At 42.2% G+C, this 288,358-nt stretch overlaps 3 protein-coding genes, 2 long non-coding RNA genes and 1 pseudogene across 9 annotated transcripts; 4 read left to right on the forward strand and 2 right to left on the reverse strand.

Moving 5' to 3' along the window:
* The first annotated feature begins 12,926 nt into the window (after positions 1–12,926).
* Positions 12,927–15,015, forward strand: LOC112675184 (uncharacterized). Its single transcript, XR_003145799.3, has 3 exons — positions 12,927–13,461; positions 13,882–13,951; positions 14,878–15,015. It is a non-coding gene; the product is annotated as an uncharacterized LOC112675184 (long non-coding RNA).
* Positions 15,016–25,874: 10,859 nt separating this feature from the next.
* On the forward strand, positions 25,875–26,537 carry CLDN24 (claudin 24). Its single transcript, XM_035700031.2, has one exon. It carries the CDS (start codon positions 25,875–25,877, stop codon positions 26,535–26,537), a length of 663 nt encoding a protein of 220 aa, XP_035555924.2.
* A 993-nt stretch (positions 26,538–27,530) lies between these two features.
* Positions 27,531–31,329, forward strand: LOC112675249 (claudin-22). Its single transcript, XM_025471852.3, has one exon. It carries the CDS (start codon positions 28,078–28,080, stop codon positions 28,741–28,743), a length of 666 nt encoding a protein of 221 aa, XP_025327637.3. The 5' UTR covers positions 27,531–28,077; the 3' UTR covers positions 28,744–31,329.
* On the reverse strand, positions 29,858–241,610 carry WWC2 (WW and C2 domain containing 2). Of its 5 annotated transcripts, none has more exons than XM_035700012.2 (23): positions 241,373–241,606; positions 137,638–137,747; positions 121,459–121,662; positions 120,592–120,668; positions 101,636–101,715; positions 96,848–96,977; positions 93,879–94,046; positions 92,775–92,848; positions 89,073–89,315; positions 83,122–83,211; positions 81,492–82,111; positions 78,043–78,172; positions 77,452–77,532; positions 77,270–77,356; positions 73,243–73,435; positions 71,320–71,484; positions 60,446–60,570; positions 58,112–58,310; positions 56,316–56,480; positions 54,847–54,939; positions 52,508–52,750; positions 34,261–34,388; positions 29,858–32,722 (listed from the first exon to the last, which is right to left on the reverse strand). In XM_035700012.2, exons 1-23 carry the CDS (start codon positions 241,501–241,503, stop codon positions 32,656–32,658), a joined length of 3,603 nt encoding a protein of 1,200 aa, XP_035555905.2. In that variant the 5' UTR covers positions 241,504–241,606; the 3' UTR covers positions 29,858–32,655. The 5 variants fall into 5 exon arrangements, with proteins under 5 accessions (XP_035555905.2, XP_025327634.3, XP_048950567.1 ...); XM_025471849.3 differs by having other exon boundaries at positions 93,879–94,025; positions 241,373–241,604; XM_049094610.1 differs by lacking the exon at positions 241,373–241,606 and adding an exon at positions 123,280–123,338.
* LOC112675251 (mitochondrial import inner membrane translocase subunit TIM14-like) lies at positions 114,130–114,541 on the reverse strand (annotated as a pseudogene).
* A 19,700-nt stretch (positions 241,611–261,310) lies between the features above and the next one.
* Positions 261,311–267,339, forward strand: LOC118351014 (uncharacterized). The gene is made up of 2 exons (XR_004805764.2): positions 261,311–261,466; positions 266,888–267,339. It is a non-coding gene; the product is annotated as an uncharacterized LOC118351014 (long non-coding RNA).
* The last annotated feature ends 21,019 nt before the right edge of the window (positions 267,340–288,358 follow it).

The raw sequence follows: 288,358 nt of genomic DNA on the forward strand, positions 1-288,358 counted from the left end.
CTCCAAAATGATAAAAAGTAAACCTGCTCATTTAAAATGTTCTAATAGTGAACAGTATAAAGGAAATTATGTCTTTCCCCCACGCTCCTCCTGAAATTCACATACCACAAGGATAACTTCTCTGGGGCGTCCTTTTGAACATTTTCTTTGCACATACAAGCAAACTCATAGTCATCATCACATTTGCACACTAATACAATAGGAGTAACATTTCGTGGGGGGCTCCCTCTTCTCTGTTTCTGTTCACACCAGGGCTCCAGGGTTGGGGAAGCTGAGAGCTGCCCGTGGCCAGGAGAAAGTCAGAACCAGAAAGGAAAAGAAGGGAAGTGTCCATCTGGCCCCCTCCTCAACACCCTCACTGGGAAGTTTTTTGTATTTATTAAAGTGATACTTGCTGAGCACCTGCCACATGCAGATGAGATACCTTGGAGAATGCATGAGGAGGACGACCAGCCCTCCTGAAGCTTGCAGGAGAAGTGGCAGGAGACATTGGTAGGTGTGTTTGGGTTCCCACCCCTGCTGAAAGGCAGGAGAGGAGGGCTGAGGGGTGAATGCAGAAGGCCCTTTGCAGCCCAGGGAAGAAACCAGCCCTTGCGGGCAATGAACTATCATAGTGGTAACAGTGCATGGCAGGTGAGAGAGGGCTTGCGGAGGAAGTCCAGGCCCTGCTCCTGGCTCCTGCAAGGGGAGTGGAAGAAAGCCAGGAGATCCCATGATTCCCAAGGCAGGGGATCCAGTCAGCATGGGAGATGTGAGGGGCTCTCCTGCCACACACTCCCTGAGATCACAATCAGACCTGGAAGTACATCCAGAACCCTGGCAAAAGGCGAAGTGAGACAGCAAGAAAGGGCTTCCAGGCCCCGATCATACCTAGAGGAGAGCCCAGGCATCCTTGGTGTGCCAAGTCCCGAAGCCAGGGGGTGTATGGAGGGAGGTGCAGACTGCCCTCACTCCAGGAAGAGCACCCATACACCCCAAGGATGGAAACATCTACCCTGTAGCAGAAATGAAGAAGGGGACCTCCATGGTGGACCTCAGCCCCAAGGTCAGGAGGACGTAACCTTTCCCATGCACCCAGGAGCCAACATAGGCAGGAAGAAAGGGCTGGGAGGAATGTCTCTTCTGGAACTTGACCCTTGAGTTGACTTTTTTTTTTTTTTAAGATTTTATTTATTTATTCATGAGAGAGAGAGAGAGAGAGAGGGAGAGACACAGGTAGAGGGAGAAGCAGGCTCCATGCAGGGAGCCTGATGTGGGACTCGATCCCGGGACTCCAGGATCACGTCCTGAGCTGAAGGCAGGTGCCAAACTGCTGAGCCACCCAGGGATCCCCCTTGAGTTGACTTATATACTGGATAGACACTGCTGAAATTAAAAGGCCACCCAAACTGGGGGAAAGTGAAATGTTAACTAGATGATTTAAATTCTGCTCCCTCAGCTGGAGGCATGGGTTACCTGATGAAGGTTTGATCAATTATGAAAACAGAGACCACGAAAGCCGTATTTCCTTTGCACAATGCAATTATCCTCTTAATCTTCAACAATGCCCAATAATTTTTTTTTTTTTTTACAAAAATAAAGTAGTATTTCTACCTGCTTTTTTGGTAAACTATATATTGTGGGTATTTTTTCTAAGCCGAGACTTAAAGGTCTGTTTTTTTTTTTTTTTTTTTAAACTGCTTCAGAGATTCCCACACTAAAAATTTATTTAGTCAGTCCTTTATGGATGGAGATTTAGATGAGGCTTAATGTTTTCCCTTTTACAAAGTAATTCTGCAATGGACATGCTTGAGCAGCTACCCTTGTGTAAGGATGTCTTCAGAATCGATTTCCAGATATAGAATTGCAGGAACAAATAGTATACATGTTTTATTTTGGGAACTGCAATATCTTCTGGTCCTTGTGGAGATTCTGGAAAGTTACTTAGAGAAGCAGTGATGGAGGTCAGCTCAGGGACTTCCCAGGGAGGGATATACTTTTCGTCACTCAACGTGGCCTGGTCCCCAATCAGAGCATTGTAAATTGGAATTCTAGTGAATCATGCTGGAGTATATTCATAGAGTTTATAACTTTCTGAATGCAGAACCGGGATGTATAATATGATGAGTCCAGAAATTTTAAATGAAATTAAATTTCCTCAGAAACTTCAGGACAGAATGAATGCCTCTGTTCAACCACACTCAAGAGTCTTTGGCACTCAAGCAACTAAGGAATAGATAAAGTGGATTTTCATCAAATTTAAAATTTTGTGCTTTGAAGAACACCATCAGGAGAGTGAAAAGACAGCCCACCGAATGGGAGAAAAATATTTGCCAATCCCATATCTGATAAAGGACTTGCATCTAGAATATATAAAGAGCTCTTTCAGCTCATTAAATAAAAAGACAGCCTGACTTAAAAATGGGCAAAAGATTAGAAGTGAACAGACATTTCTCCAAAGAGGACTTATGAATGGCTAATGAGCACATGAAAAGATACTCAACATCATTCACCACCAGGGAAATGCAAATCAAAATCACAATGGGATACCATTTCACACTCACTAGAGTGACTAGACCATAAACGATAGATAATGGCAAGTTTTGGAGTAGTTAGAAGCCTCGCGCACCGCTGAGAATGTAAAAGGGAGCGGCCAACTTTGGAAAACAGTCTAGTAGTTCCTCGGAAGGTTACATGTAGAGTCACCATATGATCCAGAAATTCCACTTCCTGGGATATACCCAAGGGAAATGAAAACACGTGTCCATAAAAAAACTTGCACAAGAATGTTCATAGCAGCATTATTAATAATAGCCAAAAAGTAGAATACCCAAATGCTCATCAACTGATGAATGGACAAGTAAAAGGTGATCTATTCACACAATAAAATATTATTTGGCCATAAAAAGGAAATGAAGTACTGTTGCCTGCTAGAACATGGACAAACCTTGAAAACATTATGCTAAGTGAAAGAAGCCAGATACAAATAAATGACCACATATCATATGAATCCACTTACAGGAAATATTCAGGACAGGCAATTTGTAGAGATAGAAAGTAGATTAGTGGTTGTCTACTTCTAGGGGTGATATTAGGGAGGGATGGCTAAAGAGAATGAGGTTTCTTTTTGGGGTGATAAAGATGTTTTAAGATTGATTGTGGTAATAATTTCACAGCTCTGAATATATTAGAAACTACTAGACTCTATATTTTAAATGGGGGAATTGTATGGTATATGAATTATATCTTAATAAAGCTGTTACCACAAAAGTAGTCTTTGGATTGGAATTTAATAGTAATAGAATGAAAAAAAGAGAATTGATGGCGACTATTTCCTGAAAGTCCCAGTTTGCACCAGGAGTGGAGCCCATATGCTTCTTAGTTATTAGACCCTAAATATCCTAAATATTGGCTTGTTGCTCATTCGCTTCCTTGCATGTGACTTCTTTACATTCCAGCGCAGCAAATGCCACCCCAGCCAGACGGGTGGTCTGGGATGACAGGAGGACATCGTGGCATTCTAAATCAAACTGGACATTTTCTGCCTCCCCCTGCTTAATCTCCGCCAGCGCTATGTGGAACAGAAATGAGATCTGGGGCTTCCGTGGCCTTGGGCCTGTGCCCAGAGCAAAGAGCTGTGTGTATCCCATCCGAGGCAGGTGTGCAAGCACAACGTGCAGGTCAGGGACCAAGCAGCATTGCCGATGTCAGCTCGATGACCTCTCAGTGCTGTCACCGGCCAGGGCTACAGGGCTGCCTTGCTCCCAGGTTTGGGTTGTTTTCCTTCTAAAGAGACACATTCCCATCTGCTTTTTTAAAATGCGATTTTTAGGGGCGCCGGGGTGGCTCAGTCAGTTAAGCATCTGCCCTCAGCTCAGGTCATGATCCCAGCTCTGCAGCAGGCTCCCTGCCCAGTGGAGAGTCTGCTTCTCCCTTTCCCTCTGCCTCTCCCCCAGCGTGCGCTCTCTCTCTCTCTCAAATAAATAAATAAATAAATAAATAAATAAATAAATAAATACATACATACATACATACATACGTACATAAATAGATAAAATCTTTTTAAAAAATGTGTTTTTTAAATGATGAACTTGAGTAGCTATACAAAGAAAGAACCCAATAAACATTTAAATTACCTTTTTCCTTTTAGGTTTTCTTCTGATGTTCGTAGAATACTGACATACTTTAAAGAATATAGTCGCACTCAGCATGTACAGGGCGCTTTTACATTCTGTCGTTGCTGAGATACTCAGACCTGAGTGCATTGACGTGATCCACGTACTTGTTGTGAATGGCCACGGAGTATTTCATATCACTGTATAATTTGCCCAGTCATTTCCCCTTTTCTGTGTGGCTGGCCCGTTTCCAGTTTTACACCATATTAAATTGCAACTGCTGTGTATGTATGTGTACATATTAGGATTTCTTTCTTAGGCATTATTTTCTTGTAGCATATTCCCCAAAAGGGAATTACTGAGTCAAACAGTTCTGTAGCTCTTGTTACATATTGTCCAGTTTTTCTCAAGGAAGAGAAGAAGCAGTGTAAGGAGCCACCAGCTGGGTATGCATGTACTCATTTCCTTAAAGTCCTGCCAGCATTGTGCTTTATTCTATTTTTAAAAAAGGAAGGAAGAAAGAAGAAGAAAGAAAGAAAGAAAAGAAAGAAAGAAGAAAGAAAGAAGAAAGAAAGAAAGAAAGAAAGAAAGAAAGAAAGAAAGAAAGAAAGAAAGAAAGAAAAAAGATTGTGCTAGCTTAATAGATGATGGATTATTTTAAGTGACATTTCTATCATTGCTGGAAGTTTGAAATCCATCAGCTTGGCATGGGGCCAGACGTCCAAGGCCTGTGTAGGGATCCCAACAGGAAAGCACACCGTGAGCCATAGCCAGGGGGGACACGCAGGTCATCTAAGAGGCACCCCACTGGGGTTCCGTTCTGGTTCCCCTTTAACAGAAGTAACTTGTAAAGAACCTTGGACCGCTTGTGTGAGGCAGGCAGTTGACACCCCATGAGTGCAGACTCCACATATTTTGTCCCTGAGTGCAGAGACTCCAAAATTTGCTTATGTTTCAGTCTAAACCTGCAAACTCTCCCTTCGGAGAGCCTCCTGACCCACTTTTCCAGAAGGTGGTTGGAGTCTGTCTGATGGGTTTGGTTTTTATGAAAACATGGATGGAATTGGAGATCTTTTGGTCCTGGAGGGGGACTCTACGAAGTCACAGGGTGACTGGGGGTGTTGGTTTGCTGAGGCTGAGGATCTACGACAATCAACAATATCTGTCCCGCAGCAAATGGTGACCGGACCTAGAGCTGCCCCGGTGACTGTGCCTGGAGGTCCCCACGGGTGGACATATGATTCGACCCACACAGCACGGTGGCTGCTTCATTTCTGTGGCATGTTCACGATTGTGGAGATTCTTGGGCTGGGCCCGAGATGATCCCACCAGAGAGTCACTGACACACCCTGGGGCCCCTAGCCTCCCAGCCTGTGCACCTGCTGGTTCCTCAGCCAGGATGCCCTCCCCACTCGCTGCTCTTGCTCCTCCCTATAATGGGGATATTTTCTTTTCCAAGAAGCTCATTTCCGACCTGCTGTTCTGGGTTAGGAGCTGCTGTCTGTGGGACAGCTGCACCTGCCCTTTCCTCCTCCTTACACGGTCCCACTAGGCTGTGGCAGCTGCACCATGTTGCCCCGGGGACCAGTGCAGTATCAGGTGCATGGCTCAATTTGGTGAAAGAATGGGTGAACGAATGAATGGGAGGGTGAATTAATCAGCCCTGGTACTTACAGTGGCCATCAGGGCACACAGTGTACGGCAATCCAGGGCTGAAGCAACCTGTGAGACATCCAAGACAAGTGCGCCCTCCGGACTCCTGGGGCAGGAGCAAGGGAAGTCACCAGGGACTTGCTAACAAGCTCCAAACAAGCCCTAATAACCCAGTTTTCGACAGTTTAATCCAGTTCAGATGCAGTGCGAACCCTTCACAGGACCTTGGGATCATTAACTTTAATTGTAATAACAAAAAACACACCTACCAGGGCAGCAGCAGATCTCACTGTGCCCATTTAAAGGAAGAAAAGGGGCAGCACTCTGATTCTCAGGAGCCTCCTCCCTCCCCCCCCAAACCTCCTGCATCAGTTTGCATCAGCTTGCATACCAGCCCCTTAATTACCCTAACCTCATTAAACCCCAACCATGAGAACTTTTGGGGAGCAGGTGACTTGAGAGCATGAGCTCCCCTTCTTCGTCTCTGGCCTCTGATTAAATTACCTGCTTGCTGTCAAATACTGTTTGGTTATTTGGGAAACGGTGCTGAGGAGGGAGAGAACCCACCACTTGGGTGATAGGGCTGGGGTCTGGCCGGCGACTAGTTCCGCAGTTATCTTTCAGCTTCAGTAAAATCAGGACCACTTCCTCCACACTTTTTTCAGGCCATCATCTTTGTTCTAATGACTTTAATGAAACAAGCCCAGAAAATTAAAAAAATTAACCAGAAAATCCATCAATCGCAACCTTGTTTCGAGGAAGCAGCTGTCCTTTTTTTCCTTTAGGTTGATCTACAAAGACCCTTCTGGACGTTGCACACATACCCCGTCTGAGGTCCGAGTCCTCTCCTTACCACCCCACTCGGTTTAGTCCACAAACATTAATGAGCAAATGCAAAGTTCTAGAATCTCTGGGCACCAGGCAGAGGTCCATGTACAGGAGCAGGGGGTCAGAAATTCTAATGTGAGGCAGCTGCAAGGAATACAAAACCAAATAAACAAATATCAAGGGATTAGAGCTGAGGGCTGTGCTGAATCTAGGTCTAAGAACAAGGAAGGCAATGCCAAGGGAGTGCCAACCAGAGCTCTCAAGAATGTAGCCAGCACAGAGCAAAGGTCGTGTTGGTCAAGGGGAGGCCGCGTGGTCAAAGCCTTGCATCAGGTGCTCGTGGCAAAATGGTCTTTGAAGAACCCAATGCACTAGGGATTTGCTTCCAGAAAGGAAAAGAATATGAATTCTAAAGGAATAGAATATGAATAGAAGCTTCCAGAAAGGAATAGAATATGGCCATGCCTTCCAAACCTTCCTCAAGCATCCAGTCGGTGGGGATGGCAGACAGAAACAGATCACTAGTCATACCTGCAAAACAGACTGGGAAAAATTAATATTATTTCCCATCCACGCCCATCTAACTTTCCACAAGGGTGGTAAGTAGGTTAATAGTAATTTTTCATTTAGCCTCGTGGACAAAATGCACATTAGTGCTCACTTAAGCACAGAGTTTACTTACTATGCCTTTGATATTAAAAATGGCGGCATAAACCAATGTTTTAATGTAATCTTCAAAATTTTAAAGTTGTACATGCTCTGTGGGAAAGAGATAAATCAATAAAATCAATAAAAATTTTTGCAACACTCTTGTTTTGCAGAATTTTTAATTGTCTTAGCCAAATTTAGGTTCTTTAAAGAAGTAGTAGGTTAGGTGGGATATAAATTATAAACTACTAAGTAAAACTAGGCTTCTTTGATTCTACTATTCTGTCTCTACCATAAGGTATTGCCATTTATAATTAAAGATTAATTTTTAGGGGGGATATCACATCATTTAAGACAATAGGAACTACTATTTCTCAGGCAATTAAAGATCCTCCTTGTTTTAATTATAATTTTCTAAAATAGAGAGTTTCTCCAACTGGGAATCAAAGATGCCTACACATCTGCAAGATTTTAATTTTGTAGTTTTGTTTTAGTGATGTTTTTAAAATTAGCACTTACTAAAGATGAAACTCACCAGGATAATTTACGTTTGATATTTTCAGAAAAAGCCTTTATGTTTCCTAAGTCAACGTTTTCTCAAATTGGGGCTCACGAACAAGTTCTGGGAGAACTAAAAAAAAATATTTCCCTATAAATTCCTCAAGTTTTGCAAACACTGTTGGAATACATTTTCAAAGTCCATTCTTTTCTGGTTTTGAGCTTCAAAACGATGATGTATTACTGTTACATCTCATATTTTGTAGTATCTCTTTGGCATGAAACTAAGTTCCTGGCTATTAGAGATCTCCTTCTACTTTTAATTCTCAATGTAGTTTTGTTTTTCCATAGTAGGTCTTAGCATCTGCCTGGTTTTGTCCCCAGGACCATGGTTTTCTTCAGTGTTGTTAAAAGTGCAAGTAGGAGTTGCACGAATTCTGCAAGCAAAGTAAAGTACCTTTATCTTTTGCTTATTATAAGGGTTATAGAACAGTTTGAAAGCTTCACACTGCCACCCTTACAAGAATAAATTTCAAATTATGTAAGGGGTCATGACTGTGTTCACCAAATGCTGAAAGCACATGGGATAAAATTCAAATAAGGGAGGTCTATTCACAATATCTGATAGCGTGAGCTGGATTTTTAATAAGGAAATGTCAAGCAGTAGGATAAAGAATTCCAATCTGGAATCACTCTCCTGGCAAGGAATAAACCATTTAAAATTAATATTATTCAAATCCTGCCCAACTTCTTGGGCTAAGCTCAAAGACCACTTTCTTAGAGATGTTTTCCCAAATCCATCCATTGCTTTCTTTTCTATAGCTGGCCCTGATCCCCTTTGAGGCATCTCCTGTAATCTGTACGTGGCCTAAAGGACTCCCCATCTTTACCTTCTAGGTTAGTTATTAGGTGATGTCTTGTCTTCCCTATAAGCTTATATACCGTCTTTTAAGGAGGGGCCATATTCAGCTGTCCAGAGCATTCATAGCGCACAGTACATATGTATCTGAGTAGTTAACAAGTAATTACCTTTATTATTATTATTATTATTATTAATCCAAAATTTGTTTATTGGGATAGTTTCCCACTCATTTTGATCCAGGGCATATTAAATACTGCTTCTGTCTGAAGGAGCATCCTTCTATAAGCCTTGCTTTTCCTCCAACAGCCTGGCAAAGGGCAATGGAGCAGCCAACACACAAAACTATCCCTTGTGCATGGCCAAGGACGGCGGTGATTTTGTAGCATCCTGAGCACTTCGTGTCCATGAAGTAGGAATTGGAGCTCTGCACCAGGCACTGCTTCTTGTGCTTCTCTTCTCTTCTGGGGACGAGTGGAGGCAGTTCTTTTCGAGGGGCACGTTCTCATGGGGTGGTCATCAATGCCAGAAGGAACAAGTGACTTCTTAGATGTGAAACATTGCTCATGGGTCACACTCCAGGCTCAAGGGGACGACCTCCCTGCACCTGTGTGTGAGCCAGAGATGCTGCTGCAATGCCTGTCATCTGGCTCGTTCTCTGGGAATATTGGTGGAATGAATGGATGGTAAGGGATTCAAAGGAATCCCATGAATGGATGGGAATGGCAGGTCCCACACAAACTTTGGAAGCGCCGGAGTCACTCTTTCATCCAAATCAACCCCTCATCTGGGCCAGAACAGATGGAGCAGAGAGGTAGTACTGCAGAAAAATCTCATCCTGCCACTCCAACCTCACCCTCAAATCCCTTTCCAAAGCATGAAGTTCTTAGTGTGACATGACTCAGTCATTCATTCAACAAACATTTCCAGGGCGCCTTGCTATATACAGACACTTGCCTCTGACAGGCTCTGGACAGTCAGAGGTGAAAAGGCGAACTCCTGCCCGCCAGGAGCTCATGTTCTGAGAGAGAGAAGGACAGTGAACACCAGCTAATGTGTCTCGAGAGGGGCCGGAGGAGGTGGGGCAGGAGGAGTGAATGAGCTGGGCCAGGTGTTTGTACCCTTGGAATCCACAAGCTCCAACAAGGGGACTCTTGGACATTTTCTACTAACTTCTTTTTTTTTTTTTTTAATTTTCTACTGACTTCTAACTGAAATGGAGCATTCCCTTTAATGATGAACAACAAACCACAGCGGTTTAGTAGTACAGATAGTTTGACGCCGATGGAAACCACAGACATTTTCATATTATATTACGGTTGTTACAGATATGCTGCAATAGTTAACTATTAACTATTATCGCTGTCTGGAAACTATGGTACTGGTCACCTCTTTGCTAGATCTTGTTACTTAATGAGTCAATAAAGAAGCACATCTATTACCATTTTAAAAATATTTTGATTGCTGGATTCCAATGTAAATATTTTCCTTTGTCAACTTATGTGTTTTATCTTTTCATTGTATCGTATTCTATTTTATGTACTTAAAAACATTTTCTGGGGGCACCTGGGGACTCAGTCAGTGAAGTGTGGGACTCCTGACCTCAGGGTTGTGAGCTTGAGCCCCACTTTGGGTGTAGAGATTGTGTAAGAATAAAATCTTAAAAAAAAAAAAAATTCCCAAGACAAAAAAAAGAAACAAAACACCCCACAGTATTCTGAAAGGAATCCATAGGCCTCTTGTGGATGCTCAACGAAGCCCTGAGTCCAGCCTTTCCCTGGTGGCTGCCCCCAGCCTCCCCAGCCTGGGGATCTGCTGTGATCTCTGATCGCTGGGCCTTGCACATTCTGTTCCCTCTGCCTGGCTCCTCCCTGCCCCGTAGGCTCCCATTCATGTGGACGTGACACATCACCCAGTGTGCATACAGGACTCTCAGTGAGTGCCCCTTGTCCTCTCCCTCATCCCCACCACCTCTCCCGGGCTCCCCCCACCCCACCCCGCTTGCTCCACAGTATCACGCTGCCTCTCATCATCTCTGCTTGTCCATCTCTCTGAATGGTCCATGACCCACTGCACAGTGAGGACTCCTCCTCTCCACCTCTGACTCCCTGTGCCTGGTATCCCCGACGTGCTCATTATAGCCACTCAAGACGAGGGTGCCTGGTACTGGAAGGGATGGATGGATGGATGGATGGATGGTTGGATGGATAAATGTAAAGTTTTGGAGGCAGATGCAAAGTCTTTCACATTTGCAGTGTCTTTAATCCATTTTCCTCATTTTAGAAATAAGGTTTTCCTGTCTGTTATCTTTGTGCTGGTAATCTCTGTGCCCTTGTCCCAAAGCAGGATCCTAGGGAACCATGGTGGGAAACCCTGACTCTGGATCCAGCCTGCCGGCCTCAGCCACAGGTCGAGCAGGTGGGTTGGTGGCCACAGGAACCACAGTTGATGGCCTGGGGATCTGATCCTCTTCATCTGCAGACGAGTGAGACAGTCGCCCCGAACTGCCAGGAGAGGAGCACCCCGATGAGAGGTCCGTTGACTCGTGTCTAAGGGGAAAGAGCACGTGCACGGGCAGGCGAGCTGGGCCATGCCTGCCTGCTGAGCTTTCTCTGATGGCAGAGGCCCCAGTTTTAGAGGACTCCCGTTGTACAAAGGCTGGGAAGGGCCCCCTGTTTCGGCCAGTGCCTGTGGCAAACCACCCGGCCCAAGAAGTGCAGTTTCACATCACCCTCTGAAGGTGGATCTGAAGACAAAATACAGAATAAAAAGAGTAACTGTGGGACGCCTGGGTGGCTCCACAGTTGAGCATCTGCCTTCGGCTCAGGTCGTGATCCTGGGGTCCTGGGGTCGAGTCCCACATTGGGCTCCCCGCAGGGAGCCTGCTTCTCCCTCTGCCTGTGTCTCTGCCTCTCTCTGTGTCTCTCATGAATAAATAAATAAAATCTTAAAAAAAAAAAAGAGTAACTGTCATGTATCGAGAGCCTCCTATGTGCTCTGTGATTTCCATAAATATCCCTCCCTGGTCCTCACCGTCACCTTCTCAATGGTCCTGTGCTGCTACTCTTGTCACCTTCATACACAGCCTAGGAGACAGGCTCACAGGCGTGACCTACGTTGTCTCAGGTCACGTAGGGGCTGAATCCAGGTCTTCCCATCCCAGAGCTTGCCTCTTCCATTTCCTTCCTTCCTTCCTTCCTTCCTTCCTTCCTTCCTTCCTTCCTTCCTTCCTTCCTTTACTTATTTATTTATAAAGATTTTTTATTTATTTGTTAGAGAGAGAGTGTTAGGTAGCATAAGCAGGGAGGAGGGGTAAAATGAGAGGGAGAAGCAGGACCCCGACGTGGGGTTCGATCCCAGGACCCTGAGATCACGACCTGAGCCAAAGGAGATGCTTCACTGACCAAGCCACCCAGGTGCCCCTCTTCTGTTCCTTTAAATAACCCTTTGTTTTATGGAAAAGTCTCCTTCTCTGGGTGTGAAGAGTCCGTGTAAAGGTTTGGAAGTAGGACCATTTTTAGGAGTATTAGGGGCTTTTCAGAGGTGCTTTATATTGACAGTGGACTAGTGCTTCCTTTGGGAACGGCCCAGGGCAGCCTTATTCTGGTGGGTTCCAGGATGGGGAGGGGGGTTGCTGGCACAGACCTTCTCCCTTGTACCCGAGGTGTGTGGGGGTGGGGGTGGGCAGGCTTTTTTGGCAGCAGCCTTGGAGCAGGACCAGGTGCACAAAGAGACAATGTTATAGAAAACTGACCCCTGTGCTTTGGGGCCAGAATAATACAGCAAAGAGTTTTTTTTTTAATTTATATTTATTATTATTATTATTATTTTTTAAAGATTTTATTTATTTATTCATGAGAGATGCAGAAAGAGAGAGAAGCAGAGACATAGGCAGAGGGAGAAGCAGGCTCCATGCAGGGATCCTGATGCGGGACTCGATCCCTGGACTCCAGGATCACGTTCTGGGCCAAAGGCAGGCGCTAAACCACTGAGCCACCCAGGAATCCCTCATCCCCTCATTTTTATTATTTTTAAGTTTACAATTCAGGGGTATTAAGGGCACTTATATTGTCGAGAGGCCATCACCACTGGGTGTCTCCAGAACTTTCTCATCTTGCAAACCTGAAACTCTGACCCCCTTCACCACTAGCTCCCCCTCCCCTCCCACCTCCCAGGCCTTGGCCACCACCATTCTTTCCGACTCTGAATCTGACTCGAGCTGTCTCGCATAAGTGGAATAATACACTATTTGTCTTTGTGATTGGCTTATTTTTCTTAGCATGAGGCCTCCAAGATTCATCCGTGCTGTAACAAGTGTCAGAATTTCCTTCCTTTTTAAGGCTGACTATTGCTTTGCAGGGAAGAGGCTGCAGTGGCCTCTGGCCTGCGAACACTGCAAGCCAGCCCGGAGGGCTGCCTGGAGGAAGGGGCTGGGCGCTTTGGAGGGTCGTGCGGGATTTAGCCGGTTTGGGCAGGAGTTGCATCCTTGCTGTCCTGTCTTCTGGTGGCACCAGGCTCCTGAGACAAACGGCTAAGAAGGGAGGAGGGGAGGTCGGCGGAAGAGAAGTGAAAGGTCACCTTAAGATCGAGCTTCGCTGAGGCGTTAGGGCAGCCAATGTGATTTTTGTTCAATGTGATGCTTTTAAGCGCTTTCAATAACAAGGACTTTGTGAAGGAAAAGACCATAACAAAAAAATATCACGGGGATACAAGGATTTCCTTTGCAAGAGGATTTATGAGCGAAACCTCCTTCAGGCTCCCTTAGCACACTGTTTTCGGGGAAACCGGAATAGAACAATCTGTAGCGAGAACAAAGAGCCCTGTGTTGGGAAAGACATGTGGACCTGGCAGCAGCAGGTGCGCTTTTGTGGGGAGACCGAGGTAGGTACCCCCCTCCCTCAGGCCCTCCGGCCAGGGCCCACTCAGCCCTGAGAGCTCCTAAGTCTCCAGGACATGGTCGGCTGCTAAGAGGGGGGTTAGTCTCACTGCTCTAGAAGGTTCTGTAAGCAAGTGACCTGAGCTCCATCCCTCTGCTCCACGCTCCTTGAGTTTTGGGGTTCAGGCATGATTGAAGCAGAGCTCTCCCAACTCCAGGTCCCCAAAGCCCCCCCTACCCTGAGGAGGGCCTGTCCCCTCCTCTGCCCCAAGGGATGCCCACCTTGTGGTGGCGATGTCCGGCCTCTTCCTGGTGAGCATCTGAGTGTAGTGACCCTGCCAGGCTGGAGATCACAGTTTCCAGAAGCTTAAAGCCAGGCCCGGATTGCTTGTAGGTACTTAACTCATTTGACCGCTTGTCCATAGGGTTTCGCCTGGGCCTTGAACTCGTATTTCCAGCCAAGATGGATCGGACTCCAGGCTCCCTGAGGATGAGGTACCACGACTGCCCGGGATCGCCGCCCTCCACCAGGGCCCCAACCCTCTTACGTTTTCTACAGCCTGTTTTGTTGTTGTTGTTGTTGTTGTTGTTGTTGTTGTTTAAAGAGAGGGAACAGAATTGACAGCTCACTGGCTGCCCAGCCCCAGGGAAGGGTGATTCCGCAGCATTCTGTGTAACCGGTGCTCCCCTCCACGTTGCCCTCAGGCAAACTTGACCTAGGCAATGATGCAAATTCAGATTTTATCCTCTATTCCCAGAAATCCCTCATTTTGCGACTCAGAGCTAAGGCTAATGTGAGTCCTTAGGCTGATCTTTCCTTTAAAATCCTTCGGGGAGGGGCCTGGGGGGCTCAGTTGGTTGGGCGTCTGCCTTCAGCTCAGGTCATGATCTCAGGGTCCTGGGATCGAGCCCCAGATCGGGCTCCCTGCTCGGCGGGGAGCCTGCTTCTCCCTCTGCCTCGGCTACTCCCCCTGCTTATTCTCTCTCTCTCTCTCTCTCATTCTGTCAAATAAATAAATAAAAAAAAATCTAACAAAAGAATAAAGAATGTCATTGTGGAACACAGGACCGCAGCCTCCTCCGTCCACAGAGTCCAGAGCTCTCTAAGGGTGGGGAATGAGGATCATGTGGGGTCCCCAACCTCCACGAGTGAGCCCAGGAACTTGGCAGTGGAGTCTACACCTGGGTTCTCCAAAGTCAGCCAGGGCATCAGAAAGGCTGGGGTTGATGGCAACCCCAGCGATCCTATAATCTACCAGAGGCTTGAAGAGTCCGGGGTCCGCCTCCACCTCCACCCCTCCACAGCCTTCCTGCTCAGTGAGCCTCTGCTTTTCTTGCTTTGCATCCTTTCCGTGAGGAAGCTCATCGCAGCCGGAGCTTCGATGGTTATTCACTGGTCTGTGTTGAAACTCCCCCTGCAGCCACCACTTCTCCGCTCCTGCAGCCACCGCTTCTCCGCTGGGCCCGGAACCCGTCAAGCCGCAGGGACGTACGATGGGCACAATGACTCCGTTCTGCCCGGGCCACCCTCCCGCTTGTGCCACCTACCCCGCCAGCTCCCGTCTTGCTTGAGGATGTCACAGTCAGGATCCCTGGGTGGCTCAGCGGTTTAGCGCCTGCCTTCGGCCCAGAGCGTGATCCTGGAGTCCTGGGATCGAGTCCCACGTCAGGCTCCCTGCGTGGAGCCTGCTTCTCCCTCTGCCTGTGTCTCTGCCTCTCTTTCTCTCTCTCTCTCTCTCTGTGTGTGTCTCTCATGAATAAAATAAATAAAAATCTTTAAAAAAAAAAGGATGTCACAGTCCATGTGTGAATACTGAAAGCTCTTTGCCTCCATGCTATAGGTCACAAGGGTCTAGCGACTCCAGGGACCTTGACTGTCTCTTCTTGCCCGTTCATTTTCACTGCTCTTACCCTCGGTTAGGCCCCTGTGGTGTTACCTTTACTACCGAAGAATCTTCTAACCCATCTCTCTAGCTTGTTGTCAGAGTCTTTTTAAAGTTTTTGTCCTTGGAGGACAAAGCGCAAACGTGCCTTCACATGAAATACAGGGTCAGGCCCTTGCCACCCAGAGGAGTCTTCTCTGCTGCTCAGGGGCGTCAGGTGAGTTGGTCAGGCCACCGGTCTTGGGATGTCCTCCTGTCCCAGGTCCTCACTCCACATCTGCTTATGCCCTGGTGCTTCCCTCCCAGGCACCTGCGCCACCTCACGGTCCTGCACCCTCTCCGAGAGGCTGGTGTTGCTCAGAGCTTCGCCGTGAGCCCCCTTCTCTTCCGTCATAATCCCTCAGGGATGGCGTCCTGGCCATGCTGTCAAATCCCATCGGAAGGCCAAAGACCCCCCAGTGTCGGTCCCCAGCCCAGATCTCTGAGCACCTGAGGCACTGGTCCAGCCACGCGCGTGGCATCCCTGTGCAGGTGACAAATAGCACTCCGAATATCAGACAAGAGCTCCTGATTCTTCTCCTTCCTTTCTTCTCCCCAGGGCGGTAGGAGTTAGTGGGACAGTTAGGTAGTCGGGGCTGCAGTCCCCGCCAAGAAGCTAAGGAGTCGGGACAGCTGAAGCAGACGGCAGTGACACGACGCCCTGTCCCGCAGCTGACACAGGACCGCGCCGACATTCTGCTTTGCAGCCTTTGCAGGAATGACCTCTGCGAAATGTCCTCAAATAAGGCAGTTAACCCCGAAAGCATTTGCCAGGATCACGGGCTAAGGGCAGTTAGACCTAAGCCCCCAGATGTCAGGGGAAAAAAAAAAAAACAAAGGCCACCAGCACCTGGACGTCAGCCTGATGGGTGGACAGAGACGTAACCAAAGCCCCGATGGGCAGGACTCAGCTCACGCGGGGTGCTCAGTAAAGTTCCGCGAAAGAGCTCATAGAAACCCCTAAACTTAGAGCCTCGGGGGACAGCCCACTCGGGTCCCCCTCTCCCCCGGGGGGCTTCGCACTCTTGCTCCAACAGACTCGGCGGCTGCCCACCCCTCTCCGTCTCCTCTACCCCTTCTTTCCTCGGGGTGCCCGGACTGGAACCCCAAGGACACGAATCCTGTAAGGAGGTCTCGCCCACATCAGGACGTGGTGCCCCCGGCCACGCGGAGCCTCGGCCCGGATCCTGGGACCCGCCCCTGGCTGCTCCCGCTCACTCGCCGCCCGAGGCCCCCGTTCTCCCGTCCGGCTCCGTGGCCCCGGCGCTCCCGGCCCCCCGCACCCGCACCCGCACCCGCACCCGCACCCGCGGCCGAAGTAGCCCGCACACCGCGCACCGGCCCGCAGGGCTCCGGCGGCGACACCGGGGGGCTCGCCTGCACCCCCGCCCCGCCTCGCCTTCCCCAGGTCTCCCGCCTCGGCGCCCAGCGGGCCCCACGCAGCTCCCCTTCCCTCTGCCAGGACCCGGCCCCCAGGGCTCCGCTTGCCTCTCATCAGTAAGACCACCCTGTGTGACCGCGACCACCCTGCGTGACTGTGACACCCTCCGTGACCGTGACCACCCTCTGTGACTGTGACACCCTGCGTGACTGCGACTACCTGTGTGACTGTGACCACCCTCCGTGACCGCGACCACCCTCCATGACTGTGACACCCTGCGTGACTGTGACCACCCTGCCTGACTGCCACCACCCTCCATGCCTCTGCGACCACCCTCCGCAACACCCTCCGTGACTGTGACCACCCTCATGACTGTGACCACCCTGCATGACTGTGACCACCCTCCGCGACCGCGACCACCCTCCGTGCCTCTGCGACTCTCGGCAGTTTGGCGCTCACTGTTTCACCACGTGCCGTCTCCGTCCCCACCCGAGGGGCAAGCCGGTGCACTTCTGTGTCCCTCTCTCTTTCTCTCTCTTTTTAAAGTAGCCTCACGCCCGGAGCCGAGCCCAGCCCAGAGCCCAACGCAGGGCTTGAACTCGTGACCTCGAGGTCAAGACCCAAACTGAGATCAAGGTCGGATACTTAACCGACTGAGCCACCCAGGCGCCCCCAGACCGTGCATTTCTTAACCAGGGCCAAGCCCAGTGTGTCACCCATCGTAGCTGCTCAATAAATATTCGTTGAATGACTGAATGACCGTGACCCTGGCTCATTCTTCTAGTGTCCCCTCCCATCTTTTCTAGTGTCACCTCCCGTGTACCTCATCCTCCCTCAGGCCGCTCGTCAAGCGGGTCCCAGACCGGGCGCCACCACAGCCCTGCCTTTGCTCCTGTCCCCTCTACCCGGGGTCACGCCCCCGGCCCCAGCCCGCCCGCCCCTCCCCTGCTTCTAGCGCAGTTGTTTCCATCCCTGGCAGGTGCTTGGGTCACATTCATTAGGGATTCGGTCTCTCTCCCTGAGAAAGGCCAAGTCCTCCGAGGGTTGGGGGACGCCTGGGGCGTGGACTCCCACCGGGACCCAGCAGCGGGGAGCGCGGAGCAGAAGCCAGGTCTCCCCTCGGCCCTGGCCCCCAGCAGGTGCGTGGGCTCCTCAGGCCTCAGCCCTGCTGGGAAACGAGGCCGCCGTGGTGTCTGAGGCGTCGGCTGCCCCGGAGCCCCCAGACGCTCGGCTGCCCGAGAGTAGGGCCGAGGCCGTCGCACCTGTTACCTGGAACGTAGCCGTCGGGATGGGGAGGCTGGATTGCTCCGGGGGGACTGGCAAGGAGAGCCCGGTTAACCCTGAGATAGACGGCTTTTCATTTCTATTTGTGTAGTGGGTGGAGACGGTGACCCTGGCCCCGACAGGCCCAGGCCCCCCACCCCACCCCCAGGCCCCTCTGCTGCTGCAGTTTCTAAGTTCCAGCCCTAACCTGCTGCGGGCATCGGCTTCCTGGCCAGCGGTGGGGTCCCCGGGGCGGGGGTGCCCTCGCAGCCTGGCCCTGGTTCCAGGACGAGGCACGGGGCTCCGTGGGTGCTGGTAGCCTGCAAAGCTTCCGGACAAAACCGGAGAGGCCGTCATGCCCCTGGGCAAAGATGGCTTTTTACGGTATTAAATGAGTAAGGCCAGGGCTTTGGTGTTAGATGGGTTGGGGCTTCCACCTCTGCTCTACGTCTGGGAGGCTAATTGGCTTATTTAGGCCTCAGATTCCTTATCTGCTAAATGGAGGTAATAAGAGTGGCCACATCGCGGAGTTCTTGCGAGGATAAGGAAGATAACAGATCCGGTCCTTTTCCGAGTGCCTGGCAAGCAGTAAGTGGTCAATAAATCTGGCTATTAGGGTGACCCTTTATTCCCTTTCGGTCCTCTCGGGAGCTGCAAGACAGGATGCTCCCTTCACTCCCCAGAATGGACATCGCTCGTTATTTTTCAAGCGTGAGTCTTTTTAAGCTTTGGAACAAAATCTCAGCTGGGGCTTTGGGGGCAGAAACAGCAGATAACTGGGTTTTCAGAAACACTCTGCCCCCAGACGCCCAGCGATGAGAAGGGGCTTTCAAACCTGCTGCTGGAAGTCCGCACCGCACGTGCCCTCCCGCCAGCACAGGCGGCGGTCAGTTAGCAGGGCCTGGGCTCCCCCTACGTCCTCTCCCAAATGCCATCGCCTGGAACCGACTCAGGGCACCCGGAGCTGCCCACAGACCAGAGTGAGTATGTGTGCGGATGCGTCCTGGGGTCTATGTACATCCGGACTCTGGCCTGGGAGCTACAGGGCAGCAACGGTGAGGTCTCTGGGAAGGGTCCCCACCTCCTCTCAGATCTGTCCCCTAGGAATGTGCCCTTGCCACCCGCTTCTGTCCGTTCACCCCCAGAATGTCCTGAACAGGCCATGTCAGGCCCTTGGCAATCACTTCCTGGTGCGGACTCCCCAGAGATCAGAGGAGCCGCCTGCTGTGGGTTTAAAGGCCCTGGTGCACGTGCTTGAGCTTGCAGAGCAGTAATTAGTTTATACTTGTTTATGTTAGACATAGAGAAATATTTTTCTTTTTTTAAAGATTTTATTTACATATTTGAGAGAGAAAGTGTGAGCACAAGGGGAGAGGTGGAGGGGCAGAGGGAGAGGGAGAAGCAGGCTCCCTACTGAGCAGGGAGCCCCATGTGGGGCTCGATTCCAGAACCCTGGGCTCACGACCTGAGCCAAAGGCAGATGCTCAACCGCTGAGCCACCTGGGCGCCCCAGAAATATTTTTCTTTACTGTTTCTGACATTTTCCTTCCTGCTCCCCCCTTTTTTATTCCAATAGGCAAGGACTAGATCTTTTTCCTTTTCCTTCTTCCCAAAATTGTTTGGTAAAACTTTCAGGGACACTCAACTAATAGACTGCCTGGCACCTATAAATCAAACCAATCAAATCAAGTCATTGATAAGTTCTCTGAATTTTAACACTTTTTTTTTTTTTTTAAACCATCGATGTCTTAAATGTCTGGAGGCCCGAGAGTCACAGAGCTGGTGGTGTTTGGGAGATTGGAACAGAAAGGCATAAGGGGCGAGTCACCTTGAGCAGAACAGCAATAATCAAGAGGTAGGTGGGGAAGGAAGAGGGTTGGCGAAGTCTAGACCAGATCAACCGCCTTTCCACCTTGTACATAGCCCCTGGACTGAGCTTCGGGGTACGGGGGTAGTACGCTCAACCAACGATTTTGAAGGGTCCTAGGCCTGAGTTCCTGGCTGCAAAGCCCTGGGTCTTGGTTCTCAAATGGTAAGCATCAGAATGTTCGAGGATTCCTGCGGGAGATGGCTAGCCTGCAGAATGCTGCAACCCCAGCTCCCTCGGGAGGTTCTGACCCTTGATGTCTGGGCTGGCCCCAGTGATGGGCCGCAGCTGCCTCATGCTGGCTCGAATGAGCCGCATGTTAATTTTTCAGGCATTCTGGGAGTGGGTTGTTAAGCATGGCTTTGATTAAAATTGAATTATATGGGGGCGCCTGGGTGGCTCAGTGGTTGAGCATCTGCTTTTGGCCCGGGTCATGATCCTGAGGTCTTGGGATCGAGTCCCACATCGGGCTCCTGGCATGGAGCCTGCTTCTCCCTCTGCCTGTGTCTCTACCTCTCTCTTCTGTGTCTCTCATGAATAAATAAAATCTTTTAAAAAGTCAAATTATATAAACTTACAATTCAATTATATTAGAAACAAAATATTTATTCTTAGAATTTTCATTTCCTAATGATTTTGATTCAGTCATTACCTACACTGTTGAGGTTGTTTACACCTATTATGTCTATTTGGTAACACTACTGTATCATGGTACGCTACAGCACATCTCTTCCCAACTACACCTTCCTTGACTTCACATCTGTAGCCTGGGACTGGTCACGGAAAGAGTATTTACACCACAGAAATGGGCAGAAGGCTATAAACCAGGGCTCCCACAACCCAAGAGCCACTACTAAATGTTTACTGGCACACGGCTGGGGACAGAACCCCAAAATCAAGCTGGAATAAGCCCCTGGCCTCCTTGGATCAACACTGCGAAGTGTAGACTCAGGAACCCAGCCCCAGCCTCCCTGTGTGCTCTGGGAAAAAAAAAAAATTGAGGTACCTGCATCCACAGCTCTATAAATGACCTTCTGACCGTGGGCAGGGTACTTGTCTCTGAGGCTTTAGTTCCGTCACCTACAAAATGGGTCTGCTGCTAGCGCTCCTGCATTCAGAGGTGGTGGGGACGGGATGAGCTAACATGAGTTCGAGCCCTCAGAACAGTACCTGGCAAGTACGAGGCCCTTGATGATGGTTACCTAGTCTTACAACCTGACAAAAGACAAAAGGCTTAGCCCCAGCAGAGCTCCCCTCCACCCCCAATTTATCACATTTCTTTTTCTTCTTTTGAGAATCCTGTACCGTTTGTAGAAAATTTAGAAAAATAAAAATAATGAGGATGAGGGGAAGAGAAGGCCTCCATCTATCTTCAGGACCTAGCGAGCCTCTGGGCGCACCTCCGGCCCTTCTGTCATTTTCCCAAACCCGGACTATGTCCACCTTGACGCCCTTCCGGAATAGGACACTCTTGTTTGCTAACTGAGGATGTGTGGGCAGCGTTTTCTCTCGCAGGTCATGCTCAGATAAACCAGGATGGGCTGTGTCATCAGCATTACAAAAGGTGACTGGCAGTGGGACGGGCATTTGTCACAGTGGTGGCATTCCGTGTTGACGTTTGTTATCATCTTGAAGGACCTGCCTTATTCATTTATTAGACAAATATTTGTTGAGCACTTGGCGCTGTGCTCTGGGGGCTGTGAAGACAACAGGGTGTCTTGTCTTTATCGGTGAGCTCACACTCTTAATAGTGAGAATCTATATAGCAGGACAGGGAGTATTTTAAAAAAAACAAATAAGTTATAGGTTTTCTTTTGATTACAAAAATTGTGTTTGGCAGGAGGAACCCCTTTGTCTTGGCTCTTATGTCAAATGACGGGAAAGTCTGGGCACCTGTTAGGAGAAGTGCTGATTCTCCCCTTTAGCAAATGCTTGCTGAGAGGGGGTGGTCATGGCCCAGCCTTGCTTATAATCCTTCCGAGGCTCTTAATTATCTATATTCTCAAATCTAAAAGATTTAGCTTGCATAAGTGTGCCCCAAGACCCAGCCTCACCTTCTAGGGGCTCCCTCCCTCTCCTGCCATGCACCACCCACCAACTCTCAGGAGCAACCCCCAAACACCTTTGCCTGTCCCCCCCCACCCCCCCGAAGCAGCCGTCCCTTCCCCAGTGTGGTCTCTCTTAGGGTGTTTAGCACACCGTGTTTTTCTTCGGGCTGGTCTTGCTAGAGGACAGATCTTTGCACCCCTGACTCTCACACGGTGCCTGCCACGGAGAAGGGATCTGAACACGTGAGGCTGGCTCAGTGAGCCCTTGCGGGGACCCCTGTGTCCGATGGCAGCCCTGGGGCCAGTAGGAAGGACAGGGCAAGCACCAGAGGGGAACCTGGCACAGCATGGGTGGCACCTGTCAAGTTTCAACAGCCCAGATGGTTTGGTGATGACCACAGACTTAATCTTGAGCATAAAACATACAATTGGGGGCACCTAGGTGGCTGAGATGGTTGCGTGTCTGCCTTTGGCTTGGGTCATGGTCCTGGGGTCATGAGATCGAGCCCCACGTCCGCTCTCAGCTCACTGGGAGTCTGTTTCTCCCTTTCACTCTGCCTCTCCCCCTTCTTGGGCTCCCTGTCTCTCTCTGTCTCAAATGAATAGATTAAAAAAAAAAAAAAAACGACTACGACCATAAAACCGAGGAGAGAAAGGGCATCCTCTATATGCAATGCTTGCCATGTATCTCCTATAATCTAGATGTGCTCAAGAGCTACATTAATGGGTCAATCGGATTTATTTTTTGTGACAGATTTGTCTTCCAAAAATGGCCACAAAAGTACCTCCAGTCCCAAGTTCTTCCAGAACCATGCTACTCCACTACCGAGGATGGAGGAGACGTGGAGCCTCTGTTCCTGAGAGCTTTCCCAAGATGTGTGGCTCTCAGTAAACTGGGGTTTTTGTTTTGCTTTTTAAAGATTTTTTTTATTTATTCATGCGGGACACAGAGAGAAAGGCAGAGACACAGGCAGAGAGAGAAGCAGGCTCCCTGTGGGGAGCTCAATGTGGGACTCGATCCCGGGACCCCAGGATCATGCCCTGAGCCGAAGGCAGACACTCAACCACTGAGCCACCAGGGTGCCCCGGGTTTTTGTTTTTAGATGAATGTTCCAGAGACAGAGGTAACATAGTCCTTCATACACTGAACAGTGTGGTGGGAATACTTGTTTTCTGAATTTCACCCTGATCCTCACCCCCACCCTGAGAGTGATGGGCTGGGAGCTAATCCCCCCCACACTGGCACTGACACAGGGAGTTGGGGCCTCCCCAAGGTGGGGGTGGGGGCTTCACACTGTCCAGGCCCAGGGATGCTGCACTGAGGTTTCCTCAGCCCTGGAACTCACACCCCCGCTCCTTGCAGTTCTTTAAACTATCTTGTTTCCTGGTGGCCTCTTCCTACTGGAGTGTGAGCCACAGGGGCAGAGCCAGGGGCAGGGCCTGCAACCATCCTGGTCTTGTCTTTAGCACTCAAGTCTGGCCAGTGGGAGGTGCTCAAAAATATTTTTCTAAATGCTGAAAGAATAAATGAGTTGAGGGAGCACGTAGAGATTATCTGGGCCTGACCCCCACTGTGGCAGAAACCTCCCCCATGGTCGCCCTGACAGGTGAGAATTAGCCTTTCTTAAAAAATATTTATTTGTATATTTATTTATTTATGTAATCTCTACACCCAACGTGGGGTTTGAACTCACAACCCTGAGATCAAGAGCTGCATGTTCTGAGTGAGCCAGCCAGGTGCCCCGAGAATGATCCTTATTTTATTTTATTTTATTTTATTTTATTATTTTATTTTATTTATTTTTTTTAAAGGATTTTATTCTTTTTTTTTTTAAGGATTTAAAAAAAAATTTTTTTTTTAAATTTTATTTATGATAGTCACACACAGAGAGAGAGGCAGAGACACAGGCAGAGGGAGAAGCAGGCTCCATGCACCGGGAGCCCGACGTGGGATTCGATCCAGGGTCTCCAGGATCGCGCCCTGGGCCAAAGGCAGGCGCCAAACTGCTGCGCCACCCAGGGATCCCCTTATTTTATTTTTAACATTTTTTTAAAAAGCTATTTATTTGAGAGAGAGAGAGAGAGAGAGAAGCAGACTCCCATTGAGCAGGGAGTTTGAAATGGGGCTCGATCCTATGGTCTCTAGGATCATGACCCGAGCTGAAGGCAGACACCCAACCAACTGAGCCATCCAAGCACCCAGAAATTATCCCTATACACTTTTGGGAAGGAGAGATTACTGCCACAGGGCAGTCTATTCCATTCCATTAAAAAAAAAAAAGCTTCATGTGATATCAAGAATCACCTCCTAGTGACTGCTAATGATTGCTCTCAAGAGCTTTCTGTGTCCTGGCTGCCTCCTGGAAGGAGAGTTCTAGCTCACCATTACCCCAGCTCCTGGTGAGAAGGCCCTGGACAAATCACTAGCCCTTTCTGGACTCTTAGGTCTTTACACAAACCGGAACCACCTCTTATTTTAGCACTCTGAGGACAGTGATGTACCTAAGGGATTCTGAAAATTTATGAAAGTTAAGAACTCCTCTTCCTTTTTAACCTAAAATGCCAGAAAATGCTGAAGGAAGCACCATTCACCTAATGACTCTTACTTACTTTGGATCCATCAGGATCGGGGTTTCATTTTTCTCCCATCTCCTATCACGCAACATCATAAAAGCTCTTCTCTGATCCTGCACTAGACTCAGCCGCTGGGGTGTGATGGGCAGTGGGTCTGTTTCAGCAGCTTAGAATCTCCCAGGGCAGTGGGTCCCCTTGAGGAACCTGCACGTCCTGTCCCCCACAAGCCTGTGACAGCCCGCCTTCTGGTGGCAAGCGCAGGAGGCCCGGGGCCCCGTGCAGAGTGGGGTTGGGTGTGTGGGGCCTGGCACAGCTCTGGGACTCTGGAGCATGTGGCTTCTTATCCCAGCTCAGAGGCCCTGTATTCTCTGAGGGGTCACGTTCCGCAGAAGTATGCTCTCAAGGTGTGGCCTAAATCAATAGAACAAACAAGATGGCGCCTCAAAGGTCAGCTCCCTTGTGGCTCTTGTTTCCACACCCAAACCTTTGTCTTGAACCTGCCAGGAATCTTCCTGCCTGGGGTTGCTTTGTCTATGTGGCTTACACGACAGCGAGGACAGTTCAAATCCGGACCAAAAAAAAAAAAAAAAAAAATATATTGCCTCTCAGACACAAGAAATCATGCTTTACCCAAGTCCTTAACGAGGATGGAGGAAATCTTAGAATGAAATCCAGGGCTTCCCAGGATTTTCCCCTTCTCACTTAGCACCTCTGGGCATCAGTCTTGGGTCTTTTCATTTTAATGAACCCAGTGAACCAGCCTCCACCTTTCAAAGGAATCTGAGGAAACTTTCCTGCCAAGTCCCCACTGAGCGCCTGTGACACTCAAGAACGCGGGCCAGGCTCTTGTGTAGGTTGAGGAAGTCCAAGAAGAATAAAGATTATAGGGAAACAGTCTACCTTTCTTTACAAGGTCTTGTTTTGCATCCCTGAAATCTCAGATTCAGCTACTACAATGAAGTCCTGTTGCAGAAAGAGCTGGCCTTTTATCACCACTTAAAATCTAATTAATCCATATTGAAGCACAAAGATTTCTGTTGTATTTTAGGGTGAGGGGTCATAGAGCCCTCTTTGTTCATCCTTAGACTTATAATCATCAAGTATTGGGGATATAATTTTACCAAGCAAATTGGAAGGTAACAGATCAAATCCTTATCGGAAAGCCTAACTCATAGTTTTAACAGGGTCCTCCGTCCTTTACATGAAACATTATATTCGAGAACAAAAACGCATTTCAGAGTTTCCAAAGAGTTAATGGCCAAAGCTTATATCCCAGGCAGTAGGACCAAGATCGTCACACTACTGTCAGCCACGGCAGACGGTGGCTCCTATAGGGGTGGCCGAAGTTGTGAGGTCTGTTGCGATGGCTTTAGTCTTTAGAGTAGCAATGCAATTCGCCGGACTTTTCTTATCTTTGCTGGGATGGGTTTTAGCCATTATTACAACTTATTTGCCACATTGGAAAAACCTCAACCTGGACCTGAACGAAATGGAGAACTGGACCGTGGGGCTGTGGCAAGCCTGCGTCACCCAGGAGGAGGTGGGCACGCAGTGCAAGGACTTCGATTCCTTCCTGGCCCTGCCCGCCGAGCTCAGGGTCTCCAGGGTCCTCATGCTCCTGTCCAACGGGCTGGGGCTCCTGGGCCTGCTGGCCGCCGGCCTCGGCCTGGACTGCTTGAGGCTTGGAGAGTCGCGGCGAGGGCTCAAGAAAGGACTGCTCATCCTGGGAGGGACCGTGCTCTGGGCGGCGGGGGTCGCGGCCCTGGTCCCGGTGTCCTGGGTGGCCCACAGGACGGTCCGGGAGTTCTGGGATGAGACGGTGCCGGAGATCGTGCCCAGGTGGGAGTTTGGGGAAGCCCTGTTTCTGGGCTGGTTTGCTGGCTTTTTCCTCCTCCTGGGAGGGGGCCTGCTGAACTGTGCGGCGTGCTCCACCCGGGCTGCCCGCGCTTCGGGCCACTACGCAGGGGCAGAAACACGAACTCGGTGCCCGTACCTGGAAAATGGGACCGCAGACCCGAGAGTGTGAGACTCTGACAGGACCAGAGAGACGCATCTTTCCACATCCACTATGATGTGGAGTCTTTGTTATGTCACTCAATCTGTGCAGCTTATGTGTTCTCATCAAATAACTGCTTTTCTATTCTAGATTTCCCCTGCCCCCTTTCCCCAAATCTGGAGAAGTAAGAAAGAGGCGAGTCTTATATGTAAAAGAAAATGGTCATGGTAAGCATTACATAGGCATGAGCAAAAAATAAGTTCATTGATCTGGTTATTTAAGTCAAAAGGTGGTGATGGTGGTCCATTGTAATCAGTATTAAGTTTTAATGTGTTAATTTTGTATTAGAAACCTTTTTGTTTTTGTTGGTGGCTGGAAATAATAATATCTAGTTTCTATTTCCTAAAGGAAAAACCCATCTCAAATCCTTTGAACACCCTGCATTAGCGACAGCACATGTTCAGCTTATCCCCAAGTGTTATTGCCACAACAATGGCTTTGGTCTCCTTTGAACAGAGGTGGTTTGTTTGTAGGACATTAGCAGGCCCCCCGTGTGACAGAGTTTTATAGGGCTGACGGTTTTCAGTACTTTACGGCACTCTCAGACTCAGAATACTGGCCAGTCTCCTCTCTTGTCTCTTCCTTCAAAAGCCTCAAGTCTAAAAAAGATTCCAAAAATATTTTGCGCTTGATATCTGGATATTGACAGTTCACATGCCCTGATAAAAACTTTCCTTGTTCAACTAAAAAGGATCAGCATGGGGAGATTTGCTTTAGGGGTGTACCGACCAAGATGTTGATTCTGACCTACAAAGTCCTATTGCTTAACTTTTCCTGCAACCCAGAAAGCACATTTAAGCAAAGAAAAAAAAATGTGCGTGCACACGTGCATGAATTGGACAGGAAGGCACGTAGGCGAGTGGACTTGATATTTAGGGCCCAGGATGGTTTCATGTGTTATGCGGTGTAGGCTGCTTGAAAGTCTTAAAAAAAAAAAACACCTGGTTTAAGGCCTAGAGGAGATTTCTGATCGATTTATTTGGTTAAGACGGATTTTTTTCTTGAACCTGCTTCTAAAAAGTGACCACATTCACTATTCCCGCGACACGCGTGCTGAAGCAGGAGAGTGATTAAGAGATGGCAACGTGACAGGTGCAGTCAGGAAGACGGTTGCAGAGTGGGAGGAGCCGAACCCGAACTGCCCAGGGACACCCTGCATGTAGACTTGATTCTTGGACTCCTTAGAAAGCTCGGGAGCCCCACGAAAGCCATTTGCGTATTAATGACAGAAGGAGAATGAGTCCTGCCTGATGTGATTTCCCAGACAGCTGCCCCGACACGCGGGTGGCGCTGGCCACACCTCGGCATTGCTGGTTGGCAGGCTTAGTCCCCTGTCCTCTTCTGAAGCCCGGTGTCAACACGGACTCAAACAATAGCCACTCTGGCAAGAGTCCTCGACACACAATGAAGCCGCCTTGCCGAGCTCCGCAGTGACAGCGTTGGGGTGTCCCACTCCGCGCGGCCGCCCCAGGGCAGGAGCTGGTTTCTGGCTCTGGCGCGGGGCTGGGGGATGATGGCCTTGGAGCCCCGAAGCGTGGCGCAGTTGGCGGGGGCCTCCTTGTCCTTGCTGGGGTGGGTCTTGTCCTGCCTTACAAACTACCTGCCCCAGTGGAAGAACCTCAACCTGGACCTGAACGAAATGGAGAACTGGACCGTGGGGCTGTGGCAAGCCTGCGTCACCCAGGAGGAGGTGGGCACGCAGTGCAAGGACTTCGATTCCTTCCTGGCCCTGCCCGCCGAGCTCAGGGTCTCCAGGGTCCTCATGTTCCTGTCCAACGGGCTGGGGCTCCTGGGCCTGCTGGCCGCCGGCCTCGGCCTGGACTGCTTGAGGCTTGGAGAGTCGCGGCGAGGGCTCAAGAAAGGACTGCTCATCCTGGGAGGGACCGTGCTCTGGGCGGCGGGGGTCGCGGCCCTGGTCCCGGTGTCCTGGGTGGCCCACAGGACGGTCCGGGAGTTCTGGGATGAGACGGTGCCGGAGATCGTGCCCAGGTGGGAGTTTGGGGAAGCCCTGTTTCTGGGCTGGTTTGCTGGCTTTTTCCTCCTCCTGGGAGGGGGCCTGCTGAACTGTGCGGCGTGCTCCACCCAGGCTGCCCGTGCTTCGGGCCACTACGTGGCGGCAGAAACGCAGGATCGCCGTCAGCACCCGGAGACGAACAAAACCCACCTGAAAATCTAAGCCAGAAAGCATCAGTGCCGTCCACTCTTCAAGAGACGCGCACTCCTCTCTGGATTTGGTAGGATCTCCTGTTACACAGCCACCTAGTCACTGTTGCTTTTAATTTTCTAAAATGCATCCCCCCCACCCCAACCCCGTGGCTATTGCCTTCTTAAATTATCATTTCCTTTTAAGACAGTAAAACACTTTTATCTTCTCTTCTGAGTCCAAAACCACTCAAGACTTAATAGTAATCACACTCATTACTGGGGATGAGTTTTCTCAATTTTAAAATAGATGCAGTGATTGCACAGAACTGGTAAATAAAACATTATATTAGTGCTTACATATCTTTGAAGGTGTTATTCATGGAGATGAATCATTTTGGCAATTGGGAATGTTACTGCTAGTCATTTACTGCGTTCAAGTGTGTAAAATCACCTATTATATTGAAACTGAAGTCGTTGCATGTTTATGGAGAATGTACATTAGAGCATACGAAAAAATTGCTGGTTCTTTGAAAGCTGAGAGGTGAGAGACGTGGGCCACATCGTCTCCTTGGTAATCGGAGACCTCAGTGCCTCTATGGAGCCTTCCCCGAAAGCCAGCCACATTCCTTCATTCTGCCCTCACCCAGGGCAGAAGCAGAGGAGGGCAATCTGGTGCCTGGGGAGATTTCATGGAAAATCTGCCACACAGGTGTGCTTTGGCCGGGGTGTCGCGGGCTCTGGGGTAGGAGCCTGCTGTTGCCCTCAGCCCTGGCTGCCCCCCCGACCCCCCTGCTCTGTGGAGCAACCACAGGGGGCGCTGCAGGTCAGGGTCAGGGTGCCTGGGGAGACAGGTGTGGGGGGCTTAGGGTAAGGGGCTCCTGAGATCACTGCCCCACGGGAGCACAAGGCTGGGATAGGCAGGGACCACAGAGCTCACCTTGGAGACGCCCTCTTTTACTCTGCACGATGAAAACAGGCTTTTTCTATCAGCAACACGGATCGCCCAACCAAGAACTATTTCCAGCCAACTACTGGCTTCAGAAGTTCCTTCGTGATAGAGTTGATATTTGCTCAGTACCTGGCTCAAGTAAACTCTTGTTGGCACCAATCACGGAAGTTGAACAGTAAAGGACACTGAAATTAAGTTATGAGGCAATATGCATCTTTGTTTTAAAAAAAACAAAAAACAAAGAACAAGAAACACTGAACTTTCTTCCACCCACAAACAGAGGAAAAGTGCAGAAACCAAAGTTAATCTATGTGATGTATTTGCATACTTTTACAGACGAGACAAATTAAAACAGAAACATATTCAGAATTTAACCTGATTAAATATTTAGTTCAGTCCTGAGCTTTCGATATTTAATACAATATAAAGTAATAGCAAAAAAAAAAACAAAAAAAAGATTTTAAATTTGATTTGCATGCTACAGAGATTCAGCTAAACTTTGTTCATTTGGCTAGCAATATTTTTTTTTTTTGTACCTGTAACTTAGATTCTGATATACAAAATTATAATAACATACTGATAATTCAGACTTGAGAACTAAATATTACATTCTTTTTACCCTGTGCAGAATAGATTCTACCTTTAAAAAATAGTATTTATAATATTAAAATTCATATGGTTCATATGGTTTTGTGATCAAGTTATTAAAATGTTTTGTCACTGTGAATCATCTGGGTTAGTACAAATATGATAGAATTGTTAAAAGCTGCCTATAAATACATAACACCATTGCTGATTTTTAAAGTGTGGAGAAGGATTATATTAAAATAAGTTCGTTTCTCGTGTTAGAAATGAGCACATTTTGTAAAATAAAACCAAAAACATCTTGGTCACAACTGTTAACTACCAGCCTGAGACAGATTTTATTCTTTTATACTTGTCTGGAACTTTTTGTATCACAAAAAGTTAACAGCTAATCTGATGAAGACTTATAAAGGTGTAAATATTCTGATATAGCCTCTTCTATGTCAAACATTTAAAATGGCCAGAACCGAACTATATATTAAACAGAACATAAATAAGACCGTAAATAAATAAATGAAGAAAATAAAATCGTACGGTACAACTACACATAATTCTATAAACATTTTCACGGTCAAACTAAGACGCTGAACACAGCTGACCTTCATTTATTTTAGCTCTACATTAAATAAACCTCTGTCTTTCACATTTGACCTTGACAAGGATGAATGGTCTTCTCTTTCTAGTTTTCCTTAGTCATCTGATAGGATGAACCGCGCAGCCTTGAAGGACTGCGTGCAGCCAATTCATGAGGCTTAGTTTTGTTCAAAGTAGTGTCACCTCCGGTTACAGCTTCAAAGACATTTAGATATAAGTGGTGGGACAGCCGAGGAAAAAAAACAATTAAAGTTCTAGGCTCAGAAATTACCTAATTTGAATTTGCATTCTGATAAAATGAACTTTCCAAAATATGTATAATTACTTTCAAGAAACTAAAAATTCTTGCCAGGGATTCTATCTTAGAAATAGAATTTATCATTTTTTTTCCTAAGGGGTCCATTCCTTTAAGATGATTTTTGCATTTCTAAAAAAAAAAAAAAAAGATTTAATTTGTTATATAAGACGGCTAACCAAAAATTGCCTCTTCCACTATAACTGAATGATAAGGATGATTTAAATTGCATAAATACTTTTTATTTTAAAAGCCTTTACACTGGCAGAGCTACACTGCGGATTTAAGCCGGGCCTGGGTTGGATAGGCTAAAATTCTACATAGGAGGACACTTGACTCAGTTTCTCTCTCTCCATTAGTTCATCTATAATTGTTTTCAGAAACAAATGTCTTGGCCTTTACTTCCAGTGAGTAATCTCCCCAGGCACACTCTTCTCTTGGCCTCCTTACCACAAATTACAGATAGGATCCCCTAAAAATGAGAGCTGCAAAATAATTTCTAGTAAATGTTAGAAGTCTGTTTAATAAAGTCTAAAAAAAATTTTTTTTGGCAACTTTGATTCAATCAAGATTCCTCTTTCACCGAAGGAGTGCATTTCCCTCCACACGGCTGGCGCAGTCTCTCCCTAGGGGACCGGCTGTCCTGGGCGCCACTGTCCTGGGCGCCACGCTCCTACAGCTCCTACCTCGGACAGAACCTCAGCAGCACAGCCGGAAACTCCCCTTTGAACACGTACACAAATCCAGGTTGTGTTAGAGGCAGCAGGTGCTCGCTGGCGAGTCCATCTGAGTGTGTTTAGGGTACCTGGCTTTCTCCTTGCCTCTCCCTACCCTTAAGGTGACAAATCACAACATCTTCACGGCAGCCAGGAGCACTGCTCCTCTGTGTTCTGAGATTCTCACTCAGCATTTTGTTTCCTTTCGACTAACAAAAGGACAAAAAGGAAATTGTTTTAAGGAAACAAGGGCTTCAACACAGGTGACAGGAGTGAGTGCAACACCTTGTTTCAGGGGGACTTGGAGCTGTACTCACGTTTGACTTCAAACTCAAAGAGCTATCCCCCACCCCCAGGTACAAAAATACCACATGGCCTGTTGCCATCCTCACAGTCTGCTCATGAGACAATGAAGGAAAAGCCAAAATCGCCTTCTGCTACACTGAGTTAATTCTCAACAGTTGGTTCAACAGGATATACGCTGGGCGCTGCCTTTATTCCATTTTTACAAAACGCAGCCCACTGGCAATATGTATGTACTGGACGACATTTGTGTACCAGATTATTCCATTTTGGTTATCTGATTTTTTTTTCTTTTTTAAACATACAAGAATTACATTCAAGGTACTTTACAAATTAACATGTTGAAAATCTGATGTGAAACAAAAGCTCTTTAAGAGTTGACAGTTACGTTACAAAATGACCCCCCACCCCCACCCCCCGCCAAAACAAAACAAAACAAATGTTCGGTCTTGTACCCTCCCTAAGTGAACAGGTGACAGGATAATTTCTTTAGGGGCGTAATCATACATCATCAGCTGGCAGGGACGGGATGCTTATCTTCGCCCTGGTGAAGTAGGCAATCTTCTCCCTAGAATTAAGGGTGAGAAATAAACCAACTTGAATGTGATGTCGAAAATACTCGGTGGCCGTTAAAAATAATCCCAACAACTCCAGCGCAGTCTCCGCGAGCCTGGGTAGGAGATGTTCTCCTTAGGTGGAACTCCGTACCATCAAGATGGTCCTTTCCCTTTACGGGGGGATATAAAGAAGAACGGCAGCTCTGGCTTACGGTAAGTCACCTATAGACCAAGGCAGTCAGCTCCTTCCTGCATTTCCAGCGTTAGACAGTTTTTCAACCATCAGGGGGTCAGTCATGAGTGCTTCTAAACCAGGTACTTTGCATCTACCTTGCGTCTAGAAGATGCAAGATGTCCAAAGTCCTAGGGAACTTCTCAGGGAACTTCTCAGAGTCCCAGTGTATGATACTGGGACAATTCTTTAATATCAATACTATGCTAAGGTAATGGCCACTTGCTGAGTGATACCTTGACCCCAAATGAGGGGAAAAGGAGGCACGTGAGTGCAGTAAAGGTAGATTTGTCCTGCGTCCCAGAACAGGGATAAGAAGAAACAACCCAGAAGGGAGAAGCCAAGAAAGATTGGGGAGAATGGTTTTCAGAGGTTAGGAGAGTATTGAAACAAATAGATAAGTAAATAAATAAGGTTTTAGGATTGTATAGTCCCCAAAGACAGGAGTAATATATCCACTTTCATGCAAAATCCTCACATCGTACATAGTATCCCATCAACACATATTTACTGAGGATGTGTGATGTTATGCAAGGTGCGCTGGTAGCGATAAAGAAAAATGAAGCAAAAAAAAAAAATAATGCATCAGCCTTCCTTTGAGAAACTAGGAGTTCATCTAGATGGTGGAGGTAGCCCTGCGTCAAGAAGCAAGTGCTGAGAAAAAAAAAAAAAGAAAAAAAAAAAAGAAGCAAGTGCTGAGGTGGAAAAGCACTAAAGACTAAGGGAAGGAGGGAGAAGAACGGGAGAGCGACACAATTGTGGGAACTGGAACAACAGCTGACTTTGTGGTTTGCGTCCTTCGTAATCTGTTCTATTCCATAAGACATGAAGGCAACACTTAAAAAAAAAAGGCAAGGGAGTGTGACCATGATGTTACCGAAGGCCCATCACCCCGACTCCTGACTTGGAAGCTCCTGTGACAAATTGGGACACAGGGCACAGGGTGGGACGCACAGGTGGTGGAGCAGGTGCCAGCGGCGGGTGCCCCAGACGCCCCGGCCCCCGGGGAGCATCCTAGGAGGAAGGCCCCGGGAGCGTCTGTTCAGTGAGTGACAACAAAAGCCCCGACGTCCTGTGCCTCTCTGTCCGTCCTCAGTGAGATGTGCCAGCTGCTCCTAAGAGCAGGGGCATCCTGAGCTCTTGGGACCAGGCGCTAATGGGTCAGGGCGCCGCTGGGGGTGTCTGTGACCTTGGAAGGAGCAGATGGAAGCATCACCCCAGTAGGAGAGGATTCGGGGTCTCCTACGCTAATGCACTTCCAGCATCACTCAGACCACACAATGTCAAGCCCAAGTGGGGCGGGGCGGGGCGCTTCACCTGAAGGACTGCACCTGCCGAGGCACCTTCCGGCTCTGCTCCCGGAGCCGGCACACGTCCTTGGAGACCTGCCTCATCAGCTTCTCCGCATTCAGACCTTGCTTCTGCTCTTCCTTGGACTGTTCAGCCTGGCAAGGGAAATAAAAACACAGAGCCCCGCGGAACTAATTAGAAAGTTCTGAAGACACAGAGCCTGGGCACTTAGCCGGGAGGCCGGCGATGGGTGTGTGTCCTCCCACCGGCAGGGGTGACAGTCGCACCCCCCTCATGCAGCTGTGGTGCAGTCGCAGGTTTATTTCACTGCATTTCAAAGATCTCACTGTGCAGGTAACGTGTGATCATCTTATTACGTCTGGAAAACCTAAGAACCCTCAAAACAGAAATGAAAAACTACTTCCAGCACTACGACCAAGTACTATCTCCTAATGTTTCAACTTCTTATTCATCTTTCCAAATTTTTTATCTTACCCATTGTAAAAGCAGTTTACTGAAGCAGGATTTACACACCAGGTTAGCTTCTTTTACTTAGAATTATGGATTTAAGGTTCTTACATGTGCTTCCACAGCTTGATTGCTCATTTCTTTTTAGCGCTAAGTACTAGTCCACTGTTGGCAAGTACCACAGTTTACTTATCCATCACCCACTAAAGGACACCTTGGCTGCTCCCAAGTTTTGGCAATTATAAAGAAATGCCATAAACATCCATGACCCTGACTTTCCAACTCCACTGGGTCACTACCAACGAGTAGGGCTCCTGGTCAAGAGCATGTTTATTTAGTTTTGAAATGTCAGCCTGCACCTGAAACTTAGACAATTTTTTATGTCAATTCTATCTCAATAAAGTTGGGGTAAAAAAGAAATAATAATAAGAAGCCACACCATCTCCAAAACTGCGGTACTATGTGGGATTCCTGCCAGCAATGAACAAGAGCTCCTGCTCTGCCATGGATTTGCCAGCATTTGGTGGCAGTGAAGTGTCAGTGTTTTGGAGTTTGGCCGTCCCAGTAGATGTGTGGTGGTATCTCATGGTTGTTTAAATTTGCAGTTCCCTAAATACATAGGATGTGCAGCATCTTCTCATTTGTTGGGTAGGGTCGTGTCAGTCCTCCAACTTTGTCTCCTTCGATACCGTGTTGGCCATCACGTGCCTTTTGTCTCTCTGTATAAACTTCGGAACCAGTTTGTCTCTATCCACGAAATAGTTTGCTGGGGTTTTGACTGGGATTGTATTAAATGTATAGGTCAGTTTGGGAAGAACTAACATCCTTTTTCTTTTAAGTAGGCTCTATGCCCAGGGAGCTATGCTTAAACTCACCACCTTGAGATCAAGACCTGAGTTGAGATCAAGAGTTGGATGCTTAACCGACTGAGCCCCCCAGGCGCCTGGGGAGAACTAACATCTTGACAATACTAAGTCTTCCTATCCATGAACATGGACATTTGTTTAGTCCTTTGATTTCATTCATCAGGTTTTGTGTCTTTCCTCATTTAGATCTTACACTTATTTGGTTAGATATTTAACTATTTCATTTTGGGGGGTGCTAATTGTATGGCGCTTTAAATTCAAATTCCACTTGTCCCTACAAAATATAGAAAGCAATTGTCTTTATTTATTAACCTTGTATCTTGCAGCCTTGATTTCTACTCTAATTTTTATTTCTTTTCTTCTGATTGCTTTGGATTTAATTTACTCTTTCTAGTTTCCTAAGGCAGAAGCTTAGATTATTGACTAAGTCTTTCTTCTTTTCCTGTATATACATTCACTGACTATAAATTTCCCTCTAAGCACCGCTTTTGCTGCATCCCACAGTTAAATTGGCTTCTCATTTTCATTTAGTTCAAAATATATTTTCTCTTGAGATTCCTATTTCTGACCCATGTGTTATTTGAAAATGTGTTGTATGGTCTCCAAGAACTTTGGGATTTTCCAGCTATCTTTCTGTTACAGATTTCTAGTTTTATTCCATTGTGGTCTGAGAGTAAACACTGTATGATTTGTATTGTTTTACATTTTTAAATTGTACTTAAGGCACAAAGATGGTCTCTCTTGGTGCAAGTTCCATGTGAACCCGAGGAGAATGTGAATTCTGCTGCTGTTGGATGAAGTAGTCTATGGAAGTAAATTATAACTAGTTAATTAACAGTGTGGTTAGGTTCAACTCCGTCCTTGCTGATTTTCTGCCTTTGGGATCTGTCCATTTCTGATAAAGGGGCACTGGAGTCTCCCAAGTGTTAAGAGTGGACCTACCGATTTCTCCTTGCAGATGTATCAGTTTTTGCCTTACATATTTTGATGCCATGTTGTTAGGTGCATACACACTAAGGATTGTTATCTCTTCTTGGAAAACTGACTCTTTTATAATTATGAACTGTCCTACTGTATATTGGACAACTGTGTGCTCTGTTAACATAACTACTCCTACTTTGTTTTGATTAGCATTAGCATGGTGTATTTTTCTCTACCCCTCTACTTTTAGTCTCTATGTGTTCTCTATGTAAAATGGGTTTCTTATAGACAACATATAGTCAGGTCTTGCCATTTATTCAACTCTGACAATCTCTTTGAATTGGCAAATTTGGATCATTAATGTTTAAAGTGAGGTACATGACTGGCTTAATCAGTAGGGCATATGACTCTTGATCTCAGCATTGAGTTCAAGCCCCACATTGGGTACAGAGATTACTCAAAAACAAATTTAAAAAAAAATAAGGTGACTTTTGATATGGCTGGATTGATATCTACCATATTTATTATTGTTTTCTTGCCATTGTCCTTCTTTGTTTTTGCCTTCTACTCTTTTTCTGCCTCTTCTGGTTTTAATTGAGCATATTCTATATTTATTCTCTCTCCTTTCTGAGCATATCAATTAAAATTCTTTTTTAAACATTTTTTAAGTGGTCGTCCAATATTTTGCAATATGCAAACCACCACAGTACTTTATGGGTAGAGTACCATATAATAAAATATTCCTAATAGCTCCCTTTTGTCCCTTCTATCATTCCTGTCATTCATTTCACTTACACACAGCATATATATGTCAGATGCATTGTTGCTATTATTATTCTGAACTGTTATGCTAGATTAATTAAGAATAAGAAAAATAAAAGCTTTAACTTTACTGTCACTAATTCCTTCTTCAATGCTCTTCCTTTCTTTATGCAGATCCGAGTTTCTGGCCTATACAATTTTCCTACTCTCTGAAGAGCTTCTGCTAGCATTTCTTGGTAGGCAGGTCTACTGACAAAAGTTTTCTCAACTTTGATTTGTCTGAGAAAGTACTTCTCCTTCAGTCCTGAAGGATAATTTTGTAGGATATAGAATTCTCAGTTGGTGATTTGTTTTTCCTCTTGATATCTTAAACACTTCTCTCCACTCTCCTTGCTTGCATGGCTTAGAAGTCAGATGTAATTCCTATCTTTGGTCCTGTAGAAGTTAAGTCTTCTTTCACTTTGGCCTCTTGCAAGATTTTTTCTGTATTTCTGATTTTTTGCACTTTGAATGTGATATGCCTACATATAGGGTTGTGTGTGTGTGTGTGTGTTTTGTTTTGTTGCATTTATCATGCTTGGTGTTCTCTGAGCTTTCTGGATATGTAGTTGCGTGTCGGACACTAATTTGGAGAACCATTCGATCATGATTGCTCTAAATATTTCTTCTGTTTTCTCTTTCTTGTGCTGGTGTTCCCATTGCACATTAAGTTACACCTTTGTAGTTTTCCCAGTTCTTAGCGATTCTTTTCTTCTTCCCCCCCTCAGTCTTTTTTCTTCTTTTGCTTTGAAAGTTTCTACTGACATTTCATCAAGCTCAGAAATTTCTTCAGCCATATTTAGTCTGCTATCTGCTAACAAGCTCATCAAAGGTATTCATTTTTTTAGTGTTTTATTAGATATCTCTAATATATCTTTCTGACTTTTTCTTAGAATTTCCTTTTCTTTTAGCTTATACTAACCATCTATTCTTGTATGCTGCCCACTTTTTCCTATTAGATCCCTTAGTGCATTAATCATAGTTGTTTTAAATTCCTGGTCTCCTATTTCTAACATCCCTGCCACGTCTAAGTCTGGTTCTAATGCTTTTTCTGTCTCTTCACACTAGGCTTTTTTGCCCTTTCAGTATGCCTGGTGATTTTATATTGAAGGCCAGATAGACATAATGTGCCGGGTGAATAGAACTCTGTAAGTTGGTTTTTAGTAATGAAGCAGAGGTGTGGGGGATGTCTTCTGCAGTTTTATGATTAGGTCTGTCTTTTGGGGAGCTTGAGCCCCCAGCTGAGAACTTTGCAAATACTTCTCAGTCCCACCACAGCCCTTAGATGAGACAGGGGGGCTGGCGTATTTATCTTCCTCCAAGTTGGTTAGGTTCTCATAAAACCTTTGTAGGTTAGACTCTAGTAAAACAGTTGCTCCTGAGGGCAGGTCTGTTAACAGAATGCTCTGGCATATTTCAGAATGATCACTTTTCCCTCCCCTCCTGGAAGCACAGGAGATTTTCTTTCCTGATATTCACTAAGAGGATCTAGTAGAGCTCCTAGATGGGAATTCACAGAAGTGTGGGGGCTTCCCTGGAGTTTTTAACTCTTAGGCTTGTCTACATGGAGCCTGCAGGATCCATCAATTATAGTTTTGGTTCTCCTACCCCAGTACTGATTGCCCTGGAGTTTCTGCTCTGCTGAGTTGTTATTTTCTAGGCTGCCAGTCTCTCTAATGTTGGGGGCAATGTTCTGCCCCATGACCTCATTTTCCTGACAGATCTAAGAAGAGTTGTTGATTTTTCAGTTTGTTTATCTCCTTTCCTTGTTGTTAGGGCAGAGTAGTTATTTCCTTAGAGGCCAGACCAGGAAATGGAAGCCCCTTTTTAATAGTTTAATAACATCCTTTAATAGTTATAGAATAATTATTTAATTAACCTTCTGGAATCACATATTTAAATTATTTCCATGCTGCAATATTCATTCACAGGGAGTTAGCATTTAAATGTCTATAAATGTACATTTGGTTACATTAGACTTAGAGGGGATAAAAGCAGGTATGTCCTGTGTATTTCGAAAACTATCTACAGTAAGAGTTTATCTGCATGCATCTATGTCTATATAGAATTCTGCATTTAGGGGTACCTGGGTGGCTCAGTGGTTAAGCGTGTGCCTTTGGCTCAGGTTGTGATTCCAGGGTCCTGGGATTGAGTCCCACATCGGGCTCCCTACTCAGCAGGGAGTCTGTTTCTCCCTCTGCCTATGTCTCCGCCTCTCTGTGTCTCTCATGAATAAAATCTTAAATAAAATCTTTAAGAAAAAGAATTCTGCATTTATATTACCCACTATCAGAGAGAAAATAATCACAATTTTGTTTAATTTGACTTAGAGCTTAAAAACACATCAACTAAAAGGTAATTCCTTAGCTACATAAGTAAACTGTGAAATTGGAAATGAGGCTTAGGTATAAATGTGCTACTTGTTACTCCTCTTCCCTTCATATTTGGAAATTATGTGACTTATCCATTATGTGGATGCTGACCTCTACAAAGGCACTGACTCCCACTTGCCCATAAAGCTAAGAGGCTGCTTGGTTATTAATTTAGGGTTTTGGCTCATGGTTCATCTTGGGGTCTGAGCTGATTACAGGGGTCCATAAGCTTCAGAAGGGCAGGGACTGCATCTGTTTAACATAATTTATAGAAGTTCAAGTGTACAATAAAGATCTTTAAGTCAGTGGTTTGTTTTTGAAAACTGCCTCTATTTGCAAATGTTGCTTGGATGTTGCATTATAAAATGAATGTTATTAAGTAAAATGGCTGGAGACTTCCCACTACATACATACTTGATACAGGGAAATGTCATTTAGAAACCATCTTGTCAATGCATACTTAAACACAGTAGATCTTTCCACCTGACAGAAATAGAAATCTAAGTTACTCTGAGTTTTGGGAAAGCATGAGATTTTATAAATACGGGAACTGGCTTTTGGCATTTGTTTGGAGTGGCTTTAAGAAAAGAATTCTAAACAGAATTTTTTGGTGGCGATACAGGCTAACTTCTCTTTTCACTTTCCCTCGTAATTCTTCCCAGGGTGCTGGGGGAAACTGAGGCAGCTAAGCATGCTCTGGGGAGCTATTGGTGCTGTCATGTACCCATACTGCTGCTCTTACTCCAGCAGAAACCACTGTCACGGTTTCTTCAAACCTGTCTCGAGTTCTTTTTGGCACATGTACTAAGTATCAGCCACACTTTCACAATGAAACCTATGGGCAGCACAGGAATTGGAGATTCCTTTCAAGCCCCCCTCGCCCTGCCTCACTTTACACAGTGGCTTAAGGGTAGGACCTTGCCTGCCCTCCTCAGTGTCAGGACCCCTGGAGCCCCCCACACCTGCACTTGGTGGGCGTGCAGAGAACACAGGCTGAATGCATGAGGGTCTATGGGAAGATCAGGGTTTTGGATGACAATCTTTTTAAGATTAATGTGCTTCAGGAACTCTCAAAAGATTTAGAACAGCCTTTGGTTTTTTCCAATGGTTACTGACCACCAACCACACTCCTCAGAAGACCAGAAAATAAAGACTGATAGATTCAGATTCAGATTCAAGCAAGCACCTGACCTTTTATAACTTGAAAGGTGTTCAAAAGCCAAAGGACAGAACAAACAAAACCATCTGTAACTCAAATAACAGACTGGTGTATCAAGAGGCCTTGCAAGGAAAAAAATATGACATTACGAAAAAAGGGCACTGGGTATGAGTAGGCATTTCACAGAATAAACACAAATGGCAAACAAACATGTCTCAGCAAAATGATACCATCCTTACCTACCAGACTGTGAACATTTAAGGGGCTGGCAGTCTGAGGGACAGCAGAGTGTATGTCCCAATGCCTGAGACTCCAAAGCCAAGAGGACTGTGCTACTATTGCCCAGGAGGAAGTGTCTGGAGTCACATCTGCTCCCAAGGGCGGGGGGCGGGGGTTCTGAGTGTTGGGGGAGGGAAGCTAGGGGCCGGGGAGACTCAGCTCATTTGGGTGTGCCCCCCGCCCCACCCCAGCACCGGTCAGCCTCTCTCTCCATGGCCTCCCCAGTGTTATGCTCTAATAACACAATATGAAACATGGTCCTGGTTACTGGAGGCCACTGGTCATTTTGGTGGCAGTTGGAGCTATAAAGGAAGTGGTTGGGAGAATTTAGAACGTCATTATTTGTAGCTTAGAGCAAAGTCTTACAAGAGAGAGATCAACTCAGGCCAGAAGTCAGAATTGGCACAGAGAGAGGGAAGAAAAAACAGCTTTGCCAAGGGTGGTAGCCTGAGGCCTACAATCTAAATTCACTGGAAAATCCCATCAGTGAGATCCTTCTGGACTAAAAAAAGCCAAGTCCTTCTGTTATTCACTTAGGTGGTTATAAACTTAGTTAGGAGATAAGACTGGTGCCAGCAAAAAGGGGATTATAAGGATCTTGTCTTTCCATATGCACCCACTGTTTCAGGCTCAGTCAGACCAGGAAGTGAAAGAACAAGGTTCAGCCTTATAAGACATGACAGGGACAAGACCTTTCCTGCGGTTCACAGCCAAACTGACAGCGCTGGCAACTCCACTAGTGCGTATTCATGCTTTGGAAACACTATTGAATCCATAACAGTGTCCCAGAATGCACAGAAAGGCTCACTTCCACATTGTCCATGACTGAAAATTCAGGAAATTGTCATTAGAATAAAGAAACAATTACAATATATCTACACAGGCGGATGCCTTCAAAAGAATGAATTACAGCAATATTACTAATGTTGAAGAAGTTTTCTTCATGTAAGAGCACAGAATTAAGTGGGGGAAAAAAAAAACAAGTTTTGTGATGGTTTGTCTTTATGACTCTATTGCTGGGTAACCCTTCCAAATAACACTAACATGCATACTTGGCATAAGAGAGAGCTGGCGGGGGGGGGGGGGCCTGGGTGGCTGACGGGTTGAGCATCTGCCTTCGGCCCAGGGCGTGATCCCAGGGTCCTGGATTGAGTCCTGCATGGGCTCCCTGTGGGGAGCCTGCTTCTCCCTCTGCCTGTGTCTCTGCCTCTCTCTGTCTCTCCCATGGATAAATAAAATCTTTAAAAAAAAATTTTTTTTTTTTAAATCAAAGAGTAAAAGAGAGCTGGCAAAGGGCAAATACCAAGGGGAATAGGACTTCAAGGAGGCAAGGAGGTTTTTTGCTTGATATAGTTCTGTATTATTTAGATTTGTTATAGTAAGCATATGTTAATTTTTTAACTAAAGAAAATCTTTTAAATTTTACAATATTCTCAAAGCGAAAAGTGTACTAACTCATTGTAAATTTGAAAACAAAAATGCTGTGGCACTTTTAGGAAAAATGAGATTTGTAAAAATTTTACTTATTCAGCACGTACTTAAGAAGAATCAATCACACTCACACCACCTTATGGAAAGCTAAATATGCTGCAGAAAGGCATTCTTCGTACTTCGCTAATCATAATCCCCTGCAAGTTAACTTCTGATTTTCTTCACCACAAAGGATCCCTTTTCCCAGATTATTTTTTACTGCCCCACTTTCCTCTCCCTGCTTTGAAAGATTTTGTTGGGAAAAGGGGCCTTTATTTGCTAAGTAATAATCCTCTCTTGATGACTTTGCAATTGATGAGATACTCTTGCTGTCACTGGGAGCTTCTGAATGGATATAATTCGAATTCAAAGGGAACAAGTGGGATCTTTCAGTTACTTTGTGAAGTCTTTTCTTTAGCAAATGGATTAATTTTCCATTAGGTCCCAGAGAAGGAACCATTGACTTGGTAAACACAAACAAATGACTTCTCCCGCGATGGTCTATCAAACTGGTAAACCGGGAAGCAGATACAAGTGTTGCTGCCCTGCTAATTCTTGGTAACACAGAACACGAATAAACCAATCTGAAAAGAGTCATCTGCTATCGACTTAAATAATGGACAGGTCGGGAAAGGCCAGAGGAACGAAGGTTCATGCTGAATATGCTCAGGTAAGAAAATCTGGGCCAGTTTTCCCCAAGATGTCCTTTATCAGATCAGAATTACATGAGCTCCCCACTTCCCTGCCTCCAGTCCTGTCCTGTCTTCGGTCACCTTCCACAGGGTGGGAACTGTGGGGGTCTGTTGTACCCTCTGCGGAAGAGCATTTGTAGGACGGTCCCTCTAAGTAGCCTGATGGCTGCTGCCTTCACAGCGTATTTGCGGGCACTGCAAAATCACTGGGAAATCTGGTTTTGTTCTGTGCAACAGAAGGCTGGCCGTGGAACATATTCCTTTCACTGCTGATTAAGAGTACACTTCGTTGAAAATTACATTTGTCTAGGTGTTTATAACCTGTACCTACATCTGTATCTTTCTCTCAAAATCTGGGTGACAAAATACATCATAAAATTTTTGTCAGCTGTTAATCATCAAGAGTAGCCAACTTTCAGGCAGTGGAATTTCAATGCTGAATACGTCTACTGTAATCACCAAGATTTCTTTCGCTGAATGAGGTGTATTAGGATCTTTGACACCTAATTTTTTTTGCAGATTCTAGCTTTAAAAAATGTTAACATCTGTATTATTTTAAGCTTTAAGAAAAGCAAGCATCACAGAACTTCAGCGTTTTGACAGGGGAACAGTCTGAGGAAGAAAAAGAAATTTCTGCTTTGTAAGCAACATGAGGCTCCTTTGGAAAAGTACTGACCCTTCCTCAGCACCTCTCTCCCCTTCTCGCCCAGCAAGTCGTGATCAGCTGCCCAGTTCACAGGGTTGGAAGCCACTTCTTAATGCCCCAGATTCCAGAAGAGTGTGATTAACCTTTAGTTTATGCGATGGGAGCCTGACCTGCAGAAAGGTCCAACGATTTACTTACAGCCACGTTGAGAAGCCTAACGGAATAAGGGACACGATCCGACCTGAATTTATGGTCCTATGTTTCTCACTCGGCTTCCTGAGGGGTTGTATGATACACGTAGCCACTAACTCTGATTTGGTTTTTATTCTGAGCTACAAAACAGACCTTTGACCACAAAGAAGGAAGGTTATGGAGTGCGACCCTGAGACCTGACAGCTTTCCTGACAAGGGAGGCGAATCCAGGATCTGCTGCTGCCTTCAATGACCTGCTTTACTGGGAGCTGTGTTTTTATGGCGATTGGCAGGCTCTTTTGCTCACCGTTAGGCATTTTATGACCGTGCTGCTGAAAATCTCACAAATCCCCACTACTTCAGGGAAATAGTGGGAATCAAAGGGCAGCATGCCTGCATGTGTGCTGGAGTGTCCGCATGTATGCAAAGAAGTGGATGCGGAAATGAGGAGCAAGCAGGAGAGTTAATAGTGGGCACCAGCTTTTGTGGCCCTGATGAAAGGAACACAATTGAAATAATCTGTATTTTCGCAGACAAAGCTATTCCAAACTTTAGTGGTGAGGAAACAAAGTACACAGCTCAAATGGTCACAATACAGAGTGGGTAAACACAAAGAAAAGGCCCCATCTGTACTCAGGAATCAGATAGTTTTACGAGGATATGAATGCACCTGGCTTTGAGGGCTCCATCTTCCCTGTTGCTTGACACAACAACTGACTTTAGGTAGAAGGAAGAAAAGACGCAGGGACAGCGGGCTTAGCGCAGCTTCCTACAGTTTGGTACAAGCGCTGCTCTAGTGACCTGTGTAAGACCCAACTGTGGACGGACACTTTTATATAGAAAAGCTTCAAGGAATCACATCACCTTGGACTTCAGAATCCTCAAAGTATTGCAGGTGCCCTAACAGTTTGGCTTCTGGGCCACGCAGCTTTCAAGTTCCACACATTTCTCTGTATCTTATACTAAAAACATATTAGATTCAACCTCAAACAGATCACGGATTTTGCAACTGGAAGAGATCTTGAGAGGTCATCTAATCCAAGCCTCTTATTTTGTAGATATGTATGTAAAATCCTATTTGAGCACAGGAAAAACAGAAGCTGCAGACATGCACATTTTTATGGCATTTTATAAGGCTGATCTTTTTTTCTTTTTTTTTAAAGATTTTATTTATTTGTCAGAGAGAGGGAGCACAATAGGGGGAACGGCTGGCAGAGGGAAAAGCAGACTCCACGCAGAGGGACTCGATCCCAGGACCCCGGACCATGATCTGAGATGAAGGCAGACACTTCACCGACTCAGCCATCCAGGAGTCCCAAGACTGATTTGTCTTGATTTTGTTTATTAGACTAGAAAGGAAGGAGTTGTGACAGGAAGAAAGGGGAATGGCAATGAGAAAGTAGGGTTGGCAAAGTCTCCTCCTTCACACTTAGACCCTCATCGAGAACCTCCAACGTCTACCAAAGACTTTTTCACCAGATATCATCAGGCGGGTAGAGAGCTCAGCCCTGTATTGTGCACATAAATACAGGGTTTGTCTATATGAGCATCAACTTCTCTAACAAAGGACTTTGTACTGAGCTATTAATAGTGCCCCAGGGGTGCCTGGGTGGCTCAGTCAGTTAAGTGTCTGCCTTTGGCTCAGGCCATGGTCCTGGGGTCCTGGGATTGAGTCCCACGTCAGGCTCCCTGCAGAGCAATTCTCTCCTCCTCCCAGAGGACGACTGTGAGATGAGGTGTTCATGGCTTCTGGGTGGGGTGGCCCTACGGCAAGCAGGGAGCACCTAGGGGCATCTCCTCCCTCCTCCACTTGCCTCTGCTGTGTTCCTGGGGCTGCCCCCCCTTAGTGATGCAGTGCAACGGGAGTGTTTATCCCACACTCCGCACAATCACAAGCCAACTCTCTTTCAGCTCTTCTTTTCCCTCAGTATCTTGCTGTGCGAACTGATTATGAAACCAACTAAGTGCCAGTTCATCAGATAGACGAATCAGAAAAGCTTCTATTAAGATATAATTAAATTTCTAAGCATAATCATCAATGCAACTTGTGTTAAGGATGATTATAATCACCAGTAGTTTATTATGGGGCCACAATCATGCATAAGTAGGTACAATTTAATGACTAAGCAACTGCAAATTAATATAAAAACAAACTACTATTTTACAAAAAAAGAATTCTCAAGTGTCACTCTTCTTAAGACACTTCCCAAAGCTAGAACGAGACCTGGTTACATTCTGCATAGGGCAAGACTCCAGAGATCTCGAATCTTTGCATTCGTGCTGCTGACAGGAAAAGCCCAGGCGGCTAAAAGGGCCAAGTGCCCCGTTCCTGCCTCATCTAAATGCATCCAATGTGGTGTGAAAGCTAACTCGGCTGGCGAGGCCAACTACACGTGGCTTCGTACAGAAGCATGTTGGGTTGTGTTGGGGTTTTAAGCACGCGAAATCCTCCCATAGCTACAGCAGCACTTTCAAGGAGACACTGGTTCTGAGGTCAGCACGGGAGACGACAGCACCTGGTACTGCAGCCACTTTTTAGATGGTGACTCACAATGGGGACAATCAAAATGCTAATAATTAGGAGAAGAGAGGGGGAAACACTGCCCACGTGACATAAACAGCTGCCCGAATGACAGCTATCCCAGTTTTCAGGGAGGTCACTCGCAAGGGAATTTAGTTCAACTTTGTATTATGCCTGGAAAATCTGCCCAACGTTCCCATGATGACTTCCGCCAGGGAAAATGTATGATAGGCCCGAAAACCAAGGGCAGTCAGGGACCTCGGCAGCCTGGGAAGTGTGAGCAGGCCCCTCTCTCCCTATCACGGCCTTTATCTTCCAGATTGTGACCGTGAACATTACACGGGAGCTGGGATCAGCACCGTCTCAGGATTGTTGAGGCTCAGGCACGAAGCGGTGCTTCCCTTAGTCCCTAGGCTTGACCTGATAATATCCCTGAGCCCTGGTATTCCAGGGATACTCGGTCTCAGGGCCACCAAAGGCATAGCTGGGACTGAGATCCCCACACCACACCATGCCTGACCTCGATGGCAGGGCCTCGGCCTCAGGTGGCCAACTTCCCCTGAGGCCACCGACCGTTTCCCATCTCTCTCTCTCTCTGCTGTATTTTTTTCATCCACCAGCAGGTCAAGAGGCAACTGTGTATTCTAGTGGCGGACAAGTGGCGAGCAAAACTCAAAACAGGATAAAATCAGAGCTGGCAAAGCAAGTTCAGCAGGCTTTAATGAGGCAGGGGAGACTTTTGCCAAAGTGGGATGGAATATCCACCGTAAGGTTCTGTAACACAGAAGCAGCAGGAAGGTGGCCTCGTCGGTCCCTTGGCGTATTGACAGGTTTGCCTGCTAGGTGCCCAGGAGAGGAAAGACTTGCTTTAAAGAAGTGTTTCTCCTTTATATGGTGCAGTTCTGCTCAAGTTCCCCAAGAAAGCCCTCCCAGAATTTTCTGCAGCTGAGGACATGCATTCTCGACTGTCTCATTAAAGGACATTAAAATGAACACGTGTGCATCAAACCTCAACTCTTCTTGAGCGCAGGTTTTAGAGACTCAGCAACACATCTGAGTCAGCCCTGAAGCTCTCTTTGCTTGTTGGCTTCTATACCTCTCCGTTTTCATCTACTTGCACTAAGGATTTCTTTAATGAGGAAGGAAAGCAAGAGTCACCCTAAAAACTTGCATACTTCCAATCATCTACTTAACACCAGCAAAAGTCTTAAGAGTTCTAAGCAATCAAAGACTAAGGCCACTTAGGAAATAGTGCATTTACGATACTTTGATCACCTGAAAGGATGCTTCAGCCCTGCTGCTTTTCATCAGGATCAGACAGCTTGGATCCTGCCCAAGCTCCTCTCATAATTTCTGGAAAGTGGACTGGCCAATGTCGCATGCACAACTCCACCACAGGCTTCCCAGAGAAGCCTCCTCTTAAGACACCTTCAGTGGCTTCCCATCACAGCATTCACGATTCATCAATTCTGCTCCAATCGGCCTGATCTCCAGGTAGGGAGGACACAGAGATACGAAAGTTGAAACATGAAAAGCTGCACCTCACATTTCTCACTATGAGTTTTCAACTTTTGTTTTTGACATTTAAGTCCTTAGTCTACTTGGAGTTGATTTTTGTGGGTAAGGCAGGGATCCAATGCCATCTTTTCCCATACAGATGATCTTTTTCCCAGCTTCACTGACAGTCCCTCTGACCTCCTCACAGCAATGCTCTACACGCACGTGCGTCTGTCTCTGGGCCCTTCTTTCATGCCATCAATCGGTCTCTTGGCTCCGCCACCGCGTATTTACTATCTATCCACTTTCCCAGCTTGACAACTCCTGATTTCTTGCAGGGCAAGTCCCACTCTCTGTTTTTCTTCTCCAAAAGTGTCTTGGCTATGCTTTATCCTTTTTCCATTAACGGCATCAACTTCGATGAAGATCCATGTAGGCATTCTGCTTGGAATGACATCGAATCTGTGGTGCATTTTAAGAAGAATCGACTATTTCCATGATAGTAATTCTTCCTCTGGATCAGGGCTGGCAAACTATGGCCTGCATCTGTTTTTGTAAAGTTTTCTTAGAACACATGGCAACCATTGGTGTATATCTTGTCTGTGGTGGCTCTGGTGCTACACGGCAGAGTTTAGAGGTAGTGAATGAGAACCTTCGGGCCAAAATATTTCTTCTCATGTCGGTACAGGGAAAGTTTGCAGGCCTCTGCTCTGCATGAATGTAGTATGTACTTCCTCATGAATTCAGGTGTCTTGTTTTGTTTTACTCTCTTCATAAGGTTATTAAAAGTTTTTCCTTTAACATAATATAAATTTTTGTTAAATTTATTCCTTGATACTTGATCTTCTTTGATACTGTGGTAAAACATATCTTCATACTTAAAATTTCTAGTTGTTTCCGGCTGGTGTAGAGTAGCAATTCAATGGACTTTGTAAATGATTCTTCAACTTACACATCTTGTTAAACTCTCTTATTCTTTGTAGTAACTTGTGGATTTTTAATTATGCAGTCATAGTATTTGCCAGTGCTGATCGTGTTATCTCCTCCTTTCCCATCTCTCTGCTTCTACTTTTTCCCTGCCTTACATCGGTTAGAATTTCTAATACAATGTTGGACAGAAGAGTGTTGAATGCCTGTGTCTGATTATAAAGGGAATGATTCCAATGTTTGTCTACTTAGGATCGCATTTGCTTTCAGTTATTCTCTATCAAGTTAAAGAGGTCATCTCTTCTTAACTTCTCAAGAGTTTTAAACATGAATGAATATGGACATTTATCAATATTTTTCCTGCGTCTATTGAGTTGATCAAATGATTTTTCTCCTTAATCTGCTGAGGGGATTCGTTGTACTAACAGATTTTTCTAATGCTAAAACATCCTTGTGTAATTCAACATGGTCAAAATATATTATCTTTTAAATATATTGCTGGATGATATTTACTAATATTTTGTTTAGGATTTTTGCATCTATACTTATGGATGAAACTGGCCTGTGAGTTTTCCTTTTGGTAAAATCTTTGTCTAGTTTTGGTATTAGGGATGTTGGTCACATAGAACAAGTTGTGAAGTGTTCTCTCTTTTTCTGGTGTCTGGAAATTTATAAAATTGAGATAATCTTTGAAAGTTTGTAGAACTTGCCAACAGAACATCTAGACCTATATTTTCATTGTGGATAGATTTTTAATCATTGCTTTCACTTTAAGAGGTATAGGATTTTTGATGTTTTTTTCCCCTTCATCCATTCTCCTTTGTTCTATTTTCCTAGATATTTGTCCAAATTGTGGGCCTGTATCTTTGATATTATTCAATTATCTTTTACATTTCAAAATTATCTATAATTCTATCCCTCTTTACTTTTATAATTTTCTGTACATGTATCTTCTCTTCATTGATCTTGCCAGAGCTTTATTTTTGTTTAATTTTTTTCAAATAACCAACTTTTTGCTTTACTGAGCTTCTCTCTACACACTGGAGATAAGATAGCAGTCAAAACAAAGTAGAATAGGGCAGCCTGGGTGGCTCAGCAGTTTAGTGCTGCCTTCGGCCCAGGGCATTATCCTGGAGACCCGGCTCCCTGCATGGAGCCTGCCTTTCCCTCTGCCTGTGTCTCTACCTCTCTCTCTGTGTGTGTGTGTGTCTCTCATGAATAAATTAAAAAATCTTAAAAAAAAAAAAGTAGAATAATGAGCAGTTCATGGATGAATTTAACAATATGATATAAGGTTAAAAAAAATCCCAAAGTTTTTACAATTATTGATATCCAAAGATCTAGAATTTCAGATCATGATGAATCAAAAACAAATAAACAACCAAAAAACCCCAAAGATGCAATGCTCTATTTAAATCTACAGTTATGGGATCCCTGGGTGGCGCAGCAGGTTTGGCGCCTGCCTTTGGCCCAGGGCGCGATCCTGGAGACCCGGGATCAAATCCCACATCGGGCTCCCGGTGCATGGAGCCTGCTTCTCCCTCTGCCTATGTCTCTGCCTCTCTCTCTGTGACTATCATAAAATAAAAATAAATAAATAAATAAATAAATCTACAGTTATAAAACTCTAATCAAGCTTGAAAGCCTTTGACCTGTAAGGGTGAAAAGATTGTGATGATGAAAAAAAAAAAGATTGTGATGCTTCTCCATTACATTAATGTTAGTCAAAGCAAACCAAGAATTTGAAATGATGGTTAATGATGAATTGAAAGACTCAAGAGAATGAAAGCAATGGTTATTATCAAGGTGACAAACATGAGTTGGGATTTCACCCTTCAGTGCAGTCTTCCATGGTGCAAACAGATGGCCACACTGTGGCACTGCTCTCTGTGGGCTCATGTCCATGGACGGAAGTTACCCTGGACATTGACTATTGCAGGTTCCAGCAGCCCCTGGCCTCTCCACCCACTGTGGATGAAAGTCCCACTACCCGCCTTCAAGACCATTTTGCTACTTCCTCCATGAAACCTGATCTCACTAGAAAGTGACTTCTCTTGAGGACCTGGTATATCTGGCTCATCTCCTTTATCAACCCATAAGTTCTTAGACCGCACGGCAGTGTCTAATTATTCTGGTAGTCACTACAGTACCAAACATTTGGCCTACAACTCAACTCCCCACTCAACAGAGAGATAGATAGTTACCGATGTTCTATTATATGCCAAGGGTTCTCTCTATCAGGTAGGACATAATACTGATATGTAATATGTTTTGTTGCTTAAACTTTCTTTATAAATTATTGGGATCAGTTTGATTCCTAAAATTCATTCATTAAGTTTCTGAGTTCCATCCAGGATCAGTAGTGCTAGTCCATTAAACGACTCAGTTTCCCTACAGTACCACACATTAGTGACCAAACAGTAAGTATGGCCCAAAAAGGGAAGTTTAGATTATGGACAAGATTTTCTATTAGTTTAAGAAAGTTTCTAGTCTATTTCAGATTTCCATTCAAAATGGTTGAAAGAGAATGTTTTGGCACTTGTAATATTTCAGCTATGTGGAAAATTCCATATGTTTATTACATATGGATGTGGATACACTCTCTTACACCCAAATATGAATTCTAAACTTCAGAGAATAAACCAGTTGGATAAACATGCAGGTTCTAGAACATTTTGGTTGTAGATAGGTGGCAGACCAATGGAAATATTCCCTTAAAAATACCCTAGTTTTTAATCAGTGATTTTTTTTTTTTTAAAGATTTAATTTTTTTTTTTTAATTTTTATTTATTTATGATAGTCACAGAGAGAGAGAGAGAGAGGCAGAGACACAGGCAGAGGGAGAAGCAGGCTCCATGCACCGGGAGCCTGATGTGGGATTCGATCCTGGGTCTCCAGGATCGCGCCCTGGGCCAAAGGCAGGCGCCAAACCGCTGCGCCACCCAGGGATCCCTTAATCAGTGATTTTATCTTATTTTGCATAGTTACTTGTATGGTGGAAGGGGATGATGCCAATATGTGGAGCATGATCTTTTTTGAAAGAAAGAAAGAGAAAATTTAGAAGCATTAAAATTAACAATGCATTTACAACTGAGGTGGTTAATGAATCTTAAAGAGCTACCCAGAAAAGTCAAATGAAATTTGTCATTTATATTAAAAGTTATGCTGGACTGATTAGCCAAGTCTTGTGTTGCTGCTGAGCAGAAACAGAGACCACTACTCTCCCTCACGGCCGGTGGGGTCAGGCTGGAGGACCTCCTATCTGTCCCTTGGCAGGACCACTCTCTTAGCAATATCCTCGGTTAAAAAATAAAAAAGTCCTATGACAATGAGAAAACAGTGCTCTGAGTTCCAGGGAAAGGATCTGAAGACTTCATCAAACGGAGCTGAAAATGGGAGGCCTCCCACAGGGCAGGCTTTAGGACCTGGCTCTTTGCAGGGGGACCGTGGGGTTCCAGAGTACCTGTTTCTCAGCTTGTTTCAGGAGCTTCTGGAATCTCTCATCTTCTAGCACACCCGGCGGCAGTTCAGTCTCTCCCTGAGCTTTCAGCTCCTCCAGCTTTTGCCTCAAGCCCCTGAGGGCCTGCAGCTCGTCATTGAGGCGGCTCTGCCGGGTGAGAGACGCCTGAAGGTCCAGTTCTAGGTCTAGAGATGTGCGCACTGGGCGTTCTGGTGCTGTTCTTCTCAGGACTGGCTGGCACACCGTCTGCAGAGTTAGAAAACACAACGGGACACCCTTATTATGTGCGTGCTCATTACTCTGCTCTCCGTCCTCCCTGGCACAGGATGGCAAGCATTTCTTCACTCCCTTGAAGTGAGGTGCCAACTGGCCAAGTGACTTGCTTTGGCCAATGAAAGGTGAGGGGCAGTGATGGGCACCATTTCCAGGGAGTGGCCTTTCAAAGCCAGTGTGCCATGTGCAATTTCTGTTCCCTACTAGCACGACAGCAAAGATTCAGAGGCCGAGGCCCGATCAGGGGGAGTCCTGAGTGAAGACACATGCACATCTAGCCAACCTGCAATGAACAAGTAGATAAATGAGAAATAAACTTTTATTGTTTTAAACCACAGAGATTTATTTAAGTTGATGTCCTAGTACAGCCTCTCCTAACCTGGCTAACTTACTGCACAGAGTCACCCTCTGTGAAAAAGAAATACAAGAAACTCATGCTTCGTCCATTTCAGGACACAAGACTGCACCCCCAGAGCTTACCCCTGAGCCGTCCTTTCCATAGGTGTGGGCCAGAACGCAGCTGGTCAGCACGGCTAAGATTCCGAGCCCCTCCTCTCATCGATAGGCCTAAATCCCAACTCCTTCCTCGATTTCCCATGGTCTGATATCACTTTCATCAGTGAACCATGGTGCTCTTCCCAGGGCCAATCTTACCCATTTATTATGAAACAATTATTGAGTATATGTTAATAAATGTCTGCTGGGGAGGTGGGTGGAGGGTGGCAGGCCAAACCCCAGGGAGAGAAGCCTCACTTCTTCACCTTGAAGGCCTCCAGCAGTGAGCAGTGGAGCTGTGCCTTCTGGGCCATGGGAAGTCATGGAAAGGAGAGATGATTCAGGGCTGGTCATGCTTGCTTGACAAAAGGAAGTCAAACAAGGCTGGGTAAGATTGCATAAGCAGAGGGGAACAAGGGGAGTATTTTTTGCCTACGCTGTTGGCAGGGGGAATGGAAAATAAAAGGTTACGAATAAAAACTGGTACTATTTGATGCAAGAGCAGAGACTCCAATTTGAGAAGAACTCGGGCTTGATGATCTGGACGACAGTGGTGCTCATGACAGATGGCGGGGGGAGGGCCTGCTGGCCCCTTCCTGTTCCAGAGCCTTGCCCAGGGCTGGAAAGCTTGTACTGGCTCCTCCTCACCCAACACATATCACTGTAACATTCTCCAACATTCTGTAATATTCTTATCAGGTTCCCTCTACTCAACCTCTGCTCTAATGAACTTAGTACACAGCAGAATCACCTAGATACACTCTCGGTGACTGTATTACTTGCTTTTCAGAACCAGAAATCCTTCCTAGGGGTTATGTACATGCAGCCTTTCTGAGGACTCCGATGTGCAGCGGCATGCTGGCCAATGTTTGACAAGTGGCTCTGTGTGGGGGCATGGGTGGAGAAAGAAGCATGGCTGTGGAGGGTTTGCCCATGGACCTCCTACACATAGTCTTTTAGATTCTCCTAATCAGATGAGCTCCTTCCTTCCTTTTTATTTTTTTCCTGAAGATTTTATACATTTGAGAGAGAGCAGGCATGTGTATGAGCTGGAGTAGAGGGAGAGGGAGAAGCAGACTCTGCGTTCAGCACTGAGCCTGACATGGGTTCGATCTCATAACCCTGAGATCATGATCTGAGCCAAAATCAAAAGTCAGAGACTCAACCAAGTAAGATTCTTTTAAGTAGCTAATACTGTGTACTCCTTTACCAGAATATCTGTCCCTCCGAAAAGGTACGAGGTGCTACACTCTTGCTCGAGAGCCAGATGCAGTGTGGAGACACAGGGCCATCAGTGCGCTCTGCAAAACCCTTTTTCATCCATATTGCAAAGTGAATTTCCTGGCTTAATGATCAGAGGATCCAAGCCAGCCCTGAATCTCTGCTTGCAAGCACACCATCTCTCTGTCTCCGTAACTAACACAACAGCTGTGTCTCTCTGGAATGACAGTGGCTTCATTCAGTGGCCCAAGAGCACACAGCAATGACGCTCAGCAGTCCTGGTTATTTATGCTTCACAATTTGTGATTCTGGATTGGTCAGAGGCAGGGAGATGTCGCCGAGGGAATACATACCCTTTTGACTCTCAAACTGCGCCGTTCAGTGGAGTTTCTCACAAACAGTGATTTTTTAGCCAGGGTTGAACTGTCACTGTCACTTCGATTCAGCTGGCAACAAAGGATAAAAAAAAAAAAAAAAAAAAGAAAAGAAAGAAAGAAAGAAAAAGAAAATTACTGCATAACAGAGTGCTAGTGGTTTAGCGCTGAGAAGTTTATCAGATAAAGCAGGTAGTAATGAGTTTTTTTTCTTTAAGAAAATCTTCCCCAAACAAGTTTTTCTCGGTTCAATGTTTTTCTTAAACAATTACGTTTTCTTACATAATTTCGACAATTGCCTTTTGGTGGTAGTTATCAGAACTCATGCACTGAGATGATACATACTTGGAAATACAATTATCCTTTGTATTTGAAGCTAATTTGCAAAATTCATTTATTTTATTTTATTTTTATTTTTATTTTTTGTAATATTCCTTTTTAAAAAGGAAGGTCTGTATAACACATGGGGTTATAACAAGGTCAGAGTTCAGTCAAATTTAGGACCACCTAGATGGCTCTTGGCCCAGACAGCCCGTGCTCACCCCTTCATCTGCTTCAGGGCTTGGCTGAAACAGCACCTTCTCAATGACACCTACTTTGAATCCTATTTAAACCTAAGACCTTTGTTTTCATCATTCCCAATCCCCCTTAACTTGCTCTACTGTTTTCCAGAGAATCGGTCCCCACCCAAGACACTTCGTAATTGGTTCATCAGGTTAATTGTTTGGCTCAACTCACAAGGATGTAAGCTCTGCAAGGGCAGGGCTCTGGGGCTCTTCTGTTCACAGAGGAATTCCAACCAGGTGTCTAGAAACATGCTTAGCAGCAGGCGCTTAATAAAAATGTTTGTTGAATTGAATGAATACATTCAGAATTCTGGAAGCATTTCCTAAGCCATTTTGTAATATTAATCTATATTACTAGAGGTCGTAAATACTTCTGGAAGTAGAACTTGGCAAACGGATGCAAATCCCACCACATTCTCTACAGGCCTATGAATCTGATTCGGTGTCTGGAGGCATTATCAAAAGATGATTTTTGTTCTGAAACCCAAGTCGCAATTTTGGTTCTGCAGGATTAACAACGGTGTGAAGCATGGATGATATACAGCAGGAATATAAAAAAATATTTAAGTCTCGAGTCATTTTAAGTTTCTAAAACAGACCGAAGTACAAATACACTCAGCAGCCAGGTCCTTAATTTCACATGCTTGCCAAATAAATGGCTGAGAGTTAATGAGACATTAAATTTAGGAAAAGAAAAAAAACAAGAACCCAACCTCAAAAGACCCATATGAGTGTGATATTTTGTGTATGTTTTATAGCATTTCTAGCCATTTGTACAGCAAACGGCGAGCCACAGTTGGGAGTCTGCAGACTGCTGGTGCGCAGTCTCTTGTCATCGGTGGGCCACCGGCTGGCGGGAGGGCAGGGCACTGTCCCCCTTACCCGGCAGATGTACTGGTTCCGCTCCCCGGGGGAGAAGGTCTGCGAGCGCACGATCACGCTGCTCCGCACGAAGGGGCGCTGCCGAGCGCTCAGGCCGCTGCGGTCTTTGGGGCGCACGGCCACCCCGGCATCCCCTGCCTCATCCGTGTTTGTCTCTTTATCAACCTGGAAAGGAAGGCAGAAATTTGTCAGGAGCAGATGGACATGGATACATTTCCACTCCTTTCTTCTAAGCACAAAAGCAGCATCGAGTCTCACGACAGAGCCTCACCCAGCACTGAGGCCACTTGGGAGAGAAAGGCTGGGGTGTTAATCCTGATGGGAACCCAGGGGGAGGGCTTCCCACTGAGTTAGGAAGTTACCTGCAGGGGGGAACACAGGGCGCCCATAAATGCGGGTGCTGCCTCTAACATCAGAGCCACACGACCGAAGGCTGAGGTTTAGAGAGGGGAAATGTGGTTCTGTAGAGGATACTTCATCCATTAAACACTGTTCACCATGGGGCGCCTGGGTGGCTCAGGTGGTTGAGTGCCTGCCTTCTGCTCAGGTCATGATCCCAGGGTCCTGGGGTCGAGCCCTGCATCAGGCTCCCTGCTCAGCGGGGAGCCTGCTTCTCCCTCTCCCTCTGCCTGCCACTCCCCTTGCTCATGCTCTTTCTGTCAAATAAATAAATAAAATCTTAAAAAAAACCCACACTGTTCACCATTCCAATTAGTGTTTTTTTTTCCCGAATAATGATACAAGCAATTATATACAAGAAAATGAAAATATACTACAAAGTAACAGGCTCACATAGCATATGCAATTATAACGTATATAAAAACAGCAACACTGTGAAGCTGAGTTTGGATTTTTACTGTCTCTTTGGAAATGTAATGAAAAATAAAAGGTAAGTAACAACAGAAGGTTCTGAAAATACAAACTGTACAGGCGTAGGCAGATGTTTATTGTTGATCTTCTGTGTATAAAAGGATTCCCACCTGCCTACCTCCTTTATCGAAGCAAGTCTTCCTTTGGTCAGGGTACAATACTATTTTCCCCAGGAATAAAGAACTGGAATTTCCAAGACCCCATTACCAACATCCCAAGTCTGCCAGCATCCTCCAAGCTAAATGTGATTCCTCATCTCCACCAACGTCTCTCACTCAAACCAGCAAACTTGCTGCTGCCTAACTTGGCTGGCACCTGCACGGAACCCGACTCACTGCCACGTTCCGGAGCAGGCTCGCTCCAACCAGAACACCACCTGACCGACATGAACTTTAAACATTCACTTCAGGTTTGAAACTGAACTAAACTGACAACATTTACAAAACTTAACACAATTAAGCAGTCACCCTGCAATCTGGTAGTCATTCTGGAAATGCTTTTAGTATATATTCTCAGGACCTAAATGGCACTATTCATCTTTTTTTTTTTTTAAGACTTTATTTGACAGAGAGAGGGCACAAGCAGGGGGAGTGGCAGGCAGAAGGGGAGGGAGAAGCAGACTCCCCGCTGAGCAGGGTGCCCGATGCGGGGCTCGATCCCAGGACCCTGAGATTATGACCTGACCCAAAGGTAGACTGCTTAACTGACTGAACCTCCCAGGTACCCCACTATTTGTCTTCTAATATAAAATTTAAGTGAAGAATGAATATTTGGGGCCCATTAAAAATTTTTACAACATTTCCAATGCCTCCTACAGCCTATCGCCACAAACGCCTATCCAGAGCAGCTTTGGCCCACGATCCTAACACGGAATCGGGGCGAGAGGCAGACTTGCATCGGTGTTGGAGCCAGTGGCCGGTCCTCACCAGGGTGCACGGCCCCGCAGGTGCCTGACGGCCACCGCCCTCCGCGCAGCGGCTTTCCCTCCTGCCCGCGTCCTCCTGCCCGACAGGTGCGCTCGGGCTCGAGCACCAGCCCCCCGGACGGCTGCTGCCCTCCGGCGACTTCACCTCGGCCTCTTCTTCAGACGCAATTTCGTCGGAGGCCTCTCGCAGCATCGTTAACCTGTGGTGAGACAAGACAAAAGGAAACACACCCTAGGTCAAGCAGGGGTGCTCCGCGAGCAGGGCAGGGAATGGGGCGCGTGGGTGGGGGGCTCACGCGTGCCTCCAACCGCTCCTGAAACACTCATGAAAGATACAATCGCCATCTGACTCTAGCAAAATGCAGCAAAATCACCACGCTTCGGTACTAAGCAGTTAAATTAATGAAGTTTGACCGGATTCCCAGGTATTAAAATAGAAATATTTTGAAAAGCACATATAAAATGTAACCCCATCATTTAAAAACCTGACACTCACTATAATGTAACTCGATATCAGTTATTTATTTATTGTAAAGTGAGTCAGACAACAGGATGGAGGGACTCCGCTAAAAGCAAATGAAGACATAAGCATGGAAAAGCTCCATTATTGGGGTGCCTGGCTGGCTCAGTCAGAGAGCACGTGACTCATGATCTTGAGGTTATAAGTTCGAGCCCCAGGTTGGGTGTAGAGATTACTTAAAAATAAAATCTTAAAAAATATATATCCATTATCAACTGTGCTTACAGTCTAGCAGGGGTAAAACCCTATCTGTGTAAAGGGGGTTTTACTACTGAAATAAGAATCCTAATGCCAAACGATCTTGTCTCTACCAGAAGCCATGGCATGGGCTGGGGTAGTGCGTCCAGAATGTACATAACGGTGTATATATAGTCCGTATAAACCGCATTGACAGGAGGGCAGTAGTACCAGCAATATCTCATGCTTTGTTGCATGTCCTTAGAACAGAAACACTTTTTCCACTGATAACTGGACATCCAAGTGCAATTGTGATTGGAGACATTCTGACAAATTGGCACATGCCAGTAATTAAACACCTAGTCATGCAGTGAGCACAGGGGGCGGAGCTAGAATTGAATTCTGGGAATTCTAAATTCCTTTATGCTACATACCATGTGTATTTTTTGAAATGTATATGAAGCGAATTATATTTTATACACACAAAGAAGGCTTAGTATTCAAAAATACCATGATGAGCCTTACAATCTCTCTCTTTTTTTTGCAGTGCTCTGATTGGTAACCATTGTAAAGGGCTTCTGATAAGACCTAAGTTTATATCTGTACCTTTTTGCCACACTGTAGTAAGCTGTTCCTTCCAAATGTCCAAGAGTTTATTTGTGACCTATCTTGTCATTGTTGGCTTCTAACAAGTTTTATACACACATATGTATATGCATGCTATACACATGTGTTAACAGTAGTTCAAACATAACAGCATAAGCAACTGCATATACATTAAAATCAATCCAAATAATTTTACCTACATACTTTAAAAACTCATACAGGGCAGTCCAGGTGGCTCAGCGGTTTAGCGCTGCCTTCAGCCCAGGGAACCTGGGATCAAGTCCCATGTCAGGCTCCCTGCATGGAGCCTGCTTCTCCCTGTGCCTGTGTCTCTGCCTCTCTCTCTGTCTCTCATGAATGAATAAATAAAATCTTAAAAAAAAAAAACCTCATACATTGACAAAGATTTATTTTTAGAGAAAATAGTGCAAACCAGGAAGGAGAATTCTTTCTATGTGTGTGAATCTAGACAAAAGCAATAGGACTCTCTCCTTTTTTTTTAAAGGGTGGGGGTGTGGATAATGAGGAGGGAGCAGGAAAAGGAATGGGAGTGGTAACAAACAGAAAGTGACTACTCAGAAGCTGTTTTCTAGATGTGCGCTTTGACCGGCCCGACCTAGATGGTACAATGGTACTTCTGGCAGTTTAAGGAAAAAGAAAGTACGTTTTTAAATTTATGTATGAATTGACAATAAACTACCACACCTTTCAAAACAGGTATTTTTAGAATTAAAATTTACAACAGCTCAGGAAAGAGTGTCAGAACTTAAGGAAGCAGGAACAAAGAACCTCCTTCCTGTGTTAGCTCTGCCTCTGCCTGCAATTTCACTGTTGCTTTCTTCAACTCTATAATGACCCAGGAGAGGGTCTTTCCCTTAGTGGCAGCTCCCTGGCACAGCACTGCCCTTCCATAATTCCAGGCTAAGATCTGGATCTCTAAAGGTTTCCCTGTAAGTTTCTTATAAGAAACTAAAGAAACCAAATACATCCTCTTTGAGTTCTCAAATAGCCAAAGGAAACAACTGTTTTTACCAATCTCCATCTGGACCTCTTTGCTCTTCTTCCTGCCCTGGTTCTTCCTCTTCTTCCTGTGCTAATTCTTGTTCCACAGCCAGCAGCTCGGCTGATGTTCTTGCAAGTAAGGCTGACACCGCATCCTGGGGAATTGAAAGCATATGGCAATTAATATTATCTATTTTGAGAAATGACTTAAAAACTCATCAGATGGGGACTTAAGCTCCCGGTCATGAAAAAGGTGGTACTAGACCCAATTCTCCACTGCTGGGAAAAAATATGAAGGTTGAATAAAATAAAACAAAAAGCAACAGACAAACCTCTAGCTGTTTTAAGGCAATTAAGACCAAAGGCCAAGATCCCAGGGAAAAGAGAAATCAAGAGGTGAAGCTACATCACTGCCACTCCTCTCCCCTGGGGACATGTGTTGATTCTAGCAGTGAGGCACAGAGGCTAAAACTGTGGCTGTGAAGAACAGTGGCAATATCGGTAGGATAAAAAGATGAAAACTGAGCTGAAGACCACCAAGGCATCAGCGTACGAGGGGCCAGAGAAAGCACCTGTAGTGAGTCCAGCATTCTGCACAATATTTTTATTGGGCTATTTTTCATTCCTAAGCTCCATATGTGAAAGCAAGAGGTGAGAAACTAAACAAAACCTAGCTGTGAGGAGGCTAAAACAGGAAGCAGATGCTTCAGCTTCTTTATGGTCCTAGGGAGAGAAAAATTGGAACTCAGGTCCTCCAAGTGATCCAGGTGATCTGCTCATATTGTATCTGCCTTCTGGAAGAATATTAAATCCTCTTTGGAGGAAGGTATCAGCCGGAGCTTCTATCATTCTTCATCCATAATATCCAGCATCCACTGGAAACAGGACCCAATGTGAAGGCCAAGAACAACAACAGATAAAGTGAGAGGCAGACCTACAGGTGATTCATATATTGCAGTTATTTAGAGATGGAATTTAATTACTATGTTTAAGAACACTGATGAAATGATGGAGAATTTTGCTAGTGTTTGCAGAAAGAACACCACATTAGCACATCAGAGTGAAATCGCTGAAAATCAAAGATAGAGAGAAAAATCTTATCAACAGTGAAAAAAAGATGCATTATTTTTGAAGGATCAACTGTTCTCCAGCAGTTCAGAAGAATCAAGGGAAACCACATGACAACAAAATGGTTATCTTCAATGTGCTCAGAAAATTAACTGCCCACATAAATTCTGAAAATGCAGAAAAAAAGTCCTTCACAAGTAGAAATAAAGACTCTGACAGATCTGCACTAGAAAAAATACTAAAGGGAGTTCTTCAAGCAGAAGGAAAATAACCCAAATGGAAGCACACTAAAGCAGAAAGAAATGAAATACACCAGGAAGGGTAAAGATGTGGGGAAATCTAAATGAACACTGACTGTCTTTAAAACAATAATATCTTGTGGGATTTAAAATACATGTAACTAAAATACATGACCAATAAGTTCACAGAAGGAGGAAAGGGAATAGAGTTGAAGTCTTTTAAAATTCTTGTACGGCCTGGAAAAAAGTAAAAACATTAATTTAAGGTAGCTTCTAATAATGCAAGGATGCATGATATAATCACTAGGGACACAGCAAAAAAAAAATAAAAGACTATATTACTAATGATCTAATATGGGAGGGAATATGAAATTTAAAAAATACTTGACTATTCCAAAAGAAGGCAAAGAAGGAACAAAGACAGTACTAAAAGAAAACAAACAATAAGACAATAAGCTCAAACCCAAATATATCACTAATAGCATTAAATGTAAATGAACTAAATATTTCCATTAAAAGGCAAAGGTTTTAAGACTGGATAATAAACCAAAGGCAACTATATATATGGCTTACTAGGGAAACATTTTAAATCTAAGAATTCAGAAGTAATGAAGGTGAAAGGATGGAAAAAGATAAACCATGAAAACACTAACTAAAAGGGGCTGAGATAGCTTCATGACTACCAGGCAAAACAGATTTTAAAACAAGGGGTAAAAGGGGATCCCTGGGTGGCTCAGTGGTTTAGCGCCTGCCTTCAGCTCAGGGTGTGATCCTGGAGTCTTGGGATCGAGTAACACATTGGGCTCCCTGCATGGAGCCTGCTTCTCCCTCTGCCTCTCTCTCTGTATCTGTCATGAATAAATAAATAAAATCTTAAAAAAATAAATAAAACAAGGGGCATTAGAACAGATAAACAGGGATATTTTATAATAATAAGATGGCCAGTTGAACAGAAAGATATAACACAATGCTAAATCTATATTTACCTAAAAATATAGTCACAAAATTCAAAATGCAAAGATGAACTAAAAGGAGAAACAGACATCTATAATCCTAAGTTAGAGGATTTTAACATACCTCTCAATAACTGGTAAAATAAGTAAACTGAAAAAATCAGTAAATGTGGAAGATTTGAAGGACAAAATTAACAAACTTGATCTGCAGAATACATTCTTTTAAAAAACACAGAACTTTTACCAAAACTGACCTCATGCTAAGCCATAAAGGAACTCTTAATATTCTGTATGACTGAATAGTATGTGTTCTATTCTCTGAAAACAGTAAAATACAGCTAGAAATCAATAATAAGAAGATAACTAGAAACCCCATTGTTTGGGACTTGAGCAAATATACTTCTAAAAAAAAAACCTCATTGATCAAAAAAGAAATAACAATGGAAATTATAAACTATTTAAAATTTAATTTTAATAATATCTTATTATCAAACTTGTGAAAAGCAGCCAAAGCTGTGTTCAAAAAGAATTTTTTAGCATTAAATACATATATTGGAAAAAGAGGTTGCTAAACAATGATCTATCTCAGAAGTAAAAAACGTATAGCAAATTAAACCTAAAGAATGTTGAAGCAAGGAAATAATAAAGAAAAGAGCAGATTTTATAAAATAGAAAACACATATATAAATAGACAAGGCCAAAAGTTGTTTATTTGACTAAAATAAAAAATTTGACAAGTCCCTAGCAACAGTGAGGGAAAAAAAAGAAATGGTGCAAATTACCAATGGCAGAAACAAAACAGAACATAGAAAGATCCTTGCATGTATGCATGAAGATAAGAAGGTATCATGAATAACTTTGCCAAAATATAGATAAAATAGACAAATCCTATAGAAAATACTACTTATTAAAGTGAATGCAACAGAATTCAACAGTAAGTTGAAACAGTTCTACATCTAATAAAGAAATTGAATCTGTAATTAAAAAACAGTCCACCAGCCCTTTTCAACTGAGATTCCATGAGAATTAAGCCTTAATGCCCTCTACCATCCATTATATCAAAACAAAACAAAGCAAACATCTAGAATGGTATAAGTCATTGGTCATCCTTGGGAGAAATAAGAAAGTAGTCATCCAAAACATTTTTTACAGTGCTTACTTCTTTTGTAGAGCCTTAGTTGAGAATGGCTGCTTATCACAAAGAAAATTAACACTGTGCTGGTAAATTTTCTTGGGAATTCTTCAAAATATTTAAGGAAGATATGACACCCATCTTGCAAAACCTTCTGCAGAGTAAAGAAGGAATACTTTCTAACTTCTATTATGAAGCCTGTAAAACTTGATATCAAAAAATGATATTACAAGAAAAGAAAACCAAAGACTAATCTCTCTCCCAAACATAAATAAAAAATAAGCCAAAGACAAAACCAAGAAATCAAATCTAGCAACATATATAAAAACACATATTAAATACACCACAAAGAAGTCTGTTTTATTTTAGGAATCCAAGGGTGGTTTAACATTCAAAAATCAATCAATGTATAACCCACCACATTAAGAGAAAAAAAGAGAACAATTGTGTAATCAATTTAAGGGCTAAGTACACAGTAAAAATGTTTCATAAAATTCAATATCCATGCATAATAAAAAGTCTTAGCAAACTAGAAAGAGCAAAAAACTTCTTTAATCTGATAGTGATTATAAATAGCCTCAAAAATCATTCTAAATGACAAATTATTGAAAGCCTTCCTTCACTTCACTTTGAAAAAAGTATAGTACTTTCTACAAAGGTAGACTAGTAAGCCAACAGAACAGAACACAATACCTAGGAACAGACACGCATAGGTCGTTGCATGTATGACAAAGATGATATAGTGATGCAATTGCGAACCAAAGTCTTTTCCAAACCATGAGAGACTCTTAACTCTAAGCAACAAACAGGGTTTGCTGGAGGGGAGGTTGGTGAGGGGATGGGGTAACTGGGTGACAGGCATTAAGTAGGGCACGTGATGTGATGAGCATTGAGTGTTATACTATATGTTGGCAAATTGAAATTAAGTTAAAACAACAACAACAACAACAACAAAGAAGGTCTTTTCAACAAATGATGCTGGGTCAATCAACTATCACATGGATAAAAAGGAATCTTGACCCCTACCTCACACCTAATACAAAAATTAATTTCAGATGAACTACAGATATAAATGTGAAAAGGAAAGCAATAAAGCTTTTACAAGATAGGAAACCATCTTCATGATCCGGAATAGGCAAATAGTTCTTAAATAGCAAAAGAAAGCAAGCACTAAGCATACAGGGAAAATAGATAAATAAGACTATGTTAAACACGAGTACTTCCATTCACCAAAAGACAACATTAAGAAAATGAAAAGGCAAGCCACAGAACAGGAAAAGATATTTGCAATAGACATATTTGACAAAACACTCAAATCTAAAATTAAGAACTGCTACCAATTTATTTAAAAAAAAATAATCCAGTAGAAAAATGGGCAAAATCTTGAACAGACATTTCACAAAAGATGACATCCATCTGGCCATTAAACATTATAATCAGGAAAATGCAAAAAACACAAGAGTACTATATCACAATGGCTAAAATGAAAGATGATAAAGACATATACAAGATACTAATAGCACTACTCATAATAGCCCCCAAATTAGAAACTCAAATGTCCATCAATAGCAAAATGGATAAAGAAACTGTGATATAACTATAAAATGAAATATCACACAACACTGAGCACAAATGAACTACAATTACACAAAATAACACAGACGACTTGCATAAACGTAATGCTGAGTATGAGACTCCAGACATAAAAGGACAAACACCGAATGATTCTATTATATAAAGTTTGAAGACAGAAGTCAGAATAGAGATTACCTTTAGGGGAGAGTGGTGATGACTAGGATGGGGCACAAGGGAGGATCCTGGAGTGCTGGTAATGCACCATACCCTGATCTGGGTGGTGGCTACATAGCTGTGCTGACTTTGTGCAAATTTACTGGAAAACTCACATAAGATTTGTACATTTTGTTATAAATCTCTCTATCACTCCTCTCCATAAAAGAAACAAGTTAAAGTGAGATTAGAATAAGACAAAAGAGTAATAAAATAGTATATATACGTATAACAACATTGTGGACCAACCAGACCTAACAAACACCTGTAGAATACTCACCCAATAGGAGCTGAGCAAGCTTTCTTCTCAAGGGCACATGAAACATTCTTTAGAATGGTAGCATATGCCAGCCCATAAAACAAGCCTCAGTAAACTTGAAAGGACTGAAATCATACAGAACATGTTCTTTGACCACACTGTATAAAATTAGAAATCTGTAGCATAAGGAAAACATAAGAAGTAACAAAGATGTGGAAATTAACACATTCCTAACCAATGAGTCAAGGAAATCACAACGAAAATCAGAACATACTTAGATGTGAAGGAAAATTAAAACATACCAGTTTGTAAGATGCTGCTCCAGCAGTGCTCAGCAAGAAATTTATAGCTAAAAGTGCCTGTGTTAAAGCAGAAGAAAGATCTCAAATCTATAAGTTTCTACCTTAAGAAAATGGAAAACGGGTACAACTAAAGTAATCATGAGGAAGGAAAGAATAAAAACTATTCCCTCTCTCTGTTTTTTTTCTTTCTCCCTCTTTATTTTTTAAAAAGATTTGTTCATTTATTTAGAGAGAGAGAGAGAGAGAAATAGTGGGGAGCACAGGGAGATGGAGAGAATCTCAAGCAGATTCCCTGCTGAGCATGGAGCCCAATACAGGGCCTAATCTCAGGACCCTGAAATCATGACTTGAGCCCAAATCAAGAGTCAGATGCCTAACTGACTGAACCACCCACGGGCCTCTCTCTGTTCCTCTTCAAAAAATCAAACAAAAAAACAAACAAAAAAAACAACTCAGGACTGTAAGATTAAGTCTTGCATCAGGCCTGGAGCCTGCTTAAGATTCTCTCTCCCTCTCCCTCTGCCCCTCCTCCTTGCCCCTCTCTAAAATAACAATAATAATAACAATAACAACAACAACAACAATAATAAAGACTAGAGTAGAAATTCATGAAATAGTGAATACAGAAGTACTAGAGATGATCAATAAAACCAAATGGTGGGGATCCCTGGGTGGCTCAGCGGTTTAGCACCTGCTTTCAGCCCAGGGTGTGATCCTGGAGTCCTGAGATTGAGTCTCACACTGGGCTCCCTGCATGGAGCCTGCTTCTCCCTCTGCCTGTGTCTCTGCCTCTCTCTCTCTCTCTGTCTCTCATGAATAAATAAAATCTTACAAAAAAAAAAAAAAACCAACAAAAAAACCCAAATGGTGATTCTTTGAAAGATTCAAAAAAGTAAAAACTGTTAGCTAGACTGACCAAGAAAAATAGCCAGAAAGCTCAAAGTACTGAAATCTGGAGCCAAGGAGGGACTATCACTATCAACTTTAGAGACAAAATTATAAGGGTTACTACAAACACCTGTTTGCCAGCAGGTCAGATAACCTAGATAAAATGAACACTGTTTGTTTCCAGAAAGACACAAACTACTCAAAGTGACATTATAATACAATTCTGAGTAGACTTATAACCGGTAAGAGATTGAATTAATAAACAAAAAACTTCCCACAAAGTTCAAACTGCGAGGGCTGCACTGCCGAATTATACCAAACATTTAAAGAATTCATACCAATTCTTCTCAAAATCTTCCAAAAGGTTGATGATGAGAGATCACTTCCTAACTCATTCCCTGAGGCCAAAATTACTCTGACGTGGAAACTAGACAAAGACATCAGGAGAAAACTATGAATACAGACAAAAAAAGTTCTCAACAAAATACTAGAAAACGGAATCTAGTAACATAAAAAGGATTGTTCGCCATAACCAAGTGGGATTATCCTAGGAATGCAAAGTTGGTTTGACATCTGAAAATCAATAAAGTATAAACAGAATAAAGGACAAAAACCACATGTCATCTCAATAGATGCAGAAAAGCATGGTTAAACCCACAGCCTTTATGATAAAACACTCAACAAACTAGGAAAAGGATTTTCCTCTACTTGATGAAGGGCAACTACAATAAACCAAAGCAGAAATCATATGTAATGTTGAAAACCTGAAAATTTCCCCCTAAGATCACATCCATGACGAGGATGCCTGCTTTCACCACTTCTTATGATATCGTACTGGAAGTTCTAGCCAGGGCAAAAGGGCAAGAGAAAGAAATAAAAAGTAATTGGAAAGAAAGAAGTAAAGTTAACTCTTTTTGCAGAAGATATGATCTAACATATAGGAAACCTAAGGAATCCATGAAAAAAACTATTAGACCTAAAAGTCTAACTTAGTCTAACCAGTTCAGTAAGGTTGTTGCAGGATGCAAGATAAATGGTCAAAAATCAATAGTGCACGATTAATAATCTGAAAATGAAATTAAGAAAATAGTTCTATTTATAATAGCATCAAAATGAATAAAATTAACAAAAGAAGTGCAATTTTGGGCTCTGATGACTGCAAAACATTTTTTAAAAAATATTTTATGGGGCAGCCCTGGTGGCCCAGTGGTTTAGCGCTGCCTTCAGTCCAGGGCCTGATGCTGGAAACCCTGGATCGAGTCCCACGTCAGGCTCCCTGCATGGAGCCTGCTCCTCCCTCTGCCTGTGACTGCCTCTCTCTCTCTCTGTGTCACTCATGAATAAATAAAATCTTTAATAAACAAACAAATAAATAAGTAAATATTTTATTTATTTGTTCATGAAAGACACACACAGAGGCAGAGCCATAGGCAGAGGGAGAAGCAGGGTCCCTGCAAAGGAGCCCCGTGTAGGACTCAATCTCAGACCCCAAGATCACACCCTGAGCTGAAGGCAGACACTCAACCACTGAGCCACCCAGGTGTCCCGACTATAAAACATTTTTTGAAAGAAGTTAATGAAGATCCAAATAAACAGGAAAATATCCTGTACTCATGGATCAGAAGACTTAAAACTTAAGATGACAATACCCTCCACAGTGATCTATAAACTCGAAGCAATCTATATAAAAATCCCTAGCTGCCTTTTTTTTTGTAGAAATTGACAAACTGATACTAAAATTCATGTGGAAATGCAAGGGACCCCAAATAGCCCAAACCATCTTGCAAAAGAAAAACAAAGCTGGATGACTCACATGTTCTTATTTCAAAATAACTACCAAGCTACAGTCATCACGGTAGTGTGCTGTTGGCACAAATACAGACACACAGATTAATAGAACAGAATTTAAAGCCCAGAAATATAAATGATCACACTTATGGTAAACTGATTTTCAGCAAGGATGCCAAGATAATTCAGTGGGGAAAGACTAGTGTTTTCAATTAAGTGGTACTGGGAACAATTGCATACCCACATTTAAGAAAATGAAATTGGACTGTGTGATTTACCTATCGTGAGTAGGTCCAATTGGAGCCAAGGTCTTTGATCAGAGACCTAAAAATAAAACTAAACTTTAAAACTCTCAGAAGAAAACACAGGAGTAAATCTTTATGATGTTCAGTTGGGCAGAGTCTTCTCAGATATGACACCAGCAGTGCAAACAATAGAAGATAAAGCAATATAAGAGACTGTAATCTGGACTTCTACCAAAATTTAAAATTTTGTGCTGCAAACAAAATCATCAAGTAAGTGAAAAGAAACCCACAGAATGAGAGAAAATATCTGCAAGTCATTTATTGGATAAAAGACTTGTATCAAGACTATATGAGAGACTCCTAATTCAATAAGAAAATAATAATAAAGAGATGATAATAATAAAGAGATGATAATAATAAAGTGAAATAATGGAAAGATGAAGAATTAATTTAAAACACAAAGGATCCAAACAGATAGTTCTCAGAAAAAAATTTTTTAAATATACAAATGGCCAATAAGTCCATGAAAGCATGCTTAATATCATCAGTCATTAGTGAAATATAAATGAAAGCCACAATGAGACAACACCTCACACCACACTGGATGGCTAAAACCAGAAAGGCAGATTTGTAACACGTGGCAAGAGCTTGGATGACAGAGGCCCTCACCCACACTGCTGGTGAGAGTGTAAAATGGTGCACCCACTGTGGAAGACAGCTTGTCAGTTCCTTAAAACATTAAAACGTAGAGTTACTATATGACCCAGCAGTTCCACTCCTAGCTATGTACGCCTAAAGAGCAATGAAAATGTATGTCCAAACAAAGCCTTATACAAATGCCCACAGCAGTGGTGTTAATAAGTCAAAAAGCAGAAACATGGGCAGCCCGGGGGGGGCTCAGCAGTTTAGCGCCGTCTGCAGCCCAGGATGTGATCCTGGAGACCCGGGATCGAGTCCACGTCAGGTTCCCTGCATGGAGCCTGCTTCTCCCTCTGCCTGTGTCTCTACCTCTCTCTCTCTGTCTCTCAAGAATAAATAAAAATCTTAAAAAAAAAAAAAAGGCAGAAACAGCCCAAATACCCATCTAATGAACAGATAAATAAAAGGTGATATATCCATATAATGGAGTATTATCTGGAAATACAAAGGAATGAGGTACTAATACATGCTAGAATATGGACGTGCCCTTTGCTTCCATTTCACTACGTACCACAATGTCCACTGTCGTTCTTGCACACAGTAGATGATCAATAATAATGTGACTTCTGCTTGGTAAACTCTTTTCTCATAGATAATCAAAAATAAACTTGAACTCAGTACCAACATTCACAGATGCCAAGTCGGTGATGAATGGCCTCCCAAAAGGCCCCTCTACATTTTTTAAAGTGTTGAATGTGGATGACTGTTGGTTACAACAAACTTCATAGAAAATATTGTTTTATTGATAGAACAAATAGAAACTAAGATACTCTAGCCTCAGTAATTTGACGTGTGCAAATGATCCGAGTTCCAGATGTATGACTTGACAGCGGAATCAAAGATGTGAACACAATGTATGAAACTATAAATTTAAAGCAAAAAGTTTTCCGTGGTCACCTAAACCAGCTAAGACTCTGCATCAGCTTATTTTGACAGAAGGAAGTGAGCAGAAATGGATCCTTCTATAAACTATACTTGAAAAAAAAAAACTATACTTGAAGAGAAGCTGGAAATTATCTTTCTGGTTTTGCTGTTGCTAGGAAGCTGGAAGGAATGGGTAAGCTTGGGGGAGGGAGGGCAGTGAATGTGAACCAGAACACACGGGTGCCACAGCCATTCCACATTATTTCTTTTAGTCATAATGTCTTTCTTGTCTTTTTCTTTCTTCCTTCCTTCCTTTTCTTTTTCTTCCTTCCTTCCTTCCTTCCTTCCTTCCTTCCTTCCTTCCTTCCTTCCTTCCTTTCTTTCTTTCTTTCTTTCTTTCTTTCTTTCTTTCTTTCTTTCCTTCCTTCCTTTCTTTTTCTTTCTTTCTTCTTTCTTTTTCTTTTCTTTTTTCTTTTTTTTACTTTATTTATTCATGAGAGACACAGAGACAGAGACAGAGACATAGGCAGAGGGAGAAGCAGGCTCCCTGGGGGGAAACCTGATGTGGGGCTCAATCCCAGGACCCCGGAATCACAACCTGAGCCGAAGGCAGATGCTCAACCACTGAGCCACCCAGGTGCCCCAGTCATAGTGCCTTTTTATTCCAATTTGGACTCACCAAATCTATAGAATCTACTAATGGCTGATTTGGTTGAAATACAGAGTCTTCATTTTCTTCATCATTCTTTTTGCAAGACATTTGCTTAGAAGGAAGCAGGTTATACCACAGAGTGAAAATCTCGTTGGAAAATGGTAAATCAGCCAGACTGATCTGAGTTCCAGCCTGTGTGAAATGAAGGGGAGGAGGGGGGAGAAAAGAAAAAAGAAAATGTTTAAATTCATGTTTGCTTCCTCTCATATAATTATTGTGCAAGCCTGTTTGAAGGTTAAAAAAAAATGCAATACTCATGATAGAAAGTACTGATAGATTTTTTTTTACCTGAAGATGTGACTAAGTAAGAAATAACCCCAATCCAGAAGCTAACCCTAGGATTGTTTTTGGCATACTATTCTGCTAAAACCTAATGACTAAACATGTAACTTTTTGTAAGTGTAATTATTTTTTAATGAAAAGTCCAAAAATAAAAATTAAAAAAATAAACGCTAAGTATAAATCATAATACCTCTTACAATGTGCTATATAAGAGTCGTTTGATTATTACTCACAAAAACCTATCCAGTATAAAATTCAAAAACAAATAAAAACTCTACTGTGGTTCTTAAATGAGAGATAGCAAAATTTTTCTTTGGATTAGTAGAATGTCAAAAGAAAAGCTTTTATATTCCAGCAAATGGCACATATGAGCCAGAATCTAATTAAACTGTACCATTTTTTTAAAGGCTATTAATTAACATATTTACTAACTTTATGGAGCTTCTGACACACATACTTATTGAAGTAATCTGACAGCTTAATGAGTCTGTTATCTTTGCTTCATTTTATTTATTTGCGAGAGAGATTGAGAGAGACAGAGAGAACAGAGCAGGGAGAGGGGCAGAGGGAGAAGCAGGCTCTGAGCAAGGAGCCTGACTCAGGGCTCGACCCCAGGATCCCATGATCATGACCTGAGCTGAAGGCAGATGCTTAACAGACTAAGCCACTTAGGCACCACTTTGCTTCATTTCTTGTCAGGTAATATTATCACATCTTTTTTATATAAAGAAAAGGAAATACTGCTAAGAAATCTATCACTCTTTTAAACTTTGTTCATCATGAAGTGTGCATCGTGAAGTGTGGTTTTGTGTTTCCTACGTACCGCAGAGAAAATTTCAACCAGAAACTCGTGCTGTTGTTTGAACATGTGACCACCCCTCTCGGTGCTTGCATTTGAACCCCTTATGTAACTTTTCTGGTATGTAACAGTTTTCCAGTTATTGTGCACAAAGGTATGTTAACCTCACCATCAGTTATAAATGAAGTCCTTTGCATTAGCATTTAAACATCTTATTCCTCTAAACACAACATTTAAGTCTTCCTAGAATCTATAATACCACGTCTGGGGAGAATATAATAAAGAGACTATATACTCAGTCTCCTCCTTAACTTAAATTTGTAATGGTGAATTATGTATGGGATGTCCTTTTGATATCTGGCTCCATCATTCACTAGCTGTGCGACCCCAGACATGTTACTTATCTTAGCAGTTGTTTCTCTGAAAATAAGGGTACTCATACCTTTTCCCTAAGACTGTCATGAGGATTAAATAGGGTAACGTATACAAAGCACCCAGGAGAAGACTCCTGTTGGGAATAATAAGCATGCTCCAGAGTGATAATGACGACAGAGGTCAAAGGGTAGAATGGGAGATAGATTTTACACAAGATCACAATTAATAAGCAGATTGGAAAGTTCTTGAATAAGAGAATGAAAACCAGAAATCACTACTTCCGAAAAAAAAAAATGAAACCACCAGTGGATGTGCCCAAGGCCCCGGGCAGATCGGTGGTGGCATCGGGGCTGGCAAAGCGGCAACTAGAGAGTTCTTCTCAGCATACCTCATCAGAGGCATTTTATGGTAGCGGGAATCGTGAACCGACCTACCAGGCATTCTTCGCTTCGGTGTTTGCTAACAGAGCAGAGATCTACTCTCAGCGTCTTCTGCTGTAAGGCTGTTTGGGAAATGGCCACTCTGAACATATCGCTGAATAGGATGGATTCCGTGGCTGGATGGACTTTTGTTCGAAACAGACAGCTGACATCAGTTGAGGAGGGAAGCAGAGCAACCCTGAAATATCTGCAAAGGACAAGAGTGAAATGGATTTCACAGGTACTTCAGTTATACCAGATTCACAGTTCGCATTTGAAATGATCTGCACAAGAGAGAGACGCAGGGGAACACGGAGTTCATTATCACGCCGGAGCTTTGCTGCCGTAACGGGTCCACCTGCGCTCAGCGGCAGAGAGGCTCTGTTCTTAACCCGCTCGTGCCGGCTGTGCCCTGCACCTGCCACTCCCCACAGGGCTGCAGCGAAGGCCCGACAGGGAAGAGAAGACGAGGAAAATCTGTGGGGCAGAAGAATTTAACGTCCCACCTGCCGGGGTACTGCCAATTCCAAAATAAAGTGTTTTTTGTTTTTTTTTTAAGCTTTTATTTATTTATTCATGAGACACACAAAGAGAGGCAGAGACACAGGCAAAGGGAGAAGCAGGTTCCCTGTGGGGAATCTGATGAGGGACTGGATTCCAGGACCCAGGGATCACAACCTGAGCCAAAGGCAGATGCTCAACCACTGAGCCACCCAGGCGTCCCCAAAATTTAACTTTTCTGAGCCTGGGAAGATAGGATCACACTAAGTACACTTTATCCCAGTCATCCCCAGTATTAAACAAGGGGTGCTGGTGATCCTTTCCCAGGAATGGAATACATTATCCTACTAGTGACAAAGAATGGCTAAGTAGCATATCGTGAAGCAAATTTACAAATATCATTGTCGAGCATCACAGAAGTTTCAGAGACGACAAACTGTTGTAAGAGCCTTATACTTTGTAAAATTCAGAGGAAGAATTATAGAAAAATAGCAACTTCTAATGCTACTTCCAAGTGATTTTTCTAAGCACACGTTATATAAGGATTCACAACTTTTAGAGATGGCAGGAGGCATTTTCTTTTAAATCTCAAAAGGAGAATGCCCACTAAATCCTTACCCTCTAATTCTGAGCTGTTCTAATTCCTATTCTAAAAGATGCCTTTCTCCGATTATGAAAACAGAAGAATGTCCTATTATTTCTGTATTTGCTATCAGAATATAAAATTGATGATGGAATGTGTATAAGTATGGAATTATCAGAATATAAAAAACCAATGATGGAGATTCAGCTTTAGGGGACGAGGGGGCCTTGGGCGCCTGCTGTTGAGGCTGGAGATTCAGCAGAAGAAATCTGTTCTTGAAAGCCAGGAGGAGAGGTATACTACCAAGCTGGCATGGAGGGAAACAAAATTTTCCACTTCTCCAGACTTCAGCGTTACTCCGTACCAGTGGCCTAACCACTTCTGTGACTCCAGGATGTTTCCACATGCAAAAAAAGGTTTACATGGTTAAGAGCCCAAGGCACAGGGGAAAGAAGGTAGGGGTGTTTTTCCTTTTATTCTGCTGCAGGTGAGGTCACTCCACACAGGAGCCAGGAACCACTCACAAAAACACTGTGGCTGCTGCCAAACAGCTGGAGCCTAAGCTCTCTTTGCTGTACTTAATAACCAGAAAGTAAATTTTGAAGTTAGGGGGGAAAAGAAAAAGAACTATTTTAAGATATTTTGTTTTCGGCAGTGTCATTAATTCAAACCAAGGCTTTCATTTCATGGAGGGGCTTAAGAACATGGCGCTAGACATCTCAGGAAGGTCCAGACCAGTCAGACAAGTGGTTGCCCAGGAGCTGCGGGCAGAAGAGCCTGTTGCACTCACTGCCTGAGGACTGCCTGGTCCTAAACTGCACTGGCTGTCACCGCACCTCAGGGGCACTTTGCTTGTGACTTCCTACCAGGAAAGGGAGCATGACTGTGATTGGCTTGGCAGCGGCACAACATTTGGGGAGGCCTGCCCTTATGGCATGAGGTTAAGGATGTGTGTTCTTGGGACTTCTGCAGTTCTCTCCTGGACTTGTGGGATGGCTCTCCCTGTCCGTAGGTTTGATCCCTGGTGGAGCGGTCTTCTCTCAGATGTGCTGCATTGAAATGAAAAGGCTGCCAACGCTCCAATATCTCAGCCTACTTACTGGTAGGGAGAAGTCACAAATTATATTGTCAAGCCAGTCTTCCCTGAATACTACTGACTGGCCTTCCTAATGTCAGTCCGGGGAAGCAGGCTCTCTAGGGTGATGTAGACACTCCCCTGTAATCCTTCCCTCCTTGTATTATCGCTATTAATGCAGATCCCCCCAACACCCCACACACCTTGATTTCAGGAGATCTTGCAAGCCAACTTCCCTCCTGGAATCCTATTCCCTTCCAATTTTGATGATTGTCAATACACAGACATCCACTAGCTCTATTCTTCTACTGTCCACTGAATAATCTCCATCTAGCTATATCTTTTTAAAAATATTTTATTTATTTGACAGCATGGGCACAAGCAGGGGGAGGGGCAGAGGGAGAAGGAGCCCAATGTAGGGCTCGATCCCAGGACCCTGGGGTCATGTCCTGAGCTGAAGGCAGAGGTTTAACCCACTGAGCTATACAGGCACCCCATCTAGCTATATCTTTATTTAGATCTAGTCTCTTTTCTCTGACAATTCTTAGAATATTTGGATGTGAACTTAAAAGTAAACCCTTAGGGAAAACATCCAGAACTCTTACTTTGACTCTATTAAATGTCCTTTGCATTGAGGAATATACTCTATTACTAAAGGAAACATCCACCTGGCTGGGTGCAGGGTCTTAGAGGTCACCCCTCAAGAGTTCTTTCTTATTTCCAAGCCTTATACTAGCAGATTGAACATTTTACTAAGTGCAGGGCTATAGGACACAAAGATTCTAGATTTGAAGTCACAGGTGCTAAGATTAAATCTGGCTTCCTTCTGGTGCTCTCTAGCCATAGACCTTTAAGAGAGTCCCCGAAACTCTGACTCCAGAGTGTGAGTGGTGATGACGATCGCTAGAACAATCGTCAGGAGTCTTCAAACAACAGGCTGTGAAGCATTATGACATCACTTCGTTTGACAAAATAAAGTAACTTCAAGAAATTAATGGTCACAGAGAAGTGAATGCTTGATGCTAAGGAATGCTACTTTTTTTTTTTAATATTTTATTTATTTAGTCATGATAGATACAGAGAGAGAGAGCGAGAGAGGCAGAGACACAGGCAGAGGGAGAAGCAGGCTCCATGCCAGGAGCCCGACGCGGGACTTGATCCCGGGTCTCCAGGATCATGCCCTGGGCCAAAGGTAGGCGCTAAACCGCTGAGCCACCCAGGGATCCCCAGGAATGCTACTCTTACATGTAGCATGGTACGGTGTTTGGCAAAGTTGTATGGATAAATGAAATTTAATCACTACATTTTCTTTTCTTTTAAAGATTTTATTTATCAGAGAGAGAGAGAAAGACAGAGACAGCACAAGTAGGAGAAGCAGCAGGCAGAGGGAGAGGGAGAAGCAGACTCTCCGCTGAGCAGGGAGCCTGACTCTGGGGGCTTCAACCTAGGACTTGGGATCATGACTTGAGCTAAAGGCAGACACTTAACCAACGGAGCCACCCCGGCATCCCAAATCACTACATTTTCATGTAAAAGATTAGAAAATTACCTCAAACCAAAGGAGGTATAATGAGACAACAACAAACATTTTAATTAAATTAAAAGAATTAGGCCCCAACACAGCATAATACAGAATTTCTGGTTGTAAAGGGAGATGAAAACATCTTGGTTCCTATGCCTGATAACGGATCTGTTGAATAAGGATCAAAATCTAATACACATTCTCCTTTTCTTTTCATTTTATCTGCTGTGGGTTGAGACTTGATCAGCCCTGCTATGTCTTTTCCATCCTTGTGTAAATGAACTGCTCAATTACAATGTACAATTTATCATAAGTGAGCAATTTTCAGTTCTTCAATTTGTTCTTTGCTAATTTTACTTACACTTTTGAAGTATGAGGTATCAAGAAGGCATGAAGATTTCGGAGCTGTGCTAAAATCACCATGAAACTTGACCTTTTTGCATCATATCTGTCAAAAGAGAAGCCGATCAAACAGGAAAGAGCACGGGCCCACCAGTCCTTGCAGAATTCTAGAACTGCCCCCTCGGTGTGTGTGTCCCTTACCTGAGTCCGATCTGCACCTGGGCAGTCTCCACGATGGTGACATCCCCTTCACTGTAGGGAACATCTTCAACTTCACTAGGCCTAGGGACAGGGCAACAGTGGGTGCAGGTGAACCGTTTATGAACGGGGTATTGAGTTTGTCACTGACTCATTCTGAATTAACAGCACTTGCACAGCGCCCGGGGACCTGACCCCAGTGAAAGCTCACTCTTTTAGGTCTTTCTCCACCTTTTCAAGAGAGTCAGCCTCTGAGCCATTAGGGGACAGACTTTCTGATGCCTGACTTTTCTGAGCCTCCCTGGGGTACCCCACACCCTTAGACACACTCCAGGCTTTCAGAAATGTACTGTGTCAAACGGGTGGTGGCCAGCAACTTTAACTTTCTCATTAAAATCAAGTTTTAAGTCTCCAAGGGGGTCAGATGGGATGTTTTTGGTATACTGAAATTTTCAGGCACACCATTTCTTTAATGCCTACAGCCCTTCCACTGCAGAGTGGAATCGGGGCGGCAGGGCACCCATAGGCTAGAGCCCACCCACACAGCTAGGAGGAGATTCGGTGTAACCGAAAAGCACTCCTGCGAGTCCTTACTGTTTCACGAAAGCCTCGTAGACCCCACTGTCTCCAGCCACAGACTCATCAGACACGGCAGCCGACACACAAGCTGTCTTCTCCCCAAGCAAGTGGATTACTCTTCTTTTTGGTAATGATTTTTCCACATCTAGGGAGGGGAGAGGGAGCGTACTAATTAGGATTCATAATTAGGAAAAGTTAGGTACAAAAATACACACGTGGTTTGGTTGTGAGAGAGCCAAAAACATTTCCATCTGAGAATCGAGGAGGTTACGGTTTGAGTCAACTCATGTGGCTGATTCAAGGCATCACGACTTACAGAAGTTCCTGGGATGCCAGTTATTTTGGTCACCGTTTGAGAAACAATGTGATTTCTCTCCGTCCTGAAATATCTGAAGGGAAAGTATAAATGACACACATTCCCACTGGCCCCTTGCTCTCTCTGTTAGGGATTCCCTGTAGTTACCAAACGCTCGGTGGCAAGGAGCTAGCTGCGTCCCTCAACTATGAAAGATATTTCTGTAAAAGAGAGCATCTAGCTACTCAATGGCAAGAAAGGTTTCCGCCTCTTTTGCTTCCCCTTCTCTCCACATGCCATATTCTACATCTCCCATGCTACCACACTTAACAGAGTCAAAGAAAAAAAAGTCTTTGACTTATATAGAATTCCTCACCAGCTAATACCATTAAAAAAAAAAGAAAAGAAAAACTTCGTGCTACTGAATCTTTAGCACCAACTACCACTTAACTTTTATCTCTAACTCATATTCATACACTGCATCCTGCGGTGAGCAAGGAGCATTCATTTAAAGCTGCGTTCCTATGTAATAAGCTGCGAGCCTGCCGAGTTCTTTCATCCTCCAGCAAGTGAGCAGGGATCAGGATTGGTATGCATTTCGCCCCCCTTCTGAGTCGTGACTTTACATCTTGTTAAGATGTTTAAGTTTTAAGGCTTCAGATTACAGGATTGATTGCTGCATTTTCCCTTTTATTTCTGGCAGTGGGAATGCTTTTTCCTTGATGATGAAGTGCCTCTCTCCGCCCACCCCCCTTTGTGAGGGGTGAAGGTGATGACATGATTTATTGATTACCCCCAGGAATATCCGAGGCAGCTCAAATTGACTTTGACAATGACAGAGACTGACTGGAAGGACTTGGTAGTCATTCCTCCGTGGTCTCTGTCCTCCAGCGGGGACGGGCGCCAGAGAGCGGGATGTACATAAAGCAAGTTGACTTTGCCTGCGGAAGACTCCAGAATGCTGAGGGAGACGAGCGAGCGGCATCACGACGCTGGGCCACCTGCCCCCACGTGGAGGTCAGACACCCCCCAACGCACCGAGTGCTGGTGCTCTGACTGAGGGGATTAGTCTTTACAGTTAAATATATGCTTTTAGTTGTTTTCACACATGGCACTCAATACGCTTTCCAAATAAAGCTCTCGGATAGAATTCCTTTAGGGTGACTTTTTAGGAGCAGCTTTCTAATTAATATAAGATGCATCTGAAAGGTAAAAGCTGTATCCTGGAAGCTTTGGGGACACCGGGCTCTGGGCAGACTTCTCGTGCGCAGCATTAGACCCAGTGGCAGAAGAAAGGCTACCGCCAGGCAGAGGCCCAAGCACCCGGGTGGGGTCGGGCCGGGGCGATTCTTATGCTTGTCTCCCTCTTCTCCAGCAGCCGGCCTCCCAGAGCAGCCCCTCCTGATCGAGGGTTGAGAAGTGGTTGAGAAGTGGTCGCTGGAGAATGCTCCAAATACACAAAGAGTGAAAACAGCTTTGAAATGCTCAAATCCTTCAAGTCCAGAGCCCAGAAATATGGGCTCCACTTTCTCCTCTTGCTTCTTCATTCATACTTCCTTGAATTTCAGTGGTTTGTGGCAGCAACTGGGCTTAGCACAGTTTGTATTGCTTCTCATCGTACGGTAGTACTAATTCCATGAACTGATGCTGAGAGCCAGGCACAGTTAGATGCTCTCGATGTGTGACGGCGTCGCTGCTCCCAATCCTCTGCGAGGGAGACACTCTATCACTCCCATTTTGCAGGGGAGAAACAACAAGGCTGAGAGCCTGGGTGATGTGCTCGTGCTCGCTTGCACCAAAGTAAAAGTGCGGACTTGGCTGGCTCCTGGGGCAGGGAGCATCGCACTGCACCGCACACCACTGCACCCTGCACACCACACTCCTTCCTGGAGGCAGACGGGAGGCCCCACCACCGGCTTCTGCTTTCCTACAGCCACTAAGTAAACACTACTCCTGTGCTTATTTTCTTTGACGCTGATGATTTTGATGACACATTACTTATAGCTGTGGCACCTTCTAGGCAGTGCCACACGAACCACACGCATGTCTCCTGCGCCCTGCCTCTGCCTTGGGCTCCGGGCCGCTGGCAGGCGGTGTTTTGGTCTTCAGTATTCAAAATTCAAAACCACACAAACACGATAGATTTGTCTATCACTTTAAACATCTAAATTGGCCAATCAGTGAATACATAGAATTCTTCGGACCAGAAATACAAAATAAATAGGCTTCTCAAAGCAGCAGGAAAATACTTCTAAAGAGGACCAGCCTCTTCTGTGTTCTGGACACACAGTGATGTGCGTAGATCTGAACGGGGCTCCTGGGGACCAGACTGGAGCTTTTATTTCACATTTCATTTCAGGCTAGCTCTCAAATAGACCATCCCCCTCAGACCACAGCCACGGTCATCTGCCAGCAAGGGTACCATGTTGTTCTCTTGACAACCACGTGTCATATATTGAAAGCATCCACCTTGCAAAGGGATACAGACTTAAAAAAAAAAAAAAAAAAAAAAGATGAAACTCTCCCTCCATTTCTGTCTCTGAATACAAAGGCAGCAGTAAGAACTGGATATGCTGCATGCTCTCCTGGGCTGCAACTAGTCATGCAGCCAGAAGATGGCAGGGTAATACTTCTACATTGGAACCAGCATTCTCCAAATTCACTTTAGGCAGAAAGGGAGAGTCTGGCATGAAACAAAAATTGTATTTATATAGAATTCCCTGAGCAATCTAAACATTGAACCCTGGTACTAATTAGCTGGTATGCTAATTGCCTTGGTTTTAATCTGTTTTAGGCCAACTTTAAAAAGAAAGCCCCTCTCTCTTGCCTTGCTATTTCAGAGACAGAATCTTTGTGGAAGTATGAAGTACGTCCACAAAACATGCTCCCAGTCAGCTGCCACCAGACAGAGGGTTTCTGGACAGTTTAGGATAGCCACTTCATGATTGAATCTATTCAGCAGGGAAAGTAACTTTTATTTGATAAAGAAAAAAATGTCCAGTCCAGGTAGATCAATAAAAAACTCCCTTCTCAAACGAAGCCAAAACGAATAAGCAGCACACAGAGAGGGGCGGCTGGCACAATTTGTTTATATGGAAATAGTACCCCTCCTACCATTCTTCTTAAAATAATTAAGGGGCAAAACTTGCAAGCAAAGGTCTCCACTTACCTGTACTTCCTTCATATAACGGCTCCCGGGCACATTCGCTGAGGTCTTTATCCTCTGAGAGGGACTGGGACCCTCCTCCCGAGTTAGAATCCAGCAAGATCTGATTTTCACCGAGGCCGATGTCTGCAAAATGACTACTCAATTCACAGTCTTCGAAGTCAGCAGTGAACCGATGGAGAGGGACATCATGAGAAGACATGGGGAACGTGCCTTCTAGAACCAAGGGAGAGCCAGGAGGGGACAGAGAGGACAGGGAGGACCGTGAGGACAGGGACGTCACAGACTTGGGGGCCTCAGTCCGGGGGGGAGTGTGGCCTGTGGCCGCGGCTGCCGCCCCACAGGGACCGCCCTGGCCAGGCTGGCTGGGGGACTTGACCACTTCGTTTTCATGGATGGTGGTGATGGGTCCAGAAGGAATGTAGCCGCCTTTCTCCTGCAGGAGGAGGTCCAGTTTACTCTGATAGTCCGCGTCCACCTGGTCGCCCTGGCTGGTGTAATAGAGCTCTCCGGAACTGAGGGAGCTGAGCGACCCTCTGCTGGAAGTGTTCAGAGACCCCCGGCTGGAGGCCAGGGAGCCCAGGCTGCTGCCCGACGACATGGACAGGGTGCTGGCGGAGAGGCTGGGGGAGAGGAGGGCAGGCTGTGAAAACTGGTGTGATACAGGAAGCCCAACCACGATGCCCCACCCACGGTTGGGAAGGAACCCAGTGGCGCCAAGTAACAGAATGACCCAAGTAACAGAATGACCGGGGGAGAAGGAACCTGCTCTTAATTTACCACCCATTGCCATGTTGACTCTTGCAACCTGGCTCTCTAAACAGCAATTCTATTCTGACTAAAGATCGAGTCCCTTTTGCAAAAACAAAAACAAAAAACAGCAATGAATACCTATTGACACATCTACCTGCACAGATATCCAGAAGCAGCGATGCAATTTAACAATACGGGAGGGGAAAAACAGTGTAAACAGTACAGGGTGTTACTAGGGTTCTTTTGGTGAAAAAATAAAGCTTTTAATTTTGAGAACAAAGGAAAGCTTATAAAGACAAAGAGGTTTCACACAGGCCCGTCTCCCTCAGGGTGTGCGCACTGAAGGAGTGAAGATATAGCTAACTATTTTAAGGCAAGTCTTTTCTCATTCTCCCTTTAAAAAAATTGTTAAGATTTTATTTATTTATTCATGAGAGGCACACAGAGAGAGGCAGAGACATAGGCAGAGCTCACAGGGAACCTGATGCGGGACTCGATCCCAGGACTCCGGGATCACGACCTGAGCCAAAGGCAGACAGTCAACCACTGAGCCACCCAGGCGCCCCTCATTCTCCCTTTTTAAAAGAAAGGTGATCTGGAGAAATGTGTCATTTCCGGAGTATGTATTCATAGCTAAAATATATAAAACTATGCTTTCTTCCCACAAGTAAGCCACATGTGATCTTGGGGTTCATGAAAAAAGAAAAAGAAATCCACGCAACTTTAGATTTGATCATCCAAGTTTTAATCATACCAGCATAACTATTTTTTATCCACTTTTAAATAGTCGAAAATAAAGAGGAAAGTAATCAAGGATGAACCAAAACAGGCCTGAATGTAGTCAAGGAAAACTTTTCCCTCCAGAACCAAGCAGGCTTACCTTTTAAGTTGTGAATGCAAATAAGTAGTTAATTTAGTAGTTTCTTCAAGTTTCTGTAGGAGCTCTTTCCTTCGTTCTTCCAATTTTAATCTAGAAAAAAATTACAAACGAATTTATTTCCGTGTAATTACAATAAAGCACAGAAACCGAAGGAAAAAATTCTTATTATACAAACGTTATGTACCATGAGGTGGAAGCCCACATGAATGGACAGGACAGAAAACAGAACCACCGGCAAGAAGCTGAGTGGGCCCAACTGTCTGCAGCCACGCTAAGCAAAGGGGGGGGGGGGGGGGCGGCGGGATCTATCTCAAGTCAACATTACTGAGAATTTAAAAGTTTTTGGTATTCTAAAATTTTCTTAAATGGGTTAAAAAAAAAAAAAAAAACAAACAAACCCTAACACACCCCTGTGCTCTTATGAGGTAGGGAGACAGAGGGAAGGGAAACCACAAACCACTAACAAAGGTCACAGAATCCTTCCAGGGGCCTGGGCGTGAGGCTAAGTTACTAGAACAGTTGACAAGAGTGACAGAGAACGTGGAAGACCGTCTGGAGTGCTGGGATTGACAAGGTTTCTTCCAAACCGATATCCAGTGACAGGATTTCCAATCTTCCTTTGATGAGCATTTCAGCAAGTAAGAAACAAATCAGTCCATACTGGAGAGCTCATCTGGGTGTACCTGTTCCAACTGGGAAAAGGCACAAAGGCGATTTCCTTCCCTACTACGCACATCCTATCCCCTGCACCGAATATCTGAAATTTCATCCACACTCAACTGAACAATTTTTTAAAAACTTTTTGAGAATTAGGGAACTGTATAGGTGAGTTATTTAAAAGTACGTCAAGCGTATCGTCTATGTCATCTGAAGGTCTTTCGACATCCCTGGGGTGAGCCCGTCCAGAGTGGACAATGACCGCAGGAGTGGGCCCAGAAAACCACCGTGGTGTCTGGTGGATTTGCTGCTACTAATCGCGTGTCCTTAAACAAGTCACTTAGTCAAGGGTCCCAGCTTTCTCATCTGCAAATCGGCGATTAAAATCCTACTGTGTCTTGCCTGCTAAGGCTGTTAAAGGGATCAAATGGAGTGATGTATGTGAAAGTGCTCTGCAGACATCAAAACAAACCTTCCTTGTTCAAAGCCTCAGCACGCCTTACAAGGTGGGGATATAAAAATTAGCTATTTTTTCTTTGGAGAAAAATAAAATTTCCCTAATTTCTAACCTCTTTGAAATGTATGTTTTAGGCAGTAAGGAAACATGCCCATATTTTATTTATAGCTATCTATCCTTTGATGTGTCACCAACACAATTTCATTATATGTTAAAATTTTTAAAAAGCCATTCTTGTCATTTTGTTTAGTACTTCAAAGCGTGATAAATTCTTAATTCCCAGTTTTCAAAGGTGTGTTTTGAAAAGGAGTCCAGTCCCTATTTTTTTTAATCTCTTAAACATAAACAAAAACTCAACATGGGAAAAAAATTAATACAAATTAGATGAGCTGAATTAGAAGGTAAAGGTCCGGAAAAAGCTCCCAAATCTACTAAAATCCATGTCTTCTGAAACAGGAGAGACATTTTTGAAGTAAGTTTTAAAATGAAAGGCTGCACAAATGGAGGCGTTTCTGGTGTGGTAAGGAGGCGTCAGTATGACATTAGTGTGTTTCATGCTGAAATTTAAAATCCAAAGCTAGGGGATCCCTGGGTGGCTCAGTGGTTTGGCGCCTGCCTTTGGCCCAGGGCGCGATCCTGGGGTCCCGGGATCGAGTCCTGCGTCGGGCTCCCAGCATGGAGCCTGCTTCTCTCTCTGCCTGTGTCTCTGCCTCTCTCTCTCTCTCTCTTATAAATAAATAAATAAATCTTTAAAAAATAAAATAAAATAAAAATAATAAAAAATAAAATAAAATCCAAAGCTTCCCCTCCTCAATCACGGGCGATGGTTCCCATCCCGGCCTCCTCTGGCCGATTGGCGAGACCTGCATGGTCACTCTGAACTGCTGGGAGCTGGCTTCGTATTCCTGTCAGATCCTCTTCTGCCCAGGTTTCCTGAAGAGCCCGGCACCCCTCCCAGCACTCCCCTGTGGCCGGTGGCCCATGTCTCTAGGTGACACCTGCACTGGGAGAAGCATAATGAAGGCACTTGGAAGAGTGAGTCACAGAAGCCCCTCCAGTGGGGTGGCTGTCTTCAATCAAGCACCCCACTCCCATCTCTGATGGAATCGCTGAAGCCAGAAGTCTTCCTCAGATTCCAGGTGTCCTTTGTAGGAAGTGCCCTCCCAACTTTCTCTGGACCAGGGATTAGAAGAAATTGCTCAGGTATCAGCCGCTTCACGAGGGTACGTCCCTGTCTCTCCAAGCCCTTCTCCAAGGTGAGAAAGGATCTTCTCAACCTGGCCCCTAGAACATTCATTCATCTCCCTGCTGGTCCTACTGATCCACACCATCCATTCACCTGCTCTTTGCAAGACGAGGGCAGCGGCTTCACACTGTCCTCTCTCTGCTCTTGTGCCCTGAGAGAAGCACCTGCCCGGTCTCTCCTGATGAAGACCACCCAGAACTTGCCACCTACCGAAAATGTCATGTCACCTATAGAAGTAAGAAGTTCCTTTTCCGTTAAAAAATAAATGACATTCATATCCTCAATGTACTTGCTTTAAAAATTTTTCAGAATCAGAGACAGAAGTATTCACATAAATAAGGAACAATTAAGACATCTTGGCAAGAAGTAAGACAAAACTCCAAGATTTATAAGGACATAAGGAGCAATGTTAAGATCTTAGCAGCGACAGAAAAGCAGAGGGGTTTTGGAATTTCAGTAGTTATATGGACAGACACGGAAGATGTGTGCAAAGTCCCACACAGTGTGACTTTTGTCATTTGAGAGCCGCCTGTCTTTGCTGATGGTCTGTTGCAGCGAGTATCTCCTTCTTCGACCCTGGGTGGGGGCTTCATTACTGCTTCTGATGCTTTGCCTGGGTGCAGGCAGTGCTGGCGGCACATGACTAGGGGACTCTGGGGTCATGCACACCGGCTGCAATTCAGGTGAGCACAGCTCCTTCAGAGACTAACATCCAGTATCAGCTCAGGATCTTGCCTGAGGCCACTCCTGAAATAATGAGACACCTGCGATGTAAATGGCAAATGGGAGAATTTGGGGGGAATGCAGAAGTGGTTTCTTTGACAGTTATGTTGGTGCCAAGAGGAAACTGAAGGATTTTGACCTGGTGAAGCACAATTTGTTTTATGATGAAACCAAGTTTTTACCCAATGGATCTGATTTCCCAGAATTATCTCCTGTCGCCACCTGCCTTAGCATCGAGGAAGTATGCTGTTTACACAGGTATTCTCTGGCTTTCTCAGGCACCCTATTGCAGTTCAACAGTAACAGTGAATAGAAACATCGTGTGGACACATAGTAGGAAGAAATAATGAAGAACAAGAAAAGAGAGAGTGTACAGCCAGGTAAAGTGAAAACCACTGACCCCAACAGTAAAACCCAAAGCCATACCATCCGTGTCTACTCAGAAAATAAAGGACCCAGTGCTCCCTGTGGCAGGGGGTGCTGCTCTTTTGAACACATGTGATGCTGGGCCGTCTTGCATCCAAGGATAACAGTGAAAAAACCTGAACTTGCTTTAGGCAAGATAAGTAATAGTCCCTTCAACCTTATACTACAACATAATGACGGGGATTTGCTTTTGGCCACCAACATACTACAAATATAAAACATATTCACATACGTGTCCCTTGCTGCTAACATCCAACTGTGGGAGACGGGGGCACGTATTGTAAGTTAGAGAGACATTCAAACTGCTTACTCCCCTCTGAGACAAACCCCAGGGCTGGATCTCACTAAGTATATGATTATTTTATGAGTATTTTATAGCTCCTCTTCTTTACAGGTTCAAACCCACTGTTTCTGCTGGAATGTGACAGTTATTACGTGCATTCTGCACAAATCAAAGTATAAAAGCCAGAGCCTGGGCACTTTAGGAACAAACTCTATTTTTAATGTTGCTTCATTAGTCATTTTTGAAGCTCTAGCCCCAATAAAAAAAAGACAAGACATCATGCCTATAAAAGTTGGTGAAAACAAACACACACCTGTTTTCTCTCTCCCAGAACAACGGCTAACGGCTGTCTGTAGGCCCTTCCCAGATTCACACGCTCCCGAGAACTGCTGGTCTGTGTAATGGAGCCAGTGCGTTACATGTGTGTGGTCAGGTAACAGTTAGTGTGACACAAGATGCCAATGCCCTTGCTGCTTTGTACGTGGGCCACACAGCAGCACTTCATTTCGTCCTATTTCCTGGTACTGTCAAACTTTTATCCTACGAATGTAAAGTCTATAAACACAGACAGGACATCAAGGTAACTCAGGAAGGGATCCCTGGGTGGCGCAGCGGTTTGGCGCCTGCCTTTGGCCCAGGGCGCAATCCTGGAGGCCCGGGATCGAATCCCACATCAGGCTCCCGGTGCATGGAGCCTGCTTCTCCCTCTGCCTCTCTCTCTCTCTCTCTCTCTCTGTGACTATCATAAATAAAAATAAAAATAAAAAAAATTAAAAAAAAAAAAGGTAACTCAGGAAAACGATGCAATTGTGTCTTCTCTTTTTGTCCCTCTGGTCTCCGCCGGGTGGGTCATTCCCTGGCCGCCTTACTCACACCTGCCTTTACGGTGAGCCTTCAGTTGGCACCCCTAGACCAAGACGTTGGAGCAGGAGGGGCAGGTGACAATTCTTTCAGATGGCAGAGGAATGTAAGCTGTAGAGGCTTTCCCTTCAGACTCTTCATTCTTGTTCCGCGTAGCTGCTGAGCTGTAGCCATGCGTTATCTTGATCACCAGTTTAAAACTCACAAAAGTCACCTCTCCCCAGAAGACTAAACTCAGGGTAGGCAAGTCTGCATGCTAACGCCTCACCAGGAATGTCCGAGATTCTTCTTCCTTTCCTCCTACCGTTCCCTCCACCACACTTCAAATATTCTGATATTGTGTAGACATACCACCTTACACATTCATAGAGGACAAGGGATTAGAAGGCAAGAAGTCAAGAAGTTAAAAAACAAAAAAAGAGCAATTGGATTATGTGTGGGTGTTTTAAACTGACTTCCAGGTCACTTGGTATGATATGAATGTGACCTTCTTCCCGGTCACCCTGGGACAGGCATCATGCCTCGGTTGCTGGCCTACAGAATGGATATGGGGGGCATCTGAGAGGGCTGCATGGCCTGTGGCTGGAACAGGTGTCGGACCATATCCACCAGCAAGGCCGGGACCTGGGGCTCCTGTGCACATGACTCCATGGCAGACAGACACTCAAGGGTCCCCTGCTCGATCCTGCAGCCGAGCTGTTTACAGAATTGGATTTTGTAGGTGAAATGATCAATTCGCATCTTCCCACAGAAAGATCAGAAAAATGTGTCAGGTGTTTTCCTTTACATTTTCACCTGCTTCAGAGGAGGGGTTCCAGTGACAGACAAAATCCAAGCGAACGTTTGGTGACCTGTTAAGATATCAGAGGGAGCAAGCTGTCTTTCCCTTGTGAAATGAAAAGCAATAAACTTTTGCATTCTTGTGAGTCATAAACCCGAGTCGGAAGCTGCAGTCGCTGTAACAGTCCAGATAATCTTCCTTATCGGAGCGCAATAGTGCAGAGCCATTGTTATCAGACCCCGTCAGCGATCGACTGCATTCCTGGTTTTGTGTCAACATTCCTTACCTATTCAACATCTGTCACAGGCATTTTCGCGGCCCTAACAAACAGAAGTGACACTGCAGGGTACGAGGACGTGTGCTTTTATTGCTCTACGGAAAGAAAGTCCCTTTGGTGGTAGTTCTTAGTCCACCAAGAACAGATGCAACTGAGATTGACAAAGGGGGGGGGTGCACAGGCATCCCGGCCCAGCCAGGACACACCTGCGGGTCCCCGTCCCCAGGGAGGAAAACCAACCTCTCTGCCAGCGCTCGGCTCGGTGGACCCCTCACGGACAGCAGCTCCTCCTCCAGCCGCTGCCTCTCGGCCTCCAGGCGCTCCAGTTCGCCCTGAGTGCGTTTTTGCGGGGTGACAAACTGAAGCTCTTTCAAAAGCTCTTCTTTCTCGTTAATCAGCATCAGCTTCTCCTTCTCGATATCCAGCGCCCCGGGCCAGGTCTCACTGTCTAGTTTCGACAGTTCAATCTTGAGGTTGGCCATGCTAAAAAATAAAGCCACAAAAGAGGAGTGCATACTTAGAACTCCCCAGGGGAGAGAGAACCCAAACCAGGCTGGGCCGGGGGCCTGGGGGATGCGCTGACTTTACTCGGTGACCCTCACCAGGCAGGGGGCCCCATGCTCCGATCCCTGGACCTGCTCGACATCTGGCTCTCGTCCCCTGCGGGGTCTTCACCTTTAAAACACAAACAAGCACACTGGCCTGTCTGAAAAAGAGTGAAGGTCAAAGTCCACTGAAGCTTAGAGAGGAGAGTGCCCTGGGAGTGCCCCTATGGGTGACTGCCTGTGTAGGGTGACGGGAGGGATACCTGGAGGGCTTCCGTGTTCCAAAATCTACAGTAAATGGTGTCTGATGGGACATTTATTATAGATTTTGTTCCTCTGGGTACAGCTGTTCCCCTGGTAAAAGAGGGGGTTCTTTTGGAGTCAGATGGGCAGCGACCAGGGTATCAGTGAGTCACGGAGGGATAAGGGGAGGAGAGAGAGCAGTGTTGCCAACCAGTATTGCAACCAGTATTGCAACAAAGTCAGCCCGGCGGGCTCCGTGTCTCCAAGGAAAGGGAGCCGTTCTTCTTCACCCCATTTCTCCTTCAGCTGTGCAGTGAAATCGGTGTCTACAGCGTTTACTGGGCGTCACTGAGCCGGCCCTGGAGACATGACTGGCTGCCCTCGAGCTGGGTGTCCTCCGCCCAGGCAGCACCCAGTGAGCCCCCACCAGCACCCATGGGCAGCTATTGTGGCTCCATCAGAGTGACAGCAGGTGCTGGAGCAAGGGTGATGGGGGGCGGGAAGATGGGAGGAGGAGGAGGAAGAAAAACCAGCAGGAGGGAACATTACCGGTTTCATGATTTTGCCTGACCTCAGATTCTACTGTGTCTCGAGCTAGCTTCAACAATATATGGTAAAGCTAATTCTTCACTGAAGAAGAACGTTCTGACCACTCGAACCAAACCACCTGCTCTGGGGCAGTGTGAGGACTAGCGGGATCGTTCACAAGGTAAATGGCACACGGCTGTTTGGACTATGAGCACAACATCAAGGCAAGTTATGAACACACCTGATGTTGGCTTAGGGAATCTATACTACCATTAAAAAAAAAAAAAAAAAAAAAGCTGGATGATCACTTTGGATATAGTTACACAGCACATACCAGAATATGAAAAATAGAAAGGGGGCATTTTATTCTCCTCGTTTGATGGAAGAAGTTGTAGAAGGGAAGAAAAAAGGTAAACACAATAATGTTGTCAAAACAAAGACGAAAGTGTATCCACATTCTTGCACCAGTTTTGTTTCAGTTAAAAAAAACAAATTGCCATCCCTCACTGGCACTGATTTCCACTCAGCGCCTGCGCTTGTGATCGATGTAACATCAGCTATTCTTCAGCTATAACCACAAAACCATAAACAACTGTCTCAACGTGCTAGAAAATTAATCATCAAAATGCTAAATAAGCATGATATTATTAGCTTCATTAAGCACATAAAACAAAGGCTGGAGGAGAAAACAGGTTTCAGGGAAAAACAACCCGCCTCTTTACTTACTCAGAACTGAGGAAGAAAAGCGTTTTCAACATATGCTTTAACCCTCGAGATTTACCTTCTCATCAGCATCGCTAGGAACTTTAAAATAAAAATCTCAAATGGTAACAGGACAGCAATGCAACCAAGTGGGAAAGAACAATGCCTTAAGTTTTGATGTGACTGAATTAACCACCGAACTGGGAATCACAACGTAATGAAGGAAAGAAAGGCATCTATTCCTTGTGTGATTGAGCATTAGGCGGGTCTTGAATTTAATTTGGAAAAGGTATACCACATCTGGGGAACAAGGTATGATGAGGGTTTCCAAGTATATCTAGGAAGAGAAATGCTGTGTAAGCTCCAGGTAGAAAAAGCTGTTAGCAGCCAAAGTAAAGTAAAAACTCAAGCTGCTCCAAGGGAATTCAAGTTGAGCCCCCAAAGAACCCGGGTGCATGAGGCCTGGTTCTCCAAAATTAATTCTGAGTTACAGCCATTCTCCTTCAGAATGCCAGACAGATCCTGGGCTTTGTTTACAGCAGAGTCTAAGAGTTGTGGCTCTTAACGGGTTGGTGACGCCCACAGCCAGAGCACCACAAACAGCATCCACCAGAGGTTTCTACTTCCTGGGCCACAAAACCACACAGCAATCCTCAATCCTTCTGGTGGGCAAGGCATCAGCCTGGGCTCTGAGAAGCAGCCAATAAGCATATAGAATTTTTCATAACCTCATTATACATTTCAGAAATGTATAATCTACCCAGGAAAACTAGTAGGCATTAACATCAGCTGAGTAAAATGTTATTCAGGGAGACTAAGTGACTTGCTCAAGCATACACGGTTAGTAATTTGTAACAAAACTTTTTTTTTTCTTTCAGTCATCAAAGAACCAAGTAATATTAGTAACAGAGAACACAAAGAGGCAAATATTGTTTTAAGGCAAATCAAATAATTGCTTTGTTAAAGCCAGATAACCTCCAAGAACTTTGGCTAATTACTTTTAAATAATCCTCATCACCAGTAACAATGGATATACCTCATTATCTGATAGTCATGATAGGAAACTATGACATTCTAGCAGGTTCTCAGCTGAGCTTTCCATGTTCTCAGGGAGGAACATGATAAATTTCTCTGTCGCCTACAGAGTGATAATACAGTTTATCCCCCCAATGTCTTCCCAGATAATAAATCAATTTTATTTAAATTTTAAAATTTAAACTCTAAACTTCAAAAACTTTAGACTCTAAGAAGGAAAATAACGAAATCAAATAAATCAGTATGACCCTCTCCCTCAAAATGAGTAAGGTGTCCAAATTATGAACACAAGTTGAGCCTGTCTACTGGATGAGGAGGGACAAGTCTCCTGAGCTTCCCTCAAGCAGAGTCACAAGATAAGGAAAAGAAGGCGTAGGGCTCTAAGGGTAGAAGGTAAAAGAGGGCAATAGGAATCTCTCCTCCTTTGGCCTGAAGGCAGTTGCCAGAACAGATACCTCAGCATCTTCAAGGACGTTGGCAGGAAGTCTTCCCCTCAGCCATTTATTTACCTTAAAGGTCCTTGGCCCCTCTCAAGTCCTGTACGTGAGTCACTATGTCATAGTCCTACCTCAAAAACCAATCTTCCCACTTCTACTTGTGAGTATGTATTGTACAAGCTCAAAGCTTCTTTCTTCCTGAAGGGAAGGGGGCGATTTCGTGCCCACACTTCTCATTAATTCTCCCGGTCCTTCAGCTTGGGTGGGGGGAGACTGAGCAGAGATGGGGGATCTGCAACCCTCACATCTAAAAACCCTCAAGAGTAACGCAGGTAAGAAGGCATAGGGAGCACCCAGCAGATGTCACTATAGGAGTAAAGATTAATTCTGGGAAAGAAAATACTGTTTGAGCCCATTGACCACTGAACACTGAATAGCTCCCCTGTTGTTACCTTCTTTTGGCTTCTTCATACTGTAGGCTCAGCCTGACCTTTTCAGCTAAATTTGATCTACTTCTCACTCCGATCTGGTAAAAAACAAAAGGGAGAAAAGTCAATTAACTCTGCTAATGAATGAAGGTAAACTGCTTTTGTTTCTAGGAAGCCCAAGTAATTGGAAAACTAAAGAAGATGGTCTTGAAATTGGGAACACCAGTTTAAAAAGGCACTTACTTTCTAGTCTCAGTAGGGGCAAAACATTTCTTTTTAATTCAAGCTGCTCTGTTTTTCAAAGACTTTAACATCATTTTCTCTACACATTAAATTCAAGATAAAAAGTATTATGTCAATGTTTCTGGTATCTCAGAGTTTACGATGGGTGTACAGGTCAATAAAATTAATGAACTGAAACTAATTTCTTTGTCTCCACGAACCCAAATTTCCATCATTTAGCTTCTAAATGCATAAAATATAAACTAAATAACTTCAAAAAATAATTTCTCAAATAGGTAAGTCCTACTGTTGAACTCTACCTATTTTATTTTCATAGCACAGAATTCAATGAAGCAAAAGAGAATACGAAAATAACTGAGAATGGACTAGAAAAGTAAGTATCTGCTAAATGGGATCCCAAAGAGGATAATGCAAAAACAGTTAATAGTAGTCAAGCCACATTAAATATTTTCAAGTCCTGGGCATAAACCACAAATTAAACATTTTAATACAAACAATTTTTGATCTACAACAAATTGTTGGTTTTTAAAGGCATATTTTTTGTTTCTCATTAGCCTCAATGTTTAATTGAAAAGATCTAGATTTCAAAGGCCTTAAATCTAATAGGAAAAACTTAAATTCTCAGGCATCTCTAACCTTTCAATGTCTGAATAAATACAGACTGAGAAAGTCTGAACAAAGCCGTTCATATGGAAGATCCTGATATGCTTGGCACCCAGACAAAAGGGTCTGATTTTTTAAAACCAATCTAGGAGTACGGAATATTGAATCCACACAGCTGCAATTCAAACCACCTCACTAGCCCCTGTCCTACTTGCCATCCATATTGTAATTCAGGCTTGTCGAGGAGAGCACTGAGGCCAACCTTCCACATGGATAACTTACATCTCCGGAAATGCTTGTCTGTGACCCGGCATCAAGGGTCTGTCTGGAGAGAGATAAATGGGAGTTCACAGGACTGGATCTCAAGTCTGGCTCGGACGTGCCAATGCTTTGATCCAAATGGAACCTCTCCTGCAGCTTAGCAAGACTCTGTTCAGGAAACATAAAATCCTACATAAAGCTTAACAGGTAAGATGCAAAGCTTCCCCAGTAGGTAAACTCAAATTGAAAGACTGTGCTCTCAATAGGAAAAAGAACTACTTTATTTTAACAAGTACTTATCACTTTAAGTCACTGAAAAATTAAGATTAGAATATAATTTTGCACATACACATGTGTGACTTTGGGAGTGTGAGAGATCATAATAAACAAGTTATCTTACCTTCCCCAAGATAGCCTGGTCATTACTCACACTGTGCATAATGGCATCTTTATATGTAACACATGCATTTCTTATTTTTAAAATTTCATTCGAAAGAGCTCTATTTTAAAAAAGACTCATTTTAACTACTTACTTCATGCCTCTGCAGAAATTATGGAACATGGAATACCTAAAATGCAAGCTCATTGTAGATATAGCAAGAAAACTTCCTACTTAGCAGACTTCTGTAATTATGCCACTTTACATCTGGAAGAGACCCAAGAGGTTATCTGCTCCCAGTGATGTCAGAGATGAGGAGACCAAGGGCCAGGAGTCTCAGTACCGGCAGCTGCTCCAAGCTCATCTTTATGTCTACTGCATGGCACTGCCAGAGTGATAACGTGTGGTGTTGTAAGGTGAATAATCACAAGGGAATGTGCCTGTTGTCAGCACCCACGCTTAATAAATTGAGTTTACTTTTAAAGAGAAGATGTGAGCAAGTCAAAGTATTAAAAAGAAGAAAAATCTTAGCTAAAGTTCCCCATAAAACGCTAAAATGATAAGAAACACATTATTACTAACTTTAAGAAAAGCCAGGATTTAATCCTGATATTTACAATTCTTATGGTAAAAAATGAGAAATGCCTCCCCAAATGAGATATGTGCCTGATACATGCCTTTTACCTAAGCTTCTTTATTTTCTTTCAAAGGAATATTTATGCAAAATGTATATTCAGAGCGAAAATTAAATGGTCATATCAAATAATATAAAGAAACCTGCTAGTGGGAGGCTTTTCTATTTTTTCATCAGTACTGTGAAAAAGAATTGTATTTTTCAAATCTGTGACTATGTACCTTATAAATTTAGTTGGTCATGACTAGCATGTTTTTTGGTGAAAAAGAAGAGACTAGAAAGTCACTTCAGACCACATTACTAGTATTAAGAATATTAAGAAATATGGTGTGTGTGTGTGTGTATCTCCAAATGTAGACATTTGTGTGTGACTGGGTTGTCATGTAGAATATACCTCTTACTGTGGGTCATGGTCAAAGAGGTCTGAAAATCACAGAAGCGACCCACCTAATGTCCCTCTCAGCTCTATTATTGATTGCTGTATCTACTAATTAATTGTTTTATATACTTTAAGTAATTGAGAAGGAATCTAATCTTTTAATTTGATCTGGTCTGTGTATAAATCCAAATTTGTTCTTTACAGGAATAGTTCAAGATAACCTAAAATTGCTGAATTATAAGGTTCCAATGTAAATTTGTTCAAGTTCTATTAGCCTTTTTCAAAGGGCCTATGATGTGCATTTTAGGAATTACTGATTTAATCATCACGAGCACAGTGGAACAAAATAAAAGTATATCCGAATACTTTTCTATGTTTCACATACATATTTAAAACCACATATTCTAAAGCAAGACCGCCCAGGTTTGAACCATAGTCCTACCACTTCTAGGCTGTGTGACTTTAAGGAAGTTACTTAATTTCTCTGTAATTTCCTGTCTGTGAGGACAATACATGCCCATCTCTAGGGCTGTCATTAGAATTAAAAGAACTACTTTCATGGAAGGCAGGGAGAAGATTGCCCAGCATACAGTCAATACTTAAAACGATTTGTTACTAATACTATTATCTTTTCTATCTCTTTTGTGTTATTTCAAAATTCCCTAAATGCAAAATTATAGGTGTTTAAAAATATGTACCTATAGTGAATTGGCATTTTGAAAACTGACATGAAGTAGTTGAATGTAGTATTTAAAGGTAGAGCTTCTACTAAGAATGCAAACATTGCTACTGGCTCTAACATTTTCCCCAAGACACAGGCTAAATCCTTACTCAGAGCTCCAGATAACTGAAATACAAACAATTCTCAGATCTTGTGATAATTACGGGATGAAGGGAAGCTAACAAGAAGAAGAGACATACTCTTAAAAAAAAAAAAAAAAACCAACCCAACTGTACCTGCTGAATATAGATATTTAAAGTATAGGGTACTGATCACTGAATGGTTGTTTCTTTTACACACAAGGCTAGATCACTGAGAACTAAGCGTCCTGGGCTGAGAACCATACAGGTAACAAGGGATCCTCTGCCATGAGCAGCTTTCCCGGGATGACTAGATGGGTCAAAATCCCCCATATTTAGGTTGCACCTCAGAATCATCTGGTGTGGGGAAAAGCTCTTCTAAGCTCCTCATATACCCTCCGCACACTCCTCAAGGCATATCCTCCACTCAGCATGACAGGTGACATCCCCTTTATGCATCCTGGGCCGAGGATCGTGATTTAGATAACACTGCTTATCTGGGTTCCACATGAGGCTTCAGTAAATTGCAGGGGGCACCAAAGTGCTGATCTCATATGGGCTCCAGGATCCACCACCTCATGCCTCAAAGGCCATCCAAGGCCTGCCTTCAATTGGGTGGAAGCAAACTGTTCTCCTCCAAAGCAGCCTGTGGCCCCAGTGCCTATGCCGAAGTCCCTCTGAATGCAGCAGTGTGACAAAGGGCCATCCTGACTCTGATGGAGTACTTCTGCACCAAGGAGGGTTCCTGGGACCCCAGGAGGCAGGTGTCCAACTTAACGGAATGTTCTGAAACATACCTGCATCAGATCTTGCTTTTCTTTTTCTCCTGAGCTAATAGCCTTTCTGATAGATTTCAGTTCAGTTAGAATGGCTTTGGCTTCACTAAGTTCATAGCCACTCTGGCCTCCAGACATTTTTTTATCAATTCTGTTAAAAGGAAAAAAAAAGAAGAAGAAAGTCAAAGAGTGTTGACAGAGTACAAATTAAACAAACAACAGGAACTGGTCTTCCGATTGTAGGAGTTGGCTGATTTTGCCATTTGCCTCCCCACGTGCCAGGAACATCCTCCTGCTCCTCCAACCAGTTCTAGCTCACACTCTCCCACCACCCACCTCATGCCCCCTCCATTTAAGGCTCATTTTGTCCTCAGTTGGCTTGGGTGGGCCCACCATTGGCTGAATTCAAACCTACTCATGCCAAGCCCGGCCTCCACCCTGAGACAGGTTAAGGCCACGGGATAAGGATTTAACAGGACAGAAGTGTCAATAAACTGGACAACTCCAGGAAGTACAGGATTCCTCACTGTGGCCTAATTTTACATATGTCATAGTATCTGTGTAAAACCAAGCACCGTGCCCATGGCCTGGTGGGCCTTTCCTAATGGGAGTGATAATTATTTATACTAGTGAGTATCCTACAATATTTGGGTTGAGTGGTTAGTTTTTTTTTTAACATATGAAAAGTACTTTTTTTTTTAAGATTTATTTATTCATAAGAGACACAGAGAGAGAGGCAGAGACATAGGCAGAGAGAGAAGCAGGCTCCACGCAGGGAGCCTGATGCGGAACTCGATCCCAAGACCCTGGGATCACACCCTGAGCCGAAGGCAGATGCTCAACCACTGAGCCACCCAGGCATCCCACTTGTTCTGTTTTTATGACAGTTGAGTTGAGATAAAATTGCTTGCCTTGCCGATGAGCTCAAATCTAGAAATTAGGAGAAGGGCAGATGTGTTCATCTGTCAACTAACATTGAATACAGAGCTCTGCAAGGACCTAATTTATCACCAACCCCCTCCCCCCGCCAGATCTGCTCACCAAATGTCCATAAAGTTCACATGGTCACCCTATCTCAGATAATTTCAAGTAACCTAATTCTTTGTGCATGAAGGCCACAACCAAATTACATAATTCTTTTTTAAAAATGGTTTAGCAATGTCCTCACTCTCATTCTCCCGGTTCCCTCCAACTGCCAATGCTGCCCAAGATTCATTTTGAATACAATGTGGGGCTCCCTTGAAGAACATTTGCCTATGCCTATGACCCATCAGCCAATTACTCTCATACTCACTTATATTCTTAGTCTTCTCCACAGAGAAATGGCACCTATTTTGTTACAGAAAACTGGGTCTGAGCTCATTTGGTTTAAAACATTTAATGATTTATATTTAGTTCAATGTGAGGGGTATAATCTGAAAATAAAAAAAAAAAAATCCACCGACAATGCCATCTTATTCACTCTTCCAATGTTTACTCAAGCGAGTAGCTTGTAGATAACATATTTCCCCAAGTATTATTTTAGTAAATATTTTATTTTTGCTGAACAAAGTCTTAACCTAAGAAAATAAAATAAATTTCATCAAAGGTTATCCAATAAGTAAAAGTACAACAAAGTCACTGAATTGAACAGGTGCTAGTGCAGGCACACATAGTGTTTAGGGTGGGAAAGCACCCCAGAGATCTACTAGTCACACTTCCTCCAAGTGAAAAAGCAAGACCAGAAGGTTTATGCAACTTTAGCTCCTAAAATACATAAACAATTAGCTAATTGGGGGACAATCCTCAAAATGACAGATGCAGGCTCAGGGCTCTGATGACTATTACACCTAGAAATTTTGATAAAACACAGACAGTACTTCGAATACTGGTTAATTCCATTTATTTGGGAAGGGATTCATGAGAATTGTTAGCTCCCTTAAGTAGTGTATCTACCAACTTAGTTGAGGCAAATGGCTTATTTTCATTTAAAAAAAAAAAAACTGTGAGATTTCATGAAATAGCTACTAACCCAGGACTCTCAAACTGTGTCCAAGTGAATTTCTAAAGCCCAAGTGATTTCTTCCTATTTGTGTCAAACCTTCAGAATCTCACAGTTAAAACAAGCCTTTAAGTCAGAAATCAACTTTAACATCTGAAAACAAAAAAAGCCAGTAAGCCTTTTCCAGAAATCAACTTTAATACTTAAAAATAAAGCAGACTACCTCAAGACTGCTCATTTACATTTCAGAGAGCTTTATGACTGGATAAAAATATCCTGGCTGCCCATTGCTCAGGCGGGTGCTAAGCATGACAAGCACACACCATGTAACTGGAACTGTTGCTTTCCCTTTATCTCCACATTTCTCCTTTTTCTCAACTCTTCGGGCCCCACCTTTTCTCTCTTTTTTAATCCTAACTGACCATAAGTCAAACAAAATATTAGCATTATTTGTTGATTTTTAAAACAAAGGACTGTTTTTTGTCTTAATCTGAGAAATACCCATTTGTTCTTAGTTTGAGGAATACCCTAAAAAAATTAAAACAAAATTTGATTTTTTGTTTCTGAGTACCGTATTATTGATTTCCCCTATATTTTAGTTTCTTTCAAAAGAGAAGAAATTCCCATTTGCATATCTTCCTTGAAGAATATGTGCCCCCCTGAGCCTGATTTTCATAGGCTAGGTATATGCTTTTTGGCTGGCTGAGTGTTTCACTTCTCATTTTCCACTTTTGAGTGAACGCTGAAGATGCCAAAATAGAAATGTCTTCTTGGTGGTATCCGTCTACACATAAGCTATGCTATGGTGTCGGCCAAAGTCAACTCTGGGACCACAGACTGAAATGAATAATGCAGAGAATAAAACTACATTCATTCATCCAGCATAAACTATTGTACTCAGTAAAATGAAAGCCTGAGTTCAAATTACATTATGGCTCCAGATTTGGCAAAAAACAGTCCATTCTATTGTGAAGAAATGAAAAGTTACAAAAGCCTGCAGTAGGATTCTATTTAAATCCTTTCCTGAAATATATTTTCTGTCCAAACCCCAAGGAAAAGTCCCTTTATAGTATCAGGAATGTGGTTTCTTGAAAAGTATGGTCTCTGGGTTCAATCAATTATTCAATGTTCTAGTAGTATGGCGGTTAACATTTGAATGAAAACAGCTTTATTTTGTCTATAGTTAGGATCAACAAGAGAGGTCTCTGATGTTAGATATCATATCTTTCTGCTCTTGGTTCAAGGGATTAGAATCACTGCAAGAGAATGCCTGAATTTCTACAACAAATGTCTATTGTTTTCTTGTGGAATGTTATTGACAGATTCTTAAACATGCCTTGGATTCCTATAAAAATTGCTTGCAAGCAAACTGCTTTAAAACAATACAGCATTGTTATATCAATATAACAAAAACAGCAAGTTTGGCTAACCTTTAATCCCAGTGGTGACATGAGTTACAATTTCATGTGCCTTAAAAATGTTTAACATATAGCTCAACTTTTGTAGGGTTCTTCAAAGTTTGTTTTCTCTCCCCACTTCCACCACAATGCCCTCCTTTATGTTGATAGGCAAACACTAAGTATCACATTTATGTCCTTCTGGTTCTGCTCAGATCTTAGGGGGAGTTTGCGGCCAGCTGAGGTTCTTCGAACCCAGTCATACTTGAGAACTACCTGGGGGTCTCACAAAATATACCCAGATGGAGACCAAAAATTGGCATTTTTAAAAGTTCCTTAGATTATTCTACTATGCAGTCAGGCTTGAGAACCACTAGGACAGGAGCATCTGAAAGAATAAAATGGTTATGATGACTTGAGGTGAGTGGCCAAAGAGAAGAGTGAGCCATGAGACCAGTATCTGAAAGTAAAGAGTCGTGACTGCTGTCCTGAGCTGTAACTCGTCACGCCAACACACAGAACAACCAGCTTATGTTTGTGTGGCCAACAAATGGACACAGGAGCTTTGAGGGCGTAATGCCTTGCTGCCCAGGACTGCTACAGAGGGAGTCTGGGAGGAAGAACATGCAGGCGATCAGGGACTCTCTACAAACACTACACCACAGCTGGCACAGAGCCCCGTGCAGAGAGGAGGGAAGCAAAACCCAGCTGAATGCCTTTGGAGGGATAATGCCTTCAATCCTCTCTGCAGTCATGTGGCTGTGAAAACCATCAGCTTCTTGCCTCACCCCAGAACCCTGGGGAAGGGATTGTGAGGGTTGGAGAGCCCCGTGTGCCTGCCAGGGTTTAGCTGGGAGAAGGGTGGCTTCTGGGGGGCAGGAGACTCCAGATTCTGCGGCCCACTGTCGTCCACCTCTTCCTTAGCCTGGCCCTGTCTAGAGTTAGGCCAGCGGCCCATCAGATTTGATCAGAGAACAAAAAAAGGACAGAAGGACTGCAGGAAATGAGGAACTCACTGGGCTGACACAGAGGCAAGGGCCTGCCGCCAACCCAGAGCCCAGGGCAGCAAAGGCTCACTTTGTCCAGCTGCAAGAGCCCAGTGCGGAGACACTTCCTGCGCCTACTTCCTTAGATCCATACCTCAATCTTCAAGCAGGCTGGCAGGTGCCCCAGACACAAACTTAATGTTCTCACTGGTTTCTTTGCATCTTGGATGATTAATGGAACATCAGATCTTTTCAATGTATATAGATTTTCCCCAGCTTTTCGTTTGTGGGTTGACTGTTTTCTTTGGGTTTTGGTGCAGAGCTCTGAGCTTTTTACTATATGCTTCTCTGAGAAATCTCTTATGTAATCTGGACTTCTATTTTCTTTGTATTGGTTAGGGGGCTTTGAATTATTCTCAGTCAGTTTCAGTATTTTTATACTCACTGTTGCAACGTCTCGAAGCCTTGTTCTTTGTACAGCAATTCTTGCTTCATTTGTGAGAGTTCTCTCTTCAGCTTTTTAACCTTTTGTGAGAAATCAATGTAAATAAGAATGTTTGTAAATAATTAGCAACCCTGTTTTAAAAGATAGTCCATTAGTAAACTATTAAACACATAAACACAGCCATGAGTTTAACATTTACTCTACTGGTTCCCCCCGACATAAATCCTATGGAAGGTAGGTTAATGATGTTTAAATTATCAACAATGTTCATTATCACCTATATTTATCCTTATCATCTTATTTAGCAACATTCCTGTGAGCTGGCATTGGGACTGTCTCCATTTTGTGATCAGTAGCCAGGAAGGGGGGACGGAGGTCAGAACTTGAAACCCAGTTTCTCTAACTCCAAAAGCGCGGGCTCCTCCTTCCCTTCATCACTACGCTCCAGGCCCACCAGCCACCCGTTTCTAAAATCCATCAGGCAATACCAGCTCTGCTTTGGCAACATGCCACTCCCCCTGCCTGGAAGGCTTTCCCTCCGATCCTCAAGACCAGACTCTTGTCACTCAGGTCTCAGCTCCCATGTCACCTTTTGGAAGAGGACTTCTCCAACCACCTCACCCATGCCATTACTCTGTTTTGTTTAGTTCAGAGTTTTTCTCAAAAGCTGAAATTCTCGGTGTATCTGCTTACTGTCTGTGCCCCAGGGGAAAGCAAGCTGCATCACCCCAGCTGTATCCCAAACTTCTAGAAGAGTCCTGGGCAATGTGAGGAATAAAATGGCAAGGAGAAGAACTGTGTGATCCATAGACATTTGATGTGAAACTGATTGAAAAAAGGTTTTTTTCCCTGTTGCATTCTGGGTAATGTTGTTACATTCTCGGTAATGACAGTGCTAAAATGGGACAGGTCAGAAAACCAGCAGAAGCCTGGTTTAGCCTCTCTGGGAAACAGTGTGGAGGTTCCTCAAGAAGTTAAAAAAGCCAAACTGGAAGGAGCCGAGATGTCCTTCAACAGATGAATGGATAAAGAAGATGCGGTGTATATACGATGGAACGTGACTCAGCCATCAGAAAGGACGAATATCCACCGTTTACATTGATATGGATGGAACTAAAGGGCATTTTGCTAAGCGAAATACATTAACCAGAGAAGGACAATTATCATATGGTATCACTCATATGTGGAATATAAGAAATAGTGTAGAGGACCATAGGGGAAGGGGGGAAACTGAGTGGGGAAAAATTAGAGAGGGAGACAAACCACAAGAGACTCCTGACTCTGGGAAACAAACGGAGGGTTGCTATAGGGGAGTTCGGGGGAGGATAGGGTGACTGGGTGACAGGCACTAAGGAGGGTACATGATGGGATGAGCACTGGGTGTTATACTATATTTTGACAAATTGAATTTAAATAAAAGTTTTCTTAAAAAGCCCAGTTTCGTCACAAACTGAAGGTCTTCACATGGGTGTCAGAAATTTACTTCCATATTATAGCCCCAAGTTTTAAGCACATTCTGTTATACAGTACTTCAATGTGCTTTTGAACTTGTATTTCTTATTTAATCTATCCATTCCACAAATATTTATTGACTTTCCACTATGTGTCAGGTCCTGGGTTTGAAGTGTGAATAAAGTAGACAAGATCTTTGCCCTCATGGGTCCCACAGAATAATGCGGGAGCCAGATGTTGAGCAAATAATCATCCAATGAAATAAATCTTACCATTTACCATGTGGGCTATAAAGGAAAGGTCCAGGATACTTGAAGATAAAAAGGGGGCCGGGACCCCTTTTTTTGTGAGGAGCTGGATAAAGTGTGTCTGTAGAAATGATGTTTAAACAGAGCAGGTCAGTGGGGCTTCATTTGGTAAAGGGGGGTCCTCAAAAGTAGAGCTTCCAGATGAACCCCAAACTGTGGAAGGAGAAAACTGGTCAAATCTCTGGGATTTGGAGTATGCTCCCGTTTCCTGGATTGCAGAGGTGGCATGCCACATGAGATGCAACTGGAAAAGAAGGCCTTATTATATAGAGCTTTGAAGCCATGTGGGAGATTTCTAAATCTAATCTTAAGATCAATGAGAATGAGGAGGAATTTTAAAGCACAATCTGCTTTATGATTTTTAAAAACTACTGTGATGACTCTGGTGATTGGACCACAGGGGCCAAGAGGTTGCACTTGGGTTGCACTGCGTGTTGGCCTGCGGGCTGCATATAGAGAGCTGAGCCCAGATGGAGAATATATCTGGGAAGTAGAATCAACAGGACTTGGTGGTGGACTCAATATGCGGGGTGACGGATCAGATGTGTCAAAGGTCTCTGCCAGGATTTTGGCTTGCCTTTGACACGAAGGTCTCCTGGAGGAAGGGACCAGATTGGGGAGTTAGATCCAGGATGTTTTTTGAGACATTTAATTTTCTGATACTCAGGAAACTTCAAAGGCCATTGGCATATGGAGACTTGATGTTCAGAAGTGTTTGGACCAGAGATATAAAATTGAGAGTCACTGACACAAAGATAATATTTTATTTTTATTTATTTTAAAGATTGTATTTATTTATTCATGAGAGACACAGAGAGAGAGAGAGGCAAAGACAAAGGCAGAGGGAGAAGCAGGCTCCCTATGGGGAGCCTGATGCAGGACTCCATCCCGGGATCCCAGGATCACAACCTGAGGCAAAGGCAGTCACTCAACCACTGAGCCACCCAGGCGTCGCATAAAGATAATGTTTTAAATGCATGAGCATAAAGGAGGTCACCTAGAGAGAATGCATACTGAAAACAGAAGAAGAGTCCTGGAACATGCTCAGGCACCTTGATCATTCAGAAGTCTACTAGAGGAAGGAACAAAACACATTGCAAAGTAGTGGCAAGAGAAGTCTGAGGGAAGAAAGTGCATCTCAGAAAGTGAGAAGAAAAAAGTCAAGAGGGAGAGGAGGCACTAGGTAGATGAAATGACAAGGACGAGAGCTGTATAATACTCATGTTTGCATACCGAAGGCACAATACTTTGGGTATTATGGATATTCAATAATTTATCTGTTGATAAGTGATCGGTTGAGCCCATCCAAATGTTTACCAGTTTGTGCCCTGAGGCACTTATATTTGATTAGGGAAAAGTAAAAACAAATAATATGTTGCAAGGCCCCCTTTGTCACTGCAAAGACAGGTATAAACAATGCTACTGGAATCCAAAGGAGGCCAGGAGTACTTCTGGCCGACCTCATGGAGGAGGAGCTCTCTGAGCAGGATTGTGAAAGTGCTTTAATATTCATGAAGCGCAGTGAGCTCATTCACAGTGGCTCATAAAGACATTCCAGTTGTAGCATTCGATTATTATCATGTCAAAAGAGCCATCAGTAATCAATAGTCCATTCCACATGTACTTCTACTCCTGACAGCCCCTCTGAAGAGCTGTTTACCAAAGACTGTAACATTTTTATTTTAAAACAACAAGCAGCACAGTTAATCCAAAAATCAATAGCAACTCAAATAGCCAGCCCGAAGCCTGTCTTTACCTCTGAAAACACAGCTGATAGAAACAAAGGCGATACTGAGCCCACTTAGAACCACCAAATGAAAACAATTAGCGTATCTCACTGACATAAAATAGCATGCTACTTAAAAATCATTTGGACTGTGATGACACACCAATTTTTTTTCAAAAATTATCATTTAAAGTCTAAAATTAACTTTTGACCTTTCACATTCTTGTCTAAGTGATGGGAGTGAGATTTTGTTGTACATTGAGTGACAATGATGGAGGAAGCTAACCTGTGTCTGCTTTCATTCCACATTATTTATTTATTTTACCTAAAGTTGGCTGTAAGCTACTGTTGCCATCTTGGGGAGTCTTTGTACAGGACTGCCTGAATGATCAATGCCGCATTTTATGTTGTTAACTATGAAAAAGTCTGATTTCTATTACACTGACAAGTGAAAACAGGTATTATTTCCAATCAAACATCACTTCCTATTGTTTTTGGTTTCAAGAATATGGTCTGAACTAGTTCAACAATCTTTCTTCTCTGAGAACCATGTGACATCGTCAGCTAGCAGAGGATCACCATTTCTACTCTTCCATTCTCTATCGCACCCTCAAATATAGGGCATAGAACGTAAAAAACAACATCCTTAGGTCACAGGTAAAGGATTAAGCCAATGCTGACTTGCAAATTTAGCACAATGTAGACTCTACCAGGAAGCAGTAAAGAGAGCTAAAATTCAGGAGGACTTCTATGTATTTCAGGCATTGTGCTAAATATAAATGCCTATTTTCGATCATCACGACTATGCTATAGTTTTAATTCTTATTTTTTAGGTGAGGAATCTCAAACCAAAAAAGATTAAGTAATACGATGAAGGTTACATTGCTACTAAGCAGTGGGGAACAATCTAGAACACAGGAGGTGTTTAAAACTATAATTATAAAAGCTTTAGTTATTAATGGTATGATAATACATGTAAGATCAAAGACAAATTAGAATTTTGGAAAATGACCCACATAAAATTTATGGCCCTTATTTTTCCTGAGAAACTTCATTATTCTTATGTTCCACCCAATCAGAACATATGAATAAGCTCCACAAGCCCTAGAGTCTATGCTTTTTTACTCTTACATACTCAACTTTCTGCCATAGCCAACGGTCTACTTTTATAGACTTACTTTTAAGGAATCAAATCTCATAACCCAGAGTATCAAATTGGAGGCAAGAGACCCATGGCTTTTGCACATTTCCTGCTTTCTACGCTGACTACATTAAAGCAGCTGACATTTTAAATTGATTTTAAAGTTATTTCTGAAAACCAGGGAGATACTGTGATTAAACATGATGACTATGATTGAAAATCATGGAGCTTCTTACCATTTCTTACAATCCTAGCGTAATACGTTTTTTCTTTTCTTTTTTTTTAAAGAAGGAGAAAGAAATGACAATAAAAGAAAAGTAAATTCCAGAAATCTGCGGACTTTGAAAGGATCACAAGACAGGCAGGTTTCAGAAGTTTGCCCCAAAAATGAACTTTGCAACATTAAAGCTATAATGAGAAAAATGGCATTTTACTAATGACTACCTTCCCTTTTCACCACTTTCTCTACTGTCTTGCCGAGAGCTCCTTTGGCAAGCCAAGAAAGGGCAACTGTCAACCTACTCCTTCTAGGAATCTTTCTCTTCACCATCATTTGCACCTCACTGAAAAGTCTTCACCACTTTGCCTCATCTCAAAAGTCACCTTTAGAGAAAATGAGAAATCAGCTCCATATAGATAAAGGATCAATAATAAAAAAATTTTTTGCCTTTACTAAAGAACAGAGGAAAACAGAACTCCACCTGCTGTTGGAACCATTTGTGATGACTAATAAGCGGATTCTGCATCAGAAACAAAATGACTGAATATAATGTATATATATTTTTAAAAACTCTAACTTTAGCAACAATAAGGAAAGCCCCTGGAAAAAATTACAAGAAATATTTATGAACTATACTACCTGGAGATACACATTGTAAATAAAAATATAGAGAGTCAATGCTAGATCCCTGCAAGTAATTAAAATAAGCAGTAAGTTGTAACAGTAAGTTGTAAGCAGTAAGTAAGTAACAGTAAGTTGCTGTATAACCCAGGAATTTCACTCATAGGCATTTCCCCGAGAAAAATGAAAACATATGTCCACATAAACACTTGTAGTAGCCAAAAAGTGGAAACAATCCAAATAAACACCAACTGATGAGTGAATAGATGAAATGTGGGATGTCTGTAACAAAAGAACATCACTTGGCAGGAAAAAAGAATTAAGTCCTGACACCTGCTACGACATGGATGAACCTTGAAAATATTGTTCTAGCCAAATACAAAGGCCACATATTGTTGGATTTCAACTACATGAAATGTTCAGAACAGGCAAATCGAGACAGAAAATAAATTAGTTGTTGCTTGGGGCCTGTGGGGACAGAGACCCACTTAACTTCTTTACCACCTCTGCCAAGTTTCTGCCAGTTGTTCCTTTTCAAGAAATTCCATATACAGCTGACCATTGAACAACCAAGGGTTAGGGAAACCGATCCCCTGTGCAGCTGAAAATATGTGTTTAACTTTTGACTCCCCCAAAACTTAATAGCCTATTGCTGACCAGAAGCCTTACAACTAACAATAACAGTCAATTAACATATGTTTTGTAGAGGTATTACACAACAGTATTTTTACAGTAAGGTAAGCTAGAGAAAAGAAAATGTTACTTAGAAAATCATAAGGGAGAGAAAATACATTTAGAGTGCTGTACTATATTTATAAAAAAAAAAAAAGTCAATGTATAAGTGGACCTGGGTAGTTCAAGCCCATGTTGCTCAAGGGTCAACTGTAAATGGAGGCATATAATCAGTAGGCTTTCCAGGCTAGGGCTTCTTTCACTTATCATATTGCTTTTGAAATTCATCCACATTTTATTACTAGCTTGTTTTATGGATAAACCATAAACTGCATTTTACAAATCAACCACAATTTGTTTCCCCATTCATTCACAGATAGACATTTAGGTTACTTCCAGGCTTGGGCTAGTTAGAATAAAGATCCTGTGAGTAACTACACTCAAGTCTTTGGGTGAGTATATATATGTTTTCAAGTGTATATTTTTTTATAAGAAACCACTAAGCTATTTTTCAAAGTGGTTGTACTACCTTGCATTCCTACAGTAATGAGTAAGGGTTCCCATCTTCCAATGACCTCCCTCAGGTGCTGTTTTAGCTACATCCATTTTTTTTTGTATTTCCATTTTCATTTAGTTCAAAATATTAAAGAACAGTCTTTGCTTTCTTTTTTGACCAATGAATTATTGAGAAATATGCTAATAATTTCAAAGTATTTGGAAGTTTTTCCAGGTAGGTCTGTTTTTGAGGTCCAGTTTTATTCCACTATAATCATGCTTATTGAATTCAATCCCTTTCAATGTACTGAGACTTCTCTTCATTGCTTCAAGTAAGTTCTCCTTGGTGAATTGTGCCTACATTTGAAAATAATATTGTTTTCCTGGTTTTAGATGGTGTGTTCTGCAAATGTTGATTAGGTCAGGTTGATGGTATTGTTCAAAACTGCAACAAGTTGGGGCAGCCCTGGTGGCCCAGTGGTTTAGCGCCACCTTCAGCCCGGGGTGTGATCATGGGTCGAGTCCCACATCGGGCTCCCTGCATGGAGCCTGCTTCTCACTCTGCCTGTGTCTCTGCCTCTCTCTCTCTCTGTGTCTCTCATGAATAAATAAATAAAATCTTTAAAAAAAAAACTGCAACAAGTATGCTGATCTTTCTTCTGTCCATATAGTCCATAAATTACTAAGAGAGGAATATTGATATATCTATCCAACTATAATTGTGACTTAGTCATTCTACTTTCATTCTATTGGTTTTTATTTCAGGTATTTGAAGGGTTATGTGCATATATCTTTATGTCCTTTGGTGAACTGACTTATTTATTACTATAAAACCCCTGGTAAAAATATTCTTATTCTAAAGTTTAACTTTGATATTAATATGACAACTCCAACTTTCTATGCATTTGTATTTTTATGATAGATATTTTTCATTCCTCTAATTTTTAACTTGTCTGGGTCTTCACATTTAAAATAGCTCTGTTGCAGCCATCATAAAGTTGGGTCTATTTTAACCATTCTGGTAATTTCTGCCTTTTAACTGGAGTATGTACACCATTTACATTTAGTGTAATTTTTGGGATGGTTAGGTTTAAATTTACTATCTTTATATTTGTTTTCTAATTGTCACATATATTCTTTTATCCTTTCTACCTCTATTCCTGCCTCCTTTTGGATTAACTATATTTTTGATGGTTCCATTTTATCTCCATTTTTTTGTAATATCTCTAATATCTCTATATTTTCTCTGGTTTCTTAGAGCAGAGATCAGCAAATGACAACTTGTGAGTCAAATATATTTTGTGACCTAACTTTTTATGGCTCATGAGTTAAGAATGGTTTTGATGTTTTTAGTAATTTTCTCCAAAAACTGAACAGAAAAATCTATGGCAGAGACTGTTTTCCAGTGGCTGTACCAACTTCCATCCCTACTAGCAATGCACAAGAGTTCCAATTTCCCCATATCCTCACCAATATTTGTTATTTTCCCCTTTAAAAACAAAAAATTCCTAATGGGTGTGAGGTTGGTATCTCATTGTGGCTTTGATTTGCATTCCCCTAATAACTAGTGATGTTTGTCATCTCTTCATATGCTTATGGAACATTTGCATATCTTCTTTGGAGAAATGTCTGCTAAAACCCCTTGCCCATTTTCAAAGTGAGCTGTTTTTGCCTTCAGTTCTGAAAGATATTTTCATTAGATATAGCAATCTAAGTTGACATTTTTTTGGTTAGTAATCTTAATAAATCTTAATATATCACCCCACTGCCTTATAGGGTTGCATAGATTCTAATGAGAATCTGCTGTAGTTACTATCTTTGTTCCATCATGTAACTGTCTAATTTCTGTGGCTGCTTTTAAGATTTTTTTATCACTGATTTTCTGCAATTTAATCATCATATACCTTCATATGATCTCTGTTTTTATTCTGCTTTGGAGTACTTTCCTATACCTATGGATTTATAGTTTTAATTTTTTCAATTTTTTTTTGTGATTTCCACCTCCTTGCTTTTTTGTGGGAACTCTAACATATATATTCGATCATTTAATACTGTGCTAGAGGACACTGGTGTGCTTTAAATTTTTCTCAGGCTTTTTTCATCTCTGTAAGTCATTTTGGATAGTTTCTATTCCTTTATCTTCAAATTCACTGATCCTTTTACTCAGCATATAGGTTGTTCTCAATAAGTGTATTTTTCATTTCTGATATTGTATATTTAATCTATGAAACTTCCATTTTGATCTTTTATATCTTTATTTTCTCTCCTCATCGTGTTTTCTTCTACTGTTGAGCATGTGTATAATACCTTTTAATATGTTTACCTGCTAATTAAATAAGTGTCACTTCTTGTTTTTGTTATAAGTCATATTTTCTTGCTTCTTAAAATGCTCAGCAATTTCAACAGCTTTATTGATGTATAACTGGCATATAATGAAGTGAGTATGCTTAAACTATAGTTTGACAAAAACTGACATATGTATATACACACAAAACCACCAACATAATCAAGATAAAGAATATATCCATCATTCCCCTGAAAGCTTCCTCATGCCCCTTGGGGATCCCCCTTTCTGCCTCTCCTCCCTACTCTCATTCCTGAACATGAATGGAAATTTTTTATTAGATGTTGGCCATTGTGAATTTTACATCATTGGTGTTGAATTTTCATGTATTCTTTAGAGTGCTATACTTTCTTCCAGCACACAGTTAAATTGTTTTAAATAAATGTGATCCATTCAAGGTTTGCTTGTAATTTTTGCTATGGCAGCTCCAGAGCAGCCTTCAGCCTTAGACAAATGTGGCTCTACTACCAAGGTCTCTCTCTTCTGCCCCATAACATATGAGGTCTCTCCATTCTGGTTTATAGACAAAAACTATACCTAGTCCTTTGAGCTCTGAGAATTGTTTGTCCTACTGCTTTGTTTCCACACTTTTGTTGTATTTTATACCATGTTTACTCAAAGATTTGAGGAGACTGCATCAGAAATCTTCAGAGCCTTCTCTTGCTCCTTCTCTCTCTGTAGCTCCCTCCTCTCCAGGATTCCTACAAATTCCAAACACTTTCACTTCACTGAACTTCATTCTTCTGACTCTTCAGCTCAGGCACACAAGTAGACTATGTTTGAGTCCTCTCTGCACTGGAGATGGTATGATCTCAGGCATTGTTTTATAGATTGTGTCCAGTTCTTTGTCTGCTGTTGGAAGACAATTCCTATAGCAGCTAATTCTTCCCAGGCTGAAACAAGCCATTTCAAGCTTTTGAAAGATATTTGTATGATTCCAATCGCCTGCATTTTAGGCAAAATATCTCCTTGTTGGACCTATTTCATCAATCTTCCTTTATCTCTCCAAAAGGACAAATCTAAATCTGGGATCTAACTGCTAATCTCAAATCATACAATTCTATTTTTTCTGTACCTTGAAGGAGATCCCTCAGATTCTAGTTCTCTGATAAAGTAGAAGCTGACAGTACTATGTCTACCATCCTCAACTCTAGAAATTAACATACATATGAAAATACTAAAGACTACAAAATACATATAGTATAGATATTTTTCACTACTTCATTGTTATGGCTATCACAAGACTAATTCTTTCAAAATTTAATGCAAACATATTAGGTCAATGTATTTGTTGTGTATGTATCAAGGAAAAGTATCAGAATATAAGTATTGATTTGAATGTATTCATCATAATATCTTTATCACATATAGTTCCACAAAGCTTAAATTCCAAGGCCTTTCAAAAATGAAAGAATGTGTTTTGTAGGTTTTACAGAATTATTTAAAATTGACTATTTATGAATTATTTTCTTATCTGTTTTAGACTATGTCCTTTCCCATTAAAGAAGTTAATTGCATTTAGTTTTATATGCCATCAGCATTGTGGATTTAAGAATGTTTATGAATGAAGATGGAGAAGATCAAAAATCATAGCCAGAGAAACTGATATGGTTGTTTATCTAGGTGAGGGGAAACTAAACATCTTCTCCCCAACAACACAGTGTCAATGAAGGTTTTCTTTTCAAGTAAATATTATTTAGCTTGTAGGATGGTACCCTTCAAAGCTAGAAAAGGAGACCAAAATCATTAAAGAGAAAGAGAGAAAGAAAATATTATGAAATTAATAAATTTGATTAAATGTTAAGTCACTTTACTCAAGGTTTGAAAATGGTTTTTGAAAAAAAATGCCCTTCTGTGCTGTGAATTTTAATTGTTTCAAGTTACTAGCACATTATAACGGAGACAATCCCAGTTCTCGTATTAAATAGAGTACTCTCTCCTTTTCTTTCAGTCTTGTTCTTTTTTTCTTTTAGCAAGTATGAGTGAGTCAAGTCACACCATTCTTCATTTCACTCAAGATTAAGTAAGACCAGTATACTATTTCCTAACCCAATACTAACTACAATACAAACCCATTTCTGAACATCCTAAAGGAATTACAGCCTTACCTAATAAACAGTTTGGTGCTGTGGGTTAGTAGTGCCCTCTCTGTTTCAGCACACTGAAATCAGGTAAGTCACAGATGGAAGAACTCAGGATATAAGCTAAGTTTTAAATGTAGTGTGAAGACACCTCTCATGTCAAGTCAAGAGACAAGCCTTATTGGCAGCAATTTATATTCTAAGAAGGCATATTTCTTTTCATTCAAAGCACACTGCTAGGATTTTTGGTTAGTTACATTATTGGTTAAAGTGTCATAATTTGATGTACACATGAGTTAACTCCATTCACAGTGACAAACTAAACTTTAATCCAACTGCCATTCTTTTAAATCTAGGCACAAGATTGCAAATAGGTAAGATTATAGTTGACTTTTCCAAGTCCATCACCATTGCTAGAAATAATTAAAGGGAATTCATATTAACAATGTGTGAGTAAATATATTTGAGAACAATGATAGTACATTGTTATTAACAGCAGTGCTCACCAACTAGTCATGTGTTTGGAGTAGAATACAAATAATTTAACCAAAGGGGCCTTACTATTATTATTATTATTATTATTATTATTATTATTTTTACAAAATTAAAAGTTGTATCACAGCATATGCTATAGTGCTCAATAAATTTCTCAAAGGCATTCGTATTTCTAAGGATTTTCTTTTACACTTACAACATTTATTTCACTTTAATCTAATATTCACCAACTATTTTCTTCACCAAATATCATCTATATGTAATTTGGAGTATAAATGTCTAAAATTTTTATGCTTAAAATTTATTATTATTAGTTTTAATTCCAGTGTATTTAACATACAGTATTATATTACTTTCAGGTGTAGATATAGTGATTCAACAATCCTATATATTACTCAGGGTTCAAGATAAGTGGACTCTTAATTCCCCTTCACCTATTTCACCCCTCTCTCAACTGACCTCCTCTGGTAACCATCAGTTTGTTCTCTCTAGTTAAGAATCCGTTTTATTGTTTGTCTTTTTTTCTTTGTTCATTTCTTTCTTAAATTCTACCTATGAATGAAATACTATGCTATTTGTCTTTGTCTGAGGGCTCATTTTGCTTAGCATAATGCTCTCTAGATGTAACCATGTTTTTCAAATGGCAAGATTTTGTTCACTTTTATGGCTAAATAATATTCTTTATCCATTCATCTTCTTTATCCATTTATCTATTGATGGATAATTGGGCTGTTTCCATATATTAGCTATTGTAAATAGTGTTGCAGTAAAATAGGGGTACATATATCTCTTCAAATTACTGTTTTCATATTCTTTGGATAAATACCCAGTAGTGTAATTTCTGGATTGTAGGGTAGAGATTTATCTATTCTGTATTTATAGCTGCGAGGCATCTTATTGTAAAAAGCTGGCACTCATATACATAAACTAACAAGATCCTAAAATCCATCACACATTTACTTCATTTTTTAGCTTGACCTCCTAGTAAATCTTTAGCTTCATTGATTTTGGCTGCTATATAAGGAGATCCTCCCTTGTCTGGGTGACTTAAAAGCATAATTCATTGATGAGCATCTCTTATTTTTCCTTTATTGGCAGTAGGGCTTATGCCTAGTATTAATGCTGCCTCTCATTTCATCATTTTGGATTCAAGCCCATCATCTCTGTAACAGCCGCCATTGAAGGCATATTTTGGTAGACATTGAAAAACTTGTTTTACTTGAGACTCCGTATGTTTCATGGCTTGCAAAACATAATGACCTGCAAGCCCTGCAGCAGCAAAGGTCAGTCCAGTTGCTACGACTGTACTGGCCATGGCTCTGGCTTATTTCCCTGACCTCTGCCAAGAGTACAGTTCATCTCAGCCCAAAGATGCAGCTACCAAATCCACAACTCTACCAGACAGTGATGCAGCCACCACCAGCAGGCACAGAACCTATTTTTAATTTTTTGAGGAACCTCTATCCTGTCTTCCATAGTGACTATACCAGTTTGCATTCCCACCAATGATGCCAGAAGGTTCCTTTTTTCTCCACATCCTCACCAGCACTTGTTTCTTGTGTTGACTTCAGCCATTCTGACAGGTGTAAGGTGCTATCTTATTGTACTTTTGATTTGTATTTCCCTGATGATGAGTGATGTTGAGCATCTTTTCATATCTGTTGTCCATCTGTATGTCTTTGAAGAAATGTTTGTTCATGTCTTCTGCACCTTTTTTGTAGGATTGTTTGGTTTTTTAGTGCTGAGTTGTATAAGTTCTCCTTTTTTTTTTAAAGATTTATTTGAGAGAGAGAGAGTGCAAGCATGTGAGTGAGGCAAGACGTAGAGGGAGAAGGAGAGTAAAAGAAGCAGACTCCCTGTTGAGTGTGGAGCTCGACGTGGGGCCTGATCTCATGACCCCAAGATCACAATCTGAGTTAAAATCAAGAGCAAGACACTCAACCAACTGAGCTACCCAGACATCCTGAGTTGCCTAAGTTCTTTATATATTTTGGATACTAACCCTTTATCAGATATGTCATTTGCAGATATTCCATTTTCTTCCATTCAGTAGGTTGTCTTTTAGTTTCATTGGCTGTTTCCTTTGCTGTGCAGAAGCATTTAATTTTGATGAAGTCCCAATAGTTTACTTTTTTGCTTTTATTTCTCTAGCCCAGGAGACATATCTAGAAAAAAATTACTACAGCTGATGTCAGAGGTTACTGTCTATGTTCTCTTCTAAGATTTTTATGGTTTCAAGTCTCACATTCACGTCTAATTCATTTTGAGTTTCTTTTTGTGTATACTCTAAGAAAGTGGTCCAGTTTTCCCAATATTGTTTAAGAAACTTTTCCCCATTGAATATTCTCGTCCCTTTTTAAAAAATATTTTATTTATTTATTCATGATAGAGAGAGAGAGAGAGAGAGAGAGAGAGAGAGAGAGAGAGGCAGAGGGAGAAGCACGCTCCATGCCGGGAGCCCGATGCGGGACTCGATCCCCGGACTCCAGGAGCGCTTCCTGGGCCAAAGGCAGGCGCTAAACCGCTGAGCCACCCAGGGATCCCCTACTTGTCCCTTTTGTTGTAGATTAACTGATCACATAACTGTGGGTTTATTTCTGGGCTTTCTATTCTGTTCCATTGATCCATTTGTCTATTTTTGTGCCTGTACTATATTGTTTTGATTACTATAGCCTTGTAATATAACTTGAAGTCTGGAATTGTGATACCTTCAGTTTCATTTTTCTTTTTCATGATTGCTTTGGCTATTCAGGGTCTTTTGTGGTTCCATACAAATGTTAGGATTGTACTACTGTACTACTGTGAAAAATGCTGTTGGTGTTTTGATAGGGATTGCATTAAATGTGTACATTGCTTTGGGTAGCACAGATATTTTAACAGTATTTGTTCTTCTAATCCATGAGCATGGAATGTCTTTCCATTTCTTTGTGTCATTTTCAACTTCCTTCATCAATGTTTTGTAGTTTTCAGAGTACAAGGCTTTTATCTCCTTGGTTAAGTTTATTCCTAGGTATTTTATTATTTTTAGTGTAATATAAATAGGATTGATTCCTTAATTTCTCTTTCTGCTGACTCATTATTACTGTACAGAAATGCAATAGATTTTCATATATTGATTTTGTATCCTATGACCTTGCTGAATTCACTTATGAGTTCTGGAATTTCTTGGTAGAGTCTCTAGGGTTTTCTATGTGTAGTATTATGTGATCTGCAAATAGGAAAGTTTGACTTCTTCCCTTAAAGTTTAGATGCCTTTTATTTCTTTTTGTTGTCTGATTGCTAAGGCTGGCATTTCCAGTACTATGTTGAATAAAACTGGTGAGAGTGGACATCCTTGTCTTGTTCCTAACCTTACAGGAAAGATCTTAGTTTTTCATCATTGAGTATGATGTTAGCTGTAGGTTTCTCATATATGGCCTTTATTGTGTTGAGGTATGTTTCCTCTAAGCTCATTTTATTGAGAGCTTTTATCATGAATATTTGTTATAAAGCATACATTTTTAAAAATACCAGCTGAAATTAAGTTTTAGTTTGTATTAGATATTCCATTCTCTACCCCCAGGAAGGCTATGGTCTAAGTATCTATTATGAATAAATGAAACAGTTTTTTTCCCAGTTTACTGCGAAATAATGGACTTCACTGTAGAAATAACAAATTTCGCAATAAAAAGTGTTTACATTCTTCTTCCTAAGACACATTTTCTCACACAAATACTACCTCTAAAAGTTATGAGTGTATTAATAAAAAGCATTAATTTATTCACTTTACCATTTCAGTAATGAGAAGACGCCATGAAGTAGTATTAACCCACTTGACCAAGAAGAAAACCCAGTCTTCACCAATACCTATGACCACATTATAAAACAGATGTTTTAGAGAGATGTTCCTAAATACCTGGTTCCCTAATACTTGACCAACTAGCTCTAATTTGGTAAAAGAATTGAAGGACATCGACTAATACTGTTACATCGAAATAATGAAGATGAAGATAGTGTTTGGCTAGTCGTGAAAAATTGTTAGTGACCAAAAACGCAGGCAGGTACTCGAGACACCAAAGCAATGAGTTATTAGTTCATTCGTGGATTATTATTTCTGTACCATTACTTTGTGAAAGGGCCTAGCCAACACAGGGATTTCTACAGGGTAGGCAATCCAAGAAAGGCCAGATTATCAAAATCTATGAGACTGCCAAGTTACCTACTCATCCTCTTCTGAATGGCTGGGGCATTCTCAGAGTGCTACCCGGCCAAAATGTGCAAAAACAGCAGAGAGAAGGCATCATCTGATCCCCATGTTCAAAGCACGACAACAGCAACAGGTACCACAAGGGTCAATTTGCTATGGGAGCATCAGTAAAAAGACATTTACCAAAATAAATAAATAAATAAATATATATATAAATTTAAATAAATAAATAAAAAGGCATTTACCCTGACAAGAAGTGTTAAACAAGCACCTATTCACTAATGAAAGAGACGAAGACAGCGTCACTTCTGATCTTTCATTGATCTTTCACTCTATGAATGTCCTACAACCTCCTCTGGAGGGAAGCACTTCCTTACCATCCCACAGTGATGAAATATATATACAAAGTACAGGCTTCTGATAGTAAGAGTACAAAAAAAATTTAGTATAAAATAGGCTTTATCTAGGAGATTCTGCTGCATCAGGAGACAGGTCTGGGAAATGAGACCACTTGGGATCTCCTGGGAATCTCCCAATTGTGATGGGACCTCATTTTTTTCTGAATGGTCATTTGCAGGAGATACACCTGATGCTTTTGTTTTTAAACCTCTTCTTTAGTTTCACTATACATTAACTAACATAGAGTGAAATTAAAAAATTAAATTAAATTAATTTAAAAAAAATTTTAAAGTCTCTTTATCTTTCCTAAAAGAAAGAACAAAAGACTATTCCTATTGTGGCTATTCCATATACAATATATTTTACAAAGATAAGAACTGTGAAAAACTGTTAAAGTTTCAAAAGGCCTATCATAATACTTAATAGTTTCCTGAGAGGTGCATAGCTCCAGAGAGGACTGAAGTTTACTGAGACTAAGGTTTAACAAAATACTTTCATTCCCCTTTTTTTAAATCAGATAAATGTATAGACTGAGGTACAACAGGGGACCTGACAAGCCATGCCATGCTCTTCTCAAGAAACATAAAGACACATGAGTAGGCTGACAGAGTAAAGGGTCCGCGATGCGCTGGACAGATGTTTCTGAGAGGATGATCCAGAAACCTTTTATTTCTGTTTTCATGAGTTAAACCAAGAAATCTGAACTGAAAAGAGGTTTAGCTTCCAAAAGTATAAACTTTTCTTGCACTCTTCCTCTGAGAACAAATAGAGAAGTTGTGAGAAAGGAAAAAAACATCTCTATGAAGATACTGGAGAATTATTAAGGTAGCAGGAACTTGTGTTAAAGACCCAAAAGGTTAGGAAATCCATAATTGGGGTCTCTGTTTGAGGCATATGTGTGTACAATAGAAGCTGATGAGTTGGGAGAAGACAGTGGCTGAAGTCGGCGGTGCAGAGTTGGCTCCTGGAGGACCCACAAAGCTGAGAGACTCAGAGGGGAGATCTGGAGTTTGGTCTCCATCAAGCAGGAAGAGCCCAAAGTTCAGCTGGGATTTTGAAGAGCTCTGTCCTAAGACAAAGGGTAAAGTGGAAATAGACCTACTCTCTGAAAAGGAACAAAGGCCACATTGCAGAGAGCTTGAACCATGACCCAATTACAATTACCTGCCCAGCTGCCCATGAGAAGCAACACTAAATCCTCCCTGAAGGATGACAAGATCACCCCAAACCTCAAATTATCCTATTTCTCATACATAACATATGGTTCTTAATAAAAAGTAAGCGGCTACAAGAAGCTTGACCAACTAGTGACCAACAATCATGAGGAAAGAAACAGACCAAATTGAGGAATCCAATATTTAGGAACTCTAGATACTGCATTCATTAATAAAGACATGGAATTTAAAAGTAGCTGTGATTATTTTGTTCAAAAAATTACATATCCATGTGCAGTTTGGGCAAGTAACTAGAAATAATAAACAATCCAACAGAAATTTTAGAACTGGGAAATACACAGTGGGGAATTAAGCTGAAATCATTAAAAAAAAAGAGAGAGAGAGAGAGCGATAAGAAAGCCCCAACTGTTTAAATATTAATACCCTTATATGAGAAATCATAAAGAGTTAGAAAATATTTTTAACTGATAATAAAAATATAAAATTCAAAATCTGTGGGACAAAGGCAAAAGCTATGTGTAGAAAGTAGTGTAAGCTTTAAAGGGCAGATATTAGGAAGTCAGAGACCCAAAGCCCTCTGTCAGCAACTGCTAATGTTGAAGCATGTAAATCTTCCAATATGGCACTCTACTTCTGGTTTCATAACGAATGAAAATGTGTGCCTATGTGCACCAGAAAGATATGTATCATAGAAATGTATATTAAGACATACTCTTTAATGACCAGAAATTGGAATAAACTCTAATGTACATCAATAACAGAAGAGAAAGAATTTATGGTACATGCACAAAACTGGAATGCTTACTGCAATAAAGGCTAATATGGATGAATCTCAAAATGTTGCTCAAAAGAAGCCATGAAATAATACATCTGGCAGCATTCCAGTTTTACAAAATTCACAGCAGGTAAAACATTCACCGACAGTGTTGATGAGGCCAGCATTACCTTCAGGGATGTCAGGTCTCACTGGGGGCTTCGAGAGTCATGGTAATGATCTATATCATGATCGAGATACCGGCTGCACGAATGCATTTCCTTGACCAACAATCTTTAAGACTCCCCAAAATCAAGGATAAAGAAGCTCTGGCCTTGGCAGGAGTTTGGTCAAAATGATTTAGGATAAAGATTAGGCAACAATCCAGGAGGAAGTGTGGGGAATTAAGAAAGTTTTGCCCTAGAGAAGGAACGACGTGGGAACAAGGTATGTGGACGCCTGTGAGTACCGGGCTATCCAGTGGAACGGCAATTATACCCAACCCTGGAAGACACATTTTAGCATGATAAGGAGGAGTTCCTGAGACTCGAACTTTAACATACTAAATACACTAAGTATATTTGAAATGTAATATTAATATTATAGTAAATAAGTATATTTAACATCGTGGGTATATATAATATGCTTAACCTACTGCAGGTAATAGATAGAACTGCCGGGTAATAGAACATGTGCCTCTATGACAAAGACGCTCTCCACCTCTGAACATGCAGTAACAAAGGTAGAAAGGCCAGCCTCCCGGGAAAAAGTAGAGGAGGTCCCTGCACCGAATGGAGAGGATAGGTGGTCACCAAAGCCCTTCTATCTCCTTTGGATTCTGTGCACACATTAAATGTAGAACCACAAATAAAAAAAAAAAATCTTACCCTTAATCGTGTAGTGGAGATCTCTGCTTTTAAAATATCGGGATCATATTTAGTACTGGATGAAGATCCTGAGAATACTTTTCAAAGAGAAAAAAGGAAAAAAAAGAAAGTAACTTTTGCAAGTTGCATAACTAGTTCTTGGTTTGGAATTTACAAACGCTAAAAGCAAGATTTACATGCTTCTGTGGATACTTACTTTATGATTCGTTTATTGTCATTCATCAGACACCTAAATATAAAAAGTAATCTTCAAATCTTTATAAATTTTTTAAATAAAAACTCAAGAAAGAGGAACGTCATAAAGACCGTGGAGCTTAATGTTTTCTGGATTTTATATCTATATATAAACTCTTAGAGGACGTCACGGCACATACAGCTTATCAGAGCTGTGCGTTACCCTGAAATTTATAATTTAGGTAGAACTTCTGAGCCCATCTCAACTGCCTCTTTAGCCAAACCAACTCCAGAGAATCAGTTTCTGAGACATGAGACATGAGAGGGGATCAAAAGAAAATTCATCCCAGCCAAAATATTGTACAAGAGGGACAAAGAGGGCCAAGTCACTCGTCTTGACCTGAACAGGTAAAAGTAAAGAAATAAAAGGCAATCAGGCAGAGGAAGGAGCAAAACCCAGAAGGGATTCATCATCCACAAATGAGGGCAGGGGACTTCTGCGTGTAATGGAGTCAAGGGGTTTTGCTGAGAGGTCTGTGGGGTGCCCTCACTCCCTCGTGGCTTCATGGGGGCTCTTTCTGCCTAGAGAGGGGCAGGACTCAGAATAAAACTCCACTGGGACCCAAGTGGCCTTCTTTCATCTACACTTTGGTCCCCATTTCCACAGTCTAAACAGGCACACCGTATACTTACGGCTTGTGTGGGAACTTGACTTTTCCTTGTAGGCATCATTTAATCGTACGTATTCATCGAGGGCCAATGCGAGTCTTTGCTCCTTCACGTGGTAAAGCTCTTTCTGTGTCCTGAGAGCATCCTGAGCCACCGAGAGGTAGTCCTTGAGCATCTTCTCCTGTTCCCCTCTCCACTGTTTTCGTGGATCTTCAATCTGGGTGGTTTCTGAAAATACATTAGGTGGTTTGGTTTTTTTTTTTTTTTTTTTTTTTTAGAATTTAATGAATTTTTTTGATTATTTAAGCTTTAAAAAAAAGTTGCCAGCTTTAACTCCTTTTTCTTTTTTTTAAGATTTTATTTATTTATTCATGAGAGACACAGAGAGAGAGGTAGAGACATAGGCAGAGGGTGAAAGCAGGCTCCCTGTGCCCTAAGCCAAAGATAGACACTTGTCTGCTGAGCCATTCGGGCACCCCAAAATTTATGGTCTTAAAAAAGTTTTCCTAACTGTGGCTGCCCTGCAATAATCCTCACCTCCTTGTATCCTTGCTCCCTGAATACAGCATAGACCTAGAGATCTGCTTCTAATGAAAACAAGAGAGCAGTGATGGGACGGTACTCAAGACCAGATGACAAAAGGCTGTGACTCCCTCCCTGGTTCTCCTTGGCTTTCTTGCTGTAATGAAGCCAACTGTCATGCTGTAAGCTGTCCTATGGAGAGGCCCACGTGGCAAGGAATGAGGGGGGCTGCTGGCCCTCAGCCAACAGGGAACTGAATCCTGCCAACAACCACGTGAGTTAGCATGAAAGTGGATCCTTCTCCAGTCGTGCCTGGCTATCACCTTGAGGACAGCCTGCCTGTAAGACCGTGAGCTGGAGGAGTCAGCTGAGCCTTGCTTGGGTTCATAACACACAGGAACCAGGAGATAATAAATAAATGTACTTTGAGCCACTAAAGTTTTGAGATAATGTGTTATAGTGAGATACGTAACTAATAAACTAGATGATCCAAGGGATTATATAAATTCAAAATGCATATGAAAAATGCAAAATTTGGGCAGCCCTGGTGGCGCAGTGGTTTGGCGCCGCCTGCAGCCTTGGGTGTGATCCTGGAGACTCGGGCTCGAGTCCCGCATCGGGCTCGAGTCCCGCATCAGGCTCCCTGCATGGAGCCTGTTTCCCCCTCTCCCTGTGTCTCTGCCTCTCTCTCTCTGTGTGTCTATGAATAAATAAATAAATAAATCTTTTTTAAAAAATGCAAAAATTTTATAAGTTACAATAGTTATAGTAAGATACAGACTCCTAGTTCTCTCTCGATACCTTCAGAGGTTTCATCCAATCATCTGTTCCCTACATATTGGGAAACTGACATACTTTCCATTAGATACCTGTCAATGGCTAAACTGTCACAGAACACTGAGGGTAATACAGACTGACACAGAAATGAATAAAGGACAATAATAGTACTACTACTACTAATAATAATAATAATAAATGATCAGCATTTATTTGGATAGATCAGCAGAAACACTCTGGTCGGCTGGTTTATACTGTGTGCTACAAGAGCTGCAGTGGGCACGTTTACATTTCTGAAACACTGCACGATGCAAACGTGAGCTACCAAAGGGGGTTCCCACAGGCACCACAGGAGAAGGCTTCATAAAGCAGGGTTGTGCTTCACCGCCACTGGTTATATCTGCCGAGTGGATTTATGAAGACTATTTATTAAATGTAAATACTAAAAAAAAAGGTGTATTATAACAACGTGGTATTTTGGTATCAAGCCCTGGTGATCTCAGGAAACCGTATAATTTGCATGATGTCTATGGAAATGTCCCATACCTGAAGGGAATTCACACTCCGACGGCTTCAGATGTGGAACTCAACAGATGGAGAACCTGCTGTGAGTTACGAGAGCTTATTGAGGAAGATGCCATTAGGTTCTTGAAAGGAATATGATCCCTGTCTGTCATGCCTATTTCTGTTCTGCTGTGCTCGGGAAGAATGGGTAGAACAAGTATGAGGAGCTGTCCTTCTTTTTCTTCTTAGAAAATATCCACTGGGTTTATTATCTGTTGTTCCTTCTACCAAGTACTGACCATCTACTACATGAAATATGGGGGAAACCAGATGCTCCTTCCAAGGAACTTACAAACTACAGAAGAAACTGTGACACGTGAATTAAAGGAAATACAATTAGTTTGTACAGTAAAAAGTGATAAAAGCCTTGACAGGAGAATGGCTAAGTGCTACGGCAATTTAGACAGAAGGTTGTCTCTGGCTGCAAAAGGAAGGTTCTGTGGAACAGGCAGTGATGGAACAGGGCTTTCAAAGGTTCCAGACAATGGACCTCAGGGACCTAACCCCTTCACTTCTCCAGCCACCTCCCGGGTCCCCACAAACACACACACAGCTTTCAGCCATACTCAATTTCTTTCTTTCATCAGCCCTATTTTCTTTGGCCTCCCTAGACCTGTGGCTTTAACTTGTGGTCTCTCTTCTCCCAGGAAGGTAATCTTCTCTCACCCTCCAAACTCTACCCCAACTCCTTCTTCGCCAGGCCTAGTTAATTAAATCATCCTTTAGCTATCAGCTCAGAGCACGGTCTCTGGCAGGCATGACTACGCCCTTCACGATGGAGAGGGCACTTCTACTTTTCCTCCCTTGTCCTGCCAGCCCAATGGTGGTCCCTCCCACATTCTCCTGTATTGTCTCATTTCTTCCTTGGTACTCCAAGAGTAGTCGCAGTAGGTTGTGGTTTCTTGACCACCAGGTTAATAAATACAAAATTCATTTTGTGAGCGATGGTGTGCCACAAAGGTTCTAAGCAAGGCCATGAAAGGATCTTAGTTGTATTTGAGGAATGTTATCTAACAGAAATGTGAGGTTTACTGTCTATACAGAACTCTACTAACTCTACAAAAGTCAATAGGATTGTGCAGAAAGTTTTTTGATGAAAGATATGTGAAGTGAGAAAAGTTTATAAAACCATATATATAATATAATCCCACTTGAAGTATAAAAATGTATTTAAAATTGTGTGTGTATGTGTATCAATATAAGAAGTCTGGAAGGATACACACTAGGAAATTCAGAATACTTAGTTTTCTTCGGGTTACGTGAATATGGATAGTATTTTTCTTCCTTTTATTTATCTATATTTTCTCCTTTTCTCCTATGCACATATATTACTTCTATAAAATTATATTTTTTTAAAAAAGGGAAAGAAAAGGCACAAGGTAATGAGGATCTGAATTAGGAAAACAGCAGGGGACAAGTGGCTAAATGAGAAAATTTGATATCACAGATAAAAAAATCTGTAAGAACTGACAAAAACAAATCTAAATTTTTCAATTTAGTAATCACAAGAACCATAATGTATCAAAAAATAATCAAGTCAAAGGGAAAACAGAAGAATCCCATTTTGTACTCGTTTGTTTTGAAGCCTTAAGGGCAAAACAGGTAGCAGTGGCCTATAAATGAAATGTCTGATAATCAGAGCCAGAAACAGAGGCAGGAGAGTTGTTCCCGTGGTAACAGCAAAGAATAACAGTGGTGGAGATAAAGGACAGCATGCTGGGGGATGAGGGTGAGGTCGCATCTTCAAGGATGACAAGATGTGGGGGCTCTCAACATGTGGCAAATGAGGTGAGGGAGAAGGAGCGGTCTGCAGGAAGGAAGGTTTCAGGTGCAGAAGGAAAGGCGCCATCATCTTCATCACCCTCCATCTAGGTGGAAGGAAGGGACTACAGTGACTGACTGAGACTAGACAGCCGGAGTGACAACTATATGAAACATGTAGATCATCCCATAGATTCGCGATACTAAAAACTGTTCATTATACTAAACATTAGTATCACCACCACCATCATTGGTTTTCCTTGGGTGGTTTAAGTGGCTAAGATTTTTCTTTACAAAATATCTTAATAGTTTATCCTGCTAGGAAACTATAAAGCATGAAAATAAAACAAGGACGAAATAAGAGGGCCCCAAATTTACTTTCCTTCTTCTAAAGGAGACAGCTCCGTATAGAATACTACATGTACTTGGGGGATTCTCATCAAATTTCAACACAACATGGGTTGCTTCAAAACTAACACAGAGGAGTTCGGTTCGAGTCATATGGAGCGAGTGCACGTCCTCCAACCTCTCCCACCCATTACCACTGAAAACCAAGGACAGCCAAGCAAAACCAAGCGATGACACCACCAGCACCAAGGACAGTGCACACGAAACCAAGGAAGCGGCCACACCCTAAGTTAGGGCAAGGATGGCTGCAGAGGCCGCAACTCAACAGAACATCCTATAGCAATCATCCTAGTTTGTTGTTTCATACCTCCCTCATCTCTTGTCTTTCTTATAACCGTGGCTACTGCAAGTGGATGTGGACACGAAGAGCTCCAAGGCAGAAGCCACTCTCTCTCATCAGAGGACCGAGGGGGTGCCGCAAGCCAAGTCTCCCACTGCCAACCCAGAGAAGCCCAGGGGTGAGTTGCAACTCCATGGCAGGCAGTGGTGGTCAGTGGTTGGTGGTCGGTGGTCAGTGGTATGGCGGCAGTCCCATCCCTCTGCAGGCTCATGTGCTCTCCACTCTATCCTAAGACAGTGGCTGTCCTGAGGAGCATTCATAGGGTGGTGAGGCTAAAGCTGCCATCTTACTTGCTAGAATATCAGGGAAAGAGGCCCCACGGGAGCCAGAGATTGATGTGGACAAGATGGGGGCAAGATGGCAGAAAGGAGAGTTCAGAAAGTGTCTAAGGTGGTTGATCCTTTTTCATTTGGATTGTTTATCTTCTTCACGTTAATTTTCAGGAGTTCTTTATATGATCCAGATACAGGTTCGTTGTCAGATAAAGGCACTATGAATATTCATCCACAATGTTGTATCAGTATCAGTAGCCTATAAAAATATGCTCAGTGAAAGATTCCATCCACGGAATTGAATGTACTCAGTTTATACGAAGTTCTAGGACAGGCAAAACTAAGCCATTGTGATAGAAATCCGAACAACCTGTAGCGGTGGGGAAGGGGTGATTGGAAGGGGACAGGATACTGCATATTGTATATCTGCATATTGACTGGAGTGGCAGTTACAAAAGATTTATACATTTGCCACAATTCATTGAAATGCATATTTAAAATCTGTGCATTTTCTTTTATGTAAAGGAGACCTCCATTACCAAAAGAAAGACCAAAAAATTAAGGTACAACTAAAGCTACCAAAAAAGTGATTTATTTCTGCTTATGGTGATATCAAAACCTCATAAATAGTACTTCATAATTACCTTCTAGTTATAAATATTCCCCCACCAATATCTATACCCCTACTCCACACAAACCCACTAAAGAATCCTATCATAAAACACTTAAGGCCTAAATACTCATTGACAAGGTCATATCTTTTACTTCTAAATATTTAATAGTGTTAGATAGTGTTACACAGAAATAGTGTTAAACAGCCAAACAGGCTTTATTTCATTTTTTGGTAAATAAAGAGAAAATAATGCTGAAACTATACAATGTCAAGACACAACATATGTGTGGACCAGCTGTTATGAGAAGATAATACATTTGTTCCCTAAACTACTTCACAGGAATGTCTTTAAGATTAATGAGATAATGGACCAGATTCTTTTTAGTGGGAAAACTACTTGCTGTGGGTAATTTGGGCACTTTAGGGCACAGTAAATCCATCAGACCACTGGGATACAATTATTGCACTAAAGCAAAATGGTAGGCTTAAAAACCTGTATTCTAATAATTAAGTTTTTAAATATTCAGAAGGGTACTCTCTGAAGCATAATTTATACTTGAACTTTAATTTCTTTAAAAACAAACAGAAAGCTTTCGATGTGAGTTAAACACGAAAGCCCTTCCATCCTTCTAAGATTAAGAGTTTATCATGATACTAGGTACCCAAGGATAAAGAAATGAAGATGCAGTCACTGTCCACAGGAATCTCACGATTTAGTGAAGAAAACATACAAATAAGTAATTTAAGTGCAATTGGACAAATGGTTTTTAAAAATCCCTATGTGCCTAGCACAACAGAAATACCTGGACAGGGCACCTCATTTGGAATGGGGGCAGGGCTGCAGGGTGGAGGGCTGGGTGCCAGAGAGGGCCTGAGGGAAGCAGCAAGGCCTGGGCAGAGGGGCCCTAGATGGATGTGGCCACAAGGGAGGGCCCAGAGGCTGCGCAGACAGTGCTCAGGGCTAGAACCAACCATTGCAAAGAGAGACAGAAAGCCCAGGTAGCACACAGCACAGAGGCAACGTCCACCAGTGCCAGGGTAGGCCAGAGAAGGGGATGCAAGTGGAGGCCTGTTGGGGGCAGATGGGAAAGAGCCGCAACGTAAAATCAAATGCATGCATTTGGACAAGACTTAAGTGACAAGTTTGGTAGCCATCGGCTTCAGGAAGTGATTGAGGTTATCACCCAAGGGGATGTGCAGGCTGCAAACAGAAGGCTACTACAGAAATCCTGACACCAGGGCCAGGCGAAAAGGAAAGAGGGCATGAGCAGCTGGGAATGGTAAAAACAAACAAACAAAAACAAAACAAAACAAAAAAAACAATAGAACAATCATGAAATCCAAGGAAGTAAAGAGCAAGAGGAAACCCACAGTGACAAGGGACTCTGTTGGATGAAGGAAGATGAGACCCAGGTGTTGTTTGGATGTGGCCATTTGTGGGGTCTCAGGTGAGCCCGGCAAGGGCAGTCTCTGTGACAACATGGAGAACAGTGGACACAGTGAGGTTCACGAAGCTTCCAGTGGGAGGAGAAAACACAGGGCCACAGCTGGTGCTGAAAGGCAGGTTTGAGTACAGATTAGTGGGGTTTGGGGAGATAGCTGTTATTTGTTTCTTTTGGTGATCTGGTTTAGTTTCATTTTGGGAGTTTCCAGTGTTTAAATACTAAGACAAAAGAACCACTAGATAAAGAAATGGTGGGAGAAATTTTTAAAACCAGAAAATGATCATTAAGGAAATGAAAGAGGAGAAAAGGATGGGATATGAAAGTTATGGGGGGAGGAGCAAGATGGCGGAAGAGCAGGGTCTCCAAATCACCTGTCTCCACCAAACTACCTAGAAAACCTTCAAATTATCCTGAAAATCTATGAATTCGGCCTGAGATTTAAAGAGAGACCAGCTGGAACGCTACAGTGAGAAGAGTTCGCGCTTCTATCAAGGTAGGAAGACGGGGAAAAAGAAATAAAGGAACAAAGGCCTCCAAGGGGGAGGGGCCCCGCGAGGAGCCGGGCTGAGGCCGGGGCGAGTGTCCCCAGGACAGGAGAGCCCCGTCCCGGAGACGCAGGAGCTGCACCGACCTTCCCGGGCGGAAAGGGGCTCGCGGGGAGGTGGAGCAGGACCCAGGAGGGCGGGGATGCCCTCGGGCTCCGGGGACAGTAACAGCAACTGCGCGCCCAGGAGAGTGCGCCGAGCTCCCTAAGGGCTGCAGCGCGCACGGCGGGACCCGGCGGGACCCGGAGCAGCTGAAGGGGCTCGGGCGGCGGCTCCGCGGAGGGGGCTGCGCGGCCCCGGGAGCAGCTCGGAGGGGCTCGGGCAGAGGAAGAGGCTCCGTGCGGAGGGGGCTGCGCGGTTCCAGGAGCAGCTCGGAGGGGCTCGGGCGGCAGCTCCGCGGAGGGGGCTGCGCGGCCCGGGAGCGCGAATCCACCAGCGCAGGCTCCGGAGCACAGGGCGCCGGGACTCAGCCCAGGATCCGGCCTCCCCCGGGAGGGGCAGAGGCCGGGAGGGCCCAGGACAGCAAGGACGCTCCTGCCCCAGCTGAGCAGATCAGCGGCCCCGCCCCGGAGCCTCCAGGCCCTGCAGACGGAGAGCTCCGGAGTTCCTGCCGGAGCTGAATCCAGGTTTCCAGAGCTGCCCCGCCACTGGGGCTGTTCCTCCTGCGGCCTCACGGGGTAAACAACCCCCACCGAGCCCTGCACCAGGCAGGGGCACAGCAGCTCCCCCAACTGCTAACACCTGAAAATCAGCACAACAGGCCCCTCCCCCAGAACACCAGCTAGACTGACAACCTCCAGGAGAAGCCAAGGGACTTAAAGAACACAGAATCAGAAGACACTCCCCGGTGGTTCTTTTTTTTTTGTTTGTTTGTTTTTGTTTTTGTTTTTGTTTTGTTTGCTTTTTGATTTGTTTCCTTCCCCCACCCCCTTTTTTTCTCCTTTCTTTTTCTTTCTCTTTTTCTTCTTTTTTTTTCTTTTCGTTTTTTTTTTCTTTTTCTTCCCTTTTTTTTTCTCTTTCTCTTTTCTTTCCTTCTTTCTTTCCTCTCTTTTTCTCTTTTTCCCAATACAACTTGCTTTTGGCCACTCTGCACTGAGCAAAATGACTAGAAGGAAAACCTCACCTCAAAAGAAAGAATCAGAAACAGTCCTCTCTCCCACAGAGTTACAAAATCTGGATTACAATTCAATGTCAGAAAGCCAATTCAGAAGCACTATTATACAGCTACTGGTGGCTCTAGAAAAAAGTATAAAGGACTCAAGAGACTTCATGACTGCAGAATTTAGAGCTAATCAGGCAGAAATTAAAAATCAATTGAATGAGATGCAATCCAAACTAGAAGTCCTAACGACGAGGGTTAACGAGGTGGAAGAACGAGTGAGTGACCTAGAAGACAAGTTGATAGCAAAGAGGGAAACTGAGGAAAAAAGAGACAAACAATTAAAAGACCATGAAGATAGATTAAGGGAAATAAACGACAGCCTGAGGAAGAAAAACCTACGTTTAATTGGGGTTCCCGAGGGCGCCGAAAGGGACAGAGGGCCAGAATATGTATTTGAACAAATTCTAGCTGAAAACTTTCCTAATCTGGGAAGGGAAACAGGCATTCAGATCCAGGAAATAGAGAGATCCCCCCCTAAAATCAATAAAAACCGTTCAACACCTCGACATTTAATTGTGAAGCTTGCAAATTCCAAAGATAAAGAGAAGATCCTTAAAGCAGCAAGAGACAAGAAATCCCTGACTTTTATGGGGAGGAGTATTAGGGTAACAGCAGACCTCTCCACAGAGACCTGGCAGGCCAGAAAGGGCTGGCAGGATATATTCAGGGTCCTAAAGGAGAAGAACATGCAACCAAGAATACTTTATCCAGCAAGGCTCTCATTCAAAATGGAAGGAGAGATAAAGAGCTTCCAAGACAGGCAGCAACTAAAAGAATATGTGACCTCCAAACCAGCTCTGCAAGAAATTTTAAGGGGGACTCTTAAAATTCCCCTTTAAGAAGAAGTTCAGTGGAACAGTCCACAAAAACAAAGACTGAATAGATATCATGATGACACTAAACTCATATCTCTCAATAGTAACTCTGAATGTGAACGGGCTTAATGACCCCATCAAAAGGCGCAGGGTTTCAGACTGGATAAAAAAGCAGGACCCATCTATTTGCTGTCTACAAGAGACTCATCTTAGACAGAAGGACACCTACAGCCTGAAAATAAAAGGTTGGAGAACCATTTACCATTCGAATGGTCCTCAAAAGAAAGCAGGGGTAGCCATCCTTATATCAGATAAACTAAAATTTACCCCAAAGACTGTAGTGAGAGATGAAGAGGGACACTATCTCATACTTAAAGGATCTATTCAACAAGAGGACTTAACAATCCTCAATATATATGCTCCGAATGTGGGAGCTGCCAAATATATAAATCAATTATTAACCAAAGTGAAGAAATACTTAGATAATAATACACTTATACTTGGTGACTTCAATCTAGCTCTTTCTATACTCGATAGGTCTTCTAAGCAAAACATCTCCAAAGAAACGAGAGCTTTAAATGATACACTGGACCAGATGGATTTCACAGATATCTACAGAACTTTACATCCAAACTCAACTGAATACACATTCTTCTCAAGTGCACATGGAACTTTCTCCAGAATAGACCACATATTGGGTCACAAATCGGGTCTGAACCGATACCAAAAGATTGGGATTGTCCCCTGCATATTCTCGGACCATAATGCCTTGAAATTAGAACTAAATCACAACAAGAAGTTCGGAAGGACCTCAAACACATGGAGGTTAAGGACCATCCTGCTAAAAGATAAAAGGGTCAACCAGGAAATTAAGGAAGAATTAAAAAGATTCATGGAAACTAATGAGAATGAAGATACAACCGTTCAAAATCTTTGGGATGCAGCAAAAGCAGTCCTAAGGGGGAAATACATCGCAATACAAGCATCCATTCAAAAACTGGAAAGAACTCAAATACAAAAGCTAACCTTAGGGATCCCTGGGTGGCGCAGCGGTTTGGCGCCTGCCTTTGGCCCAGGGCGCGATCCTGGAGACCTGGGATCGAATCCCACATCGGGCATCCCGGTGCATGGAGCCTGCTTCTCCCTCTGCCTGTGTCTCTGCCTCTCTCTCTCTCTCTCTCTATCATAAATGAATGAAAATTGAAAAAAAAAATTAAAAAAAAACAAAAAAACAAAAGCTAACCTTACACATAAAGGAGCTAGAGAAAAAACAGCAAATAGATCCTACACCCAAGAGAAGAAGGGAGTTAATAAAGATTCGAGCAGACCTCAACGAAATCGAGACCAGAAGAACTGTGGAACAGATCAACAGAACCAGGAGTTGGTTCTTTGAAAGAATTAATAAGATAGATAAACCATTAGACAGCCTTATTAAAAAGAAGAGAGAGATGACTCAAATTAATAAAATCATGAATGAGAAAGGAGAGATCACTACCAACACCAAGGAAATACAAACGATTTTAAAAACATATTATGAACAGCTATACGCCAATAAATTAGGCAATCTAGAAGAAATGGACGCATTCCTGGAAAGCCACAAACTACCAAAACTGGAACAGGAAGAAATAGAAAACCTGAACAGGCCAATAACCAGGGAGGAAATTGAAGCAGTCATCAAAAACCTCCCAAGACACAAGAGTCCAGGGCCAGATGGCTTCCCAGGAGAATTTTATCAAACGTTTAAAGAAGAAATCATACCTATTCTCCTAAAGCTGTTTGGAAAGATAGAAAGAGATGGAGTACTTCCAAATTCGTTCTACGAAGCCAGCATCACCTTAATTCCAAAGCCAGACAAAGACCCTGCCAAAAAGGAGAATTACAGACCAATATCCCTGATGAACATGGATGCAAAAATTCTCAACAAGATACTGGCCAATAGGATCCAACAGTACATTAAGAAAATTATTCACCATGACCAAGTAGGATTTATCCCTGGGACACAAGCCTGGTTCAACACCCGTAAAACAATCAATGTGATTCATCATATCAGCAAGAGAAAAACCAAGAACCATATGATCCTCTCATTGGATGCAGAGAAAGCATTTGACAAAATACAGCATCCATTCCTGATCAAAACTCTTCAGAGTGTAGGGATAGAGGGAACATTCCTCGACATCTTAAAAGCCATCTATGAAAAGCCCACAGCAAATATCATTCTCAATGGGGAAGCACTGGGAGCCTTTCCCCTAAGATCAGGAACAAGACAGGGATGTCCACTCTCACCACTGCTATTCAACATAGTACTGGAAGTCCTAGCCTCAGCAATCAGACAACAAAAAGACATTAAAGGCATTCAAATTGGCAAAGAAGAAGTCAAACTCTCCCTCTTCGCCGATGACATGATACTCTACATAGAAAACCCAAAAGTCTCCACCCCAAGATTGCTAGAACTCATACAGCAATTCGGTAGCGTGGCAGGATACAAAATCAATGCCCAGAAGTCAGTGGCATTTCTATACACTAACAATGAGACTGAAGAAAGAGAAATTAAGGAGTCAATCCAATTTACAATTGCACCCAAAAGCATAAGATACCTAGGAATAAACCTCACCAAAGATGTAAAGGATCTATACCCTCAAAACTATAGAACACTTCTGAAAGAAATTGAGGAAGACACAAAGAGATGGAAAAATATTCCATGCTCATGGATTGGCAGAATTAATATTGTGAAAATGTCAATGTTACCCAGGGCAATATACACGTTTAATGCAATCCCTATCAAAATACCATGGACTTTCTTCAGAGAGTTAGAACAAATTATTTTAAGATTTGTGTGGAATCAGAAAAGACCCCGAATAGCCAGGGGAATTTTAAAAAAGAAAACCATATCTGGAGGCATCACAATGCCAGATTTCAGGTTGTACTACAAAGCTGTGGTCATCAAGACAGTGTGGTACTGGCACAAAAACAGACACATAGATCAGTGGAACAGAATAGAGAATCCAGAAGTGGACCCTGAACTTTATGTGCAACTAATATTCGATAAAGGAGGAAAGACTATCCATTGGAAGAAAGACAGTCTCTTCAATAAATGGTGCTGGGAAAATTGGACATCCACATGCAGAAGAATGAAACTAGACCACTCTCTTTCACCATACACAAAGATAAACTCAAAATGGATGAAAGATCTAAATGTGAGACAAGATTCCATCAAAATCCTAGAGAAGAACACAGGCAACACCCTTTTTGAACTCGGCCATAGTAACTTCTTGCAAGATACATCCACGAAGGCAAAAGAAACAAAAGCAAAAATGAACTATTGGGACTTCATCAAGATAAGAAGCTTTTGCACAGCAAAGGATACAGTCAACAAAACTCAAAGACAACCTACAGAATGGGAGAAGATATTTGCAAATGACATATCAGATAAAGGGCTAGTTTCCAAGATCTATAAAGAACTTATTAAACTCAACACCAAAGAAACAAACAATCCAATCATGAAATGGGCAAAAGACATGAACAGAAATCTCACAGAGGAAGACATAGACGTGGCCAACACGCACATGAGAAAATGCTCTGCATCACTTGCCATCAGGGAAATACAAATCAAAACTACAATGAGATACCACCTCACACCAGTGAGAATGGGGAAAATTAACAAGGCAGGAAACAACAAATGTTGGAGAGGATGCGGAGAAAAGGGAACCCTCTTACACTGTTGGTGGGAATGTGAACTGGTGCAGCCACTCTGGAAAACTGTGTGGAGGTTCCTCAAACAGTTAAAAATAGACCTGCCCTACGACCCAGCAATTGCACTGTTGGGGATTTACCCCAAAGATACAAATGCAATGAAACGCCGGGACACCTGCACCCCGATGTTTCTAGCAGCAATGGCCACGATAGCCAAACTGTGGAAGGAGCCTCGGTGTCCAACGAAAGATGAATGGATAAAGAAGATGTGGTTTATGTATACAATGGAATATTACTCAGCTATTAGAAATGACAAATACCCACCATTTGCTTCAACGTGGATGGAACTGGAGGGTATTATGCTGAGTGAAGTAAGTCAGTCGGAGAAGGACAAACATTATATGTTCTCATTCATTTGGGGAATATAAATAATAGTGAAAGGGAAAATAAGGGAAGGGAGAAGAAATGTGTGGGAAATATCAGAAAGGGAGACAGAACGTAAAGACTGCTAACTCTGGGAAACGAACTAGGGGTGGTAGAAGGGGAGGAGGGCGGGGGGTGGGAGTGAATGGGTGACGGGCACTGGGTGTTATTCTGTATGTTAGTAAATTGAACACCAATAAAAAAAAAAAAAGAAAAAAAAAAAAAAAAAAGAAAGTTATTAAGAGGGCAGCCCCGGTGGCACAGCGGTTTAGTGCTGCCTGCAGCCCAGGGCATGATCCTGGAGACCCGGGATCGAGTCCCACGTCAGGCTCTCTGCATGGAGCCTGCTTCTCCCTCTGCCTGTGTCTCTGCCTCTGTGTGTGTGTGTGTGTGTGTGTGTGTGTGGGTCTCTATGAATACATAAATAAAATCTCAAAAAAAAAAAAAAAGAAAGTTATTAAGAGGGTTCTCAGGGGTTGGGGCATCCAGGAGAACCCCTCTTCCACTGAGACAGGAAGGAAGGCCCTAAAGGTGGCTTTAGGAACCTGAAAATCTATAGGTAGTGAGAGGGAAGCTGACTTAAATCTTCTCATTTTGGTGCCGTGAGAGCTTGTGCTGTCGAACCAGGACAGGGAGGCTTGTTTCTGCTTCCGCAAATATTATTTAAAGAAAAACAGATAAACTTGTTTGAAAGTGAGATTTAAATAGTTATAGATTCCAGATATTCCACTGAATTACTTATTTGCGATGACATAAGGCGTTACAACTGTTCAGAATGAACTGAATTTTACCAGAAGTTGTCCCTTCCATCAAAACTTAAAATATTTGGATGTCAATCATGGATAAGCAGTAAAACCCACATATAATAATACAACCAAGAAAGGTTTACTAGAAAATACAAAAATGAAAGCTAACTTTAAAATCCACAATTATGAATTCTTCACGGAATTTGTACAAACTTTCAGGGAGAGATATCTCTACATGAAAGTCACATTATTCCTAATCACATGGTACAGAAACTAGTTATGTAGTTATGCTGAACTAGTGTGTGCATGAAAGCTGGTTCCGAAACTATATGAACCAGATGTTCTATTGTAACAGGTGACTAGCTATCTGTGTTCGCCAAGAAACTGACTTAATTCTTCTAAGTCCTTGCTCCTTCCGATCTCTCCATCCCATCTACTTGTGAAAATCAGACAATTTTACAGCCCTCAAGCGCACAGTGACTCACTATGCTGCCTGCATGCCCACCATGGTGTAACATTCACCATGCCATACATCCCAACTGCCTCTTGCCTGGCTCGCTGGCTGCCATTGGTTTGGAGGGAGCATTTTATTATCCACTCTCGGTGGCCTCCCCGGCAGAGGCCCTCCTTGCAGTGTGAACTGCTGGAAGCGAGTCCTGCAGCCCAACCCCAACCGCACTTGGACTGGAGCCTCCCACCAGGTCACCTTGGGGGCACAAAGCCCTCTCCCCAGCTCAGGGCACACCCCATGGCTTCAGCCTCTGTGGATTTCAGGCATGAATGAAGCAGTCCCATCAGTTCTGGAACTCTTCCCCATCACCCTGGGAAGTGAGTATTTGCACAGATTTAAAGAAAAAAAAAAAAGACCTTGACAGAGAATCAGTGGAAGGTTATTTTCTCAAATCTGATATAAGTACTGTGAGCATATTATATATATATATATATATATATATATATATATATATATATATATAAAACATCCTGAGGTTTCTAAGAGATCACTGTTACTCACTTGGGTTTTTTGTGCCTCTCAAAAATTTTATCATATGACTACACAAAGGCAGCTGCAAGCCATCACTAATTACTAAGCATCAAGGAAGATATTTTTTATAATGGTCTTATTCCTAAAGATATTAAAAAGTACTATATATTTTTAAAGATCGTATTGATTTATTTGAGAGAGAGAAAGAGAAAGAGAGTGCACAAGCAGGGGAAGGGGCAGAGGGAGAAGGAGAGCAGGGAGCCCAACACGGGGCTCAATCCCAGGACCCTGAGATCATGACTTGAGCCGAAGGGGTATATTTTACAAAGTTGTTCATGGCCACAGTAATCCTCTGTCCTAGCCTTATCATTCAGCGATCTAAACAATTAAAAAGCTGTTAAAGTGAGAGGTGCTTCCCTTGCAAACACAAAGAAATCAGGAAACCAAACCAAAACAAGGGTAACAAGGGTTTAGGTCTTTTCCACGGTACAGCTGCATCTTCTAGAGTTCTGATGGGTCAACCTCTCCCCCATCTGACACACGTAGCTACTGGACCTCGCTGTACACACGCCCCGCACACCCAATTCTGTCCGTGGCAAGACCAAGAAAAGGAGGAATCCCAACCTGGAGGGCAGTGGTCATGGAATGAGGAGCTCATGGTCTTCACTGGCCCCCACAGCTGTACTCAAGAAAACTTACCCCCTACCAAGCAGACAGACACAGGCAAATTCATTTCTCTGCCTCTGCCTCCATAAGCCCAATTTACATATGGGCCCTAGATTCCAAAATGGGTATTTCAGGTAATATTAGTCACTGAGAAAGTGGGGTTTAAAATAAAGAAATTCAGGGACACCTGGGTGGCTCAGTGGTAGAGCATCTGCCTTCGCCTCAGGGCGTGATCCCGGGATCCTGGGATCGAGTCTCGCATTGGGCTTTCCATGCGAGCCTGCTTCTCCCTCTGCCTGTGTCTCTGCCTTTCTCTCTGTGTCTCTCATGAATACATTTTAAAAAAAGAATCTTTAAAATAAAATAAAATAAATTCACTTTGTAGAGTCTTAACACTTTTGTAGGATTCTAGATTTGGGGGGATTACTTTTCTGCTATGTTTGTTTGATTTTATAAAAAAAGAAAAACTTACTGTTGACGTGATCGATGTAGTAGACGCCAATTTGTGGGTCAAACCCAGCTTCCCATCCCCACGGCAGCTCATCCCCAACACAATCAGCAAATGACAAGGGCTTCGTTAACCTGCAACAGACCAGAATAAATGCACAGGTGATTCCTTCCATCAAACCATGAATGTCCACATTTGGTGCCCCAACCACAAGTGGAGACCTGTCTAGGTGGCGATTCCCTTTTGTTCTCGATTGTGTCTAGAGTTTGTACTGCTATGTTTGAAATCTTCAAGGAAACAAACTGGAATAAAACACAGATGATCATCCAAAAAAGTCACAATAAGTCATAATGCCCTTTACAAGTTTCACAGCTTAAGATTGGGAGATAAATCCACACAATATGTAAATAAGGCCATTTGAAATCAGAGAGAAGTCCAAGCTATCCATAAGGAGGCCTGGGACCTAGCTCTAGCTCTACAGCTAAATGGCTCTCCCATTACAAAGAAGGATTTGTCCCAGGATTCAAATACTGGCATCATGGAAATCATCACACCAGTAACTCAAAGACAAGATAAATGTACCAGGCTACAGTTACTCCAGACTTAGATCCTCTTCTATAAATTAACTGAACACCTACTCCATTGTGAGGTCCACTATGAGTTCTCCTTGGCAGGAGAGGCCAGTATATTTTATTTTTGTAAGCATCTTTTTTCTTTTAAAGATTTTATTTATTTATTTATTCATGAGAGATACAGAGAGAGAGAGAGAAGCAGAGACCCAGACAGAGGGAGAAGCAGGCTCCATGCAGGGAGCCTGATGTGGGACTCGATCCGGGAACTCCCGGATCACGCCCTGGGCCAAAGGCAGGCGCTAAACCACTGAGCCACCCAGGGATCCCTATTTTTGTAAGCATCTTACACATACTAGTCACTCAACACAATTTTTAACAGAGCCAAAGTATTTATCTATCAATACAGTGTCACCCTTTGAAGCCACTTTATGCTTTCTCCTTAAGCTTTAAAATGAATGAGGGGAAACTACAGTTTCCTAAGCAGAGTACAGGTTTCAAACTTTATTTGGGCTTGATTTTCTCTCTCATTCATTTTTTATTTTGAGACTTTTTCCTTGGCTGTTAGGGCAGCCATGGGCAGGCTAACACTACAGATTAGTGAATGCCCTGCTGTTGGGTGGCCAACATCGGCGGAGATAGCTTCTGATTTAATGCACTGGTAACACCAGCACAATTTTATCATACAAAATCACCTGCAACCCCTTTTATCCACACTGATGAATATCAACAATGTCACAGCTCAGCTGAAATATAGCTCGTTTCCAGAATCTCATCATCCATCAGAATAACAAACTGTGTCACCACCCTTCAGAATGCTGGGAGAACAAAACGAAAAGGAGGGAAACCCTTCCTTCCCAGGCCTCGCTTACAATACCCTCCCCTCCAAGGACATAAAACACCAATGGATGAAAAGCAGGGAGTGTCACCTCTTCTCTCAAAGTTGCCATAGCCTGAAATCTGCTTCTGGAGACAGCCCCAGGGACAGTGGCCTTTGACATCAGTTCAGATGACAAAATAATGAAAACATGCAGCTCTGCCCCTGATGCATGAGGAGACCCCCTTACTGGGGGCCTCTACTACCCCAGGTTCCTTCTCTCTTAAGTGGCGATCACACCCTCTCTCCTCTCCCTGTGTTTAGCTACCTCCTAAGATTAATGTGAGATTAACAAGGAATTAACTTAGAACAGTGTCTAGGACATGGTAACAGTCAACAAATGTCAGGGATTAGTGATACAAGCACAGCACATGAACTCTCTCATTGGTTCTTCAGAGGAACAGAGTCAGGCAGTAATTCTCAAGGTACGGTCCTCAGACCAGCAGCATCCACATCTGGGCACCGGTTAGAAATCCATTCTTGGTCCCTAGAGGAGGCCTACGGAATCAGAAACCGAGGGCCCACGAAATGCATGTTTAATCAAGCTCTCCGGGTAATCATGGAAAATTTTGGGAGCCACTGGCTCAGGAAGTAAGAGCTTGAAGGTGGCATCAGAGACCTAGGTTCAATTCCTTGTCTGCCACTTACCTGCTGTGCAACTGAGGGCAGGTTATCAATCTTAAAAACCCCAGCTTCCCAAACTTTTTGTAAAGGGGGGCGGATCGTGATGTTTAAATGAGAACTCAACAGCATAATGCTCACCAAATGGTGAGCTTCAGTATGTACTAGATGAGTGAAATGAGCCTCAGACATGTCAGGCAATGCACCCAATAATACAACAACTCGTCAGATTCACCTTGCAAACCTGGAGTCAACCTGAACCCAATCCAAGTCAAAAAAACATGCTCTTAGAGTTGTGCTTAAATTCTGTCTTATCATAAGCTGCCCAGGAAAACTGACAAAGGAACTGGATACTGTATGAAAAAATCTCTATACCATAGGAAGTGGCCTTATCTTCAGGTAATGTCTTTAAGACTGACCTCTACACAGGTAAAGCTAATTATTAGATAAAGCCCCTGTGCCAGGTTACCTTGCATATTATTCTGTTCTCTTTCCCTCACTCCTTTTTATCAATGCTGTTTAAAACGCACATGATCCTGAAGAAATGAGCAAGACACAGATAAATACGTAAGTTTAAATGACCCAAGAGTGGTATTACACAAGTGTTATCCTGGTACCCAGTCAACATGTGTGAGTATGACAGGAATATATTTATCACTCCAAGAATGAGATGTCACAAAAGCTTCAGCACATGTATTATAATTGCAAGTTATGATAATTTGACTACCCTTGGAAATAATCCAGGTTTTCCTATTAATTGCTCAACAGATAATAAGCATTTTATTAACTGTCACTGTTTTAAGCCTAGAATTACATCCATAAGTATACATGTAATTATGAACGCAGTTAAAAAAAATTCAGACGTTTCCATTCCCAGAAATTTTAACATAAAAATTTCTTTGCAGTGGTGCTTCAAAAATCAATTAGATGTTTTATTTTCTGTACTCAGATAAAAACCTCATCTTTTCTCCACTCTATCAATATGTAAAACCATTAAATACGTATTTCTAAGTTTCAAAATGTTAGAATTTAATTCTTACCCAAATTACAAGATAAAAATAGAGTAAAAGTCTCAGACACCAAACAAAATTAGGCACTCAATTCTGCTGCTCTCCTGATAATGGGAACGTATTGCTATGACATACTAAGAAGTAACACAAAACAAAAAGAAGTAACAGATGCGTTCCAAAATTAGAAACAATATGACTTAGAACAAATACAGTGAGCAGAAATGTTGATTAGTTTCTAAATTTCTTCCCCTTGTTTTGCACAAGGATTCTCTGAAGCATTCGATCTTCCTTTGATGTTTAGGAAGCAAAAATGGATGGAGGGTTTTTTTTTTTTTTTTTTTTTTTGGTTCCCCACAAAGGAGCAACATCATGCAAAGGGCCTGAAACTAACAAGAGTCTTTATGCTAGATTCCAGAGATTACTCTTTGCTTTAAAAACCGCCTTCTTTTGCACCGTGACTAATGTGAAGAAAATGCCAATTTACTGCAGCACTTTGCCAACGCTCACACACAAAATTTGAACTCTGCACGGAATTTCCTCTCTCCCTGGGCACTGGATCATCCTTCCACATGACCCATCATGAATTTAGGGCTCACCGACCATCCCGGAGACCTGGCCTGTGACACGAGGCTCCTGCCACACACAAGACACGCTCGCTCTTGACAGCCACATGGTGGTGGCTGCTGTGTGCGTGCCAGCACGAATCCCCAGGGGCTGAGTTTGTACTACTTGCACCAAAGGAAAAGCCTCTTGACGCAGAGAGCCATTCTCGGCTTAATAAAATTCTTGCCACAATTCCAGTTGCCCAAACATATAGGTGTCCCCGGTGACTTTTGCTGTGTGGCACCTGCTGCGGGCGCTGCGGGGCTAAGCCGGGGCCGAGGGCGCCGGGGGCGGCCTGGGCTTCCTCCGGGGCGCGGAGCTGGGCATGTGCTCCACAATTCGAATTGCAAGAGGGGGTAAAATCCGGGGATCTTTCTCGAGTTCTCGTAGAATGTTAATTTGGAATGATGTCAACGAGGCCCCTCTGAATGTCTACCTGTTTCTACCGCTACACTGGCCAGGGGACGTAGCAAAGGCCTAGAAAGAGGGGGAGGCGGAGGAAAGGGTGAACGGGGGCAACAGGAATTAAACAGTTCTTCGGAGGAACGATACAGACCACTTCAGAGGAGGGTGACAAGGTTAATACTGTGTCTTTGAGGAAATTAGCTTAAATTCTTCAAAAGGAGTCCTATTAGGCAGGAGGACTGCCAGACAGGGTGGGCCCCGAGCCCAGGGCCTGGGGTCAAGGAGAGGCCTGGGGCCCATGACGGCTCACCCGACGTTGCGGAGCTGGTGAGGAGCGTCCCGGGGAGCCCAGCCAGGCCCGACTCTCCAGGCTGAGTCCCTGGCATCTTTGCACCTGCTCGGTTCTCGCACGGTTCTTTTCTGTGGTGGCCCGAGGTCTGGTCTTCCTCGGACTTGCACCCCCCCAGGGGCTGATCTTATCCCTCACTGCCAGGGACAAGCAGGGTAATCTTTCTCCCACGTGATAGGCTTTCAAACACCTGACCACAAGGGTCTTGTTTCCCAAACCTGCTCTCCTGGAACCCAGATGCCCGCTTCCCCTTCCCACAGCTTAGATCCCTTCTCTCCTCGAAAGCCGGCCAACCTCCTGCCCGTTAAGGCCCCGATGCTCCCTCCTCTGTGATCACGTCCCATCAGTTACTGTCATGTATCAATCTCCTCTCATATAGTCCACCCTAAAAAAGCTGGTCCTTAAATCTTCTGGCTCTCCTTCCAACATTCACTTCCTAACCATTTATTCACTCTAACCTGGAGATCTTAAATCTGGACCATTTTGGGAGACCCCGTCAAAATCTCCCGTGTGCCACCTAACCCATTCTTCCCATTCTGGAAGGCAACATTTGGGGGTGACTCACCTTTGACAGAGCATATCACTTACACTGCTGGTCTGGGGACTTACTTGACTGTATTATTGGAAAAATGTCAATGTTTACAATATTCTATGTAAAAAGAATTCAACTTTTACATGTAGTAATTATACTAAAAATATAAAACTTCCCTGCTTACCAGGTACCACAGAGGCTTTACTATATACAAATATGTGTGTTAAATCCTCATAAAACTCTGCAAAGTACATGAGTATTATTGCCATTTGAATAGCCTATGCAGGGAAAAAAACACTTAAACTCTAATTCAATAGGTGCAGGCTGCTTCTCCCTCTGCCTGTGTCTCTGCCTCTCTGTGTGTGTCTCTCATGAATAAATAAATAAAATCTTAAAAAAAAAATGATCTGACTGACGATCAGAAGTAGCTTTTCAAAAATACTTATCTTTTGATAGGACTCGTAGACTGAATTGCAATTTCTAAGTACCACTATATACGACTTATACACTCAATTCTGAAATAGGAGGTTATAAAATGATTCAACTTAATTGTTTATATTGTCTGCCTGGTTTAACTAGAAAAAAAGTTGGTGCCTGTAAGGCCAAAATTGCAGGTTACATTTCCCACAGGAGCTCTTCAATGTAAGCTAGGCCTGGAAATGTTGATCTAGAGCAGTAACTCTCAAAACTACGTGTACATCCAACTCATCGGAAAACTCATCTTACTAAAACAGATCGCTCGGCCCACCCCCACAGCTTCTAGTTAAACCACAAATCACAGCCCTAACCCACTCAGGTGATGGAAAAATGAAAACAAACTCAATTTAAAAATGAGGGATCCCTGGGTGGCGCAGCGGTTTGGCGCCTGCCTTTGGCTCAGGGCATGATCCTGGAGACCCGGGATCGAATCCCACATCGGGCTCCTGGTGCATGGAGCCTGCTTCTCCCTCTGCCTGTGTCTCTGCCTCTCTCTCTCTCTGTGTGACTATCATAAATAAATAAAAAAAAAAAATTAAAAAAAAAAATGAAACTGGAGGCAGAAGCCTCTGCTTCAGAAAGATCTATTTGATGAAAACTGTATTTATGAAATGTTTAAACAAAATTAATGGCTTAATAATTTTCAGATTGGACCCATTTCATTTAATTTTAAGTAAACATTTTTTCCTCGAAAAAACATTTAAAAATAATTTTAACTTTTAAAAAAGATTTTATTTATTTATTTGAGAGAGAGAGAGAGCTAGAGAGAGAAAAAGAGATAGCATGAGTGGGGCAGGGGCAGGGGCAGAGGGAGAAGCAGACTTCCTGCTGAGCAAGGAGCCTGATGTGGGACTCAATCCCGAGACTCCGGGATCATGACCTGAGCTGAAGGCAGACACTTAACCAACTGAGTCACCCAGGTACCCCTAAAATTTTTTTAAATAAATTCCTCAAAAGCAAAGTTTTCTTTTTCTTTCATTTTCTCACCTACATACAAAATACTAAGAAGTACTCAATGTCATTAGTCAACGGGAAAATGCAATCAAAACCATAATGAGGTACCAACTCATATGCACCAGGATGGTTACGACTGAAACACCACCACCCAAGATGGAAAGTAACAAGTGTCAACACAGATGTGAGAAAAGGGGAACCTTGGACGTTGGTGGTGGGAAGGTAAAATGGTACAGCCTCTGTAGAAAACAGGTTGGCAGTTCTTCAAAAATTAAAACACAGAATTACTACATGAGCCTGCATTTCTGCTCCCAGGTATATGTCCAAGAGAACTGAAAACAGGTACCCCAACAACTACGTGCGCCTGCATGTTCACAGCAGCACTGTCTACAGAGACCTTTAATGGCCATCACTGGATGAACAGATAACGCACGTGTGGTACAAACATGCAACAGGATGTCATCCAGCCACGGAAAGGAATGAACTGCCTACGTATGCTACGATGTGGATGACCTCAAAACGTCAGGCTAAGTAAAGCCAGATCCAAAAAGTCACATGTGGTATGATTCCACACATATGAAATACCCAGTATAGACAAATCCATAGAGATAGAAAGTAGAGGAGTAGTTGCCAGGTGCTAGGGAGAGGGGCAAATGGGGAGATACTGCTGGATGAATATTCTGGAAGGACAGAAATGTTTTGGAACCAGGTGGAGACGGTGCTTGCATAACACTGTGAATGCATACATGCCACTGAAAGGTTCACTTTAAAGTGGTTCATTTTGTGGCATGTGAATTTCATCTCAATAAACTATTTTTAAAAAATAGTAACAAGTCATAACAATGGCAAGACTCCAAGTGAATAAGAGCTTTTCACAAGAGGAAGGTAAATAATAAAAATATGTGAAAATGTGCGACTTCACTAATAATAAGAAATGCCAAATAAAACAGCAATGAGGCTAAATTTTAAGCCTATTAGGGTATCGAGTTTTTGTTTTGCTTTGCTTTGTCTTAATAATGAAACTCAGTTCTGGTGAGGATGTGAAGAATCAGTTACTTTCATTTGTTGCTGATAATTTGGTAACTTGATACAATCCTTTCAAGAAATTTGGCAGTGTTAGAAAACCATTAAATTGTTGATTCCATTTAACCTAGGAATGCTATTCTTACACAGTATTCCCTGAATCCTGTCCCGCAGGACTACCCCACAAAGACTCGGTATAAGGCATCTTACTAGCCGCTGTCTCCCTCGCCAGCCCACGAGCTTCTTAAAGGCAGGGCCCCGGGATCCCTGGGTGGCGCAGTGGTTTAGTGCCTGCCTTTGGCCCAGGGTGCGATCCTGGAGACCTGGGATTGAATCCCCACATCGGGCTCCCGGTGCATGGGGCCTGCTTCTCCTTCTGCCTGTGTCTCTGCCTCTCTCTCTCTCTCTCTCTCTGTGACTATCATAAATAAATAAAAATTAAAAAAAAATTAAAAAAAAATAAAGGCAGGGCCCCATTCTGTTCTCTACATCCCCACCACGATGCCCACCTCATACACGGTTTATAATCCATGCTGACTGAATGGATGCAGACTGGAAAGAAAGTCAGAAATGAGAACAATTATGGAAGGATTGTTAGTGGGTTTTTTTTTTTTCTAATTTTCAATTTACATAATTGTAATAGTAAATGCATTTCTTAAGAGAACCATATGAAGGTTAAGATTTAGGTGACAGTTGATAAATATACTGATGAATAGTTGATAATAAGGTGATAGTTAACGACTGGACAGGAAAGGAGAAAAATCTCTCAATATTGTCCCCAAATATCTGGCCCTATAACTTATTTTAGCTTATCATAATTACATTATGCATCATAAATGAGTAGCTAAACAGGAAACAGATTCTAAGTTAAGAGAGGTAAAAGAATTTATCGCAGGTGTTACAATAATTCAGCAATTTTTTACAAGTATTTTACCCTACAGAAGAAAAGAGTGGTCAGCAAACACTCTAACCTGAACCTCTTTTCTCTCCTAAGTGCCAAGAAATGTTTGCCCATTGGATTATTTGATTTTGGAAAAGGAGCTTGAGAATTTAAGTAGATATGCCAGTAAAGAAGGGAGGAATGCTGGCCAGGGAAACAGGGCTTAACAGATTATTATCAAAACAAACAAACCAACCAACCCACCGAGACGGCCTCCTCTTCCTACCTACAGCTCACATAGTACAATGATTAGATAAGAGCCATTGCAGGCCCAGGACTGGAAGATGCTCGAAGATTCACCCTGGAGAAGGTGCTCCAGGAAGAACAACAGAGAAGTGGCCCACAGCACACCCTCTGGATGGCTGGAACCTCGCCGTATCTAACCTCTTTCTTAGAGGGGCTAATAACTAAATGATTGAAATGATCCTGTATTACTTTCATCAAAGTTTAAGGAACTAGGATGATGTTTTTGAATCCCTATCACCTCATGTCAGCCCTAGCTGTGTGTTTCATTCCAGGCTATGTTTTTCTAAAATAAATATATACACTTGTATACTGAAGCACTTACAATATGATGCACATTTTTACAAGATCACTATTAAACTAAACTATATATACTATAGTTTTGAGCCCTGCCTTAAAAAACACAATACATTCCCATTATGAAAAATATATAAAATAGAATAAACTATTATTAAAGTCCTGCCTTTGGGACACCTGGGTGGCTCAGTGGTTGAGCATCTGCCTTTGGCTCAGGTTGTGATCCCGAGGTCCTGGGATCGAGTCCTCTGCCTATGTCTCTGCCTCTCTCTGTGTGTCTCATGAATAAATAAATAAAATCTATTAAAAAAACAGTCCTGCCTTCATTTCTCCATAGAAGGATACATATTCCCATACTTCGGTATCTTTTCAGTCCACCTATAAATTCACATGCTGTTACAAAACATATGAATAGGCTCATACTATATATATGTCTATTTTTATATGACTTTATGCAATACAAGTTAGAGTCTTTCAGGGAGTGTAACTATACATTTGCCTCAATCCTTTAGTATGTATCTACATACATGGAATGGATTACAGACCATTATTTGACTAGTCACCAATTAACAGGCATTAAGTTTCAACTTCCTTCAAGAGAAATTAATGCTTCCATGAACACACTTGTAAATATTTTCAGCTGTGTGACTATTTTTTAGAATAAATTCCCGGCAGTGAGTCAAAGAATACACATACTTTTAAAATTTAAAAAAAATGTCAATGTGCATTAGAGAGATTTTTTTTAAAGATTTATTTATTCATAGACAGAGGCAGAGGGAGAAGCAGGCTCCATGCAGGGAGCCTGACATGGGACTCGATCCCGGATCTCCGGGATCACGCCCTGGACTGAAGGCGGCACTAAACCACTGAGCCACTTGGGCTGCCCTGCATTAGAGAGATTTTAAAGACATATTGCATTTAAAATTTTTAATCCTGATCCAAACTCTCTTCCACATGGGCATTATCAATTTGGACTCTCATCCATAATGGTCAGGAGCTCCATTATTCACATTTCCCACCTATGACCTGATATAGTCATAGGGGGAGGAGAAATCTAATAATTACTAGGTAAGGTTTGTGACTTTTCTGTATGTTTATTTGGTTCCTTTTCTCCTTTTTTAAAGTGTGCTGTCTGCCCTTTGTATTGATTGGTAGCAACTCGTAATACATATTGGCATTAATCCTTTGTCAAGTTGCAAATATTTTCTTCTGAGGATATGACTGGTCCATGAACTTTGTTGATGATAAGTAAAAGACTGATTATGTAAAAGTATTGGGGGCACTTGGGTGGCTCAGTCAGTTAAGCAGCAGATTCTTGATTTTGGCTCTGCTCATGATCCCAGGGTTTTGAGATGGAGCCCCAAGACAGGCTCCACGCCCAGTGGAGTGTCTGCTTAAGGTTCTCTCTCTCATCCTCTTCCTCTGCCCCACACCCTCTAAAAAACTAATAATAAAAGAAAAAACGAAAGTCCTGGAAAAAGTGGATTGCCAGTTAGGGGGAAAAAGCTAGATCTTGTACTTTCTTTCCAACAGAATTAATTCCAGGAAAAATCAAAAGAATCACATGTGGTACATGAAACTGAAGTATGAAACCCACTAGAAGATACATGAGAATTCCTTATGGCTTTGGGTTCCATTTCTACCTCAATGTTTCAAACTGTAGTCCCTTAACACTTGCCACTGAAAAATAAATACGATGAAAACAAGATTATGTGGGATGCCTGGGTGGCTCAGTGGTTGAGCATCTGCCTTTGGCTCAGGGTGTGATCCTGGGGTCCTGGGATCGAGTCCACATTGGGCTCCCCGCAGGCAGCCTGCTTCTCCCTCTGCCTGTGTCTCTGCCTCTCTGTGTATGTGTCTCTCGTGAATAAATAAATAAAATCTTTTTTTAAAAAACGCCAAGATTATGCAACAAATCTTAGAGAATTGCTAACAGAGGTGTTAATCTTACAGCCTATTCTGTTAAAAAGGCAATTTGTAAGTATTAGAAAGGTGTTAAAGACATACTAGCCCCAAACAGACTTTCTCCTTTACCTAACTGGAAGGGCTGAAAAGTACAACAGAAAAATAATATGACTCAAATTTACTTAATCTCATGTCCCTGATCTACTCTGCCTTCCTTTGAGAAATCTGGTCCTGGGCCACTGGAAGACCCCAGCATGCAATGGCATCATCGGGACGAATTTTAATGTAGCAAAGCAAACCTAAGGGCAGTGCAGGGAACAGCATCCTCAGCAGCATCTGGTAACTTAATTGAAATGCAAGTTACCGACTTCCTGCCCCAAAACCTGTTACATCGCAGCCCTAGGGTGGCCTCCGAAATTTCCAAAAGCTCAATTTTCCATTTTACCATCAGGGAGCAAGCAACTGCAAAGGGCAAGGAGAAAGGAAACAACGTGGAGGCGGACAGGAGCACCGCCCTGAAGAAAATAACAGCATCTGAGGCTGTGGGCAAGGAGCAAAGGCGCTGCTGTAAGGGTGGGGTCCAGGCGTGGACACCTGAAAGTGGAAGCAGGGTAACGAAACGCTGGCTGGGGGGTGTTCTCGAAACAATGCACTCACAAAACAAGAAAGAGGCAACTGAGAAAGCCTACAACCGTGTGGTCGGAGTACAGTCACAGCAGCACGAGTAAGCAAAATGGGAATTAATTAACTTTAAAATATGTTGCAAGTGGGGTGCCAGAGGAACACACAGGTCAAATATAGATTCAAGTTTCACCCGGGGGATCAGACAGTGGATGAGATTAGTGAGCCAGGTAGGGCCTTGGGGGGGGATCAGATAGTGGATGAGATTAGTGAGCCAGGCAGGGCCTTGGGATGCACCCACATTTAATGGGACAAAAGCAGGTAACAGAAAGAAGGCGTAGAAAACAAACTTCTAGAAGAGGGAACAACCCCACTTGACTCTGATCTTTTCACCCCTGCCCATAGGAAGTAATGATAAAACCAGCAACAAAGGAACAGTTCATGCACACAGGCGTCAGGTCCCCAAGGATTTGCTGACTGCCTCCCTCGGGCCCTGGGACACACAGGATGTGCGAAGCATGGTTCTCATCCTCCAGCAGTTTTTCCACAGATAACCAGTGACAGTCTGTCCTCTACATGTAAACACAAAATATATTTCCCAGTGAGAGCTAAACATGTGCTTTGAAAACCAATGAACTCTGAGTGTGCCCGCTTGTTGTACCATCAGAAAATTAGTGAATTAACACCAGCAAGGTAGTTCAGTAGAACACAAAGTAATCCTCCTAACGACACTACATTATTACACTGTCTGTGGACCAGAGCACCCAATGCTCAGGTTTATGTTCCAGGGTTAAAAGGGAAGGAATCCCCTCGTCCTGAGGCAACGGCGGCTTCAGGACAGGGTGCCTGATATGGGGACTTTGCAGGTCTGCAGCTCCAAAGCTGGTGGCCACAGAAGGGAGTGCCCAGTGACACCTGGCTGGGTCCCAGCTACCGAGCAGCAGGCCACAAAGTTGAAAACCTGGAGAATGTTAAGAAGTGAGCCTTGGTGACTTGTGGGGAAGTATCTGGGGCTTCCCTTCTATCCTCCGGTTTTTACTTTTTTATCATCCACATGTGCAGATGTTGTTACATTTAGAGACAAAGCAAATGAATGTCCTATGGCTCATCATGTGAAGCTTATGTTGTTTCTGTGGATCCAAGCCTGCCTGGATATACGCTCCAAGAAAGCCTGTTGGTTTGGCCACGTGGGCACTGCATTCCTGAGAGATTTCACTGAACAGATTTCTGATGCCATGGTGATCCTCAAAGCCTGGCCTGGCATCAAGATGTCTCGTTATGAATGACTCAAATGGGGTATCTAGCATTTGACTTTAGTGATCTTCCAGGAGCCCAGAGTGGAGAAGGGATTCTCAGGCAAGTACAAGTGTTCAAGAACCTCAGGCAAGTACAAGTCTTCAAAAACATGAAGGCCATGGGGAGATCTGACTGGATTCCCATAAAATAAACCATGTCTCTAACCTCTTCCAAAGAAAGCTTTCAGGTCCATGAGTCAATTATCCTCTGTGTGTACATGCAGTTTCTCATACCAGAGAAAAAACACATGCTGGAAAGCTCCTTAAAGTTTCAAAGAGGACTGCTGTTACACATGCAAAAGTTCTATGCCTGCACCCATAAATGTTACTTGGAAATTTAGGGGGAACATTGGCTACTGGCTTTTGAAACTTAGATGTTAAGTCATGATTAGTCAGTTTCTAGACGGTATCTATTCAGTATCTTATATATAATGTCTCCATTAAGAGGAAGAACCATCCATTCACCTGTTTTATGTATAATATCTTCATTACAAAGAGGAAATATCTTTCTACTATTTAGCCTTTCTTGAACCTTAGTGTACATCAAAGGAGTATAGCAAACATTTAAAGCTTCTGACGAAAGGTCCTACAATTTACTTCTTCAATTTCTTTGCATTAAACTGTTTTGTATTAAATTTAGAGGTTACAATTTTAAGTTATTAACATCAGGATGCAATTTGACTCTTTTGTGATATGTGTATATTGGACTGAGATAATTTTGAATTTTTTTTAAAACACATGTTTTTAGTGACCAATTTAATATATCATGTGTAATCCCCATCCCTTACATTTATAGTTTAGGTGACTATTTTACTTATTCTATTTTTTAGTTGACTTGATACAATATGAACAGGAAGCAGACATTTGTATAAAAGTCACTGAGATTTGTAGGCTGCTTGTTAACTCAGCAGAGCTGACTAATACACAAATCTATCTAAAATAATCACTACCTGTAGTATCTCTCAGTTGATATCCTCAAAGTTACTATTGTGTCTGGGGTGCCTGGGTGGCTCAGTCTGTTAAGCAACGGACTCTTGATTCCAGCTCAGGTCATGTTCCCAGCCAGGGTCCTGGGATCAAGCCCCCCATCTGGCTCCCTGCTCAGGGGAGAGTCTGCTTCTCCCTCTTCCTCTCCCACTTGGATCTCTTTCATTCTTGTCTCTCTCTCTCTTTCTCTCTTTCAAATAAATAATCTTTGAAAAAAAAGTTACTATCGTGTCTGATTTGTCTTATTTAACAATACAGTCTTTCTTCCTAACTTCCCAGGACCTGTCTTGTCCACCACTGGTCCTCAACTGGTCCTCAATATCTAGAGCAATGGCTGGTGTTCATTCAACATGCATTCAATAAATGTTCTTTCTGCCAGTCACTGCATCTGTACTGATGACCTCATTAACCAAAACACTGAATTGCTCTCAGGATACGAGACTTTTGCATTGAAAAGCACCTCATGTGGGCCTCGACTAACGCACAAACCAACAGAATTTTTTTAAAGCTCCAGGGTTGGAATTTCAAGAATCAAATATCAGAAAACTAAGAAATATTCCTAAGCAGCCTAAGGAATGGCACCAACATGCTACAAATCAATTCCATACCTAGCATTTGCTTTGCTAGTTAAACACATGATTGAATTTTTATAACTTATACGAAGAGTTTTTCTGGTGCTATTTCCTTGGGCTCTTGCCCTCTACTTTCCTCTGGCATAGCACCAGGTCCTCGAAGCACTAAAAATTAGACATATGGAATGTCAAGAATGTCTGATAACTATACTAACTCCAGAGATCAGCCCTCAGTCATAAACAAAAATGTACACCCTTTGAGCTTCGACTCAAATGCAGTGAAGCACAAAGAAGTCATAAGGCTGAATGCTGGCAAAGTGCACAAGGTGAAGTGGGGTGGGCTGGGTAGAGCTCTAAATATAGCTCTTCATCACTGCAAAGATAAATATTGCTTCTTTATCTACAATGTTAATGAATTAAATGTGCAAAGCACACTTCTTGGGTAAACTTTTAGATCAGTAACCTCTGATTTACAAAAACAAGCCATTAAAATTGCTTTATAAAATAAAACTCAGCCTATTTGCAGATGCTTTCACTAACAGCTCCTTATCAGGGCCTCATCTTTAGTTCTTTACCCAGTTCTACAGGTGCTGGTACTGTTCAAGATTAATTTTAAAAAATGCACAATGCAAAAAGTTTGAAGACTTGGCTTTTAGTCCAAAAGAGAAGTAACAACCATAACATGTTTATCTCAATGAGATCTCAATTTTTAAGGAGGGGGAAAGAGGTTATAAAAGAATTCTTGGAACAACTAAAGTAATTTAAATATACTAGATGTTAGGTGATTTTATAGAACCTTTTTAAAAATTTCCATAGTTTTGACAATTGATATTATGGTTAAAGAATATTCTTGTTCTGGGAAGATGTATATTAAGCTACTTAGTGAAGGGTCATATTATCTTACCTTCCAATGTTTCAGCAAAAAAGGTAAATACAGACATAATATATGCATATATAGAAGGAGAGAGGGGGATCCCTGGGTGGCGCAGCGGTTTGGCGCCTGCCTTTGGCCCAGGGCACGATCCTGGAGACCCGGGATCGAGTCCCACATCGGGCTCCCGGTGTATGGATCCTGCTTCTCCCTCTGCCTGTGTCTCTGCCTCTCTCTCTCTCTCTCACTGTGTGCCTATCATAAATTAAAAAAAAAAAAAAAAAAAAAAAAATTTAGAAGGAGAGAGGTAGGGAACATAAAGTAAATATGACAATAAGTTATTGGTCAGATCTAAGCAGAAAATATACCTATGTTTTTTCTCCTGGTTTCACTTTTTTTGTATGTTTGAAATTTTTTATAATAAAATACTGGGGAAAATCCCTCATCTAAGGAAATTCCAGTAAATGCAATAGACTCAATACATGTGTTATCAACACACCCTTTAAAACATAGCAGATGGGATGAAAAAGAGGCATATATACGAAAAGACAAATTGCTGATCAAGGGACAAGTGCAACAAAATTTGAGGTGGCGGAAAGCAAATGGCAGAGTAGTAACTGACTTAGCAGACACGAGAAACAGGAAACCTCAATCAGCAACAAAGTAAGCTCAGATGCTGATGATTTACACGGCAAACCCCTAACATGGCTCTGGAATTCCAGGGTCAAGGGCTCAGACGTTCGGCTGTGGCTGGGGAGGACTAGCTGGGAGTCTGTTTAGGAGTAAGCAGGGCTTCAGTCTGCTTGTGCCCAACCTGGCCAGCAACTGACAGTTTCTTCTCGAGACAGACTCCCAGACAGGGACTGTGGGCTTCCAGACAGCAAGTAGAGCTGAAAGAAGAAAGACCCTGCTGACAACAGGAGGACTAAGGCACAGTCTACATACTGTCCAGGGAGCTCCCAGGCCTCCTTTCCCTACTCAGGGGGCAGAAACCTGGTAGCTGGGCTTATATTTACTTGCCAGGCAGGGGACAGTGGAGATTTTCCCAGGAAAACTAACAAGAACAAGAGACGAGACCTGGTGACACTAATGTCTGGAAGTACCATAATAGGCTAAGCTAGAGTACTACATGACAAAGCCCCACTCATAAATATAGAGCTTCCAAAGAGCTTTTTATGCCTCATTCTTAAATATGACCAAGGCCACATTGGTCAGGACAAGCCAGGTGATGATGCAACAACAACAAAATGCCGGTCTCGGTTGTTAAACACAACAATAACCCATTTCCCACTGAAGCCAAGTTCAAAGTAAGTCTGGATGACTCCCCCAGGCAGCTGGCCTCTACAGCATGGCTCAGCATTCCAGAACACATTTCAGGCACCCATGGCACTTCCATTCCAAGATTACATGTATCTTGTGGGCAGAGAAGAAGACATGCACATCATTTCCGTTCACATTCCAACTGGCCAAAACAAGTCACATAAAAGCTGGGAAGTTAATCTCTCATGTGCCTGGAGGGAGTTAAGAACGAGAATGAAGGGTGCCTGGGTGGCTCAGTGGTTGAGTGTCTGCCTTTGGCTCAGGTCGTGATCCCAGGGTCCTGGGATCAAGTCCCACATCAGGTTCCCTGCAGGGAGCCTGCTTCTTCCTTTGCCTATGTCTCTGCCTCTCTCTCTGTGTTTCTCATGAATAAACAAGTAAAATCTTTAAGAACCAGAATGATGGGCAGTAGTTAGGTCTAACACAGACATTAAGAACAGCAGGCCTGGAAATAAAAGCAGAATCTAAAACAAATACACTGAAACAACAAAACAGGCAAACGTAACAAATGGGAGAAAATTTGAATTTTGCTCAGAGAATTTTGAAGTAGCATCTTCAAAAAATTAGAATAGAACATCAAGAAAGAAATATTCGGAGAAAGAATTTTAAAACTCTTGGAAATAAATAATATGAGAACAGAAATGAACCCATTTATTGAAGTTTTAGATCAAGGGAAGAAAATGTCCCAGACAGTAAGACAAATAGAAGGGAAAAGACAGGAAAATTGGAGGATCAGTCCAGAAGGTCTAGTACCTGACAAGCAGGAATTTCAGAGAGAGAAAGCACAGTACACACAGAGGGGAAGATATTATCAAAGATGTAGTGCAAGAAAATTTCTCTGAACAAAATGACACAGGTTTCCAGATTGTACAGGAGCCACTCAGAACAATGTTAAAAAAAAAAAAAAAAAAAAAAGACCTGAATCAAAGCACAACATTGTAAAGTTTGAGAACACGGAGACAACAAGAAGAGTCTAAAAGCCTGAGAGAGGAACCAGGTCACCAAAACACACACACACACACACACACACACACACACACCCCACACACAAATCAAGAATCAGAAAGGCTATACACTAACAACAAATTTTCTGAAAAAGAAATCTAAAAAATGGATACTGTTTACAGTAGCACCAAAAACAATAAAATACTTAGGAATAAATTTAACCAAGGAGAAGAAAACTCTACTGTGAAAATTATTAGACATCAATGAAAGAAATCAAAAAGGCACAGATAAATAGGAAGGTATCTCATGTTGATAGAATTGGAAGAATTAATTGTTAAAAATGCCAATACTACCAAAAGCCATCTATAGATTCGATGCAATCCTTGTCAAGATTCCAATGGCATTTTTTATACACATAGAAAAAAACACCCCTAAAATTTATATGGAACCACAAAAGACCCTAAAGAGCCAAAGAAATCCTGAGAAAGAAGAACAAAGCAAGAGGCATCACACTCCCAGATTTCAAGCTCTAGCATCAAAACACTATGATACTGGCATCAAAACAAATAAATCAATGGAACAAACTTGAGAGCCCAGAAATAAAACCAAGCATATAAGGCCAAAAAATATTTGACAAAGAAGCCAAAATACTCAATGGAGAAAAGACACTCTCTTTTATAAATGGTGCTGAAATAATTGGATGTTCACATGTACAGAATGAAACTCACCGCTGTCTTAAATCACTCACAAAAATTAACTTGAAATGTATTAAAGACTTAAATGTAAGCCCTGAAACCAAGAAACTCCTGGAAGAAAACATAGGAATAAAGCTCCTTGGCATGGGTCTCAGTAATGAATTTCTGGATACGATACCTTAAATAAAGCAACAATAATAAAAAATAAGCAGGTAGGATTTCATCAAACTAGGAAGTTTCTGCACAGTAAAAGAAACCATCAACAAAGTAAAAGGACAACCTACAGAATCGGAAAAAAATATTTGCAAACCATATACCTGATAAGGAGTTAGTATCCAATATATAAGGATAACTCATAGAACTCAATAGCAAAAAACAAATAAAGCCCAAATAGCCTAATTAAAAATGGGATAGACATTCCCATGTCTAACCTGGATAGACATTTTTCCATAGAAGATATATGAAAGGCCAACAGGTACATGAGAAGAATGCTCAACATCACTGAGGAAATGCAAATTAAGACCACAATGAGATATTACCTCACACCTGTTAGAATGGCCATCATCAAAAAAGACAAGAGATAACAAATGCTGGTGAGGATGTGGAGGAAAGGAAACCCTTGTGCACTCTTGATGAGAATATAAATTGGTACAGCCACTATGGAGAAACCTCCAAAAATTAAAATTAGAACTACTATATGACCTAGCATTTCCACTTGTGGGAATAGATATGGAGGAAATGAAAACATTAACTCCAAAAGATATCCACACACCCATGTTCACAGTAATATTCTGTATAACAGCCAAGACATGGAAATAACCTAAGTGTCCATCAACAGATGAATAAATAAAGAAGCTATGGTATATACATACAATGGGAATACTATTCAGCCTTAAAAACTGAGGAAACGCAATGATTTGCAACAACATGTTTGGGCCTTGAAGATATTATACTAAGTAAAATAAGTCAGACAGAGAAGGACAAATACTGTACGATTTCACTTACATATGGAATCTTATAAAACAAAGAAATTCATAGAAAAAGATCAGACTGACAGTTGCCAGAGGCCAAAGGTATGGGAAAGGGGAATTGGAGGAAGAAGGTCAAAAAGTATAAACTCCCAGTTATAAGATAAATAAGTACTAGGGATGGAATGTACAATATAGTGACTCTAATTAGCACTTCTGTAGGATATATGGGAAAGTGGTTAAGAGAATAACTACTAAGAATTCTCATCACAAGGAGAAATTTTTTTCTTCTTTTTATCATATCTGTATCAGAAAATGGATGTTAGTTGAACCTTCTATAATTATTTCACAATATACAGAAATCAAACCATCATGCTGTATACCTTCAAGTTATACAGGTATGTATGTCAATTATTTCTCAATAAAACTGGAAAAAAAAAGAATCAGAAAGTCATTGGAGTTCTCAAACCCAGACTGAAAGCTACAAGTCATTAGAGCAAGATCATCAGATTTCTGAGTGCAAATGATTTCCAACCTGAAATTATATCCCCAGCTAAAATATCAATCAGGCATGACAGTAGAATAAGGTAGCATCTTCTGAGATGAAAAGTCCCAACAAATTCATCTCATATGTCCCCTTTCTAGTGCAACTCTACCAAAATGACAGAAGACACCAAAAAAACTCGAAGACTGGGATCCAAAACTTAAAGGAGTCAACACAGGTAAAGGACAAATGAAATCTACACGATGACAGTAAATGGCGATCCCATAAACAAACGACATGTGTAGCAGTCACAGTGATTAACCAGTCTCAAGTGGAGACCAAGAACAGAGGGAGCAGGAGGTCTGAGGCAAATAGAACACCTGCCATGTGCAAATGCACTGAAAGGAGATTTATAATTCTGCAGCAAACAGGTGACAGGAACATAGGAAATTCAACCAACGAAAAACAAAAGAGACAATGATTAACCACAGAAAAAATAAAGGAAATTCAATTACAGTACACTAGATTGGTCATCCAGAAACAATATTTACATAGTCGCAAAAAGGTAAACACTGACTACTGATTTCTTCACAAGGTGACAGATGATGATGAAGGGAAAGGAGGTGTGTGTGTGTGTGTGTGTGTGTGTGCGCGCGCGCGGGGGGGGGGGGGGGGAAGGGGACCAGTAAGAGGGTTAAATCCTTACCCACAGCAGGAAGTCGATTCTCAAAAATCTATAACTGAAAAATTAAGACATATAAATATGTTATCTAAAAACACAGAGGTAAATACCAAAAGAAACCATTAAACACCGTACGGTTCACTCGAGGGAGAGAGAATCAGGTGTAGCTAAGAGGAAGTGAGTCAGGAGACCACTACTTTGCCTTGGGAACTTATTCTGTGTTTATTAACCACTTACGGATATAACTTTCATTGAAACAAAGTCATAAAATCTCCCGTAAGTTTCCAACTTTAATTTCAAAAGTCTGAAATCTTTCTCTACTGTTTCTATTTACCGATTTTAAATTTATCCCTAAGTAAATCTCCTATAAATTGTTGACATTACATTTGATCGGAGCTTATGTAAAGTAGTGGGGGTTTTTTGGTAGTCTAAAGCACATAACCTAAACATCTGAAAATCTTGCCAATGTTGTCTTTTGGTATAAACCAAGTTTTAGTGACTCTTAAATAAAATAGAAAATATAAATATCTTCTTCTTCTAATTAGAAGCCTCTGTTGCATTCAGTACACTAAGAGATACCAAATAATATATATGAAAAGTATGCCACGAGTGTTAAACCACAACATTAATGCTTTTATTTTCATTTTTTGAACACTTTACACCACTCTCAGGCTACAGTCTAACTGGAAAGACAAAGCAGATGCAGAAATAATATAATGTAAAGCAGTCTGTGCTAAGTACCATGTGAATGGTACAAAGAATGAAGACAGTTGATTAGAAAAAGTTTCCATCCAGATTCGTGGTTGTCATGCTCATCATGCTACCTTCTCTCCTCATTTTATAAAGCAGAAAAACGAATTAATTTGAAGAAATTCCTCTTCTTAAATGTCATGATACAATGACCATTATTCTGCCCTATTGTTTCTACCTCACTTTCAAAAAAAAAAAGCAACCTTTTTTTTAAATCAGTATCAATGAAAAACTATGTACAAAAAGTGCATTTCAAGATCGGAGGCTCTAGCATCCCCCCAGTGGGACTCCCTCTGAGCTCTCTCTGTACCTGCCAACCCTTTACAGCACTCAACCAGTTCCCAAACCCAGCAAACATGCTTTCCTCCTCCTCTTCCCCCTAACCCTCCTTTCCCCACCCACACATTCTTCCAAACAACTCCAGGACCTCAGAGCTGGAAAGTTTGCGCATGGAAGCCCTGCAGCTGTTGTCAGATATCTGAAGATCATGCTCTGAAGGTTTTTGAATGTTTTATATCCATACCCTCTGAGCCTCAGGCTGGCCCGGTAAGCTCATCCCCCATTGTGACTCCAAGTATCTGCCTCCTGAATCTGATGCTTTAAGACAGATGATAGATCAAAGAAGACTCCACTATTTTCTAGAGTGGAAATCATTCTCTGGCCAAGGGCATAGCAACTGCTCATCTAATGTTTTTGTCTTTTTTCTTTTTTAAGATTTTGTTTATTCATGAGAGAGAGAGAGTGAGAGAGAGAGAGAGGCAGAGACACAGGCTGAGGGAGAAGCAGGCTCCATGCAGGGAGCCCGACATGGGACTCGATCCCAGGACTCCAGGATCAGGACCCTGGGCTGAAGGCAGGCACTAAACCGCTGAGCCACCCAGGGATCCCCTGTTTTTGTCTTTTTAAGTTTATAATAAGCATCTAGAATATGCATCCAGAATAAACCTCTCACCATTATTTATGCTGCAGCTTTATGCTTGTTTGTCCAACAAAACTACTGTTCTCTCAGTAACTTGAAAACCTGGTGCCCAAAGAAAATCAAGTCATCATTTTGAAGTATGCTGTTCTCTTGAAGATCAAATTGGTATCCACAAGAAACTACTGATTTTACAGCAACTTCTCTACTTAGGTAAATATCTACTTGATTGTTTATATTAAGCTAGAAGAATCAGGTTCTGAAAGTGTTTCTGGGATGAAGACATAATTTTACACGATGTGTTTATTTGATGATACAACTAATGACTTACGAGAGAAAGTTGTAGCACTTCATTTAACACTTCCAGGTCTCGAGTCTCCAAAATTACTTCATGAATTATCATAAATACTATGTGATATAAACTGGGATTTTATGCATGAAAATATTCACCCTACAGTTTGGATATACCATAGTCATTCCAAAATTGGATTCTCTCAGATTTCTCCAATGGACATTCAAAGTATAATGAAAAAAACATTAAGTCAACTTTTCATAAAGCATAAGAAATACATAAAACATGTCTGGTGGACATCCAAAAATATAATGATGAAAAACCATTAAGTTGGGCAGCCCCGGTGGCGCAGCGGTTTAGTGCCACCTGCAGCCCAGGGTGTGATCCTGGAGACCCAGGATCGAGTCCCACGTCGGGATTCCTGCATGGAGCCTGCTTCTCCCTCTGCCTGTCTCTGCCTCTCTCTCTCTCTCGCTCTCTCTGAATAAATAAATAAATAAATAAATCTTAAAAAAAAATTAACTTTCCATAAATATAAAAAATACACAAAATATTAATAGCAACACATCTAATTTCAATGATTATCAACAAAGATAATGTATAATTAGAGCAAAATAAAGTTCTCACACACCAATGATTTGTAAGCTTGGAACTTTTTTGATCAATTTTGCTGATTTTAACATTGCCAAGTGTTTTTAAAAATATGAAGATCTAGGCTTTATAATGTTTTGTGGTGTAAAAAGAGGACATTTCATAATTAAAGACCTTTTAAAAAAAATCCTGCTTTTCTACACAAGCCATAATATTTTTAAAAGATTTATTTATTTATTTTAGAGAGAGAGTGAACAGGGGGAGAGAGAGAGGGAATCTCAAGCAGACTCTGAGCTGAGTGGGGAGTACAACACAGGGCTCATTCTCACAACCATGAGATCATGACCTGAGCTGAAACCAAGAGTCTGACACTTAACTGACTGAGCCACCCAGGAGCCCCATACACAAGCCATAGTTTAAAATCCAATTTCAGTGTGTGAAAATGGTATGTACTGTCCTTGCTTTTCATTTTTTGTCCTTAATGATATCTACCATAGTTAGCATGCACTCTGACACTCATGGGCAGACAGGAGTGAACAGCTAGGTTAGCAGTTTCGCTTCTTAATGTTTGCTTTCTTCAAAGAATTTCAAGGCACTAGACATTTTAAAAAGTAAGCTTCAACATCCTTGAGGTAGAGTAGACGTTTTTACCTTATCACAACTGAGCCAAGACACAGAGACACTGACATCACTGGGCCAGAAGTAATCGTGGAGTCCCCAAAATACAGCTCTCTGGTGAAATGATACCCACTGCACAAGAAATCAGGGCACCTAGGATGAATCTCTGCCAACAGCTTCCTGGGAGAGCTTAAACAGTTAACAATCTCTTTGATTGTTAGTTCTCTTCATCTATAAAACCACACGGTTTGATTCAAAGTCAATGCATGCTCTAAAGCTCAATGATTTTTTAGATTCTGCAATACATCATTGTAGATTGTAGTAATTCATATCTCATTTTCCCACTGACTTAGACAGAATCTAAATGATCCCTAATTGGCAGGGGCCCCTGTGCCCCTGAAAGGGCCCTTCACAGTATCTGGATGGAAATATAAAGATCTTTATAAGTCTTTAAAAAAAGTTGCTCACTGACTTCCATTGCCAACTACATAAAATCCAAGGTATGTATGTGGTCTGGCATTCAGTATACCCCCAAATCTGACCTCAACTGTCCTTCCCAACTTTTATCTCCAATGATTCCCTTTTCTGTTCCCAAAGCTATAAACTTTCTGAACACATTTTTCCTAAATATACCAAAGCCTTCTTGTTGCCTGTTTTTTGTTCATGGTACTGTCCTTATCTAGACTGTTCTCTGTCTCCATCAAGTCAAGTTTTACGTAATCCTCAAAGCTAGAGAGCCTATATAACTTTCATCCGAACTGGGATGATGTGACAGTGAAAGGGGATGTCATTTGAGTGGGACACCACAACGCCAGGAGTAAACTGGGCTTGCCCAAGCTGACTGAGTCATGGGATCGCTCTACACAAAGCCCAACTCAGTTGCACATCTACTGCAAATAATCTCTGCCTCCCCTAACACTCTACTGCACTTTAAATGTGTCTATTTCTTTCCAATTATCACTTCTGTATATATCTGAGCTACACATGTAACAAGCTTGATCTTCCTTACCAATCTGAGTCATGAAATGATTCAGCATTACACTACCCATAATGCCATAATGCCTAGCATATATAGAAGGTGCTCAGTAAATATTTGATGAATGAATGGGCTCCTAGGTATGTCTAACTATGGTATATTACATTAGATTCTTTCAAGCTGGTCTACATACCTTTTAAAATCAGCACCACAGTCCACACAGAGAAGAACCACACTCCTTGGCCAGGCCAAACAGCCATCTCCCTCAAAGATGGGCCATGTTCACCCACTATGATGGTTTTTCCTAGTATGAAACTTCCCCGATACATCTATCCAGTTCACATGCCATATATGTTGGGACAGAAATCCTATCATCCACCACTTGGTGCCTTGGTAACAGCTACATGTCGAAGCCCTGATACAAGATCTACAGAATTCTGTGAGATGTTTCATGAAAAGCACTGTTTTCCCCTTGGCAGAAAGATCTCGGAATAGAGAGCTGAGAGATTACGTATCATCCAACAGGCTTCTGACTGCCCTGAATGCCAAGGTATTTTATCTACTCCTTTCTTAGGATACTGACTACTTTCTAGCTACACATTCTAGGCACTTTGGAATCCAGCTCTGTACTCACTGATCTCTATCCCCTGGAGTGCACAGAATAACATACACAGTATACAAATATTGGCTGAATTTATCTTATTTTATTTTATTATTTTTTTTTAAGATTTTTATTTATTTATTCATGAGAGACACAGAGAGATGGAGGGAAGCAGAGACACAGGCAGAGGGAGAAGCAGGCTCCATGCAAGGAGTCTGATATGGGACTCAATCCTGGGACCCCAGGATCACACCCTGGGCTGAAGGCAGATGCTAACTAAACCGCTGAGCCACCCAGAGATCCCTGAATTAATTTTAAATCAATGAGTAAGTGACTAGAGAGGTTTACCAGCAGCCTTACTTATTTATGTGGAAAGGAAGACTTTTCATGGCTCTGCTGAAATTGAAGATATACAGAGTCAGGCCCACTTTGTCCATGTATCCCAACTCCTTAATGGACAAAAATCCCAAGACACATATGATGAGTCCTCATTTTCCAAAACACTGTACAGTACAGAGAAACAGAGAGCACTGTTCAGAAAGTGGTGAAGCGGGGTCTTAAATTCAGATGATAGGATTATCCTGATTAACACAGGCACTCTGCAATGAACTTGACAGATATGGGGTTTATAGAACACAAAGTCTTACAACTCGATAGCTACTCTCATCCCTGAGTGCCACAGGCTACAGCAGACAACCGCCCCCAATGTCTTATGTAGTTCTACTTATTTTCTGAAAAGAAAGGGGGAATAGCTTTCATTATCTGCTTGCAGACACAGATAGACCTGGCTATGTCAGAGTGGGGTAAAAAAGAGAGAGAAACCAGAAACTACAGATGAGAGAAATAAAGGATTCGGAAGTAGAAAGTAGCAAGTGTTATAGTGGCAGTGTAGTACTGTGTTCAGCGCAAGCGCACGTTACAATATTGCTGCATAAACGCATCAAGTTATTCTGGGGACGTAATAAATGAGGCACTTCATCATGTGGAATGTCCACCTGGCGATGGACTCTTCTACTAAAACAGAAAGTCTATGGATTAAACAAAAGCACTTTTAAAAACTCAAACACACTTTATTTTGTGTTCAAGCATATTTCATTGCACCATATTTAAATGCCACATACAGGATTTGGATGAAAAATTAAGACTCATATTTTGTGCCAGTTTTTAGAGTTCCTTCATTACCTATACAGTCTCTACATTCTTTCTTTGTGAAAGTAATTAAATTTAAGCCTCCATGGGCTTCATTCCCATTTGCTATGAGTCTGAAGGCATGAGAAGTATGTAGCATTTATATAACAGGAAATATCTAAAAGCATTCTGCTGAGATTTCCTTCCCCCACACCCCCTTCCACACCCATTCCTTAAACTGCCTTCAAAAGGCTTGCTGTGTTCTTCAAAAATCAAACACGAGTTACTAATAGGAATGGCGTTACCTATTCCTTAGTTTGTTTAGACACCACAACTCCACTAAAGTTGTATTTAGCCTGGCTTCAACAGCTCCTCCAGCCTAGCACCTGACCCTTAATGCTCAAATATTTTAATGCCATGTAGGTCAAATATGCTTTTCTGTTGTTATCAGGGTGGAATTTAGGAGGAAAAGAAGAAAGCTTACCAACTCGGCTTCCCATTCTCCACATACCAAACCTTCATCAAGAGGCCCTTCCAACGTTTGACATGAACGTGGCTCCGACTCTCCACGTCAGGAGAGGCCCCTCCACTCCTCTTCCACCCTCCTTTCCACCTCTCTAACCCTTGCTCCCTCACCCACCTCATATCAACTTGCCCAACCTTGGTTTAAGTTCCCATGGGCGTTGATGCCGTACAAGGCTCTGCAACAAATGGAATATGAGATGCACAGGCTTAGAAATGTCTGTTTATGGTGCACTAGAGGTAAAGATTGTCAGTACGGCGTCTAAATGAGTCTAACATTTATCACCTAGCAGTACTCTTCGGTAACAACACCTAGTAACAGCTAGTAGTACTTCTGGTTCATTAAATGTCCACAGTGTGCCTTTCCTAAAGGATACCACTGACCAAGAAAAAAATCATTAAGGTAATAAAAATGCGGGTGTCACCACACTGGAGGCTGTCACACAGAGCTGGCACCCTGCCAACCATAATTCACTTGGCTTTTGAACAATCTGTGTTCCCAGAAGCCAATGAATGTCAAAGAATATCCAGAGGTCTGGCTCCACTGAAAGCCATCTCCTTAATAGATGGGCCAAGTTGGCCGAAACCCCATCTATCCCAGGACCCATACCCACAAGAAAGGACTTACTTCTCTGCCTGCTCCAAAGCCACACAAAACTTTTCTCTAACAGTGTAGACTGGCTTCAGAGTTCCTCAAAATATTCCTGATTTAAAAAAAAAAAAAAAGCCACTGGGCAGCCTGGGTGCCTCAGCGGTTTAGTGCTGCCTTCAGCTCAGGGTGTGATCCTGGAGACCCGGGATCGAGTCCCACGTCGGGCTCCCTGCATGGAGCCTGCTTCTCCCTCTGCCTGTGTCTCTGCCTCTCTCTCTGTGTCTCTCATGAATAAATAAACAAAATCTTTGAAAATAAAATAAATTAAAAAGCCACCCTCTCTAACTTAGTTATAACTTTCTCTGTGTCTTAAAGACCAATCCCCACTTCTTTGTTCCCACTTCTTTCCAACCCGTGATAAAAGGATCAAATCACATAACGCAGAGGACACTGATCTGAATTACGTCATAACATTTTCCAAGCAAAGTAACAGGCAGTTTAAGATTATGAAACCTAACTAAATGAAATTTAGAGCAGAAAGTGAATTTCTTATATGGACCCTCTTAATTGCTGCTCACAGAAATTATTTTGTCCAAACTGCAAAAGGGAATTTTAATTTCTGTGCCATTTTCTCATTACCCTCAGAAACTCTAAAAGCACCATTTTGTGAAATTGAGTCAGTCCCAATTGAATAGAGTAATTCGGTAACTTGTCCACAGGAACACTAATTTCTTTTTATCTAAAATTACTACAACCTGCAACATTAAAGCTAACCACTCCCTCTAATCTTGCCACCTTATTTGATGATTCAACTCTATGTATAATTATGTTATAAAATTATAAGCCTCCCCCCAATGGCTAGATCTCAAATCACCTTTGCATTGTGACCTAGGAAATACCCAAATTCTCTTCACAAAATTGAAGACATCTAAAACATATCCTTGTTTAGACTGGAGTCAAACAAGAACTCCTTTACAGGCCAGCTGGTTAATGCACAGGTGACTTACTTGGTTAGATTCCCAAACCAGTGGGCAGAAATCTTACCCACAGGAGGGGGCCCTTGCGGGGCAGGCAGATGGGCAGGGACAGGAAGGGTTGACACAGGAGTAGGGTGCTTTCTCATGAGTCCGACAACCTAGAAGTCCCAGGGAAAACAACTCTGCGAACTCTGCAGACCAGGACAAGGACAGGGAAGACGAGGCGATGTCAGACAAGGGGCGGAGATGGCTAGCACCCTGCACAGGAAACACCACTCAGACCCAAAGACACAGACATCGAAACAGCTGACATGGGTGGCTGAAGGCCACAGAAGGCAAGGAACTCCTACCATGAGCACCAGCCATCCTCACATTGCCCAGCAATGTCTGCCGAAATCATGCAGAGTGATCTTCCTAATCAATGGGGAAAAGCTACAATGTTTCTATAAGCTTTGAAAATTTTATTCAAAATATTAAAGCTTATTAGTGTAGAGAAATGAAAAAAATAGTGAAACGAATGTTTGCATTAGTATACTGTAATTCAAAACATTAGAAACTGTGAATTCAAGTGTTCCTTTCATTTAAAAAAAATCATCAAAAAAAAAAAAAAGAAAGAAAAGAAAAGAAAAAAATGATCTGGGACATCGAGGTGGCTCAATTGGTTAAGGATTTGCCTTTCGCGCAGGTCATGATCTCGGGGTCCTGGGCTCGAGTCCCACATCAGGCTCTCTGCTCAGCAGGGAGCCTGCTTCTCTCTCTTCCTCTGCCTGCTGCTCCCTTTGCTTGTGCTCTCTTTCTTGCTATCTCTCTCTCTCTCTCTCTGTGTCAAATAAACAAAATCTTAAAAAAAGAAAAAGTAACAATTATCAAGAGTAGTTTGAACAGGGCTTGCCTTCTTCAGGTTGTATAACTTAAGATATGAAGGGAGAATCTTTTCAATAACTTAACAAGCAGTCACATTCCTTCTAAGTTCGGGTTGGCTGCCAACATCTTACTCTTTGTGCTTTCATGAATGATCTCTGAGAGCTCCTTTAATGTGAAGATATTTGGTGGCATCACCTCCTCCGGGACATCTTCATCCCTTCCGCCAGTCACTTGCCTCATGTATGCCAAAAAAAACTTGCCTTCATCAAATTCCTATAGCTCCATATCTCCAGTCTCTCCAATGGTGGCAATGTCAACATTCCTTTGGTCAACTATCTCTTCTGGAACTCTATGTGCGCCTCCATTCCTGCAAGGTTATTTGCACAGCGTGGTAAAAGTTCCTGCCATTCTGCACATATTACTCACTGTTACTTCCTGCTGTGATGCTTGGACATTTTCTCATGCAGGCTGTAGCTGTATGTCATATTTCTTCTCAAATTCAGCTACAGAAAATGCATGATCTCCCGTTGTAGCATCAATAACCTGTCTGAAAGTCCATTTACGATAATAGGCTTTAAAAGCCGAAATAACTCCTTGGTTCATTGGCTCCATTAATGAAGTTGTGTTTGCTAGTAAAAATCAAGTTTTCCCATTTATTCAAGTCCCCAAGAGACTCAGGGTGACCTGGAGCGTTATCTAACAGTAGCAACCGTGCTTTAAAAATCAAATTATTTTTCCTACCTCTGGACAAAAACACGATCGAAACAAGTTTCAAAACAACGATACTGTAACCCAATGAGCTTTTATTTGTGTGCCAAGTGCCCGGTCGAGACGCTTTTTCATGATCTTTTAATGCTCTTGGGTTCTCAGACTGAGAGATAAACACAGGTTTTAATTTAAAGCCACCCTTTGCATTGCCTTCCAATAGAAAAGTTACTCTGCATCTGACTCCTTTATAGTCACTTTGAGATTTTACATCTTTTGGGGCCCAAGTTCTGGATGAGGCTGCCTTCCAACATGACTCATTAACACAAACAGTTGATGAAGATCAATCACCTTGCCTAATCCTTGGAATGTGGATGCAAATTTCTCAGCAGCAACCTGACCTGTGCTATATCTTCACCTGATGACTGAACATTAATCAGTCCCTGCTGACTTCTAAATAATGAAACCAGTCTTTCTTCCTTAATAGCCACGTAATTACTATTTTCTTTCAATGTAGGCAACATACTTCAATGAGAAGTTAAACCGATTAAGCCCGAATGAGAATTAAACTGATTGGGATTTTTTTCAATGACAGTCTTAAAACCAAAAGAGAAGTAAACACTCCATTTTAAACATAAGCAACTTTCCGTTCCTGGTACAGTTTAAACTGAGAGATGCTGAAGTGACTTTACCTGGTTTTCATTGTTACACGACTTATTTGTGACAGTTCATCCCACAGCTTCCTGCAGGCCAAGATTTCATCCCATCTTGGCTTTGTTATCAACGTTTTCAAATCTGCAGATACTTCCAATTTCACTTCTCACATGATCACTTTTCATGTGTTTGCTGCATTTTCATTTTTCTTGGCCAGTTCCCCTTTTCGATTATTCATCCCTGCACAGTGGTGTGTGGGATTATCACTGAGAGACAAAAAGGCAATACAACTACACACTTTGCTGTCCGTATGTGAACAGAATAACAGACACCCAGTGACTCACCACTGGGAGCTGAAAAAGGTATTGTGCTTTGTCACTGATCATGGTGCATATCCGTTACTTAGGCCATGATCTGTGGACTAAGCAAAGTCAGTACCATGTGCAGCCACAGTGGATACACTGGGGCAGCGGACATGTGAACCACGCTGCCACAGACTGGCTACTGTTCAGGTAAACCATGACAACTTATGCATGTGCACTTCAGAATCACGCCAAGTGAAGACTGCCTGATTTTATTTTATTCCAATCCCTATTTAAAAATTACTCATCTAATCTTTAGCTAATGAGGCTAAAGATTTAAAAATGTTATTGAAACAAGAAACCTGGGGAAAAGTAAAAAGAACTCTAAGCTCTGACCAAACAGGTCATAGAAGGCATATGGAAACAGAAGAGAAGAGAAGAAAAGAAGGGCTTACAATAAAATTTCACTATAAAATATATTAACTGACAAAATGAAGTTTTTGTGATGGAAGTATTTTAAAAAGAGGAATTCTGCATGGAAGGACCATGGCAGCAATGAGGGCAGCTGTGTAAAGCAAAGTCTCCCAACAATCCTCCAAAATACAAAAAGACAATTTTAAAAACCAAGAACAAATAAAACTACATGCCCCATACCTTTGGGATAACCAGAAGGCTACAGTAATTTCAAATTGCCTTTAAGTAAAAAGATAAATACCATATCCCAGTGAGCCACTGTCAGTTTTGCTGTAACACTTTTTTGAAAATGCAAAATCTGGTGTTCAAACATGATTGATATATTGAGAACAATCAGAACATAATGAGAATTTTGAGTTTGCTTGTGAGCATGTTCATCTGCAAGAAACTATAGGTAAGTACAGAAAACTGTAGCCAGCTGACCCAAGCTGGTAGGAATATGAAACACACACACACACTCCTCAAAAATCTAACAGCTACCTTGGTTCACCACAGGAGCTACGAGTCACAACCATCCACGTCTGGAGTCACAGCTTTCTATCTCATAAAACAATTCACAAACTACAATCCTGCCCATGGCCACGCCCACAAACTTCAGGTCTAAAGCACCATATTTCCTAGAGTATTTTTATATTTCTAAAGATTAACATGAGTAAAATGGCACTACACTTTTTATTAGGTTCCCATCTTTTTTTAAAGTGTGCCATCGACATTTTTTGAGTGCTGTGCCCTGTTCTGGCTTGAATTGTGTGTTCCTTCTGCCCCAAATTTATATGTTTAAGTCTTAACCCCCAACACCTCAGAATGTGATTGTATTTGGAGATAGGGTCTTTAAAAAGGTAACTCAGGTAAAAGGAAGTCATCCAGGTGGGTCCTAACCCAACACAACTGGTGTCCTGATCAGAAGAGGACATGAGGACAGAGACACACAGAGGGGAAGCCCATGAGACAGGTGACAAGCCAAGAGACAGGTGTCAGAAGAAACCAACCCTGCTGACAACACCTTGATCTCTGACTTTTGGCCTCCAAAAGTGTGAGAAAATACATTTCTGTTGTTCGAGTCATCCAGCCTGTGGTATTTCCTTACGGTAGTCTCAGCAAACAAATACATGCCCCTCAAACCCATTTTTCCCACAAGCACTGTGGTTTTTATTGTGCAATTTTGCACAGCATGACGATTTCTTAGAACTGCATATATTGCATTACAGCAGAACTGACTGTATACCTCATGTCCCTGCTGTAAGCGCTATGTCAGAGGAATAGGGGATTCTGGAAAAAAAACACCGAGTAGAAAAAAGAAGACAGTGGTAGCTATGGCCTTAAAAAGTGATCTAAAGTCACTGTCTCAGAGAGAAAGTCCACCTTATACTAATGGGTTAGAGATAGAACTACAAGAAGCAGGCTAACAGGGACGCCTGGGTAGCTCAGTAGTTGAGCATCTACCTTTGGCTCAGGTCGTGATCCCGGGATCGTGGCTCCCCATGGGGAGCCTGCTTCTCCCTCTGCCTCTCTCTCTGTATCTCTCATGATTAAATAAATAAAAACAATCAAAAGAAAGAAAGAAACAAAGGAAGAAAGAAAGAGGCTAACAAAACTACAACAGGAGGCAGTCTTAGAAAGGCAACTATTTGGGGGGAAAATAAGGTAAAGGTAAAAGAGAGTCACACTTTGGAAAGTGCATGGTAAAGCTTTAAAAAAAAAAAAAAGCAAGAAAGGGAAATTTAGAAATCTTAAAGACAAAATAACTTTTCAACCACTGGGGGCCACATCCATCCTCCCTGACTCCCTCAAGCCATCCCGCGGAGCAACTGTACTAGGGGATGACGCTGTCACAACCCTGTTGAACACCCCCCCACACAAGAGACCACAGTTAACAACTCACAGGCAGTGGGAGACACAGATGGCATGTTCCGTCTGACACGATGCACCACAGAAGCACACAAGATCGCTTCTATAGGATTTGTAGCAAAAATGCAGATAATCTGAATCTAATCACAATTAAGTCTTGGACAAACACAAATTGAGGGACATTCATTATACCAAACAAATGATCTGTACTCTTTGAAAAATGTTAAGTTCATTTTCATTTTCATTTAAGGAAAGACAGATACTGAGAAACTATTCTGGATTGAGGGGGAAAAAAGAGATATTACAACTAAATAGAACAGGTGAGCCTGAAAGTTGTAGAGTGGACTGGGGAGGGGGGTGTCCTATAAAGGACAGTAAGTGGGGTAATTTAGCACAACTTGAATAAAGTACAAGAAACAATTTTAGTATATGTGCTGCCGAAGCGAGCACAAAGCACAAGAAACAGATCATTGTACTATGACTATGTATAAGAGAATGCCCTTGTTTTTAGGAAATGCACACTGAAGTGTTTAGAGCTGAAGGGTATCAGGTCTGCAACTTAGTCTCAAATGGTTCAGAACAAAAATTATTATGTCTAAGGGAGTGAGTACCCAGGGAGGAGAAGAGGAAGACAGAGAGGATGATAAAGCAAAGGTGGTAAAATGTTACCATTTGAGGAATCTCAGTGAAGGGTGCACCCAGGATTCTCTGTACTCTTTTTGCAACTATTCAGTAAGTCTGAAATGATTTCAAAATAAGAAGTTAAAGAAAAAGAGAGAAATTTTGCCCGCCCTTCCAATGTGTACTTTTTGGCCAAGTCCTTAATTCAACCGCTGGGAACAAAAAGGCCAGGGCAGTGTAGACAGAAGTATAATTAAAGAATAAAGAACAGGGATCCCTGGGTGGCACTGCGGTTTAGCGCCTGCCTTTGGCCCAGGGCGCGATCCTGGAGATCCGGGATCGAATCCCACGTCGGGCTCCCGCTGCATGGAGCCTGCCTCTCCCTCTGCCTGTGTCTCTGCCTCTCTCTGTGTGCCTATCATAAATAAATTAAAAAAATAAATAAAAAATTAAAAAATTAAAAAAAGAATAAAGAACAAAAGAGAATTGGAAATTCATAAATTATGCTAGCATATCATCTAAAAAAATCTGAATTCTGAAATCAACAAACCAAAACAGTAAACAACCATGTAAAGTAATCAGGCTCCACCATACAGGCTGGAAATTTCTGATTTAAATCACCAACCTTGCCTGGTGGCACAGGGATACATTACTTCAGCCTCCCCTTGGGTGTTCTTGCGACAATGACTACAAATAGATTCTGTATTTGACGTACACTCATATAGAGAAGAACCAAGCAAACAGTGTATATCATATGATTTTTTTTAAGTACATATTATTACTTTCAAGTGCATATGGTCCAACAGACTGCCAACAGAGGAAAGCATAATGGCACAAGTCTTACATGACTCCATCCCAATACCAGCATGGGACCACGGAGTCCGTATCATCCCTAGCTTATCATAATATTATCTCCACCAGTCTCCCTCCTGCCAGGCACTCTCCTTTTCAACTTTTCTAGCTACGCTCCTCTACATTCTGCATTCTAAAATACATGTTCCATGCCATCACTCTTTGATCAAAACTCTTCGAAAGACTATTTTTATAAGCAGTTGGGCTCAAATATCTTAGCCCAAATATCCAGGGTCTCCTACTATCTAGTCTCCAGCTTCTTTTCCAACCTTGTTCTCCAATCTCCCTTCAGCCAAGACCAGCCACTGTGTCTCTGCTGATTCCTAACACTTGCCCTGACCATCCTCGGAGCCCACCTAGAGGCCCATCAATTCCATGAAGGGATGGAGAAAGAATAGAGAAGCCCTACAGAGTTCTGATTTTTTAAATCATCAATTGTCTAATTCTTGCCCACCACTCCTGCCTTCTTTCATTTTTTTATTGCTCCAGCTTTGCAAGTACCTGACACGCGCCTATTCTATAATACAATGGAATATCCCACCCAGGGAGGATATTCAGCAAATATTGCCACCACAGACAGAAGGGTGAACTTCATCCAATCCAAATGATAAAAAATTGTTTAATTAGATACTGCTAAATTGGTGAAATGTTATCACATGTTCAAAGTACAGCGGTAACAAAAGGTATGTCTCTATTGAAGACGGATCCATTTGTTACAGAAATGAGGATGCTGCTAGTGAGTGCAGAAATCCAGCACTGGGGAAAACTCAAAGCTTGTATATGGTGTCTCTTTTCCTCTCCATTCAGGACAAGGGCTTTAAGAACATTTCGAGATATTCTCTGGGGGTGACTGTAGGGTGAGGGATGTTAACTAGACTTACTGGGATCATTTCGCATTACACACAAACAATCATTATGCTGTATGCCTGAAGCTAACATAACAATACAGGTCCACAACCACATCTAAATTTTAAAAGTAAGGTAATTAAAAAAAAAAAAAAAAGGAAGAAATTCTCCCATTTGTTTGTTTATTTTAAGTAAGCTACACATCATGCATGGAGCCTAACACAGGGCTTGAACTCACAACCCTAAGATCAAGACCTGAGCTGAGATCAAAAGTTGGACACTATTGACTGACCCACTCAGGTACCCCTAAAAAAGAAAGCAATTCCTGTCATTGCAGTCCACTTCCACAAAACAAACAGTCCAGCTCAAATGAGAAAAATTTAAAAATGTGTTTCCTCTTAATTTCCTCTAAAACAAAAAGAGGGAAAAAGCAGTTGAAAAGATGACATCTACAACCCTCAAGCGTCTCCAACGATAAAATTCATCTTAAACCGAGAGGAACTCCCCTTATTCCCTGTACCATTTCCACATGTGAAAATCATTCATTCCCTCCCCACAGTGGACTGAGAGCTTTGCCAGCAAACTATTATTTATCGCTCTATCAGCAGCTCCCAGCCCAATTTGCAGGCTCAATATATATTTATAAGAATCAATATTTAGTCAGGATGCTGAGGATGTAGCAAAAGTAGTTGACCATTTCCATGTAAAATGTTTCATCCAGAAAAGTAAAAAAGATATTCCTTGGGGACGAAAATCTTCAAGAATGGCACATGAATCAGTTTTTCCAATTCAAGGTAATTACAGTCATAGTTAACACATTTTGAGCACATATGTAATCACAGAACCCTCACTGACAAACTTGTGAGTTAGGTCTTCCTACAACTTCACAGAGGAAGAACCTGAGGCCCCAGAGAGGTTAAGTAACTTGCTCCAAATCACACAGCCAGGGAGAGGCAGAGCCAGAATTCAAACAGATGGATCTCCAAAAGCTCACACTTCCAACTGTTATGCAAATACAAATGCAGCAAAAAAGATCAAATGAATGAGGTCTAAGAATTAACAACAAAGTATAATATTTTAATTGCATACTTTATGGCTAATACTTACAATGCAGTCTAAACAGTATTAAATGATTATTTGGATTTTTAAAATTTATTATTTTGCTTTTAAGAGCTACTGTTAAGTCACTGTTAACACAGCAAGCCCATTAATCATGATTATTTGTAGGGCAATATTACTAAAAACTGACTTTTCGATTATAAGTTTAATAAAAAATAACATTAATATAGTATGGATATTTTCCTTTAATAACAATAATCATGTTTAAGCAGGCACACATTTTAAATGTTTATTTTAGTTCTAAGTAGAATTATAGTGTCTTTTAAAACCAAAATGAAATAAAAACACACAAAATAGAACATGTTAGCTGGGTTACCATGAAAAAGTATCTGGTATATGTACTCAGTCTTCATATTCCTGTCCCTGAGAGGTGGTGAAGCACAGAGAGCTCCACCCAGGCCTTGAGGCAGGGCTTGAATCCCTGCCAGTCTGTTCTCCACCCTAGTGACCTCAGGAAAGGTACTTTTTCTTTTTTTTTTTTTTTAAGATTTTTTATTTATTTATTCATGAGAAACACAGAGAGAGAGGCAGAGACACAGGGAACCTGATGAGGGACTCAATCCCCGGACCCCAGGATCACGCCCTGGGCCAAAGGCAGGCACTAAACCACTGAGCCACCCAGGGATCCCTCAGGGAAGGTACTTAACCTCTTGGAGCTTTTAAATAACACCCACAGTCCAAAGTTATTCTGAAGATAAAAAATATACAATAGACACAAATCAGCAGACCTAAAGGAAATAAATGTTCGATTCTTTTCTTTCTTATAAGAGAAACAAGAACAGATAACTTTCATCTCTATCACTAAGTCCAACTATACTGATACTTTCCAGAGTCCAAGAGACAAGCAATGTTTCTCCATCTCCATTGTCATTTGTGAAACTTTAAGGAAAGTAACTGCATTAATATATCCTAATTCTATATTCCAATTTACATGGATTGCTTATATACAGATACTTACATGAAGATTTAATTTTTGAGATTATTGTTCTAAAACTCTTTCTTTTTTTAATTAATAACTTTGGCATCTGTGAGCATCTGTGAGGACTTTAAACTTTCCACCTAACCTAACCCACTGAAGGCAAGAGATAGGACCGGATGATATTTAATGGTCGCATATAGTGAAAAAAGTCTTTATATCTGCCAACAAATAGGAATAGATTAAAAACAAACAAAAAAAAACATGGGTGGCTTAAATGAAAAGACACAGAGTCCAGTCTTCTGAAAAAAGAATTCACCAGTAACAACAGGGTAACTCATAAGCAAGGACCACTCGCTCCTTGTCCAACCCAAGAACCAAGACACGTGCCTATCGAATGGCCCTCACCAGATGGCCAAGAGAATCCTATAGCTAATAATAGGTCCCAGCACCCTAGAAGCCTGCCTTGACCTCTGTACTAATATGTAACCAAGCAGCAGGTGAAAGGAAATTATAGAAAAGATCATCATTTTTACAACACCCAATTCATAGATCTAGACACTGAGCATCAACCGCTCAAACACTGATCACTTTTTCAATCTCACTAAGAAACATCTCAAATGTTGTATGCTTTCCATCACCAAAATATGCATAAGTAGTATGTATGTATGTATGTATGTATGTATGTATGTGTGTGTGGATATATATTTGAACAAATCTCTATCAATTTAAAAGAAATATGGAATTGTACAATGAAGATGCTATCAGAAAAAACAGGATGAAGAGAAAAGCTGTGGATTAAAAAATACTAAGAGAGCATTTTTGCAAAAAAAGAATCAGCCCATGGTATTTGTAGCTTCATCAGGACAACTGGTTTTATGGGAAGGGCTATAGAAGGTTTCTGGGGTGGCTGCCAAAGCTCTAGTGTTCTGGGTGGTGTTAGAAGGGTACTCTCTTTACAAAAATTCATTAAGCTACACGTTTGTTTTATGTGTCATTTGTGCATGTGTGTATTTTTAAACAATAAAAATGTTTAAAAATAGAAGAGTAAGATTCTAAAGGTAATTCCAGATTAGTCGTTAGTCGTATGCGCTGTGGTTGCTTAGAGCTTCAGTAACACAGTCCTTTTCTCCTGCCTCTCTCCCAATTTTTTAAAAATAATTTTGAATTTAATACCTTTTTAAAAAGGTTTTATTTATTTACTTGAGAGGGAGAGACCATGAACAGGGGGAGCGGCAGGCAGAGGGAGAGGGAGAAGCAGACTCCCCGCTGAGCAGGGAGCCTGACATGGGGCTGGATCCCAGGACCCAGGAATCACAACCAGAGCCAAAGGCAGGTGTTTCACTGACAGAGCCATCCAGGTGCCCCTTTAAAACTTCTTTTTAGCAAAGGCGATTGAAGAGGTCATTTTGAAAAAAAGCCAGGACTCTCCAGGAGGTCTTTAAATTCCTTGACTGTTTAGTACTTCTTATTTCAAGTTATGCTGGAGGGACTCCAAAAGGCTCACATTTGCCCTGCCTTTTCTTCAAAAGGAAATCTCTCACCTTACTGTGGGGCTGAGAAGGTGGTTTGGGGGGCGGGTATTCTTAATTACTCATCTATACTCCCATGCTTTTCTGATCTTTTCTTCTCATTCATTTAGGATACCCTGGTTTGGGGAAAAGAGCTTCTCGAGATTCCACCTTGAGGAGGAAAGTCCTGGCTGTGGGAAGGTGAAGCTGGGAAGAGAAGTGGCACAGGGACAGGGATGAAGCCTCTCAGAACCAAGCAAGGACTAGGACAGACACAGGAATGAAGAGGACCATCACTCGCTGAACCCAGGGTCTCCTTACTTTGGCTAACAGTGCCATCCGGGTAGAGGGACAGGCCGCGGGGCCTCGGGGAAGGCAGCAGGGAGCCAAAACGCAGAGTTCGGTCAATGTCACACTTAACAAGAAAAGCAAGGCTTCTCGGTGCTCATTATCTCATGTTAAAATGAGGAGGATACTGAAGCAGTGCGGTTAACCTTAAAATTTATTTATTTTATTTTATTATTATTTCATTTTTATTTTAAAATTTATTTTGTGACCTAGTTAAAAATCTAAGATCTACATCTAATTTATTTTTTTAGATTTTATTTATTCATAAAAGACATGCAGAGAGAGTCAGAGACATAGGCAGAGGGAGAAGCAGGCTCCCCTCTACATCTAACTTAAATAAGATTAAAGTAGGTTTTCTATTCTGAGTGTCTGTCCTCCATCGCAATATTTCTTAGCAGCGATCGAAATATGGGATTCATCATCGCCAAATGAATCCTGGGGGTAAGGCTGGTTTGTCTTTAACAATATTCTTCAGTAGGGCCACCTGGGTGGCTCAGTCGCTGAGCATCTGCCTTTGGCTCAGGGTGTGATCCCGGGGTCCTGGGGTCGAGTCCCACATAGGGCTCCCTGTAGGGAGCCTGCTTCTCCCTCTGCCTGGGTCTCTGCCTCTTTCTGTGTGTCTCTCGTGAATAAACAAATAAATAAATCCTTAAAACAACAACAATATTCTTCAGTAGAACTTTATATTAAAAAAAAAAAAAAACACACACACACACACACACCCACCACCACCACACTGTTTGGTCCGGACAGGTATTTCCACATGATGGGGTAAACGTGCGCACCTACATCGCTGGGGGACAGCCACCATCTCACACGCTCCGCGTGTCTTTTGTACTCAGCAAGGTAAACCAGAGTTTAAGGGCGGTTTTAGTAAGATCAACTCACTGCAGAGCTATAATTTCACAGAGTTCTAAAATTTCTTATAACCTACTTTTATTTTTTTAACTACTCAAAACAAAAGGATTATTCAGTTCAATCATTCTAAGTATTCATTTTATAAAGGCTGTTCCCATTCATATCGAACAATGAAACAGAATGAGATTCATTAGCATGTGCAAATACATATTTCATCGCTGAAAAATATGTGCCACCTTATTGTTCTTATACTTGTCTTGATATGCTTTTATGTTCATCTTTACGAAGCTTCAGAAAAGAGAACTTAAAGGAGATTATTTGGGGACACCTGGGTGGCTCAGTGGTTGAGCATCTGCCTTTGGCTCAGGTCATGATCCTGGGGTTCTGGGATCTAGTCCTCTCATCAGGCAACTCTCCTCCGCCCCCGGCCAGGGAGCCTGCTTCTCCCTCTATCTATGTCTCTGCTTCTCTCTGTCTCTCATGGATAAATAAAACCTTTAAAAAAAAAAAAAAAGAAGAAGAAGAAACGATTTGGACAGCCTTTGTTTTAACATCACCCAAAATCTCTCAGAAGATTTAACTGTAATCCTAAGTAAAGCATGCCAGAAATTTCTGTACCATTATCAGCTCAACCCTAAACTTTTAAAATTTCATTATTCTTTTAATATCATCCTTTTACATTTTTCAGCAAAAACTTGAAGAGGTTTTTCCCACTACAAATCCCTAAATTCATTTGGTACAACTGCCATAGATTAGGTCTTGATGAATGGACAATCTATAACACCAGAGTAACCTGAGTGTTCCTTATCACAGATGGGAAGGCTCCCTCCACTGCCCCAAATTCTATCCTGTTGTGCAGTCACTTATAAGGAAAATAATATGAGTTACAATAGGATTTGGCATTAACTCAGAAAACCAGTCATAACACAAACTAGCTCTGTGGCTCTGGGCAAATTATTTGGTCTGTCTGAGCCTCATGGAAAACACAGATTATACACCTTAATGTTTGTGAAAATTAAGTGATGCTATATCATATATATAAGCATCTGGAATTGAAAAAGAACTCAAAAGTTCCTTTTTCTTTCTTTTCTCTCCAGAAACACTGAGATTGGAGGGATAACAAAAGTTTGCCTATGATACACGGTAGATGGAGAAGAGTGGTTCTTCCAGCGTGGACACAGCACTGATCCCAACAGTGAGCCTGTTAGAAATGCAAATTCACTGTGAACCCCAGCTCAACGTAACAAATCAGAATCTCTGGGATAAACCCAGGAAGCTATGTTTTAACAGGCTTTTCAAGTGTTTCTTTTTTCTTTTTAAAGATTTTATTTATTCATTCATGAGAGACACGCAAAGGGAGAGAGAGGCAGAGACACAGGCAGAGAGAGATGCGGGCTCCACGCAAGGAGCCCGATGTGGGACTCGATCCCGGGTCTCCAAGATCACGCCCTGGGCCGAACGTGGTGCTAAACCGCTGAGCCACCCCACCCGGACTACCCTTTCCAAGTGTTTCTTAAGAACATTAAAGTTTGAGAACTACAGGGCACCCCCGGTGGCGCAGCGGTTTAGCGCCGCCTGCAGCTCGGGGTCTGATCCTGGAGACCCAGGATCGAGTCCCGCGTCGGGCTTCCTGCGTGGAGCCCGCTTCTCCCTCTGCCTGTGTCTCTGCCTCTCAGTCTCTCTCTCTCTGAATAAATAAATTAAAAAAAAATACTTATAAAAAAAAGAAGTTTGAGAACTACAGATCTAGAAATAGGAGGGGTTACATGCAGCACCCTCTTGTGATTCCTTATCCCATTTTCTGGTCCTTGCTTACCTCTCCTTCCCTGTTTGTCACTCCAGCTCCTTCAACTGCCCAGCTGTGTAGATTCAACTTTTGAGTTCACTGGCTCACTTCCCAGACCACAGCTGGTGGCTACCCGTCCTGGCAGTCCTCTCCCGCTGACAATGTACTGTCACATCAGCAGCCCCAGCACCACCCTGCTGACAAACAGACATCCAGAAGGCCCTGGCATCCACCCAGGCCATACGATGCCCTCATGGGCAGGCTGGCCCATACACACAAAGATCCAAAGTGAGCCTTCCCCGTTCTGTCCCAGAGAAAGCATCATTCTGCCAAACCCATGGCACTTGGGGCATGGAGAACTCCTGAGGACCCTGAATTTCCTATATCTCGCTTTTAAGGCTTTTCTTAGAATTACCAAGTCAACTGAAGAAGGTTTAACAAAACTAGCTGTTCTCTTTATCATAACTGAGTCCAGACCCACATCTGCCTTCCCCTGCCCCAACTATGGAAAGTGCTCATCCAAAATCCTGAAGTGGACAGATTGTGTTCTGGAGGAGGCTCGTTACACTTTATATCTTTGCAACCATTCTGTCTCAGGTCAAGACAATGGGAGTAACAGTTCTGCAAATAAATACAGTAGACACTTGACTGAAGTGTTCAAACTAGTAGTTACTGGCCTAGGCTGAGAGTATTTAGCCAGTTAGGGAAGACACCCCTTCCTCTTATTCTCTGGAATGGTGTCCTCTCAAAGTCCAGCTCTACCAACACCCAAGGCTGACAATTAGAATGAAATCATGGCCCAATTTGTTAGGGGCTCAAGAGACCAGCCCTCTACTGACATACACTCACCAGTTCCACCAGAACCCACTCAGTGTGAGACCCCACACGTAGGAGGAACAGAAGACAGACACCATCACCCTGACAGTGAATTGTTTTAGGTACCTCTAAAAGATAAACAACTTCAACTTCTGCCTTGGCAGAGTCTGGGGTAGACACAAGCCAAGCTGGTACCAAGACCTTCCTGCCATCAATGAAATATCCAACTAAGGAGGTTACCACTATGTGCATCATAGCAAGTCCTTAAAAGTCCTCAAACCAAAACTTCAAAACCTGAGGAACTGGGTACATCCGGGACAGTGAAGTCAGAAATGTGCACTCAACAGTGGTAAGAGATGAAGGCAGGGATGACAATCTGAGGAGATACAGATTTTGTGTGTGTGTGTATATACACCTTTATCTATACACACACACACACATCTCTATATACACATATACATACACACACATATATATTAGAATTAGTGGCAGTTTATTGCCTTATACAAATCTTAATTTTTAATTAAGTTCAGACCAGAAAAGTGTTCTTTTCCACACCATTTGTTCCAGAAATAATCTACCAATTTACAGTCTCACTACTACTATGTGCTTATATTTCCCTGCATTATGTCCAGCACTGAGTGTAATGATGTTTTTAAGGCTTTGTCAATTTCAAAAAGGGAAAATCGCTTTGATTCCTCAAGTATTTCTGATGGCCAAAAAAACCCATTTTTTCACTTTTTAAAAAATTGGACACATGCAGTTCTTCCTTTTGGAGATCATTTTTCAAGCAAACTGCTACAGGGCAATTTTGATAAACATACTTTTTACTTGTTCTATTCACACTGTTAAAAACTATATAGTGGGGCACCTGGGTGGGTCAGTGGTTGAGCATCTGCCTTTGGCTCAGGGTATGATCCCAGGGTTCTGGGATCGAGTCTCACATCGGGCTCCCCACAGGGAGCTTACTTCTCCCTCTGCCTGTGTCTCTGCCTCTCTCTGTGTCTCTCACAAATAAATAAAATCTTTTTTTAAAAAATAAACTATATAGGATGAGGGGGGCAAGAAGCAAAACTCAAAATATCTTGATATCTTAAATAAGCATTATGTCAAAACAAAAATATCAAATAGCAGCTTTACATCTTAGAGCAACATAAATTTAGGGGTGGAAAAAAGAACACCAACTGATCTGACACCTTACTTTATCCAGACCTAGAAAGCTTGTCCAAGGTCCTTCAGCTCAGACCAGTGGACAAGACTGCATTTCCCTTGGCCCTGCGGTCCAATACTCTTCCTAATGCATCATTATCTCAGCTCAAATCCCTGAAGGAGATGGCTTCTTTGCAGTACTGGGTAAATGGCTGTCAGTGACACCGTGATTCTACTTGTTTAATAAACATATACTTCTTGTCGAGAAAGATCACTCACAGAGTAGGAGAAGGCTCACTGTTCTGTTTCTTCAGTTGCTTAGCGCCTCATGACCACCCCCCCCCCCCAATGTGGCTATGTTTGCAGCCACTAGCCCCAACCCACTCCTGAGCAAGCAGGTAACTAGGATGGACCAACTGTATTTGTATTCAGTTACCTACAGTGATTACTATATATAATAATTTCAATAATATAAAATATGCATACTAGTAAATAATAATTAAAAGATAATATGCAGACATTATTTTTAAAAATTGGTCACATGGATAATTATTTTTTTACTGATTTTTTAAAGTTATTTAAATTCAATTAATTAACCTATGTTAATTAACCTTATATAACACCCAGTGCTCATTACATCACATGCCCTCCTTCATGCTCATCACCTTGTTATCCTATCCCCCTACCAACCTCCCTTCCAGCAACCCTCAGTCTGCTTCCTATGGCTAAGAGTCTCTTATGGTTTGTCTCCGTCTCTGATTTCATCTTATTTTTTCCTCCCTTCTCCTAAGATCCTCTGTTTTGTTTCTTAAATTCCACATGAGTGAGATCATATGATAATTGTCTTTCTCTGATTGACTTATTTTGCTTAGCATAATACCCTCTAGCTCCATCCACATCATTGCAAATAGCAAGGTCTCATTTTTTGATGACTAATATTCCATTGGATATATATACCACATCTTGTTTATATGGATAATTATTTTTAAATTCTTCTTTAATACTGATCTATCATCTTTGCAACAACAAAAAAAGAAAAAATATTTGCCAAGTGTATTTTCAAAAAAGCTTAAAAATAAATATTGCCTGGGGGCACCTGGGTGGCTCGGTTTAGCCTCTGATTCTTAGTGTCAGCTGAGCTAGTGATCTCAGGGTCATAAAATCGAGCCACACGTAGGGCTCTGTGCTCACTGCAGAGTCTGAGTTTCTCTCTCTCTCTGCTCTTTTACCCCATGCTTTCTCTCTCTCTCTAAAAATCTTTAAAAAATAAAAATAAATAAATATTGCCTGGAGGTTTTTTATTTATTTAAAAGTCATTTATATTCAGGAGCTATGATGCAGTGATGATCCTAAACATTTTATTAACACACATTTAATCCCTGAAACAAGCCTATGAGGGAACAGGCAAAGAAACTTGCCATACGGCTAGTTAGTAACCCATAGTGCCAGGATTAGAACCATACTCAACTACCAGGGTTCTGTTTCTCAACTATGGGGCTAACTTCATTAAACCGTCTCTCCACTGATGGGAGTCCAAACACTAAAGAAGCACAAAAAATTCTTCTAGCTTGCCTATACTTCCCTGGGTTGGGATATTTTGGGTCTGATTTCATCAGCTAAATAAAACAAATCTAACCAGTTCTTAGAAATACAAGAAAAGCACAGTGGCTTTGAGAATGTGCTAGATGTTAATGAGGTGACACCTTCTCCAATTCAAAAATAATCATGTTTGTTTATAATTATCTTCTAATTATAATGCAATATGTATATACAATGAATAGCATTTCATGTACAACAAACATCATTAAACAAATCTTGTCCTGTTATAAACAGTATGAAAACAACTGAAACCAGAATAATCTCTTATTAGTAAGACATATCCTGAATGAGTAATGACGTCTGGGATCATACATTTTCGCTCTACAAAAATTTCAATTAGTCCTGGCAGCCGTGGCCTTAATTATTACTTTCAAATATTAATTTTAACCTTCAAAGAATGATTTAGCAATGCTGTGAAATTACAAAATTAATGCCAAGCAGTTTTCTTTGCACAAGTACATTTCAGTACTAATCTTCTAATAAAACCCTCTCTAAATTTGTAAATTTTTTCCAATTTGCAATTGAAATGCTAAAATAGGAGACTAAATTGAACACAAAAGTTTCACAGTAAACAGTTATTACTTATTCAAGTCAAAATAGTCACATTTCATCAGACTATTACCTCACATTATTATCTCTGTAACCACTTCAACACATAACACGCATATCAGAGAAGAAGTTCCCAGATTCGGACTAATGAAATACCTAAAACCTAAATAAATTGACCCACTATTTAAAAGAAACTTAACTTTGTTACTTTCAAGTATTACATAACTCAAACTAGGGAAACAAATTATTCAGAATTTCTGATGATGGACAAGTGGCACATCGACTGTTCCCATTTACATGAGTGTCTGAAATACAGGTACCTGGAGAAGACACTTGAGAACAGTTTATTAGTATTTCCTTTTTATGTCTGCATCCATTATCTTAATTTCATATTCACCAGTTGTTCAGCTTTCCTGTTAAGAAAGAGTTCATGCTGGGGCCACTGGGTAGCTCAGTCCATTAAGCGTCCAACTTCTGGGTTTTGGCTCAGGTCACAATCTCAGGGCACTGGGATTGAGCCCACATTGGGCTCTGTGCGCAGGGGGAAAGTCTGCTTCAGGATTCTCTGTCTCTCTCTCCCTCTCTGTCTCTCCCTCGACTCACACTCTCCCTTAAATAAATCTTTAAAAAAAAAAAAAGTTCACGCCAAGAACATCAACCCCATTCAAAATCATGACTTAACTCAAAAATATGTACCATTTTCTGCTGGGAAAATTGGACATCCACATGCAGAAGAATGAAACTAGACCACTCTCTTGCACCATACACAAAGATAAACTCAAAATGGATGAAAGATCTAAATGTGAGACAAGATTCCATCAAAATCCTAGACAAGATTCCATCAAAATCCAGGCAACAGCTTTTTTAACTTGGCCACGGTAACTTCTTGCAAGATACATCCATGAAGGCAAGAGAAACAAAAGCAAAAATGAACTATTGGGACTTCATCAAGATAAGTAGCTTTTGCACAGCAAAAGAAACGGTCAACAAAACTAAAAGACAACCTACAGAATGGGAGAAGATATTTGCAAATGATGTATCAGATAAAGGGCTAGTATCCAAGATCTATAAAGAACTTTTTTTTTTTTAATTTTTATTTATTTATGATAGTCACACAGAGAGAGAGAGAGAGAGAGAGGCAGAGACATAGGCAGAGGGAGAAGCAGGCTCCATGCACTGGGAGCCCGACGTGGGATTCGATCCCCGGTCTCCAGGATCGCGCCCTGGGCCAAAGGCAGGCGCCAAACCGCTGTGCCACCCAGGGATCCCTATAAAGAACTTATTAAACTCAACACCAAAGAAACCAACAATCCAATCATGAAATGGGCAAAATACATGAACAGAAATCTCACAGAGGAAGACATAGACATGGCCAACATGCACATGAGAAAATGCTCTGCATCACCTGCATCAGGGAAATACAAATCAAAACCACAATGAGATACCACCTCACACCAGAGAGAATGGGGCAAATTAACAAGGCAGGAAACAGCAAATGTTGGAGAGGATGTGGAGAAAGGAGAACTCTCTTGCGCTGTTTGCGGGAATGTGACCTGGAAAACTGTGTGGAGGTTCCTCAAAGAGTTAAAAATAGATCTGCCCTAGGACCCAGCAATTGCACTGCTGGGGATTTCCCCAAAGATACAGATGCAGTGAAACGCCAGGACACTTGCACCCCAATGTTTATAGCAGCAGTGTCCACAATAGCCACACTGTGGAAGGAGCCTCGGTGTCCATCGAAAGATGAATGGATAAAGAAGATGTGGTCTAGGTATACAATGGAATATTACTCAGCTATTAGAAATGACAAATACCCACCATTTGCTTCAAGGTGGATGGAACTGGAGGGTATTATGCTGAGTGAAATAAGTCAATCGGAGAAGGACAAACATCATATGGTCTCATTCATTTGGGGAATATAAAAAATAGTGAAAGGGAATAAAGGGGAAAGGAGAAAAAATGAGTGGGAAATATCAGAAAGGGAGACAGAACATGAGAGACTCCTAACTCTGGGAAACAAACTAGGGGTGATAGAAAAGGAGGTGGGGGTGGGGGTGACTGGGTGATGGGCACTGAGGGGGGCACTTGATGGGATGAGCACTGGGTGTTACGCTATATGTTGGCAAATTGAACACCAATAAAAAATAAATTTATAAAAAAAAATATACCATTTTCAATTTGATTAAAAACTTCCAATATATTTCACTTAGTATCCTAGAAATAAAATTCATGTTTTATTCTGAACATTCTAGGATTCTGAACATGTTTTATGATATTAAAAGTATATACAACTAAAAGAATAATAATCAGAGTTCACCATTTTATAGCTGGTTCCCAATTATCCAAAGAAGTTCATGTATACTTAACAGAGTTAGCAAATGAGTTTCATCTCTAGGGCAGCTCTAATTAATTAGTAACAACTTCCTGGAGCGTGGTGTTGAGAAGGATTCTGAGCAGCACAGAGCCAGGACCAGGATGCAAGTGAAGGGTATAGCAGCACCAGTGCCTTGCTGGAGTCACCAACACACACGATTAATAAATATTCAATGGCAGCCAAGTTAATTTTAATATTAATTTAATAAAAAATAATTTCAAAAGAAAACTGGCCTGTAAAAGTTGACTGTCACATTATGAATTGCAAAGTCAAATAAAAGTGACTTGGGGAAAAGGTCTGTTCCTACACCTTGTACCTGGTGATTCAATTGATAGTGACGGGATGAGTTTCACTGTTCATTCTTGACAGCAGATTGGACTTTTTTAGGCTTTGCTCTATATTGCTCATTCTGGGGGGGGGGGGGGGGAACTGCAGTTTCTTGGGTTTTACTTTATATATAATTTATGGAAGGAAGTTGAACATTCTTGTGTTTCGCTTTACAGGATACTGAACAGTGAAACCAGCCCACACTCCAATACCCTCAGGTAACATTAGCCTACCGCTGAATGTAAGCCAGAATATACACCACATGGCTCTAGTCCAGGGCTTTTCATACTGGTGCAGGCCAGGCAATGTACCTGGGGGCAAGGGTATTCAAAGCCACAAACAGACATGACATTTAAGACATTATTTAAATATTAAAATAAGCACAAATATAGTCTTTAGAACAACAGAAGACTGCCATGAATCTTTAGAAGAAAACAAGAGATTTCAAAAAAATGTTCCCTTTATGGAAAGGTCAGAACACACACACACATACACACTCATGCACACACACCCTTTGGGTTCAACTTTCTTTGCAAGTAAGAATACTTGGGTGGAAAACTTAGGGAAATACAGTATTACCCTTTTAGTGTATATAAACTAAGGAGTGACTTGGAAAAAATAAATTATCTTGATTTTCAGCGGAGAGGCAAGCTGATCCCTGCAACAATTTAGCTTTCAACAAGAGTACATTTGTGCAAAAAAGTTTTGTTTTGTGCAGTTATATCTAGACCATAATGACTATAGTAACAGCAATACCTAACATTTATTGAGCATTTCCAGGCAATGGGACCCCAGAACCCGTGGGTATCACCCTTATACGACTTGCCAAGAACATTCTAACTAGTGGGCCTTTGTATTTTATATTTCACCCACTCTGTCCAAAATGTTTGTCTCTGAGAAAATTCCCTGGCTCACACTCTTTCTTTCCTATCACTTTTCTAAAATTTTCTCCAAGATTGCTACTCAGTCACCTTACCTTTCTGTATTGTTTTCTTCACAGCACATAGACACTTGCTATGTTATTTGTCTACTTCTTGGTTTTTGTTTTTTTTTAAGATTTTATTTATTTATTCATGACAGACACAGAGAGAGAGAGAGAGAGGGGCAGAGACACAGGCAGAGGGAGAAGCAGGCTCCATGCAGGGACTCGATCCCGGGTCTCCAGGATCGGACCCTGGGCTGAAGGTGGCACTAAACCGCTGGGCCACCGGGGCTGCCCTATTTGTCTCCTTCCTATGCATGTATCCTTCTACCATAGCACATACTCTATAAAGGCAAAACCTTGTTTTATTATGCTTTTTGCTATATTATCTAGGCCTATCTACAGTACCTGACACATAGCAGGATAATTACGTATTTGTTAAATGAATGACTTCCAGACTGTATCTATATATTCAAATATGTATAATACAAGAATGAATATATCAGATTTGTACATCTGCGTAATTGTACATATCTCCCACCACACAGAAAGACATACTCTGAGGGTCTCCACAACCATGCCACTGTCTGCCTTATTTTTAGCAAAATAATACAACCTTGCTGCCTACAAAAATGTCAGATACTTTGGAATCAGCCTGTTGGTGATGTAAATATGAACCCACCCACTCCAGTGATAACTTTAAAACAAAACAAAACCTGATACTCACTAGAAAGCAGTAGAGAATATATTTAGTCTTAGAAGATGCTATATTTGTTCCTTGGGGTGGTGGTGGGATGCTACAGACTGAACTGTATTCCCCCAAAATTCATATGTGAAAGCCCTAACCCTCAATGTGGCTGTATTTGGGGAGGGGATCTTTACGAGTTGATTAAGTTTAAATGAGGTCATAAGGATGAGGCCCTAATCTGAGAGAGCAGTGGCCTTATAAGAAAGACTTATAAGTCCCACACGCACTCCCAGGGAAAGGCTGGGTAAGGACAGCCTGAGAAGGCGGCCATGCAGCCAGGAGGGGAGCCCTCACCAGAAATCGAGTTGGCAGTCACCTTGTCTAAGCCCCCCGGGTCTATGATATTTTGTTACGGCAGTCCAAGCTAATCATATGTGAAGGATGGATGGAAATCAAATCATCTTTAACAGCCGTGAAATCCCTCAGAAACCCATCCCTCTTCCCCTGCTAAATGCTTCCCCTTGTTTCCCAGAAAACCTCTGTCATCCTCAGAGAGGAGCTCTTTGGGTGATTCCCTCACCTCAGTAACAAAAGGCAGCAGTTCTGGAAAGATTTCACTACTATCTCTATGCTTCCTCTAAGCCTCCCCAAACCTAAAAATCAGCCCCACAGGGTTGTTGTGAGTATTTAACTTATGGTGAAGGTTTAGAGCAGTGTATAGCAGAGTAAAGTTACATAATTTTGGCTACTATTATTAGGAGCACAATTAGGGGATCCCTGGGTTACTCAGCGGTTTAGTGCCTGCCTTTGGCCCAGGGCCCGATCCTGGAGTCCCAGGATCGAGTCCCACGTCGGGCTCCCGGCATGGAGCCTGCTTCTCCCTCCTCCTGTGTCTCTGCCTCTCTCTCTCTCTATGTCTATCATAAATAATAAATAATAATAATAATAATAAATAAATAAATCTTAAAAAAAAAAAGGAGCACAATTAACAAGTTTTACTCCTAAAATAACACTTGGCAGTGGATACACCCAGTATCCTCATTTCAAGAGACTGAGGTACAGAAGGTCACAGTTATTAAGTAGAAGAGCCAAGATCTGAAATCAGGTAGTCTGACTCTGGGCTCTAGGCTCTTAATTCAATGACTGGTCCAGAATGAAAACTGTAAAGATTGTTGTTTTATACTAAGGTCATACTATAAGATTAGTTTAAAAAAATTGACACAAATCAAGAAAGGAATTATTTATTTATTTATTTATTATTTATTTTATTTATTTATTTATTTTAAAAGATTTTATTTATTCATGAGAGACAGAGACAGAGAGAGAGAGAGAGAGAGAGAGAGGCAGAGACACAGGCAGAAGGAGAAGCAGGCTCCACGTAGGGACCTAACATGGGACTCGATCCTGGGACTCCAGGATCATGCCCTGGGCTGAAAGCGGTGCTAAACCGCTGGGCCACTGGGGCTGCCCAAGAATTTATTTTTTTCTTTCTAGTGCTTTTCGTATAAGGGCTCATCAGTTATTTTATTTAATAGAAAAACTATAATTCTGCTTATTAAAGAGGAATGTTTCTATATGTACACTAAAAAGTTATCTCAATATATTCTTGAAAGCACTGAGAAGTTCCAAGCTAATAGTTCATATTTATGACCCCATGTGAATTATATCTTCCTGCCCTTAACAATGAAGCAAATCTGCCTTTGTCTTTCACTGTCTACTGGCAGCACTTGACCACTGTCCCTCTGAAGCAGTGGTCTCAAATCTACAAGAATCATTGCAATAACTGCCTGTAGAATACACATTATTTTCAAGCTTAATGCAATGTTCACCTAAATGATAATATACAATATAATAGGCCATAAACTAAATATAATAGGCCATGAAACATAGGTTTCAACAAAGTCAAAAGACTGGCACTATACATACACATTCTCTGACTCCAATTCAATTACATCAGAAATCCATATCATTAACAAATCTCAGTTGTTTGAATATTCAGAATGATACATCTAAATAGTTATGAGTAAAAGAAAAAAAGAGTTAAAAATTACAAAACTCATAAGACAATAATAAAGAAAACCCTACATGTAAAAATATACAAGGTTCAAGTAAAGCACCATGTAGTTAGGTTTATTACCTATTGCAAGGGCAATTTTTAAGGAGAAAAGACCAAAATTTAATATGCTAAACATCCCTCTTAAGAAATTTTAAAAAGTCAGTAAAATCAACCTCAAGTAGAAGTATGGAAATCATTGATGTAGAAAGCAATAGAGAGCAAGTGATAAAGAGAATGAACAATGTCAAGGTCAAAACTCATTTCCTTGGAAAGAATAATGAAATTGACTAACCTCTAACAAGGACAGATGAAGAAAAAAAGAATGAAATACAAACAGACAACAGCACAAATGAAGAAGTGCTGCATAGATTAAACAAACACATACTATAAATTTATTATGAATTATTTATGATAATAAATTTGAACATATGGATGAAATGAACAAATTCCTAAAAAGTGAAACTCAAAAGAACTGAATCAAAAATAAACAGAGGAGCAGCTAGCTGACTCAGTCAGAAGAGCATGTGACTCTTGATCTCAGGGTCATGAGTTTGAGCCTATGTTGGGTGTAGACACTATTTAAATAAATAAACTGTAAAATGGAAAAAAAAAAAGGAAAACCTGAATCGTTTCATATACATTAAAAAAAAACTGTATCAGCAGTTAAAATGCTCTATCTATATAATTTTGTAGGCTTGTTCAACAAAGAAGTCAAGAATAGAATAAAGACACTATTACAACAACTATTCAAGATAGAAAAAGTAAGCACATTACTCACTTTATCATGGTGTACAGCCTTAATACCTAGGTTCGACAAGAAAAGAACGAGGAAGGACAATAGTAGGTCAAGTTCACTTAAGAACACAAATATAAAACACAAAGTAGAACATTTAATTGGCATTAAGACATAACTTTTTGGGGTGAGTGCTGGCTCAGGTGGTTATGCATCTGCCTTCAGTTCAGGTCATGATTTCTGGATCCTGACATGGAGTCCCACGTTGGGCTCCCCAGGGAGTCTGTTTCTCTCGTTCTCCCTCTGCCCCTCCCCATTGCTCGTTCTCTCTCTCAAATAAATAGCCTTCTTTAAAAAAATTTTTTTAGGGACACCTGGGTGGCTCAGCTGTTGAGCGTCTGCCTTTGACTCAAGGTATGATCTCGGGGTCTGGGATGGACTCCAACATCGGGCTCCTGCAGAGAGCCTGCTTCTCTCTCTCCCTATGTCTCTGCCTCTCTCTCTGTGTGTGTCTCATGAATAAATAAATAAAATCTTTTTAAAAAAATTTTTAAAGACATAACTTTTTAAAATTTTTAACATCTCTGAAACCATAATACATTTTACAATCTATAATCATCATTAGCCATTTTAAAAAAGAGAAAATATAAGATCCCTGAAATAAGAATGCATCTTACATAAACAGCACTTTAAATTTGAAAAAAAGAAAAAAAGCATTGACAAACTAAACTCTGAATAATAATTCGTAACCAACTTGGGTTTATCCCAGGAATGCAAGGTTGGCTTAACATTAAAATGTCAACTAATGCATTTAATGATATTTGGCCATTCACAGAAAAAAAAAAAAAATCACTTGATTATCTCAAAAAGAACAGAAAAGCTTTTGATAAAATTCAACATCATTAAAGAAAAAAAAAAAAACCTCTCAGCTTGCTAGGGATAGAAGGGAACTTCCTTAACCTGATAAAGGTGTCTACAAAATACCTATTTACATTGAAAGCATTTCCTGTAGGATTTACAGCAAAACAAAGATGCCCTTTATTACTACTTCAATTCAACAGTGTATTGCAAGTCCAAGCTGGTACTGTATGGCAGGAAAAGGGGGAAAAAGGATTAAGGATAAAGCAAGGAAGAACAAAAGTGTCATTATTTGCAATGTAATCACTGTCTTCATATACATAATCTAGGAGACCTTCTCTACTAAATACTGAAATTTGTTATAAAACTGTATTTAAGACAATGTGATAATGGCAAATGGACTGAATAAACAGTCAAAAGGAAAAGTAGATCCCCACACAGACCAACATGATGTATAGAAGCTGACATGTAAGAGGTACCACGGCTGTTCAGGGGAAGAAGTTAGATGTTTGGGTACATATGGTGTGCTGTGGTGACACGCTGATCCACAGAGGAAAAAGTGAAACTGGCTTCACCCCACACCCCATACTCAAAAACCAAGTCCTAGGGATTTGAAGACCCAAATGTGAAAGGCAAATCTCTAAAGCTTTGCAAAGATAATATAGTAAAATATGACTTCAGGATTCAAGATATGTGTTTCCTGAACAAGAAACAAATGCACAGTCATGCAGGAGGAGATGGATAGATCTGACTATATTAAGAGCCACCATTCACCAGAAACTCCACGAAGACAGTAAAAAAATAAGCCACAAACTAGAAGACACTCGCAACACATGTAACTCACAAGGATTTGTTTCTAAAATATGTAAGGAACTCTTGAGAATCTATAAAAAAAAAATGAACAAACCAGTAGGAGAGTGAGTGACAACAACAAAAAACCCACCCAGAAATTTCTAAGGGAAACAAATTGGCCTCTGAACATAAAATATGTTCAACCACAATGAGACCCCAGTTCAAACGCACCCAAATGAAAAACTTTAGAAGGCAGACAAATTCAAGTGTTGCCAAGAATGTATACAACTGGGAAATCTCATTTACTGCTAGAGAATGTAAACTGCTTTACAAAAATATTCTTCTTTTGAGAAGTTGGCTTTACCCTAGTAAAGTTGCACATGCAACTGTACAACCCAACAGATCCACTCCTAGATATATGCTCTGGGGAATCTTCCCTGAGAAGTCTTGTAAAATGTGCCTAGAGCAGCACTGCTCCTAGTAGAGAAAAACTAGTAGATACAGATCAAAATGCCCACCGCACTGGCTGTGTCTACATAATGTGACACTACAGAGAGCAATTGTAACAGTCACAAACATAGATAAATACAAGATTTTAATAGTGTTGACCTTAACATATTATTTTTTATTCTGAGCTACCTTTTAATTGACATACAATACAACTGATATTTTGGAGAGCATACAGTCTGCGAATTTTCACAAAAGTATTGATCAGAGGGCAGACCGGGTGGCTCAGCGGTTAAGCGCCGCCTTCAGCCCAGGGCCTGGTCCTGGAGACCCAGGATCGAGTCCCACATCAGGCTCCCTGCATGGGGCCTGCTTCTCCCTCTGCCTGTGTCTCCACCTCTCTCTCTCTCTCTCTCATGAATAAAATCTTAAAAAAAAAAAAAAAAGAATTTCTTAAAAAAAAAAAGTATTGATCAGAGTCACCACCACCACAATCAGAACAGAACAGATCTTTCACACCAAAAAGCTCCCTCGTTCGACCTCTTCCCAACCCCACAAACCCTGGCAAACACTGCTTTGTTCTCCATCGCCGTGAATTTATCTTTCTGAGAGTTGTCCTACACATGGAACCACAGTTTATAACCTTGTGAGACAGAAGTCTTTCACTCAGTAAGATGTCTGTGAGATTCAAACTATTGCCTTCGTTCCTACTGCTGAGCAGTGTCATCTGCATACATGTGCCACCGTCTGTTTATTCTTGCACCCACTGAGGGAGGTTTGGGTTGTTTGTAGGTCAGGGGCATTATGACCAGAGTTGCCATAAACATTCATGTATCAGTTCCAGGGTGAATATAAGTTTCTACTTCTCTAGAAAACATACCAAGAACTGGGATTGTTGGGTCATATGTCAGGTCTTTATGTAACTTCATAACAAAGCGGCCAACTTTTTTTGCCAGAACAGCTGTACCATTTCCCATTCCATCAGCAACCATGAGCCACCCAGTTACTCCACACTCTCATCGGCACTCGCTGTGGTCACCACTGTTTCATTTTAGCCTTAATAGGCAGGCCGTTGTTTATCCTTGTGGTTTTAATTTGCATTTTCCTAAAAGCTAATGATGCTGCATATCTTTTCCTTTGCTTATTTACCATTTGTATACCCTCTTTAGTGGCACATCTACTCAAATCTTTTGGGCATTTTTAAAGTTTTTATTTAAATTCCAGTTAATTAACACACAGTGTAATATTCATTTCAGGTATACAATGTAGTGATTCAACACTTCCCTACAACACCCGGTGCCCATCACAATCCCATCACCTAGTCCCCCATCCCCTACCTCAATCCCCATCACCTAGTCCCCCATCCCTCTACTCCTCCTCCCCTCTGGGGAGGACACACATCAGTGTGTTCTCTATAGTTAAGATTCTGTTTCTTGGTTTGTCTCACTTTCTCTTTCCCCTCCTTCGCTCACTTGTTTTGTTTCTTAAATTTCACATATGAGTGAAATCATACGGTATTTGTCTTCTCTGACTGACTTCTTTTGCTCACTATTATACTCTAGCTCCACCCATGTCACTACAAATGGCAGGATTTCATTCTCTTTTAAGGTTAAGTAATATTTCATTTATACACACCACCACCACCCCCACATCACTACATCTTTATCCATTCACCAGTCAATGGACTCTCGGGCTCTTTCCATAATTTGGCTGCTGTAGATAATGCTGCTATAAACATCAGGGTGCATGTATCCCTCTGAATTAGTACTTCTGTATTCTTTGGGTAAATACTTAGTAGTGCAATTGCTAGGTCATAGGGTAGTTCTATTTTTAACTTTTTTTTTTTTTTTTTTAATAAAGCTCCACATCCAGCGTGGAGCTCAATGCAGGCCTTGAACTCACAACCCTGAAATCAAGAACTGAGCCGAGTTAATACCAATGCAGGAGGGGTCCCATCTCCACATTCTTGCCAGCACCTGCTGTTTCGTTTTTTATTTTAGCCATTCTGACGGATGTGAGGTGCTATCTCACTGTGGTTCTGATTTGCATTTCCCAGGTAATCAGTGACATTGAGCATCTTTTCATGTGTCTGCTGGCCATCTGTATGTCTTCTTTGGAAAAATGTCTATTCATGTCTTCTGCCCATTTTTTAATTGGATTCTTTTTGGGGTGTTAAGTTTTATTTATTTGGCAGGGTGTTAAGTTTTATAAGCTCTTTATCATTTTGGATACTAACCCTTTATCAGATATGTCATTTGCAAATATCTTCTCTCATTCCGTAGTTGTCTTTTAGTTTTGCTGATTCTTTCCCTCACTGTTCAGAAGCTTTTTATTTTGATAAAGTCTTAATAGTTTAGTTTTGCTTTTAATTCCCTTGCCTCAAAACACGTATCTAGAAAGAAACTGCTACAGCCAATGACAAAGAAATTACTGCCTGGATTTTTATGGTTTTAGGTCTCACATTTAGAGCTTTCATCCATTGAGAATTTATTTTTGTGTATGATATAAGTGGTCCGGTTTCATTCTTTTGCATGTTGCTGTCCAGTTTTCCCAACACCATTTGTGAAAGAGGTTGTCTTTTTTCCATTAAATATTCTTTCCTGTTTCGTTGAAGATTAATTCACCGTACAGTTGTAGGTTCATTTCTGGATTTTCTATTCTGTTCTATTCATCTACATGTCTATTTTTTATGCCAATACCATATTATATCGATCACTACAGCTTTGTAATATAAGTTGAAGTCTGGAATTATGGTGTCTCCAGCTTTGTTTTTCTATTTCAAGGTTGCACTGGATATTCCATACAAATTTTTGGATAATTTGTTCTAGTTCTGTGAAAAATGCTATTGGTATTTTGATAGATTGCTTTGGGTAATATAGACATTTTAACAATATTTGTTCTTCCAGTCCATGACCATGGAATGTCTTTCCATTTCTTTGTGTCATTTTCAATTTCTTTCATCATTGTTTTGTTTTGTTTTTTTAAGTAGGCTCCTCATCCACTGTGGAGCCCAACACAAGGCCTCAACTCACAACCCTGATTATCAAGACCTGAGCTGAGATCAAGAGTCAGACATTTAACCAAATGAGCCACCCAGGTGCCCTGCCTTTTACTTCTTTTTGTCCTCTGATTGCTGTGGTGAGGACTTCCAGTACTACATTAAGTAACAATGGTGAGAGTGGACATCCCTATCTTGTTCCTGACAAGAGAAGAAAAGTTATCAGGTTTTCTACATTGAGGATGTTATTACCCTCAATGGCCTTCTTTTGGGTATTTTTAAATTGGACTTTATACTTTCAATTGTTGAATTTTAAAGTAATTTATATAAAATATAGTCAGATACATGATTTTCAAGTATTTTCTCCCATTCTGTACATTGGGCTTTCTTTTTATTTCTTTTAAAGACTTTATTTGTAAGTAATCTCAACACCCAACATGGGGATTGAACCTATAACCCTGAGATCAATAATCACATGCTCCACCAACTGAGCCAGCCAACCACCGCTGAAGCTTCGTTTTTCATTGTCTTAACATCTCTCAGAAAAGTGTTTAATTTTTATGAAGTCTAAGTGATCATTCTTTTCTGTGAATAATGCATTTGGTGTTTTGTCTAAGAATTCTTTGCCTAACAGAAGGTCATGAAAATTTTCTCTGATGTTTAAAATTCTTTTAATTTTAAATTTTACATTTACATCTATGATCCATTTTGAGTTTATTTCTGTATATAATGTTAAATTTAAATAGAGGTTTCTTTTGTTGCATAGATGTTCAACTGGTTTTGTTTTTTTTCTTTTTATCTTTTTTCTTTTCTTTTTTTTTTTTTTTTGAGAGAGAGCGCATGCACAAGCATGATGGGGGAGGAATAGAGAGAAGGCGAGAGAGAATTTTAAGTAGGCTCCACATCCAGTGCAGAGCCAGAGGCAATCCCACAACCCTGAGATCAAGACTTGAATAGAAACTAAGAGTCAGACTTTAAACTGACTGAGCCACCCTGGTGCCCGACGTTCAGTTGTTTTATACCATTTGTTGAAAAAAGTATCCTTTCTTCATTAAACTGCATTTGAGCCATTTTCAAAAATCAATTGCCCATATTTGTATAAGTTTATCTCTAGATTCTCTATTATGTCTCAATGATCTGCAGATCTAATTTTCACAAATCCCACACTGTCTTCAACTTGACTAGGCCACAATACCCAGAGTCTGGTCAAATCTGAGTTTAGATGTCACTTTAAAGGTATTTTCTGGAAGAAATTAATATTAAATGTTAAGGCATTAGGAAATAAAGATTGGGATCCCTGGGTGGCGCAGCGGTTTGGCGCCTGCCTTTGGCCCAGGGCGCGATCCTGGAGACCTGGGATCGAATCCCACATCGGGCTCCTGGTGCATGGAGCCTGCTTCTCCCTCTGCCTATGTCTCTGCCTCTCTCTCTCTCTCTCTCTCTGTGTGACTATCATAAATAAATTTAAAAAATTTAAAAAAAGGAAATAAAGATTGATCCCTGAGGATCAAACCCCCTCAGACTCAAGTTACAACATCAACTCTTCCCTGGGCCTCCAGCCCACTGGCCTACCCTACCTTTGGACTTACCACCTTGCACAACTGTGTGGGTCAATTCCTTAAATATATCTCCTACCAGCTGTTTCTCTGGCAAGCCCTAATAAAGTTACTAAAGCTTCACAGTAAGTCTTAAAATGGAATAGTGTGACTACTTCAAACTTACCTTCCATCACAAAATTCTTTTCTCTTTTCTAGCTCCTTACCTCTTCATATAAATTTTAGAATCAGCTTGTGTATATTCAGAGGAAATAAATTCTATAGAGATTTCTACTGGAATTAAATTAATCGGTTTGAAAAGAACTGATATCCTTACTGTTTTGTATTCCAATTCAAGAATATGTCTCCCCATTCATTTAGGCATCCCTAAATAGTGTCATTCCTAACACTGGCAATTTAAGCACTTTAAAGATGATAGTTTTGGGTACATTGGGTTTTGTGATGATACCGTTTTAATTTGGCTTCAAATTTTCTATTGCCAGCTTGTAAAGGCATTGTTTTTTATTTATGTACATCTTACACCTTCAAGGAAGTAAAAGGTAACTCCCACTCCCTAAAGGGGAGCTACACATAATGATTTCATTCCCAACAGACCAGCATGGGAAGGGGGAAAGAGAAAGTAACTTCAAAAAAAAAAACCCCTGAAAGACACTATCTCAGCCAAATTAAGGTCAACACCAACAGTGGTTCATCTTATAGAAGCACTTGCAGTAATGCCAGGAGATGACGAGTTGGGGACAATGATCCATGAGGCCAGTTGAAAGTGTGATTTAAATTGAAGACTGTGTATAAGACTGTGTATCTTCAGTTTCATCTGTATCCCCTGTATTCCTACAAAAAAGTGCTCTCCAACCCCAGAAGGCATGGTGTAAGTATCAACTAATAGGCATTGACAAGATACCTGTCTCTCCATGATCAATGAAGTCAGTAATATTTTTTCATGACTTTCAGATATCCTAAGAGACAGCCCCTTAAGGGTGGTCCTTAATATCTGCAGAAGTTAACAACCTTCACTACAACCCCTGTACCTACTATTGCAGTAGGAGATTAGCAGCAGCAGAGTATTCCTGATACCACTATCTGGGAAACTTCCCAAAATATGTGACAATTCAGTAAGGGCTTTCAAAAGAAGAAAAAAAAATCATTTGTCACCAGAGCATTTAAAAATATAACATTCTGGCTCAGAATCAGATGCATACAATGATTATACATAAGAACTATAATGGAAGGGGAAACTCCATTTCTTGGCAACACTTGCAAGTTCAAATACCTTTGTGAAAGGTATACCAAAAAGCAAAACCTGTATTTCCACCACCCCTGCTTCTCCAGGCTCCTCTTGATGCCAGATGATAACATATACCTCACTTGGAGACTGCAGTAAGGGGACAAAGTCTCAGACTTAACTATGAAAAAAAGCAAACGTAGGGGCAACTAGCTGGCTTAGTAGGTAGGGTACACGACTCTTAATCTCAGGGCCATGAGTTCAAGCCCCACATTGGACTTACAGCTTACTTAAAAAAAAAAAAAAAAGTATATTAAAAAAAATAAGAGAGTAAATATAGCATAGAAACTTTTCCCCCACTGGATGCTACAGAAATTGGAAGCTTCTACCCAAAGTCACACTGACAAATGCCAGCTTCCAGTAAGGAATAGAAGGCAGGTTTTCCTCTCTGATCTTTCTGTAAATTAAATCTCAACTTGGTTTTAGGAAAAACTAGGACTTCTAATCTTGGTTTCTCTAGATTAGCCTCTGTCCTCAGGAGGTTGGGTCATCAAACCCTCAAAGACACCCTAGACAACCTCCATTTACACTATTCTTTGACTGCCCGTTGGATTTCCCATTGTGTGTACGTGTGTGTATGTATATGCACATACATTTGTGTTTCCAGAAACTTTAGTGAGTTTATGATTTCATATGTGAATCTCTCAGTATATGGACCACACTTTGTGATAGAAGATTCCAAAATAATTGGCCTTTGATGCTTCCAATCTTCTCACTTCCCATAAAGCATTCCAAGTTTAACCCAGGATACTATGTTCAGAAAAGGCAGGCTTATTAAGGTTGTAAATACCATAATATTTACCCTTTCAGGGTACAAATCTTGTAATTCCAACAAATGCATTCTACAGCACAACCACCACCATGATCAAGGAACAGAACATTTCCATCACTTCCCAAAGTTCCCTCATATTCCTATGTGGCCCTTCCTTCCACCCTGGTAACCAGAGACCTTTCTTGTGATTTGATAGTTTTTCCTTTTCAAGAATGGCATATAAATCCATGCATCTGGCTTTCTTCACTTAGCCCATGCAACCGCAATGGGGAAGTGAGGGCAATACTGTCCCCAAAGAGGTAAAAATTGGGTCTTTGCAGGTGTAAAAACCTTATATTACACTGGTCTAGGTCCTCCAAAGGGCCCCAGTACGAAAGACATATCTGTGGCATTAAAATTTCATGAGGGAAATGGGCAGTTAGTTAGGGGGAAAAAAATCTAAAAAGCCTAGAGGAGATGTAGTAGTTTTTAAAAGGTTGATAAACACTGATGTAGTATAATGCATTTGAGGGTCATCCATGCTGTTTCATGTATTAATAGCTTGTTACTTTTTACTACTGAGTAGAATCTTGGGATAGAAGTGCCAGTTTGGGGACCCCTGGGTGGCTCAGCGGTTTAGTGCCACCTTCAGCCTGGGGTGTGATTATGGAGTCCCAGGATCAAGTCCCGCATCGGGCTCCCTGCATGGAGCCTACTTCTCTCTCTGCCTGTGTCTCTGCCTCTCTCTCTCTCATAAATAAATGAATAAAATCTTTAAAAAAATTAAAAAAAAAGTGCCAGTTTGTTTATCCACTCAGTAATCAATGGGCATATGCTTCCATTTCTCTTGAATAAAAACCTGGGAGTGGGATTGCTGGATTGAGTAGTAAAGGTGGATTAAATTGTTCATCAAAGGGCAGCCCCGGTGGCTCAGTGGTTTAGTGCCGCCTTCAGCCCAGGGCCTGATCCCGGAGACCCTGGATCGAGTCCCACGTCGGGCTCCCTGCATGGAGCCTGCTTCTCCCTCTGCCTGTGTCTCTGCCTCTCTCTGTGTGTCTCTCATAAATAAATAAATAAAATCTTTAAAAAAAAATTGTTCACCAAAATATGTGCACTATGCTACATTCCCAACAGCAATGTAGGAGAGCTCCAACTGCCACACATCCTCACCAGGAGTGTTAACAACAGCATGCTTGCCTGCTTTAGCCATTCCAATAGGTGCACAGTGGTATCTCACTACGGTTTTATTTTTTTTTAAGATTTTATTTATTTATTCATGAGAGACACACAGAAAGAGAGAGAGGCATAGACCTAGGCAGAGGGAGAAGCAGGCTCCATGCAAGGAGCCCAATGTGGAACGCAATCCCGGGACTCCAGGCCTACGCCCTGGGCCGAAGGCAGGCGCCAAACCACTGAGCCACCCAGGGATCCCCTCACTATGGTTTTAATTTGCAGTCTAACGACAAATGATGCTGAGCATCTTTCATGCATTTTTTTTTTCATCAGTGTATCTTCTTTGGTCAAGAGTCTGCCCAAATCTTTTCCCTGTCTTTTATTAGGTTGTTTGTTTTCTTATTACTAAGTTGTGACAAAGAACTCAGTTTTAATGTGGTTAAAAGTTTTTCAGAAAGTTAAGACTCTCAAAAGAGGGAATGTATCTATCAGATATTAAGCTTTATATCTACCACCCTATTTTCCTTATATAATTATTATACTTTAACTCTCAGAATAGTCTCAGTTGCTAAATAGTTATATAATGTTTTTTGTTTTTTATAATGCTTTCAATTTCTAAAATTTTTTGGTTTGGTTTCTTTCTAGAGTAAGGACAAAGCATGTATAATTTTAAGTTACTGATTAGGTCAGAGTTGATGGCCATTATACTAGGTCAATGGCTCTGAAATTTCTTTCATTAAGGTAGCCACCTTAGAGGAGCCAAATTCCCCATAAGCCACTTCCTCCACCTTCCATTTCTACCCTTTCTTGGGAAAAAACTCAGGACTAAGACACTTGTGGCTATATAAGAAAAGCCTAGGAGGATTATTATATTTACTTCCGATAGCAATAAGCTATATGTCCCATATATGGGACAGTTCATATTTTAACCACAGTTCATAGAGGTCTAAAGTTTTGTTACTAGAAAATATGGGTAAAAAATACCATTGCTGTAAACATGCATTGCTGCTTTTTGTTAAAATAACTCCGAGATCTCGGTTGAAGACAATGACACTCAGGTAACTGAAATTAATGTTTACAAAGCAAAAGAAGCAACTGGAAACAATGACTACCTCCAGGCAACACTAAATATGAACATCTTTCCAGAACAAGGTAGGAACTCAACACGTTACCATGAATAAAGGAGTGGCCAGGAAAAAAAAGAAAAACTGCGAAACTCCAACTATCTGTTATGCATTTGTAATAAATAAGCTTTGCAAAGTTGTGTGACAGCCAACATCTTGGCAGCACACTGAGTTAAATTCCTCAACAAACTTTAACTCATGTGCTAATTGTTATCGAGCAACAAACTGATCATCTCTACAAACTCATTCAGTAGACTTTAACAACAACCTTACAGAATTGGGTACAGTTGATCGTTGAACAACGTGGGGGTGAGGGGCACTGACCCCCATGCAATCGAAAAACTGTGCATAACCTGACTCCCGGAAACTTAACCACTAATAGCCTTACTATTGACCAGAAGCCCTACCAGTAACTTAAACAGTTGATTAACACATATTTTGTATGATATATGTATATATATATTTATACGTGTTATATATATTTATACATATTATATACTGTATTACTGTAGCTTTACAATAAAGCAAGCTAGAGAAAAAATGTTAAGAAAATTGTAAGAAAGAGAAAAACATTAACAGTACCATACTGTAAAAAATCTGTATGTAAGCGGAATCATGCAGTTCAAACCCATGTTATTCCAGGTCAACTGTGTATCATTGTCTCAAAGACTAAAAGGAGAAGGACGTGCCTTTTTAAAGCACTTTCCACCATATCAACATTTTGGCCAGGTCACTAATCAGGGTGATTCAAGCATTCCCTAAGCATTCCCAAGCATTCCCAAAACGTGAATTACCATTGTTGTAACTGTGCATCACTATACAATAACCGCTCCCAAATTTACATTCCGGGATTAATCGTCTGTCCTGAGCTACAGACTCCAATAGTCAAATGACAACTTTACATTCCACCTGCATGTCTCACAAATTCCTTACATTCAACAGATGTATAATTGAACTCAATCTTACTCTTCCTTTCATGTTAATCAACTTGTAAAATGACATCACTGTCCACCCAACTGCTCAAGCTTGAAGGCTGGAAGACATCCCTGTGCTTCACCCCTAATATGCCACCAATCAACAGATCCTCTTGCTACTTAACACTAAGTCTCCCTTATATACAATTAATCTCTGTCTCCGCCACCATTATTTCTCTTCACATTTTAACAAAATTATTGATGTATAGTTGACATGCAACATTCTAATTAGTTTCAGGTGTACAACATAGTAATCTAACAATTCTATACATTACTCAGTGCTGTTACAGCAAGTGTAGTTGCCATCTGGTACTATACAACATTATTACAGTATTATTCACTATATTCCCTACGCTGTACTTCTCATCTCTATGACTTATTTTATAACTGGAACTCTGTACCTCTTAAGTCCCTTCACCTATTTCACCCTTACCCCCACCACTCTCCCCTCTAGCAACCATCAATTCCTTCTCTGTATTTAACTTTGTTTCAGTTTATTTGTTCGTTTTGTTTTTTAGATTCTACATATAAGTGAAATTATATGGTATTTGTCCCTCTATTTCACTTATGTCACTTAATACCCTCTAGGTCCATCTATGCTGTCACAAACGGCTAAATTTCATTCTCTTTTACGAATGAATAAAATTCCACTGTGTGTATGTGTGTATACACATAAACATGTTCATTTTATGGGTAATATATACAATATATTCATCTATGAATGTACACTTAGGTTGCTTCCACACCTTGACTGCAATAAACACAGCACTGCATATATCTTTTTGAATTAGTGTTTTCATTTTCCTTGGGTAAATATCCAGGAGTGACATTACTGGATCTTATGGTAGTTCTTTTTTTTTTTTTTTTTTGAGGAACTTCATTATTTTCTAGAGTGGTTACACCAATATACGGTCCCACCAACAGTGCACAAGGATTCTTTTTTTTTCCATATCCTTGCCAACACTTGTTATTTCTTGTCTTTTTGATACTAGTCAGTCTGACAGGTGTCAGGTGATATCCTTGTGGCTTTGACTTGTATTTCCCTGATGATGAGTGATATTGAGCATCTTCTCATGTGTCTGTTGGCCATCTGTATATCTTCTTTGGAAAACTGTCTATTCATGTCCTCTCCCCATTTCTTAATTGGACTGTTTGGGATCTTTGGCGTTGAGCAGAAGTTCTTTATAGGTTTTGGATATTAACCCTTTATCAGATATATCACTTGCAAATATCTTCTCCCATTCAGTAGGTTGCCTTTTGTTCTGTTGATGGTTTCCTTTGCTATGCAAAAGCTTTTTATTTTGGTTTCATCTCAATAATTTATTTTTGCTTTGGTTTCCCTTACCTACAAAGGCATATTTATAAATACGTCTTAGTAAGGCCAATGTCCAAGTGATTACTGCCTATGTTTTCTTTTAGAGCTCACATTTAGGTCTTTGATCTATTTTAAGTTTATTGTTGCCTATCTGTAAGATAGTGGCCCAGTTTCATTCTTTTGCATGTAGCTGTCCAGTTGTTGAAAAGATATTTTTGTCCCCATTACGTACTCTCGCCTCCTTTGTTGTAGATCAATTGATCACATAAGCCCCACTGCCACTGTTTGAATCCAAGGTGACATCACCTCCTGCCTGAAATATTAATGGCTTACTGGTTATTTTCCACCTTTGCAATACTGTTCTTCCCTATCAATCTGTTTTCTATTTCTCTTAGGCTTCCATATATTGGAGTACGTATTTGCAATGGAATATCATGCAGCCATACAAAAGAATGAAATATAGAGAGAGATCATTAGAAAGACATAACTGCCAAATGGACTATGAACTGGACCCAGCCATCAGAGGCTCCTCACTACTCCCCTGTTCTTAGAAAGCAGGTTCTGCTTGTCTTTCCCGCTCCCAGAAGCTGCTCCAAGGACAACAGCTCTGCGATAGTGATACGGTGCTAAGAATACCTGCACGGTATACATGACTGAACCCAGCTAAGGCCTCCATATAAACGTTTAAGGTTTGGCAGATGGGTGCAGGGATCCATTCATCTCCCTGCTGCCCATAAGCTCCCTATGCTTATTAAAATTGCCACCTACCAATCTGGAGAGGCCTGCTTCTTTCTTGGGTCTCTCCCTGCTTTCCACAAATGGAGGCCAGTTTCAGATTACACCCAGGAAGCTCCTGAGGACACTGCACTCCAACAAAGTAGCTCTTTCTTTACCACCATGGAACAGTATCTAAAATCTGTTAACTGAAGAAAAGTAATGTATGCAAGACAGTCTATGTCATATTTTGCTGTTTGTGTTAAAAGGGGTAAGGAAAAATAAATCCCTACATATGTGCTTGTACGTGCACAGAGCATCTCTGCAAGGGCACACAGGAAGGGAAACTACAGATGTCTCCAAGGAAAGGAACTGGAGGTGGGGAGATAAGAGGTGGGAAGGGGCCAACACTGTGCCTTACTCTTTGCTGTCCTTTGAAGATCGAATTATGTGATTGTTTTATCTATTCAAAAGACACATAAAATTAAAAGGAAAGAAAAATATCTTGCCCTCAGGATAAACTACCTTGATTGAACACCTATCTCCCCAGTGTTGTATCAAGTCACTTTCTCTCTCTTCCTCTCCCTCATGCACACACACACACACGTGTACACACACACACACACACACACACACACACGGATTCTTTCTGAACCTCCAAGGCATCAAGTTCCTCCATGGCCAGAGACTCTGCACAAGCACTCTCTTCTGTCCCCCAAAACAGTCTCATCCCACTCCTTCCTAGCTAACTCCTATTATCCTTCTGGTTTCCATGTAAATGTCACTTCCTCAGCCACCCTGGAAAGCTTCCCTAACTCTCAGGGTAGTAAAGGGCCACATAGCACGCTGCCATTACACTCTGTACTTCTCTTAACATCAGGATATTTAAAACAAAACTACTATTCTATATCTGTTTACTCAACTAGACTCCAAACAACACAGGGACAATGGCCAGGTCTGTCTTACCAACCAAGCAGGAAGAAATCTGGCACCCTGAAAGCATAAAATGTGCCCCATATGATTCAACTGTGTGCTTGTGGGGAGAAGGGGAGGAGATTTGCTATGAATCTGGGGAAGATGAGGCTGGCACGATGCAGACATTCAGATATTGGTTGAACAAATAAATAAATATAGGGCAAACTAAGAGACCTGGGTTTGGATCCAGTTTGCATGCCTACTGGCTGTAATCTTTCTAAACGTCACATATAATGTGGAAACAGTCAGGGTACCCAGCTGGCTCAGTGAGAAGAGCATGTGCCTCTTGATCCTGGGGTTGTGAGTTCGAGCCCCATGTGTGGGAGAAATCACCTAAAACCTTAAAAAATAAAAAATAAAAATAAAATAAAATGGGAACAGTGGCATCTGCCTCTTAGAGTTGCTGTGAAGGACTAAGCAAGGTAGCAAAGAATCAAGCACATAACCCAGTGCCCTGCGGAACCCAAGGAATGACCACAACACCCACAGGAAGAAATAAACAGATCCAGAGTCTGTGCATCTTAAAGTTTTTTACGAGATGGCTCTGCCACGAGGGGAAAAACTACATCTTTTATTTAGCATAAAAACCATGACTCACAGAAATAAAACATTTAAAAGAAAGATATTTAGGAAGAGAGACGAACCAGACAACAGCAGCAGAGGCAACGATGGCAGCAGATACGGAGATTCCCCACCCACCCACCCGCCCTCAGGAACCAGAAGAGCTGAAGTGGGGGGGGGGGGGCAGAGACAAAAGGCACGACAGCCCTGCCTGCTGGTGCATGGGCAGATTCTGCAGCATTAGAGATGCCACAACCGCACAACGAGGTCTACCAGGACAGCATCAGACAGGGATTCTAACCTTCTCCAGGGAAGGGCGCAGGGCCACCAGGTTACAGCCGGCTAAGCTAAACGTAATGAGGAAAGGGACATCTGCATAGTACCCAGAAAGAATACAGACACAAGTATCTGATGGGTTGGTACCAACGGATTCATCTCAGCTGTGTATTATCAAGACTTAGAAAGGGCAGCTATACAAATTCTTGGCATCAGCAGTGATGAGAAACATACCACCTTGTAAAGCAGCCCATCCCACCCCCAACAAAGAATCAGAGCTAGATGGTGGCTCATTATAAGGAGAAAGACGCATGTCTTCTCGTAGTTGTGTGCACTGGCCCGCTCTCTCCCACAGATGAGGTCTAATCTTTCTTTCACGTAACAGACCTTCAAATGTTTGAAGATTATTATAAGTAGATGACCATATGTTTCCACTTGCCCCAGAGAGTCCTAGTTTATGCTCGTCATCCAGCATAATTATTAATACTGACCTCTTTCACTTACAGAAAGTCCTGCTTTGGACAATATATCACATGATCACCCAGTTATGTGACACCTCCCTGACTCCTAAAATAGTCTCTTCTTCGGGCTAAGAATTTGCCTTCTCACCAACCATTCCTCCTAGGATATAATTCCCAGTCACCATCCCTTATGTCCTTGGGACTGGCATTCCTAAACCAGATAGAAGATTCTAAATATAATTTCTCATAGGAAAAACCAGACTTTATTCTTCTGATCATATAAGGGCACCTTAACATTTTCAGAAATAAGATCACAGTCTTTACTTAGGTTAAACCCAAATTATCAGTTAAAACTTTTAAGTCATTTCCCTTTACATTTCCACCAGACCATCCTGTACTTATACAGTAAGTTTTTAGACCCTTCTAAAAGGCCTCACATTGTTGCATTAGTTTCATTCAGCTCATCACTTCATCCAAATACACACTCCATTGTGATCTCTCATGTACTTGATCCTTCCCCACTTTATTCCATCTGCTAATCTGATGAATGTTCCTCTAAGATACTAATAAAAAAAGAGTGAACTCAGATTTGTCAAAATCCTAGAAGAAGCCCAAAATAACCCTCTCCATGTTCCACCAAGCCCCCTCTCCCTTGCTGACAACTCTTGGGAGTGGTCACTCAATCACTATTGTGCCTAACAAAAAGGTTAGTCCATATTTTGCCATGAACTTCATGAGAATGTTAAAAAATATCTTGTTTATATATCCTATGTCTACTGCATGAGACTATTTCGGGACATTTTCTTTCGAAGATAATATCTGAATGTCAATGTGGAGATATGGTGAAAATAGCTGGCAAACAAGGACAGAAGTACATTTACTCACTGATACTCCAGCAATAAATTCAGCTTCTCCATGTGTCGAGCATCGTGGCCAGCCCCAATGACATGATGGCAACAAGGTACACGGCCCCTACCTACACAGAATTTTGAAAAACATTCATATTTAAGGAGTTAAAAGAAGACCCAATCAAAAAACAGAGTAGGAGGGTCAAAGGTTAAGGCAAAGAACAAGGGGGATGTCTTTGGGTAAGAGCCAAGGAAAGAGGCTTCTGCTGAGAGAAGAGTCAAAGAAGACCTGCGCTTGCGTGGTGGAAATTAGAATGGCACAGACATCACTGGAAGGTACCATTGATTTGCTAAGGAAAGGGGAGGAGTTTGGCCTAGGACATGTGAAATAATAATGGGAAAATATATTCCTGATGAACTGAAGATTAAATGTATAAAATAATTTCTTTTTAAAAAGACTGGAAAATAATACAAAGATATTTTCTTTCTTTTTTTAAGATTTTATTTATTTATTCATAGAGAGAAAGAGGCAGAGAGAGAAGCAGGCTCCATACAGGGAGCCTGACGTGGGACTCGATCCTGGGTCTCCAGAATCAGACCCCGGGCTGCAGGCGGTGCAAAGCCACTGCGCCACCAGGGCTGCCCCTAGAAAGATATTTTCATAATCTTCACACAGAGAAGGCCTTGCTAGGCATTTGATAAAACCCAAAAACATAAGAGAAAATTGAGAGATTTCATTAAATAAAAATTTAAAACATTAAACACCATAAAACTCCATAAAATCTATATGGACAAACATATATATGTGTGTGTGTACATATAGGTTGTATATATAGATTATATATATACATGTACATATAGATATATACATATATATGTATGTGTACATATATATACACTCAAACACATATATAGTACATTAACAAATGACTTATTAACTGTTCTAATTATTTAAATAAGAGCTTGTGCAGATCATAAGAGACAATCTGATTTAAATATGATAAAAACATTTTCCAAGGAAGCTATTAAAAGAATCCAATCTAACAATTGAAGAAATGTGCATTAAAACAATGTGACTCAAAAAAAAAAAAAAGAAAAGAAAAGAAAAGAAAAGAAAAGAAAAGAAAAGAAAAGAAAAAGAAAAAACAATGTGGCTCTGCACCCACCCCACCCCTGTCAGATCAAGAAGACAGGAGACAAGAGATCCCGGAATCAGCAGAGCTGTAAGGAAATGAGCACCCTCCAACACTGCTGGTGGGAACAAACATGCTTTGGGGAGGGAAAAACTGAGAATACCTGTGAAAAGCGTAAAGACACTTTTAGACAGCAATTCACATCTAGAAATTTATCCCATAAAAAAAAATCCTGTACACTGACGGGGCCAGAATTTAAGTACCCACAGGACAATGACGCCTTATCGACCACAATGATGATACTTGGATACATAAAAATGGGGGACAGTGGAAGGTTGGTTCTTACCCCGGATAAGGAATAAAAGTGGGGAGCATGGGAAAGAAAGAAGAGGACATTCTGCAATGTACAGAGGACAGACGGGAACAGGCAAAGGGCAGGCATCGCTGGACATTCAATCTAAGGGGACTTCTGGGAGGCAACGGCACTTTTATATGATCTCAAAGTGTTTCTCCACAGACTGCTTGTTAGCTGCAAGGAAAAAAGTCGTCAATAATGTCTCTGCTCCCCTCGGCCGGGATGGTCCCCGGCGGGCTGGCAAAGAGAGGAGGAGCTCACGGGAGGTTTAGAGGACACAAGTGAAGGAACACGTGGAGAAACAAGACAACACCTTGACTGATTAAAAGCAGCGCAATCAAGGAGGAAGAGGACACAAGGCATCCCTGCTGTGACACATGAAAAGGGACACACGTAACACAACATAAGCGTTACATTCTGCCCGGGATGTGCAGCCAACAGTCTAATCACCGCGTAGCATCCAACAAGCCCAAACCGAGGAATGTGTAATAAAACGGCTGACCTGTGCTCTTCAGAAATGTCAGGGTCCTAAAAGGCTGACGATCCACGTTCCAGATTAAAGGAAACTAAAGAGATGTGACAACTAAATGCAATACTTAGCTCTGAACCCTCCGCCAGAGGAAGGAAAGGACATCACCCGGGGCAACTGACAAAAGGGCCGCATTGACAGCAGATTGGAGGAGTAACTGCATCGGTTCTGCGAATCTGGAAACGGCGCTGTGGTTGGATGAGACAATTTTGTTCTCGAATATACGAGCTGAAGGATGGGGGTGAAGGGACTGTGTGCACCTCTCACACGCTTAGAAAACAAAGTTATATATAAATTTTCAAAAGAGAAGATGATAAAGCAAATGCAGCAAAAATGTTCAAAATTATTGGTGAGCCAGGATAAAGGGTAAGCCAGAGTTCTCTGTACCATTTCTACAATTTTTCTGTAAGATTAAAATAATTTCAAAAAAGAAGATTTAAATTTAAAAAGAGCGCAGAGTTGTACATATAAGGGCAGTGATGGGTGTAGTTTACAAGAACAGAAAACTAGAAACAATCCATCCCAATGCCTATCGATAGCAACATACAGACTACAAGTTGATTTATTTTTTTTTTAATATTTTATTTATTTATTCAGGAGAGACAGAGAGAGAGAGAGAGAGAGAGAGAGAGGCAGAGACACAGGCAGAGGAAGAAGCAGGCCCCATGCAGGGAGCCCGGCGTGGGACTCGATCCTGGGTCTCCAGGACCACACCCTGGGCCAAAGGCAGGCGTCAAACCGCTGAGCCATCCAGGGATCCCCCCACACTACAAGTTTAAATACTCTAAGAAACTTCTATCCGATGCTATAGTTAATAACTTTTAGTTAAAAGCTTGCATTAAAGCTGCATAAACTATAGGGAAAGATATCTACGATAATAAGTGAAAAGCTCAAAGTATAAACTATATTGAATTTACCCCATTTGGTTTACAAAAAGTATGTCAGTGCATTTTTTTTTAAAAGGGGGACAAATCCATAACAACCAATTAACAATATAACCTCTTTTGAGTTGAAACTGCAAGAGACTTTCATTGTCTACATAATACATTTAGTAAAGGAGGAAGCTGCTAGTGAATGACTGGAATTATGGGGGACTCGGTGTCTACGTTACAGATTCAGGACAGGGAGGCTTGCTAACACAAAAGAACGACCACTGATGTGAGGGCAGCAATAGTCCCAAAAGGAGAGAATTTGGTGAAGAACAAAGACAGGAGGACAAAACTCTTCCGACTTGTGACACGAAGCTTTAAGGCTCGGGTGGGATGGGAGGAGGGCCTCAAATGAAGGGGAAGGAGACCGAAACGAAGAGAGAAACTCATGCAAGGCAAGGCAAGGCAGACAAGCTCCAAGCAGGTGTAAGAAGCCACAGGGTCATATACATGAAAGGAGGGCTTAAGAGGAGGAAGCCTGGGGAGGACCTCGTGTGCTGGACTGGGGGCTGGCACCTGGTGCGTCCCACAGTGTGGCACAGGCCGCAAAGCCTGTCCCAGGGCCCCTTCACCTGGAAGGTTCTGGTGGGGATGGGAGTGGCGTGAGGTGTAGAAGACTCGAATGAAGGCAGAGGATGGAACAACACCCCCAACCCCACCCCCACCCCCACCCGGGACTGCAGCTTTCCTTCCCAAGATCTAGAAAAACCCCCCACTAGGCCACACTCAACTACAGTCACTTCTAGGCAAACTCTGAGGAGCAGCCGCTTCTCGTTCAGACCTCCCCATCTTCTTCACCAGCTCCTCCTTGCTTCACCAGGAGCAGCTCATTGTGTATTAAGCCATCTACACCCTAGAAAACAGAATAGCTTCTGTTTTCCTGGATCAGCAACCCTGATCGGTACGCCACTGGATTTAAGGCCACTGTTTACTTTTGAAAAGTCAGTTATAGTAGAGCAACGGGCAGGAAAATGAATCAGGGCTTGTTGGTTGTTTTTTTGTTTTTGTTTTTTAAGTAGTCGGGCATCAGTCACATCATTTACTGAGCATATGCCCAATAAATATTTGTTGAATGTTGAGTGTGGAAGATTATTTCAAGGAGATGAGCAATTGAAAGAAAGGAAATATCGAGGCATTTCAAAGGCTCTTAGATCTTTTTTAGTCATGGACCTTAAGACCCAAAGGATCCACGACCTCCTTGAATGCCACCTTAACAGTGTTGCACTAAGTCTTCAATATATTTGGAAATAAAAGGCAATTGTATATTACAATTCTACATCATTATTAGCAAATCAGACTTTATTCTCACAAAAAAAATGCTTATCTATTCTTCATAAAATACCTAAAAAAAGATGTGCACCTAGGTGGTTCAGTGGTTGAGTATCTGCCTTTGACTCAGATCATGATTCTGGGGTCCTGGGATCGAGTCCCACATCAGGCTCTCCGCAGGGAGCCTGCTTCTCCCTCTGCCTATGTCTCTATGTCTCTCATGAATAAATAAACAAAATCTTTAAAAAATTTTAAAAAAACTAAAAAAGAAAGAAAAAATCAGGTTCCAAAAGTTTTTGTTAACTTACAGACAAAAGGACAACCCTTCCATATTTATGGGTAATGCAAATATAGCAAAGTTATGAGGTCAAGCACTGTATTTGGCAGGTGGGGGGACTGTTACAATAGTAAAGCAATGGATTAAAACAGAGGAATTGAGTTTACTGGGCTGTTCCAACCACATTTATCGTAAACTATCCCTACAAAGTCTCATTGTACCTGTGCCATAACCTTCTTATGTGGAGGGCAGACGGAATGGAATGTCCATTGTTCTCATGTGCTGTCCTAAGAGGGACTACAGATTTATAGTTCCTGAGAGAAAGTATGATGTTGTGCATAAGAATAAGCTGGAAATCAGAAACTCAGATTAAAATTCAGATTCATTTGTCTCTCAGGAAGCAAAAAAAAAAAGTTATTAACAAACTCATGAGATGGAGGCACTATAATTCTTTTCATGTCTCACTGAGTATGTGATGAGTAAAGGAAATGTTTATGAAGAATTTTTTGTTTAGTTCCTCTGATATACAGTGCTACCATAAGGGAAATAGGAATTTCGGAAGTGATCCATAAAATAAATTCTCTTCAATCTATTAATCTGGCCCAAAAAACTGGTAACAATGGGATACTTTACAAAACTCTGAATTCCTATGAAAATGTTGAGAGTCAATGAAAATGGCCAACTGTTCCACACAGGAAGTTCTTGAAAAACACTTCTTAATATGGCAAGTATTTAATTTTTAATAAACTTCAAATGTCTATCACTGAACCAGGTAGTAAAGAGAAGTGGAAAGGGTGAGATGTGGTCCCTGTTGTCAAGGAAAGTGAAAGTCAATGTCCCTGGGGAGGCAAGGAACCTTACAGAAGCAGTTAAATAGCATGCACGATGAGGGACTGTATGCCAAAGCTCTGTAATTAACAGAATCAGAGGAATTATCCATTGAATCATTCATGAGTCAGCAAATACTTGTGAAGAGCCTAAAACATGCCAGACACCATACTAAAGTGGTGAGAGTAGGGAATAATAACAGCAACAGGAATAATCAAACAGTGGCAGCTATTTATTGATGATGTCTGTATAACAGACTCTGGGCTCACGTGATCTAAAGTAGCTCATTTAATCCCCCAACAGCCCTAGCAGGTCGGCATTATAGAGCAGCCCCATTTTTCACATTAAACAATGAGACTCTGAGAAGCTGGGTCAAATAGATCTGATTTTATTTCAGGCCCAACTCACAAGCTCAGCTCCCTCTGAACCTTACTTTTCTTAATCTACAAAATGATTATATCAGAAGGATTAAATGACATAATCATGTAGGCTCCGAAACAAAGTTAAGAGTCCATCAGATTCCAAATCTTACATTCTAAACTGCAATACTTTTTTAAGATTTATTTATTTATTTATCATAGACAGAGAGAGAGAGAGAGAGGTAGAGACACAGGAGGAGGGAGAAGCAGGCTTCATGCTGGGAGCCCGACGTGGGACTCGATCCTGGGACTCCAGGATCGCGCCCTGGGCCAAAGGCAAGCGCTAAACCACTGAGCCATCCAGGGATCCCCCTAAACTGCAATACTATGCAGAGGGCCATGGTGAGGTTACAAGTTCTCTGCTGCAAATGAAAGCTTTGGGACTGACACTAGTTCACACATGAAAACCTTTTATTCCACCCAAGACAAAGACAGTGGAGACTCCAGAGTGGACTGCTTGTGTGGGTCAGTGATGTCAAGGACCTCGCCTCTGCCCACTTTCCCCCACCATCTGATGGCCACCGTTCCCGGCCAAACAACGTTGAGAACAAGACAAACTGTCTTCTCTTCTAGCTTTTCCCTGACCTCAGGTGGACTTCCCTTGGCCTCTCACTGGCCAAAAGAGGCCACATGCCCATTCTTGGCCTGGTCCTCAACAAAAGAGGTGTCGTTTCCGCAACCGGCATGCACTAAATATCTGTGATCGAATGAAGAGTTAAGAGATGTATTTAAGGAGACTAAAAACTTAAAGCACCTCCTAATGAGGACACAGATCACAACAGAGAGGAGGACTAGAAGAATTCCACGTGGGGAGAGTAGAAAGCCTAAAACACAAAAAGTATTCACCAGGCCAGGAAAACTCCACTCAGTCTAGAGAAATGTGGATCATACTCTGAAGAAGTCCAATGCAAAGTGAGCGTGGGAGTCACATAACTAACTACTGGTGCCACTCAAGGAGGCACCCACTAAGCCACTAAATTTAGAGATAGCTTGTTACAGAGCAATAAATAACTGATATACTGAATACATACACACATTCATCCCTGCACCTCGTTCAAAATGCAACTAGTCTCAGAGTGTAGTAAATAATAGAGAGCTTGGGTACAGCATACTGCTCCCTTGTTAAAATTCTCTCCCCATTCTCAGACTAGTAAAAATAAACTAGTGTAAGCATGCACAGGCCTTAGAGACTTTCCAAATTATCCTTCATATTAATTCAACCAGGTATGATGTAAAAGCTAATCTATCCTTTGTCCTGAAAATATAATACTACAGAAATTCTAGAAAGTTCTAAGGAAACTGCTTCCATTTCATCTACATCAGCTCCTCTGCTATTCCCAAGAAGCCTCTAGTTTTAGCTGCCATGAAAATGACAAGAGTGGGCAGAAAGAACATCACATATCTACCATCAGGTTCTATGTTGAGGAGCACTGTGACCCGGCTGAGGAAGAACGAGGGTCACTCCATCTGCCAGCCTTCTCTGTCATTACAGAATCCTGGAGGACTAAATTTAGAAACAAGTTACGGGGAGCAGATTTTTGCTATAGAATATGTAGCAACCCTGGAAGAAGCAGCACGAGCATCATCTCTCAACCAATTCATAACAATAACTGGTTCTCACCCAGTTCTGGTCAGCAGTGAACAAAAGGTAGCTGGATACTGGAATGGACAAGCTGGTGGCTTCTCTGTTACTCTGAGGACAAAGCAGCTTATAGAGACTGCCCCTGCAGAAGTAGGAAACATGGACAGGTGGAGGAAGTAGACAGGGCTGGGACTAGGGTGAGGCAAGCCAAGGTCACAGCACACAGAATTTGAGGTCACACTGCCTCTTGGGGTCACGCCATGCCGTGGCCAACATCAAACCTACACAAGCGCCACAGTGAGTCCTGTGTCCTAGGCCTCATCCCTGGTCCAGCCCTGGAAGCAAACGGTGATGATACATCCTATCTCACCCACTGTATGCATCCATCATAAGGTCTTAAAGGCTCTTCCAATTCAGTACAGCTGGGAAGGTGGGAGGTTCCTCCTCTCTTCTAATTTGGAGGGAAAAATAGGAGAATGAGCACGAATTTTGCTGCAACTCTGAAGACACCTACAGACTGGCATAAATTCAAACAAGAAGTGCACAGAATCTTCTACTCTGATATTAAAAAAATTCCTGAAAAAGCAAACTTGAGTATGAAACCAAGGTTGAGTATGAAAAGTTGTCCAAATGCCTAATGTGATGTGGGGGCAGGAGAGAGTCAAGAAGTAGACGATGCTATATGATACAATAGCAACATACCTTTAATTTTAATTTTCTCTCACAACTGAACATGTAGACAAATACTTATTTGATTGAAGGGAAGGAGTCATCACATTTCTCATCAATATTAGCATTTTTGATTTCTTTAGCGTTCATTTTTATAACCATAACAAATTTATTTAAAATATTTCGTAATTATGAAAATAATATGAAGGATACAATGCCACAACAGAACAGTTGTCTGGGAGCACCCATATAAAGCTAAAAACATCCATCAGATAATGTGAATTCAGGATCTGAGTTCCCATGGTACAGGTTCCATGACACCCCTGACCGTGAGTTACTTGAAAACAGAACTGGCAAAATTGAGCATACCCCAGCACCTTCATTCCAAGGAAAATGCCATGTTTTACATAAAAGCTTCCAGCCCTGAGCCATCAGGGGAATGAAGACAATTGAAAGGAAAGCCTGTAATTCCAGACCAGCCTCACCCCCTCCCCAATGCCTCAAGCATATGAAAAGCAAACCTAATAGCCCCTTGTCATTTCCAAACACTGTGGCAGGGGTGCAGCCCTGGGGACATTTCCTGCACTTGGGATAATTTCTTTGGCTACACAAAATATTAGAAAAATTTAGCATGCTAGTCATTTCTACGCTTTTCTGGAGAAAGTCTGAGTTACCAGAGATTCTAAATTCTCACCTAAGGAGGAATTCAAAACTGGATATTGATGAAGAAGTACAAAAATAACAATAAAATTATAACATATCAGAAGCTCAAGGGTTCCTTGACTCTGCTAAGATCCCAGGCTGAGTCTAAAAATTAAACGGGCAAAGATAAACAGAAGAAAAGCAGCACAAAAACTTTATTTAAAAAGTTATGTGACATGGAAGTCTTCATAAGGAAATGGAAGATCCAAAGAAGCAATCAGGCCTGTGTATTTTTATGCTAGGTTTGATGAAGAGTGGGCAATGGCTGAGGACAATGACAGATTATGGAATCTGTCATATTGTGGCATAGAATGTCCTGAACCCCAGCGGATCCAAAGAATGTTCATAGCTTTAACTGCTAACATTAATAAATAATAATGAAAATAAATTAAGCAATCTCAAGAAGTTAAAAAAGATGAAAAACAAAGCATAAGGAAGGAAGGAATAAAGACAAAAGCAAAAAGTACTGAATTTGAAAAAAGAGTAGTTATTAAGAATAAATTCGACCACTGGTTACTTTAAGAAGAAATACCCAAATAACTAAGCAATTAGCTGACCTGAACTGGGGGGAAAAAATGAAAAAGCACAAATACACCAAGTAATGAATGAGAAGAGGAAAACCACCACAGATGTAGTAGAAGGGAAGAGAACATTAAGGGATTATCTTGTCCAATAAATTTGAAACACTGGTAATTTTCCAGGAAACAGAAATACCAAACTGATCCCTGAAGACAGGGACAAAAACCCAATCAGCCATATAGATACCGAGACAGTCATCCAAGAATGAACCCTTCAGGCAAAGTATGAGATTAAATACATACAGTAAATTATAAACACAAACTCTACCAAACGGCAAGGAACACACAATTCTGATGATACTTGAACTGCTCCAAATTCTTTGTAGGAAGTCAGCGTAAAAATAAAGTACTAGAAAACACTCCAGCAACTCGTGGGCTTCATCCCAAAATTCAAAATTAATTAATCAAATTCATTATATTATTAGCTTAAAGCACAAACTGTACACAGAGAAACGGCATGTGGAAAAGATCCAAATGTAGATTTAAAGCATATCAAAAAATACAGAGACAAATGAAGATCTGTGTGTACAACACCAAGATTTAAGGAACGGTATGTTGCCATCCTTGCCTTCAGGTTTAAAAATATAAAGAATATGACAGGTGCCAGGCACTCAGGAGGGCACTTGATGGGATGAGCACCGGGTGTTATATGTTGGCTAATTGAATTTACATTAAAATTAAAAATAATAGTAAGTAAAAATATAAAGAATATGGATATCTTGGAGGACAGACCCCACCTCACACCCTTCCTTCCTCAGAGACAATTACTATCTTGATGGCAGGGTAGGTCATTCCTGTTTTTAAATCCTGACCACATACGTTTGTATCCACAAAAGCTATATGCTCCAGTTTTGCGGTTTTTTTTTTTTAAATTTACATGAGTGATATATTATACATATACTTGTGAGACTTGCTTTGTTTCTCCAAACACTGTCATCAAGATTTATCTATGTTGATATATGGAAGAAGATTCTAGCTCATTTATTTTAACTGCTGTATAGCATTTCTATTATAGAACTAAGCCATAAAAGTTGTTTATTACAATCCCCTATTGATGGACATTAGGATTGTTGCCAATTTTCTGCTTTTTCAGATCAGGCTACTATGAACTTGGTTGTACATACGTGCAAGAGTTCCTCTGGGGCATACAAATGGAATTTGTAGGAATACAAATGTGTCAAACAACACACGTTGCCATTGGCTCTCCTTAGATTATCGGCCCACATTTCTATCAGCAGTGATAGAAGCTCCTCCACCCCACAACCCCTGCACACTTGAGGTGATCAGGCTTGTTAACCTTAGTCAATCTGATGAAAATGAGATGGTATTTCATCGGGATTCTTACTCTGCGTTTCCCTTTTCACTTACTAGTGAAATCCAAAAATTCATTGATGAGCCTGTTCCCTTTTTCTGAGAACTGGCTGTTAAACTTTTTACCCCGTTTTCTTCTGGGTTCACATTGACTCAGGATAACAAATTTTTATTCACCCAAATATTGACTTTTTATGGTTGTATGCAACACTGGCCCCCCACTTCTTCCATCTTTTAACTTTATTTGCGCCTTTTGCCATGTCAAATTTTTTGTCACCAAACGAATGAATCTTTTCTGAAACAATCTGAACTTTGTCCACACTACCCTGTGACACAGATACCCACCTACCTATAATTTCCTGATAGCTTAAAATCTGTTCTTTCCATGTTGATTTTCCACATTAATCAGTGCACAAATGTTTGTGTATGGGAAAGCACAGGAATGCAAACTCTATTTTTTAATACACGTGGCCTATTGTACCTGCACCTTTTCTTGAGTAATCCATTTTTGCCCAACTGATTTTATAATTTGCCTACTATAAAGTTTACAAATCCGTAATAAAAACAGCAATGATCCAACAAAAAAAAATAAAGAATATGAAGACTTGGGGCGCCTGGCCAGCTCAGCCATTGGAGCATGCAAATCTTAATCTCGAGGTTCTAAGTTCGAGCCTCACGTTGGGTGTAGAGGTTACTTAAAAATAAAATCTTAGGGACACCTTGGTTGAGCATCTGCCTTAGGCTCAGGGTGTGATCCCAGGGTCCAGGATCAAGTGCCGCATCAGGCTCCCTGCAGGGAGCCTGCTTCTCCCTCTGCCCATGTCTCTGCCTCTCTGTGTGTCTCTCATGAATAAATAAATAAAATCTTTAAAAAGAAATCTTTAAAAAAAGAATATGAAGACTTGGTTCACGGAGGAGGAAAAATAAATGGCTTTTAAGTAAGTGAAAAAATGTTGGATCTCACTCATAATAGGTGAAAAATGCCATTTCACTGTCATTTTAATTTGCATCTCTCATTAGTAAAAAAAATACTCAATGTTTTGAAATACAGTGCTTGGCAAAGACATGGGGGAAAGGCACTAATTCGAAAGCTGCCGGGAGTAGAAACAGGTACAGCCGCCATGGGCAGCGGGCTGGAGCACCCGATCAAAACTGTAAATACATATCCGAAGACCCGGCTTTTTCACTTCTAGGAATTCACTTGTCTTAAAGAAACTTATACACATTAGTGTCAGTGAAAGACTGTTGTAACAGAAAAATAAAAACAGGGAGGAACTCAAATTTCCATCAATGAAATGGCTCAAAAAGGCTCAGCATACTCGCAGAATAGAACATTAAGAGGCAGTTATATGCAACAGAATGGAACACTTTCAAACACACACTAAGAGGAAAACAGTCCAGGTGTAAAACAGTATTACTTACAACTGTATCAAGAAATACAAAGCTGGGGGGATCCCTGTGTGGCTCAGCGGTCTGGCACCTGCCTTTGGCCTAGGGCGTGATCCCAGAGTCCCGGGATCGAGTCCCACGTCGGGCTCCCGGCATGGAGCCTGCTTCTCCCTCTGCCTGTGTCTCTGCCCTCTCTATGTCTATCATAAATAAATTAATAAATCTAAAAAAAAAGAAAGAAGAAAGAAAAGAAAGAAAGAAAGAAAGAAAGAAAGAAAGAAAGAAAGAAAAGAAAAAAAAGAAAAGAAGAAAAAAGAAAAGAAAAGAAAGAAAAGAAAAGAAAAGAAAAGAAAAGAAAAGAAAAGAAAAGAAAAGAAAAGAAAAGAAAAGAAAAGAAAGACAAAGCTGGGGACGCCTGGGTGGCTCAGCGGTTGAGCATCTGCCTTCAGCTCAGGGCATGATCTGGGTTCTGGGGATCGAGTCCCGCATCAGGCTCCCTGTGAGGAGCCTGCTTCTCCCTCTGTCTGTGTCTCTGCCTCTCTGTGTCCCTCATGAACAAATAAATAAAATCTTTAAGAAAGGGATCCCTGGGTGGCGCAGTGGTTTGGCGCCTGCCTTTGGCCCAGGGCACGATCCTGGAGACCCGGGATCGAATCCCAAATCGGGCTCCCGGTGCATGGAGCCTGCTTCTCCCTCTGCCTGTGTCTCTGCCTCCCTCTCTCTCTGTCTCTCTCTCTCTCTGTGACTATCATAAATAAATAAAAATTAAAAAAATAAATAAAAATTAAAAAAATAAAAATTTAAAAATTAAAAAAAAATCTTTAAAAAAAAGCTAAGATATATGTAGAACTATATATGTGCACATATAGTCTTGCATATGATAGAAGATCTCTGGAACAATACACAAGAGACTGGTGACACCCACTGGGGAGAGAAATGGAGCACCAAGAGGTGTGGGGAGTAGGTTTACTTTTTGCTATCTTTTTGTTCTTGAATTTTGTAACATGTAATTACCTATTCAAAAACTGAGAAAATTTTTTAAATAAAGGGGAAAAATTGCTATGATCCTGACTTGCTAAAATAATGGGGCTTCTTGCACCTCTTACAAGAATGGGGAAAGACTTCAGTTAGTTCGTAAAGATGGAGGATCAGAGTAACAGTGGAGTTGCAGAGCCCAGAAAAGACAGCAAAGATGGGGCAGGTGGGAGAACTTTTCATATAAGTGAATAACAAGGAAGTGAAGTTAGGAGGCTAATGCTAAAGAAATATGAACATATCTACCTCAAGGTGTTTTAGTAAGAATTAAATAAATTAAGATATGTGGAGAGCCTAGAAGAGCTCCTGGCTCATAGTAAACACTCTATAAAGCATTATTATAAAAAGCATTATTATAAAATCCAGGTCACACTCCTATAGGTGCATACCAACCTCTAACTACCCATCACGTGACATATGCAGTGCTGGGAAACACAGCAAAAAATTTGCATTCCAACTTCCAGTGGGTTTTTAATTTAGCAGGAGAGACAGGAAACATGCATACACACTTTCTATACATACACAGTCATTCATAAAAGTGAAACACATTCCATCTTCAGGTATTTCTTGTTTGGGATAAGTACTAATGACCTTTGACTTCTGAAAAGTGACAAACTTAGTGTACTGTATAAATTCAAAGCCTGCAGTAAAATTCTGGTTCTCTACCTTCTAGTTAAACTTCAGCTTTCTTGGGAAACCTGGGTGGCTCTGTCAATTAGGCATCTGCCTGCGGCTCAGGTCACAATCGTGGGGTCCTGAGATCTAGCCCCACATGGGGCTCCACGCTCAGCGGGCAGTCTACTTGTCTCTCTCCCTCTGAGCGCTCTTTCTCTCTCAAATAAATAAATAAAATACTTTTTTAACCCTCAGGTTTTTTTTTTCAAACTCACAATAGGAAAAGGTTAGTCTCTTTAATAAATGATGGGAAAACTGGACATCTACATGCAAAAGAATGAAGCTGGACCCTTACCTTACACCATATACAAAGATTAACTTAAAATGGACTAAAGATATAAATATAAAGCTCAAAACTAAAACTCCTATAAGAAAAGATAGGGAGAAGAATTCCTATCGGATTTGACAACGATTTATTGGTTATGACAGTAAAAGCACAGGCAACGGCACAAATAGACACATATGATCACATCAAACTTAAAAACTTGGGGATCCCTGGGTGGTGCAGCGGTTTGGCACCTGCCTTTGGCCCAGGGCGCGATCCTGGAGACCCGGGATCGATCCCCACGTCAGGCTCCCGGTGCATGGAGCCTGCTTCTCCCTCTGCCTATGTCTCTGCCTCTCTCTCTCTCTCTGTGTGACTATCATAAATAAATAAAAATTTTTAAAGAATTAAAAAATAAAAAATAATTAAAAAAACAAACTTAAAAACTTTGCACAAAAAAGGAAATAACACAGTGAAAAGGCAATCTATGAACTGGAAGAAAATATTTACAAATCATATATGATATATGTGATAAGGGGTTAATACCTGGAATATACAAAGAACTTACTCAATTCCAAAACAACACAAATGACTCAATTCTAAAATGGGCAAAAGAACAGACACGTCTCCAAAAAAGACATACAAATGGCCCATAAGCATATGAAAAGATGCTCACCATCACTAATCATCAGGGAAATACACGCCAAAACCACACTGAGGTACCACCTCACACCCATGAGGATGGCCACTAGAAAAAAAAAAATTAAAACAAGAAAACAGAAAATAACAAGTGCTGGTAAGGATGTAAATAAATTAGAACCCTTTTGTGCAATTGGTGAGAATGCACAATGGTGCAGCCTCTATGCAAAACACTATGGAAGTTCTTCAAAAATTAAAAATAGAATTACCATAGGATCCAGCAGTCCCACTTCTGGGTATATATCCAAAAAAATTAAAAACAGGGTCTCAAAGACATATGTGCATAGCCATGTTCATAGCAACATTATTTATTCACAATAGCCATGAAATGGAAACAACCTAAACGTCTACCAACAGATGAATGGATAAAGAAAATATGGTATATACATATAACAGAATGTTAGTCAGCTTTAAAAAAAAAAAAGGAATCCTGTCACATGCAACAACATGAATGAATGAACCTTGAGGACATTATGCTAAGTGAAATACACCAGTTACAAAAACGTAAGTACTCCATGATTCCACTTCAATGAGGTATCTAAGTCAAACTCTCTGAAACTAACAGAAGAGTGGTGGCTGCCAGCAGCAGGGGAGAGGGAAAAGAGGAGCTATTCAATGGATATAATTTCACTTTTGCAAGATGAAAAAGTTCTAGAGCTCTGTGACACAACACAATGTGCATGTTAATACTAGTGTACTACTGTACACTAAAAAATGGTCAAGATGGCAAATTTTATAATATGTGTTTCCGAACACAATTTTTTTAAAAAGCTGTGATAATTAAATGAGAGAATATATTTAGCACACCTACTATATTTCTAGCACATAAAAGACCCTCAATAAATAATTGGGATACTACTATAGATTACCAATTCTAAGAGCTCAGTCAATGGTGGCTTACAAAAATATAACATAGCAAAATGAAATTTAACTCAAGTAAGGAAAAGTTAGGGGACCCCGGGTGGCTCAGTCAGCTAAGCGTCTGTCTTTAACTCAGGTCACGATCCCAGGGTCCTGGAATCAAGCCCTATGTCAAGCTGCCTGTTCAGTGGGGAGTCTGCTTCTCCATCTCCCTTGTCACTTCCCCTGCTTGTACTCTGCCTCGCAAATAAATAAAATCTTAAAAAAAAAAAAAAAAAGTTAGCAAAGAAAAGAAAAGGAGGTGAGTTGGTTTACACACACAGCCACAGGTCCAATATACATTCACAGGTCAAATTATTAAGTTAAATGATCTATATCAAGAAGACGCAATGTAATCAACAGTTTTCCACAAAAAAAAATGCATCCCTATTTTCTTCTATTATTACCGTATTTGAGGCCCGAGCAAATTTTTTGTAAAAAAGGACAGATAATAAATGTTTTACCTTTGGGAGCACAGAGCCTCTGTCTCATTACTCAACTCTGCCTTTATAGTCTGAAAGAGGGGATCCCTGGGTGGCGCAGCGGTTTGGCCTGCCTTTGGCCCAGGGCGCGATCCTGGAGACCCGGGATCGAATCCCACGTCAGGCTCCCGGTGCATGGAGCCTGCTTCTCCCTCTGCCTGTGTCTCTGCCTCTCTCTCTCTCTCTCTCTGTGACTATCATAAATAAATAAAATTAAAAAAAAAACAAAAACAAACAAAAAAAAAAGATTATAGTCTGAAAGAGGACAGTATGTCCACAGATGAGTGTGGCTATGTTCCAATAATACTGAATTACAGACTCGAGTTTTTATTTTATATAATTTTCATGTCACGAAGTACTCTTCTTTTGATTTTTTTTCTACCATTTAAAAATGTAAAACCCTTGATTAGGTCATAGGCCATTAAAAAAACAGGTGTGGGGAGGATCCAGGTTCTAGGCCATGGTCTGCCAAGTGCCTTTGAATAGTCCTCTCTGAAACAGAAGAAAGATACCTCAAGTTTAGATGATGTTTTTTTTTTAATATATTTTTTAAGATTTTATCTATTCACTTATGAGAGACATAGAGAGGCAGAGACACAGGCGGAAGGAAAAGCTCCCTATGGGAGCCTGATGCGGGACTGGATCCTAGTATCCCGGGATCACGACCTGAGCCAAAGGCAGACATACAACCACTAAGCCACCCAGGTGCCCCTAGATGATGTTCACTGTATAAAATGTAACTTTTTAAACTTAATTTTCTAATTAAATCAGATAACTGGATAAGAAAGTGCTTAAACTATTTACCTAGCAAAACTAAAATATACAGATATTAGAAATGTTCTCTCCATTGACGACCAACAGGTTATAAACATTTTTCTACCTCTATATTTGGGAAACAATCATCAGCAAAAATTCCACGTATCAATTTAATTGCTTTCCTCCAAAAAAAAAAAAAAATTGCTTTCCTCCACAATGTTAGTCTTAATAACACCAATAAATAACATTTAAAAATTAATATATGTGTTTTATTTATTCCAACCATCTTATACCAGAGGAATTTAAGAGAATTTCCCCCTAAATTCAGACAAAGCAAAAATTATATGATATTAAATGTGAATGGAGGGACGCCTGGGTGGCTCAGAGGTTGAGCATCTGCCTTCGGCCCAGGGCGTGATCCTGGAGTCCCGGGATCGAGTCCCACATTGGGCTCCCTGCATGGAGCTTGCTCTCTCTGCCTCTCTCTGTGTCTCTAATGAATAAATAAAATCTTTAAAAAAAATTTTTTTAAATAAATATGAATGGAAATTTAGGGATATCAAGATTTTAACAAATGTTCTTTAGTTATAAATATAAAACATTTGAGTTTTTCGTCTCTGTAGAGAGGAGTTTAATTTCAATAAGCAGTAAGCTATGCACATAATAATAAAAAGTGGCCCAGAAGTAATTACAGAAAATATAAGTCATTTCCCCAATTACAGTCTTACTCCCCAAAAGTAACTGCCAATAAAGGGTCCTTGCTCAAAACATTCCAGTTGACAAGTATTAGAAGGTAGGCGTGTATACGAGGGTGTGCATGCTTTAGCTCAAATAGGACCACAGCAGAGATTTTTGAATCTCAGCACCCTTATGTCTTTATCAATTCACAGTATTTCATTTCTATGTGCCATGATTACTCAACATGAATAAAGGTGTTTTTCAATACAACGTATACACACACACACACACACACACACACACACACACTTTGAGACAGCTAACCTTGTGACCTTGAAAATTCTAAAATAACTGGTTTTCCAACTAATTCTTCATTTTCCTCTTCAAGGCCAGAAAAGGAAAACTAGCTTACCTGTTAGTTGTTTTTAAATCCTGAAATTATTAATTAACTTAGAGGAGTTAATCTTAAAACAGTAAAAACATCCTTCCTATACTTGCAAAGGGAACCTTTCATCTCCACAGATAGGACATCACCTCCGTATCTTTTTTTTTAAGATTTTATTTATTTATTCATGAGAGACAAAGAGAGAGAGAGAGAGAGAAACAGGCTCCCCACATAGAACCCGATGTGGGACTCAATCCCCAGACAGGGATCATGCCCTAAGCCCTGAGCCAAAGGCAGAGGCTCAACCGCTGAGCCACCCAGGCGTCCCATCCAGGCGTCCCATCGCCTCCATCTCTTGATGAAACCAGATGTTTAGATACTTTCCATTTCCCTTGTGACTTTCTTCAAAAACCCACCAACAAACACATTCAAGTTCTTTGGATAGACTGTTTAAGAACTCTCTAATTATCACTATAGATGAATATCAGAATAAAGAATCCGGGAGTTAAAGACAGACCTTGGAACAAGAACTGACAAGAGTGGAAAGGAAATGAACTTCTTATACAAGAGGCATGGGTTAAATGACCATCCTTCTCCAACACTACATGCTCATTTTAAATCCCGGCCCTTATCCCAGAATATATTATCTAGAACTAGCATTCCAGCACTCTATCTGTGCTTTAAAAACTGGTAGCCTAACCAAAAATAAAGACCCAATTTCAATTTTCAGAATTAAAAATAAGACTTTTGTTCAAAAAAGAAACCACTGTTTTCCAAAGTACAAAAGTGCAGGGCTCCAGAGCTGCTAGGGTGAGGAGGGGCCGGACACCCTCTCCTGAAGGGGGAGAGCTCCGCAAGAGGATCTGAAATCCCAAAGAAAGTTCTGATCCCTTCCTGCACACCGTGTAGAGGGCCGGCGCTTGGGGGTTCAGTCTCAAGAGCGGGCTGGGGCAGAGGCAAGAAAGCAGGAGAAGGACAAAGGGCGTCTCTTTCCCCGAGTCCTGTATTCTCGCAGGGAGAATTAATGACATTATCACTATAAATCCCTAACCCGGCCAGGCCAGGCCCTCCGGCCTCTAACCGGGGAGCTGGCTTCCTTGCCAGGCCAGGCCAAATTCTGGGCGCCCTTCTGGAGCGTGAGCTGGGGGGTGCATCCAGCAGGCAGCAGCTCTCGGCAGGGCCAGGGCAACATTCTCGATTTTCATTCAAATGGGCCAAACCTGAGTCCTGGGCTCCCACCACTCATTTAGGTAAACACCGCTCGTTTGCACAGCACAAAGGAGTATAATCAAAAATCACACAACAGAACCCAAAAGCCCTTCGCAGCAATCACTGGGAGTCAGTGAAGTTTAGCCTGAATACGGTGGAGGGCAAGGACACAAATAGGAGCAGGACAAAAGGAGGCTGTAAGAACGAGATAAAGTGTGCTGCGGGGAGACAAGAGGCAAGGTTTAAACAACAACAACAAAAAAAAGTTGGGAAATTTCAGATAAGTCATGGTTTTTCAATGCAAACCGCTACACACAGTTTCTTTTCAGCCACAACAGTAAACGCAGTCAGACGGGCCACCAACTAAAAGGACTCAACGCTTGGCTACTCGGCTGCAGCCCCGTAAAGTCTTTCCTCATTTGAATAGTATTTTAGGAATGTTTTGTCAATGTGTCGGATGATTATTCACTTCTACTGCATTCTTCCCTTCTCCATGATAATCATGGTCATAGTAATGATTTATTTTAGGAGCAGAACATCCACGACACTAAATGATGACCTTTTTTTAACCTGCTAAAATTCATATATTTATTTGTCCACGTTTCTTTAAAAAAAAAGGGAAAAGTTAACTTTAACAACTGTTGCTCATAGCAACACAGGAACAAAAGATTTTTCACATGCATAATCTAAGCCATTTAATTAAAATTCACAAACTTGGATCTCAAACCAAGTCAAAAGTAGAAATGTAAGAATACTAGATTTCCAGACAGAAGCAGATACACAATACATTGTTTAGCTCCCACAACGACCAATAAAAGCCCAGTAACTGGTGACAGGGATAAAGAATGTGCACGTTACAAGATGCCTCTCCACTACCGTTTCCGTGACGGCCTGTGTTCTTCCAGGTAAGTTTCGTGGCATAAGTAAAAAACACACCACACTCCCTCTGAGTCTCTATCACTTCCTATTTACAAAGGCTAGGGCTTGTATCCAAATCTAAGCAGTGTAAAGCAAAATATAACATGGCAATTTATAGAAGATGATTGCTCCCCCAAGACTCACGCTCAACTACAAGTAAAAGAGAATTCCAGTCAAGGTCTGTAATTTCCACACTTGTGGCAAAACCATGGTATTCTCAGACAATGGATCTCCCATCAGGGTTTAAATCAGGGTTTAAGCTCTAGGAAAGAATCTGGAAGAGCCAGGACTCAGCTTTATGCTTTGAAAATGCTCCATTCTTGGAGCAGCCCTGGTGGCTCAGCGGTTTAGCGCCGCCTTCAGCCCAGGGCCTGATCCTGGAGACCAGGGATTGAGTCCAATATCAGGCTCCCTGCATGGAGCCTGCTTCTCTCTCTGCCTCTCTCTCTCTCTCTCTCTCATGAATAAATAAATAAAATCTTAAAAAAAAAAAAAAAGAAAGAAAATTCTCCATTCTTAATAACCTGGAGGGGGGTGCAGATGTGTAGGGCACATTTAGGAAAGTGACAGGCCCAAAGAAGCCTGGATTGGGAGAAGGCTGTGGTACAAGGTCAAAGGGTTTTTAGAACCAGAAGACAAGGGATAAAGAGGATTTATAGTATATCGGATCTCAAACCTTGGAATAAGGCAGGACACAGACAACTGAGCTTTACTTGAGTACCAAATACGCACAAGACATTGTTGGATGTCCCCTGAGTACTCAACCAAAGAGAGCCTACCAACTTGTTGGGAAAAATAAAAAATAAATTCTGAAAAAGTAAGAGTTCAATTTGAAGAGTGAAGAGGACACATTTAGATTTAATACAGATGCAAAAACAAGCGCCATATGGGTTAAGGCATTGGCAGACTCCATGTGGCTAGGTTGTTAAGGGAAGCTCCAAGTGTTGAAACTTGGCTATGTACTGGCTACGACTTCCAACCCCAGAGAGGAGGCCCAGGGCTCTTCCTGGCAGTTGTCAGAGGCAGTGCAGAGCTAAATGCACAGCTCTGAAGTCAGAGGTGGCTGGGTTTGGCTGCACAGCTTTTGTGCCTGAAACTACTTACTTAACCCGTTAAGCCTGTTTCCTAAAATGCGGGCAGTAATGGTGCCTTATCAAAGGTTTCATTTATTCAATAAATACTCGTTAGGAGCTCCCACAGAACTAGACACAGAAACCCAACAGTGAGCAAGTGCCCTCATGGGGCCTGAGGTGACATACGAGAAAGGCCCCACAGATGGATGGTAGTTATACCGTTGTCACTGTCATCTTTGTCACTGTCATCTGTAGCATAGCACAACGGAGAAGGGATGTTCCAGTGAGAATACATAAACCACCTTGGCTGGAACAAGGTTTCACAAACCAAGAAATATATGCATACTGAGCCTCAGGTCTATACTTCGTCCTGGGACCTCTTCTTTTCCTTTTCTCCCAGGGATGTTATCCTATCCCACCACCTAAAAATACTATCTACGTATTCCCAAATTTACTATCTCAAGCTCTGAGCTATCTTCCAAAGTCCAACAGGCCGCCTGCTGGATATCTCCACGTGTATGTCTTATTAGGTGTCTCAGACCTCAACTCTAGATTACTGATCCAACTGCATACTAACCAGCCATATTCCTCCCTTGGTCTTTCCTCACCTGTATTATCAGCAAATCCTTCATTTCTCTCTTTTCCTCATACCTCACATAGCCAGAGCATGAGCAAGTTGCTTCCCTTTTACCTAAAAAAATCCCAATCCATTCACTGCTCTCCGTTACCAAAGCCACCATTCTAGTTCAAGATCTAAGGGTTTCTCATCTAGGTTATCTCATTGCAATGGCTCCTACCACAGAGCAGTGATGGCTTGTTACAAATGGATAAGGTTTTACAAAGAAATGTTCCCTTTACGGAAAGACAATAGGAACACACACATGCACGTACACACATCCCTCCATCCCTCCACCCAACTTAAAACTCACCCTGTGGCTCTCAAATGCCCTTAAAATGTTGACTGATGGTCTACAAGGCCTACCTGGTCAGACCCCTTTTCATGTCTCTGCTTCATCTCACAAGACCCTTGTCCCTTTGTGTCTTTACGCTGTGGTCACGCGGGCTGCCTTTCAGCAATTTGAACATTACCAACTTCCTTTGCATTTTAGGACAGTGGAATCCAGGAGAACTTTCTGCACTGCTGGACTGCACATGTGGCTATACCTGTACATGTGCCCCTGAGCCCTTCACTTGTGGCTAGTGAGACTGAGAAAGATTTTTAACTTTATTTTTGATTGATTTAAATAGCCACATATTACCAGCAGCTATCACAGCCCTTCACGGCAGACTGAACAGGACTAAGGCTCTTCCTCTTCCCGGGCCATCTCAGATCTTCACAGGGCCAACCTAGATCTCCGTGAAAAGTCAGCTCCTTCAAAAGGCCTTTCCTTACCAAGGCACCCAAACTAGCTTCCACTGACACAATGTATCATATCACCCCAGTTTACTTTCATCGAAACACATTCACTGTTGCCTTTTCATTTGTCATCCCTAAACAAGAATATAAAATCCATAGAAGCAGAGACCTTGCCTATTCCATTCAATGCCATGTCCCCAAGATATTGGTTAGGCATACAGTGTTTTCTTTTAAAAAAAAAAAAAGATTTTATTTATTTATTCATGAGAGACACTGAGAGACAGAGAGGCAGAGACACAGGCAGAGGGAGAAGCAGGCTCCATGCAGGGAGCCTGACGCGGGACTCAATTCCGGGACTCCAGGATCACGCTCTGGGTCGAAGGCAGGTGCTAAACTGCTGAGCCACCCAGGGATCCCCCATACAGTGTTTTCAATAAATCTCTGATGAAGGGTTGAACAATTGAATAAGTGACTAGGGGGTCAAGTCAGTAGGCTGGGGACAGATTATGGAGCTGCTGGAAGGCGGCAAAGGTCCTTCAAATACTTACATTTCATTTATATGGGTACAGGGCTCTGCAGCATTCTTAAGTGCCCCGTGAGGACAGGCAGTCTAAGCAGACAGCACAAACGAATGGTGCACATGCAAAGCAGGTCTCCATCCTCAACTGACTTGAAATCAATTTTATGAGAACATTAGTGATGCAGACACACAGATGCTCCTTCCATATGAGACATTAGGAAATCTCTCAAGAATGCATCTATATACATCTAAAGGCATACCTTTGGGGGGGAAGCTGAAAAGGGTATTAGCCAACCAAGTCAGCCCTACACCCTCTGGATCTGCAACAGCAAACCAGGGCATTAATGTTCAGCCAAGTTAAATACCGGTTTATAGTCATTTGGTCCTATGAGAAATGTCATGAGCTGGGCCACTTAGCAGAAAGGGGGGAAGGGAGGCAATGAGGGGAGAGAGTAAACCTCTAACAAGTTGAAATAGCCTGATAATCGGCAAAGGGGGAAAGAACACAGAGCATGGACAGAACGACTGACCAGCCAGACACGAACACAGCTAGACCCCTAAGCCGACAAAGCTGACAGCCCAGGGATATCATGTACTATATGAATTCCACAACATTCATTCACTGTCACAATTTCAAAGAAAAAAACAACAAAAGATTGGCCTTTCCCTGTATCTCTATGAAAAACTAAAACATTAAGGAAAACTGCAGAACGAAGTTCTGCGCTACATGAACCCGCACGCTCGTGCAGTCTTTGGCAATAAAAGTTGTGTCTACCATGCTCTAAATGACGGAGTATCAGTGCCACTTCATAAAATTACCTTCTCATAAAATGGAGCAATGTCAGGAAAGTACACAACACATTCCACAGCCTCGCACGAAGACAGAATCTTAAGCAGGAGCGTAGAGCACAAATCTCTGTGCGTCAGTGCTTACTACGGCTGTCAGCACGGCGCTCGGAGCTGGTGACCCTGCAGCCAGGCCACGCTGGACAAGCCGCACATGCAGAAGCAGCACCAGTGGCACCAAAGAGAAGCCTCTCTGCCCGCCCAAGCCCCCCTGCTCTCTTTTACCAAAATACCAGGGATGCTTTTTAGCTAAAAGTCAGTTGCTATTTTAATAATCACGATAATGTGTGCATTTCTGTACATTTCCTACCCTCACCACCATGGAGACCAAAGTAAGTTAAATGTTCACCTCTGTTCAAATTCTCTCTTGGGAAACCTCAATGCATCCAGTGTTACAGGAGCGAAAGTACGGTCCCCAAAGCTGAACTCTGTTACCCCACCAGGCTCCACTTCCCAGGGGCCCCATTTTCAGTGCTGCTTGCCACTGGCCTCTGGGAACCATGAGTTCTTTTCTTTTTTTCTTTCTTTTTTTTTAAGTTTTATCCATTTATCTTGAGAGAGAGAGGGGACAAGGGGAGGGGCAGAGGGAGAGAGAGACTCTCAAGCAGACCCCTTGCTGAGTGCAGAACCTGATGCGCCTCAAAACCATGACCCTGAGACCATGACCAGAGCCAAAACTAAGAGTCAGACACTCAACCAACTGAGCCAGCCAGGCGCCCCAGAACCATGATTTCTGTACTGGCATCAAGACTAACAATATAGGAAAAATCATTCACAGAGTAATACAATCTTATTAGCCTTTCACAGCATCTTTGGAACATCCTTGGCTGTGACAGGCACACACTTTATAAAAATAATACATGGACTTATTTTCCACTTGATCATCATCACCAATTTTGTGATTTTATACATACCATCAATCTATCACAGGAGAATCTGTTTCTATCAAAAGCGATTACTATATTTATACTTCCAATAGTAAACTGTAAACAACTATGATATCCCCAGAAGTTCATTTTTCTCAGGTCCCTACATCCAATTCCGCCTACTTGAGAAAAATGGGTTTGGAAAACTTAATGTGACATGTTTCATTTCATTAAAAGAAAAGTGTTAAGATAAGCAAGGCAACTCCTCAAACTCAGCATCTATGTCTGATTCATCATTATACTACACAATGCCTAGAGCCCAGGTTATTTATGAAATAAATGGTCATTGATGACTGATACAAACATGCCATTTTATCATATAAGATCAATATTTCTTCTCTATGTTTATACAAAATATTTTTAATTAAGGAGGGCACATGACAAGATGAGCACTGGGTATTATATTATATGCTTGCAAATTAAATTTAAACAAAATTTTAAAAATAAAATATTTTGGGACCCTTGGGTAGCTCAATGGTTGAGCATCTGCCTTTGACTTGGGTCATGATTCCAGGGTCCTGGGATCGAGTTCTGCATCAGGCTCCACTCACAGAGCCTGCTTCTCCCTCTGTCTATGTCTCTGCCTCTCTCTGTGTCTCTCATGAATAAATAAAATAAAGACAAATCTTTAAAAATAAATAAATAAATAAAATAAAATATTTTTAGAAACTTTATCACCCCACTTTATACCAAAGGTTGGCAAAACTTTTCTGTAAAGAGCCAGAGTAAATATTTCAAGCTTTGTGGGCGACATATAATCTCTGTCATATAGTCTTTTCTTTTTATTAGTTATAATCGTTTAATGATGTAAAAGCCATTCTCAGCTGGAGAGTTCTACAAAAACAAGGCTGCAGGCTGGGATTTGGCCCCTGGGCCATAGTTTGCCCACCCTTGTTTCCCAAGTATACAAAAAAAAACCCCATAATTATATAGCAGAGTCACATTCTTACTAAAGAAAAACACTTCCAACTGTTTTGTGTGTTTTTGGTAATCTTTTTAAAATCTACTATTTTTTTGGAACAGTTTAAATTTACAGAAAAAAAGTGTACTTAGTACAGAGCTTCCATATATTCCACACCCAGTAGTAGGATGTTATGTTTATTCAAAATTAATGAACCAGGAATGATACATTCTAATGAACTACAATTCATATTTTTTTCTGAGTTTCTTAGCTTGTACTTCATGTCTTTCATCTGTTCCAGGATCCTATCCAGGATACCATATTACATTTAGTCATCATGTCTCCCTGGGCTCCTCTTGGCCGTGACTGTTTCTCAGACTTTCCTTGTTTCTCATGACCACGACAGTTTTAAGGAGTACAGGTCAGATGATTTTGTAGAATGTCCCTCTACTGAGATTTGGTGGGTGTTTTTCTCATGATTAGACTCGGGGTTCTGATAGTTTTGGGGGAGAAAGACTACAAAGAAAAAGTGTCATTATCATCACATCACACCAAGGGGACATCACCATGAGTTATCACCGCTGCTACTCACCTTGATCACCTAGCCAAGGCAGCGTTTGCCAGCTTTCCTCCAACTGTTGCTGCTGTTGTTGTTGTTTTTTAAACAATAAAAATGAGCATGATCCTGGGCAGCCCAGGTGGCTCAGCGGCTTAGCGCTGCCTTCAGCCCAGGGCATGATCCTGGAGACCCGGGATCGAGTCCCGCATCAGGCTCCCTGCATGGAGCCTGCTTCTCCCTCTGCCTGTGTCTCTGCCTCTCTCTCTCTCTCTCTCTGTGTCTCTCATGAATAAATAAATAACATCGTTTTTAAAAAAATGAGCATGATCCTTACCGTATATTACTAAACTGAAAGCTTTTAAACATCAACTCATGTTTAATAAGCTGGTCATATATATACACCCATCATTTCCATGATTTATAGCTAGGCCTCTTAAATACATCATATTTGAGATGAAGACAAAAGTTCATATGTTTTTTGCACCGTCTTCTACACTTAATTCCTCTCAATTGCTCCTCCTCACCTTTAGGCTGAATTAAAGGGATATTTAAAGAAAATGTAACAGACAATATTCAAATTTTCTTCCACCTTTTAAATGGTGACAACACAAACTAAATCGTAAGCAACCTGAGCTGGGTTAGAATCCTCCCAGAGGGATAGCCCAGGTGGCTCAGCAGTTTAGCGCCGCCTTCAGCCCAGGGCATGATCCTGGAGGCCCAGGATTGAGTCCTACATAGGGCTCCCTGCATGGAGCCTGCTTCTCTCTCTGCCTGTGTCTCTGCCTCTCTCTCTCTCTCTGTGACTATCATAAATAAATAAAAATTTTTTTAAAAAAAATTAAAAAAAAAAAAAAAAGTGGGAGGCTTGGGTCACAGTAAGGCCAGCAAAACACTCTGCAGAGGGAAATGCAAATCCAAACCGCAGTAAGATGCCACCTCGTGCCCTGGAGAAATGCTTAAAACAAAACAAAACAAACAGAAAATAACAAGTGTTGGTGAGGATGTGGAGAGACTAGAACCCTTGGACACTGCTGGTGGGAATGGCAAAAGGCTTGGCGGATCCTCAAAAAGTTAAACATAGAATTCCCATATGCTGTAGCAGTTCCGCTTCCCGGGATCTACCCAAGAGAACTTCGAGAACATATATTCGTACAAAAATTATACATGAATGCTCACAGCATTACTCGTAATAGCCAAAAGGTGGAAGCAGCCCAAATACCCATCGACCAATGAGTAGATACACGGAGTGTTTACTCCATACAAAAGAGTGTTATTCAAAGTCATAAAAAGGCATGAAGTTCTGTCACAGGCTACAACATAGATGAACCTGGAAAACTTGTGCTAAGTGAAAGAAGCCAGACACGAAGGACACAGATGGTATGATTCCATTTACATGACATTTCCAGAATAGGAACAACCATGAAGACAGCAGGTAGACTGGCGGTTGTCAAAGGCAGCAGAGGTGGGGAAAGAATAGAAGGTGGGCTCCCAGTGGGTACGGGCTTTCTTCTCAGAATGATAAAAATGTTCGGGCATTACAGAAAGGTTATGGTTGCAAGGAACTGGGAGTATACTAAAAACCACTGAATGGTACTTTCAGATGGTTAAAATGGAGAATTTTATGCGATTTTAAAAAAAAATCTCAATAAAAAATAGAATAAATCACTGGGGAAAAAAGCCACTGAAGAGAATGGAAACATTCTGAACCACTGTATTTGGTAAATCATGTTTAATCCCAAACTTCCAGACACACACCCTTTAAAAACCCTTTTCCTATTCTGTATACTTCTGTGATAATTTTTCCAATCACAGGAGCTTCAGAAATGAATTAGTCCAAAATTCTAACAAGAAACCAGGTCAACCAATTTTAAATAACTTCAGAGGGCCAGAGCATACAGAGACTCAGGTCCGACCTCACGGAATTTACACTGTATTAGGCTCACATGGTTTCCTATCACCTCAATAACTCCCGCATCAGCAAAATGAAGCTGACTATGCCCTTCTTTACCGGTGGCATCTTTTTCCTACTGACATTTAGTCAAGAAAAGTAAGCACGGACCATTTACAAGGCAATATGTCTAGTCCCACAGGCAGGCAGTGCAAGAGTTTATCAGGCTGCAGGGCAGCTTCTGTAGGTCCCAGTGCTCTTGGGCTTCCCTACAGGAGATTTACTTATTTATTTACTTACTTAAGGATTTTATTTATTCATGAGAGACACAGAGGCAGAGACATAGGAAGAGGGAGAAGCAAGCACCCTGCGAGGAGCCTGATGCAGGACTCGATCCCAGGACCCTGGGATCATACCCTGAGCTGAACGCAGAGGCTGAACCACTGAGCCACCCAGGCGTCCCTTAAGTTGGTAGCTCCTACAGGAGATTTAAATACTGGCTTGCTTGAAGGCCACACACCACAAGGGCTGACTAGCTAACTCACAATTTAGTGATTTGCAGCTTAAAAAAATTTTTACTTATTTATAAATAATAGTCTTTCCTGGAAAAGCAAGTACTGTGCTGCCCTAAGTCTTCCAAAAAAAATTACACTGCGAACTATAGACTATTAAAGTCACTGAAGAAATCTTAGTCATAGACGAAGCAACTACTGTTCCCTCCTGCAAGCATTATAGCAAACTGTGTTGAAAACATGAAATACTTCTTTGGGAATTTTTGGAAGACAGCACAGTTGAGCTTAAATTAGTGCTTCCCAGAGTGTTTAAAGAAACAACAACAACAACAAAAAAAAACCCTTCCTTAACAACCTCTCCACACTTCAAAAACCATAATCATTCAAATAATTCACAGTAACCACTTGGCACCCAAACTCAGCTGGCTGGAGAGGAATGATTTCCGACAATCTATGACAATGGCAGTTGTGATTAAGACTATAAGGGCTGATTTTGTGTTCTTTGCTCTTATAATTCCCATATTTATACTATTAGTCAAAATGTAGTAGCTTAATTCTCTCATTATTTTTAATCTAACTGGAAAATCAATTGTCTCTGGTTGTTGGTGGTTATGGGTATATTTTTCGAAAGCATAACAATAAGGAACTGGAAGAGAGTAGCTCAACTAGCATTCTTTCATTAATCTAACAACTTTCTTCACTAATTGACCTAACCAACATTCATTTAACATCTCCCATCTACAAAGGACACAGAAAGCAGTAATAAGCAATTAGGTCTCTTGAGGAATTTACACTCTAGCAGTAGGTTTAGCAAAATTACTTGCTTTGACTTTGAAAGAAAGACAATACAGAGTTCCTCAGATCCTAATCACATGCCATAAACTGGGTGTAAAGAGCCAAGAGTTAGCTCAGCCATCAAGGATGCCCAGCTGACATCCTGTTCCTCCTGTCACCCTCCCCCCCGCCCCTCCAGAACTTCTGCCCTTCGATTAGAAAGCACACAGGTCACTCAATATCTGATCCTAACCATAAACCAAAGATTATGTCTATCAGCAAATTTTTGTGTGGTGGTAAATCGTTTACATTCAACTAGACAAAATTATTGTATCTCAGGTTAACATTCCATCCAAGGACAGGAAACGAGCAGAATTCTACTGAGAGTGTGTACAACCACTCACCCAGTCTCTGAGGCCTGCCCACTCTAGCCCCCCTATTCCTCTTAAAGGCAATGAATCTTTTCCTATGTTGAATGCAGGGGGGTGTTTTTTAAGCACCACACCATTTGGCCACGATCTATGAGCCACCATAAACACCAACTGGTGTGGTCAAAGGGTGTCCATGGTGCGCAAAACAAGAGGGGAAGGAGGGAGTAGGCCTGTAAATACCAGTTGACCTACTGGGGGGTGGGAGTGGGAGGCAAGGAATCATGGGCAGGGTGATTTCCCCAGAATTGGTAAGGGGGGAGGGAGGAAGGCAAAGTCAAGACCGTTAGAGTAAAATTGTAATCTATTCAGAATCTAGACAGAGCTCTTAACTCTTCCCCAAACAGAACTTCTGACATGCCCAAGAGTACACAGAATTTCCAAGTTCTACCTGGCCCTGCCCTGTCGTTCAATGGGGTCAACCTGGTGAGCCTCCAACCCTGCTCCCAAGGCATTCACGAACCAGACCCTACATACTCAGTGATCTCAGAATCCTAAAAAGTTAACAGGAACCTTTGAAGACCAATAAAGACTGGTCAATCAGCCTGAAAAATCAACAGTAGACCAAGAGGTTCTACTCCACCCAAACACCCCTGAGCATATCCAGGTACTGCAGTGGTCTACAGGAATGACACAGGACACAGGCTCAAGGGTCAAACTATCTGACTTCAAATCCTGGCCACTTTTCATAGCAACGACAATGTCTCTATGACTCCATTTCCTCATCTGTAACCAGAAGATAATAATAGTACTACCTCATAGGACTAATGGGAGAACAGAACGAGACCACAGTTAAGGAGCTTAGCACAGTGACTGTCCCACAATAAACACTGAATAAATATGTGCCAGTACATTCACTATTTCCAGGGCTAACCTGAACTACCGCTCGGTTCCTAAAGCGGAATGACAGCATCACCACTACTACTACTATTTGGCCGGGCCCTAATTATGGACCCCTAACCATCCCTATGAGGTAAGTGGTATTATCTTCATTTTCGAGCTGAAAATGAAGGTTTAGAGGGACTCACAAACTCAGCTAAGCTTACTCAGTTAATAAGTGGTGGGGGAATAAAAACTTTAATCATGTCCCGGCATAGTCTGCACTGTCTCATCTACCTCCAAAAGCTTAGAAGTATTTTAATACTTCGGTATTCTAAAATCACTACTCATTGAACAAAATTTTGCTCTTGTAAAAACCTCCAGCCTTCCTCCCCACGCTAAATCTGCATATTTATCTATATAATCAGAAATACTTCACCAATTCTGAAAGACTGTTAGAATTTTTCTTAACATAAATATAAGTAAGTCCACATGCCTACTTCAATTAAATGACTTTAAAAGTTCCAAAGTACTGCATACCCACAGTTTATCAAGTCACTTTTCTTCCAGGATTTGTAATTTGATCCTGTAGGAGAATGGGCACACTCCAATTGGCCTGTGTAACATCTCTTTTTCCATATGTTTGGTAAGTGTCTAACAAAAATGACTAGAGTTCATAGTTGTTCCAAATATCCTCTTACACGATTTAGCAAGACTTACAGTCACTTCATTGCCCAAAAAGAAAACACAGATTTAAACTGAGTATGTCAGTAATGACCCCGAAGTCATAGAATTCTTTAAAACTCACAGTGAGATCCAGAAATGTTTATAACCAAATTTATACTTCCAAATACTTAAAGATCTCACTGCTTCAAAGAAAGCTGGAATAATAACAAGTCATCTTATTCAAAACTGTTTATCCACATCAAATGAACTGGTTACCCAGTTTCCTGAAAACAGAGTTCATAATAATTGTTAATCCATTAACAGTTTAAAATAAAAGGCATGCTTGACTTGTTTAAGAAGTAGTGATATGGATAAGCCAAGTCCTATCTTACTTCACTCACTATTTGCTTTACCCAGGCATTACATATTCTTATAATCTTTGTTGGTAAATACGAATGAGACGATAAGAACTGAACATGTGAAATGAAGAGGATCCGAAATGCCTAAATATTTCAAGAATTCACTGCAATTTCAAGAACCTGAAACTCCTGAGTACGAGAAGGCAGAATTACCACATATTTGTAAAAGTCAAATATTTATACAGGTGCCTTAAAAGTCACTGCTGGGTGCACACCATCATCACTGACATTTACTATCTGTTAAACAGTTTCAAGTGCAAGGGCATAAGTCAAATAACTGACCTGGAGCGCGAAGTTTATGACAACAAGGAGTATGTCTGGAGAAACTGTGAAGGTGTGATGCTTGTCATAACTTTCATCGGGCCAGCAACAGGCAGCTAGGCTGTGGCGAGAGAGAACCTCAGCACAGGTGCCTTTTCTCATTTCAGAAAGGCAATCTAGACTGATACCTTCATGGATAATTGAATAGGGATTGTTCCATAAATTTATAATGTCCTTTATGACTTTCTTATAATTACTCCTTGACAGCTTTCAAAAAAACTATATTCTTAAGATAAAAGTTAACGGAGGACATCAAGTATGAAACTACTTCAAATTGAGAAAAGGGGTAAGAAAAGCCCCTAAAAATGATAAGCCCCCAATACAATTTGGGACACCTCTTTCGTGGCCAATTTGCAAATTTACTGTAAGGAGTATCTCCTTTTACAATAGTCTAACCTCTTAAAATAAGTCTAACTTTCGGGCAGCCCGAGTGGCTCAGCGGTCTGGTGCCCCCTTGGGCCCAGGGCATGATCCTGGAGACCCAGGATCGAGTCCCACGTGGGGCTCCCTGCATGGGGCCTGCTTTTCCCTCTGCCTGTCTCTGTCTCTGGGTCTTTCATGAATGAATAAATAAAATCTTAAAAAAAAAAAAAAATGTCCTAACTTTCAGAAATTTTCCTTCTAAGGGTAAGAAGACAGATGAGAGAGAGGACCAACGCTGGGGAACATTCAGCAGAAGACTTTTCAGCTCCTGAACTTCTTAAGACGCCGATCTGGTTGCGCTTCTCCTCTTGACCTCGGAGCAGGACTAAAGAGGGTGTGTTGAAAATGAAAACTTACAAGAAAAGAGATCATGCTAATAATAAGCTCAATCTGTGTCCGCGTTCAGGGCACTTCTTTCTTCAAATCAGAACTGGCCTTTTCAAGATCGAGGACTCGGTTCGAGTTTTCAGGTACAACAGTACGCAGTAAACCACCACCCACCACCACCCAGGAAAAGCGTGTCCAGGCTGTGAGGGGCTAGGAGCACCCCCAGGCGGGGCCGGGAGCGGAGGGGCGCCCGGAGCCGCCGCCCCCCCCGCTGCAGGCGCGGGACCTGGGGCCTGAGCCGGTGCGCCCCGTCGGGGACCTGCAGGCCGGCAGGCGGCCCAGGGCAGGCCAGAGATGCCGCAGGTGGCTCGCACGTCGGCCTTGCGGGGAGGCTGCGGGCCCGTCCCGCCTCGCGAAGGCCGAGGCTGCCCTCCAGCCCCGGCGTGGCCCGCCCCAGGCGGAGGCGAGCTCGCGGCGGGGAGGGCGCGGGGGGGCGCTCACCGGACACCCCGCGCCAGCCCCGGGCGCCGGCCGATCCACCCTTCCCTCCCGGCCGGGAGTGTGTCGAGGTCCCAGGGGGCGTCGGAGGCGGGCGTGCAGAGGAGGCCCTGCCAGGGGCGGCTCCTCCGGCCCCCCGCCCCCGCCCCCGCCCCCGCCCCCCCGGCGCCTCCCGCCCGCCCCCTCCCGGCACCCCGAGGCCGGCGACGCCCCGCGCCCCGCGCCCCCCGCGCCCCGCGCCCCCCGCGCCGCCGACCGGCCGGATCTCCCGGACAACAGCCCCGCGGCCCGGCCGCCCACCTGTCCCGGGGGTCGATCCAGCTGGTCCTCCTGGTGTTGTGGTCGATGTAGAAGACCTTGCCGTCGTAGTCCCTGGCCTCCTCCCAGCCCCGGGGTAGCGGCAGCTGCCCGCTCCCGGCCCTCCTAGGCATGGTCGGCGGCCTCGCCGGCGAGCGGCGCCTCCATAGGGACCGGGCGCGGGGCGCGGCGGCGGGGCCGGGGCTGCGGGGCGCGGGGCGCGGGGCGGCGGGGCGCGGGGCGGCGGGGCCACGCGCGGGGGGCGCCCCAGGAAACCCTGCTCTCGGCCCCGCCGGGGATCAGTCCACCATGTCTGCGTCGGAGCTGGCGAGCGAACCCTCCTCCTCCTCCTCCTCCTCCTCCTCGCGGCCGCAGCCGCTGCCTCCGCCTCTTCCTCCTCCTCCTCCCCGTCCCCCTGTGGCCGCCGAGGGTCGCGGCGCCCAGGCTGCCCGAGCCGCCGCCGTCTGGGCTCGGATCCGGGAAGCTCGGCGGAGCGGCGGCGGCTGCGGCGGCGGCGGCGGCGGCGGCGGCGGGCCTCCTCATTTGCGTGCGATTAGCATAGGCCCCGCCCCCGGGCCGCCCCGCCCCGCCCCTCGCCGGGCTCATCTGCATGCACATTCCTCGCCGCCACATTCCAGGGCTTAACCCCGCCGCTCCCGGCGCCCGCTGCACGAGCCGGGGCGCGAGGGCCGAGCCCGGGGCGGGGCGGGGCGGGGTGGGGGCCGCGGGACCAGGTGGGAGGGAGGACGGCGAAGGAATGCACCGCCCGCTCCCTCGCGGGGACCCCCAGAGAGCTCCCCGCGGCGGAACGCCTCGGGTTTGTGGAGTTTCGGGGAAGAGCCCGAGAGCGCGCCGCAACCTTCTCAACTTCTGGCCGACTTCTAGGGAAACCACAAGGCTTTCGAGAGGAAAGGGGTGGGGGGAGAAGCTCCCTTCGGAGGAAGGAGGCCCGGCACACAGCGAGGGCACAAAGGCCCCCCACGCCGCGCCCTGGGCTGCTGGGGAGCCCCGGCGCGGGGCGCGGGGCGCGGGGCGCGGGCGCCGGGAAAGAGGGAGAAGCACCCAAAGCGCGCAGAAGCGCGTCCGTGGCGTGTCCGGGGCGGTGTCGCCCCCGGGGCCTCTGCAGCGCGCCCGGCCCTCCGTGACCTCAGCCCAGAGGCCGCGGGCCTCGCGGCGGAAAGCGCAGGCGGGTCCCGCGGTCCCAGCGCCGAGACACGCCCGCCCCGGTGGCCTGCGGGGGGGGGGGGGGGGCTCAGGCTGACCCCGGCGGCGACGGCCCCCCGCCCCCCAGCCCAGCTCCTCGGCCGCGCGGGCCACCGGCCTCCGGGGTTGCAGGGTGCAGGCCAGCCGCCGGGGCGGGCCGCTGCGGGGCTTTGGGACAGTGGGACGTGGACTAGTCCCCAAGCCAGTCCCTTCCGCCCGGCCCCCGCCGCGGGAAGTCCCCCGCCCCGAGCCCGGCGGCGGCCTAGACGGTGTGGGGTGTGGGGTGTGGGGTGTGGGCGACCCCGCCGCAGGGGCCCCGCTGCGCCCGGAGGCCAGGCTGTCCTAGGCCCTGATGTGCCCTAGATGGAACGCGGCTCTTCCCGGAGCCACAAGCATTTCTTTATTCATCCCCTACTGCGCCCGGGAGGGCATCGGGGACCGGCTGGGCCGTGGGCTTCGGGCAGGACTGGGCTCGGCGCCCCAGGCCCTCGGCCTGGCCAGGGAGCCCCCCAGTCCCTAGACTCCTCTCCAGCCAGGTCTACACCGTCCCCCATTCATATTCTTCCGGGTTAGTAACAGCTTCTTTTAAAGCAAAACCGCCCCAGAAGGTCCCGGAGCTCAGTCGATTCCCCTCTTGGTGTGAATTCGCTTAATCCCCGGCTAACGGGTACCGACGTCCCCCACCGCGTGCGGGCCAGGGCGTTGGACCCGGGCTTTCAGGGTTTGGAACCAAGCGGTCTCCCTCCCGGATTCCCAGAGCCCCAGGGGAGCCAGGTGCCTTGGGGTTCACCAGGGGGCGGCGCGGTTTGGGGGGTGGGGGATGCGGAGCGTTTGGATCCCCAGGCCGCCGGGCGTCTGCGGTCAGTCTCAAAGGTGGAGGAGCGAGGTCCCCCCAAGAGTCAGGACGGGGGGCCAGGCTGGGCACAGCTCCACGGCGAGGACTGGGCCGGCCTTCTTGCGCGAGAGTCTTAGAAGCAGTTGTATTTGCACTTGGGAGTAGTCTGCTCGGCAGCAGAAACCTTAAACCACCAGAAGCTCTGGGGAGTTCACTCGTGGGGAGGAACAAACCGGACGGGAGCAGGAGGTGGGGAATCCATTCCTTTTTTTCCTTCTAGGCCTTCCTCTTTGGCGCCCAGGAAACTAAGCTTGCCCTTGGCAAAGAGCAGCCCCTACCCTACCTGCTGGTCCCTTGTCTTGCCCCACTCTGTTCATCAAGACGTGATCACACAAGGCAAGCTTCTCTGGTTCCTAGCGAGATACTGGTGGGTAATCCTAAGGTTGGGCTTTCCAAGTGCTGTCGAAAAAAGAAAAAAAAAAAAAGAAAAGAAAATGAGACCTGTCTAAAACTAATTTCTCACACTATGAAGGTGTGAGAAGGTGTCGGTGCTTTTTTTTCCATCACTCTACACTGGCTTTCATGCACAGACAAAATTTATGTGAGCGTATACCAACAGCATCATTCAGCAACCCAGCCAAACCACTCTTGTTTCAGCCTTCCTTCCAGGCTCCCCACCCACCCATTAGAAAACATATATTATATGAAAATGTCTGCATCCTACTATTTTTTTGAAAGTAACTCTGCTGTTGCCACTATTTAATTTGTTTCTCTGGAATGAGTTACTGCAAAATACTTCTTGGTACAATTTCAAATTTGATAAGCTTTCAGATAAATATTTTTACCCAAACTCTGAAAACCGATAGGGATTCCAAAATAGCACACAGCGGTAAACGGCATTTATTGTTCCATAAATCCTGGGACTTCAAAAAAGAAATGCTAAATAGATAAACAAAACTCTAAAGCAATTAAGAGACAAGCTCACTTCTCTCACACTGGTGGGCACAGGAAACATTTGGTCACACAAAAGCAGTTAAGATGACAAGTGAGTCACTGATTTTTTTTTTTTTTTTTTTTTTGTCTTAATCAGGCTTGAACTCTGCTGTTCTGAGTTCATGCATTTACACAGTACCATCATTCTGGAGAATTCCTAATGGCTAAGATGGTGAGATTTTATTTTATCTATATTCACATCCATAAAAATAAAATAAATATAAAGATGATCCCTATTTTTTAAAAAGAATGTATTTATTTATTTATTTGAGAGAGAGTGAGTGAAAGAATGAGCAAGGAGAGTGGCAGAGGGAGAGGGAGAAGCAGACTCCCCACTGAGCAGGGAGTCTGATGTGGGGGCTCAATCCCAGCATCCTGGGATCCTGACCTGAGCTGAAGGCAGATGCCTAGCTGACTGAGCCACTCAGGCGCTCCGGATTATCCCTATTTTATAAAAAGATACATGTAGATTTTATTTAGCTCCAGCTGATCACTGGCAAAGAAAAATGGTGCAGTCTGCTGTCCTGGATAGCTGATTTTCCCAGGGTAAGGAACTATATGCTAGCCACTGAAGAGTCTGTTTTCTGGACTTCATTTACCTTTTCTCCTGGCTTTACATTCTCTTTAGTACTAAAAGTCTAAGGGGAGGAGCCACCATTAAACAAAACCACTGTCAATGTCTAAATCCCGGGTGGCAGGAAAATTGGTGATATCTAAAATGGAACTAAAGGGTGCAAATTATTTCAAAAGATAATTAGTTATATCAATCTAAATTGAAAATATATATACATTTAACCCAGCAATCCCAGTGCTGCAATTTTACCTATGGATCTGAAAGCTCCTCAGGAGAGGAAAGGATGTTCATTGCAGCATGTTTGATGATAACAAAACTGGAGAAGCCACCAGGGTCCATGAGCAGGGGACCGATTAAATGAGTTATCGAACACCCATACTCAACAGGCATTTAAAGAGGTGACTGGGGATGTAGAGCATGAACTCTCATTCTCAGGGTCGTGAGCTCAAGCCCCATGTTGGGCATGGAATAAAGGGGAAAGGAGAGAAAATGAGTGAAAATATCAGTGAGGGTGACAAAACATGAGAGACACCTAACTCTGGGAAACGAACAAGGGGTAGTGGAAAGGGAGTGGGCAGGGGGTTGGGGTGACTGGGTGACGGGCACTGAAGGGGGCACTTGGTGGGATGAGCACTGGGTGTTATGCTATATGTTGGCAAATTGAACTCCAATAAAATAATTAATTAATTAATTAATTAAAGAGCATTAAATAAACACATATGAGCTTATTTAAAAAAAAAAACAAAAAAACAAAGATGTCCAGGATACATTAAGTGAAAAAAGCAAGGTGCAAATAGATGCTTGCTAACCTCACTGGAGGTTTTTGTGATGGGGCCAATCACAAAATGTAAAGAATAATACAGTAGCCTTATATACTTTCTTAGTGTCAGAGGAAAAACTCTCGGAGTTCTCAGTAAAGTAAGCAAGTATTTATTTATTTATTTTTAAAGATTAATTTGAGAAAGAGCACAAGCAGGGGGCAGGTGAAGAGGGAGAAGCAGACTCCTTGCTTAGCAGGGAGCCCTACCCCATGGCTCCACCCGTGGCTGAATCCCAGCACCCAGGGATCATGATCCGAGCTGAAGGCAGATGCTTAACCAACTGAGCTACCCAGGGCTCTCCATAAGGGAGTTTTTATAGAGAACAGAGGCTCTCAGTGGGGTCCCATCAAAAAGTACACATGAGAAAAATGATCATTTAAGAAAGGGGATGGGGTAGAGAGGAATACAGACACAGACCCCCCCAGGATGGCCTGGCAGTGTAGGGCATGCTTGTGCAAAGAAACAGATGTGCAAATCTCAAAGATGGAATCTGGCGCGAAAGAGCCCAAGACTGGCTGGAGCCGTGCAGTTAGGAGGCTGGTGTGATAGTATAGGTATGAGAGAGATAAAGGTCTGCATTAGAAATAAGGCAAGGGGGGGATGAAAAGAAATGATCTAGCAAGAATTTGCCACTGATTAGATTAAGAAGGGCACAGTGAATAGACCAGAAGGAGGAGTCTGGTATGAGTCCAAGATTTTAGGCAGTCAAGAGAGACTCAAGTAGTGAAATAAATGAGGAAGTCCAAAGGGGGATCTGATATGGAGGTTGTTTCTAGAAATTAGAGATACCCAGCAGAAAGTGAAAGGTCAGGATTCCAGGACTGCAAATGTGTGGTGGGGAGTCATCCACCTGAAAGCCTTGGGTTTCAAGGAGGGCTGAGGATTCAGGACTGAATATTGGAAAGGAAACGTCAGTACTAGATTTAAGCAAGCCATCTCTAATCCTATTTTTGGCTTCTAAGTCCCCAGTAATTTGATATGATTTAGTTTATCTCTTTGTAAAATGTGGTCTCCATTTTCAGGATGTGTGTAAGAATTAGTTACTAGCGTGTAAATCATCTCTGAATGAATTCTTGTCATAACCTTTATCGTTACGCTAGTGAATCGACTCCTGTAGAGGACAAGATGAACAGGTTTTCAATATTTTAATATCCACTGTTTCCTCAAGGAGATCAGGGATTATATAAACTGAAACTTCTTAATACAGAGAACGTTCCTTTTTTTTTTTCCTGAATCAATCTAGTAGGGTTTTTTGTTTGTTTGTTTGTTTTTGCTCTTTTGCCACCGAACTTGTTGAAATAAATAACATCTCTCTTACTGTGACTAGGTAACCCTAATCCACAATTTCTAAAATTTATCGTCTAGACAGTTCTTAAGAAGACAGGTATGTGATCTTTAAGAATTCCCCGTGCTGGGCCAAACCAGAAACCTTGATTACCATAACCACTTCCCCTCCAGTTAATTATTATAACAACACCTTAGTTCAACAACCATCACTCCAATTCAATAGTAAGCAACATCAAACAGGTTAGGTTTTACCTTGTTCACTGAAGACAGAAGCCTCACACTGAGCAAGTTCTACAGTTGCTAAAAAGATATCGAACACTTAGAATCTCCATCTTATAGTGCAAAGGAACTAAAGCTTAAATACCAAATTGATATGAACGAGGCCCTCAGAGGGCACCTCTCATACTCTGTAGGATAGACCTGGAGTAGGTATTCATTTCTTTCTTATATAATGAAATAATATGAGGTTCTACTTCCTTTTTACTATTTTTAATTTGCTCCCCCCAAACCCCCCAACCCCCAACTTTACAGTCTATGAAAAACAGCTTCTTAAGAAGGATGGATTGTATCCTCTTCTGTGGAGAGAATTTTATGTCTCCCATCCAACTCCTCTGAATTTTCCATTAAATTTTTTATTTCAAATAAATAAATAAATAAATAAATAAATAAATAAATAAATAAATAAAATTTTTATTTCTGTACAAATCAAAACCACAATGAGATACTACCTCACACTGATTGGAATGGCTAAAATTAACAAGTCAGGAAATGACAGATGTTGGTGAGGATGCAGAGAAAGGGAAAGCATCGTACACTGTTGGCGGGAATGCAAGCCGATGCAGCCACTCTGGAAAACAGTGTGGAGGTTCCTCAAAAAGTTGAAAGTAGAGCTACCCTACTATTCAGCAAATGCACTGCTAGGCAGTTACCCCAAAGATACAAATGTAGCTATCCGAAGGAGCACCTGCACTCCAATGTTTATAGCAGCAGTGTCCACAATAGCCCAACTATGGAAAGAGGGCAGATGTCCATCAAAGGAGGAATGGATAAAGATGTGGTGTACATATTCAATGGAATATTACTCAGCCATCAAAAAAATGAAATCTTCCTATTTGCAATGATGTGGATAAAACTAGAGAGTATTATACTAAACAAAATAAGTCAATCAGAGAAAGACAATTATCATATGATCTCACTCATATGTGGAATTTGAGAAACAAAACAAGGTAATAGGGGAAGAGAGGAAAAATAAAACAAGACGGAATCAGAGAGGAAGACAAACCATAACAGACTAAACTGAGGGTTGCTGGAGGACGGAGTGGGTGGAAGGGGTAACTGAGTGATGGTCATGAAGGACGGCATGTAATGTGATGAGCACTGGGTGTTATATGCAAATAATAAAGCACTGAATTCTACCTCTGAAACTAATAATACACCATATGTTAATTGAATTTAGAGAAAAACTTTTTATTTCTAATTATTATTTAACAGCCTTTCTCTCTCCTCATTCATCCTCTCTCTTCCCCTCAGTTCTTGGTTTTCTGATGTTGACCTCAATGCTGTGAATTTGGTTTTAAGAAATTCAGCTACGGGGCGGCCCCTGTGGCGCAGTGGTTTAGTGCGGCCTGCAGCCTGGGGTGTGATCCTGGAGGCCCGGGATCGGGACCCATGTCGGGCTCCCTGCGTGGAGCCTGCTTCTCCCTCTGCCTGTGTCTCTGCCTCTCTCTCTCTCTCTCTCTCTCTGTGTCTCTATGAATAAATAAATAAAAATCTTAAAAAAAAAAAAAAAAGAAAGAAATTCAGCTACAGTTGGAGTGCCTGGTTGGCTCAGGTAGGAGAACACGTAACTCTTGATCTCAGGGTCATGAGTTGAAGCCCTACATTGGATGTGGAGCCTACTTTTAAAAACATAGAAAAAAAAAATTAGTTACAGAGGCACCTGGGTGTTTCAGTCATTAAGCATCCAACTCTTGGTTTCTGCTCAGGTCATGGTCTTGGGGCTGTGGGATCAAGTCCCAGTATGGGGCTCTGTGCTTAGCATGGAGTCTGCTTATCCCTCTCCCTCTATTCCTCTCCCACGGTTCACACATGCACACGCTCTCTCTCTAAAGCAAATAATCTTTTTTTTTTTTTTTTAAAAAAGGAAACTTATCTACAATACAATCTCTTAAATGCATCTTATTTGGGAATATTCAAATTGATGAGGGGGAAAAGAGTCTATGGAATAAAACGTGTTTGAAGAAATCTGTTTTGCTAATAAACATATACAAAGGTGCTCAACATCATTAGTAAACAATGAAATGAAAATTCAAACCACAATGAGAAACTTATACAACTACTAGATTGGCAAAAGTTTTAAAGCTTAATAATATCGAATGTTGGCAAGAATGTGTACCAACAGGAATTCTCATCAATGACAGGTGGGAATACAAGTGGGTATAACCACAGTTTGGCATTATCTAGGAAGATTGAGGATATCCATACCCTATGACCTCGTGATTCCACTCCTAGGTAGACCTCTAGAGAAACACATATAGGGGCACCTGAGTGGCTCAGTTGGTTAAGTGTCTGACTCTGATCTCAGCTCAGGTCTTGATTTTAGGGTCATGAGTTTGAGCCCCTCATTGGACTCCATGCTGGGTGTGGAGCCTATTTAAAAAAAAGAGAGGGGGGCCGCCCGGATGGTTGGGGAGGCCCGGATGGTTCAGCGGTTTAGCGCCGCCTTTGGCCCAGGGCGTGATCCTCGAGTCCCAGGTCGAGCTCCCTGCATGGAGCCTGCTTCTCCCTCTGCCTGTGTCTCTGCCTCTCTCTCTGTATGTCTCTATGAATAAATAAATAAAATCTTAAAAAAAATAAAAAAAGAGAGAGAGGGAGAGAAATATATATATGCATCAGATCCCAGTACAAGAATGTTTATGCGGCGCCTGGGTGCCTCAGTTGGTCAAGCACCTGACTTGAGCTCAGGTCATGACCTCAGGATCCCGGGAAGGAGGCCAACACTTGAGCCTCTTGCAAGGGTCCACACTCAGCAAGCAGAGAGTCTGCTTGTCCCTCTCCCTCTGCCCCTCCCTCCACTTGGGCATGCTCTCTCTTTCTCAGTCTCTCTCAAATAAATAAAATCATTTAAAAATGGAATTTTTATAGCAGCATTGCTTACAGTAGCCCAAAACTGAAGTATGCAAATGTACAAAATAAAGAGTATAGTGATAAATTAGTTGTGATATATTTAAACAATGGAGTACAAGACAACAACACTAAAAGGCTGATCTACCGCTGCTCAAAAGCCTTTAGGTGAATCTTTAAAAACATAAAGTCGGATAGAAGAAGCAAGAAACAGGAGGATTTGTATAGTGTCATTTCATTCATATAAACTTCACAAAACCAGTAAAACCAAGCCATGTTGGTTAAAGATGTATACAAAGAGGTAAAAGAGAAAAACAAGAGAATAATTAACACAAAGGTCAAGATAAAGAAGTGGATGGGGGATGCTTGGGTGGCTCAGGGGTGGAGCCTCTGCCTTTGGGTCAGGACGTGATCCCGGGGTCCCAGGATGCGGCCTGCTTCTCCCTCTGCCTGTGTCTCTGCCTCTCTCTCTGTGTCTCTGTGTGTGTCTCTATGAATAAATAAATTTAAAAAAATAAATTTTTAAAAAATCTTAAAAAAAATAAAAGAGATGGATGGTGTTGAACTTGTGGAGCAGGACCTGGGAAGAGGAACTCTAAAAATGTTCTGTTTTTTCACTTGTTTGCTTTATATTTATTTGTTACACTATGTCTGCATGTTTTATACACTTCTCTGTATGTTCAATATCTCTTTTTCTGTCTTTCTCTCTCACTCTGTCTCTCTCACACTCACACACACACACACACACACACACACACAGAAATACCATAGCTCGAAGTGTGAGGAATATCTACCACCTACTCCACCACCTGGGAAACACGCTTTAATGAACAGATGAAAAAATTACTTACAATTAGCACAATTAGTGTGTGAATGCAAATGGCACACTAAAGTTTATTCTTTCTAAAATAGACTAAGGGTTCCCTTGTTTATTTATTCACAGATTTGGGGAACATACATACAAATAAGATCCAATTATGATAAACCCACAAATTCAAATTACTATCCTATACCAGAACTTTTTAAAACCATAACGAATGATGCACAACAGTAATTCTACACAAGGAATGCTCAATCGCTTACTAAACACTTTGGGTTTTAGAACAGCATCCTATACTGGTCAGGTGGGGATGGCGAGAAGGCCGGGGGTGGGGGTGGGGGGCAGCCTGCCCCGAGCTGCATCGTGCACACCAGTTTTTTTGTTGTTCGTACCCTTCACTTCACCTCACCTCTTTCTGCATTAAAACCAAATCCCTTTTTTAAGGAGTTGCCTAAAACATCCAGTCACAAAATAAAACAAATGCCTCACTCACCCATTCAACATTTATTAAGCACTTACTTACTATGAACGGCGTTCTGGAGTCTAAAAGGTGAATAAGGACAAAGTCCTGCTAGATTGGGATGCTGATTGGCAGTACTTGGGCATTCCCAGAGGTTGTGCTGTTTGTATGCCTTTAAGTATCTAACATTTTGGTGGTGTCACACAGTTATTTTAGTATCTTTTTTTAAAAAAAAAGATTGCATTTATTTATTCATGAGAGACACATAGAGAGAGGCAGAGACACAGGCAGAGGGAGAAGCAGGCTCCCTGCAGGGACCCCAATGCGGGACTCGATCCCAGGACCCTGGGAGCACGCCCTGAGCTGAAGGCAGATGCTGAGCTACCCAGGTATCTCTTATTTTAGTATCTTTAAAATAAATCCAAAATCATTTACTTCTTGAGACATCCCTGAGAGACCTGGACTCTACTTTTTATTTTGAAAAATATAAAAACCGCAGAAAAATGGAAAGGATAGCGAGCGAGTATTTACATATCTGCCTTCCAGATTCAGTGGGAAATATGAACATTTCGCCACATCGCTTTCATTTCTGTCTATAGATCAAGATACAGGCTTTTTTACTCTACTCTTTGAAAGTAAATTACAAATATGACATTTGATTCCTAAACATCTCAATACATATCTCCTTAAAAAAAGGAAGCTCTCCCATATGACCGCAGTGTTATTATCAAACCTAAAAGATTAAAAATGATACAATAAATTTTATCTCATATACAGCCAGTATTCAAATTTCCTCTGTTGCCCCAAGACGTCCTTTCTAGCTATTTATTATTGGCTTGTTTGTTTAAAACAGGACATGGCCAAGGACATCACATGGTGCTTAGTTATCCTGTCTGCTAAGTCCCCTTTAATCTCAAACATCCCCTTGCTTCTTTTTTTTTTTTTTTTTTAATCTTTCGTGACAAGGACGTAGAATCTAAGCCAGCAGCTCTGCAAAACATCTCACAATCTGGTTTTAGCTGAGTTCTTCAGGATTAGTTTCAGATTAAAATTCGTGTCAAGAGAACTTCACGGTCAGGTTGCATGCTTCCCGCTTTATCACATTGGGAGGCAGGTTTGGTGGTTTCGTGCCACCATTGGTGGTACCCAACATACTCGCTTAACACGGCGACTGTCAGGTGCGTCTGATGCCATTTGGAAGATATCTTTTCTCCTTCGTGGTTAACAGCTATCTGTGGGGTGAGTCTTTGAGATGGCATGAATATCCTTTTCCCAAACAAATCTTTCGCCCACTGGATTTGGCATTTTATTGAGGCTCCATGCTTACATACATCAATGCTTACACTGATGGTTTTCCAAAATGATAAGCCTTTCCCCACATTTAGCAAACAGCATTTTCTTATGAGGAACTTTCCTTATCACCTTTTGGCATTGTTATTATTATTATTATTTTTTTTTATTTATGAGATAGATAGAGAGAGAGACAGGCAGAGGGAGAAGCAGGCTCCATTCAGGGAGCCCGACGTGGGACTCGAACTCAATCCCGGGACTCCCGGATCATGCCCTGGGCTGAAGGCAGGCACCAAACCGCTGCGCCACCCAGGAATCCCCTGGCACTATTATTATTATTATCAGTACCATTATCATTATCTATCATGAGGGACCCATAGGATGATTTTATATTCAATGTGCTATGATCCATTACCATCGTTTTTTATTGTGGTAAAATTTGCATAGCATAAAATTTGTTACTTTAACCACTTTTAACAATACTGTCCAGAGGCATGAAGTACTATAGTGCAACCATCACCAACATTCGTCTCCAGAATTTTCTCATTTTCCACACATGAAGTATCTACCCATTAGACATTAACTCCCTGCCCTCCCCTCGCCCTAATTTTTTGGACAATGGAAGTTCCTTCAGTCTGGCTCCCGTGTCCTGTCACATATCCCCATTATTCTTTGAAGGCTTGTTTTCTTTTTTTTTCTTTTTTCTTTTTTTCAGAGGGAGAGAGAGTACATGTGCACATGAGTGAAGGGGGAGGAGCAGAGGGAGAGAGAGAGAATCTCAAGCAGTCTCCCTGCCCAGTGCAGAGCCCCTCCGGGGCTTGATCTCAGGATACTGAGTGGAAACTAAGAGTAGGATGCTTAACTCACTGAGCCACACAGGTGCCCTTGAACCCTTGTTTTCTGACCCAAAAAGATAATCCAGCCTTCTTTTAGGCCTTCCCTGCCCCAGAGCTAGAATCAGCTATTTCTCCAAGGATTCTAGTTCCTTTTAATGGGGAGGTATTTAGAAATGAACATATGGGTGAAGTCACTGCTGTTGGAGCGCCACTCAGGCCCTCTGAGCATGTGTACACATGCATATCAAGAACTATGAGTTCAGGGTACCAAGGTGGCTCAGTGGTTGAGCGTCTGCCTTTGGCTCAGGTCGTGATCCAGGGTCCTGGGATGGAGTCCCATATCGGGCTCCCTGTGAAGAGCCTGCTTCTCCCTCGGCCTGTGTCTCTGCCCCTCTCTGTGTTGTCTACCATGAATAAATAAATAAAATCTTAAAAAATAAAAACTATGAGTTCACTTGAATTCCTTCAATTCTCATGCAACACCACAGGATTCATTCCTATTTTGTTTCTTTTCCGTATTTGTAACTCCCATCCTCAACAGGGAGAAATCTGACTCTCCTAATCCTTAACCATTTATATATTTAATCAATACCTCTGAATGTAACTAACCTCAAAGGGTGCCACTGTGCTTTGCCCAGTGAGATGCACATCTGACGCCTGGCCCACCCTCTTGTGGAGCCTTCCTTAGCCACTGTGGGCTCCCACACCCCACACTGAGGCAACATGCTCCCTCAAATGATGATCTTCTCAACTGCCTGGCTTCTGACACCGTATGCTGGGCAGGCCCTCCATGGGGACACCGTTCTCACCCTGTTTGTTTTACTGCTCACCCATGCACACACACTGTTCTTACCCGTCCCAATATCCCACCCCATGATGTCCTCCTCACCCGACTAGGGCTCTGATTCCTCCTGCTTGTTAGGGCAGTCTTTCTTTCTTTCTTTCTTTCTTTCTTTCTTTCTTTCTTTCTTTCTTTCTTTCTTTCTTTCTTTCTGATTTTATTTATTTGACAGAGAGAGGGAAAAGGCACGAGTAGGGGGAGCAGCAGGCAGAGGGAGAAGGAGAAGCACTGAACAGGGAGCCCAATGGGGTCTCCATTCCAGGACCCTGAGATCATGACTTGAGCCGAAGGCAGATGCTTGACCAACTGAGCTCCCCAGGCGCCCCAGAGCAGCATTTCTTTTTCTTTCTTTCTTTCTTTCTTTTTTAAGCATTTATTAAACACAAGAATTTCTTTTTTTTTTTTAAGATTTTATTTATTTATTCATGACAGACACACACAGAGAGAGAGAGAGAGAGAGAGAGAGAGAGAGAGAGACAGGCAGAGGGAGAAGCAGGCTCCATGCAGGAAGCCTGACGTGGGACTCGATCTCGGGTCTCCAGGATCACACCCCGGGCCGAAGGCGGTGCTAAACTGCTGAGCCATCAGGGCTGTCCAAACACAAGGATTTCTTCTTGATGACCTTGTTAAAAATGCTAATTGCCAGTTCTGATTCAACCAGTTGAAATAAGGCTGAACTCTACACCTTCTGCAGGAAGCCCAGGTGCTTCTGTTACAAGTGGTCTTGGTGACAGCTTAAGAGATACTGTCTCCATCTGGAATCACTGGGTCAAAGGAGAAGCACTTTTAATATTTTGCCATGTATCGCCACACTATCTAGAAGGGTGTACCAATTTACACTTCGTCCAGCAGTGCATAGAGACGCGCTGTCCAAACCTTGCTCTCCACCCCCATTTACTGGTGTGGTGCTATCTACAAGCAGGAGCTTAATGAATCTTATGGAAGAGAAGTCCACAGAGGGAAGTGGATCTTCTTACCTGGTTCTCGGTTTCCTTATATAAAATCAGGGTCTTGGGTTAAATCAGTGTTTCTAAATCTGCCTAATGGGGAGTGAGCGTCACCTGGAACTCTGGATAAACCTTCAGATTTGCAGGGTCAACACTATGGCATCAGACTCTCCAGATCAAGGGAATGGAATCTGCGTATTTATCAATAGCCTGAGCTGCTCTTGAATACATTCTACATTGCTCCTTTGATTAAGTGAGTTTTGTAAGTATTGCCCTGAATGACCCTGAATGATCTCTCTGGGGTTCTTTTAAAGATTTTATTATTTATTCATGAGAGATACACAGAGATTCAGAGACACAGGCAGAGGGAGAAACAGACTTTTTGCAGGGAGCCAGATGCAGGACTCGATCCCTGGACCCCGGGATCACACCCTGAGCTGAAGGCAGATGCTGAACCACTGAGCCACCCAGGTGCCTGGATCTCTCTGGTTCTATAACATCTTGATTCCACCTAACTATGCAAGACCTTACTTAGTTATGAAACAATAGCCCATGAACTTTTTTTTTTTTAAGATTTTATTTATTTATTCACGAGAGACAGAGAGAGAGAGGCAGAGACACAGGCAGAGGGAGAAGCAGGCTCCCCGCAGGCAGCCCAATGTGGGACTCGATCCCAGGATTCCAGGATCCTCACCCTGAGCCGAAGGCAGATGCTCAACCACTGAGCCACCCAGGGATCCCTAGCCCATGAACTTTAAAGGAAAAAGTGACTGTAGACAGAGCCGCTGTAATGCTCAAATGAGATATAGATGAACGATAGATCCAGAACTTATCTTTTATATCTTTGTCAAGGCTAAATATTTCAGATATTTTTACATTTTTTAAAGAAACTGCCACTGCAAAGATTTAGAATATTCCTTAAATGTCAAGGTTGCATGCTAATACTTCTGTGCTGCTTTCTCACTGGGGATATTAAAGTGATGGAATACTACATAATAGAATAAAAACTCCAAACCCAAAGGAAGATCAGCCTTCACATTAAAAAAAAAAAAAAAGTCAACTTTCTCAGCAAAAAAGAAAATAAGTCCAGTAGAAAACAATAATCATGACAAAAGGGGACTGAAAGTAGGTCTTATGCCACCACACTAAGGAATGATGTGTAATTTGGAGAAGTTATGGTTAAAGCATCTGCCACAGAGGAATGCATTGATTCATACAGAGCAAACATTAAACCACCGAAGATTTTTCCTACCAAAATGATTTTTCTCTGTATATTGTGTTAATTGATGACTCATACTTGCGAACATTTGTAAAATTTTAAATCATCAGGTCACCGTTGGCTATTGGATATTTTGGCCAAATAAATCTTTTGCTATCGACTTTCCTAAAAAGTTAACAATTATCAAGCACTGTATGGGAGCCAGGCACTGCCCCCAGTGCTTTACTTATACAAACTCATTTAATCCTTCCAACAGCCTTTGAGAGGTGAGGAAACAGCACAGATCACTTCATTTGCACGAAGTCAGGCAGCTTCGTGAGGAAGCTGGGACTCTGCCTCCAGTGCCAGACCTACAGGCCGTATCCCAGCAGAGTCGAGGTTAGTGAGTGGAAGATGCTGCCTCTATACTTTCCGTCCTCATTCAAAATCGAGTCATTATTATTAGCAACGCTTTAGGTAGACCTGAGCCAGATTTCTGCTGTTAAAAACAAACAAACAAACAAACAAACAAATAAACAAGTGGATAGAGTGAACCCTAGATTAATGTTGGAGGCATCAGTATGAACTCGTATGTAGTTTAATACAGGAAGGCAGGCAGATAGATAAATAAATTAGAGCTGTGGGTGTACTCATGGGTTTGTATGCACACATGTATTTCCTAGCTTGTCTCATTAGAGCACCTAGAAATAATGACATCTCAGCAGCAAGGACTAGACACAGCACCAGGTCTTGATTTCTTTTCTTTTTAAAAAATATTTTATTTATTTATTTATTGAGAGAGAGAAAAAACATGCATTAGTGAGGGGGAAGGGCAAAGGGAGAAGAAGAAACAGACTACCCCCTTAGCAGGAAGCCAGACATGGGCTTGATCCCAGGACTCTGAGGTTATGACTTGAGCCAAAGGCAGATGCTTAACCAAATGAGCCACCCAGGGGCCCCCAGGTCTTCATTTCTAATACCATTCTCAATAAAAGAACCAGGAATCCTTGGAGAAATGGACAATTCTAGGGCAAGAGCAGGAAAAGTACAGGATGAGCCTGGAGCATCCTGTAGTGCCAGAAAGTAATGAAATAATCAAAGAACAAAACAGTGGGGATATATATAGAAAGAGCCTATTGTTATAACCCTGTTTCTTAGATTCTGTATTTGTCTACTTGGCATTACAGGGCCAAACTAATGGCCAGAATGGTTTATAGCTCCCCTGCAATCCAACTTTTGTGGGTGTGTCTAAATCCTATTACAAGCCCTCTAACTACTCCCCAATCTGTATCTCCAACCACCTCCTTCATTGAATCACACGCATCAAGTAAGTATTTCCCCAGCGCTGTATCAATGCAGGGCCAGGTACCAGACACCGAGGGACACAATTATTCAAATGAATCCTGAAGTGTTTGTCTTTCTCTGTCTTGCCTTCCCCTCACTCCTGTGTGCATCTCCCGACCAAATCTGATGCTTCCCACTGTGGCCCTGTGTGGTGAGGTGTGTCCCCTTCTCTCTAAGTGAATTTGTAAGTGACAAATTCTTCTTTCCATGTCATTAGCCTCTCTGTGTGGTCACTCAGTCACCCCCTGGGAATTACAACCTTACGGGTACCTTTTAACACAACAACCTGAAATAGCCTATAATGGCCAAAGCTGGAACAATTTTGAGAATCAATAACACAGTTTTGGATCACAACTGCAAATAAAATAAATACACATGAGTCCAATAATAAGTAAATGTTGAATAAATCAATGTGAAAAGGAACACATTTTCCTCAGAGGAGAATTCCAAATAATTTATGCAGATATTTCTCCCTCCAGGACATGGAGCCTCTTCTCCGCCTTGAGTATGAGCAGGAGTCAGTGATTCATTTTAAAAAACAAAGTCGGAAAAATAGTAACTTTATGGTGGAGAAATCTGGCAACATGAAGTGATCGAGATTAATTTATTACTAATGATGTCATATTGATAACATGTACGCTGATATGATGTCCTAAGAAGGGCATTTCACCCTGCATTATGCTTCCCCCAAACCCCTAATCTTAGTCTGATCATGAGAAAGACATCAGATAAGCCAAGATTGGGGGACATTCTCTAAAACACGTCATGAAAGACTAGGAAAGAATGAGAAACAATCATAGATTAGAGTAGACTAAGTAGATATGATGACTAAAAGGTACCACTTTGGATTCTGGATCAGAAAAGACATTGATGAAAAAATAAAATAAATAAAATAAAATAAAATAAAATAAAATAAAATAAAATAAAATAAAATAAAATGACATTGATGAAATCTGAACAAAGTCAGGAGTTTAGTGAATAATAATGCTCCAGCATTAATTTCTTTGCTTGGCCAATGGACCATGGTTTTATAAGATTTCCACATTAGTGGAGATAGGGTAAAGAGTCTGTACTACAACTTTCCTATATGGAAACCTACAATTTTGATTTTGGAATCAAAATAGAGAGCTGAACAAAAGAATATTAGCTTAGGTAGACCTAAGATAGTTTTTTTGTGAGATCACATATGGTCCTGGGACAGGAAATCAGGTGAGGTCTCCTTTTATGGATATATGTATTTTTTAAAGTGTTATGTGTGTGTTTGTTTTTGTTTATTTGTTTGTTTAGTAATCTCTACATCCAACATGGGGCTCAAACTCACAGCCCTGAGAACAAGAGTTGCATGCTCTTCCCACCAAGCTAGCCAGGAGCCCTGAGATATTTTAAATTTGCAAAGGCAACCATTGCCTTTTACAACAGGTAGATTGATCTACCTGCACAAGAGGAGGCTACACCATTTGCATCTTGAAATCTCTTCTAGATCTATGATTCCAGCTTGATAAGAGTTTATCTTAATTCAGTTCATGCAATGTTGACTAGTAATCTATAAATGCCAAGAAATATCTGTCTTATGATTTATTTTGAAATATTGTATATTTTAGGTATAGCCATTTTTATTGTGTTACACAATCAAACCTCGTGAAATAAATTTTGGGGCAGGGACAATTAAGAATAATTAGGATTTTTAAAAATGCACAGACAAAAATCTTTAAATAATATTAATTCTAAATTATTTTTCTTTAGAATAATTCCAGCTTAAGTGGAGTAATAATTCCTTCTAAAAATCCAGTATTCTTGAATGGCTGTTTTGTGTAAGACACTCTCCAGTACACTTGGTGAACTGGTGAGAGTCATAGGTTAAATGCTCAAAAAACACATTTCTAAAACATCATACACTACATTATTTAGATATAAAAGTGAGGTGCATATAAAACCTATTTAAATATGTAATGGTACACATCTGTGCACAATCCTTTGCTATAAATTTGTGTTTGTTCTTAAAAGTTCAGTATAATATGGAGGAAATAAAGTCCAACCATTCAGACAGCCAAATAGCAGATGAAATAGATGGACTCTGAACTGCCATAAAGGTCAGAAAATTCTATTTTGGCACGTCCATTGTAACTGGCATGAAAAGCCCTTTCTTCTGCCATTGTGGTTGTAAGTTGCGTAGCCTTATGCTTTTTCATTCTTATATATTGACCCATCAAAATTTATATCATGGATAATAGAGTAATAATTTATAAAGCATTCACTTAAAAATAAATATGGGAAGTGGAGCACCATAAAACTAATTTGGGCCCAATGCCCAGAGAAATTGCAGAATGAGACGTTCTTGACTTAAATACATTCACTAGAGCCACATATTAGCTAAACCTCTTGGTGGATTTCTGTTTCACTCTGTAAAGGCAGAGAAATGTATCCCAGGGCCAGTATTGATTTATATTGAACTGTAGAAAGGTAGTCCGAACTTACAATAATTTTGTACACAAATATATACCAGACAATATACACGCTGTGTTTGCAAACACACAGTGAGAAGTCATGGCCAATCAGATCACTGTTGGCTTGGGAACCATGTGGCTGGTCTTTGGTTTTTGAGTGAAATAGCTACAAAGTTCACTCCTATGTTTTGCTTTGGTTTCTCAAAGAAAAAAAATGTTGACAACAGAGGCTTTTCCTTTTAGCAGAGAACACTATTGGCCCCCTTTTGAAAAGTCCAAGGTGCAAGCTGGGAGACTCTCCCTACAAAGGGGTGAAGCAACCTCTGACCTATTGGCCAAGTCCAGCTTTTGGCTCCATTCAAGGGTTCCTGGAGACAGAAATGCCTTTGCTATCCTGGCTTCACTGAGAATCTGTACCTCCCCTGGCCATAAGGGTCTTCAAGTGCCCAGGACCATAGAGGAGCAGATATAAAGAGCTGCTGAGCAACTGTGAAGAACAGACCAGCATGGGAAAGAGTGACGCCCTGAAATCCCACACCCCGGCACATGAAAAGATCCACCTGTGGAGTCTGACTCCTGTTTCAAAATCTGCTAGGGTTTCTCCCCTTCTTTCTTCTTTCCCTTTCAGTCAATGTGATACAGAAACGTGCATGAATATGGAGAAATGTGTGCGTGTTCCTTTTGCTCACTCTTTTTTGGACTGTGTTCTTTTTGTGTATGCACGTCCAGCAACTTTCCTTACGAGCATTAGATGATGCTGCAGTAGCCCAAGGGGAAAGCCTAGACTTTGGGAGCCAGAAAGATCTTTGCTGGATTGCCGGCTGTACCACATAGTAGCTGGATGACCCTAACAATCACCTTTCTTTGAGCTCCAAAGTCCTTATTCCTTCAATGAAACACAAGCATCTTCCTCAGGCAACTGAAGGGAGCCCAGGGATACTGTATCTAAATGTGTCTAGCATAGGAGAGCCACAGGAATTGGTTCATTGTCCCTTCTCCCCTTTTCTTTTCCAGGCTCTGACAGTCCTGTCTGTCTTTGCATCCTTCCCTCCCCTCTGTGTTTGGCTCCTCACTCCAAAAGGTAATTCATATAATCTTGGAGTATATTTTAAAATATTTTGTCCTGGGATCTCTGGGTGGTGCAGCGGTTTGGTGTCTGCCTTTGGCCCAGGGCGCGATCCTGGAACCCCGAGATCGAATCCCACATCGGGCTCCTGGTGCATGGAGCCTGCTTCTCCCTCTGCCTGTGTCTCTGCCTCTCTCTCTCTCTCTCTCTGTGACTATCATAAATAAATAAAAATTTTTAAAAAATAAAAAAAAATAAAAATAAATAAAAAATTTTAAAAAAATAAAATATTTTGTCCTTACTGAATAAATTTAATTTCTTTAAGTTTCTAATTTAGAAATCTCACGATTCCAAGCAGTGCCCTGTCTCTGACAATAGCTGTGTAAACACTGTAATGGGCTTTCTTTTTCCCAACATCTAAATCCTCTTCCTAAGCTTGGGTATGCCCAAGTGTGGGGGACCTGATGGAAGGCTCGGAATTCTTCCCACTAGAGGAACCAGGATGAGAATACTGGCAGTAGGTCAACTTAGCCCAGCCAATCAGATGCTCCCGGTGTGGTGCTGGACTGGGCTCCGCCAATCAGATGCTCCCAATGAGATGTGACCATGATGAACGAATCAAAGAAGCAAGGAGAGCACAGGCCTCCCAACACCAGTCTGCAGATACTGCCAAGGTCTGGTGTCAAGGGTCTTCTCTTGTACCTGTGGTGGGCCAGATGTTCGCCAGTGGACAGAGCCTAGGCCACAGATCACCTCTCAGTTTTCACAGAAGCAGTCCCTTTCACCCTCAGGCAGTTAATTTCATCCAGTTTCTTGTGGTTTCCTGTTCCAGACTGTTCTGGAGGGAGATCTACAAAAGTGAAGCACTCCAAGACCTTTCTGGGGCCATTCTCCAGTCTTTGGTGCCATTGTTTTGGGAATCTCTCTTCTACATAAAAGTGACCAAGCTTTTCTTAGGGACCCTCACTGACTGGTGCTGCTTGAAATTTAATTTTAGTAACCTGACTTTATTTCCTTTCCTCTCACATCTTTATTTCCGTGTGTATCTGTTGAGCTTGTGTGTGTGCACGTATGTGCATGAGCGTCTCCGTGTGCCTATCTTACTATTTCTTTCTCTTCAGTCTTCTCATGGTAAAATCTAACTTGGAACCGAAGATCACAAAGTTATCTCTGATTAAAAAGCCAATAAAGCTTTAAAAAAAAGGGGGGGGGGATCCTGGGGTGGCTCAGTGGTTGAGCATCTGCCTTTGGCCCAGGGCATGATCCTGGAGTCCTGGGATCAAGTCCCGTATCAGGCTCCTTGCATGGAGCCTGCTTCTCCCTCTGCCTGTGCCTCTGCTTCTCTCTCTCTCTGTGTCTCTCATGAATAAATAAATAAAATCTTAAAAAAAAAAGCCAATAAAGCCAAAATCAATGGAAAATACAAGATTAAAAGATATTTGTACAACCTACAGATTTTTAAAATTTTTATTTTGAGCATATAAATGCAGTGTTGAATATTTCCTCACTGCCTTTTATCGTACTTTCTGGGACTACAATTCCAAAAGTAAGAAGCTGGGTGGCGCAGTGGTTTGGCGCTTGCCTTTGGCCCAGGGCGCGATCCTGGAGACCCTGGATTGAATCCCACGTCGGGCTCCTGGTGCATGGAGCCTGCTTCTCCCTCTCTGTGTGTGTGACTATCATAAATAAATAAAAAAAAAGTTAAAAAAAAAAAACTCCCAAATCCAAAAGTAAGAAGCACAACTTAGATCAATGTACAATCATAGCAGATGTAATAAGTTTGAAGTCATCATAGGGTCACTTCCTTTGCATTTTTTCAATCTGGGGCATTGTAACCAGCTATTAGTTACTGTTTCTTTTCCTTTGTCCTCATCGCTGCTCCTGGCCACCAGAATTCACCTCCCACTGCAGAGAAAGCCTGCAGTCAATGCCAGCTCAGAGGAAACATGCTTCTGCTCCAGTTAGTAGGCAGCAACATCTCTACTTTTGCAGATCTCTGTTGCTGCTGAGAGCAAACTTAGAAATTTACAGACCAGGACACCTGGGTGGCTTAGTGGTTGAGCATCTGCCTTCAGCTCAGGGTGTGATCCCTGGGTCCTGGGATGGAGTCCTATATTGGGCTCCCTGCAGGAAGCCTGATTCTCCTCCCTCTGCTTATGTCTCTGATTCTCTCATGAATAAAAATAAAATCTTTAAAAAAAGAAAAGAAAAGAAATTCACTGACCAAAATTCAATGAGCAGAAGCTAGGCCCAAGGAATCTGCCAAGTTGTGTGACCTTAGGCAAGTTACCCTGTGGCATGTCTATTTCTTTCTCTGGGAAAGAAGTGATTATAGTAGTACCTACTTCACAGGGCCTTTGAGAGTATAAACTGAGCTAATACATGTGAAGTGTTCAGACTTGGCCCAGCATACAGTATGTGCTCAGTAAGGATTAGCTGTGGTCAGGATGATGCCTGTATGACCCTTAGTTTACCAGTGAGGAGTTTTCAGACCTCACAGCCTACTATGGGCTGAATTGTGCTCCCCTCAAATTCCCATGTGAGAGTCCTAACCCCCCGAATCTCAAAATGTGACTGTATTTGGAGAAAGAGACAATTAAGGTAAAATGAGGTCATGTGGATGAGCCCTAATTTGCTGTGAAGGGTGTCCTTAATAGAAGAAGAGATCAGGACACAGACACCGAGAGGAAAGGCCATGTGAAGAAGACACAGGGAGATGGTGGCCATCTACAAGCCAAGGAGAAAGGCCTTCAGAAGAAACCAGCACTGCCAACACCAGGATCCTGGACTTCAAGCTTTCAGAAAATAAGTTTCTGTCACTGAAGTCATGTGGTCTGTGGTACTAACATCCCGGTGCTTTGTCATGGCAGCCTCAACAAACGAATACACGGTGCAGTCTCGAGCTCTCACCTTGAAAGCTCCCACTGTGGGTTCCCTGCCCTTGAACCCTGCTGATTGTCCCCTCTTTCTGGGTGTGAACAACCAGGGGTTTCCCCTGGGTCCTCTGCCCCTCCTTCTGCCCCAACATAAATGCTCTCTCCAGGTTCCTTCTTGGCACTCTTGTTCTGTATTTTTCTTCATATATCCTTTCTATTTCCCATGTTCATGGCCCCAACTGTGGCTTTTGTGCTGAAGAATTCTGCATCTAGAGCCCTCATTTTACCCCTCCGACCCCAGGTCTACACAGACTTGTCCAAGGGTAAACATCTTCATAGCCATGTCTTGCTAGAAACTCCCACAGCCAATCCATTGTCTGATCATACTTTTCCCTCCCTCCTTTAAGACTGTATCATCTTCCTAGTGACCCGAGATGTGAAGTCACTCAAGCATTGTGAATTTCCTTCCCTCCTCATGCCTGACTCCCAAACCCCCAAACCCACTGCCTGCAGAGTTCCCCTTGCTTTTCACCTTCTCCCCATTCCCAGTCACAATGCAAAGCCGGGACCCATCATCACCTACATTGCTTCCCTACGTTCAGCTTCAGCTATTCATCCTTCAGGGAGTTATTTTCCTACAACACAAATGATAGAATTTTTCTCTCAAAATATCTGAGTGGCTCTTTGTTGCCTAATTTAACAGATAAAGCCCAAATTACTTCCAATGGCAGTCATGGTTTCCCATGCTCTATTAAACACCCCCTTTTAACTTTAAGGGATATATTTTTTTAAATATTCACAAAATCACCCAATATTCTTTACAGTGCCCCCATGTCAGACTATTTTGAAGTCCATGTAGATTGCCTATCTTGTAAATAGCAATCATTTAAATGCTGCAAATATATTGCCCTTACCTTCTGCATATTCAATAACATCCCTTCAAAGTAGGCTTCATATAGTAAATAAAACAAAGGAAATCCTGATATTTTTTTTATAAATGGTATTTTTAACTTCATGGACACCCATAGTGTCTTTGTTTTATTTTTTCCAGTTTTATGGAGACATAGTTGACATACAGCACGTATGTCTAATGTGTACAGCATCGTGGTTTGACTCACATATATTGTGAAAGGATTGGCACAATAAGTTTGGTTGACATCCATCACCTCATAGATACAAAAAAAAAAAGGGAAAAGAAAAAAAATTTTCTTCTTGTGGTGAGAAATCTTAGAATTTACTATATCTTAACAGTCTTCCTCTATATCATACTCATAGTGTTAGCTATGGTCAGCATGTTGTACATTCATCCCTAGCACTTATTTATCTTGTATCTGGAAGTTGTACCTTTTTTTTTTTTTAAGATTTTACTTATTTATTTGAGAGAGAGAGAGAGAGAGAGAGAAAGAAAGCACAATCAGGGTGAGGGGCAGAGTAAGAGGGAGAAGCAGACCCCTCACTGAGCCGGTAGCCCAATGTGGGGCTTGATCCTAGCACCCTGAGATCATGACCTGAGCTGAAGGCAGACACTTAACCAACTGAGCCACCCAGGCCCCCCAGTTTGTACCTGGTGTCCCATTTTGACAATACCCACTCCTGCCCACCCCTGGTAACCACCAATCTGATCTCTTCTTCTATTAGTTTTCGTTTGTTTGTTTGGATCCCACATATAAAGTCAGATCATATATATACATCCACTTCTTTTTCCATTTATCCTTTGATGAATACTTAGGCTGTTCTCATGCTTTGGCTCTTGGAAATGTTCATTGCTGCCATGGCCATGAGGGTGCAGATATCTCTTTGACATTGTGTTTTTGTTTCCTACGGGTATATCCCCACAGGTGGGGTTGTTGGATCATATAGTAGCTCTATTTTTAATTTTTTGAAGAACCTCGATACTGTTTTCCCCAGGGGCTACACCAATTTCCATTTCCACCAACAGTGCACAAGGGTTCTCTTTTCTCTACATCCTCACCCACATTTGTCCGTCTCTTGTCTTTCTGATGATGGCCATTCTCACCGGAGTGAGGTGATATCTCCTTGTGGTTTTGACCCCATCTTATCCACATTAATTTGTAGAACTGAGGATAATAATTGGGGTGCTTGCATCCCTCATTCATCTTAGGCATGTTTATAAAACATCACAAATACCAGGGCCCTGCACTCACTATTGCAAAGATCAGTGCCTAGTGTTACTTCTTAGAAAGTGTCAGGAGTATGAGACTCAAGTCCATTGTAACCAAATGCGTTTCCAGTGAGGCTAATGACTTATGCATAGGTGTTAGAATTCTTGTGTGAGGGGCACCAGGGTGGCTCAGTGGTTGAACATCTGCTTTGGCTCAGGGCATGATTCTGGAGACCCGGGATCGAGTCCCACATCAGGCTCCCTGAATGGAGCCTGCTTCTCCCTCTGCCTGTGTCTCTGCCTCTCTCTCTCTCTGTGTCTCTCATGAATAAATAAATAAAATCTTAAAAAAAAAAAAAAGAATTATTGTGTGAAATCTCACACAGCAATGAAAAGGAAATGACACCTGACTTCTATCTTGTTCTTGGGCATTCCAAGATCCACAGGTTCCCAGTGGCAGATGTTCAGCAGAGAACTAATTCTTGGTAAAGGAGGATGGATCTGCGCGAAGAGGAGAATTTTGGAGACGAACTGGAGATGAACAGAAGCACGCTGATGGATGGTTGTCAGCCACGGAACGCAGAAGAGGCAGGTCCTGAACCTTCCGAGCACAGAGAGGAGAGTCGCTAACCTGACCCCAATCTGGCAATCAGCACTTAGATAAACCAGAGATTAAATACAAAAAAAAAAGCGTATCTCTCAGTTGTTTCCTGTCCTCTTAGGGGCTTATTCAAATCTTTGTCAACACATTCTAAGAATATTTTGTCTTACCTTCTACTTTACTTGCTTTAAACTTTCAAACTATTTGGTATCATTCTCTGGCATGGGCAGAGAGTTTTTTTTTTTTTTAAGAGTTTCTTTGGGGACCATTAAATATAGTTTTTAATCTGTTTCACTTGATTTTTATTTTAGTAATACACGCAGGAATATTCATGTGTGAATCAGCCTGAAATAATGAAGCTTGAATAATTGTATTTTGGGGAAATAGGTCAGTTCACAGCTACCATTCTTAGATAGGTAACATCTTGAAGCAATAATTGTTTCTGAATATCGGTTATCAAAACTGTTACTATGTTACCCATTCTCTGTGTGTGTGTGTGTGTTAAGATTTTATTTTTTTAAGTAACCTCTATACCCAAAACAGGGCTTGAACTCACAACCCAGAGACCCAGAGTCATGCGGTCATGTGCTCCACCGACTGAGCCAGCCAGGCGTCCCATTGCATGTGTTTTTAACTTGACACTAGTGTTTAGAAATGTAGTTTTGGGGGAACAATTTTTTAAGAACAATGACTTCAGGTCAAAATATGTTGGGGGAGTTTGGAACCGAAATTCCAAGATTACTCTCCTCCAGCTGTGTACTTCACTTGATCTGAGAGCGATCCATTCAGGTTCTTCCCAAATTATGAACACATGACTAATGAACATCTGTTAATACAAAAATTCTGTGTTTGTAGATTGTCTCCTCCTCCTGCCCGCCGGGATTTTACCTGGGACACCTGAGGGGTCATGAGATGATGCTGCCACCTGGCGGTTCATAGGGGTAACTGACATTTACCCCTTAACTATTTTCTTTTCTTTTTTTCCTTAACTTTTCTCCAGGGCATCCTACCTACACTCTGAGTTCAGTTCAGGTTTGCTGTTTCGTAAACATTTACTGAGTTTCCTTGAGAGCCAGGCCTGGTAATAATTACTCAGGGGCAGACCTGTCCCTATCTCCTTTACTTTGGTTTTTTACCTTTTGCAATTCAGTGTATTTAATCTCATGCAATTGCTTTCTTGGGAACAGACTAATTTTCATCCTCCTTCCTTCTTTCCTCCCTCAGGTCTTACGTGGTTACCTGAGAAATGGTTATTTCCCTTCTTCTTTCTTAGGTTCCGTTTGTGCACCAACGAAACAGTCATCATAACTTCAAGCAAAAATCTTATGCTCTTAGACATTTTTGCAGGAAAAAAGGAAATCACAAATTTTCCACAAAATTCTCAAGCCCTCCAAGGGGCCCGGAGTTCTGCAAAAGTCTCTTTTTGTCTTCTCACCTAATCGTGTCTGCACCACTTTTACCCACTTTTCCAGAGGCATCAACATTGTAGAAAAAGATTTATAGTTCTCCCTTTCTCAATTTTCCAGCAATAGTAAATGCTGCTTTTGGTATGTTGCATCTTAAGTATGGACCATTTCAACTTGTTGTGGGTTAAATCCATTTTCTTGAGATTATTTCTAAACATAATCATCATTAATAAAACTGTTACTAGGGAAAATTCATTTTGAATTCAAACAAGTCGCTAAACCTTTAGAAATGTAGAACACTTCAACATGAGAATATTTTGCAATCAAAACACAGAAATTAGGGACTATTTTGTTTATAACATAAAAAATTTGCTATTTCATAGATTAATGTCTCATGGAATGTCCAAATAAGATAATTTCCTGGATGCATTTAAATTGTGATTCAATTGTAAAACATTTAGAAATAGAAGTAGTTATAAATCCAGTGAGGGTAAACACAAAGTCAGCGAGGATCAAAGAATTTAGTAAGAATTGCACAATTTCAGAATTCTGAGAATTCTGTTCATTCCACTAAGTGTACATATGTCTAAAATATCCATATTTGCAGTAAAAACAATGGGGTAGACTAATTATAATAAGTATGTAAATTCCTAGAATTCCCGGTAGAATTGCACAATCCAAGAGTATGTACATTTAGGGATCCTTGGGTGGCTCAGCGGTTGAGCACCTGCCTTAGGCCCAGGGTGTGATCCTGGAGTCCTGGGATCGAGTCCCATGTTGGGCTCCCTACATGGTGCCTGCTTCTCCCTCTGCCTGTGTCTTTGCCCCTCTCTCTCTCTCTGTCTCTCATGAATAAATAAATAAAATCTTTTTTTAAAAAAAGAGTATGTACATTTGTAGTTTTGGTAGGTATTGCCAAATTTCCCTACACAGGGATTATACAAGTTATGTTTCTATCATTTAAAAAAAAGTAACTATTTGTTTATTTAAGAGAGAGAGAGGAAGTACAAGTGGGAGGAGGGACAGAGGGAGAGGGAGAAGCAAACTCCCTGCTGAGCAGGGAGTCGGTTGCAGGACTCGATCCTAGGACCCTGGGATCATGACCTGAGCCAAAGGCAGATGCTTAACTGACTGAGCCACCCAGGTGCCCCTCTATCAGTTTTTTAATTCCCAAAGGCATCTTTATTGTTGGTTAATGCAGTTTATTAGACTTATCCAAACATTTATTTTATACCATCCTTTTCTCTTCCTTTCTTCCTCCTCTGTGGCCCTTGAAATGGGATCATTTGCCTTTTTAAAAGTATATCCTTTAGAATTTACTTTAGTGAGCTTCTGCTGGGGGTAACCATTCTGTTTTGTTTGTCTGAAAGTGTCTTCATTTGCCCTCCTTCCTGACATAATTCTAGGCTGACATTTATTTTCCCTCAGCAACGCAGAAGCGCTTCCTTGGAATGTAACTCTTTCCAATGAGATTTCTCTGGTTACTTTAAACATTTTTTCTCTTTAGATTTAAAAAAATGTTATTGTTTTAGGCTTTTAAAAATGTATTTATTCTGTTTTGTCTCAGTTTCACTCGATGTGTCAAGATGCGGATTTTATTTTATTTTCCCTGCTCAGGATTTGATGAGCTTCTTAAATCTGTGGATTTATGTCTTTTATTAGTTATTAGTTATTATCCTTTCAAATACTGTCTTTTAGTTATTTGTTTTATCCTCTTTGTCTAGACTCTTGCTGAATATATAGTTGACTTTATTCTACTTCTTATATCTTTTATTCTTTTTCCGTAGTTTTTTGTCTTTTGTCCTGCATTCTAGGCAATTTCTTCTGATTAACATCCAGTTCAGTGATTTTCTCTTTAGATCTTTCTAGCCTGCTATTAAACTCTATTTGAGTAACCAATTTCAGCTATAGAGTTTTTCAATTTTAGAAGTTCTACTTGTTTCTTTGTTAATGTAGTGTTTATAGAGCCTGGTTCCCTGGAGATATTTGTGAGCTAGTTTTATTACTTCTGAATATCTGAACGTACTTGTTTCATAGTCTGTGCTTGAGAAACCCTATATCTGCACAGTCCACCATGAAAATGCACCTCAGATCTCTCGGCGGGGATCATAATGGTTGATGGTGCCAGCTGTTACATTCTGATATCCATCACCACATTCTTGCAGAGGACCGGTCTTCCACAGGTTGCTCCCAGCCCGTGACTGAGCATGGCAAGCACCCTGAGGGAAGCCTGTTTCTGGTAGACACAAGACTCTTGGGACAGGTGACTCTGGTTTTAAGCGCCACCCACCCCTCCCCAACAGCCTTACTGAGCTTCCTTAGAACTTCATTGTGGTTTAAGACTCCCCCATCTGAGCTTCCTTTCTTCCCTCTTCTCTTTATTGGGGACCAGAACTCCATTATAGTATAACCCCCGCCTCCAATTCCTATTCCTTTTCCTTCACTGGCATCTCCCCTAAGAAATTCTTGTCTTGGTGTCTGCTTTCTGGATGACTTGGTGCCCAGAATAATCCAAGACAAGAGATGATAAATGGGGATTTGAGACTGCTCCACATATATCAAGGGAGCCAGGAGGACACTATGACACTATCCCCATTAGTCAGTGGTGCCAAGTAGCCCCTGGCACAGAGGAGAGGCTTCATTGCTAAAGATTTTCCCAGCGGCAATTGAAAAAATGTGCCAGTGAAGGGGCTGTGGCGGTAATGCAGGCATCCAAGCAATATGGGGTGAGCCATGCCTATAAAAACAGTTGGCTGGTTACTGCTAAATTGTATTGGGGTCTTACAGAGGGATAATGAGAAACTAAGGGCCATTAGCAAGCAGTTAATGACTAAGTGTGAGAACCTTGGTGGTAGCTTACAAAGGGGCCCTTCTGTCCTGCGGGAGGGCAGGCAGTGGAGGCAGGCTGAAGACAGGGCCATCAGCCATGTTTGCGAGGCTTGCACATGAAGCCAAAGCAGATCTGTTACCCAAAGGTTAGGGCCCAAGTGGGGAAAACTCGGGACTCTGAACCATGGGATGGAGACATGTGAATGGATGCCTTGCAGATGCTGGTTCTGCAACTCCTCATTCCCCAGGCTTGCAGACGTGACCTACCCTCCTCTAGGAAGAGTTGACACTTCTGATATATTGGAAGACACTGCAGAGACTTTTTCTCCCCAAGGCAACAGCTGTCCCACGTTGGGAGCATCCTGCCTCCTCTCTTGGCTGCTGGGATAAGAGCTAGATTAAACCCCAGTACAAATCAGCTGAAGACACACTGGGTGTGGTGAGGGAGGAAAGAGACCATATGCTGTAAGGATGATGGGAATCAGCCAGCATGGAGCCCTGGAATTGAATTTTAAGGATGCTCAGTGAAGACTAGAGCAATGTTGGGGCACCTGGGTTGCTTAGTCTGTTAAGCAGATCTCAGCTCAGGTCTTGATCTCAGGGTCAGGAGTTCAAGCCCTACATAGGGTCCCACACTGGGCATGGAGCCTACTTAAAAAAAAAAAAGACTGGTGCCATGTCAGCCTGGATAAATAATTTCTCTGGAGATAAGATTTGATAACCTGGCAAGGACCTCAGGCAATGGGGCAAACTCCTTGCTGAGATGGCTCTTGGAAGCCTGGAGAAAGGGATGAACAGTACACAGCTGAATAAAAATGCCTCAGCTACCCTGGCAAATGATTAGAGTCTGAGACGTGTAAGCATGGCCAGATTACATGAGACCAGAAACCACTCGTGGGCAATGTTCTATGAGAGGGCCTCCACCGAGGCCATTTGAGATGCTCTCCAGAGAGGGGCTGGTGGAAAGTTCAGTGGTGGCTCTCCTCCGCAGGTCAGGGCTGATGGGAGAAGCTGGGCTCATTACCAGTCATAGGATGATAAGAACCCACAGTCGTGGAAGCTAGGTGCCAGCCCTCACACACCAGACGCCAGCAGGCTACAATCACAGTGACCACTGAAAGGTTAGAGACAACAACCAAGGAGCAGCCCCCTCCACAAGGACATGGCAAGATGGCTTGTAAACTGTGTTGTCCCTGGAGCAAAACAGGTGGGCAGACAATACACTGGAGGAAGGGAGATAATCAGACATTTCTAAAATTATTGGACACAGGGTCTGAGTTGACTTTGGTAACCCAAAGACCCAAAGAATCTTCATGCTCCTCCCCTACTGTTAGAAGGAAGGTTGATAGGGGCCAGGCAATAAACGGAGTCCTGGCTAAGGTCCAGTCCACAGTGACCTTGAGTCCATGGACCCAAACAATAGTCATTTCCCCAGTCCCTGAGTGTATAATTGGAATCAACATTCTTGACAGTCAAAGTAACTTCCCTGGCTTGTGGGTTAGCCGCTATCAGAGTGGAGAAGTCTAAATGGAAATCACTAGAATAACCCCTTTCCCTGATCAAAGGAGAGAGCTAAAAACATCTCATATGATATGACAATGATGCATTACACTTATCATGAAATTTCAATGGGATCAGGATGAGCAAAAGCCTTGGTAACATATGTATAATCTAGAGGATGGGAAATAAACGCTCTTTGTTGCCAAGTTTTCTCCTTCGTAAGGACACCAGTCATATTGGATTGGAACCCGCCCTAAATACCTCATTTTGCCTTAGTTATCTCTTTAAAGACCTTAGCTCCAGAACAGGGTGGTACCAGCATTAGGACAGACATTTAAAACAATGGCATAGAATAGAGCACCCAGAAATAAGTCCTTACATATACAGTCAAATGATTTTTGACAAGGGTGCCAAGATCATTCAATGGGAAAAAGACAGTCTTTTCAACAAATGGTTTTGGAAAACTGGATATCCACATGCAACAACATGAAGATTACCTTGTAATGTATCCAAAAATTAACTCAAAATGGACCAAAGACCTAAGCTTAAGGCCTAAAACGATAAAACTCTTGGAAGAAGAAAGGGGAAAACTTTTTGACATTGGATTTGGCAATGATTTCTTGGATATGAGACCAAAAAACTACAGACCAAAAAATGAAAAATTGGATAACTAGGTTACATCAAAATTAAAAGCTTCTGTGCACCAAAGGACATAATTAACAGAGTGAAAAGCAACCTACAGAATAGGAGAAATATTTGCACATCATATATTTGGCTAAGGGGTTAATATCCAAAATATATGAAGAACTCCTACAACACAACAACAGAAAACAAGCCAATTAAGACATAGGGAAACGAGAACAGATATTTCTCCAAAGAAGATATACAAATGGCTAAAAGCACATGAAAAGATTCTCAACATCACTAATCATTAGGGAAATGCAAATCAGAACACAGTGAGATCCAGGACGCCTGGGTGGCTCAGCAGTTGAGCATCTGCCATTAGCTCAGGGTGTGATCCCGGGGTCCCCGCAGGGAGCCTGCTTCTCCCTCTGCCTGTGTCTCTGCCTCCCTCTCTGTGTCTCTCAAGAATAAATAAATAAAATCTTTAAAAAACAAAACAAAAACATAGTGAGATTCTACCTCACACCCGTCAGGGTGGCTACTATAAAAAAAGAAAAAAACAGATAATAGCAAGTCTTAGCAAGGATATAGAAAGACTGGAATGTTTGTGCTTTGTTGGTGGGAATATAAAATAGTGCAGCTGCTGTGGAAAACAGTGTGGTAATGGCTCAAAAACTTAGAACTACATATGACCCAGCAAATACTGCTTTTGAGTATGTATTCAAAAGTAGTGCAAACAGAGACCTGAAGAGAGATCCATACATCCATTTTTACAGCAATGTTATTTACAATTGCCAAAAGGTGGAAGCAACCCAAGTGTCCATCAGGGGATGAATGGGTAAACAAAATGTGGTTTGTACGTACAATGAGATATTATTCCACCTTCAAAAGGAAGGAAATTCTGACACCTACTGTGGCAGAGTGAACCCTGTGGACATTATGCTAAGTGAAATGAGCCCATCACTAAAGGACAAATACCGTATGATTCCATTTATTTGTGGTACCCAGACTAATCAAATTCAGAGAGACAGAAGTCAAATGGTGGGTGACAGGGATTTGGAGCAGAGGGGAATGAAGAATTATTATGTAATAGGTACAGAGTTTCAGTTTCGTAAGACAAAAAGAGTTCTGTAGGTAGATGGTGGCATAATGATGGGACTGTTCTTAATGCCACTGAGCTGTACACTTAAAAATAGTGAAGACAGTAAATTTCATGTTATGTGTGTTGTACCACAATTTAAAAAAAAGAAGTGGATCACAAAATAATAACTACAGGAAGATTCCACTTATATAAAATTTAAAAACACAAAATTATGCTTTTGTAAATGCTATAACTGCAAAGAAAAGTAAGGAAATGATTCTTTAAAAAAACAATTAACTAGTTAATTAATTGATTTGAGAGAGAGAGAGCATGCACACACAAGCGAGCAAGTGGGGACGGGAGGAGGTACAAAGGGAGAGAAGAGAGGATCTCAAGCACATTCGATGCCCAGGGCAGAACCCCATATGGGACTAGACCCCACAGCCCCAAGACAATGACCTGAGCCGAAACCAAGAGTTGGACCCCCCAGTCAACTGACCTACACAGTTGCCCGGAAAGTGATTCTTTAAAAAGTCAAGATAAATGGTTGTTGTTTCTATTGGGGATAGGAAGTGAGGGGGAAGGGACTTTTGGGGTACTGCCTATTTATTTCTTGGTTCAGGTTGTTATGCGGATGTTTGCTGTATTATTGTCTTTAACAGCACATAAAACACTTTACTGCTATAGATTATTTAATTGGGCAATACGGTGGAGAAGCAACTGATGGTTTGCTGGAAACCTCACAGCCTTCCACCAAAACAGCTCTAGGATTTCTCCTTTCCATTCTCCGGGATGGGTTTGGAATCAGCAGCTCCCCATCAACCAGCGCCACGCAAGCGTGGCCAGCTAGGCCCTGTGGGAGGAGGTGAGAAGCCACCGGATCTCCAACATGCTCATCCTCAAATTGGTCTGGGGCTTGATTTCATACCTCTTCACGACACTACTACATTTACAATATTTCAGTTTTGTGAAAAACATCGGATGAATTTTGTAGGCTTCAGTTCAACGCGGAAAAAAAAGTTTTGCTTTAAAAAATATCTAACTTGAAATTCTGCTCTCCAATGTTGCTGGCGGCCCATCAAGCATCATCAGTATTACGACTCACAAGAATTTGATGACCACTCATTATGTGCCTTATCTAAGATGAGCACTGTGACTGTAGGTGAAGAGGCATGGCATGATTCATTAGTAACTAAGCAACTCTTGCATTCCAAGAACTTTAAGTATAAATAACTTCAGAGTCTCTTGAGTGTGAAAGACAAAGTAATATATACAGCGTGTCCAAAGTATTTCAGAGCTAGATGTTCACCCCTGGGTGAGGAGTTGGGAGCCACTCAAGAGAATCAAGGTAAGTATTAAAGATTCGGAGGAAGTTATTGTCATACAATATCGTGCAGCAACAGAATAAGCAAATAAATCATGCTATACTTGCTGGATGATTCCAAGTGAATGAGTTACAGCTGCACAGACTTTTAACAAATCACTGTCTGTAATTGAGATCAAGGCAATGAATGTTAGGAAAAGAGGTATAAGGTTTTAATAGCACAACAGGCATGATCGAGTGGCTATATAAAAACCCATCAGGGGGCACCTGGGTAGCTCAGTCAGTTAAGCATCTGCCTTTGGCTCAGGTCATGATCCAGGGATCCTGAGACGGAGCCTGCACAGGGCTCCCTGCTCAGCTGGGAGCCTGCTTCTCCTCCTGCTCCTCCCCCTGCTCATGCTCTCTCAAGCTCTCTCTCTCTCTCAAATTAATAAATAAAATATTTTTTATTTTTATTTATTTATTTTTAAAATTGTATTTATTTATTCATGAGAGACACAGAGAGAGGCAGGGACATAGGCAGAGGAAGAAGCAGGCTCCCTGCAAGGAACCTGATGCAGGACTGGATCCCAGGACCCCGGGATCATGACTGAGCCAAAGGCAAATGCTCAACCACGGAGCCACCCAGGTGCCCCTAAAATCCTTTTTTAAAAAAAGAAGGTGTAAATTGATGAAATAGAAACAAACAACAGAGAAGATTGTAAAGCCCAAAGCTGATTCAGTGCAAAAGCTAATGAAACAGTAATGTGTGCAAGTAAGATTGAGCTGGAAAAAATGAGATAAAACACCTTACACAACACCTGAGGACTAAAATGGAGACGCTGCTTAAGAGGAAAAAGAGATTCTGAAAATCAGAAGAGAATGCTTATCACAATTTGATGCCAGTAAGTAGGAAAACAGATAAAAAGAACCATTTCCCAAAGTAAATATAACTTATCCAAAGGGACTTGAAAAGCAACAGAAAACCTGGGAAGAATTTTATCAGAAGAATCAAGGAAGAATTTTATCAGAAGTTATAAAAGGACACCCCCCCCAGATGTGTTAAGTGTATAACAAATGATTATCTAAATGGTATAAAAACTCTTTTAAATAGAAAAAGAAGAATACAATCTTGACCAGAACAGCGAGAGAAAGGAACGTTATAAAGAAACTCATTTGTAAACACAGTCACAAAAACCCTAAATAAATTTTGGCAAACTGAGCATCAGCAATATATAAATAAAAGAATATATCTTGAACAAATTGGACTTATTGCAGAGTGCACAGATAGCTTAAAATTAGAAAATTGTGTTTCTGTTATTTATCGCGTTGACAGAGTAAAAGGGAAGAGAATGAGAGTGTCTTAGAAAACACAGAAATAATGTTTGATCAAATTCGGTGTCAATTCATGAAAACATTTTGTTTTTACTAAAATAAGAATAGAAAAGAACTTCCGTAAGCTCTTTTTTCATTTTCCACGGAAAGAAAAATCTAAAGTCAATTTGGCAAAATGTCAAGCAAAGCCAAACAGTGGGCTCACAGGCGATTGTACTAATTCCGTGAACTCGGTTTTTTGTTTGCTTTGTTTTGGGATCATGTGGATGTTAAGTGGAAAAACAACTGAAAGAGTAAAGGAAGTGATGACGTAGAAAATACATAGAATTAAGATACCGATAAAAGAACAGGTAATGAATAATCCTTAAGAAAGTTTAAATAAACAAGAAGACGACTATTTAGATACTCCACTTTAGATGGTGTCTCGGTGTGGTCAGGCCACTGTAACAAAACACCATGGATTGGGGGGCTTACAGACAACAGAAATGTACTGCTCGCAGTTCTGGAGGCTGGAGCCCAGGTCCAGAGGCTGGCAGATTTGGTGTCTGATAAAGACCTGCTTCCTCATTCTCTTCACTGGGCTGTCATAGGACAGAAGGGACAAGGGACTTTGTGGGATCGCTTTTATAAGGGCCCTAATCGCCCTCATGAAGGGTTCATCACCTCTCAAACCATTGTATCAGACATTGGGTTTACCTTTACACTGAGCATTAGGTTAGAATATGAATTTGGGGGTGGGGGGACAAAGGTATTCAGTCCATTGCAAATGCTAGACAATAAATACATACAGAGTTGAAAGATTTGGCAAATAGAAGAGGTGAAAACCTGCAAGAAATAGAAAAAAAAAAAAGAAATAGGACAGAATAAGGCAATCCAGATGAAAGAAAAGTAGAATAAAACAAAATGGCAATTTGCATCTAGTGAAACAGATTTGTGGCAACCAGGAGTGTAAATTTGAAAAAGAATAAGGGGGGGGTCCCATCAACCCTGAAAATGTATTAAGCCAAGAACCCCCCTTTTCTCCTCAGCTGTAGCAGAGAATTAACTGCTGTGCTCACACTCTGGGTCCGGTCACACTCCGGCTGTGACCTCTCCACGGAGTCCAGAGCTGTTAGCCAGGCAACATCACCAATGGGGTACAGGCAGCCAACTGCTGGTTGTAACTTGGGGGTAAAAGAACAGATGTACTGACCCCAGAATAGCACCCCCATGGCACAGCATTGGAAATGAATGGTTTAAAAAAAAAGATTTATAGAAAAAGCACTTCTCAAACTGATTTCTACATTTTAACACGCTACCTAGGTGGCACTGTCAGAGGTAGGGTAACACGTGTTCTAAGAATAAGCCAAGCGTTCGTTTTGCAGTAACACTGTGGTCGGTGTTAGTGCATCCCAGCCTGGATTTGCCCCTTCGTCCCCACATCTTCCGTGAGTGCCTGTTGGAGATGGAGGAGACGCAGTCTCTGCTTGCAGTGCTTTAGGGGAGACTGGGCACTCGAGCATGATGCCAGGCAGGTGGGGGTGAGCACCGTGAGAAATCGCTGCATTCTACGAGGTGGGGCTCGGCCAGCTGTGGGCACCCAGGAAGGCTCTGGAGAACAAAGGAGTGTGTGTGCAGCTTTCCAGCTAAGTGCCTGAGCTGCCCGGGGGCGGTGTTAGAATTCCAGGTCTCGGACACCCACACCCCTCACTTCCCACCTGGCTTCTGGCGGGGTGTAGGCAGTAAACAAGTGGTGCCTGCCCAGCCCCTGCCCTGCAGGCCCAGGGGAAAGGAGCTCGCCATCAACCCTCTTCAAGGGAATGAATCTAATCACACAGACTATCCCCATGGTCCAAGGAGGCCAAGGCCAGGTGACTTAGTTATGAATGATTTGAAAGGACAAGTCAAAATCTTTTCCTGGACTACTTCCGAATATCTCACAACACAGAGCCTCTTTGACTGAAATCACCAGCGTTTATAATACCCCGTTGTTCACACTTACCAATGACCCTTTTGAACCATCCTGTTGCCTAGAGAGGTGGGATGGCGAGCTCGCCCCATCGGCGTTGTGTGGTCCCTGACAGGCAGGAATTCCTGTCTCTGGGCTCGTGGAGATTCCCATTGGGAGGTTTGCCCTGAAGAACAAATTTCCCTAAAGCAATCAGAGCTAAAGGCCTGACAAATACATTATGAACACGTCTTTAAAGATGCTCCTAAATAAATAAATAAATAAATAAATAAATAAATAAATAAATAATAAAGATGCTCCTAAAATTTTTGACAAGCCATGCTATATGAAGATGTTGATAATCGTAAGACACTTTCGAGGGCTTTTTGGTGGCTAGTGATGCAGATCTTGTTACTCAAAATCCTGGGCTTGGCGGAGAACATCTCTCGCTTCGCGGGAATGCAAACTCGGGCCCCACCCGAGACCCAGATCCCCAGGCGATTCGTCTGCTCATGAAAGTCTGAGAAGCCCTGGTTTAGATCATCTTGAGAGGAAGCCATAAATCACTCTGCCCTAACCCCCAGTAAGGTTCCCTAGTAGAAGGAGAGCCAAACATGACTCTTGTGTTGACTCAATATTAATGTTGATATCAAACAGGTCAAGCAATATCCTAATTATTTCCCATCAATATACAAGATTCTCCTAGTCCCAGTGTTTTTCTTCAGGCCTCAGAAAAAATGTTGAGGAAATTCAGTCTACGTAGATTCAAATTAAGCTCTGGTTTGCGATATCCACACTAGGAAGTGTATTAAAAGTCAACACAAATGTTTTTATTAAAAGTAAAATACTACCCTAAAAAGGCCCTAGTCTGCCCCACTGAATTTTCCTCCTATAAATATGGTGTTGTAGAAGATGCCACGTCTTATTTCCTCATTAAATGACTGAATGCTTGTGAATAAGTATCATTCCTATTTTTATGATCCAAAGACAGATAATTAATGAACTGTACTGATAATTATGGAATTTTAATATTTATAGACATCTGTCACTTTACATTTTAAGATACTCTTACCATATGGGCTGCTTTCTTTTAATTCCAGTAATTAAAGTTTATGAACATATACTGTGAAAATGTAGCTGTGACTTTGTCAAATTGATTATTGACTTTCTTACTGATACACTGTCTATTTTTAACAGGGGAATTTTTACAAAGATTAAACTTATCTTAGATTCTTGTTCCTTTTTTTTGTTAAAAAAATTTGTTGTGCCCTTTTCAGGTCCCTTCAGGCTAAAAATATTCCCTGTAGCCCTGAGTTCGTGGCTGCACTTGGGTTAGACTAATATTGGTATGTTATTTACTAGGAGAAATGTATCAATAACTCTCTAGAACTTCTGGCTAATAAGGAAAACTTGTCTTTCCTAATCTTCAGTAACTTTTTAGTTTTTACGGAAGCCACGGTGAAGACCCCCACACAGATTGAGAGATGCCCTTTGGCTTATTTTGTTGACCACTAGGTGCAGCATCCAATTCATTACCGTCTGGTTTATGTGGGTAGAGTTGTTTTTCTCTTTTCGAGCTTGTCTTAAATATCACCACAGATTGAGTTTGATTCTCCAAATCCAGGTTTGGATTTGAATCAACCCTTAAGCATTAAAAATACTAGACACATTTTTATTTAAGTTTTAGCAATAAAGACAACAATTTCCAACTCTTTAAAAAAAATTCCAACTATTCTTGAAAAGTCTGTCTGTTGATGTAGGTTCGAGAAAGGATTCAATCAATAGACTAAATGTACAAACGAACAATGGCCAGACCATATGTGAAAATAAAACTGACTCACAGCCTGCAGCAATCAGCCCAGGAAGCCAGCCCTGCTATGAATCAGACTTCTAGGAAGTCAGACTACTATCTCTAGTAGCAGTATAGGAAAACAAACAGTAACTCTGTATCAATTGGTCCCAAATGGCCAAGATTTAATTGATAACTGACAGCTTCCCCAATTCTTGCTCCCACTTCCAACTTAAGACCAACCAGAGAAAGCCAAATGTGACCCCTAACCAATGACACCAAATGCTCTGATTCAGGTCACCTCCAGCTGCCCAGTGCCAAGTCTCCAATCAGAGCACACCAGAAGGCCTCTCTTCCTTCCCCTGTGAGGCTTTCCCATTCCTCAACCTGCCCGTGAGTCGGCCAAAACTCAAGTGATGACGGCTGCTTCCTTGCTCTAGCAAGTTCTGAGTAAATCACCTTTGCTTGTTCTCATTCGGTCTTGGCTTATTTCTGCACAATCGGTATAGTAAGCATATATCGAGTGTCCTCCCTAAGTGCACGTTCTGCTGGAAAAGGTCTAAGATCTAGACCCAACAGAGCAGCCAATCTCGTCGGGAAGCTAATACAACCAAATAATAATAATAATAATAATAATAATAATAATAACAACAACAACGATAATAATCATATGTAAAACTGAACAGTGTTTGAGATAATGGTATAAAATCACGAGGCTGATTATCATAAACTATGAGTGATTTTTGCTACACCATGAACTTCTTTAGGGAGAACACCATGACTATATCATCTAACACAATTCTCAGCCTGGCTTAAGCAGAAACTCAGATGTCCAGTTGAGGATGGCCTGATGGACAGAAGAGACCATGTTGCAGGCCTCCCCACCCCCAAACCCTCTCCCGCCACCAGCGCTTCCTCTAGGTTGGGCTCTTTCTCAGGTGTCTACAATGGCAACTCCTGACCCTAATTCCCCGAAGCTCTGGTGTTCCCATCCTGGTTGCAAGATGCTGCAGAGGAATGCCACTACAAGCCTCACATCTTTGAGGCCTAAATGCCATAAAGAGTGCAAGTCTTTCTTTACAGAAGCTTCAACTTGGATCCTTGGATCCTCTGGGGTTAAATCCCCAACCCTGAAGCGATCATGGAGCACATTGGGGCAAGGGAATGGAAAATGATAATGGGCTTGAGCCTACGTGAACTCATTCTTGCAGTCAGAGGTGGGATCAGCCTCATGCGAAACTCATAAGCAGACTGCAGCAGAAATGGTTTTCCGAAGGACGTTGCAGTAATGTTTCCAGAATCCGAGATCATGGAGATAGGAAAACAAACATCACGTATCCTCTGCAATGACTTGCATTCATTTACTCAACAAAATATTCTGGGCTGTACATACTTGTGCTGTTCAGACAATGTGCTGTGCTTTGGGGATTCAGAGATATGCTGTTCCCACCATGGAGAAACCCATAATAATAGGGTGGAGGCATAAAGATAAGTATACAAATATCATAGTGTCGTAAGCTCCGAAAAGAGGCATCCAGGGGGCTCTATGGGAACACAGTGAAGTCATCCCAGCAGTGGGAAGGAGGAGAAAGAGGAAGATGGAGGTGGGAAGTGGAGAGAGATGAAGAAAGCTCTCAAAGACAGGTGGTGCCTGAGCTGAGTGTTTTCTACCTGGAGTTGTTAGCCTGGCACGTGTTGAGAAAAGGCACTCTAGGTGGAGAGAGTGTCCTCAAATGCACAGACACTGAAGAATGCATGGCCCACTTGGGGACTATAAGTAGGTCAACGTGACTGTACAGTGTGGCAAAGGAGGGAGAGATTTTGAAATCTGAATGAATGAGCAGGACCCTGGGCATGGAAGACCTCACATACCCAGTGAGGAAGACTGGATTTTATTCTGATGGCAGAGCGAAGCCACTGAAGGCTTCCTAGGAGAGTTGTGTTTTAGAAAAATTACTCTGAAGAACGGATTGGGGGGATGCCTTTGGGAAGTGGGTGGTGGAAAAGAAAGGAAGCAAAAGACAGGAAACTGGGTAGACTCTGATGAGGTCCTAAAATGATTGAGTGGCAAGAGAGATGGAGAGGAAGGGACAAACATAAGAAATAATGAGGGAGAAGGAACAACAGGACAGTTCGGGGTACCTATTGCTGTGTATCAAACCCCCCCCCCCACAGTGTTGTAGCCGAAATCAACAAATTGATTCATTTGTTCATTTTTGGTAATTTGGGCAGTGCCTGGAGGGCAGCTCATCTCTGTTCTACTTGGCCTCGGCTACAGTTCTTGACCGGGGGCTGGAGGACCCACTTCTAAGATGGCTCACACACATGGCTGATGAGCTGATATGGACTGTCAGTTGGGTTGAGAGGTAGAATGTAAGACCAAGCCACCAACATTTCTAGCTTGAGGTGTTGGCACTCACGCTATGTCGTCTACCTCTAAGCCCTGCCGTGCTCTGGTGCACCCTTTGAAACCCTATGGCATGGAGCATCTCCGCAGTAGGGACCACTTGGTCCTCACTTGGAATGTCCAGAATCTGGAACCGACCTGATTCCTGGGCAGGTAAGAATGTGAGATTTCTAGCCTGGTATGGGGATGGTCTAGTACCTTTCATCCTTCTCATCCATCCATCTATTCAATAAGTACTTCTGCTTGTCTCCATTTTGCCTAGTAATAGATTTGAAACGACCTTGCCGTGCTGACTTTTTATTTCATTTGTTAACTGATTCTTCCCCTCTACCTTAGGACCACGGTTAACCTTGAACACTCCTTGTACCCGGATTTCTAGTTGCAGAATTCCTAAGTTTTTATTCTTCAGCCCAAGGATCCCAGTTTCTCTGAAAACCAGGCCCTGCTTGTTCTTATCACTCGGGGATGGAGGGGAGTTCAAGTCCTGTTCCTTAAGCTCACAGGGTCTCAATTATGTCACATGACCTTTGAGGTCCTCATGGTCTCTAAGCATCTGTGAATCACTGACCACATGCTTTTTTCAAACTTTGGGCCTCTGCCCAGTTCTCCTGATGTTTGGCTGTCCCGGCTGCTTCCTATATCTGTCTGCTCTGGCAAAATTAACTCTAGTTCTCAGCAACTTGTGGTTTGGCCCGCTTCCTGGCTTATCCTGGATTCACATATGTTGGAGCTGCGGACACCTCTAGTCAGAAATGCTTCCTGCCTTCCTGCATAAGGAAGATATTTCCCATCCAGCCCCACCAAGGGGGGCCAAGTCGATGGGGGGAGATGCATAATAAAGACAGTTCATGCTCTTGAGGCCTATTTGATGTAGGGAAAGAAACAGAGAGCACATCCCTAGTTATATGCTGGGTAGAAAGAGCCAGGAGGGCCATGTCTCAGGGGCAAGAGGGAGAGTTTCATGGGGCATCAAGGAGGGCCAGATAAAGTGATGGCAGCAGGTGGGGGGGGGGGGAAGGGCTTCTTCTGTCTGTTGGGAACAGACAGCTTTCTTTCAGTGACCTGTTGTATTCCTAGGGTTTGTTTTCATCTTTCCTCACTCTCGCATTGTCAAGGGTCTCTTCTCTAATCCGGGATGTGTTTCCCATTCCTAGCTTATTGATCAAACATGGACAAAGGTGCTCTGAGTTCAGAACCAAACAGTCTCCAGTGTGAAAACAGAAAAACAGTTTTCTACACAACGATGTGTCCCTGAGTTCATGGACTCACACAGCCCATCTGGGACAGCCTCGGGGGGACAATTGCAACCAGAAGGGGTCTTACCGGAGGCAGCCAAGGTGGTTCCATGCTAAGTGAGCTGGGTGTGACAAATCTAAGGGGTCAGGAGAGGACAGAAGTGTAAGAGTACCCAGCAAAATCTGTGACCAAGGGATGTGAGGGTGGGTTTGGGCGAGGGAGGAGTGGTAGCTCTCCAGTGACACAGTGGATGGAGACCACGTCCTAAACCCTCACCGGATGCCGCCTCACTGAGGGGGGAGCTGCCTCTCAGGGTGATTCATGGACACTTCTAGGTGTGCTTCAGGAACGAGGGCGGTGACTTCAAGAGATTTGGTTTAAATAGTGGTCCCTCTGGATTCATGCTTTTGATGTGCATCTTCGGCTTTCCCTCATACACTGAAAGGCCGTGAAGGAAGGCACCAGCCCTATCTCTTTGTGTTCCAATGTGTTCCAACACTTAACCCAATGCTCTCAACAGATACTTCTTTTCTGTGATGTGAAAGAAAAGAAGCAAGAGTTGATTTGGTGGGAAGATAAATCCAGGGCTTTGCTGGGGAACAAACAGGACCTTAAGGCTCATGATGGGGTATCGAGGTAGACGTGCTTGAGAACTTTGAACAGTGATATTCCCCTGAGAGCTGCAGGGCTGCAGAAGTGTACCCCCCTCCTCTGGTGCCTGGTGCCTGGTGGGAAGACACCGGGGCCCTGTCGCCCAAAGACTGAGTGGTAAGACAGTGCCTTCTAAGAAAGAGAGCTTGTCCTCCTCAGGATCTGCCTGCCCCTCTGCTCCAGACCACAAGATCCAGAAAGAGGGCCCAAAATTAATGTGACTGGGGGACAGCTAAACCTGCTAAGGGGAGGCAGGGACTCTATAGCAAAGCAGCTGCAGAACCTGGGTGACGCATCCTGCAGGACCCGTGAGTCTGCTGGGAGTGAACTGCGGAGGGCTGGGAACAGGGGGTGGGGTGGGGGGATAGGAAGCCGCTAGTCGGGAGTTTGTCGATGTGGGAACACTCTCCCATCACTCAGGATTTAACTCCTTGGCAAGAGCCCCTGGAGTGGGGTCTAATATCCTGCTCGATGACTCTTAGAAACTTAAAGTGTTGGCTTATGGAAAATGAACAAAGATGGGGGTTGTGTGGCTGTGTGGCTCAGTGGTTGAGCGTCTGCCTTCGGCCCAGGGTGTGATCCCGGGGTCCCAGGATCGAGTCCCCCATCGGGCTCCCTGCATGGAGCCTGCTTCTCCCTCTCCCTCTGCCTCTGCCCATGTGTCTGCCTCTCTCTCTATGGGTCTTTGATGAATAAAATCTTAAAAAAAAAAAAAAAAAAGATGGCAAAACTGCTTAGACTCTGGAGCCAAGAACCAAACCTGAAAGAAGTGGGTGTGCTAGAGAAGGTCTCCTGTATAAGATGAGCTGACTGTGTTTCTGGGGAGGACACTTCATTCCTGAAGGTGATAGGGAATGCACTGGGCCCCTGGGTGGCTCAGCTGGTTAAGCGTGTGCCTTCAGCTGAGGTCATGACCCCAGGGTCCCAGGATGGAGCCCCACATCGAGCTCCCTGCTCGGCGGGGAGTCTGCTTCTTCCTCTACCCCTCACCGGGCTCTCTCTCTCTCTCTCTCTCACTCTCTCAAATAAATAAATAAATAAATAAATAAATAAATAAATAAACTCTTATAAAAAAAAAAAGAGGGAATGTGGGAATGCCCTGGTGAGGGGCGCCAGCATCACTAACAGACCCAGAGGTGGCTGCCTTCCGCAGGCCAGGGCTGACAGTGGGAGACGCAGGTACAGAGCCGCTCTCACCGTAGCCGCTCTCTCTCTAATAGTCTGTCCACAGTACAAGAGGCAGAACTTAATTGTCGGGGGCTAGATGGGGTGACTGCTGTAAGGACAGTGAGTCTGTAATGACAGCTGGAGGGGAGGGTTCAACAGAGGGTAGTCTGTAGTGGAAGCTGTAGCAGAGTCTGGAGGGGAGTCTCTGGTGCCTAATAGGACATGGTGATTCCAGAGGCGAGGTAAATGGGTCTTGCTTAACATACTAAATGTCTTGGTACAGTTTTAAGCTTTAAAAAGAGATAGATATTGGATGATTGGGGGCCAAAGTCAGCCGTCTCCAATGGAAAGTTGCAGCCTCTTGCCCAATTTCAAGCTCTAAGCTGGTTCTCAACCTGGGAGCTCACCATCCGAAGTAGAGGCCAGGTCCCCAGCAGGAAGGCCCTGTATATACTGAATGTCCTGCACAGGTTATATGGTACCGAGTCCTTCAATGTTCCCAAAGGAGAACATTGGGCATCTATGTGGGCGCCATATACTAGAAGGAAGGGGATATCCGGGTCTTTCCAGGGCTCTTGGGAACAGCACTGGAGTTGCCTCTGATAGCCAGGGAGCCAAATGTCACTGTGGCCTCCCTGTTAAAATTAAGAAACATGGATGTCAGAAAATAAAGTCCTTGATAAAGTCTGTTTCACACTGAGTCCATGTGTCCTGCCCACCCACTCACCTCCTCCTCTCACCGTGCAACGGTTATTTCCCTGGTTCCGGGGTACCCAGCCAGGTTGACCAGAATCTTCACCACGGTTCCTTGACTGTGGAATAAGAACTATCATAGAAGGAAAGACCAGGTGGAAGGTGTTAAGAGTAACCCTTCTGACCATGATAGTAGATAAATTATTTCAGGGGGATAGCAGAGCTTAGTGGCACCCTCCAAGACTCACATAACTCAAAGTCTGACCAAACAATTAAAAATGGCATCCTCATTACACCCCCATTTAACTCACCAGTTTGACTGCTGAGAAATCTGGATGGATCATAGCAGACGACAGTGGACTATCACAAATTTAACACGTAATACCCCAATGTTAGCTGCTGTTCTGCAGATGGTACCTTTATGAGAGCAGATTAACTCACACTGGCTAAAGGGTGTGCAGCTCCTGATCTGGAAAGTATATTCTTTTTTTAAAAAAAATATTTTATTTATTTATTCATGAGAGACACACAGAGAGGCAGAGACATGGGCAGAGGGAGAAGCGGGCTCCCTGCAGGGAGCCCGATGCAGGACTTGATCCCTCAACCCTGGGATCAGGTCCTGAGCCAAAGGCAGATGCTCAACCCCTGAGCCACCCAGGTATCCCATGGAATGTGTATTCTTTTGCTGCCCATCAAGAAAGAGGGCCAGTTCTTATTCCATAGGAACTAGGGGATGGTTTCACTGTCTTGCCCCAGAACTATGCTCCCACTCTAGTTTATTCTGATTAAATTTCAGGTTTTCAGGACTGGTGGCAAGGATTTGAAGGTTTTGAAGTTTCGAGTATTAAGATAGAATAAAAACCTAAAAAGCATGAGGAGCTTTTTTAACTGGTCTGTGTTCTCTATTCTGTGGGATGCTACTCAACAGCCTGTCACAGTCAAAGCCCTAAGACTGAGCTTTTCAACTTGGGAGATGGTAGAAATAAATTTCTATGAAATTGCCCATAATGAGTCACTGGAAATTATAGAATGATTGTTCAAAGCATTAATGAAGTTCGGGAAATTGTCTACAGACTTTGAAATCTTGTGTGATCTTCTTTCCTTAAATTGCCAGCGTACCCCAGTGTGGAAAGGCGGTGTACACTGACCATCATTTTATTCACGCAGTGTACGCTTCGTGCTGGCAATTTGGGGAAATTTACATATTTCGCTATTTCCTTCAACACTTTAAGGTCAGAACATATCTTCTTGCCCGGCAAGTGATCCCCATGAATAAGCAGTGGACAAAACTGGCTAAATTGTCATTTAATTGGTTAAATAATCATTAACGAGACAAGAAAATACCAATTTATGTAGTGTG

Source organism: Canis lupus, chromosome 16 (assembly GCF_003254725.2).
Source record: "Canis lupus dingo isolate Sandy chromosome 16, ASM325472v2, whole genome shotgun sequence".
Classification (NCBI taxonomy): Eukaryota; Metazoa; Chordata; class Mammalia; order Carnivora; family Canidae; genus Canis; species Canis lupus.

Excerpts from the sequence above, each read along its gene's own strand:
- CLDN24 (XM_035700031.2), top strand. The coding sequence starts at position 25,875 with ATGGCTTTAGTCTTTAGAGTAGCAATGCAATTCGCCGGACTTTTCTTA.
- LOC112675249 (XM_025471852.3), top strand. The coding sequence starts at position 28,078 with ATGATGGCCTTGGAGCCCCGAAGCGTGGCGCAGTTGGCGGGGGCCTCC.
- WWC2 (XM_035700012.2), bottom strand. The coding sequence starts at position 241,503 with ATGCCTAGGAGGGCCGGGAGCGGGCAGCTGCCGCTACCCCGGGGCTGG. Across the intron at positions 96,978-101,635 it reads GGCTTCGAGACGTTGCAACA|AATTGATAAAAAAATGTCTG; the intron begins GTGAGTATAAAA and ends TCCTTTTAACAG. Across the intron at positions 83,212-89,072 it reads AGCCGAGCGCTGGCAGAGAG|ATTAAAATTGGAAGAACGAA; the intron begins GTTGGTTTTCCT and ends ATTTTTTTCTAG.